This window comes from Achroia grisella, unplaced genomic scaffold (genome assembly GCF_030625045.1).
Source record: "Achroia grisella isolate CSIRO2021 unplaced genomic scaffold, CSIRO_AGI_Agris_v1 utg1576, whole genome shotgun sequence".
Lineage (NCBI taxonomy): Eukaryota > Metazoa > Arthropoda > Insecta > Lepidoptera > Pyralidae > Achroia > Achroia grisella.
Genome location: NW_026712658.1, coordinates 1,841,691 through 2,101,215, shown reverse-complemented (window position 1 = coordinate 2,101,215; position 259,525 = coordinate 1,841,691). Strand labels below are relative to the sequence as shown.

The 259,525-nt window shown below is 32.8% G+C and overlaps 7 protein-coding genes across 16 annotated transcripts; 2 read left to right on the top strand and 5 right to left on the bottom strand.

The window, feature by feature from the left end:
* Nucleotides 1–2,020: 2,020 nt before the first annotated feature.
* Nucleotides 2,021–13,630, top strand: LOC131841286 (facilitated trehalose transporter Tret1-like). Its single transcript, XM_059189595.1, has 7 exons — nt 2,021–2,385; nt 8,426–8,581; nt 9,980–10,182; nt 10,911–11,097; nt 11,534–11,913; nt 12,332–12,443; nt 13,252–13,630. The coding sequence occupies exons 1-7, from the start codon at nt 2,331–2,333 to the stop codon at nt 13,551–13,553; spliced, it is 1,395 nt and encodes a 464-aa protein (XP_059045578.1). The 5' UTR covers nt 2,021–2,330; the 3' UTR covers nt 13,554–13,630.
* Nucleotides 13,631–15,962: 2,332 nt separating this feature from the next.
* Nucleotides 15,963–21,283, bottom strand: LOC131841295 (facilitated trehalose transporter Tret1-like). Its single transcript, XM_059189607.1, has 7 exons — nt 21,201–21,283; nt 20,371–20,535; nt 19,019–19,218; nt 18,351–18,537; nt 17,789–18,174; nt 17,134–17,242; nt 15,963–16,379 (listed from the first exon to the last, which is right to left on the bottom strand). Exons 1-7 carry the CDS (start codon nt 21,253–21,255, stop codon nt 16,081–16,083), a joined length of 1,401 nt encoding a protein of 466 aa, XP_059045590.1. The 5' UTR covers nt 21,256–21,283; the 3' UTR covers nt 15,963–16,080.
* A 903-nt stretch (nt 21,284–22,186) lies between these two features.
* LOC131841276 (small ribosomal subunit protein mS25) lies at nt 22,187–23,054 on the top strand. Its single transcript, XM_059189569.1, has one exon. It carries the CDS (start codon nt 22,473–22,475, stop codon nt 22,971–22,973), a length of 501 nt encoding a protein of 166 aa, XP_059045552.1. The 5' UTR covers nt 22,187–22,472; the 3' UTR covers nt 22,974–23,054.
* A 329-nt stretch (nt 23,055–23,383) lies between these two features.
* LOC131841275 (ornithine carbamoyltransferase, mitochondrial-like) lies at nt 23,384–28,387 on the bottom strand. Of its 3 annotated transcripts, none has more exons than XM_059189568.1 (7): nt 28,307–28,387; nt 26,715–26,838; nt 26,463–26,611; nt 25,953–26,106; nt 25,303–25,428; nt 24,401–24,577; nt 23,384–23,566 (listed from the first exon to the last, which is right to left on the bottom strand). In XM_059189568.1, the coding sequence occupies exons 2-7, from the start codon at nt 26,784–26,786 to the stop codon at nt 23,390–23,392; spliced, it is 855 nt and encodes a 284-aa protein (XP_059045551.1). In that variant the 5' UTR covers nt 26,787–26,838; nt 28,307–28,387; the 3' UTR covers nt 23,384–23,389. The 3 variants fall into 3 exon arrangements, with proteins under 3 accessions (XP_059045551.1, XP_059045549.1, XP_059045550.1); XM_059189566.1 differs by lacking the exon at nt 28,307–28,387 and adding an exon at nt 27,563–27,704; XM_059189567.1 differs by lacking the exon at nt 28,307–28,387 and adding an exon at nt 27,543–27,651.
* A 581-nt stretch (nt 28,388–28,968) lies between these two features.
* Nucleotides 28,969–35,226, bottom strand: LOC131841274 (cysteine-rich venom protein-like). Of its 4 annotated transcripts, none has more exons than XM_059189561.1 (13): nt 35,088–35,226; nt 34,608–34,762; nt 34,310–34,395; nt 34,149–34,230; nt 33,422–33,503; nt 33,123–33,294; nt 32,416–32,638; nt 31,861–32,113; nt 31,238–31,391; nt 30,698–30,833; nt 30,105–30,157; nt 29,326–29,386; nt 28,969–29,079 (listed from the first exon to the last, which is right to left on the bottom strand). In XM_059189561.1, the coding sequence occupies exons 2-13, from the start codon at nt 34,749–34,751 to the stop codon at nt 28,969–28,971; spliced, it is 1,557 nt and encodes a 518-aa protein (XP_059045544.1). In that variant the 5' UTR covers nt 34,752–34,762; nt 35,088–35,226. The 4 variants fall into 4 exon arrangements, with proteins under 4 accessions (XP_059045544.1, XP_059045545.1, XP_059045547.1 ...); XM_059189563.1 differs by having other exon boundaries at nt 28,988–29,079; nt 30,109–30,157; XM_059189562.1 differs by lacking the exon at nt 34,310–34,395.
* A 6,690-nt stretch (nt 35,227–41,916) lies between these two features.
* Nucleotides 41,917–64,442, bottom strand: LOC131841237 (attractin). Its single transcript, XM_059189518.1, has 25 exons — nt 64,147–64,442; nt 58,967–59,179; nt 57,361–57,527; nt 56,511–56,591; nt 55,677–55,941; nt 55,166–55,309; nt 54,550–54,695; nt 52,570–52,688; nt 52,073–52,222; nt 51,696–51,804; nt 51,035–51,149; nt 50,455–50,562; nt 49,793–49,940; nt 49,544–49,613; nt 49,173–49,300; nt 48,385–48,510; nt 48,084–48,169; nt 47,690–47,804; nt 47,054–47,316; nt 46,447–46,610; nt 44,230–44,379; nt 43,822–44,047; nt 42,911–43,121; nt 42,467–42,578; nt 41,917–42,143 (listed from the first exon to the last, which is right to left on the bottom strand). Exons 1-25 carry the CDS (start codon nt 64,377–64,379, stop codon nt 41,944–41,946), a joined length of 3,849 nt encoding a protein of 1,282 aa, XP_059045501.1. The 5' UTR covers nt 64,380–64,442; the 3' UTR covers nt 41,917–41,943.
* Nucleotides 64,443–75,001: 10,559 nt separating this feature from the next.
* LOC131841299 (mushroom body large-type Kenyon cell-specific protein 1) lies at nt 75,002–239,891 on the bottom strand. 5 transcript variants are annotated; one of them, XM_059189617.1, is made up of 7 exons: nt 238,949–239,891; nt 186,217–186,328; nt 108,421–108,821; nt 93,825–94,085; nt 93,047–93,183; nt 86,608–86,742; nt 75,002–81,698 (listed from the first exon to the last, which is right to left on the bottom strand). In XM_059189617.1, the coding sequence occupies exons 2-7, from the start codon at nt 186,308–186,310 to the stop codon at nt 80,324–80,326; spliced, it is 2,403 nt and encodes an 800-aa protein (XP_059045600.1). In that variant the 5' UTR covers nt 186,311–186,328; nt 238,949–239,891; the 3' UTR covers nt 75,002–80,323. The 5 variants fall into 5 exon arrangements, with proteins under 5 accessions (XP_059045600.1, XP_059045601.1, XP_059045604.1 ...); XM_059189618.1 differs by having other exon boundaries at nt 93,047–93,159; XM_059189621.1 differs by lacking the exon at nt 93,825–94,085.
* Nucleotides 239,892–259,525: the final 19,634 nt, after the last annotated feature.

Genomic DNA, 259,525 nt, shown 5'->3' with positions numbered 1-259,525 from the left:
ACAACTTTCGAACAGCACCTGAACGGAATATACGAAAAATAATTTTAGTATAAGCAATAAAAGATCAGGCATTGTAAATAAAATTAAAACAAATTCAAGGACATATACATACTCAAAACATATAGCTGAATTATTTAATGAATATTTCGTTGGATGGACAATAGATAATTCCAGTTCAAATATAAAAATATCACAAAATGTAAATATCATGTTCTTAACTCCGACAAATGCTAATGATATTTATAAAATCATAAACAGCCTAAAAAACACGAATGCTACAGGTTATGACGAAATAAACACGAAAATGATAAAAATATGTGCGACAGAATTATCAAGACCACTCAGTCATATAATAAACCTCTCTTTTCAACAAGGTATCTATCCAGATAGATTGAAGTATTCAGTAGTTAGACCATTACACAAAACAGGAGATACTTTAAAAAGTCTAAATAACAAAATCCCAGTAGCTGCTATACTATTAGATATGAGCAAAGCATTTGATTTTGTGTCACACAAAATCTTGTTAAATAAATTATATAATTATGGAATGAGAGGTAATATACACGAGTGTTTGACAAGTTATCTCAAAAATAGACAACAATGCGTTGAGATAACACAATTTGAAGGCAAGAATAAAATAACAAACAAATCAGAATATAAAGCATGTAATGAGTGTGGGGTTCCTCAAGGTAGTATTTTAGAACCCCTTTTATTTTTATTATACATAAATGATTTCCCTGAGGCAAATCAGGAGACTATTCTATTTGCAGACGATACAAGAATTATTGTGAAATGTGAACATGCATCAACATTTCAGAATGATATAACAAAAGCATTAGAAAGGGCTGTAAATTGGCTAGAGGCTAATAATTTAACTATAAACATAAATAAGACACAATTAATAAAATTTCAGACATATAATAGTAAACACATAAATATAAACATTAAAATGAAAGATATCTTAATTAAGGAAGTGGACTCCGCAAAGTTTTTAGGAATATACATTCTGTAACTGGAAAGAACATGTAGAACACGTTAGCAAAAAACTTGACAAATTTGTTTTCGTACTGGGGTGTGGGTTGATACTGTGGGGTAACTCGGTTAATGTTATAAACGTTTTTAGAGCACAAAAGAAATGTATCAGAGCGTAAACCATTATTTAAAGAAAAAAATATTTTACCATTACCATGTCTATATATATTTGCAATGTGTTTATTTGTAAAAAGAAATATTGATATATATTCGAAATTAATTCTAAAAATCGAAGACTGAGAATACAAAATAAATTGTTAATACCGACACAGAGACTTCACATGTTTCAAAGAAATTGTTATTGCATGGCCATTAAATTATACAATAAATTGTCTGATAGTGTAAAAGTATTACCATACGCTCAATTTAAAGCAAAATTGTTTAAATATTTATTTAATAATTGTTTTTACTCTGTAGAAGATTTTATATGTAACTGTAATTTATGAGAATTTAATATATTTATTTAAAAATCTTATTAATCTAATTAAATTATAATTTAAAAAATAATTTATATTGGTAGTAGTTTAAATAATTTACACACCTTGAAAGGTAAATATTGCTGAAGACTTTATTAATTGTTGTGTTAGATCTGCTGCAATTACCAGTATTTTGTAAATAAACATTTCATTTCATTTCTAAACAAATAATTAAAAATAAATAATAAAAGTATATGCATTATTCAATCGAGTACGCCTTCGCAGAATCGCAAAGGCCGAGATAAAAACCGATTTCGTAAGTTAACTACCTGTTATAATATGCAAATACCATGAAACCGCGCATGCAGTGCGAAATCCGCTACTGGTTCGTACACTGCGCATATTATTAGTGAATGTAACTTTTCGCTTTAACGTAGCCAGTGATGGAAAACACGAATTTAATTATAATTGTGAAAGTTTCTTTAATTTGATCAATGTTATGGGTACACATTTATACGTAGCATCAGGGTATAGATGATAACTATACTTGAATGCTCAGTTAGTGATGTGTCGCCATCGAGATGGCATGTTTAATACTCGAATGTTGGTTGTTTCGATATATCGTGATCCAATAAAAAGAACTATAAAAACAAAATAATAGTTATTGATATATCATATGATATTAGTCTTTATAAACCAGAGGTCAATATTTCTTTGTTTAAAAATACAATGCGTCAGTTTTTATACAACATAGTTTTTTGAAGTCTTGAAACAGCTTTTTTGTCGGTGTATTTTAAATTAAACGAGATAAGATTTCTGTGATATTAAATCAGTATTTCATTAGTTGTTGCATTACGTGTTTAGTTACATACTTTTATTAAAATGTTTAAAATTTTCGACAGTCCCTTATTGCGACAATACGCTGTTGTTATTATAGGTAAGTGAAGGTAAAAAAATAATAATATGTACCTGTAAATACTCTCAATAAATGAATATTTATTTATATATATAAGTAAGGAACACTTTAGTAAAATTAATTAAGTAAAATTAATTCTGATTCGTTTAATGGAAAAAGATCAGTAATTAAACAACTTTAATGATTTACATATAATCTATCTATAATATAATATATAGGCATATTTATGTACCTATTATAACATATTATACCTACTAATCACGCCCTATATACCTACCTACCTATATGGATACTATAATAAACCTTTAAATTATTAATTAACCTATCTACTGTTAAATATAAGTCAGTAGAATAATTTTCGTTAGAAATTAGTTACTATCATTTTTTTACTAAAATTTATGATTATCGTTTATCTTTGACGTATGTAATAAAAACCTGTTTATTTTTTAAATATATTTACCTATGTACATTTAATTTCAAAGTACCTATAGGTATATCTAATGTTCATATTGTAGCATGAGGTCAAGGTCGACTAAAAGTTTCTCATCACATAGCAATTGCACATCCGACGTATAGAAGTAAAATAATCGCCAACGCCATCAATGAAAACTTCGTTCCATCGACGGAGACATTGAAATAGAGTAATAATTACCTCCTACTTATTATAATAAATTAATTACTTAATTAGGCACGCAGCTGTCAACAAATCCATTAGCTATTACTAGAGACACACAGAGTTACAATGGTGTATTTACACATGAGCATTATGTTAGTTATCTCGGCGACCTCGCTCTTATAGTACTAGTGGTTAGCACACAAAAAAGAATGGGCATGGACTTTATGGTCTACGATAAGCAAAACTTCCACTTCTCATACTTCCATAGGCTACCTAAATATATAAATCAAATGCTTATTTTCCATCATAAAAAATAGAGGTATTCGGATGATAAGATGTAATTTAAAGGTAGTGTAAAAAATGTGCTTAGATAAAATAATAAAAATCATACTTAGACAAAAAATTATCCAAGTCATTATATATTTATATTACTTATACACACCTGTCAGCTTGCACGTTATAGAAAATATGAATAGGACATACGCACATACATATATTTATAGGGATAAATTAATACATACATCAATATTCTATTTTATTATATTTTTATTCTACGTAAATAACATTATGATTATGTTCAGTAAATCGCTTATTCTAACGTCAGAACTTCTTGATAATTGTAATAATTATATATTTATTTATAGATTTACTATAATAGACAGCAATACAATATACATATAGTTCATTACTTTTAAAGGTAACAATATGGTAGATATACATAAATACTGCATAGATACACATATGTTTTAATAGCAGTAATTAATAATTTTATGTTAGAATTCCTCAGATGAAATACGAATAATCGCATATACCTACCTGATTCGGTACCCACACTAGGTATACATGGAGCCAATTCCATTCCATTGACATTGAAAAGTGCTATATCACACATTATTGACTCTTCAAAATAATATATTGTTTCATATTTCGTTGCAACGTAAACAATTCATTAAATTTATTAATGCTTGCGCTGCAAAATGTAACAAATCTATATATTGAAAAAAAAATTTAGAATGATATACTTGAGATTTAGTATACGATTTCTATACAAAGGTAGATTTTACATACTCATCTCTATGGCTACCTCCGATTCAGTTGCCATACAAATAATGTTTCGGTCAAATATATAAGAATAATTAGGTGGGTTGAGCGTGTGTGTAATTATTCCAATTTATTAAAAATAGGTAAAAAATATTTGATTGGATCATTCTAAACTTATTAATTTAATAACAGTACCGTTAGTACATTGACCTTTTCTCTTCTAAAAATATCTGGAACCTGGGAATTCCTAACTAGCAGTAGCTAGGCACTTGAATAAATTGCCTCTGACCACAGGTCGTATTAATGCCAAATAGACGGGAAGTTGACAATTTTGCATTGCATGTAACAACTATTACTTACGACTACTACAATACAGTGGCATTATTGTAAGTAGGTACTTTTGATAGAGCATAAGAATGGACTCACATTAGTTATATAGTATGAATATAACACATCAGGTCAATAATGGAGAAGAGAAAAGGCAATACAGTAATAGCACACATCCTGTAAGTGTATTCATACATTTTTTATGTTGGTATTAAATGGCTACTTCGTCATGGAAACTAATAGCTAATAGCTAACCGTTACCACCACTAATGAACAATAATATTATACCACATTCTGCGCTATCGCCATTAAATTACATTTCTACGACAACGTTAATAAAAATTTTAATTTTGTGTTTCTACCTCCATCCAAAATATCTCCATCCGTGCCAAATGTACAGTCATTTGGCAACATCCTTATTTTAGCAGTCGTTGATTTTTTGGTACATAGGTACATACCTTTGCTTTTCGAAGAAATCCGGTTTCAAACCATAACAATTGCACTTGGGAAAAACCGATAAAAAAAGGTGCTTCTGATAAAATACTGAGACTGCGAGTGCACTCAATAATATTACAATGTACATATTCTTTAGTATTCGGTCTATCTACATTTTTAATGGATAACATATATATATATATGGTCTATATATATTTTTAATGGATAACAATGGAATGGTGCTCCCGTCTGCGTTTACGGTGGCAGGGCACCAGTGGAGGATGATACTGGAGCTCAAGTCAGTTAGCCCGAGATAAGAAATTCACCAGGAATTCATCATGATGGTTTCCATTCCAATCCACGTGGAGTAAAGGTTTTACTTTTTGAGGAAATTTGTTACTTTGATAATTAAAAGTTACCTTGCGCTTGATTATGTAAATAATCCTGACGAATCTATTCTAATTTTATGTATAGAATATACAATATATTGAAATCTAATTTGAGCTTCGTCATGATCTAGTTGTTTACCACTCTGAACTGAGTATTATATATATTGAATAAATATGGGTTCGGATCTGGTCGAAAACTAAAAAACTTTGTGTACCTATCTATTTATATATCTGACTAAGTCTTCAGTAAGGGAAATACCAAGCTAGTAATCAGATTACCGAGTTGCGACACAGGTTTACCTAGTTCTAAGTGCACTGTAATGTCATTTTTGTTAAACTTTAAATAATGTAAGTAAATATATAGCAAACATTTTGCGTACTTCCGCAAACAGTATGATACACCTAAATGGAACGAAAATTAATAATCATAATAAAATAACATTCATTTTTTATACTGTTTATACTAGGAGTCTCATCAAATCAGTGTTTTGGAATTCTATTTTCAACGTATGAGTTCATCTCCATATGTACCTATATAAGTATCTATAATATTAATTTAGACAACTATGCATATACACAAAGTACCTACTTAGATACATTTTAAATGTCTTTGTTAAACACGCTGTCCACGTGCACTCTGATCATTAACGAAGGTTATATAGCTATGACACCACGTAATAAAAAGTGCCGTGTTCAGAACAATCGCACTTACGAATAAATACCTACTGTCCAATAAGATATACCATACAACAATACAAAACTGCTAGAATTTTAATTTATTAAATTACATTATCAAATTTTAATTAGATAATAAATTGTTTAGTCATAATGATTAAAATCGGTTTAAAATTTAAATAAGTAAGAAGAAAGTTTAAATAATACTTTAAATATGATTAAAGATTAAAATTACATCAAAGTAAATACCGTCAATGTTGTAACATCCTGCACTAATATTTTACAATCATATTCTAACTTAAACTTAATGAACTTGCTACATTTTCGTCTATCGAATCCTGAAGAAGACTTCCGAAGAAAGATGAAATAATTGTCGCGAAAGATGAAAATATAGTGACCATATTTTTAGGTGATTTTAATCTACGCACTTTAAAATTTCTCCTTTTTTAAATTATTTATTTATGAGCTTAGATTATAGGATCACAAAAATAAGTATGATATAGCTTAGCTCAGACAATAAGTAGCTCCATCGTAACTAATTCTTGCTTCGCATTCTATGATAAGTACTACTCTAAAAACAAACATAACATAACAGTCCTCAATATTTTTAAAGTCAACTGAAAATATAATTGTTGTAATTTATATCAACATACTTGTAATTACGGTAGAATTTATATTGACAAATTTTATCGCACCTACCTAGCACTGATCCACGACCTTCCGTAGAAGGTCGGTTGACAGCGATGACACTGACCGTGAGCGGAAATGATTTGCCATCGTTGACTATGTTATAGTTCAATTACAATAGTATAAAAGCCTATGACTTAATTTAATGATATAGGCTTAATGCAGTATCTACTATTAGCAATATAAACGACTTAAAAATATGTGAGTAATTTTTAAAATATTTTAAATATATATTTTTTTAATTTGCATACTATATTAGATACAGTAGTATTAAAAAAATATTGGGCTCTTTTGGAAAGGAAATGCATCCAATTAAAACTATCTTTGTAGGTTACAAGTGCTGAAAAAATATTCTCTGTTTATGACAAAATATTAAGAATATAAGTACAGTGAATATAGCAAGGTTATCAACCAAAAACATTTAGTATCATACGTTCTCAAAAATCTCGAGTTCTATTTAATTTGACTCTCTTAACTCATATATCATTGCGATCAATAAAAATTTCGTAACTATCTGAAAGTATAGTTGACACCCCTGGATAAAAGGTATATCAGTAACTACATAATAAAAAATAAGACTTATTTCTTTGTTTATTAATCTGTATTTAAAAATACGTACATAGTATATGACGTACAAAGACTACTCTTATGTATAAACACGTGACTTGTACGATTTATAATATATATAATAAATTATATAAAAGAGTTCTGCGTAAAGGTTACAACACGTTCATGTTATCAGGTAATGGAATGCGCTACTTTATGCATGTCTCTTATGATTTGGTTTACATGATGTTTATATGAGCCTTTAAGTTATATAACACTAGATGAGCTCGCGACTTCTACTTGTAAACTGATTGAACTAAAACAAACACAAAATTTTAATTCATGTTTGCTACATTAGTGAATACCGTGTGCAAAACTTTTGAGGCCTTTCTCTCTCTCAGACTCTCCTTGATTATAAGTATGATTTACCGATGGCTTTGGTGGCCTAGCGGTTCAGCACACTCCTTTACTTCCGATGGTCGCGGGGTGGTACCTCGTAAGGTACAAATATTTGTGTTCATTATACTATGTCTGTTATTCTGGATGTTTTCTACGAATATTATGTATGGATTGAAAAAATGTATCTTAATTTATTTCTGTTGCCTAGTACTTGCTTAGCTTACGACTACATGGCGCTTTGTGAATTGTCCTTAGATTTTATTATAATTATTAATTTGACTTAGGACTGCCTACTTTACATCAGACCTTCTTAAAGATTTATCATAACCACCTATTAATTACCTCACTGCTAAACTCAGATTTCTCCTTATAAGATAATCATTACTTAGACTTACCTATTATACTACCCATAACATAGATTGCTTGACTTGGTACCAGGTGGCACTGTGTGAATAATCCAGGGTTATTGTCATTATCTTACTAGGAAAATGGTACAGGAATATATTTTATTACGTATTATAATTTTCCTTCTTCGTAGAAAAACACGTGTTCAAATCTTTTAATTTATATTTATCAGAAGTCGTCTCGCATGAATTAATACGAGTAACGGTCTTACTCTATTCATTCATACGAGCTTAAAAACTAAAATGACTAAAATATAATACTGAGTTCAATCCAAGGAAAAACTGACTTCAATTACTTTAAAACGGATAACCCAAAAACTAATGATCAGATTTTAATCAATTATTTATAAGAGACCAACGAGAAGCACCAACTTTCAATAACTTTTCCTTTTTTTGAAATCCATTAAAAATTACAAACAATCGGTACCTATATCAAAATAACTAATTTTATTATTATTTACCTATGTATTTTTGATTTCTGTTTTATGGTGTTGGAAGCGCTGTTTACTCTTTATTTACATTTGCACAAATTTCGTTTACAGCAAACTTCAGCGTGCTCTGTACTGGCCTTAGCTTGGCGTGGCCATCACCAGTCCTAGTGAAGCTTAGCAACAACAATGAAACTATATTCTCTAAGCCGATTACCGAAGAAGAAGGCTCCTGGATAGTTTCAATAGGCTTCCTGGTTGCAATATGTTGTAAGTGTCCTTTTTATTATGTAATTTATTTCTGTCATACATATGTTGTTATATTATTAACAACAATTATTTTTTTTAAACTTAAATAATACTTATGACCCACCTAATGGAAAGTGACAACCGTTGCATATATGTAAGTATAAACAGCATCATGGATATCATAAAATATGACGACCACAACCAGTATTCTTAGGTATGGCTGCAAAATAATAAGTACACCCAGATGACGGCTATGACGAATATTATAAGTCAAATTATCATTAGATATCAATAGTAGTCCCTCTACTCATTTCGAAAATATTGAAATAATGATAATTTAAAATGTGCAAAACATACGTCATAACTAATGACGTCATAAGTGTATAGAGAGAATAAATTTTGAATGTTTTCAAGTATATAACAATAAATATTTAAACAGTAACCAAAAATATAGTGTTAGTGAATAAACTTGCGTAATATAAAAATACGTAAGTACCCATTATACTCATGGTTTGACCTCGGTTAGTCACTCTATTGATAAAATTTACTGAAACAATTGGGGTTATTTTTAACAACATTGAAGCCTTTCTCTCTCTGTTTGTCACTGTACGCTGACGTACCACTCTTGTTATGACTATTGTTTTATTTTCGTTCAAAATATTTTGGTATACGTAACAAAACAACAATATTTTCTATATTTGTGACGTGATACCTGTCTGTGATAACCGTGTCGATTGCGTAGTGTACGGTGATGTTATGATAGTTGTAGGAATGACGACATACAACATAACAAAAGATCTATTGCATACCCTATAATGCAATCCTGTCATAGGTTCCCTCTGATCGATCCCCAGTCCCATTCCGTCGAATAATACTGGAGTGGAAATATGCCGGCTCAGGCTAGGTTCAAACCTCTGAAATTTACTGTAACAAAAGTCGACGTAATGGAATTTTACTCCAGCCGCTCAATTAGTTCTCCAGCGGCATATATATGCATTCGTCCCTATTTTGGTCGGTGAAGCTAAAATACTATTTTATGATAATTGATGATTATTTTAGGAACGGTTATGGACATTGTTATATTACCATAGCCGTTCCTAAAATTCACAATAAAAATATTATTATTATCTAAATTTATTCAGGTTTAACAAACAACAAATAAAACATAAATCCAAAAATAGAGAAAAACCTTAATTGAAACTGTTGAAAATATACCTAATAGGTTGAAAGGTAAAAGTGACAAAATCCTTTTTCATTATTATTTCTTTCTTTATTATTATTACTGCTTACATACATTTCATTGTGGTATCGTAAACCACTAGACTACCTCTCGGTAGTTACTTGGGATTGCGGGTTTAATTCATGGACGATACGATTGGTATGGTCATTAAAAATATTTCTACTTTATTTATTTTTCAGTCAGTTTCCTGCCCGCCGTTCTACTTGACAGGATAGGCAGGAGACAATGTATTATCCTGTCGTGTGTCCCGAAGATGATTATGTGTTTAATATTCACGTTTGCCACCGAAATCTGGATGCTCATGCTGGGCCGAGTGTTTGGAGCAATAGCAGATACTTTTACGTTCACTGTAGTACCGACGTACGCTTCCGAAGTTGCTAGCGTGAGTATATTTGATGGAAAATACAGATTCAAGTTATAGGAAATAATTTATTTAGCAGCAGTGACCTCAATGGTCACGATGCTAAAGGTTTAACACATTATTCCACCTTGCGACGGTCTCAGATTCCCGCACAATATGTCTAAACATTTGTATTTAGGTATTATACGTCCTTCTCTAATAATCTTGTCTTAGCTATACGAACATAAATATATCTATAACATAGACCCTTGTTCTGTTTTTTGTCTGCGTTGTATGTTTTTGCCTTCAATGAAGGATATAATTGATGGCCTTGGGCTGCTACAATAACTCAAGCGCTGCTTAGCTTGGAACTAGATTTCGATGTGTAAATTGTCCTGTGACAATATTATTTGATACAAATACATAATACTTCATGACGTTGTCACTAATAAAGGCTATAACAGAATAGCAGAGAGGGTGGACTCACATTGAGTTATAGACAGATTTTCTTGTTTATTACTTCTAAATTTTATTATAAGCACCAATTGTATTAGTTTATAATTTGAGACAAATAAAGATGATGATTATTATTAGGCGATGTCTTGATGTTTGTTGTAGTATTGGAACGTCGTACTAGATTTCAATGCCTTTTTAACCTGATCAAATCTAGTCACGTGAACAAAATTCCGGAAAGAAACCGGTAATGAATGAAAAAATATAGTTTGTAGAATTCTTAACTATTCTTAACTTACTTTTATTTGTGTTTGCAGAAAGAAATTCGCGGTGCCTTGGGTACTATACTGCAAATACTATGCTCTCTTGGCATCCTGCTGATGCTGAGTATTGGTCCGTTCACACCATATGTGACTCTCAATATGGTATTTACAGGCGTCGTTGTGGTTCTATCTATACCACTCCTGTTTTTGCCGGACAGTCCCTATTATCTATATTCAAAAGGTATGTATTTATCCTATACCTACCAATTTATTCTTAAGATTTTGTTACTATAGATAACAGTTTGGTGGCAATTTGGCACATTTGTCGCTGGAGCCTATAATATTTATTTGTAATGTGCTTATATATGTTACCTACCGGGTCTTGTGTGAATCTAAAGTAATCAATCTAAACAATCAATAAAAAATCAGGAATTCGAAATTGCATTCATACAAACACAAAAAAACCTATTTAGTTAAGTTTAAACCGTTAGTTTTGGACGAATTCAGTTACATACTCATTGACAGAAGAAATTACAATGATGTTCATAAACTGAAACTTTACCACACTTTACACAAATAAAATAGTTAAACTTTTCTATTATACATATTTTACATACTATATATATATTGAGTCCCAGTTTCTATTAATATTAAAAATTATGTATATATTTTTTCAGGGCGGACAGAAGAAGCATTAAAAGTTCTGACGTTCCTCCGAGGTTCCGAAGTATTAGCAAATGAAGAAATAAAGGAATACTCGTCCACAGACGACGTCAAACCAAACATTATTGATATATTTAAAAATAGACAATTCCTAAAAGCATTCGGAATAGTTATAGTATTAACTACAGGCAGTCAAATAATCGGTTTCAATGCAGTGACTTTTTATCTGCAAACTGTATTAGAATCGACCAAAACCAGTGTTAAACCTGAGATTGCATCAGTGATTATCGGATTCATACAACTGATTGCTAGTTTTTGTACTACTTTAGTAACAGATAGATTTGGAAGGAAACCTATTTTGGGGTCCACATTGGCTGGAACTGCTATAGGAATGGTGAGTTGAATCAACAGTTTCACAGAGCTCATGTGTAAATATTTAATTATGAATTTTACGAAGCAGAGAGCCTTTATAGAATCGCATGGTTACACCTATTTCTACCGTCATCAAATTTATTTGTGAGCTCAGTGATAGAGTTATAAATTTGAGATATAGTAGTAAAAAATACACATTCACAATTTCTATCTCAGTGTAGCCAATACAATTGTTATCAGTCATCAATCAGGTTAATGCAACGCTTGTTATGCCTTTATATCCACATATATTAGTTCCCTACATTATTATAGTATAATTATATTAATACTTTCCATCAAGTGGGCTCTTAACTTTCTTTTTAAATTATAATTTAAAATACAAAATTGTAAAACAATTTTTAAAATAATATACGTACTTATATTTAGAAGTTTGTTTTCAGATTGGTCTTGGAATATTCTTCCGAATCAGAGAAACTCACGAACAAATCAGCGGTTTCATGAATTATCTGCCATTAATATCTCTGATACTTGTTGTATATTGCTACAGTGCAGGTAAATATACAACCTTATGGACTTATATTACATACGAGCTATAGTTAGTTTTATAAGCACTTTTCAAATTGAAACATCTATTCCAAAGTTTCTTTCTCTAAATAATCTTCATATAAAAATATTTAAATATTCTGAAGAGATGCCCATACCAACGTTTATGTCATACCTACCTAAATTATAAAGAAAAAGAAATTGTTTTATTTGTATGTAATGGAATAGAGCCATGACATCGTAGTCCTCAGGAATGGCAACGCAGTCACATGATAACGTAATTTCCGTAATGCTGTTCATATATATATACTAATAAAAGTGAGATAGATTACGGCTTACCATCAAGTGGAGCGTCAGCTTGTTTGCCATTCCAATTACATAAAAATAATTTATAAACTCAAAAAGTACTTGACTAATTATTTTATTTATTTAACTATAAAGTATAGTATATCAGCAAGTAACATAGTATCAAATGCATTCTATGAAAGTAGTACAGTAGATAGGAGTATCATTCTTTAAATATCAATCATTGAAGATGTGTACAACGCACCTCTTTATATGACATAAATAATTATACTTAAAAAACATAAATAATATGTTTTATACTCATTATTTAATATAGAAAAATATTATATGACATTCTTCTGTTAACTGTTTTTCTTCTGTACGTAGAATGATATTACTTCTGTCTCAAAACCGTCCTTCTATAATTATATTTACCAACCACAACGACACCAATATATACAATATAGGTACCTATAGGTAGATACAGTCCTTCCCTCACAGAAGTTATGATTTTTTGTTCGTCTGTTTTCAGGACCAGGTTCAGTAAATTGGCCATTGTGCTCCGAACTCTTTGATGGACCATCTAGAGCCATAGGGCTAACTGTCTCAGGAATAATAGGGTCTTTAACCCTTTTCATGACCCTAAAATACTTCGCCTTTGTGACAACAGCCATAGGCGCACCGGCGACATATTGGATGTTCAGTGTCAATTGTATATTGCTGTGTATTTTCATATTGTTCTGTATCCCCGAAACTAAGGGACGATCGTTCGCTGAAATTCAAGTTTTGTTGGGACAGAAAAAAAAGAATCAAGATAAGGCTGAGAAATGTTGAAATGTAATTAGATTATATTTTTTAGGATAATAATTAAGTGTATTTATTATTAAGATTACTTTATATTGAAATAAATATTGGATGATAATAAAAATATTTATTTGTGCCATACATTAATTCGTTTTGATATTTAGAAATGTTGATATAATTTTTTATCAATCAGTATAAAATATACATTTTAGTGCCTAATTTAACGTTTTACATCCGACGGTCACTGGTCACGCTTCCTCGCACGGTGCAAACATTTGTATTGATGAGTATGATTGTTCGTATCGGTCTCGGTGTTTTCTATGTAGGTATATTTTTTTTTAATGGATGATAATGGAATGTTGCCTCCGCCTGCGTTAATGGTTTACGCTGGCGGGACACCAGTGGAGGATGATAAGATGAGCATGAGGTCAGGTCAGTTAGCCCATCGTGACAAATTCACCAGTAATTGATCACAATGGTTTCCAGGGGGAACCACGTGGAGGTCAACCTGACATGGTACATTGCTAGCAATAAGATCATCAGTCCACATTACTAACAATCCCCTTTCCCCCCTATGTAGGTATATTATATATGTATTTACAAAAAAAAATTAAGTATTTATATCAGTTGTCTAGTACCCATAACACGAGCTCTGCTTAGCTTGGGACTAGATGATGGTGTGTGAATTCTACAGGGATATTATTACATAATAGCTATAAGTAATAGATATAGAGAGAATAATGAGTCTATTCATGTAAAAATATAAAAATATATGAGTTTTACTTTTGTGACGTCAAATACATTTAAAACTCACTAAAATATAAGTTATGAGGGTACACCACAAAGTTATTTATTTCAGGTTCAAGTAGGTATATACATATGTAGTTACCACACTAAATGAATGACCAATAATTCTACAAACAATATTTAATTAAAACTTACTTATATTTACAAAATAGTTCAAGCATCAATAAAATTTAGATTTATTAACTACTAGTGGAGACTCCTGCCGCCTGCGCACGCGTTTACATACCCAATGTGAATCGCCGTGTACTAAAGATACTTAATTAAACGACAAATATATATAAAACATCTATACAACGCCATTTAGTTGTTTATTAGTAAATTGATTAATAACATTGTCTATGTACAATCTTATTACAATGAATTTACTAATACAATAATTTAATAATAATTACGTATTAAAATATTCCCCAAATTAAATGTTATCTATACATATAAAAAAAATTGGAGTCTTTTTATAATAATAATTATAAAAAGACTCCAATTTAATTGAAATAACCGTTTTTACTACATGCATATGAATATAAATACAGTACCAAAGTAACCACCAAAAAAACATTTTTTACAATTTTTGTTTGCCTGTCTGTTTGTTCCAGCTAATCTCTGAAATGGATGGACCGTTTTTGACGGGACTTTTTTTTAGCTAATGTAATAAGTATGTAGTATAACTCATATAGGCTACTTTTATTTTAGAAAATAAAAGTTAACTCCTCCGCTCGTTTTTATTTGAAACTTAACACATAGCTCTAGGTAGGGGATTAATAGTAATACAGTGGCCCTGTGGGTACAGAGGCCCAATTGTTAATAATGTACCACGTCAGGTCGACCTCCATAGAGTCACCCCTGGAAACTGTGTTTAATTCCTGATGATTCCAAGATAACCTTCTAACCTGATTTCATGCTCATCCAATCATCGTTATCTGGTGCCCCGCCAGTGTGTAATAATTCCATTAATGATGGATATATTTAGCGGATACATATATAGCAGTAAATATAATTTAATCTGGTTTCCATAATAGTTGCACGATACACATAACTGTTACTTAGCAACAAGAATACAAATTATATATGTGTTGGATTATACTTTTTATTCTAAAATCAATGTGCTTTATAATTAATACAGAAAAAAACACACTGACAAATATACAGTTTTGGCCAGATGATGATACCATTTTATATATTACTAGCTACTCGCCCCGGCTTCGCACGGGTGTATATGTACTATATAGATATAATAAACCTTACTCTAGATTCACTCTATCGATTAAAAAAAACCGCTACAAAATCCGTTGCGTAGTTTTAAAGATTTAAGCATACATAAGGACAGACAGCGACAGAGACTTTATTTTGACTATGTAATGATACATGTACAAATAAAAGGATGAAGATATCTAAGTAGGTATGTATCTACAGTACCTAATTAAAGACTTCACAAGACCACATTTTGTCCATGTAGTATGGATGACCATATAATATTACAATATTATTGAAGCGAATCGCTGACTGTCTGTCTGTTTGTTACCTTTTCACGACTAAATGGTTGAATGGATTATAAATTTGATATGGCACTAGATTGTACATAGCCTATTTTTTAACTAAGAAGCAAACGATGTCACGAATAACAGCCAGTATTATCTGTATAAATTACGGTATTCAGCTACCAGGAGCTGGGCCCTCAATCTATTTATCATTCCAGGTGGAAAAAAAATTAGATTACTATCTTACTTATTATTTACATACATAGTAACCGCACTCACTTACAAAGTGTAAACGTAGTTTTACATCCATTTCCCAGCAATTCCTGTATTTCAGTAAAAGTCTTCCCCTTTGTCTCTGGTATAAATAAAATAACAAATAAGCAACCGAACACAGATATACAACTAAACATCCAGTAATTCCAATACACTCCGATATAATTGATTATAGTGTCGTTGTATCTGATGGCCAGAAACATGATTAGCATATTTGTAAAGATTGATATCGAAGCTCCCACGGTTTTAGTTGGTCTGTCGAATAACTCAGCCTGTAATGTGAAGAGAAGGGTTCCAGGACCTAGAAAACAAATATAATTTAAAAAGTGTGCTATAAAAGTGGCTTTAATAGAAATGATATTTATTGTAATCAATACAGAAGGAAACTCTAATACTGTCCCGGTATATAACTATCACAATATGTTTCATCCCTCCTATCGACCCCCCGTCCAATTCAAACGGGGATCGAAAGTTCGAGCGGACCCAACTTTAGTCTGAGGACCCTTAGACTAAAGTCGGATCATCAGGCAGGAGTTAGCATTCAGGCCCTTTATAAGTCTATCCACATATTTGGAGTGCTATCTGCGCTGGCCCTCTATCATTCGGCGAAGCTGTAAAGGCCAGCTGCAGTTAACAGCATTAGAATAGTTAAAAAAACTATTTATTTGAACGAGATACACTTTATAGAAAGTTGTCTGCATGGTCACCTTTGTATTAGATATTACAACCGATAAATTAAATTACAGGATATGGAGGCATGACACTTTAGTCCTTTGTGCGTCATATACCTAATGCCGTAGGTAATGCTGTTGTGCAGTTCTGTTCATATACATATATGGCGACGATTTTTATTTACCATCAAGTAGACCGCCGGCTTCTTTGCATTTTAATTGCATAAAAAAGTGCAGAATAAATAACGACAATCAAATTCAGGTAAGATATGCAAAAACATCGACAAATGCAGGGAAGTTAACATTCGGTTTAACAAACAATTGCTGAATAATTTAATGTAACCAATGACAAATTAAATAAAGATATACAAGTAGGTAAATTACCTGCAATAAAGCTGTATACGACAAAAATTATTGATACAATCGGCACATAGTTCAAAATTCCATGCATTTCCTGAGTTTCCTTTAATTTGAAAAAAGTTCCCAGACCAAACTGAAACATTTGAATTATTTTTAGAAACGTAATATGGCAGTACCTACCGATCCGCATACAAGGTAGACAGACAACCTAAAAGGTTAAGTGCAATATTTTTGGTTATTTCACTTTTATTCTCTCACATACGCGCAAAAAAGTCTAATTCTTACGTTCCTTCCTACTAAATCTACTGCTTGATCTATAAGGTCTGCCCACCACAGTTGGAGGCGTAGTAGAATACTAACCCTATCCCTAGGGGGGGGGGGGCTGTTAGTAATGTGAACTAATAACTCCATTAATAGCAATGCACCATATCAGGTTGACATCCACGCGGAAATTATCATGATAAATTGCAGCATAAACCGTTAGCGCAGACGGATGCACTACGTCCATAAGAAGAAAAAACCAATGCTGGGACTCCAGCATCGGTGCCTCGGCGGTATACCGTGTGGTTTTTAGTTGACAAATATCCAACAGATCCAACCCGCGCAAGTAAATTGTTCGCTGTCTAATTCAGTAAACAATAATGCTGTTATATACAAATTGTTAAACAGAATGACTTACCGATCCAAGAGCAATCCCAAGAAATGAAATAGACAATATTGTTTTTCTACCGTACTTATCAATAATACAGGCCGTTATGCAACCCCCAAGTAGTTGCAACACTCCAACCACTGCCGAAGCAATCGCTGGACTAATATTAGTCTCCGTAGATTCCAATAGAGTTTGCAAATAGTAAGACACCGAATTGTATCCTGAACATTGAGTTAAAATTGATACACATATACACAAGTAAACAGCCTTCAGAAATAATTTCTCTCTGTAAACTTTTTTAGGCGTTTCAATTTGTTTTACGTTATTGCATAATGAATATTGTTCGATTTCAGCTTGAGCTAATTCCTCTGAACCTCGTAGGAATGTTAGCAACTGATGTGCTTCTTGTATTCGACCTGAAAGTATGTAGCATACCTATTATTTACTAAATAATTTATTTATAATATTCAGACTGAGGTAATTTTATTGCCATTTGATATGATCTAAAAAAAATTAGATATTGTTCACATTAATTAAGAAAAATATAAATCAAATAATTTAATAAAAACTACGTACTTAGCCTGGCACCTACCTTTTGTGTACAAGAAATATGGACTTTGAGGTACAAATAACGCCGGAATAGAGCACAATATTGTCAAGCAGCTGTATAAGATATTGAGATTCAAATAGGTCATAAACGGTCCTACGATGAACATAGTCACGCAGCCCAGACCACAGATAACTTGTAAGATGGAGCACAAAGATCCTCGTATCTCATTCTAGAAAAATGAAGAAAATTACTATTATTTTCTTGTACTGGTAATATTATTTTCTTGTAATGGTAGAGCCCAACGGAGGGAGGTTGGCCTGATAGGGTATCAGGCCATCCTCCCTCCGTTGGGCTCTGGAAAACATCGTTATAAATTCATTGTGCGATTGTCACGATGGGCTAATTTACTTGATTTTATGACCTGATCTCAATTTATATTTTTTATTAGTGGCAGCGTAGACCATTGCCTTAGGTAGGCACACCGTTTCATAAAAAAAAAAGATATATCAGAGATAGTTCTTATTGACTCCGATGTACCCCTATGTATCTACTCTGACTTTAAAAACAGAACTGTAACCTTGATGATAGGTTTTTTTGGGCGAACATTTTATAAAAATACAAATTGCTTTATTTTGAAGTCTGCTTATGTACTTCGAATATTTCTTAACTTAACAAGAATACTTAATATAATAAATTCTAAAGATACTTACGTTAGCGATTTCTGCTGAATATACAGAAATAATTGGAATTATCATGCCCATAGATACTCCACAGAATCCGCGACCCAATAGAACAAGCCAGAACTTGTCAGCAAATACAAATATAAGGCCAGCAATTATATTTGGTAAAGATGATAATACTATAGTGTATTTATGTCCTATTACGTTAGATATGGGAGTAAGAAGCGCAGCTGAAACCGATAATATGACTTATATTTCATAATAACATATGGTTCCTAAGCAGTTTGGTTTTTAAAGTGAGATAGAGCTAGAAGACAGATTCAATTTATCACACGTAAGTATATAGGTATATCATATAAAGTAAGTATTGAAGTTAGTTTAGTTTAGCTTCAATAATCATTAGACGACTCTGAGGTCGGTGATAAAACTATATTTTAAAACGAAATAGAACCCAAAATAAAAATGATTGCAATCTGTTGGCTGTTCACGCAAAATTGCGCCAATCTCAGTTAATGTTATTTTCATTAGTATATTGTGGTAAGCAATACTTAAATTTGGCGTTTGTTTTAATTGAATCAGTTTATGTACCAAAAAATGTCACAATGGTACGACGTCACAGGTAACTTTAAAATATGCCGTAGGTTTAAGCAGTAGATATCTAGGTATTTTCTGTTATCCAAAATAACCTGAAAATTAGATATTGCTCATTCATATGGTAGACGTAGGTAGGTATATACACACAAATAATTTACAACATAAGTCTCGAAATATCAATTCGAATTTACATTAAAAAAACTACCTACTATCAAGTGGCGCGTGATCAAATATGCGGGGACTTAAATTGGACAAGTGTTTTGACTTCACTTATATCAATATTGTATATACTATAAATACATAGGAGGTGAATAAGTTCTTTTAAAATAATTTACTATAATCATTTTACAAGTTACTGGCTGACTCAGCAAAAGTTGTATATCATATAAATTAATATTGCTATTAAATTAGGTTTGATGGTAAAATGGTGAAAAACAAAAGATAAATTTAGTGTGGTGGTCCACACTTATCACCTAGGGGAAAAAGATGGGGTAGTGGGTGTAAGACGGGGTACCCACCAAAATTTACAGTTCAAATTGACACCTACAGATATGAAAAATAATTCTCAGACATATTGAATAAACACACAATTTCTTTTGTTACAAACACAGTGAAACGAGAATTTTATATATAAGTTAGTTTAGTAATGAGTTTTTTTTTTGCTGTAAAAAAGAAAGGTCCAGCATTTGATGTTTTAGTGAAATTGTAAAGGCCAGTAACTGCTGGTTGCATTAAAATAGTTAAAAAAAACTTGTTGAAATAAAAACGAAATCACTGCTGATACTCACAAAAAATGCTAACCAGTGGCCCAATGGATACCAACCAGGAGCCATCTTCAGTAGTGATTGGATTTGATAGTAGCATCTCTGTGCCGTTTCCCATCTTCATTAATTTCACCAGAACTGGTGAACCCCATCCTAAACTGAGCCCTGTACTCAGCACACTCAATGTTGCTAGAAAACGAAAGCATCACATTGATACGATTTTATTACTAACGGTGACTAGTGCCCTAATTCCTAACAATGTATTAGGTGAACCCCTATGCAATTGGTAAGCAGAGTTACAAACCTAGGCCACAACTCTCTATTAAAAAGTTAATTGCAAAAGTAAAAAAATAGATAAAAAAATGACTATTTCATAACTCTTCGATAAACATCTAGATGTTAGGTCTCTGGGAACCTGTGTGGAATTTTTATTTAATGTTAGATCAAGTCAAAAATTAGAGCAGTTTATTAACTTTGTTTACACATTACTTAAATAAGTAAATAATGTTATTGTATAATGCTTTAAAGAAAAATAAATTTAGGTAAATTTCTTGGCAGTTCTCAATATAGATTCACTATAGATTAAACTGGACAAAAAAATAAATAATGTTAAGTAACTGTATCATGTAATTTAAATGCCCCATATCTTCCTTCAAAGCGGAACACAGCTTGAAAAATCCAGCTCATAACAGCAGAAATATTCTCCTGATATGACACAACTCAAAAATTGTTCATGTAAGTCATTTTAGTAGTTAAGAAAAGGCAAGGTTTTTGGATTAAGACGTTCGTCCTTGGGAATTACAACAATTGAGAGGTTAATCAGAAATAAATATGTTATGTGAGAAACAGCTTACCGCCGGTAACGATCATGTATTGCCACCAGATGGGACCTAATTTTAGACACAACATTATTTATTTTCTTTTTGTTTTATGTAAAATTATTTAATTTACAAGTGATGACAAAGATGTTAACTCTTATCGATAGTTAGTATTGTAATGAATAACAATTACAAACACAACGGTAATAATTTACACTTGGTTAAATAAGTGGATGATTAACATTTTTTTTTTAATCGTAGACTAGCTTATCAACGTTACTTTGTTCAAAAATCTGCTCAGAGATTTTATAAAAGTAGTTTTCATAAAAAACAGATAGAGGTACCTATCACATGTACCTATTGGTTTTTTATTTATTGACCTACCCCTGTGTACTCAATGTACTTTACATACAAAACAATATATATACCTAATTAGTTCAACCGTATCTAAGCATAGTAAAGAAAAAAATATGAAATTATTTGACGAATATTTATGTAATGATCATTTTCAAGTCGAAGAAGCTATACATAGGATTATGGGTACATTTAAATAAAGTCCCCTATTAAAACAGAATATGCATCAGACTGTATGTAAAACTTAAAGATACTAGAGTAAGTCATAGTCATTGTAATTTAATATACAGACAACTATTTCATTACATATCAATGTAGATAAATGTGCATATATAAATGTAGACATAAAGACTGAAAATTTTGACATGATACAGACAAAGTTGCAGGTTCATTGTCTTCTGAATACATAAAATAATAAATAAAACTACAGAGCAATTTGCTGTTATTAAAAAAGCGACTTTAACCCTGATTACTTTTCCGTTTAATTTTAATGAATTATAATTGACTTACATTTTGTATTTTTATATTTACCTATGAATAACATTAGACAAACCAAATATGACTTTTGTGAGCATGTCTGTGAATGTCATTTGCTTTAAATTTCTCTAAATTATGTATTTTGATATTTGCATTTATTCATTATATACGTTCTTATAACGTAAACTTAATAAAAATATAAAATAACCGCAATACTTAAGTGAAAAAATAGTTATTCAGAGCCGTAAAGTTCTTTAAAAAAACAATAATCAATAAGTCGACTGACAGAAGATTGATGAAATACCTTGGTTGCGAATTTTAGGTTTAGGTAACTGAGGTAGATGTTATAATTTTATTTTTGTTCACAACAAGCAAGTAAATTAAAATATTATTTTGAAGCATCTATACAAGTAATTTACCTACTATTTTAATAAGTTTCGTTAATTTATCTACAAAAATTGGGAAAAGAAAGTCAAGATGCCTTTTATGAAAGGTAAAGCACCCATTCGCCGCACATTAAACTATTTAAACGCTGGCAAATTGGTATTGAAAGACAAAATCAAAGTATTTTCTGTGGCCTACAACATCCTCGGACAAAACAATAATGGTGCAAAAGACTTTGTTTTCTGGTATCTTCCGCAAATTCAATACAAAAACCCTAATGTTCAAGTCGCTACATTAAAAAATCTGACACCATCTCCGTTCATAAAGTGTTATTTGGAAGATGGAAAAAAGATATTAATTGACATAGACAATAAATCGAAAGAAGATATATTAGAACATTTATTATCTACTATTGGTAAATCTAAAGATGTTTTGGAAGCTGAAGCAATAGCTGCAGAAAAAAAGGATAATCCGGCTAATTTTGGTGTTGGTTGTGAAAGACCATGCATTTGTGAAGTGTATGGACAAGTACCTTGTCCAGGTGTTGTTCCTTTGCCTAAATTTATGAGAGGGAAATATAAAAATCAAGATTAATATGTAATAGAATAGATAGATCATAATCATTGTATAATATAGTTTGTTGCTCTTGTTGCATATACTTGTATCATTTTTTAAGTTAATATTCTCCTTATAAAGGTTAACATTAACATATCTTTCTTACTAACTGAAGATAGGCACTTAAATTAAGAATTATAAAATATAAGAAACTTATAACATCAGAATTCAAATTTTCAGTGTAGTAATTTAAGAACAGTAGTATTGTTTTCATAACAGTACCACATTCTAATTGATAATTTAGACACTGTAGAAAACTTTTAACAAGTCCTTAATATTCACAAATAAATATATAGGCACATATATAATATAAAAACTTATGTAGAAGTCTAAGCACTGACAAAAACTAATAATTTCTTATTCCCAACAATACATTATACCAAATAGAGCCCGATTTAAAATATGTAATTTTTAATTCCATAGGCCATTAAGGCTGCTGCAATAAAATGCATATTTTCAAATGCATTGAATGTCCGAGCATTGTAATGGTTGAATAAATTGTTATCCACTTCCTCCCCACGAGGACATGTGTGGAAGAAAATCCATTGGCAACAACTTCGCTTTTGTATATCCTGGAAATATCAATTTTATGTATTTATTCAAATTAGGCTGTATTATAATAATAATTAAATACACAGTTTACTACTTAATTGATTTATATTATTTTGTTTAATTCTGTTATCATAAATACCATACAAAACAAAATAATATAAATCTTAGTTTAGATTTTAGTATTAATATGGATATGGATGTTCTGCAAGAGAACATCCAATTATATGCAGTTTAAAGTATGAGTAGTTTGCTTCTTAGGGGCTGATAGTAAGTAAATATAGTGATAGTAGTAAGTACATGACTAATACTAGAGATGAACTAAAACATAGTTTGTCAGCTAGTATTTTAGCTTCCAAACTTACTATGTAAATTGTGTTTGGCTGTGTGGTGCAGTTAGGCAGTGAAATTACTCTATTACTCTGTAATACCAATGGTATCATGGTTATCACATTGTAATATGATGCCCATAGTTCTTGTATATAGCCAATGCTTCACATTTACTATTAGGTAGGCTGTAGCTTGTTTTCCATGATGTTATATAAAAGAAATTAAACTTAAAAAGTAGCTAAATTACCTACACACCGTACATGTGTATTATTAGTGAAATATACACTAGATACATGAATAGTCATGTAATTATTAAGAAGAATACCTATCCATACTGTAATTACAGTAACATAAAGGTTGGTATGATGAACTTTGGTTCACAATCATATAAATATGTTATATTCTACTTCAATTGATAATTAAATCCTTGTAGCTACGTGAATGGTCACGGACATGTTTTGTGTTATGAAGACAACACCAATATTACTAGATGGGGCAACCCACGTATTCCTTCTAACATTACACACCTCTATCCCTATTCGGAATTCTTCAATATTATCATGTTTGGTGGTTGTAGGTCCCGCTATGACCACACATGCATTTTGAAGCACGTCTTCTTTGTTTAAGCACTCTTTCATTTCTGTATATGATTTGCTCGCCAGCTCTTCGCTTGCTTTAAATAATAGCGGACTGAGAGGGCATTTCTGTAAATATACCAATTTATAGGTAAATATACCAATTTATACTCAGTTAACAATTTTGTTTCGAACCATTTTAATGCTGTTGGATACAGCTGGCCTTTACAGATTTACCGAATGATAGGGGTCGAGTGCAATGGTACTCCTAACCCGCCGGATGGACTTATGGAGCGGATCAGGGCCAACTCCTGCTGGATGCAACTAGCTTGAGGGCACCGCTAGAAGTTCGAACTTCGGCGAGGCTGTCGAAATTTCGATCCCCATAAAATTGGGGGATATCGATAGAGACTTTCAGTGCATATCAAACAATAAATTAATTAATTCTTAATTTCACCGCAATTGCACGTAAAACATAAATGTGCATGACGTAAGCACATTTATATTTTATCCCCCTCTATTGAATGAGTAATTATGAACACACTAAGTTTTTTAATATCAGTATATAGGTATAGAAAAGGGGATTATAGTATTTTTCTATTACCATTACCCCCATTGTTAGCGTTTCGAGCGACGCCGTCCTGGAAACCATCGTGGTTAATTGCTGGTAAAATTAACACAATGGGTTAACTGACTCGATTTAGTCACTCTATATATTACAGTATGTATGTAGAAATACATATACCTACATATATCATTTTTCACTGTGATCCCGCCAGCGTTTACCATCAGCGGAGAGGGTACTGCCATTTCGTCATGAATAAAAAAGTTAGGTATAACAGATTATTACTAACCATACAGCAACATTTAAATCTAATATTGGCACCCAACATTGGGCAGAGAAGCAAATAAGAATTCAGTACTGGATGTGGAGCTCCCAAGTAACATATATTTACGCCTTTCATAGAGCCAAATTCTTCCTGTAACATAATATTAAAAACAATTCACTTAGGTAGACTGTAACTGCAATTTCGTCTGCTGGCTACCTCAGTCTCACCAATTTCAGCCGCTAAGCAGCTTTGTACGCTGTTTCAGGTGCAGAGTGAGATTCAGCAGTGAAATTACAAAATAAGAGGCATTACATAAGTCCTCCCGAATGCGAGTGCATGACCGTGGTGCTGTTCATGTATATATTTGATGGCTACCACTTACCATCGGGTGCCGTCAGCTAAATTGACCTTCCAATTACTTACATAAAAGAATATTTTGCCTTGAGAGAAACAGTTAGAAAAAATCAGCGACTTTATATTAAAAATGTCTACATTACCTACCTGTCATAAGGAACTTTGCTTAGTATAAGTATAGCTGCAGCTAAGCAACAGCGCGGATTTTTACTGGACGACTACTTTGTAAAAGTACGTACTTTTCTACAGCGAATGGCTGCAGTTGCGAGCTATTGCTCTAATTACGATCATACGTCTACTTTGTAGAATAAGATACTAACAACTATGGACATGACGGTAGAGAGGGATTGTATACTGGCGTGGGTTCTTGATTTCATGCAAGTTACAGGTACCGAGGACTGTTCGGCGAACCGCTGGACGCACATATGCGTCGTGGTCGCTACAAATATGGCGTCTGACATGTACGAGAACACTCTGTAGAAGGAAATAATTACGGTTTTCTTCAACAATAATAAGCCAATTCACACAGCGGCCAAGTAGTCAAGTCCCAAGGTAAGCTTGTGTTATGATTACTATACAACTGCTAGAAATACTTAAATATTTTTTTACTTAAATACATAGATACATATTGTGCATAAAAAACACTCAGACCGATATAAAAATATCATTGGCACAAATAAATGATTTTGCCATGCGAGGAATCGAACCCGCAACCATCGGTAGTAAAGCGGTGTGCTAAACTGCCAGACCACCGAGGTCAAAATCGTCGAAATCTAATGGTACACCCGCCGTTGTACATATTGTAATTCCAAATGTAATCCCACAATTACCTGCCGAGATAATCATGGTCCCACACCAGATGATCTACAATGTGAACATCGTAAGCTCCTAATAGCGTTGCAGCCTTAGACACAGCCATGTTGAGTACGGGCTCATTGATTTCTTGCAATATCATCACCTTTGAATCTGATAAAATATTCTATAAAAACGAAGAACTATTTAATAGATTCAGATCGACTATAAGCAGATTTTACTAGATAAAAATTTTATGCTATTTAAAAAAATATCAATAAAAACTACACCAGTTTTTGGTTGTGTGTATCACGGAAGCAATACTTGAGATTTATCGCACTGTTTATGACGTCCATCACCATCTCCGCGGTCCATTGCTTGAAGCAGATCAGGTGCCGTGGTTTCTTATTGACTCTGCAACCAGTGTTATAATTTAACACAACACATATATCGACTGATACGTTAATTACTAGTTTTATTTATTATTAATAACTGATTAAGTTAAATACCTATATCTAGGACACGTAATTTTATCTGAGTGAATATAAATAAAACAACTTAGCACTGATCTTGTCGATATGAATAACTATTGATCCTTTCTGCAATGAGTTAGGTAGAGATGTATAGATATCCTGATGAGTAGTAGGTAGGTATACCCGTCAAGCTTTATATGGAGGAGAAAAGGTATATATTTTATTAGAGTTTATGTTTTGTTCGATGTGTTATAAAGTAGGCATCAAATGAGATGAAAGAAACTGCATTAAATCTGGCCCCGACGTAGAACTAGATACAAGTTTTATCTTATAAAATTCTAGTGTCACAATATTAGTTACCTCCTCTGATACGGCTTGACAGAAAATATTATGAAATAAATATATATGCATATTCAGTAGGTCTGAGAATCGGCTACTATCTATTTTTCATACCCCTAAGGGTTGTCCACCCCTAACATTATTTTTTGAGCAAAATTTTTGTAATTATATTTTTTTATTATGTGTCCTTAAAAAATACATACAACCCTAAATTTTCACCCTTCTATAACTAACCCCTATTTTTTTATAGCGTTATTAATTTATATCGCAAAACAACGTCTGCCGGAACAGCTAGTAATTACATACCTATATATAATAATACAAACATTTGACATTGTTGACTAAACCGTTTTCCAATTGGTACCACTAATGCTGAAAATTTCGAAGTAAACTTGAACAAATTCATTGTTTTAGTTTTAATGTCTATTATATAAAATAAATAATTCACATAAATTTTTGTTTATAGATAACTTCCGATTAAATTTGACATATGTACAAATATTTGATGTAATGTGTCATAGAATCACGTATGTGATGTTTTTGTTACAATTTTCTCTATTCGACGAGTCATGTATAGGACTCATTTTTTATTTATGTATCCGGTCCAAAACCTGGAATGGAGGTAGTGAATCCTTACAATTTTTGTAGTTGTTTAAAAGTAATATCGAGGACCGAATTAATGGTTTTAAAACATATAATAGTAGGTAGTCTTACCTACTCTCTCGCTCTCTCAACTGAATTAAAATTATGTACTAGGTATATCTATAACAGTTATATACCTACGATAGATTCATTTAAACACCATCGAAAAGTTTTGGTACATTTTGGTAAATTTCTTGCTACGAACTGTAGATATTTAAAATAAAATAAAAATAAGAACAGTAACTTATTGTTCCGTGTTTACCTATATGCCATATCATAACTAAAATAATACCAGCATTGTACTTCGAAGGTTTACTCCAGCAAACCTTTGAAGGTTTCAAAGGTTTGCTGGAGTAAACCTTTGAAGTACAATGCTGCACTCGTATTAAGAGAAACGACCAAAGCATTTTAAAAATTTATTGTCAAACCGGATTAATCGTCAGCTTCATAATCAGCGCAGACTTCATCACAGCCGCACAAATGAAACAACATTGCACATAGTGTTATACAAAAAATACATCTGAGACAGCGTCCACAGTGGCAGCATGGAGAACAACAGCACATCACCGAAGTATATTAATATTACGTAGAATTTCCTCAATTTGACATGATTTATATAACAAAATTTGGATTGTAGAGAATTTACAAATTTGAAAATGGATTATAGTATACAATTTTTAGAATAGATGTATTGACAGATTATCAATAAGTTGTTAATTGTTATTTAATTTGCATTTTCGAAAATTTCCCAACTATGTACCTAATGGTGTTTGGTGGTTAATTTTTAAAAGGAAAAATATTTTGACAGACCAACAACCTCTTATGCGAACAACTTACATATTTTTTTGCAAAGAGGTGTAATATGATTTTTGAATTATTGTTTCATATTTCCGTAGACATATCTTCTAAACTAAACCAAATCCTGAACCTATACCAAAGTATAGGTGGTTACGATTACGATGACTACGGTCCAGTCAGATTAGTAGTAACTGAGACGTGAAAGAAAGGCTTTTGCTCAGTAGTGGGTACACAAATTCAACTATTATCAGTAGATATATAAATATTTTTTGTGTCTTTATATGTACTTTTTTTAATTCGGATTAGTTTTTGTTACATGAACGTCTTTTCTTCTCCAGTTAGGATTGAAGCCTGTATCCCGGAACAACTGTTCTACGTCATCTTTATCCAAAATCAGTGACGGCTGCAAATAAATAAATAAATAAAACGTTTAGTTTCATCAGGCTTTAGGTACTGTCTTACTCAGTGTCCAATTTGTTTTATTTAGATACTGAACCTATATCAAATCTATTTAAATGTTATATAATATTTATCTGTTATAGATATTAATTTTTAGATATACTTATTTATTATAAAAGCGTTGTAATACCAGCGTTATGATCTTTATTCAGTAATAATAGATACATTTGTATAGACGTGAATAACTTACAACAGAAGGCCGTCGGGACTGCATCGCTGTTGGCACATTCAATAGAGCATTAGCTCCAGGCCTGTAATATATAAGTTATTTATTTATTTAGATATCCCAATTTCAGTAACAGCCGTATTAAACCTAATCAGTGGTAGGTATAATATTCATTCCAAGAGCACAGGACAGGATCATAAAATTTTATTGCTTCTGAACTTGTTTGGTATAAAAAGTGAAAAACGCAAAATTTAATTATAAAGATTTTATTATAAGCTATTTAAACCACATGTTAAGAAGAATAGATCGTAATACATCTGCTGTTTTAAAATAGAACATAGATGTATGTATATAACTTCTTTCTAAACGAACTCTTATTTTAATAATAACAAATTATTAGTTAAGAGCGTAGCTTACCCTAAATTACGTCTAAAATTAGTGAGTTCAAATTTGGGCGATGCAAAAAATCTTTTTGAGTGCATTCATATTTTTTATTAAACCTCAGGCGAAAGAAACTTCAATATCAAATCAAACATTTATTCATGAGACAGGGGTAGGCTTGCACGATGCTACTTTGGATTCACATATACGATGTAGGCATATCAAGCCTTGCGTTAACCACAACGTCGACAGTTGACAATGCCTTTGATTGCCCAGTCTGTTGTAACGGTCGTGCTGGGTGACGGTATGTGAGATTATGTTGTTAATTCAATATATTATCATTTTCATTAATATGAGGGAACGCACGTGTAATGGAAGAAGTTATTGCCCACACTAGTCCTTAAATAATATGAAAAAGTTACCTACGTGGTCGATCTCTGCTTTGCTTCCATCGATGTCTAATTATAAGCGACTCCTGTGTAATAAGAGTATTATCTAACATTAGATACTCTAAACTAATTGGTTTGAATAATTTCATACAATAAGTATCTAGTACTAGATACTATGTGAGCAACAAGAAAAGTGAGTTCAGGAATTTAATTACAATATTGATTACAATCCAATTCAGATTTGTAATGTATATCAGCTATTTTATTGATCACAAAATATGGAATTAATATGTTGCCTGTTTAAAATTCAAAAGTAAGTCGTTCCCATTAATTGGGATTTAAGGTTGACCACCACGCGGTTCCCCCTGGAAACCATCGTGATAAATTCCTGTTAAACTTACCACGATGGGATAACTGACTTGACCTCATGCTCATTCAATCATTCTCCACTGGTGCCCGGCCAGCGTAAACTGATAGTTGAACCATACCATTATCATCCATTAAAAAAATAGCATAGTATTGTAAGTTCACTGCTTAATCGCACCCTACTTATGAAGAAAGCTGCTTAGCTGCTGAAATAGATGAGCCCTCTGATAAAATAATGGACGAAAACATATTTAGCTTACAATTGTAGTCTCGTGAGATTTAGTGAATAGTCTTTTAAACTCCGCCATGTCAGATCCGTTGATATCCATTACGTGAAGTTTGGAATGTACAGAGGGTGATGTCATTTCCATTTCCGATAACCTCTCATGACTTTCGCTGTAAATTAATATAGGTGTGTACTTAACTAAATAAAATGAGAACAGTGACTAAAATTTAATCAAGAATAACTAAGACGGAAAGCTGCAGCCCAATTGACAAAAGTAACGTTTATTTCTACGGTTCTTTCTGTAGACAAAAATAATATACTGTTACAATATAGATAAAAAAATACTATAATAATTTATTGTAAATATGTTTGCACAAGTCCGCAACCTAATACAAAAAAAAATATCTCATATGAAAACTACTATCTAAAAAACATCTAAGATGAACTAAATTGCTTAAATATCAATAAAATAAATCGTCGTAATTGCCGGCAACCTTCTAACGAATAAGTTCAACTCATTTTTCCTACTAATTTATTTACACTATCATTATAATAGTAGTAAATATACAAATACCGCCATTTTCCATAATTAGGCCGTTTTCTGTACCACTCGTTATATTTTCCATTGACACGACTCTTTATGTCTGCTTTCTTTCGTATTTGCAACATATCATCAAATTCGTGTAACATACGTGCTCTAGTTGGCTTGGCCTTATTCATATCTGAGACTAGAGATCAAAAAAGGTGGATTGGTCAAATTTAATGTAAGTACTACCTAAGTCGAATTACGCAAAGTAATAGTTGTAAATTTCTTATATTTAATTTAAATTCCTCTAATTACTTAAATCTATCATCAAGTTCAATTTACTAATAACTGATCCCATAATTTATATAAAGCTAATAATAAAAAAAAATACGATCTAAAATTGGTTCATGACTACTTAATTATTTTACTCAAATTAATTTCATATTACTAAAGATCTAGTAGGTGCTATATTAAGACATTTTAGAACTATCTTATACTATTTATATGTGGGTAGGTAGAGTCTACTACAGGATATGTCAGCTTAGAAATTATTTTAAATAATCTTTTTGCAATATAGTTTGGCACAAAAACCCCAAATTCAGATAAAAGCTCTCTATAGTTATAAGTTTATTACCATGTAGACCTATTATGATTTTTGTATGCATTCATACCTCTTACCAATAACGACTCATTCTCCTTTTTAGTAGTACCCGTTTGCATATCCCTAGTTGATTGTTTAACCTTTGTTTTTACACGTTTGTTTGTCAGTCGTTTCCTAGTAAATTCCTTTAAGAATACTCCGTCTTGATCGATAACGTTATCATTAGAAACATCATCGTTATCGTCTTCGTCCATATCATCGCCTTCTTCATCGAGTTCCAACTCTTCACTAGGCTTTAATTCCAGTGAAGCTTTCTTTCTAACCTGACAGGAAGTAACTTTACCATACGCAATTTGTATTACCAATAATACAACATTTATAACTACTTTTCTTTGTAACGCTTTATCTGTCAATATTGGTACAATGAACAAATAATAAATAAGTAATCGTAAGACAGTACGCTCAGTAGACCCTATAATATTAGTCAATAGTTATGGAAGAAGAATGTTGGACGTCGTACTATTGAACTACAATTGCTGGAGACATCATGAGACTATAAAAGAAGCAATGCAAAAGATCAAAAAGTATTTATAAACGTTGTATAATCGATAAAATATATACTCACGCTAACACAGAGTAGTGGGTAAGCCTTAGATCTTCTAGCAGTGTGAATCGGGCAAGAAGCCATAGGTCCTGGTGATATAGTCTTCTGGCCGAGCATGTTGGTGTGCGAGAAATCGCAGACGAGAAGTAGACGAGGATAGCTGGCACCGTGTCGTACTGCCCCGCAGCCGATAGCACGAAGAGTCCATACCGCTAACTGACTGAAATGACCCCATACAGCACCCCTGCACCCCAAAAATATTAATTTCAACGTTTATATATTTATTACTAGTATTAAATATATAAACTACTATATTTATGACTATATTTATGTTGCAAACGTTGTTATGCTATATAAATTAAAATCACTAATAAAAAAATAGGTTTTAGCTTTTAGCAGAAGGGCAAAAATTTAGGGTTGTACCTATATATTTTTCTATGCTAAACTATAATAAAATAAATATTAGGAGGAAAAAATAAAAAAATATATTTATTAAGGGGTGGACAGTCCTTAACGCTTAGGGGTATGAAAAATAAGTAGGAGGCGATTCTCGAACCTACTGAATATGCAAATAAAATTTCAAAAAATTGTTTCGGGGGAGTAATGCAAATAACGTTGTGACACGAGAATTTTATACTTATCTAAGATATATTGATGTATCACAGCACACAAGTGATAAAAGATATTCCATTATATAACAAACACGATTGTAAAAGATAGATAGATACTTTGCTGTCAGTCTAAAAGGTGCAGTGAGCTGCTTTGGCTGGACCCGCCGCCGTTCGCCCCACCACGCGTCAAATACCCTGCGGATGGCCCTCTGAGCTGTCAGCTCGTCTGATTCACCGGAGCGGCGCCAGCGGACCTCTCCCACTGTCTGCCCAGCGTACGGATATCGAACTACGATAAAAAAACAACGTGTATTGGGTGTTTAAATTAAAGGCACCTACTATTTATTCTTCTACTTTAAGGTTTCAATATAGATTTAGGTAGACGTATAGTTATTTAGGTAAGTACTAATTATAACCTGTGGCTCTGCATTCGTCGTGTACAAAGTCACACTGGTCAGCTAATCTTTGCGCTAATACAGCTAATTCACGATCCCATTCCTGAAGAGAAAACATCAGATGAGATATTAACTTACGCACACTAATTAGGTACCATAATATAAAGTTTATAATGATATGCCGTGTGACATTTAAATAAAGCCATAGCATTTAGAAGTTAATAAGAAAAGAGACTATGTAAGTGAATTCAAAAGTAAAGGTCTTATTTAGATATTATTAGGTATATGATAACAATACATATAAAACAAGATAATTCACACAGCGCCATCTAGTCCCAAGTTAAGAGAATTGTGTTACGGGTACTAGACAACTCATAGATGTATTTTTAATGCATTATGTATGCATATACATTGAAAACACACAAACAATACTACCTAATGCTTGCATCGTGCGAGGAATCGAACCCGCGACCATCGAAGTAAAGTGTGTTTAGTAAACCGCTATCGAGTATATCTTTATCCCTGGTTATAAAGGAACCAATACATATTTCAACAATTAAGTTTAGAATTAAAATGGTAAGTACCTTGGGTGGATAGTGGATACCTATGCTCATGTGTTGGACTCAATACGGATAATGACGTTAGTGTAATAAGTGTATGAATTTCCACTTACCAGCATGAAATAACTAACATTTTTGCTCACATTCTTAGGTAGGCACTATTTACCAATTCAGAAAAAAAAACTTACAACAAACATCATGACTTCAGGCTTGGGTAATTGCATGCCTCCGCGCACTCTCTCATTACCGGCTGCTATTCGCTGACGGCGTCTACAATATACAACCAAACAATTAATCCTGATACAATTGTATTAATACATTAATTCTTGTGAATTTATTCTTACCATACCTATTTATGTAGTGAGTTATAAAATTTCTCAACTCAGTATTGAATTTTATTTCAGTGTAATTTTGACATAATTCTCCGGGTCCTGCCTGAAATAAAGTTATATAAAAAAGCAGCTAATATCATAAAAAATAATATAGAAATTTACAATTATTAGTTTATTTTAATTTAACACAAATTTAATGCAAATAATCCAGATTACTCTTACTACAGATAAGGTAATATTACATACTCTTACTTACCAGATTACGCTTAAAAGCTTTACTTATAAAGTATCTAGTTATAGCAAAAGTAGACTTACCTCAGGGAACTGACACGCGACATGTCGACCTTTCCCCTGGCACAGTCTTTGATAGCGGACTGTGCAGTAAGGTTGGTCATCAATTAAGGCGACTAGCATGGGGATAAATACTATATACAGTGCGATTGGCGATTGTGTTGACATTTTTGTATTGCCTGTAGTGAATAATTGAATATTTATAAGTAACTACATCTTAATTGGGCACATGAGCTGAACATATATTTTTATATAAAATTACGGATTTTAATATTAAAGCTTACATACCATTAGATACTTTGTAAGTTTTTAGTAGGTATGTAGAATAATTTAAAATAATTAGCAAACAAAATAAATTCCCTGTTTAAAATAACAGCCAGAACAATAATGAAGTTTGACTACTATTATTAGATAAATAAATTGAAACTATTTATTGGTTTCAATTTATTTACCTAATAATAGTAGTTCAATAGATAAATCTGTATGACATCTCAATCTACTTACCATTGAAATATAAAAAGGACAAAAGGTCCAAAAACTCATCTAAAATTATAACAAAAAATACTATGTAATAAAAAAGTATATAAAAACACAAATTTGCAGTTTACTTCAGGTTTGTATTTTTGTAATTACGGGTGACATTTTGGACAGCGCCACGTTCGGTAATAAAAGAAGTTATAGGTTGAATATAAGGTCAAAAGTCGTCGTTTGTTCGGGAACGAAAGATAACGGGTTCTAGTGAGTAAAACTAGCAAATGGATAGTATTTTAAATCGGACGGCGCGCACAATAGTATAACGAGCGCGTCATAGCTGTGTGATGCTGTTATATTAATACTAATAGTACCAAAACCAGAGCCTAATTTCGTCGATAATTTGGGTTGAAGGGGCGGAGGGCGCAGGGGGGGGGGAGAGTACTAATGAGACAACAATAACTGATTGATTATTTTATTATGAAATACAATAATTTATGTGTCCGAATATTTACAACGCTTTACACGTTAACTTACATGCTACATCTTTATACGTCAGTAACACAAGACATATTATGTATTACATTACTATGTTACATCGGTGACTTGGTGTGGGTAAAGTTGAATTAAATAAATCACAAACCATAATTATTTTATAATTTATAGACATTTTCGCGTTAACTCTAAATCAAAATAGGTAGTTCTAGTATGATTTTGACTGTAAACGACTTTAAATAGTAAATATAAGCAAAAAATATTCCATGTTGCTAAATATTAGAGAACAATGTAATTACAATAAGGGAACCCTTATTAAAGTTACGATACTCACCAATATCATCGACATAATACATAAATGTATAATAATACAATATTCCAGGCATGTTGATGGCTTGGTGAGTGGTGCTGAATATAATCTTTTTATGGCATGGGAACAATATAGTGGTGGAATATAAGCGTTTTTAAAATTAAAAATAATATTTGTACTAATATTATATAGTAGATTTTCATTTGTATCGGATAAATTGATAATTTATTTAACCGTTAATAATAATTCCTTCATATATAGAAAGCTGTATAATAAAAGGGTAACGTAGGCTATATTCTGTTTATAAAAAAAGAACACAACTTCTCGTGCGAAGTCGGGGTGGGTTACTATACTATATTATGACGCTATAAAATACACTATTTTAATGTAATGCACACCAAAACCATAAGACAATGTTAGCAGTTGTCATAAATTACTCAAAATGACATTATGAGATTGCAGAATTTATAAAATTGATTTTAATATAAATTTATTCAAATATATAATTATGTACCAAAATCGCCATATCATTAGAATACTACACTCGAAGATTCGAACATGTAATATTACAACATTACCCACACCTATTATTAATAATAATTTCACGACTTCTGTCTTTTTATGTATGTTATGTCTTTGCTTTATACCTTAGAATTACGACTCTGATCATAATTATTGCGTAGTCTCGATGTTGATTTGTTAAATATTAACATATATTTATTATTATAACTCTATTTAAACATTAACGAGTAAAACGAGGCATAGTAACTGGATAAATTAGTTTATTTTTTAATATTTATGGGACAACATTTTTTTAATGTCTATAAATAATCACATTTATTAAATTTCTCTGTAAAACTGAATAGAAACATAGATTTTTTTTATGTTGTTAAAAAGCATAGTTTTAAAAGCATCATTAATAAATATGAAAAATTAAAGGGGAAACAATTTAAATTGTACGTCATATACAACTTAAGTTCATATTTCGAATTTAATATATGTATATTGAAGTTGTTAGTACCTCGTTCTGTAATAAACTCGGTGCTATAAAAGACCTGGCATTACAGATAGATTCTTTATTCTAATATGAGGAACTAAAAAAAATACTCATAACTTCGTTTTCTAGATCTCCAGGCTGGATTATAAACATTTTATTAAATAAAATATTTCGTGGTACCCTTGTATATCTTACTAGCTCTGAGATAACCTGACCATATTTAAAATCTCAGATTAAATTTTCAATAACAAAGTTTCAACAATGACAGTGATCATTAGTTCTTTGTAAATATTTTTAAAATACATTCCGTGTACGAATAATAAGAAATTACAAAATTTTACTCTAATCTCCCTAATATTTTTTACAATTAATTATTATTGTAAAAAATGCTGAGATCATTTTATAAATATGTTATTTTAATTTTTTATTCTAAATTTGTGATGTTGCGCAGTCTGCTGATGTATTTCGTGTTTTTATAAAACGTCTAATATTAAATACAAGGAAGCAATAGGAACACTACAAAAACGGATGACTGGAAGTAGAATGAACGTTGGAATTTGCACCCAGGACATTTCATACATTATATCTATCTTAACGCCTTTCGATACAAAAATCCCTATAATTTACAAATACGACGCAGGACTTGTATGCATCTACGTTTTATCAAAGAAAGCATAAAACTGGCAGTAAATCTACAATTTTATTATATTAACACTAAATTTGCTGAGAAAATATAAAAGTTACATATAAAGCTAACTGGTTTTTAACTATATTTCATATTAAATCGAATATGTTCTCAACAAAATAAGTTTATTTCGAATATATGACTATAATACAAATAGTTTATTCTACGTATAGATGTTGTGTCTTAACTTAACAGTAATTTATTTCAGTCGTGATTCATTATTCACAAAAGAAATGTATTAAACGGATTGTTCAAAAACAAATATATATATATATATCTACAATTGCAAGAAACGTGAATAGGTGAGATATCTAAGTACAGGGTGCAAATATTGCAAATACCAGTTGTATATAAAAAAAAACTCTCCAACTCCCAAAAGGTATTATTCTGCTTATTAGTATGTACACTAATTCTAAGGATTAAACATGTGTCAGTGAACGCTATGAATGTTTTAAATGGTGTATACTTGTATAATACAAAATATTGTTTAATGGAAAACTGCTATTAAACTCCTACTACTGTCTGATACGTAAGTCATCAACATTTAAATATTGTATTTAATGTTCACAATATATGATTATTATATTACATTTTCTGCACCCCATATATGTACACCTGAAACTAAAATAAAGTGGTTTTAAAATTACTCTATAACTAGGCGGATTTATCTGAATACTCGATTTATGGATTAACTATAACTATATGATTATTATGTTTAGTATATCGCCGTATCGACACAACACCTATCAACTAAATGCAATCATACAAAAGAAATCTTTTATACATCATTTACACATCAGTCGTAAGAAAAATACAATAATTTTCTCAAAGCTGCTATATACATCCAAATATTACGTGTAACAGTGATTTTTACGTACACAGTAAATACTATTCACATATTTTTGTGATGTTACAAATTTATATATCGTTATTACATAGTACTAACGATATCGTGGGCAACTCTGGGCCAATTCTGAGCTGCATAATATAAAGCTATAATTATTTATAATTAGTTTTTGATCGCCTATGATTTAATGATCACTTCCTCTGTTAATTATCAATAAAGGCCTTAAATGAGAAAAATAGATACTACTTCCTATCCGATATAAATCCAGTATCGTTTAACAAGAAGTACATATTTTTGTGAAATATATATTTACCTGATTTCTTGTTTTATTTCTCTGTCGCATCGTAGTTCCTAAACAAATGGACCGATACGTATTTGTTTGTACGTGTTTGAAGGTTGACTTGATCGAGACAGTTCTTACCTGCAGATTAATAAGATTATTCCAATGCAGGAGTTAGTTAAATTTAATTTAAGTTTATAATTAATACATTATATAAACGATGATCTCAATTTCGATATTAGGTAAATATATAATCAAAATTAACATGCGTCATAATACATGAAGACTAGTGTACAAAATATATATATAACAATATCTATAGGTATATGCGATTTATTTCATCCTAGAGGAAATGACCAATACTTTTACCATTACATTAACTTACGTTTAGTATGAAAATTGCAAAATTCACTTTTACAAGCAAAGTAGAAAACGCGTGCGTTTTCAATTATAAGTTCTTATGCTAATACAAAAATAATAATAAATAAGACAGCCTATAATAAAAAATACATTTCATTAAATAATAATCATTAAATTAAAACATCGACTGGATTGGACTTTATTATTACAATGCCCATTTATATATTTCTCCATTGTAATACACTAGCAGCCCTAATTTTCTAGGTGAATTTTTATTATATATATATAAAACATACATTTGGCAACTTCGTACGCGGAAGTTTATGATTTCATAAAATCTAAATAGTAAATAATATTGTAATATATTATCTTCAGTGACTAAACGAAACTACTGTACATATGTATATGTAACTATATATCAACGTTTGTTAACAATGGCAATAATTATATGTTTGTAATTAGCTGAGTAAAATAAAATTGATATAGAGCACTGTGTGGAACGGGAGAGACTATGTTGTAACAAAAATATTTATTAACTAACAATAATCATTACAAACATACATAAATATGAAACCATAAAGCAAACAGTCTGACGCAAACGCAATGCTTTCTTCAAAGCTGCCAACAGCCTAAAATATTGATTCTTGAGAACGTAAGTAAACCTGTTGTCTACTTTATGTACAATTGAAAAAATGACAAAAACCTAATGCAATGTGTATAAAATAAATAAGCCCATTTTTCAATGATATTCACATTTATGAAAACTGTAGACTATAAAATCAGCGGCTATAGACTGTCATTAATTGACATTTACCAATATTACAAATGATATGAGATTAAACTCTAAACACTATTGACATAAAATAAAATTGAAAATATAAGAAAATAAATATGTAATCTTTTTTTTTTTTCAACTGAAATATTATATAGAAAAATATTAAAATATAATCTTTAGATGTTATTTAAACTTATATCATCAGGCTCTGATATAAGATCTATTTTTATTTGTTTATCCCGTCGGTCGAACAAACACTATGAGTATTATCTTCTGAACATTACGGTTTGAGCAATGCACTATAATGTATCATATATATACAGCACTTAACTATACGTACTTTATATACATTGGTGTTTTTATCTGAAACAAGAAATTATTTATGTACAATGATGCTACTATAATGAAGGTCATACTATTTATATAAGACGTTCACAATTTTTCACATAAACGATAAAATGCATGTTCTTCAATATTACTAACACTGTTTTGCGATAGTATTATTCTTGAGAATATTGTGAAAACAACTGTTAGCTGCTTTGCAATTTTTAGTAAATACTAAGGGATCAATAACAGTAAAAATAAATAAAGATGTATTTACATGTAGTGATTAGTTTTTGACATGCTATTTCATACGAAGATATCAAAATCTAGACTGTTAATAGTTATCTCGTACTTCAGTATCGCCTATTTCAGCCGACATTATAGGGCGCTATTTAGCAGTGAAATTATAAAATAAGAGATATGCCATCATAGATGTCTGGAATGACAGAGCATGAATGGTATCACAGTTGTTACCTAATACCGTTACGTCCGTAGTGCTATCCAGGTAAAAAAGCGATGGTTACCACCTACCAGAAGATGAGCAGAGCGTAGGCTCAACGCTGGTTCCCAGTGGCCCATTAGGATTAGCAGAAAACCATTTCAAAGATATAGTAGTCAGCGCGGTGGGCTCGTGGTGGTGGCCGAGCGTGACGAGCGCGGAGGCCACCGCCAGCCCGCCCGGCGACGGGGTCAATGTACGAGTACCGAGTGGGGTACGTACCGGTCGCGTCACCGGCGGCGGCCGTCAGTGGTGGCGGGGCCGCTTGGCGGGCGCGGTGGGCGCGTGGTGGTGGCCGAGCGTGACGAGCGCGGAGGCCACCGCCAGCCCGCCCGGCGGCGGGGTCAATGTACGAGTACCGAGTGGGGTACGTACCGGTCGCGTCACCGGCGGCGGCCGTCAGTGGTGGCGGGGCCGCTTGGCGGGCGCGGTGGGCGCGTGGTGGTGGCCGAGCGTGACGAGCGCGGAGGCCACCGCCAGCCCGCCCGGCGGCGGGGTCAATGTACGAGTACCGAGTGGGGTACGTACCGGTCGCGTCACCGGCGGCGGCCGTCAGTGGTGGCGGGGCCGCTTGGCGGGCGCGGTGGGCGCGTGGTGGTGGCCGAGCGTGACGAGCGCGGAGGCCACCGCCAGCCCGCCCGGCGGCGGGGTCAATGTACGAGTACCGAGTGGGGTACGTACCGGTCGCGTCACCGGCGGCGGCCGTCAGTGGTGGCGGGGCCGCTTGGCGGGCGCGGTGGGCGCGTGGTGGTGGCCGAGCGTGACGAGCGCGGAGGCCACCGCCAGCCCGCCCGGCGGCGGGGTCAATGTACGAGTACCGAGTGGGGTACGTACCGGTCGCGTCACCGGCGGCGGCCGTCAGTGGTGGCGGGGCCGCTTGGCGGGCGCGGTGGGCGCGTGGTGGTGGCCGAGCGTGACGAGCGCGGAGGCCACCGCCAGCCCGCCCGGCGGCGGGGTCAATGTACGAGTACCGAGTGGGGTACGTACCGGTCGCGTCACCGGCGGCGGCCGTCAGTGGTGGCGGGGCCGCTTGGCGGGCGCGGTGGGCGCGTGGTGGTGGCCGAGCGTGACGAGCGCGGAGGCCACCGCCAGCCCGCCCGGCGGCGGGGTCAATGTACGACTACCGAGTGGGGTACGTACCGGTCGCGTCACCGGCGGCGGCCGTCAGTGGTGGCGGGGCCGCTTGGCGGGCGCGGTGGGCGCGTGGTGGTGGCCGAGCGTGACGAGCGCGGAGGCCACCGCCAGCCCGCCCGGCGGCGGGGTCAATGTACGACTACCGAGTGGGGTACGTACCGGTCGCGTCACCGGCGGCGGCCGTCAGTGGTGGCGGGGCCGCTTGGCGGGCGCGGTGGGCGCGTGGTGGTGGCCGAGCGTGACGAGCGCGGAGGCCACCGCCAGCCCGCCCAGCGGCGGCGCGCGGCCCGTGCCGCCCGTGGGCAGCCGCACCAGCAGCGACAGCACCGCCGCGCGGCCCCCGCGGCACGGCTCCAGCGCCACCGGCGCGGGCACCCCGCACCCTGAATTTATTTATTATTTAAACCCAAGCGTAGATTTCAGAACTTAAGTTACTTTTAGAAACCCGACTCAATGGTGCCCCAGAGACTAATAAATATGTACTCATTTACAGGGACGCAACGGACAACACTTTCTTAAGTAGTAGCCCGCATAATTGAAGGCGGGGCAAAGAAATTATCTTACCTCTTGAAGGGGCCTTGTGGACCCCATTACTATTAATCTCATCCATTAGGGAGGGACCCGTACTACATAAAGTACGAATAATACAAAATAAAACTAAATATGTTCAAACTATATGTATATGAATATATAGCAGTGCACTTACCGCCACCCATCCAACCCCTCTCCATTTCAACGGAAACTTGGCTGAACGGTCGCGATGCCATTTGTTCCATCTCTACAAATAACCGCTGCCTTCTTCTATATAGGTCATATTTCTGTAAAGATAAAAGGATGAAAATAATGAGTGTCTAAATGAAGGTCCAATTAGAATACATCTTACAATGAATTGCTACAATTAATTCAATAGGAAAATAACAAATAGAGGTTTAAATGATTTTCGGCATCCGACATTACGAATTTTTTTTAACTTTAAAAACAAACAATAAAATATAGATTTCTTCTTTACAATACAGATACAGATAATGGCATAGATATAGATAAATGTCAACGCAGCATATCTAATAACGATTGTTTGCTGCAGTTAAATGTTCTGACGACTATTTGACTCTAATCCTGTGTATCAATCTAATCTTCATAGCAACAATACCTGTTTGATTTTCCACAAGGCTGCCGCCACCAGCAACAGTAGGAGGAAACACGACGAGAACGTGATGAAGAACTGCTGCAGATTCAGCTTTGGATACTGCGAGAACGATATCTGTATCCAGAGCGGCGGCCGGAAGTCGTACACGTACACAAAGAACGTTGTGAGTGTGATATTGTCTTCCACGCCGAACGAATGTTCCGACTTCGCGAACCTGTAATGGAACGCTCTATGCGTTGTTATATTGAATTTCTGATTAAATTAAGAAAAAATATTCATATCACTATTTTTTTATTTGCGATCTGTTTGCGGTTTCCACAAATAAACCAAACCCGTAAGTTTGTGATCGTAAAGTGAAAAGTATGTTAATTCAGTTGATATTACTATCAATATAATCTTGGCGGGCCTGCAACAGCTTTGATGTTGGAATTTAAAATATATATGGAGGGTGGGAAGGGGACTAATAACCCCAATACTAGCAATTTACCATGTCAGGTGGTGCTCAACGCGGTGCCCTCTGGAAACTATCATGACAAATTTGTCATTAATGCTAGTGAATTTCTCATGATGGGCTATCTGACGAGAGCTCATGTTCATCTTATCACCCTCTACTGGAGCTCTGCCCACGTAAATCGTTAGCGCAGGCGGGTGCGCTATTCCATTACTATTCATAAAAACCTTAGGCGGGTCCATCATTCCATTATCATTCATAAAAGACTATATATGGAGTCGAACTTAACTGATTACATAAGACAATATATATCAATAAAAAAAATTAACTAATTTATGGATAACTAAATATATATATAAATATTTTTTAATAATGTAGTTAAAAATATATTTTACTGGGTTCCATAGCCAACCAGAAGAAGTCATAACAACTCGAGTAATATAGAGTGGACGGATGTACTCACTTGTACCGGAAGTTGGTGCAATTGACATCGCTGAAAAGTGTACGTTCTGAAGGCTCGCTACGCGTGCGCACTGTTAGGTTCATGCGCGCGTGTGCCGAGCACGTTATACTAAAGTCCGCATCCACGTCCGGTTTTACCGGCGCGTTGCGGAAGTTGATCGCCGACAGATGGCGATCCTCCTTCTTTGATAAGTTGAATGTGAACTGGTAATCTACTGCTAGGTCATCTGGAACAAGGTGAAAATGTATTATACATTTTATATTCAATATCTTTTTTCATTGAACATATAAATATAATTGCATTAGGAATGGTTTAAACTTAGATCCAGTAGACAACGTTTTGTACGAGACCCTTTTTTATAATATATCTACCGTCTATCTTTGCTACTTGTTAATTTTGAATACTTACAGTAACAGGCACCCTTGTTGTATAGATCAGCATGGTAATGGTTGGTGTTGTCGCACTTGTCGCAGCGGTCCCCGGCGAGTCCCTTCGTGCTACAATAGCAGCGGCCGGTGTCCGGTGCGCACGCGACTGCTTGCGCATTGCATTCGCACGCTGAAATGAAATAATAAATAAATGAATGAATAATAATAGTACTCTATGCATCTAAAGTATATAAAAAACAGAATACAAAAGGTTGTAAAGATCAGTTGGTCCTACATATGGTAAAGTAAATTTGAGATGGTTTCCTGTAGATAGTCTGCAGGTCCCAGAATAGGAATTTGTTATGCGCGACTCTTAAACCGACACACTCCTTGTACTCGGACCGATTTATTTCTTCGTTGTATTGAACACCTGTTACACCAGCACATCATGCAACCTACACCGGAGCGAGCTAGTGCCGTGGGTATAGGAGGAGACGGGGGACTCACGCTGGCAGACGCCGCCGTTGAGCGGGCTGCCCCAGTGTCCGGGCGCGCACGCGTCGCAGCGGGCGCCGAGCGAGCTAGTGCCGTGGTGGGTATAGGAGGAGGCGGGGGACTCACGCTGGCAGACGCCGCCGTTGAGCGGGCTGCCCCAGTGTCCGGGCGCGCACGCGTCGCAGCGGGCGCCGAGCGAGCTAGTGCCGTGGGTATAGGAGGAGGCGGGGGACTCACGCTGGCAGACGCCGCCGTTGAGCGGGCTGCCCCAGTGTCCGGGCGCGCACGCGTCGCAGCGGGCGCCGAGCGAGCTAGTGCCGTGGGTATAGGAGGAGGCGGGGGACTCACGCTGGCAGACGCCGCCGTTGAGCGGGCTGCCCCAGTGTCCGGGCGCGCACGCGTCGCAGCGGGCGCCGAGCGAGCTAGTGCCGTGGGTATAGGAGGAGGCGGGGGACTCACGCTGGCAGACGCCGCCGTTGAGCGGGCTGCCCCAGTGTCCGGGCGCGCACGCGTCGCAGCGGGCGCCGAGCGAGCTAGTGCCGTGGGTATAGGAGGAGGCGGGGGACTCACGCTGGCAGACGCCGCCGTTGAGCGGGCTGCCCCAGTGTCCGGGCGCGCACGCGTCGCAGCGGGCGCCGAGCGAGCTAGTGCCGTGGGTATAGGAGGAGGCGGGGGACTCACGCTGGCAGACGCCGCCGTTGAGCGGGCTGCCCCAGTGTCCGGGCGCGCACGCGTCGCAGCGGGCGCCGAGCGAGCTAGTGCCGTGGGTATAGGAGGAGGCGGGGGACTCACGCTGGCAGACGCCGCCGTTGAGCGGGCTGCCCCAGTGTCCGGGCGCGCACGCGTCGCAGCGGGCGCCGAGCGAGTTAGTGCCGTGGGTATAGGAGGAGGCGGGGGACTCACGCTGGCAGACGCCGCCGTTGAGCGGGCTGCCCCAGTGTCCGGGCGCGCACGCGTCGCAGCGGGCGCCGAGCGAGCTAGTGCCGTGGTATAGGAGGAGGCGGGGGACTCACGCTGGCAGACGCCGCCGTTGAGCGGGCTGCCCCAGTGTCCGGGCGCGCACGCGTCGCAGCGGGCGCCGAGCGAGGTAGTGCCGTGGGTATAGGAGGAGGCGGGGGACTCACGCTGGCAGACGCCGCCGTTGAGCGGGCTAGTGCCGTGGCCGTGGGTATAGGAGGAGGCGGGGGACTCACGCTGGCAGACGCCGCCGTTGAGCGGGCTGCCCCAGTGTCCGGGCGCGCACGCGTCGCAGCGGGCGCCGAGCGAGCTAGTGCCGTGGTATAGGAGGAGGCGGGGGACTCACGCTGGCAGACGCCGCCGTTGAGCGGGCTGCCCCAGTGTCCGGGCGCGCACGCGTCGCAGCGGGCGCCGAGCGAGCTAGTGCCGTGGGTATAGGAGGAGGCGGGGGACTCACGCTGGCAGACGCCGCCGTTGAGCGGGCTGCCCCAGTGTCCGGGCGCGCACGCGTCGCAGCGGGCGCCGAGCGAGCTAGTGCCGTGGGTATAGGAGGAGGCGGGGGACTCACGCTGGCAGACGCCGCCGTTGCAGACGCCGCCGTTGAGCGGGCTGCCCCAGTGTCCGGGCGCGCACGCGTCGCAGCGGGCGCCGAGCGAGCTAGTGCCGTGGGTATAGGAGGAGGCGGGGGACTCACGCTGGCAGACGCCGCCGTTGAGCGGGCTGCCCCAGTGTCCGGGCGCGCACGCGTCGCAGCGGGCGCCGCGCGAGCTAGTGCCGTGGGTATAGGAGGAGGCGGGGGACTCACGCTGGCAGACGCCGCCGTTGAGCGGGCTGCCCCAGTGTCCGGGCGCGCACGCGTCGCAGCGGGCGCCGAGCGCGCGTCCGCCGCAGGGCTGCACGCAGCGCGCCGCCTCGTCGCACACCGCGTGGCCGTTGCACTGACACGCCGGGCACCGTGTGAAGTGCCATCTGAGTCAAATCCGAACGAAAACGATTACCTACAATCACTTTTCACTTTAATAATGTTTGCGAATAGATGCAATATCCATGTCAATATCAATGCGAAACGGACGGACGTCACAATAGACCGAACACAAAGAATTAATGATTGTATACAGAAGTATCTTTCCTCTTTACAAGACTTATTTAGTGTAGTAACTAAGCAGACCCCAAATAAACTTACAGAACAGGAAAAAAAGGTACGTAAAACAATACTGCATCATAATTTAAATTACATACACTTTTGTTAGTGTCGCATATATGCTAACAATTTAGTATATCATGATATATATTATATATTATTATAATGATATTTAGATTACATACAGTGATAAATATAAGGTTCGCTATCAAAAGGTTAAGGACCAGCTATTAAAATTAGAACATTAATATACACGTTGATCGGTACGCACCTGTGCTGTGCGCAGACGTGCGGTGCGTGCGGGCGCCGCCCCCCGCCGGGGAGGCAGGTGCCGCGTCCGCCGCCGCTGCCGTCGTCGCACCACCCGCAGGCGGGCTCCGCGCGGCACGCGGCGCACGACACGTGCGCGCTGCACCCTCCCGCGCCGCCGCCCGCACCCCCGCCCGCGCCCGTACCCGCGCCGCACGTGGCCGCGCCGCCGCTAGTCGACCACGCGCGACACCCGCCCAAAGGAAACGACGCGCCGTATGCATTCTGTTCACAATTATATATGCATCAACGAAATACTCCTTTGGAAAGGATACACTCTATACTGAGAAGATAAAAACCAATCTAACAATCCTAACAATATCCTTCAATTTTTGTCCCTGACAGATCTAAGTAGGAGTAAGCCACCTGACAATACACTAAAACCTTAACATACATTTGTGTCGATTACAATTCTCGTAAGAATAATATCTCTGGACAATTCACACGGCGCTGTATAGTCCCAAGCTAAGCAGAGCATGTGTTATGTATACTTTATATCAGTTGGATACAAATAATTACATACTTTTTTTTGTATATAATATATATATTTAGAGAGAGAAAGAATAAATAATTATATAAATAATAGTCCAAAACGCACCTTATCAACGCAGCGCGCGGCGGAGGCACACCAGATGCATTCCTCAGCCGTACAGTTGGCACACGTTTTCAGCGACGAACACGCCGCACTACAGGGACCTGCGGCCGCCACGCTCCTAAAAATGTAAGCGTAAATTGGACTCTATTCTTCACATTTAGGCTGTCATCCAGGCCTTTGTGCGTGTACAACAAAGACTACTAAAGTAGCTAGGCAAGCTTCTCCCGAAACTCTAGGTACGCCAGTACTAGCGTAATTGTATAGTATTAAGGTATATAAATATATCTATTCTTATTAAATAAAGGATTCAGAGAACACTTGGGCGTTATAATTTGTGTACGGTCTCTTACCTTTACATTATACTCAGTCTTACATACATAAATATTGTTTTAATTACCTGATATCATCGGATGAGTTGGCTGGCTTGCATTTCACACTGTCATAATCCCAATAACACAACCGTTGACTCAATTCTTCTTTTCCCTGTATAGAATGAAATACACAATAAATATTTATTCAGTTTCCTATTTTCATGTCTATGTTCATAGTCAATATTTTATACCCATTGTACAATTGTTGTATAATACATACGTTTAGATTACCGTATTATTACCTGTACATGCTTAAAATACAAAGATTCTAACGTGCACGTTGACGATCTTTAAACGACGAAACCAACAGTTGCATACAGTACATACGTGTGGATGGTGATGGTGGTGTGCGTAGCAGGCGGCGCACGAGTGAAACCTCGCGCACGCTTCCCGTGCCGGTTCTCCGCCCCACGCACCTGCCGCCGCTCCACATTCCTCCACCGACACCGCCATCTGCGAATCACATCGTCATTTTATATAGTTTACTTCAGGATACAATGGACAACTCTTACACAAATAGTAGCCCGTGTAGTTGATGTCAGAATAATGGAATCAGCACTAACAACAAGAGAACTTGAAAGGGCTTCGGGGTTCCCATTACTATTATTCACACACTAATTCCAAGATAAATGTGAATGTTTCATTTACAATCGCAAGAGTTAAATAAAAATATAAATCAATACAGAAATGTACAATCATACTTCATTCATTATAATATCACGTATAAACGACGACACTACACGTCATATTGAAATTTTGAGCCCTCATTTCAAACATTTATAAAAATATTTTTTTTTTACAAATCATGTCAAGAACAAGCTACATAAGATTAAAAGCATTGCAGTTATTAAAACCCGGTCAGGACCACTGCGCCGCCCCGGGCTGCTACAACGTCACTGGATCTTCTTCTGTTGTCTGTTGCTGGTCCGCCAGTGACGTCACGTCACGTCACCTCACCTGGTGCGGGCGGCGCGCGCACCGCTGGCGGGCGGCGAGGCAGGCGCCGCACCACGCGCAGCCGGCCGCCGTGCACGCCCAGCACGACTGCGCCGCCTCCGGGCTGCTACAGCGCCGCTCGTCCGCCAGTGACGTCACGTCACGTCACGTCACCTCACCTGGTGCGGGCGGCGCGCGCACCGCTGGCGGGCGGCGAGGCAGGCGCCGCACCACGCGCAGCCGGCCGCCGTGCACGCCCAGCACGACTGCGCCGCCTCCGAGCTGCTACAGCGCCGCTCGTCCGCTACTAATCAACACAATTGCTTCATTGAGGACTCAGTCTCTCATGGATGGGGGGAAGGGGATCGTTAGCAATGCGAACTAATAACTCCATTGCTATCTCTGGTGTCCGCCAACATAAACTGTTAGCTAAGGCGGACGGATTTCCATTATCTTCCATAAAAAAAAGTATGTTTCTCAAAGACCAAAACAAACTGCCCAAGTGTTACTTTAAATAGATATATAAAATCAAATCAAATGCGACACTCACCTTCTAATGGTTCATTTACACATGTTCTTACAGAGCCGTCAAATGACTCTGTCCAACCAATCTCTTCCAACTGAAAACATAAAAATAAAAATTCTAAATTATATGTATACTGATGACTATATCCATTGTCTATATGTCGGTTACAGTAACCTTTACGATTGACGGACCATTTAATGTCTGTCGACTTCTAAAAAGGATCTGTTGTGATTTTACATATTCGAAAGCTGATAATAATGTACGTATACAGACCGGCACGCATATCCTTTCGCGGCGTCGCCAGGCGCAGGCAACTGCGGCGCGCAACGCACTTCCCACACACGCCAACTCGTCGGCCAGCGAGCTGCACGCGCCGCCAGCCTCGAACACTAGTGCGTCCGCACGCAGCCGGCCATCGAACCTGAATATTACACTCTCTCTCAAAACCCCTCCGATCGATACCCCGTCCAATTCAAACGGGTATCAAAATTCGGAGGGCCCGAACCAAGGTCCGAATCCCTCACATTGAGAGAGTCCTGTTTTAGATATTTACTATTCTAACTTACACCAAATTTGGCGGATACCATTAAAACTTTGTGTCAATTTGCATTTTTTATTGACACACACACATTAAAAAGATAATTGATATCAAACCAAAAAAATATGCCTTCGAAAGCGGTGTCTGCCGCTTGCGAAGGCATATTTTTTTGGTTTTGCTAATGCTTGGTTTGATTCAAATATATGAAGCGAAATGTGGGCATCTCAAGTGTGTGCGTTCTTCGCAACATAAAGTGTTGAGTATTCCTCCAACTAGGATAGTTAGAGGAATTCTCAACACTTTATGTTCGGTATCCGGGATAGCAGTCGTAATAGTGACGGTATGTTTTAGTTTAAGTTTAAGTTTAGTTTAGAAATAAAGGTGCGTGCAGACTCACCCGCCGTGCAGTAGGATAGAGCGACGTGGCTGCAGCGGCAACGCGACGGCTGCGTGCGAAGCGCGTGCTGAGCCCGCCGGCGACCGCACTGCGCCCCACTGTCCGCACCTGACCACACACACATACATTCACTCAATATCAACCCTGCCGATGGCCCCAGAGTGCAGACTTAACACAAGAAGAATGAGCGAAAAACATTCGTGTTGCTCTTTTAGAAATTTTGTTATAGTAAATATAAATTAAAAAGGAAAGGAAATGCATCAACATAGAAATCGTTACACACTCAATCTTTATACAATCAGATAACATTGTCGGTGCTATAAATTTTAAGGTAGATTTTTTCCAAACATTACTATCATTTATTAGCTCTTCGTTTTATAATAACCTTTTTTACAAAGTAAGTATTTTATGAGACATTTAAATCTTTATTCTGGCAGAGCCAGGTCAGACTCTGGCAGTTTGTTGCAATTTCCACAAAACGAATTACTAACTTTCGCCAAACATATAGGTTAAACTAGTTTGTTGTTCTATATACAATGTGTGAACCAAACTCAATCAGTATTGTCTATAATATATTCACCTGACGTCGTATAGCAGGGCTGCGGACGAGTAACACTTAGCGGCGGGTGGCGCAGTGGATACAGCCGTGGACGCACTGTCGTTGTGAGCGTTACCGCCGAACACTAACATTACGCCTGTGAACATTATACAATATCTCATCATCATTAAATTATATCTCAACATTGACATCACCAAACAAGAACATATATTTACATCACCAACAATTATTCTCTTCACAACTATGGTTGACTAGTAGAAAAACCGCATGTTAAACCCGTCATATCTACTGTTACTTATTGTACTGTGTGCAAGTTATGTAAAATAAATACATTGGTAATTATAGCAGTAATCTTAAAAACTATCAAAATGATTGAACATAAGTGGAAGACCAAAATTCCAAAACTATAAAATATCTATCACCAAAAACAAATAGAAATATTATTTCGATTTCTAGAATATTACTTAATTTCAGTTGTAATATTCCATATCGCTCTAATTTTAATCTGTTGTTAACTTTAGAAGATTAAAATAATTATATAATTCCATTCAGATATCATACGAACATTATATAAACAGCTTTCTTAGATAGAATTCTGTTTAGATCAGTTTTAAAGTATATATTGGATCGACAGTAAATGTTTCTAAAAAAAACAATAGTTACCTTAAAAAATCAATGTTACCTGGTGATATAAACGTGGCAGTGTGTAAATATCTGGGAGTAGGTGCTGAAGGTAATGGTTTGAACACTCTCGTCTCCGGTTCATACTCATATAAAGCTGATGATGGTGCCTGTAAACATAACACTACTTTATAAATCTGACTTATAGAACACTGATTACTATAAATATTATATGTCATGTAAAAATTATTTCTTTTCTTTATGTAATTGGAATGCCTAACCAGGCCAACCTGCCCGCAAGTGGTAATCGTCGCCTATAAATAATCGCGTTGGGCCTCAGATTCGCGTTCAGCCTAGATTCTCACATATATCAGATACTTACCGGGCGGGGTGGTTTAATCTGTGAAGATTTCTCTTTGTTAAACAACAAGAAGTTACCTGCGCAGCCTCCGACTCGGAGACTAGCCCGGCATGCACGTACACACGGCCGGAGAGCGCGTCGAGTGCGGCGCTGTGCCCGAAGCCGGCGCGTGCTGGCCATCCGCGCGTGTTCGCGCCCGCCCACACACCTTCTTCTATGTAGTACTCCTGTCAATATATACCTCACGTCAACATACATACATAGTGGAACTCCTTTTGTTATCAATTATCAAGAGGCGGGCGGAAGGGTATTGTTAGTAATGTGGACTAATAATCCCATTGCTACCAATGTGCCATGTCAGGTTTCCCGCCAAGCGGTTCCCCCTGATAACAAGTGATAAATTCCTAGTGAAATTGCCATATGGAGCTAACTAACCTGACCTCATCTTATCATTGTCTACTAAAATACAGTACCTGAATAACATCTCATAGTATGTAATATTAATAAAAATGTACTTATTTTAATATGTATATCTAAAAAGTAGTGTATAAGCTTTATAGACGTACGGACATACCTGTACAGTATGTAGATAGCCATAATGGGGCGAATGGCCGAAGAACACAAGCATCACAGGCTTTCGGGTAACACCCAGATGCACTAGCACCGCGGAGTGGCCCGACACGTGGAGACCACCTGCAAATATAAAATACATACAATACACATATATTCTTAGGTACAACAACATCAACATACATAGATAATACCAGTTTAAGTTAGTTATTGTTTTGAACATATGTGACACGTCAATTCACTTGCTATACATTATCTTAGTCATCACTGTTTGTCGGATATACCGCCAACTGTCATATTAAACAGTATGCTTTAAGAGATAGTTCTGCCCTCACACATAATTTAACATATAACAACCTAACTTTAAAACTTTAAACAACTTACTAACATTTAAAAAATCAATAAAAATAGTGTAATAAGTGGAACCGCAGCCGCCAAAGTTCGTCGTGCGTCGGCAGCCGTCGGTCACGTCTCCAGCTGGCTCGCCTGCACTGAGTACAGAGTGGAGCACACGTACCGCAGTGGTCGAGCGGCGGCGCGCGGTGCGGGGTGCAGGCGGCGGGCGTGGCGTTCTCCCAGCGCGGGCGCGGCGCGTCGAGCCGCAGCACTGAGTACAGTGGAGCACACGTACCGCAGTGGTCGAAATATAAAATACATACAATACACATATATTCTCCCAGCGCGGGCGCGGCGCGTCGACAACAACATCAACATACATAGTCGATGCGGGGTGCAGGCGGCGGGCGTGGCGTTCTCCCAGCGCGGGCGCGGCGCGTCGAGTTATTGGAGCACACCTACCGCAGTTCGAACATTTGCGCGCGGTGCACGTCAATTCGGGCGTGGCGTTCTCCCAGCGCGGGCGCGGCGCGTCGACATTATCTTAGTCAGCACACGTTTGCAGTAGTCGAGCGGCGCGCGCGGTGCATATGCAACGGCGGGCGTGGCGTTCTCCCAGCGATAGCGCGGCGCGTCGAGCACACTGATTTAACATATAGCACACCTAAAACCGCAAAAAACTGGTCGAGCGGCGGCGCGCGGTTAAAGGCGGCGGGCGTGGCGTTCTCCCAGAAAAGCACTAGTATAGATAAGAGCACACGTACCGCAGCCGCCGAAGCGGCGTCGCGGTGCGGGGTGCAGGCGGCGGGCGTGGCGTTCTCCCAGCGCGGGCGCGGCGCGTCGAGCCAGCACTGAGTACAGAGTGGAGCACACGTACCGCAGTGGTCGAGCGGCGGCGCGCGGTGCGGGGTGCAGGCGGCGGGCGTGGCGTTCTCCCAGCGCGGGCGCGGCGCGTCGAGCCGCAGCACTGAGTACAGAGTGGAGCACACGTACCGCAGTGGTCGAGCGGCGGCGCGCGGTGCGGGGTGCAGGCGGCGGGCGTGGCGTTCTCCCAGCGCGGGCGCGGCGCGTCGAGCCGCAGCACTGAGTACAGAGTGGAGCACACGTACCGCAGTGGTCGAGCGGCGGCGCGCGGTGCGGGGTGCAGGCGGCGGGCGTGGCGTTCTCCCAGCGCGGGCGCGGCGCGTCGAGCCGCAGCACTGAGTACAGAGTGGAGCACACGTACCGCAGTGGTCGAGCGGCGGCGCGCGGTGCGGGGTGCAGGCGGCGGGCGTGGCGTTCTCCCAGCGCGGGCGCGGCGCGTCGAGCCGCAGCACTGAGTACAGAGTGGAGCACACCTACCGCAGTGGTCGAGCGGCGGCGCGCGGTGCGGGGTGCAGGCGGCGGGCGTGGCGTTCTCCCAGCGCGGGCGCGGCGCGTCGAGCCAGCAGAGTGGAGCACACCTGCAGTGGTCGAGCGGCGGCGCGCGGTGCGGGGTGCAGGCACGCGGACGCGGCGCGTCGAGCCGCAGCACTGGTACAGAGTGGAGCACACGTACCGCAGTGGTCGCGCGGCGCGGTGCGGGGTGCAGGCGGCGGGCGTGGCGTTCTCCCAGCGCGGGCGCGGCGCGTCGAGCCGCAGCACTGAGTACAGAGTGGAGCACACCTACCGCAGTGGTCGAGCGGCGGCGCGCGGTGCGGGGTGCAGGCGGCGGGCGTGGCGTTCTCCCAGCGCGGGCGCGGCGCGTCGAGCCGCAGCCGCCAAAGTTCGTTGGTCGCGTCTCCCGCGCGTCCCTCCAGGCCCGCCAGACCGCCCCTACACGCGAGAACAAACACTAACAATACACATTAAAGTTCAAATTCCAAGAATAGCATCAGATGTAGCATTAGTGTATTTGTTCACTGTTCGCTTTCCATTCTGCTCTCGCTCTTACGATCCATGCATTCTATACACGTATGCTTCATCACTCGACTCAACAAGCACAATGACCCAAGAGGCTTCATCTTTGCTTTGTAGTTTTGTATGGCAATATACCACTTACTATAAGTCAATATACCATTTGCATTTTCTAAAAAATAATCTGTATTTTTAAACACATATACATGAACATGAACTGATGGTAGATTTGAGATATAATAAGATTAATATACTTGTAATATACCTACATGAATAAAGACATTTTGATTTGATAGATTTGTAGCTATAAAGTCACTTATGGGCCACAGAAAGAACCATACGCTTATAATTAATTTTAATATATCCCAAATATATGTATTGATACTGACCCCCGTTCCGGATCAGATGCGGCAACGAGTCCGCCATAAACGAGTAACTGGTGGCCATGCACCACTGCCGTGTGTGCGAACCGCGGTGCCGGACTATCACCCACCGTCTCTATTACCTCCCAGGTACGCTCCAATACTTTGTACCTAAAGACAAACGCATAAATTCAAATAATAACCTTAATAATTATAGGAAGTAAAAAGAGATAGTGCTGGCGTATATAATATAATGAACAATAAATAACTTTATTTTGTGAACCTATGGATACCTGTCTATGTGTACCTGAGACACCAGGAGTTTCGAGCGCATTATCGGCCCTTAAAAAACTGCAATATACCCTTCTTGAAAAACCCCATGCTATAGTCTCGCGAGAGAACCTCGGTAGATTCAGAAGAGTTCATTCCACAATCTACTTGTAAGCGGGTAAAAGCTCCTCTGAAACCGCACTGTCCGAGACCACATAGTTATAAATGAGAGCTGTACAGTTACGACTCAAAATACTAAAAAAGTTACCTATACAAAAAGGCGGCGTCAGAGAAAGTCTCTCCGCCAACACGCAGTAGGTCGTCTCCATAAGCGACCAGCGCATGCGCAGCGGTGGCGGGGGGTGCTGCGGGCGGAGGCGATTCATCCACACGCCCCGCCCCTGCTTCCCGCCACGCCCAACGCCAGCCAGCAACCGATGACTCGCGCGAACAGTCCTCACCGGCTCGTTGAGACGTACACACGCAACCTTTGTCTGTGCACCTACCCGCCCCATATGCTGCATTGCAGTCATCTGCAATAATGTAAGGAAATGTAAGATATAATTCCACAGGAAACTGTTCTTTCCTGTCTAAATTAGAATGAAACCAAATACGGTACATGCTTATGATTATAAATAAAAGCTATAATACAAAACTGGTTCAGTATCGAAAAATATATGCTTTAATATTATCCATATATACATATCTTCTTCTTGAAAATATGATTCTAAGATTGACTATACTATGTCTATTACTTTGGAGGAGCTTAGAGATAAATCATATTATGTAAAAATGTTTACTACTAGAATTTAATCGACAATATTAGGTACATATTTTTACATATTACCAATATATTGTTACGATAATAACACAATTATATATTTTTTCATAACGTAACATAAAGGAAAATAAAGATGAAAAAGGCATACATGACATATGTGACATACACTAAGATAGTCTGTCATATTTGTTAGCAATTAGATGTCCCACCACCTTGCAACACAACTTAAGAACTTGTTAATTTGAACATAGGCTTAATATGTATAAATTTAAATTTTTATATTATTACATATTTATATTTATAGTATTAATAATAATTCACCTGGACATAGAGGCTGATCGCAGGCCACGCCTATCCAATCAGGCTCGCATCTACATGTACCATCGTCACATTCACCATGATCTATATATAAAAAAGTATATAACAATTTATTTTATTATTCTCTATAAAACTGTAGTTGTCAATAATTTCCGTAGCATAAATAGCATATTTTGTTACATGGGTTATATTATCGAAGTTTTCATATGGATACTTAAAGTATTAAAAAATACTGTATGGATTCTAATGTTAAAAGAATTTACCATATCATCTATTAGTTACTGAGCCTATTCAATGAAAAAAAACAATCAATACTTTCCTTTTTATATTAAATAATATATAATAATAATTACTTATATTTTTTGAGGAATAAATAGCACATCTGATGAAAAGTGGCGACAATATAGCCTATAAAGCAATACCACAGGCATAACATATAATAAACATGTCATGCATGTAGTTCTATTTCTTATGACCAATATGTCAACTCTCCATACAATGGGTAGAAAACAGGTTGATCCCGGTCGATCGCGACTGTTAGTCCAGTAGATCGTGGCAAGGCAAAAATATACATACTAGACTGCGCATCGTAATCGTAAAAAAGGTTGGCAATTTCCAACTATAACCCTGATTATGCTAAACTAGGGGAAGTATGTAATTGGTAGATCGCACAGGATATCAATAGAAAACAGGAGATCTTGGGTCTAATCAAGTTGGCCACCCCTGATCTAGACCAAGTAATTTTAATGCTATATTTCAGGTTTTCAACCGAAACAAAGCTTCTTAAAAGGCCAGTAGCTTGGCAACAAAGGACTTACCACAGTCTATGGCTGATATAGTTTTATAAACTCACTTGAACAATTAGTATGGTGATCATCAGAGGGACACGAGTATGCCGCGTACGTGACATTAAACCCCTCCATTACATACGCGTCATCTGAGAAAAAATGAAGTAGTACGCTGCCGGAATGCGCGATGACCTGCCGGGTCCAGTCTGATTCACCACTATCCAGCACGCCACTGAAAATAAACAAAAAAATAATATTATTGTAATTAGATAGCGTTTTGGTACAATAGTTTACACCCCGACTTATACTTCCAGAACTTCTTGAGTTCGACATTGACTCATATCAGGAACTGTCAAATTATATTTCTGACCGATTCTCTGTTATAGAAATATTAATACTAGACAAAAATAATCTGATAGACTCAGGGCCTGCCACGTTAAGGTTAAATATGCTTAGTGAAATGTGTTGCATTCAACACAACAAATACTGACTGTTGACGATGTTTCTAACTACTGTATATGGAATAAATTGTTATACTCTACTGCTATTATCTCAGTTTGATGTATTGTTGTAATAGTAAAGAAAAAGTAAATAAAATAATATATGAATATTCTTGTTTTTAAGCAATTGTATTATATAGTATATACCAGTACCAAAATGGTCATAGCTCTTATAAAGTTCACATTGCGTGTTTCGGAATTTAAAGAAACGTGATTTCAGACGATGATCTTGAGTCTAATTCCAATATTCATTTCAATCCAATCCAGTTCTGTACCCTTCTTTTGAAACTCAATCAAGAGAGAATTGAATAAATCAATTATGATGTCGGTTAGTTGATTCAATGACCGTAAAATCGGGAACTAACATGTTGCTAGGGTACTGTTCAAAAATACAGAAACAGATTTGGTTGCAAGAGAAACTCTTAAATTATTATTTAGTTATTAATAGTTATAATTAATTACCATGTCAAATATAATATAACATTTATAATAATAGGATATAAATTTGCATGTTTATGTCTATTATTATAACACCACATAAAATGATAATAAAGAAGTCTGTGAGGACGACAGAAACAATTATTTCATTGGTTTGATTAGATTAATTATGTTCATAATAGCTCTTAACAGTTATGTACTGTTCAAGGATCCAAGGTTTTTGCGCTGGATTATATCGGGGTATAATATCGTCGCATCTCAGATAGATACATTTTAGTTTCAAATAATATTGACTTATGCTTGTGGGAATGGAATTTACATGTTTGACATCTAGATATCTTGGATAAAAATTGTCATATACATTTATAGATAGATAGCTCTGCATTAATTAATACAAACAATATTTTATAGTCCAATTGAAAGAAATAAGTTAGTTAAATAGAATTGTACCTATTTTTTTATTATCTATTCAAGTCCACATATATTTCATATTCAATTTGTTAAAAACTGTGTCGAATTGAGGACTTCTTTGTTTCATTAATTATGTTCTGTGCCAACCATCAGTATGTTGTATGGGTATTACATAGTGATGGTTGGCATAGAACACCACTATCAGTCATTATCTTTTAAGTAATAAAGAACATTCACTATTAAAATTGTGGATTAATAATTTATCCTTCCAAAATACATCCTTATTAATAAGCTATTTTATATGAAATTATTATTATTATACCTATATACGGCGAGTAGCCTCTCTGCCCTGACACTGTCGCCGTCATACACGTACAGGTGATCCCACCCACATTCAGTGGCAAATGTCTCTAGTCGGATGCGAATGGCCGGCGGGTTTGGCCCGAGCCACGGCGGGGCTACCAGCCATGAGCACTGAGTGCTCACGCTATAATTTCCGGGTCCATCCGTTATTATACCAGTTGGGGATGTCAACCTGGAAAGTACAAGAAACAAATTTAGATTAATAAAATGGTACTGTTATCCCTTTTTAGCGTCTCATAATGTGATAATTGCAGAATACAAATATACTTTATTTGTACAATTGCAGTTATTGAATTGTACACATACTGTGGCACAGACTGTGTTATAGTAAGTTCTTAAATGGTAACAGACAAGAAAAAATTTCTATAAAAGATTTATTTTTTACATACTCATAATATCAGCAAAATTGATTTCTCTATGGAAATGTATGTAGAGTATATACCTATAATTATTATACATATTTTATTTTGCATGAAATATGCATAATAATTGACAGCCTCAGTGGTCTAATGGTTTACCACCACCTTACTTACAATGGTCGCAGGTTTGTTTCCTCACATTGCAGAAACATTTGTATTCATGGGCATGATTATTTCTATCAGTCTCGGAGTTCTATCTATATTATGTATGATATATAAAAAAAGTTTTTATTGTATCAGTTGTCTAGTACATCATAACACAAGCTCAGCTTAGCTTGGGACTAGATAGTGCCTGTGAATTGTCCTCAGATATTATTATTATCAGATTATGTCATATCAGTAGGTATGTGCCATAAAATAGAGCACTAACTAAAATGAGCTATACTCATAAAATGAGTATGTATCATTCAGGGTCATGAACCTTAGAAAAAACAATTAACCGGATTTATCACATATGATACAATGAAGTGGATGTCATTACAGTTATACAGAGAAACAAAAATTTGCATATTATCTATACATATAAATTCGAGTGTCTGTTCGTAAAATTGAAATAACAACTTTTTACTACATGCATATGAATATAAATACGGTACATACACCAAAATATATCTTTTTACAATTTTTGTCTGTCAAGTTAAATTCCACGCAGACAAAGTCGCGGGAACTGCTAGTCTAAAATAAAATAAACAATATGATCATAGCTGTAGAATTAGAACTGTTTAAACCAACCTTACTATTTATATACATACATGTAAGTTATTTTATATATATATATACATGTAAGTTATTCTCGTATATGTCTAAATTAGGGTTCATGATTTCTCGAGCTTTTCAATTTCTCGGGTCTCGAAAATTCTCGAGATTAATTTCTCGGGTCTTCTCGGGTTGTCGAGAAATTTACATTTACGTACGTTTTCTCATATTATTTGTTCCAATAACGTCAAAAAACTCAGTTGTTTCATTTGAGACGAAAACCACTATTTTTTGTTAAATATTAAATACAAAATTTAACTATAAAATTAATTATAAAACTTTTATTGAGTAGGTATATTTAAAAACATTATACATATTATGAATAAGCCATTTTTTTAAAATACTGAAATATATTAGGTTCTTACATATGAAATTAGCGTTTTGTCGTACTGGCCACTTTGATCTTAAATATCTCCTCTTTGGTTAGAAATTTCAATTTCAAATTTATACGGCTATTCACTCATGCATTTGTTTTTCGAAAACCGTAATACATATGCTTGGTTTTTTCTTTGGGTCACTCAGCTTATAAAATAGAAAACTTAAAATATCGCGTCATTTACAAGTACGAGTACGAGATCCGCCATGGCACTAGTGCTGCAGAAACGGCTCGAAGGATTAATGATGTGTATGGTAGTGGTGTCGCAAAAGAAAACACAATGCATTTTTGGTTCAAACGTTTTCGTTCTGGAAATTTCGACCTGCAAAATAATCCCCGTGGACGGCTGGAGTCCAAGGTTGGTAATGAAGAATTGAAGGCTATTATGATAGCAGATCCATCGCAAACCACGTCCGAGTTAGTTGCAGGTTGCGGTGTTAGTGACAAAACTGTATTAATCCACTTGTAGCAAATTGGGAGGGTGAAAAAGCTTAAAAGGTGGGTCCCTCATGAATTGAGTAGACAATTCGCGTTTCGATCAACAAACGCGCGTAGACTGCTGCGTTACATTAGTCAACCGGCATAATAATAAAGGGATTTTAAATCGCATCATTACCTGTGATAATGTGGATATTGTATGATAATTGGAAACGCTCATCGCAATGGCTGAACCCTGGCAAACCAACCAAATCCTGCCCCAAGCGAAAATTGACCCAAAAAAAGTTACTTGCAAGCGTTTAGTGGACTAGTTCCGGTGTTGTTCACTTCAGCTTTCTTAAATCTGGCCCGATGATTACGGCAGATGTGTGTTGTCAGCAATTGAGAAACCATAATGGAAAAGCTAGCTGCTAAACAACCGAGGCTGGTCAATCGCCGTAGGCTACTGCTGCTTCAGGACAACGCTAGACCACACACTGCACAACTGACATTTACCAAATTAGAAGAGATTCAATTGTAATGTCTAAGACTTTATAGATTTTGCTCCAATAGATTACCATTTTTTTCGAAATTTGGATAACTGATTGGGAAAAAATTCAAATCCGATGGGGCAGTCCAAAGTCCAAAGATTTTATTGATATGTCCAAATGTTCCCGTTCAAATGTTTTTTTCAGTAAAGGGATCAATGTACCTATGAGATGTCAAAAGCGCATAAATAGCAATGGTACATAGTTTGATTAAATAAACATGTTATATTGTGAAAAAAAAATACTTCAGGTTACTCCCTTACAAAACACCACTTTCATATGTTAGGACCTAATATTATTCAGACTTATATTTATAATGACAGCACCATTTTTGGCTGGTTATTTAGAAAAAATCTACCTTAAACTTGTAAACAAAAATAGTTTTTGTAAAACAAAAAAAAATACATGAAAGAAAACCTTAATATCTTGTATTATTGCGCCGCCAAGCAATATAACAAAGTGCAATTTAATTTCTATATAGGTACTTGATTTCTCGAGTTCTCGACTTTTCTCGAGCTTGATTTCCCGGGAACAAAACCCAACGATTTCCTGGAAATGAACCCTAGTCTGAATCACACAATACAGGGCTTGCATGTTGTTGCAGTAATATCATAAATGTAAAAGTTACTTATTGGCTATAGTTAATAAAAGACTCAATTTGACAAAAATCTATTTAACTAAATACTTATTATTATTTGTTTTATGAATGGAGTTGTGGTTAGTAAAGACATTTACCATTCCATAATGAGAAGAGATTATGATGCAAAGCTATATTAGCGGATGATACTGGAATTAGTTGGACAGAGAGAGTAGTGAATGTTAGTGTTGCTGTACATCAGAAAGAGGACATTTAAATCTACCATACTTGGGATGTGCACAAAGTTCTGTCTCTCTTGCTGCCTTATTATGGACACAATACCAGTGCAGGGAATGAATGAAATGCTTAGTTCTCTATTCATTACATATAGTTGTCAATTTAGTATGATAGGAAAATACAATTAACAAAGAATGTCCTCAAAAAATAATAGACACAATGCAGATATGAACAAAAGCTTTTGTGAAAACAGTTGATTTTATTAAAATATTGAAGGATATAATAATGAGTTCATGATTATAATTATTTATCTTATAAGTAAGTATAAACTATTATCTGAGACATCAATAATACATATTCTATTTAACAATATGCTTTGTGTCCATGAATTATAGATTCATGAATCACCATGAAATTTAGTATACTAGATAAATTATGTTATTGCTTTCGAGATGTTGTGCTGGCGCAAAATGTTAGCAATATTATAGACGGAGCGCCGCACTATTGCATCTATTTTGGAAGAACTGTGTATCAGAAACCATCTCTCTACTGTGTGCTTCTAGGTAACTTTTTTCGGCCATGTGGCCCGATGAATGTGGTCGAAAACCAGATAATTTGGAAAAATGTATAATGGTAGGCCACATGGACCGAAAAAGGGGCAGAGGTGGGGCACCTGCATGTTGGAGTCATCCTGTATGAGAGGCCGTCAAACAAAATATACAGTTGGGGGTCCTTAGCACAAGATAGAAATGCCTGGAGTTTCGGTTGGAAGAAGCATTCCTGGTGGTCACGACCTTCAGTCTTGAGGAATTGTCAAGAAGAACACATATCAAGAAGAAGACATAAATTAGAGAATTCCATGAATAAATGTAATATCTCCTTTGGAAAGTTCGCTCGCTCCTACACAAACTCTGAAAAAGGGTGAGCACAATAGATCTATGTAGGTTGCAGTGCTCTAGGTCCAAGCACCTGACAATAGGAAAAATTATATGAGATTGCTAGCAATATGCCATTAATCTCCATTACAATCAATCCCCTTCTCCAAATGACAAATTATAGGCACATACAGGCAGCTACTGATATAATATGAACACTTTTATAACATACATTGATCTGTCAAAAACCAATGACTATTTTATTCAATCAGATACTGTCCTCTTTTATTTAATTATAAAATTATACTACCTAAACATAACTCATAGAAGATATTAAAGTATAATTGTACTAACCTAAATTTATAGATATTGTATGAAACAATAACAAATCTTAGCTGTTGTTTTCTCAAGAACCCTTCCACAGGAAATAAAAATAGTAGCTGTATTAGAAATCCTCAATGCAACAACAACATTTAGCAGTTTCTTACCTCTTAACTATGTTAAATATCAAGAAGCAATAATTTCATTAGTCTTCAAATGATTACTGTAAAATTGTTTTCAGAGTGGTCAATTAACACCTAATAGCAGTTACAAGGGCAAGCATGTAAACTTTTATGTTTAGGCCATAAAATCTAGCATACATTAATTTGAACTAATTTTTATTGTTTTTTTTTTCACGTTAATTTAAAACAGGCCGACTTGCCGTTATGTACGTCACTATTTTTTTTTTGCACATAAGTCTTAACGATCATGCACGACCTTTGTAGGGCTCAGGAAGAAATGAAGAAGCCAAAGAAGATAATTGGATAAACCTACGCTGGCTTTCTCTTGCAAAACCGTTCTTGTTTTCAATGTGACAAGAGGCGCGCCTGTCAACCAGGTCACTGAACTAAGAATACTCTACGTTCCAAGGATCACATTTATAGGCACTTACTTGATTTTCCCGCCGCAATACTGGCACTCTGGTCCCTGCCAGCCATCGTAACAAATGCAAGTATCATTTTTACACACACCATTCAAACAATTATGATCGCTACATATAGAAAGAACACCATGACAAAACAATAACACTATGAGAACTGAACACAAGAACGGTGAGAACCACGAGAATTTTCGTCTGTATTTTGATTTGAACAAGAATAAGAACATTTGCAACGATTCTACCATTTTGATGAATGCATTTTCAACGAGTTTTCTTAGCGCGGACGTACATGCATTCAACGTCGTGTAGTTTTCGTACGGTACTAATTTTTGGGTTGACACACTTAAAATACCAAAACACCCCACGATTTCAATATGTTAAAGTAGACACCAATAATCTTAAAAAAATATTAATATTCACATACATTTTTCAAAGTTGAGGTATTGATAAATATATGTGTAGATCTATCCCTCGCTCTGACTAATAAAATCTTCATTTTATAATTCCATAACATATTTACTTTAATGGCTTAAGTAAATATGCTGGAGTGCTTCTTCATAAGAATATTTGTCTTGAATAATCTATGTATAAAAATAAAATTGGAGTGTCTGTTTACAATATTAAAATAACCGTTTTTTACTACATGTATATGAATATAAATACGGTACATACACCAAAATAACATTTTTAATAATTTTTGCCTGTCTTGTTTGTTCCGATTAATCTCTGAAATGGCTGGGCCGATTTTGACGGGGCTTTTTTTGGCAGGTAGCCGATGTAATAAAGAGTAACTTAGGCTACCGTTATTTTAGAGAAATAGTTATGTTCCACGCGGACTAAGTCTTGAGTACAGCTAGTATAATATATGATAAAAAAATATCTCGGTTATGAAGACAAATGTAACAAAAAAAAAGGAAATATTAATTTTATTTTAATTCGTTTCATACTAGATTATAATCATAAATCAATATGAAATAAGTAATAAATATCTACTTTTATTTAATTTGCTAATAACATATTTTTTTAGTGTTCTAATATTTCTAAGATATCGTATACTCCATTCAATATGGTAAAAAAATTGAATATGGTAAGTCGAATTTTGACACTAAAATATTGCCAGGACAAAAATATTTATGCAATTACAGCTGCGTTCCCTCAAATTATACAAATTAAAATATAGATATGAGGCAGTAATTTAGATACATTACATTTTTCTTTAGTTAATTAAAAGTAAGAAATGAAACACAACAATACGTCCATTTTATTTTTAAATTTTATCTTTATCTCTATGTTATACCTTAACCAATTTCTTTTCATAGAAAAGATGAAATATAATCACCAGAATCTATTACTTGAGTATACGCTATCATTGATGCAAACATTTATAATAACGAGAAAGACTGTTTAGTAGATTTTATTTTCTATAATATAAACATAAATACTACCACCTTATACAATTACGAGAAGACTTATATTACTTGCACAGTAACGCCATCTATTGTAAACTGCAATATCTATTCATGCGTACAAAGTACGGTAGATGTCGCTACTTATACCATATTTTTGGAAACATTTCCACATATTACTTTGAAACAAATAATTTGGAAAACTTTTGACTATCATTATTTTGAGCGACAGCCAGTGAATTATTGTGTTCTATATAATAACTGTAACCACATTAGATACGGTACAAAGTTACAATGCACTAAAGTGTTGGGACGATGCAACTGATAGGTACCGTTTGTTTCCCCTGGTGGGTAGGTATTCTATACATCAGGTATATGTCTGGTTTACAGGTCAGTGAATACAACTGTACTATAATTTAAACAATTACCGAAGTTGTCAAGTAGCTAATAGCTAGTAATTTATTTAAGTTTTATTTATTTTGAGTAAGAAAACCTTTTGGGAACATCGAGAAAGAGAAATTAATATTATTTTAATTTGAAACAGGTATATCTTACACAGAAGACGGTATTTTTTTTCATTTACGTAAAGTGGACTTGGAAGATTACTTATATTTTTCTTTTTAGAGAAAAAAAAATATTTTACCGTAATAAGCAATCTCTGAAATTAGAGTTTCTCTTTTGTTCCATCTAGAAAAAATATCTTGCTTAATATTTTCTCCCAAGTTGCAAGTAATTGTGATAGTAGGTAAGTGGAACACAACAATGTATTTCTCCGTTTTGGTTTAATAGAAAAATGTAAGTCTTAGGTATATACAAAAAACTCGACTTACATAAGTGATTATAATGTCTTGAATGAATAAGTTACCTATTTTTAATTTGAGTAAGAGTAATATAAAACAAGTCTGACGATAATCTTTATCGTGTGAAGTTTCTTTTAAATATACGCCCTAACATTCGTAACAACGGAACCTCCTTTATATTAATTACTGCTGTATGCTTGGCCTTGATTATCATAATCAACTAGTAGTCTGCTTGTATCAGTACTAAAAATCAAATAGTATTAAAAACATAAGATTACAATTGTGATGCGGCATAAGTAATGTGACCAAATAAGGCGGCCTGTTCCGTTGTCCTGTGTCAGTCTTCCTGCTTTTGCAAAGAGACAAATGATCATCAATTTATTTAGATCAGCTAATTGTATTCATAACTTAAGTATTAGCGTAATAAAATAAGAACATTATTACAGTGCTTTTTATGTAATCGGTTTGACCAACAATTTGGTGGCCCAACAGCTGATAAGTGGCAACCATCGCCTATATATGAATAGCACCACAAGCAATCACGTTATTACGTGACGACCGTGATACCACTCATTTGTTGATATTCCGGAGAACTAAGAAATCATGTGAAATTTGACTATATTTTTTCACACTTACCAAAGTCAATATTCAAGATTGGCAGCTAAAATATTTTTTTCCAAAGTCTACCATAGTATCTATTTAATATTGCAACAAGCGTTCTACTGTTACAAAGAATAGCATTTATGTTAGGCGTAGGTCAGTAACGGCACGTCGCGTGTCACTAATGTGCTCTACCTACGGTCTCCTATTCAGTATAGATATTTTTAATTTTTTAGGCTTTTTAGAAAATATTAACGATGACATTTATTTCTATAACTTACTTTGCTAACGACTTGAATAAGATTAGAGAGGATTCTCAAGTCAACTTTGGTTTCTAAACGATTTGTTAATTGATTGTACCGCAGGCCTAAAGGTAGAGTAGAGATTACAGTTTGACTTATTATCATTAACCGCGTCCATGATTTATGATTTGTTCCAAAAACTGCATATAATTAGATCTTCAAGCTAAGCCCATCTTTTATAAGATATTTTTGCTTTAAAAAATTTAACTAACTCAAAAATTGTTCCCTAAAGTTTAGGCCAACAAAATAATAGTAATTTCTATTTAACACATATTCTACTTAGCCTTACAGTTCATAACGTCTTAATCTGTTGGCAATTAGAATATAGACTTTGTATATTTATATAGTAATTATACTTAGTCAAATGTATCATAGTTATATCAGTTAAAAGCACAGTAGGTACGTAACAAGTAGGTACGTATTTAATTCGAGCACCAAATACCACACCAACTTAAACTGCATTTCTGCGAAAAAACACAAAGAGTCGAACCGAACGAATTAGCAGCTTTTCAACGAAAATGCTCACATTTTAAACTTATGCACTCCGGACATGCGATGATATTTGAAAAGAACGTCCACATTTAGGGTTCGGAATTAAATGGACAAAATATAAAAATTAATAACCTAAATATCAACAATGTAATATAATTATTAGTTTATTTATCTAGAATATATATATGAAGGATGCTAAACAATGACAGACAGGCTTAAGAACCTATTTCATTATGAATCTATACGTACCTAGTACCTACATAAATATAGATAACAAAATGCATTACGGATTCCCAAACAAACCTAGCCTAAAACTTTACTCACGCTGTGGCGTCGCAAAGTAGGAATGTTTTTGAAAATTCGCGCTGAAATCTGAGATAACGTATTCACAGACTACCAAAGTACTACGCCTGTACAAATTTGAAATTTTATATAAATTTTATCTATGAATATCCTTTCTATTACAGTTTGTTTGTTGTACGTAGATATTATTGGACAGATAATAACTAGGAAATAAATGTAGTATCTAGCTATAGAACCTACGTATTTATTTTCTTGTTTTTGATATACCGACCTACCTAACTACGTACACTTTTATTTCTTGTTTTTATGTTCTAATAAAAAAGTATACAGCTATATTCCTAATAATAATATATGACACCGTAATTGTCTAGTGGTTTACTGACATGACTAACATATACGATCTCGAGTGAGTTGAATCTAACCGACACAAAAAAACACTTTGTATGGAAGGAACTACAGATATTAAAACAAAAATTTATACTAGAGATGGTAGGAGTCTTGTTCCCTACGACATTCATATATCTATATCCAGCGAAATGTGGGCATACCAGGTGTTCAGTTCACCACGACATTGGTAGTAATAATAATGACTCTACCATCTACATATATATACTACGTCACTTGGTACTACAGTAGTAACGTTATATTTTCTTAATATTCATTATAAAGTTATTTATTTCTTAAATTCAATATAACGTAATGCAATGGAACTGTTGGTGAGCGTATCCATTCGCACTTGGCCGGTTTTTAGGTAACAGGAATTTATATACTGTTTTGTAATTCGCTTTATAACAAAAACCCGCATAACATATGTAGCAGCTAGACGCTGGCTTGCGAGAAGCACATCCATCATTGTATTTCTTATTAACAATTACTTTCACGACTTGTGAACAAGGATTTATAGGCCCGTGTTCATTTAACTTGGCTAGCAAGCATGCTAAAATCGGTAATAAAAAAACAATTGCAAATAAGTATTATATGTCCTCATGAATTCCTTTATAATATTAATAACATATAATATATCTCCAAAACTTCATTGGGTTTCCTCCCACAGGGACTCAGATTATGGAATGAACTTACTGGCGAGGTTTTCTCTAGAGACTACGGCGTGTAGTTTTTCAATGAGTTTTATATTAAGGTTTCTTAAGGGTCGGTAACGCTCTCGTTATACTCCAGGTGTTTCATTCGTCTTTAGGCTACATCCGTTTACCTTTAGATAGGTCATATGTTTATTTGTCAAGTGAAGTGAAAAATTTAAAGCTCTTTATGAAGCAGTAAAGGGTATGTACGCTATGTTGAAACTTAGAATATTTGTGCACTTGAACGAAAGTGTCAGGAAATAAAGTGTAAATCTCAAAATAAATTTTCAACCATTCATACTAAATTCTACACATGGCCACGTTATTTGTATAAACTCTTATACATAAAAAATATTTTCAGGGGAAGGTACATCCTTAAAATCGGGTGTTATACCCTTCTAAAACACTGTGTACATATTGTATCCAGAAATACCCTGGAAACTCACAAACATATATCATATATTTAAACAGCAACTCGGCTAAAAGCTGTTTAGCGGCAAAAAGACTCGGGTAAAGCAGTTACAGCAGTAGGTGTAAACCTTTGTCAAGGAGTTGGTTGGTAGTTCGTACTCCTTGACAATAGGCCATTTGTACATTTTTAAAATACACAACATTTTGGAAGAAGGCCTCGTTTACTGCAAGTCTATATTATAGAAGCAATTACGAATGCAGCAGAATAATAATGAACATATCTTGGTGTAATTAGGCGAGGCCTATAAATTTGATGACATTTCATGGTGTGCACGCGAACTCATTTGCTAATTGTTGGCAGGTGATGTTTTGGGTTATAACCTTTTAGATAGAACAATTTTATTTATGAACTAAAATAAATGTTAGTTAAATTTTAATTAGTATGTAGGTATATCTATTTGTGCTTATTACTTCCCTTTAAATTACCGACGAGTACCTAAACTGCTGCTACAAATTTTTGTACCGCGGTGGTTGGGTAATTATAGGGCAATTTATAATTTGTAACTGTATGTCTAGAGTATATTTTAATACCTAGTTGAGAGGATACATAATTAGTTAAAATCATCTAGGCATGAGTCCCACATTTGCAGCAATAAAAATAACACGCCAAAATTTAGCGCGAATTAACCGAATTGCCGAACAAAATCGTCCCCCCACGAATGCAGCTGCACCGCCAAGGTCAGTGGCATTGTGCATCGGTGAGTGCATTGCCCAAAGACTGCATGCTCATGCTGCGAAAAATACTCTCACACACACATAAACCGCGCAAATGCAGTGACTATGTGTGTATGCACGCGAACCGCGCGCAAAAAGTATCCAAATTGAACGTCAAAGAGTAATACTTTAATTACACCCAAGTGGCAGTTGGTCATGGCGTGTGCTTTTTAGTTTAATATTTACAATGGAAAATTGATTAAATAGCGGTGCTTATAACAATTATAATTGGAAATTACATTTAAACTCATTCAATTTGGATACTTTTTGTGCGCGATATTAATATGATACAACGAAAAATTAACCGAATAAGTAGTGCTTCTAACGTTCAGAGATGAAAATTATATTTTGATAGCGTGTTTTTTTTCCTTTCACGATGACTTATAACGGAAAATTGATAGAATAGAGAGTACTTCGTCCTACTTCGAGTTGAAAATTACCCAAATAATGTGGTTTACCTACAAAGGCACTTTTTAACTTTGAAACGTCACTTAATTTTTTTACGCGGCCGGGTGCATAATTGTTTGTTTCAGTAGGTATATAGATATTGACTAGAAAAGTTCTACTTTAATAAATGTGCAAACTAAAACTGTACAGTTGTGTAAAGAGCAGTTCCAAATGTTATTAGACCGAACTTTTGTCAGTGACATTATTAACTAGTGCTTTCAGGTCATTCAAACATCAATGCGTTGTATGATTTAATTAAGTAGTTAGGTATCAGTCAGCATTTAACATTTTCTTAAAGACTTCAATTTTTATAGTTAATTATTGTTGTAATAGTTCAAAATTAAATAGTATTTAATTACAGTTGAAAAAGTACCTAATAGGTACCTAGTGTATTGTTACTTTCGCATGAATGACATAATATATGTTTATAAATTAAATACAATGAATACCTGCAGAAGTCTCTATGAATGATATTTATAGAGTTCTATTGTTACAGATAAATGACAGGTAGTCATATATCTATAATATAAATAAATTCGCTAATAGTTTTTACTTACTTAAGTAGTTACTACCTATAGTTAAAATTGCAAATTATTTATATCTGCTGTAAAAAATTTAGTTATCTAAGTGTAAGGCACTGATATTACAGAATAAGATACCTTTGCCAATCCTCCAGAATGACAACATAGGAGCGGTATAATGAGCGTCACTTGATAACGTCATGTGACGTAACGTCATACGTCACCACTTACCATCAGGCGGTGTTGTTTGCCATTCCAATTATTTAGACAAATCATATCGTGCCATAAGCAAAAATAATAAAGGTACCAACTCTTATATATTTCTTTTTTGAACCTCTGTTTTGTAACATTATAATATGTAAATATACTTATGTGACCTAACGCATTTAAAATGAACCAACCATTCAAATAAAACCCTACAAGCGTAACAAACTCTAATCTAAACATTTTTTATTACCTGCCGAACTACCCAATCCGGTCTCACTCCCTACTCTTTGACAGAAAGCGAACAAAAAACATGAGCCAGTCAAAGTACCAAATTGCACACACACATGCACACTATATAAGTCAAGAGCAAGAGAGTAAGGTCATGGTTACTCTTTTGGCATGTAGGTATGTCGATTCGGCCGTTTTCGTTTTCGTTCGTTGCGCCCGCGCACGATTTGTGATTTATTCCTTTTTTAAAAGCGTCGATATTTGATGGTTTCTTTTTGATTTAAAGTTAAAGGTAGTACATAGGTAGTCGTGAAACCTTTACGAAACATAAGAATGGTTGTTCATGAATGTATAAAGGTAAATAATAATATAATAATACCTGTAGTACTTAGTGATAATTTATTTAATGAGTAATATTGCTTGTTTAAAAGTTTCTTTAATGATAGATAAATATTGAAGTTTTTAATCTTTCTTTGAAACTACGTACGCATAGTGCCTATTACTACAAAAAATTTTGATAGAGAACACTTTTTAATTTTATTAAGTTAGAAATTATACGTTAAATACATCTTTTTTATGTATTGCTATTATTGGTAGGTAATAAGTAGCGTACTCTACCTGAACTACTGGGCAATCTACTTAATTACGTGAAGACTATATATCAATTTTATATAGGTATGTCAAATAAAATGGTGTAATATATACATATTCTTTAATGAAATCAACTATAATACTAACTTGTTTTGATTAGTCGATTTTGACTCTATCACGATATTCAGAGTTCAGATTCAGCCGAGCAACAATTACCTAAAAAGTTGTTTTGACTAAGTATTATTTGAAAAGAGCCTTTCAAACAATCGCTATTTACATGCAATGGACAGAAGTAGGTATTACCTATGTACCTATGTCACGAGAGATAACGAGAGGTAAGAGAGCATCACTATTATAAATAAATAGACCGCCAAATGAATCGTTTTCCCTTATGTAACGGAGCTCTAAAACAGAAATATAATAAATATGTACCTACATAACGAAAAGTTCGTCTTACCTTTCATTTAATTAATTTTATTACTTTTCTTGGGTTCGTGTGTATAAAATAGCAGGCAAAGGTGCACAAAAATTTACAGCATGGCGTAAAATATTAAAGAATTTTTTACTAATAATTTAAATTAACTTTTGACATGCAATATATTTAGGTAGAATTGATGATTATTCATTTTACTGTGTTTCTAGATATGTAATCATAGATCAATTAAAACTAGATTTTTTTAATATCTGTATAGCTGAGACAGCTATTGTGATTATTAAAAAATAATTTTATCAGTAAGAAGAAAATTAATATACAAAAACAACAACAGACATGGCTCTATGAACACAGATACTCTTTGCTTTTCCGACTGGATAAACAAAACAAAAAACGAATTAATCAATTCACCTATCCATATACCTAAATAGTACTAAAAAAGAAGAAGAAGAGCTTGCACAGTTTCACACCCTACATGGTGTGCTGCTTACAATTATGTATTACGTCTTCAGGTAATCTGTAAATCAGGTATGCTGTATTCAAGCTAATTTTCAAAATAATTTAATTAACCTTTATGCTATTAATTATCTCAAGTTAAGATTTAAATAAACAATTTAACTTCTCAGAATTTATTATAATACACAAAAATAATTTCATTGAAGCCAGAAATAATGACTAAAATTATGCCTGCTTCGAATTTAAATTACATTTCATTGCATTTTAATATTCCAAGAACGCCATTTTGGAATCGGCTTTTTAAATTTATTTTTAAATTCACGTCCTTGAGACCAAGTGGCCTGCACCTCGGGCAAAATGAAAAATGGTTCAAAAATCGTTCGTCTTAACCGAAATTGTTTATTACAATAACTCTGTATTATTTGTGGTTTCTGTTTATGCTATTGGGCCACTGTTCTTATTTTTTAAGTCATTCCTTCACTTTTTTGAAAAAGAGGTGACATTTGGTTGATGTACGTAAAATTATCAGTTGTTTTGTTATAGGTACCAAACACAATTATTATTTCTTTTAAGAATTCTGCGGTATTATTAGGTCGGATCAAACTTATGCTTACTATGTAGACATTATAATATAAGTATACCTACTATGAAGGTATAATAAGGTACACAGTAAGTAGAAATAATTTATTATATACGTAGGTGTCTATTAAGTAATCTAAGTTTAATGTAATCTAACAATATACGAAACAGATCAAGAAACAACCCAATAATATAGTTGACATTTACCTATCTACATACTTAGTATAAAAATTTGGTGCGTATTAATAAAATTAATTGAGGCCTTAGATTAATTAATTTATCTCTAGCTTTAATATGTAGGTTTCGTCTATCTAAATAGATAGACGAAATGACTTTTATAAACGTTTTTTATGTTTATTAGGACGGCCAGTGTATATCTATACCTACTGTTAGTATGACACACCTTTATAAATTCAAGCTTTACCCGTGTTGATTGTATGAAATACATTAATTTGAAATCAATCAATAAATGGTCTGCAAAAAATGTAGGATAACGAGTTCCCCCAACTTTACTTTTTTAAAAACACATAGGTAGCATAGCGTATTCCGTGCTCGATACACTATGTTCATAGATATAATTTGCAAAAAGCTCTTTTCAGCTGTATAGTCTTTAATAAACGAACCATTAGAAAGGCACACTTTTGCATTTACAATATTAATAGGTATGGATTAACCTACTTTATATACTGGATAGATTTATTCAGAAACAGTTGAGACACTGTTTACTTGTTTTAGGCATTTTACAAAGAATCGCGTTACGTACTCTTATGTATTTCTAAAAAGTGTAGTCATCTGTCTAGTCGAACTCTTGATAATTTAACACTTGCTAATGAGAATCTTTTGAATTTTTAATATTTTTCGGTACCCTGAAAATTATTCGATACGTTGAATAATACGTATACAATAGTATACATATACGTAAATATAGTCTAGAGAGGATGTTTGATACTTACATAAGTTGACTTAAATACCTAATTGCTTATACGTCATACGAAACATATCGATTTCTCCCAGTACTCACGTTATAAAGTGATTTCAATGTTTTTTGTAATATCTAGGTATAAATCTCCATGTTTGTTGTAGGTATATATTTTTTTATGATTTATAATCTTGTTCTGAATAAGTTAGTTTTAGGGGATTAGTGGAATAAGTAAGTAGTAAGTAGGTATATAATTTGTTATTATGTTATATATATAAAATTCCTAATTCGTAGAGATATTAGAAAATAAAACAAAAACTTCAACAAATGAAAGAAATTTATTGTATACAGGTTTTAAATATCCTTGCACATTCTTACACCTGCCTCACCAGCCACATCATTAAGATATTTAACGTAAGATATAAAGATCTTATAGATAAAGGACATTACATATGAAAAAAAATCACTTCAAATAATTTTAAAGTTACAGTATATGTAAGAAACAGTTTTCATTTTTACAAACATTGTCTACAATTCCACGATTTCAAATCAACTTTTTATGTCGCCTAGCGACTGTTTTGGACGTTATTTTCAACTTTTCATTAAAAAGTCAGTCGAAACGCTAAGCTTTTCAAAATTTCCATCTCTAAAAATTTGACTAGATTTAATATAACAGCGGTTTGCCAATCGCGTTTTCAGCCAATCCAAATAGTTTTACAAAACATTCTGTTTTATCTGAGCAACGTAGCTATAGAACAACAATAAATCTATGAACATCACTTTTTACTGAGGAAGTGAAAAATATATAATAATAATAATTATAATTCATTAATAAAAAATAATTATCAATGAGTTGCTAATATTAAAGCAAAACCTTCTATGTAATTATTTGTAATGAAAGTTAAACAATAATAATTATAAAAACTAAAGGAACAAAATAACAAAAATAATAGAGGCGAGTGGATAAGGTAAATATTGAAAAAAATATTTCATTAAAACTTGTACTCAATAAGTAAATAACAATATTATAATTTGATCTTGTTAGCTCCTTTAGTCGTATATATTAAAAAAACGTTAGCCATCATTTAGGAAATAACAGTGTCTATGATACATTGGTCCATACCAGATTAAAAATTTTGTTTCCAATAACGTATTCATTTCAGTTAAGTAATTTCATCCATATAAAGTCGCAAAGAAACCATCTCAAGAGAAAAATGAACCTCAGCATTGTGATGTAATATGTTTAAAAGCGTCACAATTTTAATAAATATCGTGAAATAATATAAGATGAATTTACACTATGCCTTTTTTTATTAAGATAACATTATATTTAATATGTCTAAAATTAAATGCTTCATGTTGTACATATTTTTGTTTTTTACAAAAAACGAACACCCAAGAACTTTGTCTTGTATCAAGACTTCAAAAACCATTGTCTTCATATTCTATTCCACGATAATTCTAAATGGTCAATAATAATAAGTCAATTATTGTAATTATAGTACAATAATGATTACTTTTTAAATTAATATTCTAGAAATACATACAGTTGTAAAGGAAAACAAACAGTGACAATAAAGGCGAAACTTACATTTAGGTATACAGACATTTGTAGACGTTTTCTCGTATTAGAAAACAGCTTCGTAGGTACAGTCAAATTCAGAAATAGATTATCAATTTGACGTTTGTTGCACTCAGTTTAACTGGATACTTGAGCGAGTCAAGGGGAATGATATAAAAGTGAACGTCACGCGACACCAAATTAAAAATTACTGAATTGGACTGTCCTGAAAAGTATAAAGCCACATAAATTAACAACTTTTTTTCATTTATTAAAGATTATATAAGATCTAGCAATGTCTTTCATAACGCCGCGAGATCCAAACGCATGAAAACAGAAATCAAATTCAGTGCATGAGCATAGAATTCAATTTTGTTTCATTGTAATTTCTGGTTTAGAAATCAAATTCTACGGTTGTCCATTCAATTTGACTACTGAATCAGATAAAACTAATTACTTAGTAGGTATACCTAGATACTTTTTTAATCAGGCACCAGACATTTAATAAACTAATTCTATATTGAATATTTTTTTTAATACAATAATTGCTAATTAAAAATTTGTTTCCATCAACAAATAACATGAAATTATAAATCAACTGATATCGTGAAATTAAAAAGTACTATATATAGTATAAGGCGATATTTTTTTCTGAATAGGAAAGGAAACATTAAAATACACTCTTAAAAATGAAAATGAAATTAGGTACCTACGTTTACAACATCTCGCGGAATCCTAATTTGTTATAGGTTTATTAAAAATGCAACTTCCCTTCATTGTCTTTTTTATTCCTGGACCAGTCGAGGACCGCTCAAGACTCTAACCTAACCCTTACGCAGATTTTATTACATTTAAGAAAAAATTAACAAAATATTAAAGAATCACTACTTGCTACCTATTAATTGAAAATTACACTATTATAATAAACTAAAATTCTTAAACTAGGTGGAAAAATGATTGAACAATATACAATAAAAATGATTCACTAATAAACCAGTGATCTCTTTTAGACAAAATGTGTTTAAAGTGGTTAGTTAGACACATATGTATTTAACGGGTACATTTGTCACTTTTCTCACATTTAGAGCAATACATAAGATTATGAGCACGTTTAATAATGATATAGTTTATCAAACAACATACATAGCTATTTGAAATGAGGTATTTGTAATAAAGACATTGAAAATTATGTTGTTAACTTTTATGATTACCTAAATTCCAATACTCATCTATTGTCTAATGGTCCTTAAAATGACCAACTGTCCAGAAAAATAGGCTTTGGATTCAGCTTTTAAAGACGTGTAGGTTTCATTTTACGGTTTCACTGTAAGTTGGTCATTTTAACTGTGAGAGATCACTGTCAATAACATTTTAAGTGTTAAGGCGGCGTATACCATTTGTACAGATACAGACCGGCCCAGTACTGTGAGCACTCGCCTATTTTTCTACTACTTATCAGTCGCAACTCTCTTTAAATCCAGGAGTAGAACCCCAAACACTTTGCACAAAAACAATGACATGTATAACATCTCAATATAATATTATAATATACCTATAGTGTTACTAAAATAAAGCCACTTAAAATTAACTAACGTTACAAAATAAGATTAAACAACATAATTTGTTCCCGATGTCAAAAAATATTTTTATATAATAATAAAAAAAAAAACTAATAACATTCTAAACGGAATGTTCATTAATATCTAAGTTCTCTTTGCAAATTGTCCCATCCTAATATTTCTGTACAAACTTACACAAAATAACCATTTCTTTAAACTATCAACAAACGTCAGGCGTTACACACAAATTTGTGTACGTATTTTATAAAATAAAATTGTTCGATCTGTAATTTTGTTTAACACAATTGGAAATGCGGCCTGGTGTGGATTACAATAGTGAACACGAGATTAAATAAATCTCAATAAAACTGTTTCATGTAAAAAAAATACATCGCACAGACGATTAAATGCACGTAACATTAATATAAGATATTTTTATATTAAATGCTAAAAAGACATCGAAAATTATTTATAGAGAAACAATAAGTGAAACACATGCTATCGACTAGTTCAAAATTTGGAATATAAAAATTTTAGTTTCTTTTTTTTATATAAAGAGAACGCATTCGACATCTCGGCGTTTGGGATATGTATCATGATTTGGATATAGGTAGATATAATAAATTCTCACGAATAAAATCAACAAAGTATTTAAATTTTCTCTCAGTCCGTGGATTTTAAAAACACGTCGAAATGTCGATTCCCATCTCTTAGATACTATTTTGCACATTTCATGGTCTCTGACGAAAATGACATTATTATTTAGGTATAACTTGTATATAATATGTGTATAATTTAATTACATACATATACAAAGATTTCTTAATTTCCATGAGGCGCACATGTACACATAACTTACAATATCTATCGTACGATAATTTTATATCCAAATAGTTTTCACCTAAATTTATCTTGGGAGAGCGTATACATTTTTTTTCATCTCGTACTTCAATTATATATACTTTTGATTGAACACCAAAAAATTTCACAAATTTGAAGATATCAATTACTTTATATTTTTTTTAGGATTTTTGGGATAATACCTATATTTTTTTTAAAGTTGACAAGAATATAATAATGATTATTCACACTTTTGTATAGTCGATAAAACATTTAAAACTTGGACCTTGAAAAATAAGAATATATCTTCTTAGGATACGATAATACAGTACATAAAATATATATAAGTTCACTAAATGTATAACGTACGTGTATGTATAGTGGTGGGGATGGGGGCTTCCCCGTAGGTCTTGAAACAAACCGCACTCGCATCGTAATACCTAAATATCACATTCAGTAATATGGAAACCCACGTATTAGCTTAGACACAGTTTACATTACTATTTTATAGTAGAAAATAATAATTGCACATAATACCTTACCGCGGCGCGAGCGGTCGCGGGCCCGGGATGCGGCGACCCCATCCACGCCTAGCCTGCACCTTCCGTCGTTAATCTCGCGTTAGAAAGAGACGACACAACAGCCGCACTCTACACGCAATTAGCGCTAATAATTTCATTCAATATATTACCTATCTAATTGTAAAAACACCGCACAAAATCTGCAATAGTTCACTTAAAAATCGATAACATTTACACTCGCATAGCTAGCTTTATATTTAATTTGTTACATTGTTTTCTATATACTTATAATTATTTAAATATTTAATTTTTTTAACGTTTAACTTTTGGTTGTCTTTTACTTAAAACAAGATCAAAAATTGAGGCTCTTGTATTTTTCCGGAAATTTTGTACAACCTTATCGTCGCTTTGGCATACGGTGTTACAAGTTGCTACATATGTCCATTAGTAGATATTATTAGCGTTCCGTTATAAGATTATTAGGTACACCACAATATGCGCTTAACAAAAAACTTACGACAAATACCATAAAGCAAATAAACACCGCTGCCACGAACGACCACGTTCGAAGAATCTAGTGTAGATCAGGGGCTTTAACTACTGTATTGTGATATTGCATAAGTAAAGCTGTGGTACATTGAACTGGTTGTGACTTTTAGGTAACTATTGTGATATTTGGTGATTTATAGTGTCGACGTGAGTTATATAAATCGTGGGAATGATCTGGGTTGATCTGAAGCGGAAAGGAAAATGAAAATACTTCCATAAATAACCTGCGTAGTGAAATATAAACGTCTAAATGCGTAACGTATCAAACCCAGTCAATCTGTAAAATATGAAAGAAGCATGTAACTAACGTTATTGTCACTACAACAGTATACACAAATAACGCATGAGTTTTGTATGAAGAACCCTTAAATGTCCTATTGCACACTAAAAAGTCGTCATAGTTCTGCCCCGGCGCGTGCGCATGCGGGCCTCGCCCGCCGCGGCAACGGCTGACGTACAGGCCCGCTCCCAACGGAATGTACTTTACATAATATTATCACAAGACTGAGGAGATCGGAGCGTCTCGACGCGGATCAAAACGTGGGCGATAAGAGGCTAACACTAGAGTCACGTCACTGGAAAAGATGGTGCGGGAAGGCCCGCAGGCAGCACTAGGCGCGATCGGGCGGCGCGGCCGGCGGCGGCGGCGAGGGCGCGGCGGGCGGCGGCGGCGACGGGCCTCCGTTGCGAGGTTTCTGCAGCTTGTCGGCGCGCAGCCGCTGCACCGCCTCGCGCATCTCGGCCGCCAGCTGCCGGTCCGAGCTGTCGACGCGCGCGCGCCGCGCCGGCGGCCCGTCCTCCGACAGCGGCGAGCCGGCCAGCCGCCGCAGCAAGCTCGGCGCGTCGCCCGACGAAACCATCGGCGGCCTCGGCTCGGCCGTCAACCGCTGCAGCAGAGCCGCACCCGGCCGCTCTAGGCTCGATCGGATGATCCCCTCCAAGAATGATCCGTTGGCGGGCGGAGGTGCTTCTTCGCGTAATCGCCGCATCATGTGCGAAGCGTATAAGTCGGTCGCGGGCGGTGGTGCAAATCCAGGATTAGGCCAAAACGGGTAGCCGGTCGGATAACCTGGAGTCTCCGGGCCGTTCATCCCGTTAGTGAAAGATTTTGTTGGTGGCTTAGGAGGTGGCGGTTTCGGTGGCTGCGGTTTTATATCTTGCGGTGGTTTCGGTTCGCGTTTTCTTGGCCGCATTAGATGCCGCTCTTTGACTTTGTATTCCAAAGTGGAATGTGGTACACCATAATAGGAGCCGGCCCTGTGTACAGACATCTCGCCGCGCTGTACCGCTTTGACAGCCTCGACTAGGCTGTCTCTATCGTAGTTTCTATATTTTCCTCTTTTTGGTCGCGTACCTTTACCTCCTGGAGCTGGTTGGCCGTTGTTATTCGTTGTAGCCCTGGAATTACTCGGCGTAGGGTAGTTCCTTTGATTCTCCTGTTGTGTTTTTATAACAGAAACATGTCGTTCGGGTGCTCTCATGAACGGCATATCCGTTTGAGGAGGTCTGTCAGGAAGTTGTTGGAATTTCTGACTAATGCTTCTCACTATAACGTCGTTTATTGACGTGAATAAATGCTGATTTGCTGGAGGGTCAGCAAAGAAAGTGGGGAGATGTGGCTGCGGGTTGATGGGTGGTTGTGGTGGTGGAATAATAGGTGTGATGGGTGTGACAGGAGTCGTTGCGGGTGTGGCCGGAGAGGGACTCTTCTCATCGGGCCGGTAATTTGGTATTTTTAGAATGACAGGAGGAGATTCAGGTCTCTCGGAATCACTGTCGGGCTCGGAGTCATGTTGATCGACGTTGAGTCCGTACTTGTTGACTTTGTTGCGGAGTGTGGAGCGTGGGATGCCATAGACGGCGGCTGCGCGCCGTGTGCCCAGCCGGCCTGACTGGATGTCCCGGATGGCTGATTGAAGCTCGTCATCAGTGTAAGTTCGTCTGTTTATGCTATTACTTGCATTTTCTATTACTGCTCGTTTCAGCCTGAAACAAGTATGAATTGGTTAATACTTAAAGAAAAAGATTTTCTGCAAATTAATACTAATATTATTGAAAGATTTTTGTCGAAGTTTTAAATATATTTCTTCACATGGTAGGATTTAAGAACAGTTTTTTAATACTCTCTTTATTTTTGGTACAACATAATTGAATATATCTACATAAAATCTAATCATCCAGGAACTTTTAGCAAAAATTTTAAGAACAAGATTGTTTATAAGAGTTCAGTTTCCAATAGGTTGTCAATCTTTTCAATATTTCCCTGGTGGTTTCGGCTTCATAAAAAATCGTCATATAGGGGTGAATTGTAAATTTGTGTTATCGGAGTTAACTCAATAGGTCCCACCCAACAAACATGATATCAACTGGTCAACAACCCATAATCATTTGCCAACAAAATCCAACATTTCGAAACCGTATTAATGCCAGATAAGCAACGCGAAATATTTGCTTTGCCTTGCGATAACGGACTGCTATGAATGCATCTTTATCTTTCCCTTCTACCTTTTATTTTCCGAAACACAACCAACCGAATTTCTACTTCAGTCCATAACGTTAAAGCTAAGAATCGCCTGACGAACTTTTACGTCTTCAGTTTCATCTCGGTCTAGCTTTCTTATTTTTCGATATAATTCGCGTAGCATTTTGCACTTTATAATACTCATTATAGATTGCATTTCGGTTTGATGCAACTCTCGTGTGTGCCGAGGATGCAAGGTCGATGCACTGAGACTATCGTAGCATTTTTATTTGTTTTGGCGAGTCATGCGACCCAGATCGCGGACCCAACGAATGAATTTATTCAGTTATCGATTGAGTATTGTGTATAATATCGATGTTAAATCGAGATATCGGTATCTATAAACATTTCTTGTGCAATGGAGCGTATCGATTTTGTGACTATTATTACGTTTGATAAGTTTTATATTTTTAAAACAGACAAGTTCTTGTAGTTTTTATACTGCTATGATTTGTTAGAACATTCCTATGGCTTGAAAAGTATATAATTAAGTATACTATCTATACATAACATCATAACAGTATTTTGTGGCTATATCGAATGGTTAGTAAGGATAGCAAGTACAAGTGCATAGAACTTTAGTCCGTATTTTTTGCAAGATCATTTGGGCCACGTTATTCTGTTAATTTTGTTAAGATGTTAGTTGTTGTTTATTGTCATATGTGATGATAATAGCTCTCTTTATTTTATACAGTAGGAGTGTAGAGTAGCTATCTATCCTGTATCTATGTACAATCAACGAATGGCCTAAACTATCGTGACCTAAATGTCTTGAAATTTTTCACTAAATTAAAAAAAATATCAAATTTCTCATACATTTGTAGTAAAGGTATGCTTGTCATAAAAAAAACCATCAAAATTAGAACTTCATCTATATCATTTATGTTATCATGCAATCGATGGGTTTATTCCTGTATTGGTCGCATACTTTACCACGATTTCTTATTTTTTTTATAGGGCTAAAATTATTCATTATATTCAATATGTTTATAAGTACTTAAGCTAGAAATTATATATTAATATAAATAAATGTTTTATCTATAATGCATGTACATCGAAGAGGAAACCTAATGAAGTATAAATTCTATTTTAAGTGCAAAATTTCATCAGGCCAATGAATCAAAGTAAACGGCACTTTGCACACAGCCCGATAAACTTTTCTTTAGCAATGTTATTCGTCATAAAGTACTGGAGCATTGACACTGTACTCAGATATAGGTTCCTTGACTTTGGCGCATACATACGTACATATATACGTAGAAAATTATATTATTACTTATAGGCTTATCGAGGGCTACAAAGTTCGTTTGCATTTATAAAAAAATAATATTTTTTTTGCTTATAAATGGAATAGCAAACACGCTGATTAGTAAATGGTAGGTAATGGTAGTATAAAGCACCACAGATATCACGTCGTCATGTGAGAGTACCCCTTACGCGGTGCAGTTCCTGAGGACTATAGTATCCATTCCCTATGTCCCATTTCAAACCGAATGACAGCTTACTAATTATGTAGTGTAGTGGTAGAAATAGAAGACTACAATCGAACCCAAGCATACGCGTTTGTAAATACTTAGGTAGAAAATCTTCTAGCCCTTCCTAGATAGGTATAAGTGTTTTGAAGGCCTCGGTGGTCGAGGTTTCAGTTCGATTCCTTGCACGGCACAAACTTTTGTATTCATGAGTATGGTTGTTTGCATCGGTCAGGGTGTTTTCTATGTATAATATCAGTATCAGTTAGCTAAAACCCAAAACACAAGCTTTAGCTAGCTTAACTTGGGTCTAGATGGCGCTGTGTGAATTGTCTTGAGATTATTTATATTATAGTGTTGACAAGTACATAAATATTAATATGAAATACATTTTTGTGCGCTTGTTCAGACTATGCAAGTAGTTTTATTACGTCTTTGTTTATTACAATTTATTAAAAAAATAATTACACGATAAGAGTTTAACACCCGTTGCACTTCCATGTAATTTAGTTTGTTTTTCTACTTGTCTTTGTTATGTTTATACAAGGTTTGTATTAATTAATTAAATATGCATGCAGGAAAATGTACATTTTCATTAGCATTTTTACGACTAAAATACCTATTAATTTGATTAGGTAATATGATTACAGGACAAACAAGAAGTTACGTAGATAACTATTACTGATATGAAATTTAAGTTTTATGTAAATTTTATAATATAATCATTACCATGGCAAAGTGTCTTGAGTACAAAAAATTAAGTATATGTACGGTACATATGTACCTAAATATCTACCTAAGTACCTAATACACATACACACACTAATAATTAAAATAGGTTCAGCTCTCCTGCAATTACAGCTCCTTAGGGAATAACATCGGAAAGCTATTACAGATAATTGTAATTTGTATATTCTACATATTTATATAAAATATATATATCATTTCTAGGCTCCTATTTAAAATAATGGATTTTTCATTCAAATAATTTTGAGGAGATAATTTCTCCACATGGTTGACAGACAGATATTTGTTTCTCACTAATATAATTTGTCCGTTGAGTTTCTGTATCAACAACCCACAAACTTTCGTACAAAGTTTGACTACTCTTTTTACTCCATTTCAATACGAATTTGCCGTTGTATAATTACATGTTACTAAATGATGATGTTAATAAATCATTCTTATTGCAATATATATTACGTTTGTTGTTACATTCGACTGTATTTACTATTTTTTAGATAAAAGACACGTTATGTCCGTCGTAGTGGTACAATCTATCTTCACGTCAAATTTAATTAAGAGCCGTTCTACTGTTTAGTTGTTAAAGGGTAACAAAGAGACATCTCTCGCATTTCAAGGGTAGATAAAATACAGAGTTAAATTCCTTCGAAACTATAAATCTTACTTTACGTTACAACTGTTAGACAGTTGACAACTGAGGTGGATGGCTCAATAATTAGAAAGCCATCAGAAATCAAACATTGAAGAATCAGCTATCATGAATATTAGTAGATATATTATCATATTAGAATGTAAAATTTAATATTGTGACAAAAAAGTACTTTTACAAAAACGTTTAAGTATGTGATCCGAGTTCCCATCTACATAATTATATTTTAGTATCTAAAATTACTGTTATAAAAGCGTGAGAGACGTCTTATTTTCTGCTTGACTTAGCGCCATTTCTAACTTCTAGGGAATTTTGAAGTATTTTGTATCGACTATTACCATTACCGATTGCGTGGGAGAATGAATGTCTGAGAAACCTTATTTAATGGGAAACGGTGTATTACAAGTATACAGTCTGATTGTGAACCATTTTATTTTTTTCTTATCAACTCTACCTACTTGGCAAAATACGGTATCCATCATGGCATCAATTGTCAAAAGTTCGTCGACCCGTCTCAATTGTTTAAAGTTTCGTTTTCATGTTTTAATGGGTGCATTCACACTGCTATTGTTTTTGTAACCCGACTACCTCGTCTAATAGGAAGTTGGATTGTATGAACGCACCCGTTTCTAATGTTCGATGGGTTATAGCCAATACGACCACTACAGGTGACCATGGAAAATTGTTAATACACATTTTACATTTCCTCATTTTCATATTTTAGGTACATAAATTCTGTGCAGATGATTTAATACCGAGTATGACAGTTGAAGTAGGTATATGTATGTAAATTAATATTATAAATATATATATAAAGTTTGCGAATTTAGAAGTCTGAGGTAATATTTCTATCACGGGAAGGCACAACGAAAAATGCAGCAAAAACGGGAAAACGTGATACACAAAGTTGCTCGACTCGGTTACCTATGAAATGACTGAGATAGGCCAATGTTACTGGGTATGTATTAACTACACTAATTAGGCTAGGTAATTGCCTAACAAAGATTAGTCTGCAATACAAACCCGGTTCTATTAGTAGAGGATTACTGCATATTAGTACAAGGTAATGAGCTTATTAGTACAATACAACCACAGAGTACACGTATTCGTTATACGTAATAACTATTGTATGTCACGTTAATAGATAGACTTTGAAAAGTGCAAAAGTTGTGTTTCTAGCCAGTTCATCTAAACTATTTATATATATATAATACATAAACACTTAATCTTCCAGTTCTAATTTCTTCTTGAAATTTAAAAAATATAAATTTTCACCTACTACCTTATATTGTATTTATTATATTTGAAATCTTGGTTAATTTTAATTATTATTTTGCTTTTATGTTAATGTATTGACATCCATAAAATGGTTATACGGGGCCTGGCCAAAATCGATTTACTGGAAACTTAAACTTAATTTAAGTCAAATTGAAATGTAAATGGTTAACATAATACGAGACCGGACTCTACGTCTATGGAGTAAAGAGAAAGAATAAAAAAAATATTCACCTATTATCCACGATCTTGGAGTCAGGAGGAGGTGTGCCGCTAGTGCTGGATGTAGATTTAGCGCTAAGATCGAGAGGCTGCTCCAGTAGAGTTGGAGATGACGACGTCGGCGCCTTATCTCCCCCTTCAGGCGGCCTGGGGAGAGTAAACAATTAAAATAAAATTGTAAAATAATAAATAAAAATAAAAATACAACAATGAGTTCTTTTAAAATTGAAATAAATGACGATTATAATCTCAATCTCATAACAGGACAGACAGAGAAATTATAGGGAATACACCAATTTAATCAGTATTTATATATCTATTTTGAATACAGATGAGACTACCGGTACAAAATTTTAGTATTGTCCAGAACTCACGACTTTTTGGATCTATTCTGTATATATAGTAAACAACTTAGAATACGATGTTTTCTACTTGTTTTCTCAACTACTTCCTCATAACTGAAAAGTATTCATGCCAAAGTTTCGCAATTTCTAAATTCTGTTTTTAAAAAACTATTAAACAATTTTAATATTTCTGTATTATTACTTTAAAAGTGCTCTGAAGCGAACGGGAGCGTTCACATTCTCGTTAAACTATCACTGAAAATATGGATATTGATGGTGAAAAAGTATTTGGAAACTTTACAAACAAAATATGAAGTTGGTAGGGTTAAAATTACTCTACATTCATAAGTTGCGATTGCTTACTAAAAATATTATTGCGTTACACATTATTTAGTTTCTTGTACCTAAGCGTAGGAGCACTTTTTAAATAACCATCTCGACGTGTTAAAAATATGCAGAAGTTTTATACTTAAAATATTTTATTATCCTATAAGTATCTAAATATGAAAATGTCAACTTACTATTAAAAGAGATCACATTATAGAATCACGAACATGTATATATTTTATTTCAATATAGTACAATACAATACAATAAGCTATTTTAAAAAACCTGAGTAAATATATATATATATATATAGATATTTTTTGTTTTTCAACCGAAGTAACTACTATCACAACATTGGATCAATTAGGTATGTAGCTTAGAAGTACAAAACATATTTTTATTTATAATAATTCATAAACATTCATATTGAAATACAGCATGAAAAATACAATATTAGGGATTATTAATAACAGATAGTACCTATGTATATATTAATTACCTTGTCTGATATATAAAATCACAAAAACAGTCGTACAGTTTTATTAAGCCCATATCTAAGATATCAATCGTATATGTATCAATAAGAATATGAAATCGTATATGAAGCAAAATTTCGCATGCGTGTTAATACGAATCAATTTCTTGAATAATTACATCAATTCTATGCTAACATCACTTTTAATGATTATAATGAGGTCCATTCTCAACTGTATACTTATACTGTATATTTTGTATCTATAACTTGATTAAAACATAGTAGAGGCACTTGACGCATTTTTTCCGTATACAAAATTTTCATGCAACCTTCATCTGTGGTTACAGTTTATTTTTAGTGTTTATTTAATTATATTCATTAGTAAACTCGAGATAAAGATAGATATATTATACGTCAAATAAAATATGTATCGCATTATGTTATATTTTCAGTAAAATAGCGGAATGATCCTTGTCAATAAGAGTAGGTACACAAAACGTTGTTTTTTCAGCTTTTCTTGTAGATCATCTGTGAATAGTACTCTGTTGTACGACCTTAACCTCAGACTTTGCCGAATAAAAATTCCTTTTTTTATTAGTAACATGCCATTAATTCAGGTGTCTGTATGTATACATATCAACGTCATTCGATAATATTACTTGTTATGTATACGCTCCTACGTCTATATGTCTTTCTGTTGCAAATGGATTGTTCTTTTTTATACAGATCTACTCAATCAAGGGATATGATTATGGTCAAAAACTATTTATTTCATATGTTTCAACTATGCTTAGAAATTAGATAATAAATATAAGAACTCGTAATATTAAAAAAAAGCAATAAATAAGTACTTAAAAGAAGAACCCTTAAGACTTAAAAACACTACCTAAGTACATCATTTGTTTTATTTTAAAATCGATTTGCTTAATAGGATTAAAAATAGTTAACAGGTTGTTCTATGCAAATGAAAGAAACTTAAAAGAATAAAATAGTAGGTAGACCGAAAAAAGCTCTAAGCTGTTATTTATGCTAATTATAAAAGATTTTAGAAGCAATGTTTACCGTTATACAACTTAAAGCGATGGTGGAACGTTACGAAAGAGAATGAAAGTAGAATAAACGTGGTTGAATTGCACTGCCTTTTCTGGGAGTCTGCGTGCACAATACAGTGCGAAAGCGATTAGTGTTGGTTTGAAACCAAATTCTGCCGTAAAAAGAGCATCCGACGCTGGTTTGGGTATTTGAAATAAAGAGCAAATATAAGTATAATAATACAGATAGGTAATGAAAATAAAGATATCTGATAGTACCTACATTTTCCATCCGAAAAGAAGATGAAGAAAAAATAGGTAGGTAGTTAGATAAAGAACATATACTAAGTAGAATAGAGAAATACAGTTCATTTATTACCTTTATTATATTATATATCTGGAGAGAAAAAAACCTATATACAGATATAGAAGTAAATATAGTTTTATTTTTTTGTACAAGTACTGTAGTAATAGTACTATCGATAATAGTATATTAATTATGAATAGTTTAATAATGCAATTATTAGTTAAATTTTAAAACCTCAGTAAGATATAACTAGAAATATGAGTCGATAACAATATAAAAATAGTGAATTTATAATGAAAAATAATGTTGAAAATAAGGAAAAGTCAGGAGTCACTTGTAACTATAGACTCGTAATTTTACATTCACTGACTAGATAGTATGTGTTTATTTGCTTATGTATATTTAATGTCTGTTTCGGTGTTATTACTTTAACCTAGGTTAGGACGAACTGCACACCAATTGTTTTTGGAACGTACTTTTGTCCTTGCGTTTGTCACATGTGTTAAAATAATTAAAATTTGAGATATATTCGTCCCATATGTTTTTTGTAATAACAAATAAATACATTGTAGTCGATATTAATATTATACAACGTTAAACATCATTGTCTGAATTCTCATGGGATATATTAGATAAGACGAATTAAAAAAAATATATACTTGAATAATGTTGTACCAATGTGTTTTTATATAATTTTTTATAAACTATTTAATCTTCTAGTACAATTTATAATGTTCAGTTTACAAATCTCTGATTCTTTTATTAATAAATATTTACCTACTTAAATATTTTATAGCAAAATACTGTATTTATTTTAGTAAGTGTCGTATTTATAAAAGGAATGCGCTTCTTCTTAATCTTAGTAAAATGAGTGATCCGAAATAATCAGAAATGGCGCAGGCATTGGTAACGTACTACATTTATACCGGGGGAGGGGTACAGTAGTAATAAGTACCAGTAGACCCATTGCGAGTAATGTACCACATCAGGGCGGTTGCCCTAGTATAGTATAGTGGTTAATTCCTGTGATCTAACTGACCTGAATTCATGTTCATACTCTCATCCTTTACTAATGCCCTGCCAGCGTATACCTACCGTTTGTACAGACATGTTCACTATACTATTATAACCCTTTAAATATATATCTATACACTATGTATACTACTATACACAATACGATAATTTCCTTTCTGAAATTAATACCTCCGTTTAAATGTAAAATGTTACTCACAACACTTTATCAAACTTTTCTCATAATAAGCCGTTGAAAACTTACAGTTCTCAACGTTAACAACCAACAGATATTTGAAATGCTTTATGTTAAATGTCGATGTTCAAAGCCGCCATCTATGCTTTGCGCCATTTAATGAATAGGAAACATTGTCGAACTGTTCAGGTGACTGGCACTATGTGGACCATACGATATGAACACGATACGATGTTATAATTTCACTTATATAGAACTATATATTACTAACATTTATAACAGGGACACTACTGTATTAAACAATGTTTTGTGGCTCAACAATAAATGAGACAACATAAAAAAATGGCTCATGATAACACAAACCGTAACCAGAAGATCATATAAAGAAAAAAGAAACTGAGACAAAAAGAAAACAATTGTATTAAAAATACTAAAAACAACAAATAGTATAGTAAAATATGTATGTAGATATTGTCTATTCATTGTAGGAAATACACAACATAAATTATGTGTAAGATTAAAAAGGAAAATCAACTTCACTATAATATCGATGCGTAATGTAAACGTGCAAAATTTGAATAAAATTCTAAGTAACCAATGTCATTATAAAACTCTTAGAAAACATAGATACAAAACAAATCAACAAATAATCCATTTTTATAGAATAGACCAATTAGGCTTTAATTAGGCCAGGTATAAAACACATATATAGAACTAATTACATAATTAATAAACTAAGTCTATAACTACCTAATTACTATAAATCTACATGATTTATATACTACAATAAACAGCTACTATTAATTACCAATTTGTTAACACTATATCGATACACATTCTCGTTTTAATATCATATCTGTATCGTTCACAAATAAACTGCCAGAGAGACATTTATACGAAAAGCGTCTGCCCGCATTCATACTCGACCGTGGCGTCCTAACAAAAGCACCCGCGTGATGTTATTGTGGTATACGTCTTGAAGGTGACGCCTATAGAAATTATTCGATAGAATTTAGTTCATGTGGAAGCGATGTCTGTTTGTTGTTGTTTAAAATACGTATCTATACGAAAGTACACGAACGACGGCGGATTCTTTAAAGTAAAAATGGTTTGATCTATGCAAATAAATAAAATTGAAGTGTCTGTTTGCAATTTCAAATTAACAGCTTAAATTAAAATTAAGTAGGTATACACGGTACCTACATAGAAAAATAATTTCAAATATTTTGGTCTGCCTGTCTGTTTATTTTTGGTAAACCCTGAAATGGGTAGACCGTTTTTGACGGGACTTTCACTCACAGATAGTTATTATTTTATAAGGAGTAACTTAGGCCATTTTAGAAAGTACATTTATTATAAAAAAAGTTAAATTCCACGCGGTACAGATAGTCTTCTATATAGTGACTGTAATGATTTGTCATCATAATCAATGTAGTTTTTATTAAGTTAGGTAGAACAAAAATTTGTATTCATAAGTATGATTGTTTGTATCGGTCTGGGTGTTTTCTATAGTATATTATGTATGTATTTACAAAAATAATCTAAGTATTCATATCAGTTGTCTAGGACTCATAACACAAACTTTAGCTATCTTAACTTGGATCTAGATGGCGCTGTGTGAATTGTTCTGAGATTATTTATTTATTTGTAGTTAAGCGTCTACCTACTATAGTCATGGGCCTAAAACATTTTCCTATGATTTTTTCTCCAGGAAATTGACATCCACAAAGGATGTCCATTATCATTTGTGATTATAGAATATACATATGCAAATAAATCATTAAGTCCTCAATAAATTAAGTGACACATTAGATCCATTTGAGACCACGAAAGTATTTCCGTATATTGAGTTCATATTCTGCGCACGTTTCAAGGATTCATCTTTATTTACAGCAATGAGAATTGCCATATATTTCTTATACCTACTTTATAAAAAGAAATACATGTATTTTTGACGACCTCGGTGGTTTAGTGGTTTAGTAATCCGCCTTATCTACTTCCGATGGTCGCGGGTACGATTCCTCTCTCGGCACAAACATTTATATTAATGAGTATGATTGTTTATATTGGCCTGAGTGTTTTCTATGTACCACGTACATAAGTATTTACGAAAAAAAAATCTATTTACTTGTATCAGTTATCAAGTACCTATGACATAAGCTTTACCTAGCTTAACTTGGGTCTAGATGGCGCTGTGTGAATAGTCCTGAGATTATTATTACTGAGTTGAATATGAGAATTGTAAAGAAATTCATGCCTTATAAATAGATAGACTTCCAGATCTATGTTATTGTTTATTTAAAGGTAAGTAATCTTAATGTACTCAAAGAATATCTTTGTCACTGAAGGTGCTATTACTCTCCATATCAGTATACTTATATGGGGTTTTACTCATATATCTTATTAATAACATTAGTGATAGTTGATGGCAAAGCTTTTTATGATGGAAATTAATTCACTGTGATAGTCACTATACTAATATCTTAGTGATACTACATTAGTACCCATTTATTTAATACGTAGGTTACAAATATACTAAAATGTATAACAGAGTAGTAGTGGCCGATCACTCCAAACCCTGCAAGTTAAATGTATAAGCCTATGTCACTTTATAAAATATATATTTGACACAATGAAAGAAATTCTCGAATCGGTGTAGTGGTTCCGTAGTTTACTGTCCTCATAAACGTCCATAAATGTTCTCTAAATTAAATAAGAAAGCCTAAAATTGGTATGAAATATAGACTAAAAGAAACTTACCTGTCGACCGGAGGGCGACTCTGCGCGAGTCTCTGCATCAACCAAACTTGTGAGAGAGCAGGTGGGACCAGCCCGGTACCCAGTGCAGCTAACGCAGCTATCATCTGCTGGAACTGGACACACATTTCGCTGTAGCCCTGCCGTATTACAGTATTATATATGTATATAGAAGTAAGACAGCTTATTTATAAAAATACAGGAAGATTATGAGATTGTTAGTCTATTAGTTCATAGCCTGATGATAATATAACCTGATGACAAGTAGAACAGTGTGACAGTAAACAAACATTATTTAGTTAAATTGAGATTAATGAATTTGAATCAGAAATAATGAAGTCTGATGTAGTTATTAGGAATGAGTATACCACGGGTATTGTAACATATATTATGAACTGATGCTGTTGATGCGATGGTAACCACTTTCCACCAGGTGCTACCAGTGCTATTATCAAAATTGTATTTGTTCATATACAATTTTGATAATAATAACGATATTTTGACGGCCTAGGTGGTCTAGCAGCGCAGCGCCTTACTTCCGAAGGTCGTGGGTTCTATTGCTCGCACGGTACTAACATTTGTATTCATGAGTATGATTGTATCGGTCTGGGTGTTTTATATGTACATATGGATTTATAAAAAAATAAAATATTTCAGGTATATATGTCAAACTTTATTTAAATTGTTAGTGCGATATGTATTTAGCAACATTACTACAATTAATATTAGTAGGTACATTAAACATTACTTCTATATTATATAGGTATAATAAGGAGCTAACCTGAGCTATGTTCTGTGGAGTTGGGTCCTGCAATTGTAGTTGCAATAGATGTTGAAGCAAAGGTGATGTTCCTTGATTCTTCGCACCCATCGAGTTGTTGGCTTCTAACAAGCTTTGCAAGTGTTCCCAGCTCACCTGAGCGATCGCTTGTGGATTCTGCGCTTGCAGCTGCAGCTGCAATAAGTGTTGCAGTAAAGGGGGAGCAGCTCCAGGGCTCTTTGCACCCGAAACGGAGCTGCTGTCTGATTCTGAAGCAGGACTCTGCAACAACATATGCTTTGTAAAGAAAATTTAAGTGATTCCAAATGATATAACATCTAGCCAACTTAGATACAGATAGATAATTATGAAGGATAGATAACATTATCAGATTTAGGTGTTTTTAAAAAATACAAAACTATACTTTTATACCATAAAACATTCTACTCAAAATTTTATTGATGATATAATTGAGGAAATATTAATTAAAAGTTAAATTCTATATGCAAAGTAGCATTTGCATATTGATCCATGATCATACATAGCTATATTAGGATAATCATATATCAAAAATCTGGGTCACATTCTGCAGTTTAAATGGGACCATTATATTTGAATTAACTTAATTATTGTAAACAGTACTTTACAATAGTGTCTTAAGGTAAACACATAGGTTTTAAGGTAAGTAGACCTATTTATCTAAAATATTTAGTTCGTTTACGTTACCTTCATTCATTTACGTGTGCATTAACTTATCGTTCAGATTTCAATTAATCCTTAATAATTCTTATCATTGACTGGAGTTAATTAAAGTAATATTTCTATGGCATATTAATATTTATCAATTTACGACATTTATTTACGCACGTTTCGGTTTTAATTAAAAGGAGTCATAATTAAAATGACGGCGAAATATTTAATATTGAAGTTGTGTGAGCCGCAGTGAGTTCGCAACGTGACACTTTATGTTATCTAATGGAGAATGTTTGCGAATATCTTTCTGTAGTATTTTGACCTATATTATTAGTGAAATACCATGGACAAGACAGGAATATATAAAGACTACATACTCATTAAAATTGTAGAGGAAAGGGCAAAATAAAATTGACACTTTACCTTATGGTTCCGTAACTTAAGATTAGGAGAGAGAAAGAAATGTGCTACTTTACTTAACTACCTAGATATGAAGGCAAATAAAACTGATATTACTTTTAGATACTAAAATTATATTGGTTTCATGAATTTATTTTCTGCCGATTTAGACTTTGTACCAATCATCTATGTAGTAGAACAGAAGTCTCACGTATTTCAGACGCCAAACAGCTTACTCTGTAAGTTACGTTTGGGTTGAAGAGGAATAATAACTTAATCCTCAAGAATGGACTATTTTTGAGGATTAAGACATTATCCCTCAGCTTGTTTGCTATTTCCAACTTTATGAAAAATATTAATGTTGTTTAAATTTTTCACATCTATCAAAAATATAAAATATAGTCCCAAGTAGGAAAGTCTGTCAAATCCTTTGAAAATGGTACGTCACGTCAATTTCACTGCACCGTCTAGAAAGACTTTGTTATTTTGTACATTCCATACAATACTGTACAACATTTAGTCTCTTAATTGAAAACTATTTGAAGATTAACAATTCAGACTGATACTTATCTAATGACCGTTTACACCATTACAGATTACCAAATCATTTGGAAACATTACCAAACACACTATTACAACTTTGAGCGATATTTAACTTAAAAGAGAGGTTATGATACATAATAAGATCAGGTACCTATCTTCAAAGTCAATATTCAAACCAGAACTTCAAACTTCGGCATTATTAAACTTTCGTGTCAAATAAACATTATGAATATTAACTATTTTAATAATGTGTCTTAGACACGAAAGTTTAAAAATCGGGTCTTAACACGAATAATTTTATGGTAAATAATGATATTTACCTCTCTCGACGTTCCGACTACGTTGCACTACCCGTGGTCAAGAGCTGACTGCAGTACAGCTATGTCAAAGTCGGTAGGTCCCAGCAGTTTTTTCTACTACCGTCACTAGACAGTCCATCCTTTTGTTGGACTTTACCATAAAATGATTCATTAGTTAAGACCCGACAAATTACTTTACTAATATACGTTGGTATTTAGCTCCTACTTATTAGTAGCACTAAATGCACTAAAAGATCGGTAAGTATTACTAGTTATTTGTAGGTACACACCTACGTAGATAACGACAGTTTTAATATTAATAAACATATCAAAACTGATGCTATTTTATTAAACAACTTACACACGACACTAAAATCTCAGGGACAATAACGGAGAAGTGGCGGGGAGAGAGGCGATCCAAGGCGCCTTGTGTGTAGTGAAATCGATTTTAATCTAGTCACAACTCGAAATATCGAACATAATTGTAGTGTTCTGTATGGGTCGATTTGATAAAATGACGTATGACGTGTACCTCAAATATATATTTTACCTACCTAAAATTTGTACCTAAATATTAAATAAATCAAATTAAAAATGGTTTATTCGTATAGTACATTTCAGCTGCTTATGAACGTTAATTTTTTTGTAAATATTATTATTTATTTCCTACTGTCCAGTTCAGTATACAGAATATAACCATAGAATGATAAAACAAGAGTTTGACTCCTATAACTTGCCTCCTATCCAATCAATGTACCTTCATTATAAGTTGCTATTTTTCTTTATGTTCAAATGATTTCTCTATACCAATTTTCGATTACGCAAAACTTATAGGTAGCCATAGTCATTGTTCTATCGAAGGTCGATTTTGATGCGATAATTTTGCTGTCAGATCTGAAACGTATTTTCCGCTTGTTTCAGTGTCAATTGCCTTAATTAATGTTAGTCATTAACGCTATTTTATTTAATGTGCCACGTGACGTATAGGACAATGGATTTATTTTTACAATTTTTTGTATCAATTTTCCTATTGCAAAGCAAAATAATACTAATAGATAGGTACCTATAGGTGTTGACGTGCGATAAATGTACTGTATCAGTGATGTAAGATATACCTAAGTACTGCATCACTACCTATAATTCAGTTCTGAACTATAGTAGTTTGAAGATAGACATATCTACCTATGATTAATACTGATTGGCCTGTTAAGTAACAGCGTACGAATGCATGACAGCTTAGTTCTCAAGAACATCATACATTGATTTTGTGATGTCTACAGTGCAGTTCATATACCTACATAGGTAATGATTAGACAACTAATAGAAATATTTAAATAGGTAAATTTTTCATAAATACATACACTAGTGAACTATCTACTACCCTATTGATTGCTCATACTTCTAATTCATCCAATTTATTTTACTATTAGGTATATACATTTTATTATAGTTGATCTTAAAAAAATATCAATACCTAATGCTTTTTTTTTTCGAGTAGCGGATGTAAGCACGCTGCGGAACCAGCTGAGTGGAGGCCCTTTTAGCTCATAGCGCAATATTAGCTTTTAAGTTCTTTAATATTGTCCACTTTGTGTTAAGCTGTGCTATATAAATTATTTTTATCATTATTGTGTACATAGAAAATATTCAGACTGATACAAACAATCATTCTCATACAAATGTTGGTCTGCTAAAACCCCGTAATACCACCCAGGCCGGAAAATAAAAATAAAGTCTATAAGAAACGTTCCATTAGAGAAAGCACTCTAATGTAATGTTTCGTATGGACTTTTTTAAGTGGGTTGGTAACTATAATAGTAATAAAACTAAAACACTGATGGTAGGTAAGTAGTCACCATGGTCAAGGTTATTCCATGATTAGATCTACAGGTTTGTTACGTCGTCCTATGTCGCAGTTCTGGAGAACTAAGTTGACCTATGCAAAGTTCACATTTCAAACCAAAATACAGTTTACAATTCACAAAGCAGGATCTAGTCCCAAGCTAAGCAGAACTTGTGTTATGGGTACTAGACAACTTATATAACTAGTTAAATACATTTGTTTTGTAAATACATACATAATATACAGAAAACTCCCCGTAATCGAAGCTGTAACCATTGGAAGTAAAGCGGTTTCAAAAACCGTTTGATCAACGAGACCGTCAATTGAAGTAACATGGCGTCCGAAATATGTGAGACAGATTTTTTTTATACCACGATGGTGGTAATCAGGCGTATGGTTCATCTCAGATGAACTCTGATGGTAAACGGTTACCGTAGCCTACGTACGCCTGAAATACCAGGGATGTCACATTCGCGGTGCCGACCTCTACGAAACCTTAATACCTTCTTGACTCTACCTTCTTGAAAACACCAAGCTGTAGTCTCTCAAAAAAATCTCGGTGAGTACTTCATTCCAGAATGAAAGTGTATGTGGGAGGAAGCTCCTCTAAAACCACACTGTCTGAGACTAGATAGGTTCCAAACTGTGGGAATGTTGCGATGAAAATGTAGCTCTAGGCATCATTTCGAACAATGATGAGATACCTAAAACGATTCTGTCACAAAATTCTTTGTATCTAGGCATTTAGGGTAATATAAAAAATTTGACGAACACAAATTACTAATGGCTTATAGATCATGGCCGAATAAACAACTAGGGTTATAAAATAATACCGTACTGGTAAGTGCGAATGCGCAAAACTGTTTTACGTAGCAAGCGTTGGTTGGTGTACCTACAACTAGTTTGGCTCACCTTGGCGTTTTGCTAATCATGTCCACCTTGAATACTAACTAACGGATTGTTTAGCCATCGTATGATGCACATATCTATACGACGTGTATTAATACTTGCCTACTTACATAAAATATTAGGTTGCCGCCATCTTGGTGTTTTGTTTCCTTTTCCTTGATTTGATTGATATATTGTTTTCTTAAGGTGATTAGGTAATTGTTTTTGCTTGGCAGTAAGATTGAATTTTTTGCTGTGTTTTTATCAACTAGTAGGTATACATGTAGGCTACCTACTTTATGAGGAATAAGAATATATGCTGATTACCAATATCTATATAAGATTACAATAAACAAATCTACACATCTTTGTTAGATACAAATAGTTACTATTTCTTTTTAATACAGCCAAATGTGTTAAAGTAGTGTAAGTGGGTGACGGTCAACAATCATCTAATCTTCTTTTGAATAAAAAACCATGTAGGTTTTTGGAATAACCTCAATAAAAATTCTATGTCTAGTTTCGAGTTGCTATGGGATTTTTATTTATTGGTAAATATAACATAAACTGAAATATTTACTGGCCTTAATAAATATAGAGAAGAATATTCACAGTTCAAATAACTACACTAATTGGCAGTACACTAACAATCATTTGCCTCTATTTTTTCTAACTCGTTATCAGCGACAGCGGTGTCGTCGAACAGCTGCTCCCATTATTTGAACTTGTGTAAAAAACTGGCTACATTATTTACCGCTCGCCAAATGGTGGGGTCCACAACACATTCTAATTCTAAACTCACGGCCTCGACCAATAGCGGCCGAGGACGAGTCAACATGGCGGCCGTGGGAACCGGTTAATGGGCCGTTTGAATTTAGAATAGTATTTTTATTAATGCGTTTTCAACAACAATCGTTTTAGTTTTCCTAATCATCTATTCAGTCGATACTGGGAAACCAAAATTTAAATGTATGCATAAAATAGGTTTATAGTTAGAAATAACAATATACCTATATATATATATATATACCTATAGGTACTTAGACAAATAAATTGACAGCTAATTTTAATAAGGTCATCAAGGTTTTCAATTGTTTTGTTAGCCATTGTTTCAAAATAATGTAATTTGTATTTTAAATTCTTCGGTTTGTTTTTTAGTAGTAGATAATAAATGCTGTCCTTAGGCAAAGGCATGACAAGGTCTAAAAATGTTCGAATCATTTGCATGTTGATTAGCAAACCTAATTAGCTAGCTATTACGTACATAGTTAGCCGTGTAATTAATTCAATGATTTTTAATATTTTTAACTAGTAGATACGTAAGTAGGCACGAAACTAATTTATAATTAAATACTTAGTATCTGCTTAGTTATATAATAATACATTTAATAGTAATATATATAGTAATAGCTAGAATAATAGTGTTATATGGTAATGTATGTTTGCCTACAAACACTACGTTACCTATGCAAAACTGGAATTTATTAAAATACCTATATACTCATACCATAGTCTTTTTGGTTATTATAATTATCAGCTAGGCATTTGTTTTAATACAATACATAGGTAATAGTAAAAAATCGAAAGATATTATAATATCCTTTACCTATAGGTAAAGGTAAGCAATTAAAATTAGAAACATGCATCTAATAATCTAGTAGACATACCCAACAAATTATTCTGATGACTACTATACCTAGTAGCAGAATTTTCATTGGTCTGTTTTCATAGTTAAAACTATGTATCCGACAAAATAATTGAAGCTGTTGTATAAAGTTTTATGACTACGTTACAATATATATAGATAGGTAATTAATAATTATAATTGCCTAATAAATATTACATTTAAGTTTTTGAAATGTATACAAATATACCTAGATAGTTAAAAAGCTCAGGAAGTCCATAACTTTATTCAAGTAGACAAAGAATTAAATGAGTATATTTTCTTATTACAACTATATCTATAAATATGTAACTGACCAGAAATAAAATATTTTTATGAATTGTTAAAATACGCATGCAGTCAAACGTTAGTAGGTTAATACAGCAGTGTACAGACACGTTTCATGTTTCAGACCAGTGATCAACTAACCATGAAATCGCTTCATGCTGCGTTCCCTTCCATTTCACACTAAAAAAAAGTAATAAAGCACTCACAAACAACAAAGTAACTTGTTTTCATTTACAACATATCCGAGCACAAAAAGCACACACGATTTTAAAAACAAAAAGTATGAAAAAGACAACGCTGCGTTCTATTTTTAAAAATGAAATTTTGAAACGTCAACTGCGCGGGCTCGTTTTTCTTTTTTTTCATGAACGGCAATGATTAGTAAAGGCGTTCATACCACGAAGCTATTTGGCGGCACGTGTTCAGTGAGGGGAGGGTCTTGCACGTGAATTTTCCGAGGTTTCCACCCTCTGCGGACCGCCCCTGTAGGCTTTTCTGTCCGGCCTATGCTGTTTAACTGATCGACTATAAAGAGCCATAGAGTGGTACTGCGTTTTAATTTTTACATATATTAATTAAATTATGGTTTTATTTTCAATTAACACTTTCAGAATTAAACTTGATAATTGTGACATGACATTTTTATTAATTTATGTGAATGGTCTATGCGTATTCCTAACAATCACATGAATATATTCAATAGATATAAACAAAAACGTGACGTAAATTCATGAGTAGATAATAATGAAATATCTTAGATGTTTCAGTGGTTATAAAACACATTTGCAATTAGGTGTGTCGATATAATATAATATTACTATTAGTTTGATAAATAAGTTCTCGTAAATAATCGTGCTTAAATATATAGGTATAGATGGAATGAAATAATTATCTAAATTAAATGCCATAAACACTACTTTTGCTTCTAAATACTTACTATGATCACGTGAATCACATTGCATATTGCAAACAGAATAAAATGTCGTAAAATTTCTTCAATTAAATATGAAGTTAATTTTAGTCCTAATATGACTGTGGGTGGTAAAAGTTTCAACTATGTATGTTTGTAACTAATAGAAAGAGTATATTATTGTCCATTATCGTAAAATACTAAGTACGTGAGGTAGAATATTACCTGTGATATAGTAAGTGCTATTTAAATTTTATTATCATCCGTATATTTTTTTGTATCTGATGCAATAAAGTATATAAACAAATTAAATATAATAATATGCAATAAGTAATATGGAAACAAAATACAATAGTATGTCTACATTAGAGAGGTATAGGTAGTGCAAAAAAGATAAAACTATAAACTCTACCTATCAAGGTTTCCCTTACGGCTAAATCCCTTACTGGGAAATAACCTATAGTTATTTTTAAACTTCTCTCGTAAATTTAAAAGTAACTAAATACCTACCTTTATTTGCCATAAAATTATTCGTGTTAAAACTCTGTTAATATTATAAATAATAAAGTAACCTATGTCAAAAATGACAAACGTTTTTATAATTTGATAACCAATGATCATTACATATGTATGTAGGCATATTCTCCTTTATGAAGCAGGAAAATATAATTTTGTAGGTATATCAAATGCTAATTAATATGATATGTAATTCTATGAAAAAAAAAGTAAAAATATCTTATAGAACGATATTAAATATACTATACGTGTACTTATTTTACGCAACAACGGTGCTTCCCGTGTAATTATTACTTCTTTTATAGTGATGTACTTATATAACTGTTCAATGATTAATTCAATTCGACCAGATAGTACGATGAGCTAAAGTTGTTTTTATTTTAAATATCGCTAACTAGAAACCATTTGCAATAAACGATATTCATTAGAAAAACATGATAGTAAAACTGCAATCATATTTACTTTACACTATTGCGAATAAAATTATATTAAAATCATCTTTTTATTAGGATGATTATAAAAGAAATTCTATTAGTTTTTTTACCATTTAACCATTCATTACCTATGTAATGTTTTAGATAACTAGAAAATAGCAACGTATTAGATAAGTATATAAGTACGTTTAATTTCTTTGGAACGTTGAATGACAAGTTAATGCCTCTCTATTACTCAAGTACTTTTTATTTATTTACTTCTATGGTATATTTAGGTAGTATTCATTGTATATTGTTACATTATTGTAAACATATTTACTCAAATTGGATCTAGATAAAATATGCTAGATATCGTTCCATGACTATATAGAGTTAAGCAATTTTTATTTAAAAATATGCAATACCAAATACCAAAGTTTAGCTATGGTAATATAATAAAGTAATAAATTTGATAAAAAATATTTTATATTACTATTTCATATCTTTAGTCTAGATGAGACATCAAGGTAAAATACAAAATAGTAGAATATTACAAAATAGTAAAATATAAAGTAAATTACAAAATTATTGCCCAACGACCTGTCCCTAGCTACCATACTCACTTTAATTTGTTATATTACCATCTTAGTGGATGAAGTAAAAACCCATTTCCATTAATTTGCATTTCTTCTCAACCCAGCAGTTTGACTATTGCAAGGTGTCAGTTTGTATTAAGATTTCTATTAAAAAATGTGATATGGTAAGATAGAAAATTATTCAGTGATTTAAGAATTTAGAAATAGTTGAACTATCGTATATTTTAGTTATATATAAGCATTACGAAAGTGCATTTCTATTTTTTTTAAGTGCAGAAACAATTTGAATCAGTAAGTGAAAAAATTACGACGAAACTAAAAAACAATAAAGGAGAGCATTAAAATATAAAGTCAGAATGACCTCTCCTCACCTATCGTTGTCCAAACACTGCCTACTTTTCACGCTGCACGCCTACACGCTCAGTATTTTAGAAGCAACACTCGCGTTTATGTGAATTCGACCCTACCTCACAAACAATAAAGCTTAAAGCCGTAATAACACAATCCTCACGCACCCCTTCTCTTTCCCGCGTATTAATCAAAATACGAGTTTTCTACTTTGACGTGGAATCGTAGCAAATGGATAAGGCATTGTTTCGTAAATTGAAACTATGGTTTGTCGAGCAGCCATGGTAAGCTGACCTCTTCCTCCACCCTGTTATTAGGAAAAGCTCGCTTCGAAGGAAAATTTCTATGGAATGGTATGGACCTAGTTGTGCTGGTCTGGTGTGGTTTAGACAAGGTACATAATTACTATTGTAGGCTAAAGGGTTTACAATAATCTGTTATTATGAACTGACAATGATTAGAAATGTTAATACGGAAGGATCGTTTTTGTTATTAATTACAATGGCTGGTTTAATCGTCCATAACAAGTACCAGGTATTTACTGCGTAGGAATATTTTAATACCTAACATTAAGTATTGTCTTTTGTATCAATTTTCATAACTTAAGTACGTATACGAAATGTACTATTAGATATATGTCTGTACTGGCTATAAAATTAATAAACAAACGTGCACAATTGGATAGAGTTTGTTGAAATAGATAGGTCTATTTTTATACCATATGAAAGTAAATTTTGTTGTTATGAAATATATTGAATTGACTCTTTAGTCAAAAGATTCAATGATAAACGTGGGGACAAAATGTCAGATGTTACCTATATCTATATTCACTGAAATTCCAGGATGATTGAAAGCTATAATATTTTTATCGCATCATAACGTTTCATCAAAAAAAAACTTTATAATAAATTAATACTTATGAGAAATTTGTTATATATAAAAAAAATTAGAACTATACTTTCATATGCATTTATTAAAAAACTGTTTATTAGTGTAATTTTTAATAACCAGGTTTTTACTAATGCATCAGAAATTTAAATTTTATTTAATTGTACACCTATAATCATTGCTATTTAAGACTAGACATACTATATGTATAGATACTGTATATATTTATGTACTCAAATCACAACTTAAATATGAACGTAAAATATGAGTTATTGGTCACAAATAACTCATATTTTACTGTTAGTACGAATGCAATTATTATTATTACAACTCATATTTTTCGCTAATAATATAACTTACTATAGCAACATATAGCAATTACCAAATTTTCTAAATAGACTCATTATTTTTAGTTATATCCTATATATATTATCTTTCTTCTTTATAATAAGTATTACTTCAGATTGACAACCTAATAATACTATTATCGAGTAACCCACTGAACGAATATGTCGAGTTAAGTGTCTGAATAAAAATTAAATTTACATGTCTATTAGGAAGAAAAACAAATACTCTATATCATTCATATAAATTATTAACAATACCATTATAAATACTTAATACAGTTAATAAATCATTTCCATTCGTGCTTATGTTTTTATTTACATTATTAAAGTACTAACGCAAGTTGATTGTAAGTCATGCGCAAAAATAAATAGACGTTTAAGAACTTTACTGCCTTATAATAAAGGTAATGTAAAAAAATGCGTTCGTATGACGTAATAATCTTACTTTATGCTGATTGCATGTTTGTATTTCATAACTTAAGAAATATATGAAGTGTGTGAAAAAAAAATGAAGGTTTATAATCTGTACCTACGTGTGCAAAGTCACCCGACTTGAAACGGAAATTTATCACACGAATTAACTATTGTGAATACAAATTTCATTATTAATTGCACAAACAAGTGAAGGGCACGCATTTTCTCCATGGTTTGCTTGCTATTTTCGCTATACCAAAACTATTATTAAAAAGCAGAAACATTTTATTTTTGTTTGCAATTTGTCAAAAATTGTATTCTCCAGTAAACGGCTATACAAAAATATTTATTTTAATACAAAATAGAACATCTCAACTCCAATAACTGACGCCTTACTAGTACACAATATATACTTCCACCAAGTGCATTGTATTGTAGTTAAACAGTTCCTAGTTTTTGATCTTCATATTTACTACTAACAATTTTAATATCAATCAGAATTACTATTACATACTGTTATTGTGCTGTATCTATTTTTTTCACAAAACGTAATAATTTAGTATGATTGCTACATGTGTGGGAATACGGAACAATAACTCGTTGAACTCATCAATGCAGCTTCCCATTGTAAGAAATGTATGCCCAAACTGTTTTTTGTGTAACCACACGCATAGATTTATACACTATACAGTTGAAATGTCAATTTGTTAGTTCCCATGACAAAAAACGGAAACGGGAAACAGATATTTCATTCTAGGATTGGCGAATGTTTGTATTTTTCTAAAATTCTGATCGTAGAACGGAGAGGACTAGTTAAAAAGTTATGGGCCGTCAAGCAAGTAAATAGCGAGCGATCAGACTTACAGGTTGGTTTCAATTGTTCTGCACTCTGGTCTATACTGAAATATGACAGTATAGAAGCTATTTTATAACAATATATTTATTTTTATTTACTTTAAACTACACTGAACATTCGATGCATTCTATTTCAGCACATATAGTTTTCTTCATTGTTGAATACTTACGATTGCTATATCAATCAGATTCTGGCGTTACGGAGACGGATATAGTATTTTCTTATCGACCTAATTAATAAGTAGGACCGACCATAACCATAATTATATTTTTTTAATTATAGGGATAAAAGTCTAATCACAAGTCTCTCTCTCTCTCTCGACTCTACCTTACCACCAACAAACCAACAATTTCGATATAACTATAACAAACAGCAACACAAACCCAACTATACCTAACAGTAATTAGAATTAGTGAAAGCAATTAAAAATTTTGATCAAAAAGGTTTTAAATGAAAATACTATCTAATATATTTCAATATTTTAGTAGACGTTTGTTTATTATTAGAACATAATAATAGGAAGAATTTCAATTTAAAACGCTCTATCAGTTCGTCATCTTATTGTATAAGAGATACCTATTTGGAAAAGATTATAATGGTTAGCATAATCATATACCTAGTTACATTTAATTTAATACATCACATGATTCAAAATGAATGCACCTCAGCAGCCTTGACATTCAATGAGCGGTGATCACTCAACAATGAGTCACGAACTAAACCTCTAATACACACTACACGTTAAAATATTAATCTTTATGGAAATCTTCCTATTATAAATGCAGATTACTGTAATTATAATATACTAGGATATTTAAATTTAATGTTATTTAAAAAAAAGTTATAGAAGATTTTTCGATTTTTTATCATTAGAGAAAATAACAAATATTTGGTTTATAAATCAACAAGTAAGTTACGAAATGATGTCACTATAGGTACTTATAGTAGGTACCTACCTAGTATATATTAACAAGAAAAAAATATCCATAAATACACAATGAACAGCGGACGTCACTCCGTTTATATAAAAAAATATATAGTTAAATATAATAAAATATCGGTACCTACTCGTATGACCTGAATTTTTCACATTTATATTGATAATGTTTATTTTATATTATTATGAGTAAGTAAGTCACTACTGTCACTTAGTGTAACTGGAAAATAAAATATTAGTCCAACTATATATTTTAAAATAAAGAACGTTACATTTTATTCTATATTGTGCTATGTTGGTCGAAATTTTCACAATGAGTCACAAATTTTCATCATTAGATATAGCAGTCAGAGGTATGAGAGAATAAACAACTCCCGACATAGTAATATATTAGAGTTTATGTGTAAACCTGTTATTCGATTTTGAGGAGGTTTTTGATTCAACAGTACAGTGACGATATTTATGATTACCGGCGATTAATTTTAGCCTAAATATAGGAGTAGAATAAATAATAATTAGACATAATTCTAATTCAACATCTTATTTTTTATATGTTATAATATTTTATACGATAGGAATAGCAAATAAGCCAGCTCGAAACCTAATATATCCGTAACACAATCATTGTATACATGTGGTTGCCATTAATTTAAACGCTTCATCTAAGTTTGAACTCTAGACACGTTGAAATAAGATAAAGTGTAACATTGGCCCGCCTTTTGTGAACATCTGGTCAGCTAATCGTCCACAATCTGGTTCAAGGTTCGCACTCTTGTTATTGAGTCGAGAAAATTCGAGCATATTTGTAGTTTACTGCTCGGTCTAGCTACTCGAGGCTTACCAGGAACTACTATTACTACCTATAAGTTTAGATTTTATACATATATCATATCATTACTGCATATATAAACATTATAAACCCATTATTTAGTCTTATGAAATTATATATACTAATATTATACAGAAGACTATTGATATTCTGTTTTTAATGAATAAACTCAAATAATAGTTACTTTATCGAATGGAAAAATCATTTAATCTACATGTTAATATATGTACATATACCACGCACGTATAACAAAATTGATCTATGTAGTTACATATAAAAGTAATAATTGAAATGTTTTATTTGTAAAGGATAAACTCTACTAATTTAAATTTCTATCACACCCAGAAAGTAACGTTACCCACCAGAGAGTAAACAGTCATTTTAATAAAAAAAATTAGAATTTTTTATAACTTTATAGATTATTATAATTACAATAATACTATTATAATTATACTCGTGTGAAGTCGGGGCGGATCGATAAGTTTTAAAAGAATATTTCCCAAACTTCTTCCCAACTTCCGCCTACAATTTCGTCAGCATAACTGCGATTAACTGAAACCAGTGGCCTATAATAATAATAATAATAACCTAGGACAATTCACACAGTCCCATCTAGTCCTAAGCAAAGTAGAACATGTGTTATAAATAGAAAACAATTGATGGAAATAATAACACTTTTTTATAAATGCATACATGTATATTAAATTGAAAACACCCAGACCAATTCAAAGTTTCAGAATCATAAAATACAAATATTTGCATCGTGTGAAGAATCGAATTTGCGACCGTCGGAAAAACCGCAATTTCACTGAGGCCTTCCCATTTCCTATTTCAATGTCTACATTTAATTTCTCTATACCAAATGCTACTTAAGTCTATGATAAGTTCAATTATAAAATATTTAATGAGTTAGTTTAATTTTAAAAATACGACGAGGAGTTACTTACTGTCGCGCCGCCCGCTTGCCTGCCGTCCACTGCGGCCGTTTCACCCCTCTCTCCATCGACACAAAAATAACATTTGTCTGGTGGTTTCCAGTCTGCTGGTTCCTCGGGCACTTCCAACTTTGGCTGTGTTGCTGGTCTTTTGATCAGGCTCTCTAGTATTGTCTCTGGCCGCCTCGTCTTCTCCGGTTCGGCCTCTGTCTCCGGTTCTAGTTTCGGCCTGTCGTCTTCTGGCGCGTTGATCTGCTCTATGGTCTTTATTTTGAGCGCGGGAGGGGGGTCGGTGGCAGGCATGGATTCTTCGTCGCTGGATCGTTCGGCTTCGGTGCGCTTGGGTACTAACGCGTCCTGATATAGTTTCCATTTTCTTCGACCCATCAACTCCTCCGCCACCCGTTCTAGACCTGAAATTAAGACAAAAACTTTAATAAGATAAACAAATGCGTATAGAATGTATGGGAGTCTCAAGAATAAGAGATACAAACTACCAAACTGCGTTTAAAATAGGTTGTAGGTATATGGAAAACAATAATATTAAACTGGAAGTTTTTGAAGTAGCTTCGCGTTTGAAAACTTAAAAATACTACATACGTAATGTAAATTCTTAGGTAAGTATGTATTATTTTGAAGTTTTCAAACGTCATCATAACTCAATTTTAAGACACACAATCAAACCTTACATCGTGTACTAACCTAACGAATAACTCATACTAACAAAAATAACGAATTCAAAACATTAACTTTACTTTACTTGCTACTAATATTATTATCAGTTTTGTATAGTACGTACCCAATATGAATCTATACAAATTTTAAATAAATTCCAACAACAAGAACTTCTTCAAAACTTACTTTCAGATCTTGAACAGATTTAAAAGAAAAATAGTATAGTGAAATCACATAAAAGTCCGCTAGTTAAAAAAAGAAGAAAAATCGTGGGAATACAATATCACAATGGAAGGAGATACGCAGTTTAGAAAATATCTATAAAATAAAAAAGAAGATAAACAATAAAATTATAAGAACAATATTATTAATTTTAGAGAACTTATATTTAATGTAGAGTATATAAGATGTTCCTATACCTACCTATATATTTATCATAAAGAAAATACTGCTAACACAAATTATGTATATTTTGTACTCTTTGTTTAAACTCAGCTATGCTTTGTAGGTCATTTTTTTCCATTATTCCCTCTATTTCACATAATCTATCCATATTTAAAACTCCTATTCTTCGACATCCTCTCTCTTTATAAGCATAATAAAATGGACACCATTTCAGAACCGAATAAGTACAAGTGTAATTAGTAAGTATTTTGAGCCTATTTAGTTTTAAACAATTCATTCCAGCAGCCCAGAATTCTTAATTTACCTAAACTAAAATATTATTCAAAGCAGTTACAAGTTTCGATTAAATCGACCAGAGGAAAAACGAACGTATGCTTATAAAATTACATTCGTGATTTAAAAATATACCTAGAAATGGTCATGTTTACCAACATTAACATTCACCAAACAGTGCAATAAACACTGAATATTTTATGAACACCATTAATAATAATTATGAACAGCTTTTCAAACTATTAAAAATACTGCTTTCACATGACAAAATGTCGACGAACTTGTCACGTATGAATTTATTAGCTACGTTTGATGTTTTCGTTTCGCTGGCGACTAATTATAGAATACTAATTACAGACTATGGTAGTTTAATGCAAAGATAAATTTTGTATCGCTACTGCTGCACAGTTGTGGATACAGGAGTAGGTAGGTAATAATTACTTTACTAAAGAAAGTTTAATAATATGGTAATTTCTTTATTACAGTAATATTTATATGTGTAGACTTATTTATGCGGATGTTAATATTACCTAATAGTATGTATAAAATAAATAGATTCTCTTTTTATAGGATGGCAATCGAATGGTGCGTCCTTCTGCTTTAACGGTATACCTACGCTGGCGGGCAAGAGCGGAGTACAGGATGAGCATGAAGTCATGTCAGTTAGCTCATCGTGGCAAATTCACTAAGAATTAACGACGGTTCCTAGAGAGGGTTGTTTTGGAGAATAACCTACCATGGTAGATAAGTTGTACATTATGTCCTGTCTAGATGAAAATACTCATTAATAAATACACACTGAGTTGATTGCATAATATCTGTGTAGGTAGGTATGTATATCTATAGCGTTCTTGTAATTAAGTACGGAATAATCATATTTATCGACTCTACATTTTATTTACTAATTAATTTACAATTTACTTTTTTCATATTTCTCATTATGTTCCTATCAAATTCCTTATAAAAACTTGCCTACTCGATTGAACTATTAAAGTGAGAAGGGTGCAAATATTTGCATACGACTAGTGGCCATAATTTATTACCGCACTATCCACTACCGTTCAAATCGTACGCAATGAGTTAAATAAATTAACAAAAAACCTGCAGTTTTGTATTGCATTCATAAACCATTCATTGACTTTGTAAAAACGCAACGCTGCCTATAGCATCCGTTTATAGTGATCGTCAACATTTTTATTGATTAAACATTTTAATTATTAAAATAAAATTATTCAGCGTATGTAACTATGTATTTTAGTATTCTTTATATTAAAAAGTAAATTTATTGATACCTAGTAGTCATAATTCCAATAAAAATATATTTGTAAGTATGTAGTGTATTCTCTAGTCTTATCATTTAGAAAATTGTTCTTTTTTTGTATGTTAAGTGTCAAATAATGTTCATATTTTGAACATCACAGAATTTTAAATGTTACAAAACTGTGACTATTAACTATGAAGGCTAACTGAAGCGGAACCCTCACATGTTAATATTGTAATTAATGCATGGCGTTGAACTCCCATGGCAAGGAATAATAAAAAAATAATTACACATTACACCCGTACCAAGTAAATTGGACGAGGTAAATCTTTTAAGATCTGGTACGTAACGTAGCGCTTTCGATAATTTCTGTCTTATAATATTCTTGATATGTATATATATATATATTTTACAAATATATATTTTTATTCATTAGTCCCTTAATAAACAAATGTATGATTAGCTTACATACTTAAGTATACAATAAGTATTCTATCGCTCTGATGCTGTAGATAGGATGCTTATTACACTAATTGACACAGGCAATGCCGTGGAATGCTAGTTACAATCTGTATCTGCTAACTGCATTTTGTAACAAATTGAACAAATTGTATGTTATGTAAATAATAATTGTTATTTACATAACAACACTTGTAAACTTTATATGAACACTGTGCTTGTTCACATTTATTGATACTGCATTAGCTATCTTATAGAAATTTTTTTTTTTTTATAGGTATTTTATAATAGTAGGTACATGTAATAGGTTTTTTTCCTATTTAACTCTGAAATCTTCCAATATGTTGAATATATGTATGTATATTTATTTATATATATATATATGTATGTCGTTTGATAATTATAGTGTCTTGTGTGTGCATCTAGTGTATGTTAGTCTATCTTATAGAATATTATAGCTTTTGTTCATAATTTTCTATTTATTGTTTTTTTTTTCTTATTGTATTTCTTCAATGTGCACAATATTATATGTGAGTTTATTATTATTATTATTATTATTACACGCGAAAATTAACGACTGAAGGAGAATTCTCTCTCTGTATATGTGTAAGTATTGTATACATTGTCATTTAGTATGTTTCCTATACTTATTTCTTTTAAAGAATATCTTATCTTCTATTTATTTAATAATGAATATATTTTTCCATGATATCATAACTAAATGCAAATTAATAACAATTCTGAAATAATTTAATAAATGACAACAAAAGGTCATTTTAACAAAATGGCGTGACAAAACCAACGATAATAAACAAAGGATGGTTGTGAAGCGTGTGTCGACTACTGATTGGCTAAAAGTATGATTAGACTGGTCTATTTCAAGGCCAACATGAGTCAGTTTGCATTTGTGTGTGCATTTTAATTCTGACTTAAGCGATAGGCGGAAGCTGTTAAGATAAAATATATATATTTGTTGTTTCTAAATGACAAATTGTAGCGAGACAAAGAGTATATTAAAAATAATTAGAAATATAGGAATCTAATTTACCTGTGTGCGCCTTTTATAAAATATGGACAATTAAAGTTAATTTAAATCTCTTGATAGCAGAAAAACGTATGAAAACCAAATGACCATCTATCTATATTTAGAAATATACATACCTAGTACTATAGATACATATACATAGGTGTAACTCCATATATGCCGAAATAGACTTTATAGCTTGCTTTGTAAGCTGGGCATCAATTCAAAGAACGAGATTTAGCAAAGCAGTAACCGAAGACCATGCCTGACACTTCAGTTCTCCGGATTGGCAACGTATGGGGGTAGAATGGATATATAAGCCATGATTATTACTCGTACTTATCATCAAATGGGTCGGCATGCGGTAGTTTGTTTGCCATTTCAAATAAAATTTTATATATATGTATAATAAATTGCTTAAATTTTATTTTAATTTTAGGTATATAAGCAATAGTACCTAACCTAAGTATCAATCTAGGCACGTGTTTACAATAATGTATAAACGTTATCAACTTATAATTTGTCCCATGAACTAATGATTCAACACGGAAACGTTCATGTCCTTGTTTGGTGCATCGCGAATATGCGAATGGAATTGCTGACATTAGTTACTCTTAATTAACATTATTAAATAATTCCCATCTGAGGAGTTGTAGTTGTCAGTTAAGGTTTTTGCAATTCTAAAAAATGTAAGTACCTACTTATTTTATATGGACCTAGCCTTTTTAGCCAATCTTACACCTATAGGCATAAATAATTGTTACCGTGATTATCTATTATATTATCTATTCATTTCTGCACAGATACTATTACACTTTGGTTCATTAAGAAACACAGAAATTTCATTCTCTCTCTCTCTCTCTCTCTCTCTCTCTCTCTCTCTCTCTCTTTAGGTACAAGAGACCGACCCATTTCTGATACAGAGCCATGACGGCTTTTATAATTAGTGTTAACATGAAAGTGATACTGATGTCAATCAAGCCAACATTTTTCAAAGACATATCATGTAGTAGTACTAAGCTTATCAATACGACAGCGACAGCCAGCAACGACGATGACAACAGCATACGACAAATCGACAGAAATAATTATGGGTATAGCTATATCTGTAGGTAATTTTACCTGTCGATATTCTCATTATTAACTAGAATTTTTATACTTGATGGTAGTTCCTGTCACCGCTGCTGAGAACTGAGGTGTGTCAACTATTAAACCGGCTATTTCATTCTTAAAACCTACCTTAACAAGCGTACATTTCTATTTTGCTACAATAATTATGTGGATCTCTGCTACCTATGTGAGAAATTGAAACTATATAAATAAAAAAAAATATATAGTTCCAGTATTTCCGCCGTTCTCTATATAACTGCATTGTATTTAGGTATATGTATATTTTAAGTAAGTAAATCAACTATACAAAATGGATAAATAAAATAAGTGACACAGTTCTAGAGACACATTTATGGTAGAAATACAATACAATGTTATACATCGTCATTCAATTATAAACCACAAGTGATCGTAAAACAAAGGCGCGGTCGAACAAATATGATATTCTGATGTAGGCCTTAAATCTTGGAGACAATGAAAGGCCGGATGTAGTACATCTTACGCGACCTCCAGTGCGATCCTTCAGCTTACACAGATCATTGTTCTACGTTTAGATAATCCATGTATTCTATACTTTACAACAATCGTATCTAAGAATAATATACTAACAGTAACCGATGTTTTGTTGGACTTATTATCGATATCTATAGGTATACAGTTAACTTTTAAATACTCTATTGGGTTAGATATATTATGGATTGGGTAGCATAAAAAATACAATTACATACCTTATTATAGTGAATTTTCATTTTTATTTGTATGCCAGAGTAGCACCTACAAATCTACCAATTCACCCGTAATTTTGTAGAGTTAGCAAATAATACTCTCTTATATTTGTACATTAAAATAATTCTTTAAATTATGTTTACTATGCCAATGTCTTTTGGTAGTTCAAGACAAGACAAACAAGGCAGTGGAACAAACAGACTTGTCGAAAAAATAACAAAACTTGAAACATGAACTAGTTTATCTGAGTCCCCATCGCGTCTGCTACACGCAACCACGCGCATGGCCATGGAAAAAATGAAAACCAACGATCACAATCTGTGATAAAAAAAATTGTTAAGAGTTGTTGACTATTCTATCAGTAACGCCATGTTATTCTAAAACATTTTGATGCATATCTAAAAATTTGAGTATGAAATAATCGTTACTGCCAAGAGCAGTCACGTTGACATAAACGGTTACGTTCCCCTGGAATCGAGTGAGCCGTTTGAATGGGAATTAGAATATTATAGCAAAAAATATGAGCATTAGAAAGAGCGGCGCGGTCATCGCGCGAAAAGGACGGAAAAACACGATGGTCCGTCATTGGCTGACCGCTTTTTATGCCTTAGTTCCCCTAATCTTCATTTCGAACAACATCTGCTACGGTAATGTTTATTCGAAATAGTTCTTTAAATTTATTATGTTAAGATCTTATTTGCAATTCTTGGGGCCCGTCTTCTGATATTTTTTCCTCTATCTAGTGAGCGGTCGTTGCACGCAAGTTGTTATTTCAATTTTTAATACATCTCCCATCGAATAGGTTCCATTTAAGGTCACTGTTTGTTGGAAAGGGCCACGTACGGTTTAAATTATAATTATTTTTTGTCGTTAGCCTATTGATCGGCAGATGGACGTAATAGTCGATTAGTTTTTTCCGTAATAGCAAGCTTCGGTCGTTTGTCTGAAGATAGCGTATCTAAGTGTTCAATTATTTTGCAAAGAAAATTTATGGTTTCAGAACGAATGTTTGATGTCGATTTTCAAGTTTTATGAGGTACAAACAAGCTAATGCACCTACGTAAAGCAAGATTGTTTCATAAAGTAATTTTTTTAAACTGTCATTCTTTCTATTATAGATTGCATACTATAGAGTAACTATTAGAATAGAATAGAAAATTATTTATTCAAATAAACTTAATTTAAGCACTTTTGAATAGTCAATATTTTTTTTTAAATCTACCGCTTATTCGGAAAGCTGTCTCATCACAAGAAGAATAAGCAAGAAACTTGTGTGTTGCTCTTCTAAACAATCCTTGTAAGTTCACATTTTACAAGTCAAAACATGTACATATTTACGAATGAAATTAAAAAAAAAATGTACCTACATAGTTTAATATAGTCGCCAATTAAAATGAAAATAAGGTTAAAATTGAAAACGATTTAAAAACTAATTTATTTTAATATGACTCACTTCCCGAAGCATATTATACTTATGACCCTATTCAATTATAAATTACGTATAAGATGATTACCAACATAGCGCAAAAAACCATAAACATTTTAATTGAATGGATGACTAGTTCACACAGGTGTTCTTAAATTGCGTAACCGGTCAAACTATTTTAATATAAGCAACCATTGTACCGAGTTACACGAAGCGAGGTTATGTAATTCCCGGCGGGTATGACAACAAAACCACTGAACTATTTTCATTGAAATTGTTTCGCTATTTAGCTCGGAGCTTATCGATTTCGTTGATTAAATAGCGGGTTGATATTAATTTGCCTTTACATGTCTAGTTTCTGAGTCAATATGTGACAACATATTCCGTATCTAACTAATTTTGATTTTATTATCGGTTATCTAGTCTTATGACATTTAGATTAGTTTTCCTTTTATTATTTAATAGGAAATGTAGGTCCTAGTACTGGTAGCCGGAGCAATTAATAATAAAGACACTTTCAAAACTACTAGTAATAATATTTATACATAAATACCTATAAGTAAGTAGGTACCTACCTACTCTTATTGAAAGTACATATAGTTTGAAATCCTTATTAACTTAAAAAAAATCTAAAATATCTTCATACTTATGATAAACTACTTTACACGAGACAATGACTTTTCGATTACTTCATAATCGATGTAATTAAGTACACCATAACTACACATGCTGACGTGGTAAGAGTCCATAATTTAATATCTGAATGCAGCCTTAGCTAGCAATTTCATAAAGTTGGCATCACTGGCTAATGACAGTTGGAAGCCCGCGTAAAATCCAAAATGGCCGACAAAACAAGAAAATGATGACGCGTTTCGAATCACACAAATTAACTTCTTTTGTTGCTACGAAACTTGTAAAATGAAAAGAGTGCCTTTGAGAAATAAATGAGTGGATAGATGGGAAAAATAAGTTGGAGACAATGAGTAGATTGCGTAAGATAATGACTTGATTATGTCAAGAAATTATGGAGCACTATCTAGAGACATCTGTCCTTTGGTAGCTAAGTAAAATTAGTATAAATGAGAAGTATTTAATAGACCAATCTTATTTTAGCAAATAATAGATACCTTTACCTAATAACAACACATCTCTGTCAATCAACCCATTTAGGAAGTACAGCAGTAAATATATACTGATCCTTTTAAAATATTGTTGTCAATATTAAGGCATAGTTAGATATATATCTAAAAAAATTATAAGCCACAAATATCAACAGAACCTACTTAATAACTTTAAGAATAAGTTATTAGACATTATATCAGATTCCCATGGAAATTTATCTTGGTATACAAAATATTAAGATAGTAAAGATTCCAAAGTCAGAGGTCAGCTTTCTACCTAAATACAGGAAATGATGTTAGATAAAATTACTATGCGATAGAGACATTAGAAAATTGTTGTTGACGTATTTGATAATTCGCTTGACTAGTTTCGCATTTAGGAAGTAGGTAATGCAGTATCCATTGACACAAATGTGCAGATTATAAAGTATATGTAGATATCTGGACAATTACTGTAATATATGTTATTCCTTTGGTGGTAGCGATTATGTTTCTCCAGTTCGTAGATATATTCTAGACACATTATCAGTATATCATTTTTCAATAAGATGGGTAACCGAGATTGTATCTCAACACAGCTCAGTATTTTAAATTATGAATGTCTCGTTTTTTGTGCTGCGAAGAGGAAGGAAGTTTGTACAGTGAGTCATTTCAGAGTTTTTTATGTACATATGTACTTATCTATTACGACATGATTACAAACTATAGGTAAGTGTAACTAGTTAATACCACTTAATAATCGCACCGATTATTTTACCTGAATTATTATTTACATAAGTATATGTATGACAATCTTAATTAGAATAGTTTCATTTTGTTAACTTACTTCCGCACATGCGCCATATTTTTTACTCTTTTTTCAAATGATCATGATGAAGATTAGGAAGAAATTGTATTAGTGATAAGACCGGCTTTTAATTATATTTTCAATCTTTTAATTTTGTTAATGTCTTTTCAATGTTGGTGCAATAAAGTTTTATCATCAAATAAATATTTTTACTTTTTAACCGAAACATTATGCGTTAGTTGCTTATACACACACAGGCAATTAAATGGTAACTCTGCCACATTCTTTTGCCACATTACTTAATATCTAAATAAGTAAGTTTGTTATATCAATAAGATGTATAACAATTTCTGTCAAACTCTGCCCCATATATTGTAATAGTGGAAGGATCTAGAACCACTGAGATCTCACAAATTCTTGGAAACCTTTCGTCTGCCTTCGAGCTACATGGTCGTGCCATTTGTATTTTAGATAGCAGAGCCAATATTACAGCCTATGTAATTTAAATTCAAAATTACATATAATTACTGCGAATAGTAATTTTGGATTCTATTATACTGCGCAATACTAGTCCTGCTCGCTGTGATATATTCCTTATATAGTCAATAATATGTTAAATAGGTACATTAGGCTCCCATAATTCCATATTATAGGAAAAACCAACATAATATTTGTTAATTTCCGTCATATTTTATATGAAAAATAACTTTGCCTATTGCGGTAAATCTATTAGTTCTAGGAATCTAGAATTATTATACAAACACTTTGTCAATCAACTGTCGACTCAGTTGATAAAGTACTTGGGTTACAAGTAAATATAATTAGTGTAATATTTTTTATTAAATAAGTACCTACCTATCTATCTGTTAAATAGTTTTACTCAATATATGAGCCATTTTAGTAGATACCTCCATATTTAACTTACACATTTACATAAAGAAAAATCAAATAGCGAATGTAGGATGTAGGTAAGGGTATCAATGATCAAAAGAGCTGCATCTATTTCGGTTTTTCTTTTTTTTTATCTTTTTTATTACAACTAGATACAAGTATGAAACAAAAAGTCTGGAAAATTATATGGGGGTGCATTATTTCTGTATTAAAAGTTACTGCTTTTTATTTGTTGGAACCTTCACGCGTGCAAATTCAGGAAGGGCAGTATATACTATATAAATAGTATATACAAATGTATATTAAAAACAAATCCTTTAGTTATCTAAAAGCGAAGTTCCCATATAAGTGCAAAAATATAATAAAGCCATGTTTATTTATATCAAATGGTTATTCAACGAGAGAATTGTGTGTCACGGTCAATACGAACGTGTGCTGATATGTTATATATACCTACCTACCTAATATTACATAGTTATTTACACTAAAATGATTCTGCGGGTGTACAGATAAATACAACATAGATAATATTATATCTAACATCGATTTATTTACAGTGAACGAGCTAATAAATCCCTCAGGCATGCATGATGCCGTGTTCGTCACCATAGCAACGTCGTCATTCTACTTAACTCCATGGAATTATATTTGTCAGGTTACAACTCTCAATGTGCGGGCTTGAACCACACCTTCACTACATATTCAGTGACCTGATTAAACTAACCAAGTTATGGTGGCAAGTAATAACATTCCTGATGAGAAAAAAGGAAATAAAAATTGTAGCCTAGAGTTTCATTGACTCTCTGTTGTAACATGTTTTACAAGCAAATGCAATGCGTAGGTATGTTGTTCTTTGGATTACGTTGAAAGATAATCTATAGAGACATTGGACTACTAAAGCATTGTCTGACTCTGATAGAAGATATTAATTAAAAAAAGACTCTGTAAACGGTATATAAGAAAACAGTTGGTTACATATTTACTGTTCTGCTTTGCTACCTACCTTACCTTTTATTTCCTTTTTTATCTATCCTCAAATCTTAAAAAAAACACATTAAAAATTTGAGATTTCTAGCGGTTAGTTGTGTTGAGTTTGTGGCATGAAATGGGAACGATATATGTCACTCTACGATAAACTTTGTTGAAGTAATAATGAATTCTGAAAGCAGACCATGTTTGGAGTTTTACAAATATTTTAGAAAAGCATTTCAGATATCTAAATGTATGTGTCAGAGTGTGCATTTTTATTTGTTATAATTTTCAGGAATGGTATTTCTAGATATCCTATAGTATTGTCGTAAGAGAATACATATTAAAGTGTTTCTCATTCGCTGAAAAGCAACGTATGTCATACTGCGAAATAATACAAGTGTTATAATGTAGGTATATTCTTATAATAGTAAGTAGTTTGTTCACGTGCGTGAGCATGGCATTACTAACAAAAAATAATAGGTATATATTCTAATACAGTAATCGCGGCCACGAATCGTCTAACTGAACGAAATAACAGCTACGCCCATGTTATCACACAAAAGTCCACCAATGCCATGTCAAATACGAACAAAATTAATTAGGTATCACAAAAAACAAATAGATCCTATTGTAAGTGTATAAGTCTCAAAATGGAGCGGCAATTTCCTAGTAAGGAACCGTGTTTTGCGTCGGTTACGTTGACTCACATACACAATCGTGAATGGATACGCACACATGCACAAGCTCTTCGAATGTCACGAAATCCAGCTCGTTTCTAGGTTAGAATATGCGCGGGCGCAGCTACGGTGACCACACTTTACTTGTCATTCCGTTCTCTGAGATATTAAAATAATGATATTATTAAAACCATAACCAAGTTATATTTAAATGTTAGTGTATTACAGGTTAGTTGTTTATCTTTAATAAGAAATATTACTATTAACAAATGGTTTTTAAAAAGTGTTGCTACTGAGTCGAATATAATAGGAGTTGAAATAATTATTATAATTATAAGAGCGATAGGCATGTTTCCCAAAAACCAATACATTTGTACGTTTAGCTTTAAAATATACGTCCATATCTAGATCTAAAACGAGCAACCTTGTGAATTATTGATTGTGCGGGTTATTGGTAGGTATAACTTTTAGAATTCGTCCCACGTTTTTCCAGCTATAAGCGGTGAAATGAGATCACAATAACCTTGTAGCGACATGGATCGCAGCCAATGATTGACTTTATTATACATTCTTTGGAAAAAGTTAAAACGATCTAATTTAAAATGAAGTTAGTGCTCTATTCGAAAAAATAGTAGCAGATCAGAACCAATAGGTGGCGGTTTTTTATACCATAATGATGGCAAACAAACAAATAGTTTATTTGATGGTAAACGGTTACCGTAGTCTATGGGCGCATAAACTTAAGTAAACATGATGAAGTATGAAGTAAACATGAGCATAAACTCAACGCTCGGTAGATAATATTTAATAGATACAATTTAACTCTATTTATTTAATTAAATATCACAAAAATGTGAAATAATTGATATTTTTATAACTTAAGATAGAATACACTTGGAACAATAATATACTTGGAAGTAAGAAATACAACAGAAATATTACATTACCAATTATTATATTCATGATGCATGATTATAATAATTTCAATTATAATAAATGCAATATATCATCTTGGCTGCAAAATAATTACAATTCAGTAACAAAAGTTACCCAGGATTTGTCCTAAATTTAACTATATCATGGTGTTCCCAATGACCTTGCGCCGGCGCGGCCTACACTCGATTCACATTTGATTCTCGCTCCCAGACCAGTTACTGAACACGCGGATGCTGCAACTATGTTTGCTATTTGGTTTTGTTGTATTTTGCACTAAAACTGTTTAGAATAAGGTTTGGATTTCTTTAACATTGTAGACTGACAAAAGCCGATTGTTGATATTATTCATTTGAAGCTACTTTTTTTATTAAAATTTATAGAAAGATTGCGTTTGATAGAATAGATTCAAAGTCCACGCTCTGCGTGTTTGTAAGATAGAATGGAGCTATATGTACTAAATCTATTAGATATTTAAGTAAAGGTCAATACAATCACTGTCTTATCCTTTTTAACAGTAACACAATGCAGAAAACATTTGATATCAACGTTATTACTTTTGAAATTAATTTTTGTTTTTGCACTAACAAATTTATGACTAATTGTTCAGTAGTAAGTTCGAAAACATAGTAAGTTTTTATGTTCCCACATTTAATAAAAAAGCAGCAATATATGATTATGAGTATATAGGAAATTACTACATTTATTTAGTACTTGCCTATGTTAACTGATAGCATTTAAATATGGCGACTATTGGCGACCGTCAGTTTGTCCAGTTTTGTGTAGTTCAAGCTATTAGCGTTCATTTATCACGTGGACTGTCGAACAAACAAGCTCGTTAACAGAATATATTGACGCATTTAGGTTTGGATTTTTCTTTACATATGCAATTTGATTACTTATTGGAATAACTTAATTGATTTACTGGCTGACTTTGACAAACGAATGTCTAATCAAAACTATTAACATTTAATGTGATTTTACATTAATATAAATTTAAAATAATACTTCGACATAAGAAAGTAGAGACGAATCATTTACAAGCGGCCAAAACTTAATTCAAAACGGTTGACCATCTACGAATCTTTTCAGTAACTGTAAATAAGAAAGGATCATAAACAAGTAGTTTCAGAGTTTGACTATAATCCCAAAAGAGTCCTAGGCAATATTGGACATTGTTTGCTCCTCCCCAAACTCTTATACAAGTCGTCATATCCTGAAAACCTTACAATCATCAACCAGCCCACATATCACCTATTTGAATATGAACCCAAAATTAGTAACTTTCAATATCATATGCAACAGCACAGCTAATCATGTATGGTGGAAGAAATTAGAGTGATAGTAAATTTATTTAGACTATAAGAAAAAAAAATTGTTTTATCATAGTAGATTTTTTGGGTTTAGTTAGATACACATAACTTTAAATGTCAGACAAATTAGTATTCATGATAGAATCCACAGTCTTGTGAATAACTCTAGTTGTAGAATACTCTATTGTATGATTACTAAATGGTTTTTATATGTAGCCATGTGGAAGCCCTGTAGTTGCTAATGACCCTAGAGATCTGAAGTTCGCAACAGATGCATGCATCACACGCAACACTCACCTTGACACATTACTCTGTGACATGACGCAATACTATTATGGTCATAATTTACAAGTGTACAAGTCGATCACATAGATAGTAATAATGTGAAACAAAATATTAACTATATCAAACTCCAGGATTCTAATCTACTATGCTGATAATATACTCTTATTAGTATTAATATTGTAGAATAGAGAATGCTGGGCATTATTTTAAACATACTTATTGAGTGACCTATATTTGTTATAAAAACATGTTTCTTAATGTGTGTTCCAGAGTACACATTGGTGTTAGGGCGCTTATCATTCTTCAAAGATCTGTACTATTGAAACACACTTTTCCGATTCTAGATTTCATCTAGGAAAATCCAATGGCTATTTTTACAAGGTAAAATCGTCATCTATTCCGTGTTTCTATGTTGAAACATTTTAGTAAGCAGTTAACACAATGGGTCGTAAATTCAAGGATACGTCCTCATAGTATTTCGTGATAAAAGAGATTAAGTGAATTTGATTGACAAGAAACAAAGTGGCGTTTTAACTGATCGAAACTTGGAACCAACGACATAAATAGTATTAATGATGTTATAAGGAATGTATATAATAAAAAATAAAGCTTCCCTTTTTTTTATAATAATTGCATGGATTTTCTTCTACTTTATAGCAGTTATTATACCGATATAAATACACCTAAGGATATCGCTACTAATTTTCTTAAGAAGTTAACGTGTGTCAAAAGTATAAAGTGTCCAACAATTAAGCTATAAAGGCGTTAAATTCTCTGAAAAACAAGATTATCAAAGTAACATACCACTCCTTTCAAGAGACAATTGATAGAATTACAGATAACAGCAATATAGGGTGTGACCAAACGAGTGCATATAGCTCCATCCAAATTGCATTTATAAAACAACAAAAGGGACACGTCATTTTTACAACTTAACAGCGTTTTACGACTGCTGTCACACGGCTCAGTTACAGGGTGAGTAGACATCATAAACGATAAACTGTCATAATGTAATTACTGAAAAACAAGACAATTTAAGTGCAATTTTAAACGAGTATAAGAAGCATAAAGTTATTAAAGGTGATAATTTGCTTTTGTATCATTTTACGTCTGGGTTTGCGATAATATTTTTTTTAGTAAAATGTCATTTAGTGTCTATGTAAAGATTATATAATATGATTTAAACATTATTTACTATGTTTCATTATTTATACTAATACTTATTAATTAGAGGAGTTAAAAATTCAATAGATAGATGTGTCAGTGATATAATACAGCGAGTTACATAGAATATAGAGAAAGTTAGAAAAAAGTGTCAATTTTTTTTATTAAAATCAGCTACATTGTTGAATACCTACAAGTAATAAATGACATGTCGGACCTTTTAAATCTGTATTTTTTTTAGTAGTGCTTACATACTTGACTTTAATTTTCAATACGTAGGTAGATATATTTTTCACTATTACTTTAATTTAGTACTTTAGTGCAGTAGCGAACAAATAAGTAACTCTATAAGTACTGTTTTAAACGTAGAGTCGTCATAGTTCCAGCTTCCTTTATTCATCTACTTCTGAACCTAGAAAGTATCACAACTAACTGACGGTAATAAATTCTTTTGCAGTATCTAGTCTACGATGCGACGTAGGCCGTATATTAGACTCAACAGGGAAACGAACTAAGAACCATAGTTTGACTTTTCTAAAAGGTGAACCCATAACAAAGATTATCTCATCATTATGTTCACATATATGATAGACAGTGTACCTAAGTATTTTAATTATGATAATGGTTTAAGTCGCTAAAAGTGTATAACATGTAACGATGCAGGTGCTTAGGTACTTCTAACGGAAGCAGGTGGTGATATAATTGATTAGATCTAGCGATGAAAATATATTCTATTTATATTATCTATAAGTTTATTTGCCTCTAGCTACTCTGACTAATAACAGAAAATATAAAGAATGACAGGCAAATAGGTATTAGGAGACCTCTCAAGGTACAGTACGTAGTATAGAAGACGTCTCAAGTACCTCTGTGTATATGAAAACGAAACTATTAGCATTAAAGCTGTTTTGTTTTTATTATAATGATTTCATGTATTTTTCAAGTAGAAATCTAGCCAGAATTTACGTAACGTTTCCTTTGATTTGCTGTGGCGACTGGTTAAGTTGCGGGAACTTAAAATACGATAAAAAGTGGTCATGACAGAAATGGTTATTTGTGAGAGATATATGAAATATTTAAAATTAATTATTAAATAGAAATAGACAAATATTAGAACAAAATTAAGTCAGTAACAGACTATGAACAATATTTTATTGCTCAGGGGTGACAATAAAATCCAATCAAAAATGATAACAACAAAATAACACAAAAACACAATAAAAATAATATTTGAGATTCGTAATTAGAACTAGGTTTCTATAACCAAGTTTTAGTCTTATTGTAAGAGTAAAATATTCGTCAGAATACAAACTTACAGTACTGTCTAAAATATCTCGTATTATTAATTACTCTGTTGTCAATTAGCTATGTAATTACATACTTTTGAAGGTATTATTGTCGATTGTTAGAATAGAGTCAACTATTGGAGCAAGGACACAACCTTGTTGTTTGGATTGCATTACCGGTTACAGAGCATTTGTACACAGTAAATAGACAACATATAATAATAATAAATATTTGTAAATACATACATACCTATTATAAATAGAAAACACCCAGACCCGATACAAACAATAGTACTCATGATTACAAATGTTTGTATCATGCGAGGAATCGTACTTGCGACCATCGGAAGCAAGGCAGGGTACTAAACCGCTAGACAACCATGGCCGTCAAGTATATATAGGTAAAACATCTGTTTGTTATTTTGGACGGTAATCTTTACCCTTATACTAGTTCCATACCTTCTATAGAAAGAACCACAGTCATCAATACAATACTGTTTGGTAGTCACAATGTGAACAGAGCAAATTTAGTATAAACTAACTTATAAAGAATTGATCTTGTTAGTCATAATTTCAGTCCGGAAGACGTCCCCTGCTGAACAAAGACTACCCCCAATAATCTTCGCAATGATCGGTCCTGCGCTGCTCGCATCCAACGGCTTCCAGTGATCTTGACCAGATTGTTGGTTCACTTGTTATTGTTAGTAAATTAAATTATTTATTACTTTACTATTTTACGCTTAATATTTAGTTGCTTTTAAGTTATAGTTAAATACTAACTGTTTATAAGTTTTAAGTTAAAGATGTGAATTTGTTTAAATAAATGATATTGTATTTCATTATAAATAAAGTTTGAGTTCTAAGAGTAGGTACCTACCTACATGCAGTAATTAAGAAAATTTTCTTTCTTCGCATAAAACAAAAGGGGAATATAAAATTCCCCTCTTGTTTTTTATGCATTCAAAGAATATTATAAAATCCATTTGATAATCGATCACTTAGTATTTAGTGGTTAACTATCGTAACCGTGACATTTGGTTGATGTATTACGTAGCATGCATCCAATTAATCATTGTGAACGATACTAAAACATAACGATGTTTTAGCATTTCGTTTATATGTAGTTAGATACTAATAACGTTTGCAATGCCACTTATAAATTTTGAAAACATGTTTTTTTTATTTGACTGTCTTGGTGGTATACTTAATAGTTTAGAATACCATCTTACTTTCGATGGTCGTAAATTCGACTCCCTCACGACGCAAATATTTTTATTTATGAGTATGATTGTTTTTGGATGGTTTTTATGTATGTTTTGGATGCATTTTATAAAAGTATATATCTAGGTATATTTCTATGTGTTGTTTAGTGTTCTTATTTGCTTGGGAAGTAAATTAATGAAGTTGATTAACTGGTAGAGTTTGACAAAGACATTTGAAATATATGTAGATTGATACGACTTCATTGATACAAATGTATTGTAGGGTATATTTTTATCGCTTAATAAAGATTAAAGTGAATAGGCGTTTTTTATTTTGTCCTCGAATGAACGCAATTTGTACATATGTTACAGCATTCAGTATGTTTTTTGTAGAAGTGATGGAGTACAATTAAAAATAAGTAAAAACAAATATTCAACAATAAATATGCCAACTTATATGTAAACAACTAGGTCTATCGTTAAAAATAATAAAAAAAAGTAAATATAAATAACACATAACCTTCATGGTATCAAGTTGAGAATAAAGTTCTAGGTTGCAATTAACAAGTACCTACTTCTAGTGAATAATGCATTTTGTTAAGCATATCTAAGTTATTACTACCTACCAACCTAATACAGTCAGTCACGTGCATTGATATGTAACAAACACTTTAGTATTTTATCATCGTAATTTTATTATTGGCAATTCAAAACATTTTTACACATTTCCATACTAGAATATAATTGCCACAAAGTGCAAAACTATTAACATGTTATTATGGGTGACTGTACTTGCAATTAATAACGCAAAATGGTGCAGCGGAAAATATTATTGATATGTTTGTGCAACAAGCAACAAGTTTTTATATAACAAGGAAAATAAACATAATTTCCCGTGTACGATAAAATCTAATTTTACAAAAATATGTTTGTTGCATTCAAATAGGAATAATTTAATTAAATGCATTATTATAGCATTCTTTGAAGTTATTACCTACTTGTATTTTTTTATTATATTTAAATTTATTACATAATAAACAGTTAATTTACACCATCGTAGCAAATGTAACACTTAATAGGCCTAAATTTCACTGAATAGATGTACCTACTTGAATTCAAATTAGGCTTTAAAATTAAGTTAGGATTAATTTTTGGTTAGACTTAGATGCTTTCATAAATGTCGAATGATTCAGAAATATAAATGGACATATTTTTTTATTTAGACCGTTAGTTTCGCCCTCACGATTGAAGAAGAATAAGGTAAGGAACACTGAGGAAATATAAAAAATATATATAAAGAATGAAAACTAGTATTCATTTACAAAGAAATAATAATAAATAAATACTAAATAATATAAGAATTCATTTACATTTAGCGAGGGCTCCATCAACAAGAGTTCAGCTCTTAAATTATGAATGAATTGTAAGAATTAGAAATAAGTACTTACCAGTGTTTACTTGTTTTAAAGTAGAAAGAGATATCACTGATTTCTAATAAACACAAACATATTTACAATCCCCGTATTTAAAAATATATATATATATAAAAAAAGCAAAAGAAACACCGTGCTGATCGTGCTTATTAAGACACCAATTTATAATTACGTTTTAATGCAACAAATAGGCATATATGTAATGATAAAATACATATAACTAGTTCGGCTGTTGACCACAAATATGACTAGAATCTGGCCAATTAAATGTATTAACGTCCTATTTGTTTAGCCAACGGCACGTCTCCAATGTGATTAATACGTTTATAAAAATGGCGGCCAACAAGGATATACAGTTGTTAAAATGTATAGTGGTATTGGTATTAATGCTCCGCCCGTTTTTTGTAAAAAATAGATGCATTGACGTATGTGAATAGGTTTGTTTGTAAAATAATGACGCAGGACAAAACACATCGCGTTCTAGTCCCAAACTAAACAGAGCTTTAATAATATAGTTAAATAGTGTTTAACACGAAAAATGTTGTGGTAAATAAAGGTACCTCTCTTGACGATTATTTTTTAAGCACAGATTTATCTAAACGTCAAACTAACAGAAATGTTTTAGTACATTTTTTCTCAAAATCAGTATATAACCTAATATTCATAAAAAACACCCAGACTGATACAAACAATCATCCACAAATATTTATACCTACTGGCGAGCAATTGAACCTGCTACCGATGGACGTAAAGCGGTGTGTTAAACCGTTAGAGGCCATCAAATAATATAAAGCTTATGGGTTCCTAGTTCATATATATATAACTACAAAGCCCTTTCTCCAGTAAATATTGAATAAAACATTTGTGAATGAAAATTTGTCTGCAATAAAAAACTTTAAAAATAGAACACGAGGTCGAGGTATTTTATCGTCACCAAAAGTGAACATCGTTATGCGGAAAATACTTAGATGTGAACCGTTTGAGCCGTTATCTAACCGTGAAAAAATACCCACCGCGCCCGCCCACCTTGCCTCTCGCTTACGGTATTTCGATCGTGCGACAGAGACGGATAGCGGATTTTACGTGGGTAAAAACGAATACATTATAATTTTGTGCGTTCGTCATTATCATGCCGGTAGTCGCTTGGCCTAAATGAAGGTTTTAGTAACTTAATTGCTGTTGTCATAGTTGTTTTCTTTCATGTTCCACGATCGTTCGTTCTTTGATCTAAAGAACAATATATTGTTCTGAGCTTTGAACGGCTTCTTCTGTGCTTAAACATTATTACATATATTTAAAGTATACAACCTGAGTTTTTTTTGTTTATACTAAACTTTTTTGTTTATACACCAAATAGAAAGAAACAAACGCTATTTATTATATTATTTCGGCTACTATTTACTATATATTACTTCGGCTGACTACCACTACAATTGAAAATACTAGCTGGCTCTAATTCTATTCATAATAGTACATATCTAATGTATCTATTTATGTCGCAATTGTGATATATTTATTTAATTAATGTCGGCGGTAGTTAGCAATATTACGCTTAATTTTTAATACATATTTTATTGCTACCTCTGTGTCACTTATGTGAGCCACCTAGTTACTTGCTTTGTAAAATGTGTTTCTATTAAAGAGTGAGATATGACTGAAATTACAGGGTATGACTACGTCATACTTTAGTACTTAGAAATAGCAATGAATGAGGCATATATTTTAGTTGCAATAAAGAATTATATCATGAAGATAACATTATCTATATCTACAGGTCGCAGTGTTATAGGTCTTAGCAGAAATTTGCAGGTGCCAATTGTCCAAAGACCCAATAATAAAAAGCCTTTCCTACCATTCCACTTATATAAAAAATAATTAAATATGAAATGTTATAAAAAGAGTTACGCCTACTGATGATGAGTGTTCTGAGCGCTAATTCTCAAATGTGAAATCAGTTGTAAGCTTACAGCATTGTCTCGCTGGCTTTTCTTTGACAGTTGTTGTTCACAAAACAATAAGTAGTTGCAAGGAATCAGAGCGTGCCACTGCACGCTTTGTATATACAATGACAAAATATTGTTTGTTTGATCGTCATATTCTAATGTAAGTACAAGTAGTCGCATTATGACTTCCCACCATATTGTTTACTGAGAATGTTTCCATTTCATTGATATTGTAAAGGTTAGTGCGTTCCAGTTACCACATAGCTCAGTTGCTGTAACTGAAAGAATATCCTAACTGAATCTGAATAAATAGATAGAGTCCTCGCATGTATGGCAATATTTTACTCACAGTTCTACTATATAATACTAACCCATAAACAATTTACATAGCGTTGAATAGTCCTAAGCTAAGTAGAAATAAAGCAATAAATTCATTACCTAATAATAAAAAATAAATATATAAACTAAAATGGAACTGTACCTACATCGCGTGTTTTCGTCAATACAAACATTTAAAGCTAAAAGACGGATGACGTCCATCATGATACAATTTATATTTATGGTAATTTCATTAAGATCAGATAGTGATTTAGTCGTAAAAAGGTAACAAACTCACAACCAGTTAGACAGATACACTTACGTATTTATAATAGTTATTAATAGCATTCAGGTGGAACATATAAAACAATACCAGAACTTCATACCATTTATCAGCCATTCATAAATAATTACTGACGTTGTCAATTCTATTCTCTTATTGATACGATTCTCTAATATTAAATCGACCTTGAACAGCTTCCGCAAGTATAAATGGATCACTGAAACATGAAGTCGTCGCCCAATTGAGTTGGGAATTGCTCTACATTGCCTTCGCCTTATTATTACTAATTCAACAACCTTGTAGTCTACATCAATTACTCTGCAGACTATTTCAGTTCCTTTGCCGTATCGACTCCTTAAAATTAAAAAGTAAGTAATCTGCAATGGTTAATTAATTTATTCTCAGTTCCTCAAAAGAACGTTCTGTCACTTAGCGAAGTTTTTACGTGGACGGATTGTATCAAATAATAAGAAAATAATGTTGGAGGCGATGTGTCTATATATGCACAGTTTATATATGACTAGCTACCCAACCTGGCTTCGCACGGATGTACATGTAATATACATATAAACCGTCCTCTAGAATCACTCCATTCATTAAAAAAACCGCTTCAAAATCCGTTGCCTAGTTTTAAAGATTTAAGCATACATAGGGACAGACAGCAACAGCGACTTTATTTTATACTATGTAATGATGTAGGTGATCTGTCCGGTCTTAGAATAAGTCTCTAGAGCCACATCAATTCCTACATCATTTAGAAAGAAAGAAATATATTTATTTGGACGATTTATAATAAGATAAATTTGCAAAATACATCAATCAATCAACATACCATATTTGTTACTTAAGTACCATAATTATTACCTAAGTAATAATGCGACCAAAATATTGCTATTCAATTCTTCATTCACCTCAACCTCTTCATTCAAAGATTTATATTCTCATTATTCGAAAATAATTCTACGTACTATCGTCCTGTATTCACTTGGAAAGTTCTTTGTTATCCTTATTCTTTCCTACAGTTTTTTTCTGGCAGTTTTATGCATCAACAAAATATTTTGAGGTGTTAAATATATTTTTAATGATTTCACAATTCAGATTCCCAATCTTTCGATACTTATCAAGCTTATGGACAGAGTTCGAGGCGTGGTGACGTAATAACCTTCAGCCATATCTCTTCAATAAACACAATGATGTCTAAGGAAAATGTCAGCTCATTTCGTTCTTGTTTATTAAGAAAATTTACTCAAGTACTAGTCAAGGATTTTGTCTCGTTAGGCACTGATGTTTGGTTTAGAATTATGTGTTAAGTGCCTATTTTAGTCGACGTACACGCCACAATTTAGATTTAAACTACACAGAGCTACTAGTATTATTAAATGGATTGTCTGCTTGTAACAATAGAAACATCCACAGGTATATCTTGTAACATCGTCGATATAACGAATTCATATAAATATACTTCTGTTAAGTACCTTACGTACCTTACCTTACGTTATAATTATTATATAAAGTAATAAATGTAATTTGGTCCAAAATATTTGTTAAGAAATTAATTGAACAATTTAATATACAAACAGTTATTATTCATATAATATAATACACAGTAATTCAATAAATCACACAAAATAAAAAAGATAATAATTGACTAGAAAATCCTGTCCCGTCTCGTATCCAGCCCAAATATAATAATAACGATTATGCTGCAAGCGTTATTATTACATTTGGGCCGCCGCCATTACTTGCCGAATTACCAGAAAAATGTTTTGAGACAGATACGATCTGGTTCAGGGCTCATAGCCTCTATCCACATTTGTCAAAAAATATAAGTTTTGTCTAAATTAAAGTAATAAAACGACTGCTAAACGTTCACTTGAATTTCAAATCCAATAAGAATATTATTTGCTAGAAATTAATATAAAAAGATATCTTTCATATTTTTAGGAATTTAATAATAGCCTTTTTAAGAAGACTTTGTTTTAGAGATTGTGACGGTACTTGAATACCTTTAAAATACAAGTAGGTAACATTTATAAGCGCAGAAAATTGAGGATATAAATGACCGCTGGATTTCCCTTTCCGTTACAACGTTTTATCCATGAATTCCGTTAATGTAGATATTATATATAGTATACATATATATTCTATGTTATATTTCATCATGCCGGATACATATATTCATCTACTATAGATAAAATAAAATTAAATACTGTCATATCTGGAACCTTGCTACCACGACCCCTGTAGTGTCTCCTATTGGTTATATCTTATCGCTACAGTATAATTGATTTCGTTATAATAGGAGACAGTCCTAAATCACTGCGATAGCATTATGGCAACGTATTTGTTGCAATAATAATTAAAACCATCACGATTGTTAGTCCAGATGGTAGCAGCCAGAGGCTTTGTCTACTATTTACGTATGATACTAGAATTTCTATACATACAATACTTACATTTTTTAAATAAAATAAATGCTAGTACTTAAGTATTATTTTAGAACGATATATTAAATGTATGACTATTATTTAAAGAAATACTAATTTGCTGTTTATTATCATTGCTGAAATACATATATTTATTTACTTAATTGTAAGTCGGTATATTAAAGTCATAAACCCGTAACACTATTATTTTGAAATAAAAAAGTATGCAATAACTAATATACCATTATTTAAAGAAAACAAAAGAGTCACTCTGCCGCATTATTAATGCGTATTTACTACTTTTTTAATTAGGATTTACATGTTTGCTCTATAATGATATTATCTAAATATATATAACTCAGGTGACTGACGTAGTAATCTATCAACGCACAGCCCAAACCACTGGACGGATCGGGCTGAAATTTGGCATGCAGGTAGATGTTATAACGTAGGCATCCCTTACGAAAGGATTTTGATAAATTCTACCCCTAAGGGGATAAATTATAATAATAACGAGCGTAGCTAGTTATATAATAAAACCTTATCCCCCGTTCTGTGATAAAGTTGTCACCTTATGTTTCGAACATGAAGTGTTTATATATAAAATATATATATATATGTGTATATAATTCGGGTAGGGAGTGGATGAATGTAAACGATGCACTTGAATCGCCGTTATCAACTGTTATCAGTACGTGATAAGAGATATCAGCATGTTGATGTTATAACTTAACACAGAGATTATGCTATCTCTGTTAGTTATTATTAGCATTATATCTAGGCATATTTCACAAATTATCCAGAAATTTATTATTTACGCAAGGTAACTACGTAATGTAACTTTATTTTCTAGAGTTAAGTACTAAAGTCCTATCACTAGATGGCGTTGTGTTTATATAATTACTATGGTCTGAACTGAACAAAACAAAAAATAAAAACTAATTTATACTCTTAATTTAAAAGTTGTCCCCTACAGTCGTCCTCCCTTTTGTTTAAATAAGTCACTTGAATCATAATATTTTTTTATGTCAAATATTATGAACCATTTAGTTATGAAATTCCATGAAATAGACAGACAGATAAACGCTCTACAGTTAAATATAGACCAGCTTTGTTTTATTAAGCAACAACACGATGTCATTGTGTCACAGGGAAAAAACAGATTGTATACTAAAAACTCATTCTTAAACTGGAAACTCAGTATACTCAGTAACACCTCAATTAGGATAGCGCTAGGATATTGCTGGAAAAATGTCGGCTACAGAATGAACTTTCTTAAAAACTAAAAGTCGGACCTACGAAATTACTTCCTTCGGACAGCGCAATAAAACTCTTTGGGCGAAACGTGTGGTCTCACTGCCAGCTAATAACAGAAAGATCCTATAAAAATATAATTACATGAGTCTATTTTTTGTTTTCAGACTTTATTATGAAAAACGTTTACCGCTCTTGATAGCGGATAGAACATTGCAGTGGATTAAAGATTGTGTCCCTTTTTAATGGATATTTCATTATATTTTTTAATTGTAAAACGCCATATTTGATTCATACCTTTAGTCTTCAGATTAGTATTTTTAACAAAATAATTCGAAGTCGAAAAATAGAGAGAAGACCCAACTCTCCATAAGTTTTTTTAATAGTTATAATGTTATTTCTATAAAAAAATAATTTATATGTATTATATATAAATCCAGGATTTGCTATTTATCTTCAAGTGGGTACATTTACAATAGTAATATGTGTTTCATTAATGACAAAAAATACAAAACGCATAATATTTTTACTATATATGGATGATTTAACTGCAATCAGCTTAATCATTCCTACAAACGGAAAACCGCTGAGCAAATCGCGCGCAAAGGGTCGTGATTAAAACATCCGCTGTAAAAGAGACCCCATCTTGGGGAGACGGGGGGAGGGATTTAGTGGGTGGTCTAGAAAACGTAATTGGGACTTTTTCTTTGGAGTTTAGTCTTTTGTTTTGCAAAGTGACTTCTTTCTTGTCTGAGCTTGGGAGAATCGATTGGGAGAGCTTTTTACTCATAAATGTAGAATCTTTGGGGTCGTTAACAAGTTCTAATTACCCGAGAACAGAAGAAAGATGTTAATGTTTTTAGGAGTACTATAGGTATAAGTATAAAAAGATCTTTTTCGCAAAGAGTGACTAAATCTCAGCTTGGATTTTAATGGAGGCATAATTAAAGTCGTCTTATTATTTGTGGGCATGCCATAAAGTAGCTAGATAACGACAGTACAAAAAATATGGCGGTCATAAACTGTCAAATTTTGCGAAGTGTAACATTAAACTAAATGCTTAATTGAGAATAAATTTTAACCTGTAACTTTAAATTATAATGAAATATTTATCCTTGTATAGGCTCATTTTAGAACTGTTTTTAATGTTGTTGGCCATGTCTAGCCTTTACTGCTTTATTGAACTCATCCAAAGATGCGACTTATGGAACGGTTGAAGACCAACTCTTGCCTGACGGAAACGACTTCAGTCTGAAGACACTGCGGGGGATTCAATTCTCACCTTGTAGAGTCATCAATTAGAAAGGCAACGCTTTTTAAGGGCGCCAAAAAAACTACCTGTGACCAGTTATGTTTTATGTAGAGGAAGGAATAAATTCATTTGACTCGTATCATTTGTGGGTATGTATAAATGAGTTTATTTACTATTAAATTGGCTACTTGAACGGAAGACAAGTCACGATGTGTATATATTTTTAATTCAAGTGAAAAGGAGGAATTATCGGTAACGTGGACTAAGAACTATATTAAGTCTAGTAATGTCATGTCAGGTTGATCTTCACGCGTTCCCCCCTGGAAACTATCGTGGTTACTATAATTCCTGGTGAATTCACTAAAATGGGGTAACTGACCATATTCCATCCTCATCCAATCATCCAATAAAATAATACATATATAATAGATTATTTATAAAACTTGAAACAATCTGGACCCGTTTATTCAAAGTGCAAGCGAACTTATAAAATATGTAGTTACTAATATAGAGAGAATAAGGTATAACTAGGGGATTTAAAACCTAGTTAGGTGCTTATAGTTGCGACTCGATACAAAGCCAAACATTTGTTTGTAAATATACAAAATTATGCTAATCGAATCGTCGTATCGAGAGAACAGTATCTATTTCGTATAATAAGCCAATTTCGATGCAACAATCGTTCACCAATCCAGACTTCATTTTTAGTTGGGAAAACTAAAACCCTTATAGGATTCCGTTAAGTGGATACGCCGTTGCTGAAGGCAAATTACATGCATTTCATATTTAAACCGACTGCGACTCGCGACATTTTCGAATTATTGTAAAATAAGTATGTTTGTAAAATTATATCCCTAAAAACCACAAACTTCACCAATTGTCTATGTCTACAGTTCCTTATAATTCTTATAACGAACTAGTTATATAACGCGGTAATGTCCGCTTGAAGTATAGCCCATGTTAGTTCCTAATAATGTTTTTTTTTTAAATTTGAATGATAAATGAGGTGAAGGCCCCCTGGTGGTAGGTGATAACCGTTGTCTACATAAATAGCACTATCTCTCCAGTTATGTCAGTTTAAATTAGGGACACTTATGTCGAAAGAAAATAATAATAGGTACTTAGGTATTATATACAGTTATATAACATTTAGGTTCCAATTACTTTGCTCTTATATAGTTTTAGATAACTAAAATACTAATGTATTCATTATTTCACACTGTAGAGACTGTAATTCCATTAATAAATAGTTTTCATCTAATTAACAAATACCAATTTGGTAAACATAATTGGAACAAGGAAATGCGTAGAGATTTTTTTCTGTTTGTTATAATAAGTACTCAATACTTGTGTTCGTTGAATTTTTCATTGATATGTCATACAATAAATATTCTCAGCGTATTTTTCCCTCAATAAGACAATATTAGCCATCTATAGCTCTCTAGCGAGGTAGCTGGTTGGCTGGCCGTGTTTGTTAGTTCCGGTTTTGCTTCTCTATATATAAGTTTACATTTTTTCCATAGATGATTCTTACGATATCTTGAGTATGAAATGAGTGTCGTGACTACTCTTTAATTATTACTATCGAAGTAATTTAATAATACTATAATTTTATTCATATCCGTATTAGCTATATGATGTCGCCTCTCATAGGATTTTTTTTCATTCTAGATTTGAAAATAATAAGTTTTATAACAGACTCAACTTTTTAACTACAAAAATATATAATATAATTTTGCTTCATATTCATTGAGTTCGTTGGATAAAATAATCTGTAGTAATAACTTTAATATATTTGCATGCGTAAGAGACTCCGTTCAACCCGTATTCCGTTTACAATGGCTCGCAGTTGGTTTAATTTGAAGAGAAAACGAAAACAAAAATGTCTGGAAAATTATATTTATACCGGATTAACATAGTCGAATTTACAGTTTCCTTACTTTATACCGTGATCATTCAATGGCGACCTCATTTTTGTATAAAAGGTTAATTTCCTTAATTAAGTACCCTACCTGATCCTATCCTATCCTATAAATTTCTTTAAGATTATTTTTAATACAATTTATTTATTTTAAATGAGCAAGTATTGTATCTCTCAGCAATTCATTTTTATTTATATTATGCTCTACCTATATATTATATGACTTTGACTGTGAAGACTATATATAATATTATTTTTTCTTATTACTGGTAGTTACTCAGTCAAGATAAGTCGGGTACCCCCATTACTTACCTTCTAATTAAAGTGATTCTTATTGTCATAAATCAATTTTTTATTCTGTTGGGGATAGGGTCTTGGGAGAAGTTTATCAGACATGTTTTCCTCATAGAGGTCTCTATTATAATAGATTTTATCTGCAGTTCATCTCTTTAAGGGTATTTCCCACTTAATGTCACTTGAGCTAATAGATCTTAGAAAATGTATCGGTCAATCTTATACCTCTAATGGTTCCATTTTAGATAGGTATTTCGCAGTAATGACTGAGGATAAGTAGCATAGCGGTTTCTATCTCTGAACTCCTATATTACCATCATATCCACTTCGATCTATCCATCAATTTGTTTCTTTAGAAAATAGAATGACCTAGTTTTTCTCAAACAGTGTTTGGTTGTTAAGCTTGAGGAATTACTTGTTTACAGACAAATTGAACGAACGTGTTATATCGGGTCCTCGCTGGATTTGTAAGTGTAAATATCCATTGTATTTTGAAAGTTCCACAACCAAATAACAGAGAGAGAATCTTAATAGCTTCAGTACTATAACAGATGTCTATTTGTACTAATATTTAACCTGTATTTTATACTCTATCAACAACAAATTGATAGAGTAATAATAATAATAATTAGTCTTTTTAATCAAATTATTTCATTTTAAATAGATATTATAATTTATATTACTTAAAAACTAATAACTTTCTATTTGAATTAGAAAACTAAATATTTTTTACCCAAAGTAGATTTTGTAATAAGTGATAAAAGATACCTTAGTCTCACAAGTCATTTGAACCGCCAAGCAAATTATTTTGTAACTGTGTTTGGTTTTAGAGTGAAATTACAGGATAAGATATATTACATTACTTTTAACTGGAAAGACAGCTCATACCATTTACCATTAGGTGGAGTTGAGGGATTTCCTTCTATGCGATTATAAAAAAAATCATTTCTATTACCTGTATACTGCAAGTCCTAGTCCTGTTACAAATTACTAAATAAAAAAAGTTAAATTATTTGACGTAATTTGAATTTGGAATCACTATCATTCCAAATTTGAACTGCGTTAAACATGTTTCGTCCTTGTGTAACTGTGAGTGCCCCGCACACATGCGTCGTTTACCCCAAAATGACACACATAAAAACGATTGTGTCTACGTTAATTTGCATGTGATGGTGCGCCCTAGCAAGTTTTCGCCTAGGTCCCTGTCTAGGTTTGTAACGAGCCTAGGGAATAGGGTGCGCCTAGATAATGTAGGGATAGCAATAACACAAATAATACATTTTTCCCAAATTCATAATAGTCTATATATGTATTGAAGAAACAAGTAAATATTTATCAATGTGATGTTTGGTGATTTCTTTATGGGGTTTGGTAAATACTAGGTCTATAATAAGTATGCTATGTGATAATCATAAACATAATGATCATAAGGTGTTGAAAGTGTAACATGTGACGAAGACTCAAAGTACAACATCGTACTCCCCAATAAAATTTACAGTAAGATTGTTGTGGAAGGAGTAATTTTTGTTGAACACTTTATTTGAAATTTAATTAGTTAATATAATGAATTTGTTATTTTATTCTTTGGTATAGAAGAATAGACAAAATAACATTCTATACCTATTAATCTGACGGGTTCGTCTTACTTCTGTTAGGCGCGGTTTTGGATTCCTCGCACGATGCAAACTTTTGTATTCATAAGTATTTATCAAAATAACAAAAAAACGATAAGTAATTTACAATTTAATGTCAAATACATGCAAATAAATAAGCTTATAATCTAATTAACGACCGAATAAATTCATATTGCGTTTTGTATGAAAAAGGGCACTTTTTAATTTCTGTACGTATTTACGTAAACGGACATAATATTAAATGGGTGTACCGCGATCATAATTCAGTTTTTGATAAGCAATCAGGTAACTTCCCTTGGGGGCGGGAAGCGAAAAAAAATTATAACACAGTCAACTTTATTTGCTGACCGTACTGAAACCGAACCCTCTCTACCAACGATTTGTTTTAGAGGTCATCGCCCTCTCACCATCCCTCTCTACTGCTGTACTACGCATATCGTCCCTCTCCCTCGTACGCGGATGGGGAAACACGCCTACAGAACCTTACAAAGGAAGGGCCTTTTATTTTTTTAATAACCGGAAGTTTGGGATTTTGATTTTCGGTAATACGTCATTTGACATGTGTACTATCTTATTTAAATTTGGATCATCCATACGAATACTTATTCTAAATACGAAAGTATCTGTCTGTCTGTTACCATTTTATAACTAAACGGCTGAACGAACCGTAATGTTTGACTTGAATTTATCTTCAAGATTGTATGTCAAAGACAGATAGACTATATATTTATTTTTAAACTTAAGCAGACCTCTTTTGTAGTATAAATTATAATAATAAAATTTAATTAAGTGAAGGGTAGATAAAACATTAAGTAATATAATTAATTGTAATCAAATTTATAATTCATAAATAAAACAATTTAAGACACCGCGAATCAGTAAGTATTGTGTGGGACGCTTTGCAGATAAATGCAACTATATAAATAGGGTTGCGGGTAACAGCTAGAAGAGAAGGGCTGAAGATCGTGGTGGCGTAGATCGTAGGGTTATCACACGTTTGGGGCGACCTACTGCTACTTCACATTTCAATTATTGTATTAAAATACGCAAATTCAAATGAAAATATTTTTTTCCCCTTTTGGTAGATCTCTATATCTCACTATGGTTGAACTGAAGTCGACTGATGAAACAATTTAGTAATGAAAATAATAATAATTCTTTATTGGAACTCAAAAATTATATTTTAGAAAGTAGGGTAGTGTAACGTGCCACAGCCAAAATAAATAAATAAAACGTGATAAGATCTAATATTAAATTTAGTAATATAACTATAATAATAATGATATTAGATATAGTCAATATATTCCTAATTTTACATAGAATTTGCTTATAACACTACCTAAGAAAGTCAAATCAATAAACATTTAACAGTTACTTTTGTATTCCTATTTCATCGTTTTCTATTTGATTTATTATGCAATAAAATTGAAATCTGAAATAATTTACTACACTATAGCACGTCTTAATATAAGTTCAGCGCAAAACTTGATTTGATTCTTATAATTGTGTGTATTAAGTTGATGAAATAAGCTGATTCATTTTACTACTAAGTCTTCTACGAAAGTCAAACCATAGCGCCTTTTATAATGACTTCAGCGCCATCTAGTAAATTACAGCACGAACGAAAGAGTAAGCTCCTGAAGTCACTTCGCTACTTATTTGTGCTGCTTACTTTAAAGGTTATAGGTACTTAAAGATATTTATTTAGAAGAAAGAAATACTTAAATTTGGAACTTGGTGAAAATTTAAGTTAAGTAGATTTGGTTTATATAGACCATGATATCTTTTAAATATAACTTATCATTGAATTATTGAATACAATTTATATATATAATACTCATTGAATACATTTTATAATACACGGTATTAGGTCATTGTATAAATTCTCCCCTTTACTTCTGTAACATTAGAATTAAAAGTCTACTACTTAAATTACTTTTAAAAAAGTTGTACAACTAATGTGATCATACATCCCGTTTTAAAGGGGATGTATGGATCCCTATTTTCGCTGTAGCCTGAAAACGCAAACTTGTCTGGTTTTAAGAAACTGTGTAGCAACCAGGAACCAGCAGACCATTTACTATTAACTTTACAAAGTTATAGATAATTATGAATTAGTAGAATTACATTAAATGATTTTGAGTTAAAAATAAAGGGTCAAGTATAAGTATATATTTTATACAAAAAAATGTTTGTGTACAGTGTAGAGGAAGGAGTCTTGTAAATGTGATTTGATATGCTGACAAGGACAACTTATGTAACATTTGTATTACATATCTAGTAAAAAATAATAGACGGATGGCCCATCATAACATACATATTGTAATGTCACCCTGTTAATAATATGATGACTTGTAACCTCTATGGTCTGGTAAATCAGCATCCCAACTGAATAGTTCCTGCTTCGATTCTACAACTAAATATTTAAGTACCTATTTGTATCAGTTTTTTAGTACCGACTACCGACCCATGGTATAAGCTCTACTTACCTTGTGATTAAAATCTAAAATTTTAGACGGTGCTATATGCACAGTCGATGGTTATATTTATTAATAACCTTCAAAATAAACAAGAACATTTTTTCAAATAGTCCCACTGCGACATGCTAGATGGCGGTAGAGTCGAGTTACATCACGCTATGGTTTCATATTATACGAAAGTCTTATAGGTTAGATGTCTACACGGCCGAATGACAAACAGGCAGACAGATATAGATTTTTTGTAAAACACCTAATCTGACGTCACAGATTAGGTGTTTCTTAATTCTTAATACTAAATACATCTTTACGTGGTAAAAAATGGAGTCGCTTCCGCTGTCTGTTCGCTTAGATCTTTTTAACTACGCAACGGATTTTATTGCAATGTTTTGCAAGGGATAGAGTGATTCAAGAGGAAGGTTTATATCTACAATACATGTATACCCGAATGAAGCCGGGGCGGGTAGCTAGTATATAATAAATTAAGTTATTCAAATATTTAGTTTTACTTATTGATATTATTTTCCGTCATCGCCAATTGATTAATATAAATTTTTTGGCGTCTTTAATAATGGAATTAGTACTATGTTCGATGGCTACGTATTTTTTATGTATGTTCATCGTTTTCTTTAATAAGTTTACACGCACTGTAATCTCGCCTCGAAACTGTCGTGGTGAGTTCACCAAAATTGGCTAACTGAACTTACTTCACTGGTAACTCTTTGGCGTAGGTACAAGTTTCGTCATTCCATATTCATCCCTTATAAAACAAATGCAATTGAAATTAATTAATTGATCCCTAATAGAGATTTTGGGGTAAGTTTAATTTCAAAATTAAATTCTCGCTTCTTTTGCATAATCTATCAATTAAAACAAAATGTTTGATTTAAAAATATAATTCTTTTATTTTAAATGACCACGAAACCTGAAATGATGCCAGAAACTTGAAATCAAAGAAGTTTCGCAACAGAAGCTGTACGATTTTAAAAAGAAATTGCTATTGGCGTAGGTCAGCGACCTAAACCGTCATTCATTCCAATTTCAAACTTGTAATTCCGAGCGAAGAAGCTACGCACACAGACGCGGGTCACGCACACGAATTAGACATTTAATTTGTTGTATTTATATGGGGCATGGGGCACGCACACGCGTCCGCGTTATATGGGTCGATTCACGAACACAAAGGCACTTTTTTATTAAAGGTCGACAAACTAATATGGATATTTATTTATGTTTGTTTACATCTGAGGTATCATGTTAAGATATTGATTATGTGTTGTCTAGGTACTCACATGAATGCTGTAAATAATAGATGTGGCATGTATTTTTTTATGGATGATAAATGAGTTTTGCAGCCGAGTCGGTTAGTTCACCAAGACAAGCTCTTCGGGTATCTACCATGATCTAGAGTCAATACGTGGAGTTCAACCCGGCATGATCATTGCTAGGTTCATATCTCTGTTTACTAACAATTCCCTCCCATATGTAACATGTATTTAGTCATGATTGAGACTAGATTTACTATTAACTAATTTTATAATTTCTATAAAGTAATATCCACTTAATTGTGATCTTTAGGTGTACAATATATGCAATGCTTTGCATTTCATAATTAACACATAAGGTATAAGATTCTACGAAAGAGTCTCCTACCTCTTTGAAGTCGTACATGTCAATACTCAGCCATAAATGTAAATCAAAATCTGCAAATTTTATACTTTGCGGATATAAATTTTATGGTAGATCAACTTAAATTAGATATTTATCTAATCTGCCCGCCCCTATCTGGTGAAAGAAATTGTTAGTAGTGACAATTATTGGCTCCATTGGTAATTGAATCGCACGCTTTTCCCCTAGAAACCATCGCAGACAAATTCTTGATGAAACTGCTACAATGGGCTAATTGACCTAATTTCATTTTATCTCATCATACACTGGTAGCCCGCCAGCGTATACTGTGGTAGGTCAGGTCAGTACACTAGTATATATTAGACATATAGGTGGAAAGAAAAAGTAACTATAAGGCCTCGGTGGTATAGCGGTTAAGCACACCTTAGTTCTGATGGTCGCGGTTTCGATTTCTCGCAGAATACAAACATTTGTATTTTATGTTTTATGAGTATACTATGTATGTATTAAGTAAATGTTTTTAAGTATTTGTCTCAGTTGTCTAGTACCCAAAATACAAGCTCTACTTAGTTTCAGAGTAGATAGCGCTGTGCGAATTATCCAGGTTGTTATTATATCTATCAAGTTTAAAATTAGTACTGTTTCTTAGCAACAGTATAATAACAAATAATTATATACAGCTGTAATTGAACCATTAAAGAATATAGTAGTCGCCGAATGGTCGGAATTCGATCATAATTATTATAAATTATAAGTTTCAATATTTCTAAGGTTCTATTATCAAAGACTATACTTCTATGCGTGTGTATGAGAAATATATGGTAGTGTGTGAAATGATTTTTTATTGATTTAATGTGTAATTTATACATAGTTTTGTAAGAATAAAATAATTTTGCACTCATATTCTATATAATCCGTCCGTGCAATTTTCATAAAAAGGGTTATACAGGTATTTTGCTTTATCTATAAATATATTTGTTGCTATTGATCCATTGAATATCATCAATACAGTATCTAAAAGTACTATATAATACAAAAAAAGTAGATATTAAAATAGTACTAGTAGAAAAGTTATGCAAATTAGTTTGGAGAAAGATGCTATAATAAATTTGTAAACACAGAATTAAAGTTTTTATCTGTACTAGACATAAGGTATCTAATCGTTCGCAGTTGACTGTTTTACAGCAGTCGGAACTCGGAAACAACACTGCTTATCGTAGATTACATACACATTCTGAAGGTATGGCACAAGTTCCGCCAAGTTGCAACAAACTTGACACATATTGTCTGAATTTTTAGATGCCAAGTCACTTGGAATTATCCCAGACCAATAACAAAGGCCTGCCAGAAATCACTTTCTGATGAACAATATGATAATAGGATTGAGTAAATCAATCAATTCATCAAAAATAATTTATTAATGTATACATTTTAGGCACTTATGAGCCTTATTTTTGTGTGTCGTCCTATTCAGTAAACAGATTCAATTGAGAACTGTCAACTGTTTTTATTAAAGTTTGTTTATTTATATTGATTACCTATGTAGGTGTCTATGACTAACATTAAATGAAAATCCCGCGCATGAACAACTATTGTCATTCAAGTAATCGTTTAGTGAGTAATAGGCTTTATAGTACTAGTATTGCTAATATTGATAGGATCGTATGGTTACCCGCTAGTTAGATCAGTCGGCGATTGTCTAGGTACCAGGCACTGAGGGTAAGGAAAACGGTGATAATCTCTTATTTTCTAAAGGCTTTTAATTTATATTCGATCTGTCAGATCGATTTAAGGATCGAAATCCCATAGACCTTATTTTTATCATAGTACTTACATACTTACATACCAACAGTACTAAATCCTACACTATTTGTTAATCAGAAAATAAATTATGTTTGGCAGATATGAGATCTTGTTCTATAATAAATTACTTGTGTAGTTTTTAAAAATACGTCATTAACTGGTCAGTTTAGGGTTGGGGGACTGGAACGGCGCAATAACGAATAATTATTAACTGGGGTATCTATAATAAAGCTAGGATTGCCACCCGTAATACATGTTTGTACTATTATATTTTAGAAATTTGTGTAGTATATAATATACTATATTATCATTTTTTATATTAACTTAGGGTTAATATACAAACATCCTAAATTAGATTAACAACGTGAATCTGTTCTGTTTGCAACACTGTCAATGAGAACTATTTTTTCTCTGGCCTTGACAAATATTTTTATTACTTAAAAACAAAAAATGTTATGTTTTCTTTTAAACAAGGAGACAACCCTAAACAAAGCTCTTTATTCACATTGGACATCATTTTTATTAGAACGAAAAGTGTATAGTTAAATACTATTTAAACTTAAGTAAAAAGAGGCCTAATTATGGGGGAGACTATTCAGTAGTCTGTAATAAAGGAGTTGTAATTGTAATGTTAATGATAGTCTAATATAATTCAAACTTATGTTTAAATTTAATGTAAAAATAACTTATAACCGTATTTTGCAACTTACACGGTGATAGGCATTATTTTTATTTATATTATTTGCTTAAATGCAAATAACTTAAAGCTTCATTAAAATAAAAAAAAATCTTAATTAATTTTATTTATTTTTTAGCCTGTTCACTATGATACATATAAATCTATCATAAAATTAATTTTATTTAAAAGTCTGATTCTTCCCGCTAGATGGCGTTGTAAAAAGTAAAATATTCAGAACATTTAAATTAAACTAAAGCACTCTAAATAAATCATTTAAAAAGTGAATACAGACATTAAACCGAATTTTGAATTTGGAAGGTGGTCTCGCACACAGCTGCAAAGCACGTCCTTGTGCGTACGTTACACACACACATACAGCGCTCAACGCGCGTCGCCGTTCTTCACTTAGAGCTTGGGGTAGGTTAGGGACGGAATTGGGGGGCTTGCTCGCCGAATGTTGTGTTAGGTCCTGCCTGAACAATATACTACGAATGCACGCATTGGTGTTCGTTATATGGCAATATTATTATTTATTATGTTTTATTTACGATTATACTTCAGATGTTCGTTACTTGTACAATAAAAAAACTATTACAGGGATTTCAATGGAATATGGTACAGAGTTAGATGAAATAACATACTTTCAAGAATTCAAGCACGCAGCATCGCGGGATAATATCCATATAAGAAACTATTATAATAATATTAAACAACTATTATTTAACCGTGGAATCATCAGAGAAAATTAGACAAACTTCTGCCTCCTCCTCAATGACTATATGCACGCTAAATTTCATGACGATTTTTTAGTAGTTAAAAGATCAAGACCTAACAAACAATCAGAGAAACTCACTCACTTTTGTTAAATATGGATCATAAGTTACATTCCTCGTCGTATCGGTTTTCGAGGTAAGTACATACTTTCTGATAATAAATGCACATGCTGTCAGTCAGAGCTATAAAATGAATGCGCTTCGAATACATCACCAAATGATTTATAAGCTTGCGCACATTAAACGTCGATGTTGAATAATAACATTTATTTCTTTTCTTGTGCTTTTATATTACCTCGTATGAGAAATTAAGATACAAATTTAATTCAATGCATACCTTCTTGTCTTCAATAAGAATGTTTGTTAAATATAGATATTTTTTTCTGTTTCATGTAAAATTTGCTTGCGATGTATATATACCTATATTTAAAAATGTATATGTCATTTAAAAATAAATATATATTTTCATTCCATAAATTTGATATTGTATTAAAAAACACAAAACGTAAAATGTGTTAAAATCAAACAAATCCTACATTAAACAGATCATAATATATATAACAAACTTTCTTATTGAAGACAAAACATTTTTTTACCTGATTACTGATAAATTAGATGTTAATTAAACATATTTATACGAAACATTACTGTTAGTATAAAAAATACGTATTCTACTCAATTTATTATTAATACAGGTAAATTATACAGCGAAAATTATTTTCAATTAATTACATATATAGAGATATGAATCAGAAGTGCTCATTATGTGTAAACGTGTTAAACGAACATACATGTCTAACAAATGAGAAAATAAGATGCAATTTTCCGATAGTTTTCAAAAGTTCAGTTACCCGAACGATTTCATTCTTATTTCGTATTCAGGCATTGATCGTGTTATATAGATACAAGTTAACGGCGTTGAATGAAAATCTCGCTTTTACCGGTCTATTCTGGTTTAATTGGAACACCTTGAACCTTCCATTATTAAACTTCAATTCCATCCCAATAAATTAAGTAACCGATGTGAACTAAGATAGCAGTTTTGAATAAAAGACGAGTGGAGATGCAATCAAAACAAACGGGACATAAAAAGAGGCATCTCGAGACCGGTTGTGGATAACAAAAAAATGACCGTACAAAAACAACACTGACATCATATCCCTATTCCCACAGCATATAAAAATAGCAAACTTGAGTATCAACTGACGCGATCGACTGAACGATCTTTCGGTGTTCGCGAAAAAGAAAATAAAATAAGCAACGGCCAATGCACGCTGAGATCAGTACGCGGTGCGGCTGCGTTCGCTCGCAAAAAACGGGGTTAACGACCTCGCCGCGTGTCCTTCGCTCTTCCAGCAGTGTGCGTGAGTGCGTACGTCACACAGAGTCAACAGTTCGCATTTTTCGAGTACACTTTTTCTCTGTGTGCGTAACACGGATGTTTTTGAGTGCGTTAACACGACACACGCACGCGAAAAAAGCTTGTGTTAGGTTAGTGTTATGTCGTTATAGTTCTTGAATGCCTCCAGCGCAAATTGTCTTCTGATTACAATTCACGTTATTTTTGCTTCGTCATTCTTGATAATAATAATTTATGTTTATAACTACCTACTTAGTTGATACGTTATTAACATACATTTTCAACTGTGTTTCCGGTGATTGTAAATATCGTAAACAATTAATATTTTGCAGTTTTTGTAGAGCGTCTTACCTTGTCTGTATTGCCTATCTTGAATTGATCTGCACACTTCGCTGTACTGTCATTAATTATTGAGATATTTGTAGATTTTTTTTAGAATTAACCAGATAGGTGCTGTGTTTTTTTCTCTACTAACAGAGTAGGAGTAAGTACTACTAGTAACTACGTATATTGTTAGCGCAAGTAGGAGCACTCATTTAAATAATTACTTACCTAAATCTTTAAAAACCCTAAAATAAAAAAGAATAACGGCCTCATATACGTTTAGCTACCAAGTGATGACTTTACGATGTTACTTATAATAGAAATTAATATTATAATTTTCTATAATAATATCTAAGTAGAGTTTTGCGTGTTACACTTATATAAGTAAGGAAATAATTGAGTTAACGCTATTTTTAATACGATTAATGCAACGTTTATTTAATTTTGTTATTCGAAAGGTTATTACCGTTCTCGGTATAAATATTAAACATTCATATAATGTAATCCAATAAATAGCAGAATCTATTTGATTCTACTTACATACTAATTTGACTAAAAAAATATGGAAGTAAAGAGAAATAGAATAACAAATTAGAAATAAAAACATATGAAATATAATACACTAATGTAGGAAATACATTAGGACTAAATATTTGATAATTTGTTTATTTTGTAAACCTACTGAACTGAGCAGTAGGAAAAAAATTATAATACAAATATTTTATGTTCATAAACGGCTAAAATGTCCTACATGAATAAATGATTTTTGAATTTGAATATGTATTTATTACAAACTTACAATAGTATTTGAGTCAAAATTTTATGTTTTAATACAAAAAAATTGTTTTCTAATATTTAAACCAAATAATTAGGATTAGCCTCGGAGGTCTAGTGGTTTGGCACAGCGCCTTACTTGCAATGGACCAGGGTTGAAATCCTTGCAGGTTGCAAAGATTTGGACCATATAAATGAGTATGATTGTTTGTATTAGTTTGGATGCATTTTATGTACTTATATTATTGAATTTACAAAAAAAAGTAAATGCTTTGCATTGCTTAGGTTGCATATAAACTATCTGTTACCTCCGACTTCGAAGTAATTTTTATTTATATTAAAATAAATAAAATTTATGACAATTATTAGATATCTAATATTAGGCTATTAGATATCTAATAATTGTCATTATTCGTTACTTCGTATAACATTAGATATTTAATTCTATATAAGGAGATGCAAGTTCAAAGTGCAAGATGCAATCTTACAAAACCGTTCTAGCCGTTTTAAAGATTAACAAGAATAAACAGACAGACAGACAAATTTATTTTAATTATTATTTTGTAATTACTATAGGTATTACTTTTGTTGAAGTATGAAATGTAACAGCATTTCATACTTGAGATTACAACCAGACACATCAATTTGTTTTATTTGTATAGATATAAACTGAAACAACCTGAATATGTGCCCGTCACTTATACCTACCTAGCGCAAAGTTGCCGTTCTACAGGTTGCGTGTGCGCAGGTTACGCATTCTACTCTTAATTTTGTCATTACAGTGCACATCCGTACATTTCAAACGAAATTGCTGGACACGGGTTGTCATTATGTGTATTTTTACTGGAAGTTAAAATTGTTGTAGGTAGGTAATGGGAAAGTCCTGGAACTACATAATGATATACAGAAAGAAACTACTTGCCGATTGTTATTTTTACCTAAGTATTTAGTTAACATATGAATACATAGGTATTAGAAGTAGGTACGTATGTCAACGAAGCGTAGGAATGAAGATAGTATTTTAAGAAAGATGTTATATATTATTGTGGATATTTATAAGGGCAGGGTAAGGCCGAAAAAGAGATGGATGAACTATGTGAAAGACGATATGGTAAGAATGGGAGTAAATAACGAGATGACTGCGAACAGGGATGAATGGAAGAGAAAAACATGTAACGCCAACACCATATAAATGGGATAAGGAAGAAGCAGATGATGTCAATACTGAAAAATATCAACTAAACAATTTGACCTTAGATACTCTACAAATAATCAAACTTTAGTAATAGTCAACAATGATGATTTTTTGTATATACATGTGTTTCTAATCAAAATTTAGTTGCAGTTTAGTTACTAGTAGAACTATTTTGTCCGTCACCTTATTACATTAAACAATGATCAATATTTTGTTGTTTACTATTAGATAAGGTTTAGTAGCCACAAATTAAAAATATTAATAATCTTACTTTCTGAAAATAACTTGCAAATAGATGTTTTTTAATCCATATAAGTATTAGAAAATATATCGAATATTTGATTTTATTCATTTAATACTAATTAAAAATCAAATCTTCCTTCTTATAATATTACTTTCGACAAGATAAGAAACATATTTATTGAATGGGGTCTATCTGAAATAATGTTATTACTGTCGCATAATGAGAAATGACAATCACACAGTAAATAAACGAAATTTTGTCTAGGTTTGTTGTGATAATAACCGCACTAACCTTTGCATTCGCTTGCTACCTTCAGCCTCTATCAATCCTATTTTTTTGCTTTTTGTCTTATTGTAGTTTTCAACTTACTATCCCGTTATCCTTTATTATTTCCAAATGTATGCGCTACTAAGTATCATATTCATGTACCTATATATATATACTTATAGATATAAATTTATTATGCCCGCCACCTACCGTTTCTTATCTTTACTTTCCACCCAAAGGTAGTCTGGAAGAAATTGCTTAGCAATAAGGGCGTCTTTTGTATCATATAATGTATGTATATTTACCATTTTAATAATTTTCGGTATTCAGTGCAACCATAGAGTATAAATCTTATATATAAAATTCTCGTGTCACAGTTTTCGTTCCCATACTTCTCCGAAACGGCTTGACCGATTCTCATGAAATTTTGAGCGTATTGAGTAGGTCTGAGAATCGGCCGACATCTATTTTTCATCCCCCTAAATGTTAGGGGTAGTCCACCCCTAATTTTTTTTTTATTTTAAGGCAAAACAACGTTTGCCGGGATAGCTAGTAAAGATATAAATTTAAAACAATATCAATTCAGTTAAGTGTCAATTAGCACAGAGGTGTGCTGTGCGTCCACTGAGTGCAAACAAACAGAGCAAACAAAGGCGACGCATGTGCTGGGAGTGGTAGATCTAGATAGATCAAAATAATGTAATTGTATGGCATAATGGCACAGGTGATAGATGGAAATACCTATGTTGAGCTTGGTGGTCCAGCGGTTTAGCACACTGTTTTACCTCCGGTGACTACAACGGGGTTCGATTCCTCACACGGTGCAAATATTTGTATTCATGAGTGTGATTGTTGTATCGATCTAGGTATTGTCTGTGTAAAATATTAAAAAATATTTATGTATTTATATTAGATGTCTAAACAGCGAAGTCTGAATTTTCCTGAGATATTCTTATTATTTTGGAAATAACTTTTTTAGATGGACAGTACCTCCGAGGCCAGATTAAAAAGTGATGGTGCGATGAATGCATCCATAACTGATTCGAGATGGCACAGAGTAGAAAGAAAATAATGGAAATAAATATGGATAACCTTTACTTTAATAATAAATAAGGCAAAAGTTAATTAAATAAAATAAGTAAATAAAAAGTAATGAGTTCTTGGTTACGATTAAAATTTTAAATGTCAAGAAATGGTCAAAATATGTGTATAATGTCGACAGGAAGTTGTATATAAAATGAAGGTGCCAACAAGATTATTTGGATAATTTTAAGAGTTAAGAACACTCACCTGCTTTTTCTTATTATATTGGTATTTTTGTAAACTTTACTTTGAGATGAGTTTTAAAATTCGTATGAATTATTATCACACAGTTAACAGGATGGGTCAATAGATATATAAATTAAATTATTAAATAAAAATATTCAAAAAGTAAACCCAATATCTACCTGCCTGATAAACAAAAAAATAACATAATTACTCTACACTGCCAGATGGAGTTCATTCTAGATAAAAATAGAAGCACTTTGTCACTCTTTATCGCTCGAATAAGGACTTTATAGGCCATAAATAACTCTTGTATAATTTACAGTTCACTTAATAATGTTAAACGCTTCTCTTAATGTATTTTGAATTCTTAAAAACAACAATAACACTTCATGCCACATTAACTGTATAAAAACAGAAATTATAAGCGATCTAAACTGCATTAACATTAAAGAACTCAATCACAGATTATAAAAATGCGTAATAAAAATGATTCATTACATTTACGGAACTCAACGGAACGGAAACGGAAAGAGCATGTTTTAAAACCGAACAGTCGTTGTTTCTGAATGTTGGACTACGAATCATCAAAGTGATGTCAAAAAAACCAAAAGGTCATTGTCTACGTCAAGTCAGTCGAATTGACTGGCTCCGCCCGCGCACGCTATTGGAGGGCCGCAGTTCGAAATTTGAACAAAAACCCAACCTAGTTCCGCCTTCTAAAATGTTTTTAACGAACCAAAATGGCCGACTGCTCTATTTGTTTATACAACGCTAGACTCGTACGCTTATTGTTCGATTCAATTAACTTCACATGGAAAGAAAGACACGTTCCAATTTTAAGATTAGAATTCGATTTATCGCACTCATATATTTTTTTTTATCTAAATATATATATAATACCCGAACATATTATTACATTTTTATATTACTAAAACTGTCATAGACAAAGTTTTGATATTTAGTTGAGTGTTATCGCCATTAAAAAGTAGATAACACAATTGCCTCTGCCTAACCAATCGTGTAGCGTTGAATGGTGCTTACCTAAATCCGGACACTGTTGAAATATGGAAGCGAAAATTATCAGTAGATAAAATTCTACGCATAGCAACACTTATAACGGACATTAAAACTTATTATTGTTCCTATTTCCATGTGGTAGCGTACAAAATCGCGGAATTCTGAATGTCGTATCTATAAAATTATATGTGATTTAAGGCGTGTTCAATTTGGATACTTTTATGTATGACGGATTTTATCGTTTGAACAGCCTTGCTGTGTATTTAGGTTAAGTGTTATTATAATAGGTAAAATAATACCTAACTGTTACTGAACAATATAATTAAGTATATTATTGCAATTATCTAATAGAAAAGTGCACGTAGGTACAAATAGACTTGATAGAAAAAACATTTTGGTATTCATTTATTTCAATACTTGCATAAGTTACGTATATCTTAAGACACTTTAAGATGCCAATTTTAATACCACAAAATGATGACCCCTGCACATCAGGTGTTACTTATTACTCAATACTCTCAACTGACAGATGTAACTATGTCAGTTAGGTATGTTTACCTTCTTTAGTTAAGTTTTATCTAAAGATGTGAACAGTTCTATATCTAAATATGTTTTATATATGGACATATAAAAAACATATTTATTTATATCAGAGGATTTTCTACTATTTTTAGAAAAGTTCTACCAAATCTACAGAATAATAATTCAACAAAAAGTAAATGTATTTAATGTATGACTCATAAATTACTGCTGACCTGCGTAACTTTGTTTGTATCATATTTTCTGTTTTAACAATTTTCATTGCATCTCCGCTCCTACAGGCCATAGCGTGATGCTAGTATGTAGCTTTCCTCAAGTTGGCTATCTAACACTAAAAGAATTTTCAACAGCAGATCAGTCCTCAACACACAATATACAAAGTTGGCTATCTAACACTAAAAAAAGAATTTTCAAAAAAAAGCCGTCATACTAAACACATGCAGATCAGTAGAACTATATTACGGAGATTATAATATATATATATATGTAATAATAATAATAACTCTTTATTGTGCATACATAAACTAAGGACAATTATAGATTACCCGAACATCGAAACTAACAAACTTTACTTCCTTATAAAACTTAGAACTTATGTTATTTTAATTAACAGTAACGCCCTCTGGCGACCCGCATGTGAAAAAGTTAAACACATTTATCTGATTATTCGATTGTGTTAGAATAAATCGGCTTTGTCGTTCCTTTAACGGATTTTCTTAAATATCTACAACTCAACGCGAGCATTCTTGCTGTTTTCTTTTAAATAACCATTCTATGTAAGATACAAATCTATGTAGACACTAGTGATCGTCTAATGGTCGAAATTCAACCATAATTATATGTTTTTTAAATTATATGTCTGAACATTATCAAGGATCTATTATCAAATACTATACTTATGTACCTACTTACTTCTATTCATGTGTGTGTTAAATAGGTATATGGTAATATATATGTATGTTAAATAGGTACATACTGTGTAATATTTTTTTAATCATTTAATGTATTTTTATACGCTCCTTCACTACATAAAGTATACCTTTGCGAAATTTCATACTCCTCCGATCGGCTAACTGAGGTAACACAAAATTTAGTACATCAAATTTATACTTAAAATACATAAAAGTCAAAGTATATTAAAAATAGCAAGTATAATTTATAAAATAAACAAACAAAAAATATTTTTACTTCTCATTATAAAATAGTACTATAAAATATCTGTACAATGCATGGTCGCTTTGACTAGTTAGCTATTAATTATTATGGAAGTAAACAATTCTATTATATCAATACCTCGCAAGGTTTTAATTTTCCTATCTCGTAGCAAAACGCCTTGAATTTCCCCATTCCGTGGGAATCAAAAAAAAAAAGTATATAGAGACACTTAAGTATCGATATAAAGATGAAACCTTATATAAAATATTCGAATCTATCCATGCATGAACACATGTTTATAACCGCTTTGAAAGACTGACAAACTTCACTATACTCTGTTACAGATGCTCAGTTTTAACTATTCAGTTAAGACTAATAATTTAACTTGTCAGTTAAATTGGCTTATGGCACACGTAATACTTACCTAATTGTTACTAAACCGTAGTTATAAAATAGTAGGTAATATCACGTCTTGCCATAAACTACATTATTTTTAATCCGTGACCCAAAAAGGGTTAAGATTAACGTATATGTCTGTCTGTAGCATTGTAGTTCCTAAATAAATGGACCAATTATAATTAGTTTTCTTGTTTGACAGATGACGTGATCAAAATGATGTTCAGCTAGGATTTATTAAAATTGTTTTGCTATGAAGATAGCTTATTAATTTAATTTAATTATTAGATATATCACTCGTAATAGGTACATAAAAACATTGTGTTAAACTACTGAATGTAAACAAATGAATAAAATATTTTGTTTAAATCTATTTTTGGAATTAATTAATCCAGTACTAAGCAATATCACCAACAACATTAACTTCTGTAGCTAAGTACAGCGGAAGTTTACAAAAATCCATCCATCCATCCATCCAGGGCTAAAGTGCTAAGTAGATATATATACTTAGGACAACATGAATTCAATTTAGGCGCCTCTGATAGTGCGATATTATTAAAGCTGACTGTACTGCCCACCTGTCTCGTAATCCAGCATTAACATACATTGCTACACATATCTCTATCACCGTCTACATATACGAGATTAACGAAAATTTACAGCACGAATGTGGTACCTAAGGGGTCTATACTTTATCATATTCTTATAAATTTTACTAAGATTATACACGCGGGAGTTTATGAGTGTGGATGGATAGATATTTGTTACTTTTTAACGCCACAACTATACTGGTTTTTCATTCATTCATACAAAATTCATCAGAATAATACATATAGGCTATAAATGTGCGGGTAAAACCGTGGGCACAGCTAGTGTATAATAAAAATGAAACTGATTGTTTTCTGTATATATAGAAGGTTTATATTTGTATAAAACAATGATTATGAGAAATTGTAGGAGTGTTTGTGCACTCTAATCACATAAACGGCATAAACTGTTTACAAGTTTCAGTAATGTCACAATATAGATATTACGTACCTACTCGTACCTGCAGAAAGGTTCACTTAAAATTTTGTGTTATTTTCATCTCCAAAATTTTGTTTAATCATTACTGGTTTAGTTAGCAGGTTCAGCACTATTTTTCATTAAATACTAATCCATATTTTAGTATTCATTCCTAATGGTTATTAAATAATCACAAATTCAAACTTTTTTCAGTATATCGATTTATTTTTAATAGACACATACTCATAAAATCTTTGGACAAGCAAACAGATGAAGACGGAATAAAATATTCTTAAAATTTGGATGTGGTATCATCTGTAATGATTTCCATAATATAATCGACGTTTCGCACGGGATTGAGAATGCAGCCCTAACATTGTAGACCACATTTCCCGACGGGATCTTTGACCGCGTCTGGAAACGCCATTCAGAGTTATAAATTGTTAATTCTGGATATGGCAAATTTGAACTACATTTTTTTTTGTAAAAACAATATTTATTATTCAATAGGTACTAACCACTTTCAGATCTATTAAATTTACTATCAAATTTCTCTACTTATTAACTACTTTGTTCTCGCTCCTAAGAACTTGGCATTAAGTTTGATATATACTATACTGTTAAATTCCTTTTGCAATTGCAAACAATTTATCTTGCCACTACCTTAAGTAGAATCACATATATCACAAAATAAATTATGTTATTATCTTACGTAGCCCGACAATTTCACTGCTATATCTTACCCAAATAAGAATATATTTTACAATGCAAGCTGACAGCAGACATAGGTAAGATAGACCCATCTACGCAGACGACTTTGTTCAAAGTATGTAAGTCTAAACAAAACCACATTAGTAATACCATATCCACTAATTCTTAAATCGTGGTCTTGTCTCCGTCTTAGCAGTTTTATAGGACGGCACAGAGCGGAGGTGAAACAGAACTACCCACGCAGACGACTTTGAACAAAGTCTAAGTTTAAAGAAAAATAGGTACATTAGGAGTACCATATCCACTAATTCTGAAGTTGTGGTCTTGTCTCCATCTTAGCAGTTTTATAGGTCGACACGGAGCGTCCACTCGGCGGCCGCTATCGATCCCATTCAAACGATGCTTACGAGTTTCACTGAGTTTTTGTCACTGAAACGCTGTCGAATGAAATCTTTGGCACGTCACACAGAACTTTATTCAAATGGACACATCATTGTGTTTTATTTGCTTCTGTTCGACAAACTATAACGACATTTAAGTATATGTACATAAGGTACTAACTGATTGTATAGTTGTAGGAAATTCTACTCATTTATGAAAAATAATTTTTAATACTTCTCCAATTTAGGTCTGTCAAGAAACTCAACCATTGTTATTTTTAAAGACAATCTGTTGATTGTTTACTTATTTGGTTGTCTATGTTTAAGATTAATTTGAAAATTCAGTATTTATAAATTCCTACCTGAATGACTAATGATGCTCATTTGTCATTTGCCCAGTAGCGTCTTGTAGTAGTTTTAAAATTTATTAAAACGTGACAATGGATGAAAATGTACAAATTATAACGTTATTATATATCTACTTAAGAACTGTATAACTATAATATTGGAGGAGGAGAGTATAACTATAATATCAATGTGATTCTTTGTCTGACTGTTTTCTATATCATTATATTATCTAGACACGCGGCAGCGTGTCAAGCCGAGTTTCAAGTAAACTGGCTTGCAGCACCGTGTGTATATTTACACGAACCATTTGGAGCCACTTTTGACCCCCTCATAACTCAAAAACTCTTTCACACAAACCTGTCAAATTTGGTTCATATATTGAGACTTGCGAGATAAATATGTGTTCCAAATTTCATAAACATATCTCAAACGGTTATTTAGATATTAATGTCCAAAAATCGTCATTTTTATCACTGATCAACTATAGATCAAAATTATAACCCACTTCCAGATGACCTAGGAAGTTCAAATTTGGTATGCAGATAGGTAATTACGTGAATATAAAGGAAAAAATCTGAAACTGGTAAATTGTTATCATTTTACTACAATTTTTCACTTTAATTGATTATATTTCAACTTATACTGGACGAATACTAAAATTCTATGAAAACGTCGATAGCCACCAATTGACATTGATCCCTGGCGAAAAATCTCATCTTGTACTGGACCGAAAGTAATATTGTATGAAAACGTCGATCATTACCAATTTACGTTGACCCCTTCACATCAGTGTCGATAACTAGCAAACTTCAAATATTGCATTGAGCGGTAAACACTAGTTGCTATAATTTAGATTCTGTCTAAAATATACTCGTACTTATAACTAGGAGTATAGTCGAATTTCGTATTTATTATGTATGTTATTAACTAAGATTTGGTATTAATTATTGTTTCAATATTTAGCGCACATCGATAGTGTAAAATCATTATTTTTATAAATAATTATTAAATAATAGGCATTTCGGTATAGGGCGCCGCGGTGGCGCCGTGTGGGAGCGGTGCGATAAAACTCAATGTTTTGTTTCTGGATATCTAACCTATAAGGTTGCGATTTATGCTACGAAATTTATAGCTTTCTTAAATTATACTTATATATATTGTGATTATATTATTATTACATTATTTTAGTAAATACGTATGGTATAGACAATAGTTTAAACCAAAAATTAATAACAATTTTAGTATAGTTATAAGTAGGAATGTACAGTTAACTCGAGAATGAGAACTTATTGGTAACAAATTGTTTTCTTGAGAATTCAATAGATAACAGTCAATTTGTTACATAATCGTCTTTACGAACTATAACGTGTCAATACGAAGTTTCAGATATTAAATAATGTATATGTTGATAGAGAACAATTCCGTATTTGCTTAACATATGCTATTACTATCCACAAATCACAAGGCCTTAGTTTTAGCAGTCCTCTTCTCAACATAGGCTCCTCTATATTTAATAAAGGGCAGGTTTACGTTGGACTCTCCAGAGTTAAAACCTTAGATGGAGTACGTCTTAACAATTTAGATCCAAGTCACGAGAGCTCTATTGTAGAGTACAACCATCTGTGGACGTTATACCGCCCCGATTTGCCCAAAAATTCCTGATACTGAATTGGCATTGCACTTGAACATTTAAAAGTTACAAGAAAATATAGAAAATAACACAAAAAAAAGACAATTATACCCCGTAAATATACGAAAATACAGTAATTTATCAAAAATAATTTGGTATTAATTTAGTTATAAATAAGTACCTCGTATAATTTATGTACAAAAAGTAATGATATCCCATCAAAAACATAAATGTGAAATGATAGCCGAGTTTAATATTATGATATATTGCTTGATTGTTGACTTCTACGACAAAAGAGATGAGATCTAAATGGGTGCCAAGTTCAATGGTCTGTCCTGAAATGTATTTATAACAATATAAAATATCATTTCTTCTTATAACTTAGGATAATATACTGTAGCCTAAGGTCTAACTTGGCTAGTTTTCATATACGAAATATACTGTAGCCTTCGCAAGTTCTAAACATGTTACTTGTCGGTTCCTATTTTAATATTAATAGTAACTAGCAATCGAAAGTAATAATTGGTATATGAGAACTGGCCAAGTTAGACCTTAGGCTACAGTATATTATCGTAAGTTATAAGAAGAAGTGATATTTTATATTGTTATAAATACATTTCAGGACAGACCATTGAACTTGGCACCCATTTAGATCTCATCTCTTTTGTCGTAGAAGTCAACAATCAAGCAATATATCATAATATTAAACTCGGCTATCATTTCACATTTATGTTTTTGATGGGATATTAATTTACTTGATCAGTTTCCGTTTAGGACTAAATAGCGCTGTGTGATTGTTCTAAATGTTGTTATTAATTATCAAAACTGTGTTCAACCTATGGTCGTTTGTTGTGTAGGACTTGTTTGGTATATACGTACTTACAAACTAACACAGTTGGGGTATACTGGTCTAGTTAATATTGTTATACAAGTTCCTGAAGGGACGGTCAGCACCTAAACTCAATTACCACATACAGACTTCCAAAACCCAAAACGCCAATGTTTGTAACTAAACTTAGTATCACTGGATTAACAAGGTTAATTCTGCTAAATTCTAACAGTACAAATGCAATTTCTTTCTTGAACATGTGCACTGGTTCAGAACACAGTTTCAGGAAAGAAGTTACTAAAGTGATATAAGGAGCAATGCGCAGTTTAAAAAAAACACTATCTTTAAAATTAACTCTTTTTTTTCGATCTAATGCATTACTGTCAGCTTAAGCTGGCCTTTACACATAATTTTCACACATTTTTTTACACATTCAATACTGTTAGCCTTTACAGTTTCATACACATGAAAGTATATTAATACTTACCTTATATAGAGAGTAAAGTGCAACAAAGAAACAAATTGCTGTATTAGCCTGTTACACAAATCAGTACAAAGATCTTAAAGCAACAGATGATCGTACCAAAGAAAATTAAATAAAAGAAGAGGAAATCCAATGCAATGCAATATGGAATATATCTTTATAGATGTTAATGCTGACTGTACACCAAGGTTTCGACCAGAATTAGTTTAGCAATTACAACCGTTGAAATCGTATCATTTACAAACATGAATAATTATAATCGTTGCCTCTTAAAACAAATTTGTATTCGTATCTGATACAATACTCACGTTACTGTTTGTTTATGCGTTTATAAAAAAAAATATTATCAATTTCAATACCGGAATTCCGCGAGTCATGTACAAAATATTATTGTTTATCGAAGCCATCGTGATTGAGTAATAATGATACTACTTTAAATGAATTTGTTATTTGAATGCAAATATTATACTTATCCTATGTATAAAATTCTCGTCTCACAATATTACTTACCATATTCCTCCGAAACGGCTTGACTGATTTTTATGAAACTTTATACGCATTTTCAGTAGAACGGAGAATTTGCTACTATAGGTATATTTTTCATACCCCTAAGTGATAAGGCTTGTCCATTCTTTTATTTTTATTTCATTATAATTAGGTTGTCCACTATTTTATTTATATTTTATTATGACTGAAGAATAAATACAACCCATTTTTTTTATTTTACAAGCTAAGCAGAGCTTCTGATATGGGTACTCGGTAACTAATATAACAGATACTTTTTTTTTTGTAACTACAAACATAATATACATAGAAAACACCCAGATCGATGAAATAATCAAACTCATGTAAACAAATATTTGCTCTATGCGAGGAATCGAACGTGTGACCATTGGAATAAAACGGTGTGGTAGACCGCTAGACCACCAACGCTTATATAAATAATAATTTAAAGATGATACATTGTATATTTAAAATTATACGAAAATATAAAAAAAAATATAACAATTACTTTACAGAGAGCTACGTAATAGAGATTCCAAATATCAAGCATATGATATGAATAAAAATGTCTTGTGCTCATAGTCTGTACATAAACCGCATTCAAAGAGTAATATGCTCAATAAATGCACATGCGGTATCATCGTCTTTCAATAGTTCAATTTATTCATTAGGTACTTACGATATATAATAATGTGACTCATAAAAAGTGTATTGAACTGATAAAACCGACGTTTATATATTTATTGTACGCTTCATTTTATGAAAACAATAATTGGGCTATTGTTTATGCATATGGCAATTTAATATATCTATATTTGTATATACAATAATATAATAAAATGTAACTGTTAGTTGTCTGTACATGGAACATATATAAGATAAATTGAATAGAAAATCTATTATTACATTTATTGTATATCTGTGTGTTTATTCACGGTTATCTAAGAAAATTTTGGCGTGATATTTACGAATTTATTGTGGTAAGCGTCAATGAAACTTTTGTGCTTGTATAAAACAATTAGAACTTCAACAAACCGATTGGAAGTAAACAAAAAAAAAGTTATTCTGATACGCAGTCGCGGGCTCAGCTACTTTTTAATGTTAGTACCTACCTACTTTTCTGACAAATGAGAGAAGACAAAAGAATTAATTAATATACGTAGTTGCATCGATAACAACGAGTCATTAACATTATAACTGTCAAGACGTTGTAATATGTAAATTATAGAAATATTCTTGATCAAAATATGAAGAATAAATTAAAACTTATCTACCCTATGTTTTAATTATTCCTTATAATTTAATCTTGAACCATTTTCTAACTTTGAAGAGGGATGTAATTTGCAAAATTGTTACATTTAGGTGAATTAAATTTTATACATACAAATATGTACCTATATATGCTGTATAGCGGAAGATGTAATGAACGGAAAGTAAAAATTCATGTCATATTCAAGATGGGTTACGTAGTCAATTTTATAAATTTTCAAAAAATACTACGATATTATATAAATATATTTTTCCGACATTAATTCAAATTAACAAAATATCTTAAACGCATCCATAGCTTGAAAAGATGAAGATTAATTAAATGTAATAGAGCAAAGATTAATGGAGAATCAGAGTAGACACAGCGCAATGAAGCGAATATGACTGGCAACTTAAACCAATCAAATTTAAAAAAGCAACAGCCGCCCACAATTCAAAAAGAGAACGCTCCTCAAAAGCTGTCAAACTGCCCGCGCTGACAACGCGTTCGGAAACCTGCCCTGCCTCAACCGCGACGGACTAAGGTTATTCACCCGACATTTATTTTGTTTTTTACCCGCATACAAACTAAATGCACACGTATATAGACGTAATAAGTGCGTGGTAGATATAAATATAAAACATAACTCTAGTATCTGACGTTTGAAACTGGTTCGTAACTGGATTCTTGCGCTCCTGCGTTCGGTAGCTTTGGGCTGACCATAGACTGCGATTATCTTTAATGTTGAGTATTCATTTAATTTTTAAAATAGGTAGAACTTCATTGGTACCCACGTAGGTACTTAATTGTCGTTTTTATTTACACATCCGTTCAGACTAAACATATTTATTTTAATTTACCGTTTAATAAAATATTATTGTAGATAAATTATCAAGTCACAAGTATTTTAAGTGGCTATAAAAAGGCTATATATAGGTTATAGTATTTACTTACATATCCTGTGTCAAAATTACCTATAAATAACATAAATATTCTTTCATGTAATTTTTGTTTCTACGTTATCTACGTTGACCAAAAACGAGCTATTAATTTTATTTTGCCTCATTACAAATGCAGATTTATAATTATTTAATATAGTTTCCATAATAAAAGAATTCTATAAATAAAAATCATAGTACCAGCTTAGATACCTAAAACAAAATGGTGAGACAAATCGTTCGGCACAGAATCGCGCGGGAATACGGCAAAGGTTTTTGTGAAGTCTTGTTTCTCGTTTTAAATTGTAGAAGGATGAGGTGCATCAGTTTTTACTTGATTTTTTTTTTGCTCTATGACGGTTGTGCGATAGATAACCTGATCTACCCCGCGGCAGCCATTTTGATTTTAGTTGCTACTAGAAATTATTGCTCGCGTTCGTGTATGCTGCTTTTATATTTTAAAATAAATTGCTTAAAGATGACTGCTTGAATGCGATAGTTGCGCATTTGTAACAACTTCTATTTTTGTACGCCATCTTGTAATTCTCTGGGAATAACAATACATTAAATAGTCTCTTTTAAATTGAGGTACATAACTAGTACCTACTTAAATTTAAAATCATCTATTTAATTATGTAATAAAAGTCTGTATTGGGGAAACAAATGCTATAACTTTGCTCAACGGATCTCTTTGGTCCTCCAGCAAGGTAATTTTGTCAGTCAGCATCTTGGAAATATCCATAATTGTCAACTTATTATAGTTCATTATTTTTATTAGGTACATAAAACGAAAAAAATTAATGGATACCTTCATTATATGATGATATAAGAAGCATGTCTTTTAAATCTTAATTTATTGTATAACTCTATGTACCTAAATTAATTAATTTAATAAAAACTATAGTTTTTATTTGTTATGTTCTATAGAACATAAGTAATCTTTATTAAATTTATCTACTTTTGAATACCTAGTCATATGTTTTTATTTTACCACGTAGCCGAATTACCATATCAAGCAAAAAAAAGTAAGGCATTTTATTTTCGCTCTTTTAAACAAATGAACTTAGATTGCAGTCTTCTTTTTGAATAGTATTATTCACATGCGAAATAGATATACTGTATAACTGTATGTTTTGCAGTCATATAAATATATTAAACAAGTAAATAACGAGCAATGGGCCAGTGGAGCACTCGTAAACGGCCAGGCAGCAGATAATCCGTGCTAAGGCTGTATCTAGCCGTGCGTATGACCATCTTTAGACCGAGTGTAAAGTCAAGTCGTTACAATCTACGACTTATTGTAAGTCTGTTTCCCAGGAGTAAATTGTAATATTTGTTACTTAATTGGAATGTGTAGATATAGAATTTTTGCTTTGTGGTTTAAAACTATATATTTTTACCTTTTCAGATAATTTTTGAGATAAGAATTGTATCCTCGTTAACCTATAGGTACTCTATATTCAAATTTCATTAATATCAATATATTGGTTAAATAGTCCTAAAAAATATGTAAGAAATAAACAGTTACATTTTCGAATTTATAATATTAGTATATGGATTATAAATAATATTAAAGTTAATGATAATATTTTTCTGATTTATATAATATGTAATAATAGTAATAAGTGCATGTATCCGTTTCTATTTAAAATAAAAGTACAAAATTATACTAATGTCTAATTTTGTACGAATCCAATTATTCTACAAACAAAAATATAAACAAAAACACTAAATATTACAAACAAACAAATTTGAGTGAAAAAGATATCAGGCATTTGGGTTATTAAAATAATAGACGGTTATGTATTGCTACCGTTGGCTATTCTGGATTAATGATTGTTGATTTAACTACTATGCATTAAATAGTATAAATGCACGTTTGCTCTAAATACTTTTAGGCATATTAGTCAGCATGGTAGATAAATGTTTATATTCTCATGCCATTCCTTCGTAACTAATATATATTTATTATTTATATAATTATATATTTATATTCTTTATAAAATAAAGAACAAAAGCTTTAGTTTATTTTTAACGATGAAAAATACATTAAGAAAACTTTTACCTGTAAAATGCTTCGAGTTTAAATTATTAATAACTAGCTAGTCGCCCCGGCTTCGCAAGGGTGTACATGTATGTTATAATATTAAAAACTTTCTCTAGAATCACATTATATATTAAAAAACGGTTTAAAATCCGTTGCGTAGTTTTAAAGATTTAAGCATACACAGGGACAGATAGCGACAGCGACAATATTTTGTTTATTATACTATTATTACACTTACTTATTATACTATGTAATAATGAAGAGCTTTCGAGCGAGTAACATAGACATCAGTACATTACCTACGTAATATTTAAAAAATGTGATGCCTACAATTCTTGTTCTCGTAAAGTTATAAGTAATCAAATACTTTTATGTATTCGATTATAATTAGTTAATTGCTAAATGATCCCTGTGCGATTTTTGGCTCGTAGTAATTCATCAGGCACTTTCAGGATAATTGTTTTGTAATATCGAATTAATTTTATAGTCTATGTTTCATCCTATTTTATTCGAGAATAGTCTTGCATATCTTTATATATATATATATATATACAATATCTTCACGACGATAGTCTCAAGTGGCATAGATAATCTAACAATGCCGTGGTGAACACAATGCTTGAAATGGCAAGATTGATATAAAATTATTAAATTAGTGACATTTTACTGCTTTAAATACGAATTCAGTTTATGATTCAGAAAATTACAGGTACTTGAATGTTTGTGGAGGGTTTGCCATATAACAAGAAGTAGAGACAGACCTTCATTGTACTGTATGACCTATTTGTATATTTCATGACCTATGTATGGGTAGGTTATGTGACTCTACATTAATTTGCATGAACATCTAGCATACTATATAATTGTACAGTCATCAATATACATATATTCTATTCTATAAACAGTCCCTTCAGTATACTAAAGTCACGGGGTATAATGAAACCGTTGAGGTGAGGGTAAAATCGGTTCGGCGGCACAATATGAAAGATTTCTAATTTCGACAAACGAGGCGATTTAGGAAGGGATCTTCATCACTGCTCCGATATACCACTAATTTTAATGCAGTATGTAGGCTATTTCCATTTAAAATTACAAATAATAAACAAAAAACTATATTACATTTACCATATATGAGTTACAGACAAACAATAATTTATTTGGATCAATTTGGATCGAGCGATAATTTTTGTGATTTGATATTTTAATATTGTACAGTTATCACGGTTATGACGTTTTACATCTATTAAAGTGAACAATGTAACATACGATGGGCGGACTATGTTATTCCATGCTTCTTATAAAGCTGTTTATTAAAAAATAAGATGAGTGTAAAAAGTTATCCATTTAATTATAGGCCCTACTATTTTCTCTATCTGTCTTTATTGTAAGGTTTAAAGAAAAAATGTAGATAAAGTAAGTACTTATAAAAATTACATGTTCATAAGAACACGAACATAGCTTTCAATTTGTAAGTACAAGGCTTATATCTAGCTTTGAACCAATAATATAATTTGTCCTTCGAATACTATACTTCGGCTTGATATATTTGGTATCTAATAAATGTTTATTATAATATAATAAATATAAATATACAAAATACAATGGTACTTTTCATATCACTCTGATGTAAAGTACAATTTTGACAGTCTTTTTAGTAATAATGTAAAGTATAAATAATAAGTAGATCATTATCGATTTTAAGTTTCGATTTATTTAAACATATTGCTGTATTCGAATTGGTATTATATTATATAGATATTATCATCACTGACGAAGGAAAAAAAAATTAAAGTGGTTAAGTAACAATAACGCAATAAAAGTTGCCAAGAGGAAGTTATTACTCTCTGTACCCCGGCAGTCATCTCTGACCGAGTGCAGACATAAACAGAACAAAACATTGAGGTCATTCAATTTCGGCCGACAACGAAAGCGAATCGGGTTTTTTTCGCTTCTCTCGTTACTTTCCTTTAGGGATGTCACCAATTAGGTACTTCAACAATAATACTAGCGCAACATAGCGCTGACAATGTTATCTGATTGAACATAGATTGAGTGCGTAGCGGTTTCTATGTTGATTATCGTATGTCCTATACTTGTTAAAGTATATTTACTTAGAACAACATATATTTAAAAGAGCAACACACAAATTTCTTGCTCTTTCTTCTTGTGATGAGTCTGCGTTCCGAATGAGTGGTAGAATAAAAAAATATGTGACTTATTTAAAAGTGTTTATATTAAAGTAAGCTCAGATATGACGGCTGGTAGAGCCCGGTGAAAGAAAAAGACATACTGATCCGACCTCTAATAATGGAATAAAGGCAACTCAATAATAATGACTATCATATTAAGACATTTGACCTATAGGTTAGTTACCCCGATTTAGACGCAAAGGTTCTGAGTTCAAATTTGACCGAAACTAAAACAACTTTGTATCAATTAGTATTGCCAGGTTGTATTTAAGTATATGCAACATGTTAAGTGTTGCATTGAAATATAGTCAATTGACAAATTTCTTACACTATACCACCCCCTGGTGGTATTGTGTAAGATAACAGTCGTGGTGGTATTACTATTAACTCTAACTGTGTCTAAGCAAATTTTATTTTGTGTCTAAAAACATTAGAAATAATATTTGTTTGGTAACACATATTCCAACTAACTATTAATTATTATTTTGTGGAACTTACTGGAATAAAATAATATTGCTTAACTATATCGTTTTCATGTAATCATATTCCAGGAAACAAGTGACTGATGCATTCGCATATAGAAATTTATATTATCAGCGTAACATAAACTGAATATTATTTCAATATAACTAGAAATAGCTCTCATTATTTGCCCATATGCATTCAGGACGAGTCGCTAGTTAAAAGAAAGAAACTACTACTACTATTATCCAGAACGAGAACGAAATACTGACAACCCTACATTAGTCTGGAGGCCACAGACTGCATGAGACAGATGTTTTGGCTCAAATTGAACGATGACTTCAGTGACAGTCTTTAAAATGCGTTTTGATTACTTTCACACTGAAATTAATAACATTATAGTTATTATAGCTTCTCAAATTTAACCTTTCTGGCGCATTTGATATATCTATAGTCTACATAAACGATGAAAAATAATGCAATCCGATTGAAATATACCATTTTGTATATTTTTACAAGTAAGTATAGATATGGGTTAGTCGTTAAGGCTAAACTTTGTGTACAAATTGATATTGTACAAGTGTTTTGCCGAAAAAACAAGTGAAAATTACGTCTTAAAACGTTAATAAATACTCTGCATTTACGTAATAAATTTAGTATGAGAATTTCAATTCATTTTCGGATATGAAATTTGTTTCTTGATGGTAGTATTTCAGTTTCATGAGTAGTCTACTTAGATTCCGGCTTCATATAATATTTGTGACTAAACACGTAAATTGTTCTTTAAAAAATATTGTGTCAACGAAATAGAAATAGAAATAATCTTTATTCAAATAAACTCATTACAAGCACTTTTGAATAGTAATATTTTGATTCTACCACTCATTCGGAATGCAGATTCATCACAAGAACAATGAGCAAGAAACTTGTGTGTTGCTCTTTTTAATAGATTTTTTTATATAAATAATTACAGTATAACAAGTAAGAGGCATGCGATAATCAACATAGAAATCGCTACGCACTCATTATTAGTGTAATCAGATAATATTGTCAGTGCTATGGAATTAAAGTTTTTCTATAAAAACATTATTATCGTTAACGAATTCTTCAATTTTATAGTAAGCTTTTTTGCAAAGGAACTGTTTTATTTGACATTTAAATCTTTTTTCTGGCAGATTTATAACAGACTCTGGTATTTTAATGTAAAACCTTATGCAATTGCCATAAAACGAATTACTAACTTTAGCCAAACGACATGTAGGTAAAATCAGTTTGTTATTGTTACGTAAGCTTTTATTGGTGCAATCATTAACTCTTTTGCAGCAGTTTATATTCTTCCTGGCATAGATGATATTTTCATAAATGTATTGAGAAGCAACGGTGTTATTTTTTAGAAACATTACATACATCAAGATGCTGCTGATCATATGGCAACTGTTCTACAGTGACAAAAAAGAAAAATAAATATCTGCCACTATTCGCAATAACATCAACTGTTCATGACCATAATGTAAAGATGTCTTTAAACTTCAACTTGTTACAAAGTGGAATAAATCTAAGATGGCGGTTGTAACTAGTGACGAGTGACATTGACCGTTTGCAGCGCAATCTGTTCGCGCGAACGGAACGAGTGAACGAGATCACAACCAAGTTACAATTCCCCGTCATTGATAGCGCGCACTAGGCCTAGATTGAACTGGACCGAATGGTACTGTATTTGATTGGTGTATGTACGTATGTATATACGTTCCTGGACTAAATAGTGTATAGTTTTTTTAACGTGTGTATATGTAATTAAATGAGAAATTAAATCTTTAGAAAACAGAAATGCTGATCGAACCAAAGAGACAGTTGCGAGGGCATAATCATTCTTGTACAATGCATAAGATTTTGGCCTACGGAATTTTATTAGTAAATTTTCACTATAACCAAACTACTATTATATAATATCTAAATTGTGCCAAGTTTGATTTCTAGTCAGTATAATAAGGAACAACGTAAAAAGTAAACCGTTTTGGTCGGTATATTACATATGTATATTTATCTGTTCCTTCGTAACTTAAGAATTATTTTAAAATTCATAGTGGTACAGTTTTTTAAAATGTAATGAACTTGTTATATTTAAAGTATTAATTTTGTATAAATTGACAACCATCCACATCAGTTCTTTACGATATTGTATGTTATATATTAAACACCTTACTTTGTCAATGTCTCAAATTAGTTTAAATAATGTTTATTATAATAATGACATTTTTGGTTTGTTTTCAGAATTTTATTGCAATGCACTCAGAAATGTACACGTCAAATTTCTTTTGTTCGATTGTGAGTTTTATGTAACCTTTATAGAAATGTTTTCTGTTTGTACGCGTCGCTTGGTATCACATTACTAAAATACAATTTTAGAATCGATTGTAGAATAACATTCTATCATGGCGATTTATCTGAACTTAGTTATCTGTAATAAAAATCTCAAACGATTCTGGATTCTAGTAATTTAATTTATTTAATAAACACAATACTACACTTACTTCCTACTTTAAGACAAATGAGTCCTTATATTTGTAAAATCCACTCTAATCGAGACAAAAATCCTATACCAAAACAGAGAAAACTTGTAAATTGATTGTAAAATTCCTCAGAATAGAAAATTAAAAATACTTCTGAATTAGTTTTATGAATATTTAGAAAAGTTCGTAGTTCATATATTACATATGTAAGTAGGTTATATGAAATTAAATGAAAATGTGTTAAAGTTTGTTACTTATAATATTTATTATTATATGTTCTAACTCATTATTTAATAGAATGTTAAGAGCTATAGAGTAATATTACTAAATCTTAAATTCTAAATGCGACTCTATTGAGTATTGGGATATTAAGCTAGCATCATGTTAATATGATAACTGTTACCAACATCTAAGAAATTCACGCTTAAATAATCAACATTCACAAATGATGATTATTTAAGCGTGAACTTCATAGAAATGATCAAAATAAGTATATCGCTTTATGGGTACACGCGTATGCATCGTTCCACACAGGCGAGCTTCCTACACTGTAATCAGAGAACAGTAGACTATGAGTGGGTACGTATTTTGTTACCAAGTACTAACCACACACCGCACTCCACTAGACCTTGTACTGTTAATCATATTTGGAATAATTTTGAATTAAGGATTATTTTTAAAAAAGCATAATGTAGTAGGAAGTAAAAAGAAACAACTAATAAATTTTGCAGGCACTTACTAACGCATGTCTATTTAAAAATATATCTATTTCTTTTTGCCAATGTTTAATTTTTAAATAAAATTATGTAACTTTGTAAATAAATGTATCGGGTTTAAAATTAAGCATAGGCAAATTCACATATAACTTTGTTTAAAAAATGTTAAATTACTATTCTGAAGAACATACAGCGCCATCTAGGTACAAAGTTTTGAGTTCATACTACCGGGCTATGAATAAGTGCACGGAACAAATTCTCTGTTTTCTGGGTGAGTATGTTACTACAGAATGAGTTACTGTTACAGCTACCACTACTGATCTACAGCCTAAGACACAATGATGTAACTGTTTTGGTAATAGTTAAATTAGTTAATGTTATTTATAGATTTGTATATCTTTTAAATTATTCGTAGTAGGCACCAAACAATATATTTTTACTTACATATTTTTCATATAAGCATACGGTCATACAAAATATCGTTTATAATTTGATATAACCACAGATAACATAATATTATATAATATAACGGATTCGAAGTCTCTATTGGAAAAGTTGTCTAGTTTCTTGAATACTGACAACATTAACTATGTTTAGTTTTAAAAGGCTTGTTATAGAAGGTGAAACCCTCAAAAACACGATATTTTTATGAAACTGGATGAATGGCATACCGATTGATTCTCCACCTTATACTGTACCACGAGATCATCATAAAATATATTAAAAAAAAAGTCTAATCAAATAATAATTTATAAAGAAACAAGTACAAAGTACAGAATCGTTGCTTCCTATTGTTTTTAACAGCCGTGATGACTAATACCATGATGTCAGGTCCCTTTTGTTAGATTGTCATTACAAGTTTATCTTTATTTTTAATTTTCATGATCACAAGGGAAATGTTTTAAATAAACTGCCATGAACGTGTACCTAACTTTAGAATAAAAATAGCTATTAAAATATTTATTCCTCAATAACATTAAAAAAAAACTCTATCAATTTTAATGTAGGTATTTAAAAACATACAATAAATTTATGTGCATTATAAAAATCATTTGGAACTAAGAGTGAATTACTACTAGATATCTCTATTAAGTGGGTACTAGGCACAATTATTCAAATGTACACCAACTTTGAACTAATCTTTTTAGCTAAGCAATTGCTTTTCTAACATAAATATTGCAGTAGCAATGGAACTCACAATGAGCGGTTCTTACTAAAATATTATTACTTATAGCTTTAATATTTACCTAGTTTGTAAAACCATGAAATAATGCAGAAAGTAACAGTTGTATTACGTTTATAAAATTGAACATAATAATTATTATTGTCATTAGGGTGTTAATAGTTTAGGCCGTTCAATCAAATGAATAAATCATAACTTCATACGATAGCCAACCAGAAGCTGTGCAATAAGTACGTCAATAGTAAGCATCACGATTCTAACCATTACAGAACCGAATACAAACAGTTTTAAACCTAATACATGTATAAGTTAGGAAACAAATTAAACATAGAACACGCGTGCGTAGCCTTCAAACGGCTTCTAAAAGCAAGATGGCGGCCGCGATCAACTATGAACTAAGTGTCTACTAGCAGGTTGTAGCTTGTGTAGTAACATTGACAGTCGCCTGAGTTGTGTAAACGCTTGCCTTGGCCGAGCGCATGCGCGCAAGGACTGCGCGCGAGTAATGGCGTCGTCGTAACTGAATTGCGTTCGAGGGTGCGAACTTGACAATACGATTTAAATTTAGAACGATCATAACACGTTTAGTTTTTAATTAAAAATTACAATTACCATGGACACAGGTCCTTTATCGTTTCTAAAAGTATAAATTGCATTTTATTTATTGTGTTGGGAGAATGAAATTAAATAAATTTAACTAAGTTGTAAAACCATGATCAGGTACATACTATAAGCATAATTTATTTTAAACAATAAAAATAGTAAACTAAACGAAATTTTATTATATTAATAGACTTACAAATTGCGTTAAAGTACATATGCTTACATAATAACAATAAGTATTTATACAAAAACAACTAGGATTATAGTACTTTTTATAAAATTGGAATGACAAACAATTAATATTCCATGTATCATATACATTCTGATCCTAAGATATTCAGGACGTTGTCATGTAGGTACAATATGTATATTTCTTTCTTCTTTCTTATACACCGGAATACAGATTTACGATTCACAACATTACAATTATGACCACTCTTTGAAAAGGGCCAAATGAGAACAACAAAAACTAAAAATAAAATTCGACGGCGATTGTACGACGACTGTCGACTCATTCGTGCATATATCTCATTTCCTGAGTGCACGGATGACCTCCTTTTGTTTAAAAATAACACTGCCAAATACATTAATATCATGCATTTATGACAAATTAAATACAAATAATTTTGTATCGTTACGACTGTTTTCCCAGTTGGGGCTGTCAGAGGCATTGTCTATTCCTGAGGTTCTGATGAACACAACTAACTGACATTTCGCTGAGTATACCTATCTATATTTGGATCCGACATAGTAGAGAGTACAATGTGTTTACTCTATACCATGTAGGATGCAAATATAGGTCTTTTAAATTCATTAATAGTTTGTTTTATTTCATTACCGTTGCGTTATTTTGAATTATAATTTGGACTTATTTTCCAAATCCTTTTCTAGTATTAGTCTGATTTGTCCCTTATGATTGTCGTGTTAGTAAACTACTAGGCATTCTCCAATTAATATATGGATATATTAATTGGAGAATGCCTAACTAACTAACTGCTCATTAATGAAAAAATCCCCTGATATTTTAAAAACCTCCTTTGAAAAACCTACTGTTTTGTAAATTGTATTAAAGTAATAACATTAAAACTAAACATGTGTAACATTCCACTAAGAAAATAAAATTACTTATATTTATAGGTATATATACTCTGGTAATTACTAATCTTTGTGTTGTCCTTTCCAATTTCTACACCAGAAAGACTAAAATTACTTGGTGTTCTGGATAAACTTCCTGTCAGTGCATGCCCCTAATATCACGCTAGCATAAATGGTTATGAAAATAAAGACCAATTGCCATAGAAGAAAGTAGAAGAACTACTAGGCATCGCCGCTCCCAAATGAAATAACTTTACATTCAAATATTATCCACTAATGTATAATTACATTGAAATATAACATTAAATACACATATTAGTTATTATATAAAATATTAATTACACAGTTTTCCTAGTAACCCAATTACCTGTAGGTACGTAAACCTATAGATCTTTTGTTACTGCAAGCCCTTTTCATCCGTAGGTATATAAAAACTAATGACATTAATATAATTAAAATAATTTTCATTTAATTAATGAGAGATATATACTTAATAATTATTCAATAACCAATATTTATGAAATGTAGAAGTTAATGTAACTAAATTTATAATTAGTTACTTATGTTGATAAATACATAATATAATAAACTTTGAATAATAATGAAATACAATTACTAAAACTATTTATACATTTTTATTAGATAGTAAAATGAATTAATAATATTCGTGTAATATTGTAACTTCCCGTCGGCTTCATTTTAGCCTACGCCACACGTAGAGGAGTTTCGTAGCATCGCTGGCAAACTTTTTATTAATCATAAATATATAATGTACAACTTCATATAACTATTTATAAGTTTTATATTGAATAATTATTAATTATTTTCATACTCAATGATCGTAAAATAATAATAATAATAAAATTTATATTTTTATTAAAACAAAGCCCGCGTAGTGCATAAAATTGTTAAATATTTAATAGAATTCTGCAATAGTTCATATGATAAAGTATCTCTAACGTTTCTCTATGTCGTCATTGGCCTTCGATCAAAATATAGGTTGCAATTTATTAACGCACACACGTGTAAACACGCACACATTACCATCGATGCAATATAAAATAGCGTCGTTATAGAAAAAGAGTGGGACAGATAAACGATAACGAGTATAGGAGGGGCGCGATGGTAGGGGATTCGTAAGAAAACACAAAAAATGTGCGTGAACCCTACGCACACGGCTCTAAGTTACGCGTGCGTTTACATACATTCAACTCACGAACACATGTAAATCTCGTCAAGTCAAGAACACAAGATTAAGGGCACGTCATTATTGACTTTGACGAAGAAATAAAAAGTTCTTTGTTTAAAATTATAGTTCCATTTTCAAAAAATTAAATCAAACTGTAACGCTCACTGAAATTAATGTTTATAGTGTACTCACATGCGTCAGAGGGGGCCGGTTCTTCTTCGGTCCAGTTTGACACTTCGGTGGTAATTTTGTAAAAAAAAATAAAAAGTTTCAATCTCAAATACGGTGTCACCTCGGCATGTAACACTCACGAATCCATTCAGCCGTATTTGAGCGCGATAACACTGTCACAGCATAAAACAATGTAACACATCACGCCAGTCACTAGTCACAAAAATATTCTTTTTATTATATTTATTACTAACTAAAAATATAGTTCGGGTCCTAAGTTTCCATCTGATATGTGTCTTGCATCGCAGATCGCTATAACCGCACTTGTGTACGACGAAATAATTCGGAAAAACTCACTAAATCCCAAAATATTCTTTCTTTTTTTTTTATCTCGTCGAAACCACTTCGCGAATGATATGAATATATATTTTTTTTATTAAAATATAGTCTGTGATTAAAATAGTTTTATTTAATTTGGGTTCCTGTTTTTTCGGAGGTTTTTAGCGGTTATGTCGCGTGTTGTGGTCCAGTGGTATGTTGAGAACGGAAATGCGACTCTCTACCGATTGTGCATAGGCGGGACTGCACCGGCGGCGCACACCGTACTAGACCGCGTGCGTACTTAGCCATTACCTTGTATTTACTGCGACCGAGAACAAGGGGTTATGCACTCTTGATACTAGCGCGCCATGAAAAATAAATACAAAAATATAGTTAAACATATGTTATGTATACTTTTAATTAATATAATGTCGTTTTTAATCAATATAAAACATTAATTATGACCCAAGTAAAATTCCTATGCAATTATTATTTATAAAAACTAAAAATAATATAGAAATATATTCTCGAAAAAATCGAATAATGTCTTGGAAAAATCTTCACAATGTGATGGTCAAAAATTACAAAAACTAGACTAAAATAAAACATGTTACTTAATCTACTTTATTTTTTCTACCCTTTATAAGCGATGTTATATTTAATTTTTCATCATAACTTTGTCATCGTAGAGATTAAAAACAAACTTATATTATTTATGACGTTTTAAAATAATCAAAATGTGTAGAAACTAAATGATCTACTAAAAGTACATTGCAATACTCAAAACTGGTCAGTCGTAGTATACTCCACTACTATCATAAAGTGCAATGTCGTCTCTACATAGAGAGCGCGCCTGTGTGAGTGCCTGTGTCTGTATGAACCTTGTGCATTTGAGTTCTACTCGCTTATCTTGGCTTTTCTATTAATCGAAAACATTACTTTTGCGTATTTTTAAATTAAAAAAAAAAGTTAAATTTTTCGTGTACAGTTTACACCAAAATATAAGTACTTTGGGCGGAGTGCGCGCGAATTCTATGGTGTTTGTGTGGGAGTTTTTTTTATCGTTTTTTTCTTCGGAGTGTGGGTGCGTTCGATTGTGTTGAGAGCGGTGTCAGTGTGCGCCACGATTGCTGCGGCAATGCATGTGTGCAGCAGTTCTTGTAAGAAAATGGTTCGTTGAAAAATTTTGTAGGAATCCATAGAGATGGCGCTGTAACTATGATGCACATTGCACATCCCATCAAAAATTAGTTTTGATTAATAACTTTTTACATTTATCTCTATGTACAAGCGTTGAAGGCTCAAATTCGCTTGTACCAATAAAAGTAAGATATTTTTTTGCGCTGAAGTCATTTTTTTACAATTCGCATACGTAATTCTATTGTCGTTTCTGTTTTCGGTTGGGTTCATCATTGTACTTACTTTGACCTTTACTCCTTATGTAATAACGACGTCTTTGTTTAAACGATAAAATAAAATCAATTACTCATGATTTAAATTAGATAAATGTATTATATTCTACTTGAGTTACAAAACCACTAACGTTTTATCAATAGGTAGGTTTCTTTAAGACTTGTTATATTCAATTTATTCAAGGCCTACAGCGCTATGTGTATGCGTGAATTAAATTATGTACTTAATTTATACATATATTATACTAGTCGACTCTATTTACCATTAAATTGAACTAAATTATATAGATGTTTACCTACATAACTATTTGAACGATTATAAAATAATATTTGCATTATTTTATTTAGTTACCAGAAACACATATTTCTATATACTGACACTGCTTTATATCCGATAATCGCGGGTTTGATTCCTCGCACGGCACAAACAATTGTATTCATGAGTATAATTGTTTGTATCGGTCTGGGTGGTTTCTATGTTTACTATGTATGTATTTACATAAAAAATATATTTATATCATTTATCTAAAACCCATAACGCAAGCTTCAGCTATCTTGGATCTAGATGGCGCTGTGCGGTTTAATATGTTATATTATAATAATAATCTCAGGACAATTCTCTTGAGATTATTATTATTATTATATAACATATTAAACCGCATTTAGATATCTACTGTTTAGTATCTACCATGCAATATACTGACACATATTGTTTGTATTTCTGTTTTAATGTACACTATTACTATATTATTACTAAAGATCAAATTCAACGGTTTACAAAACATGTATAAATGTTATCAGTACATCAATTGATACTTTGCGACAAATAAAAAAAAATATCGTGGAATAAACAACAACTAAACATAGTTCCTTTTTATATTTATATATAATACAATGAAATTTCATTGCATATATGTGTCAATCAAATAATCAAATAACATTTTTATTATAATATAACAAATAACATTAATTGTATATTATTAACAATTAAATCTAAAATCTTACATTTTCTACAATAGCTTACTAATTCCCCGAACTCTACCAGAAAAGAGAAACAAAAAAAATAACGCGTACACTGGCACCCTGGGTCTTTCAGGCGGCCATAGGCTACGGTAACCATTTACCATCAAATAGGCCGTATGATGATGTCACTATCGTGGTACTATAAAAAATACTCACAGGGAAAAAATATTTTTTCTCGACTAGAAACTAGTACTTACTAGAAACTAGTATCAAACACATGGTAGTCTATGTAATGTTTTTTTATTGGTTTAATTATTATGTTTGTGGATAATGAAATAAAAATATTCAAATGAAAACAGCATGCTACACTCCTTCTCAATAAAAACTATAATTGTGCGATATTTCAGACTCCTCTATCTATGTAATTTTCGTCAATAGAATAACAAAGCCTTTGATTCTCGTCTTCATTATCACTACATAGTATAAAATAAAGTCGCTGTCGCTGTCTGTTCGTCTCTATGTATACTCAAATCTTTAAAACTACGCAACGGATTTTGAAGCGTTTTTTTTAATAGATAGAGTGATTCAAGAGGAAGGTTTATATGTATAATACATGTACACCCGGGCGAAGTGAGGGCGAGTAGCTAGTTAAATATAAATAATAGGCCATTAACCTGTATTGACAGACAAACTTATATTTTGACTGAGTTAATAATTGCTGTTGTATAATTTTTTTCATTTTACTGTGTTTTTACCGTTTTAAATCATATTTTATTCACTGTTTTATCGTATGGGTAATTTCATTGAATTCCCTTAATAGAGAACTCCCATACGTACTCCAGTTTTAAATTGATTCCATTAAAATATAGAGAAGCAATTAAAACGTTTTAATATCAATAAAAGTGAAAGGTTATTCACATTTTGAAAATAATGTAACAATTATAATGCATAGTCTAATTATACTACTGTTTATTTCCACCATGGGCTTTGTCCAGTGTATTGGTAGACTTCGAACAAAGTCGTCTGTGAGGATTTCTCTGTTTAACTTATGTCATCTTGCATTATAACATTTATAATTCCTGGAAGGTGAAATATGGAAGTGAAATTCGAGGGTGTATGACTCCGTAATCGTCATGACGTCAACGCATGGGGAGTAGGTAACAAGAACGCCAGGATAATGCGGTAAATGTATATATATATATATATATACACACTGACTTAACAGGTAGCTCATCAGCTAGTTTACCATGCCTGATGCATTACGCACAATTACACTCCAATAAAATAAAAAAAGTTGACATGCAACAAATTCAAATTGTAAATGGTGAAAAACTAAATAAATAAAGTACCCTGGAATCGAATGCGCGAATCAATATGACATCTGATCGGCAGATATATTCGGGTCCAAAGTGCTTGAGCTCGCAATCCGATACCGACCTTCATTTAGTATATATGTCTGTTACGATCTCCGGAACTTATTGCTTTAATTAAACCACGCGCCATGCACCATATATGTGTTTCAATTAGGGTTGTCAAAAATAAGATAATGATTCTGGATAAGTACTTCGTTAGAATTTATTAAAAAGGAGTTTTTTATGTAACTATTAACGCTATAAAAATAGAATGTATTTTGATTCTAGATCTACTTTGGAATTGACCCTCGTCTTGTTTCCAACTGCAACTATTGCAATGTGGCAAACACATTCAACAATGTATTGGATGTAGACAGTTATCGGAAAAAGTTGCCTACAACTGCCTGAATTGAACAACAAGGACTGGGACAGGATAAAAAACCGTTTTTTCCTTAAAAAGTAAAGTAAATTAGAATGTAAATTTTAAACAGAGACGAATAGGGTGTAGTTTATTTAATATTAAATATCTGTGCATATTTTAATGACTAATATGCAATAATTTCAATAATTACAGTGGCGTCTATTTTCTTGTCAAAAAATCGAATTGGTTGGGAGGAAAGAGGTTAGAATGGGAATTGTCAGTATGTGGGCTAATGACCAGGAGGTCATGTACCCTGACATGACATCATGATACCTTGCTAGTTATGAAGCAATGTGAGTCATATGTCAGATTAACGTCCATGCTCTCTTCTCTAAATACCATCGATCGATAAATTCGTTGTAAAAAAATGTTACCGCGACATTTCATAACCTTCAAGTAGTCCGCCATTATGTGGAAAATTTTAATGAATAGATAGATTTTATTTTCCTTCATATTTGTAAAACAAAGACTATGTAGTCGCATATAAAGCATAGCGTGTACTATGAGTACCTACTAAACAACTGATAGAATTGTTTTTTAAAGTACTTAATATATAGAGAAAATATCGTATCCTCTGCCACACGATAGACCCGGCGGGACGCCAATCTTTGGAATGCTAAAAAGTTCGTCTGGCGTCTTTCGCTTATAGGTCTTTTAGAATTGATTGACGCTCCTTGGAATCCTACATATCAAAAATACATTTCTTCTTCACTTAATAACCAAAAGTGTCTGCATATATCACGGGTATACCACAAATACAAGTTATAAAAAAAATATATTACTTAAGCAGTGCCTCCTAAAGGACATTGCATTGCCTATTTTAAATGTTTTATCGGCGGAATCGAAGACGCGTGCGTGCGACAGCCGGCCCACGTCATCCACGGAACCGTGACGGCTTGTCACAATCGAAAATGTCACGAAATTGTACGTAAAAACAGATGTTTTTGAGTTATTCGTGAATACAGTTTTAGGGTTGCGTCGATAACTAATTAATATTGTCAAATTTGTTTCTTTAATCATTGCATAATCATTTATGAGCTAGTGGTATAAAGAACATAGTCTTATTAATGATATAAATCTGAGCAGTTGGCTAATAATATTGATTGTATAAAAATATATCTTCACAACTATTTACTTACTTACTTACTTAATAAGTTTAAGCCTAAATTTAATAATACTCAGTAGGTAGTTGTGATGAGCACTACCTACTTAGGAATGTAAGTATGGGATCGATTATTTAAAAAAAAAAATACGCACTTGGCTTAGACATGGGACATGATATGTTTATATTTTTTGTAGGTTATCATAGTTCTGTAATAAATATTCATTTTTTATTGATAGATATTGTTTCTTACAAGATGGTTAAAGATTTTCTTATAGAAGTTTTAATGTAGAATATACAAATATTCAATTTTAATATTATAAAAACTTATGGGATTTTTTAAAATGTCTTACGAAACTAGAACAAAACTAGCCAAGAGACGCCATGACACTTTTTTTGTCATCGACCTAAGATGGCGCGTGGAAACCTTTTAAAACAAAAGAAACCGATCGCCTGCCCCGCCCACCCGTTCAGCACCATCCAACGCAAAATTCAAATAAATGGAACACGCAAAACAAAAGAATGAAGAAAAAGCGAATAAAACACGATTTACGGTAGAAAGCGCAAACTAAATCAACAACGACACCGGCCGAATGCCGAATAAACAAACAGTAACAACCAGAATATCCCGAATTTGCTCGGAACGGGACGGTAGCACGTACCAAACGCAACATAATCCCGCAAAAGCGGGCATGCAAAGTCGTATAACAGTGGCACATTTACCGGGAAAGGCATCAGTCGACCACTTGTTGCATCCAAGTCTCGCTCCGGTGGGGACGATAAACTTCTGATAGTCACCCGGCCGACAAATTACTCCACTCCCTGGTCCAAATTAGAATTCTTAATTTGGATAAACAGTTCAACATTCAAAATTGACGTACGATTTAAAGTTCTGATTTTATAAAAATGTCAATGTTTTCCTTTTTTTTTCAGTATAAAACCTTATGTTATCAGTAAATACGTAGGCAATAAAGTTTGTCAACAGGAACCGTTACTTCATAAAATAACTGTACACTTATTTATTAACAGTCTAACATATATATAGATATAAAATATACAATCTGGAGCACCTATTTTAATCAATTCTCACTGCACTTCACTAAAGCGTCTTAAAAGTCTCAAGACATTGAACGCACTCGTAAGAAATGGCCAGCGGATAGGAATGCGATTTTTTATTTAAATCGCGGCGTTCAAATTTGGAATGTTGCACTTAGATTTTAAATTTAGAATTTGTTTATACCGAATGTGAGCCGAAACGCGGCTAGATAACACAATTTTGCTCCTGATAGCGGACGAGAATAGTTGCATTTGTGCACGCCGGCCCAGTTGCAACAGGTTGTTTGGTGGAGCGGCAGCAGCGCGCATGCGCGTTGCGGCCGACCGATGCACCTCGCCACAGTGGTCGCGGAAGTTACGCACTGATATTTTGATCATAATATATACATACTTCAATTACCAATTAAAAATTAGACATAGTAAAGCAACAAGGAACTTTGTTTCACCTATGTTTAAAGAAGCATCATATTTTTTTTAATTTTTCGTAAGTTGCAATAAATATTATGAAAATGTTGTATGTTGATGTTAGCAATTTCTTCGACATTATGTTAACATTAATATGTTCTATAATAATCCGTTACGTATGTATATAACAAACACTCCGAGATGTCAGAACATACGGATTATTACGTCAAGTTTAATACAAACTAAGATAAATTATTTAGATAAACATCTAAGATATTGAATAAATTTCCATAATTTTATATATATCTCACACAGTAATTGTTAACACGTTGAATACCGCATTGAAAAATCTTAATTCTCACATAGGTTTTTTATTGTAAATACGTATATTATTTTTTGAAACATGTTTTTAGTGTAAAATAATTGAGGTAGACATTATTTAACCAATTTAGATTTATTTCAATTAAAGTGCCCTCGGGTGATCACCCAGTCCCAACGTGTAAATTTATTTTCATTGCAGAGTGACCCACCGGTGGGCATGCGGCATGTTAATATAAAAAATATGTGGACTCACGTTTTATTTTTATAAACTTCAAAATTCATGTAATCCTATCATATATTTTCTGTGTAATAATAATGTCTAAATTCCCTAAGGCGGAACTAGTCTGCGCCCATTGTAGAACACTAGGATGCAACTCTCGACCTCCACGCGTTTGGAATTAGGCGATATGCGATCGAGACCGCACAGCCTTATCATTGCGTGTCCAAATTATATTTTCAACTTAAAAAAATATATTACTAAACTAGATATATCCTACGGCTTTATTCATATGCAATACACTCAGTGTTAGTTTCTATAATAATGTAACTTTGTGTAAAATAAATATAATTTTTTGAGTTAATCTATTACAAACAAACATACAAAGAAAGCTAATATTTCGTCATTAAAATGTTAGTATAAATAAACGAAAGTAACAAATACCGAAACAAATATAAGCATAGCGTTCTTTTTATAGTTTTTTTTTTAAAGAATGATAATGGAATGGTGCACTCGCCTGTGCTAACGGTTTACGCTGGCGGGGCACCAGTGGAGGATGATAAGATTAACAATCCTCTTTCCCCCCTTCTTTTTATAGTATACCTAGTGGTATTCGTTTTCATTGAATAAATATATATACTATGTATATGTATACACATATAATTATTAGGATAGCTGATCTCTTGTACATAATGTACCCCATCATGTCGACCTCCACACGGAACTATCCTACTTAATTCATAGTAAATTTAGCACGATATGTCAACTAACCGATAGCATTTCTCACTGAATTCTGTTAGCATACACTGTCCGTGAAAGTGGGACATGATCCTCCATCAAAAATAAAACTAAATAGTACATAAACACTACATACCTAGTCAATTATCTACAATACTTGCAACTGAAAACCACTAGTTCATATATTTCAGCGCACTTTTTATGTAGATATAAAAAGTATAACTATGTTTTGTGCCTATACACTCATTTCTATCTTTATTATTTTTTATCTGTAAAACAGCACAGAGTAGTCAGAATGGTTTCAATTGTGTTTCAATGGTTTCAAACTTATCTCAACCTTCAGCTGAATACATTTTACAAAGCACGCTTCGTAGCGGCTGCAATAAGCGAGACAGCGGTAACTCTTAGACACGATTTTCTACAACGTTTACCTGTAAAATTACTATTGAATATTAAAGTTTAATATAAACAGTAAAGTCAATATAATTATTTGTATTGGAACCCGCGATCACCAGAAAGGGAAGCACTATGCTAAATCGCCAGATCAGCGTTCCTATATAATAAATAATACTCATATAAATATTGATAAATTAAATAACTAGATAGAGTACTCAACAAACAAAACAAAAAAGAATGTGAAGTCGATTTTCACGTAAAATATCAATGTGTGTGTTTATAAGAGATACGAGTTCACGGATACTCGTATATTCTCAATAAATTAATACATATTGTATCATAATACCTCTACTTGTTACCTTACTTATAGTATAAAAAAAATGTGAATATAATTATCACGTATAACAGTTATTTTATTTGTATAATAATCCATGAGCTTATATATTTCGCTTAGGTATATATTAATCATAAAATTTTCATGAGTATGTTAATATGTTTACCATACATGTGGAAGAATGGAAGAGAAAAACATATTACGCCGACCCCAAATAAATGGGATAAGGAAGAAGCAGATGATGATGATGATGATGATTAGTATGTTTATATATATATATATATACATATATATATATATATATATATATATATATTGTATTTAACATGTATTGATCAATTTTCATATTTCAATATTAGTTATTAAATTGCACTGTCTCAATATCTCTAAACAACGAGAATGCCATTAGGCATTAAGTCCGCCATGTAAACAATTTGTGTACAAATAAATAAATAGATAAATAAGAACTAACAACTATAAGATACACAATAATATTTAAACAGCCACAAAAGTTCAATAATGACGGTATACGCCCTCACATATACGAGTTTTCAGTACAAACAACAAGTTATCAGACTTCCAAATGTTTTCAGTTCAAACTTTGCGCAATAAACACTTCTCGTTCTGGACAGAGTTTTGTTTCACTGCGGTACCCTAAACTGACGCAATAAGGCTGTGAATACAAAACAAACACAAAACATAACATGCTACGCTTAGTCTAAGGTTAAAATATCTAAGGCATTTATGATTAAACATTTTTAATGAAACAAGATTTGACTCAACTATTTAAGTTTGATGTCATTTTTGTGATTTATAAATTTCGATGGTACAAGACTTGCTCGACCATTCAAGTTGACTATTTTCTTTTTATGGATGATAGTTTTAATGTGTCATAGAAATAATGTATAAAGAAGAGTTATTTATTCTTCCTAAGAAGAAAAGAAATCTATTGTTAACAAATAACATGATTTTATAAAATAACAATAAAATATTATAATGTATAACAAATTATACCTACGGCCCACACATAGCATATGCTGTGATACCGTTAAATTATAGCAAGTTTAAGTCTAACTTCGCTACCATACATAAATTGGTTATTTAATTAAAATGTGGATAGAACTAAAGCGTTGGGAAGAGGAAACCACAGCATAAACTACTAGTTAACATCTAAAACATATGTTGGAACGGAAGCAAAAATAAGATGAGCGTATAAATATTAATTTTATTTTTCAATTAGAATAGCAAACAAACAGACAACGTACCTAATGGAAAGCTGTAATACGTAGCCTATAGTATATAGGCTACGGTCACAGCACTACGAGCGACGTTATCATGTGACACCCGTAACACTACTCATGCGTTGCTATTCAGTAGGAATACCGATACAAAAAAGATTTGTCAATTAAATTTTCTGAATGACTTATTCTCGAGTGATGGCAATTTAGCCTGCGAATGTGAGCATATCAAATGTTGAACGGTCTGCTGGTCGCCGAGGTCATTAAAGATACTAGACAACTGATACAAATACTTAGATACTTTTTTGTAAATACATACATAATATATACAGAAAACACATAGACAGACACAAACGATAATGTATAATCATGAATACAAATGTTTGTACCGTGCGTGGAAGCGAACCCACGACCATCGGAAATAAAGCGGTGTGATAAACCGCTAGACCACCGAGGCCGACAAATTGTTCTATCTGTCCTGGTTATATGTCTTACAAGCGGCTAGCAAGCATTCCTATCAAAAAGGTCGCAACAAGTGTTGCTATAACCATGACATCAACATTTGACAATGCTTCTGACTACCCAACAGCAGTAACAGTCGTGATGGTGGACATTAAAGATAACTTTATGATAATTTACCCAATATGTAAACCATGTTCTTGGTCCAACGCTGCAGTTCCTTGCGTATGGCGCGACGTTCTTGTTGGCAGCGGGCGAACGAGCATTCCGCCATGGCATACGTACGGCAACCCTGGAACATACGTTATCATGAAAATCATCATCATCAACAACATCATCATCAACATCATTATCATCGTCATCAACGGCGCTTCATTATAGATAGATAGATAAAACATTTTTAATAGATAATAGAGTAAAAAGACCACAATTAAGTATATAACAAACTGGTAACAAAAATAATAGTAAATTCTAAGAATACGCCAAAAGCATGAATGGCCAATATGACCCACCAGATAGTAAGTGGCAACCTTCACATCTATGAACACCACCACACAGATCACACGTGAATGCCTATAATACCACTCATTCGACATTTTCATCAGTACGAAAATGAATATCTACATTCTCTTAAATTTATTTATTCATATAGGATATAAATAATTGATTTATCATATAATTAATAAAATTATATTCACGACTGATATCCCTCTCTCTCTCTCTGTCCAACCCATATTCTCAGTTTATCTGCGGTCGAGTCCCTGTACATTTGCGTCAGAGAACTTTGTTGTGTATAGTCTCAGTAGTAATTTTGTCCTGGTGTCTTGTACTTATTAATACTGTTCCACTAAGTTCTTAGTTCACCATTGATATATAACGTAGAAACAACATAGCTAGAGATAGACTGTCAGATGAAATTGTCTCAAAACTTATGTGGAATATGGTACAGTAAATGTCGCCAATATACATGAACAATATCACGGACGTTAAGACGTCCTTACCTATACCCTGTAATTTCACTGCCTAATCTCACCTACAACTGAAACAGCTTACAAAACAAGTTGCTTGGCGGCTGAAACGGTTACTTTGAGATACATACATAAGTAGACTCTGAAGAAAATAATTCAGTAGTGATATGCGCATAAAACATATAGATATTAATATCATTGATACATGATAACATCTGAAAATGGACATATATACGTTCAATTAAAAGTTTGTACTGAAGTTATCTGCAAATATTTACCTAAGTATAAACATAAATATCTGAATATAACTATAAGCTTATTATTGAATGTTTAATTAATATTAACTGACAGAATCTGTTTAGGATAATCACTATCTATATACGTGGAAATTAGTTCCATAGTAGCCATAGTTCCATATACAAAAGACGATATTATAAAATATGTTCTTCAATATGACTGTTTCTGTCTGTTTAAGTATTAAATAATTTCTACTAGCTATGATACAAAGTCCTAATTAATGTAATCAAGTTAAATCTAATTCACCTGTAGCTATCATGAAAATAATTTCATAATAATGTCGACTACTGAAACTAATACATATTTGCAAACCATAGCGCATTTTAAAAACTTTGACTCTCAAACACGAATTTCATTAGCTAGAACTGATAACTATACAAGGCACAACAACGAGACCAGACGAAAGCTATACAGACATCTTAGAAAATAAAAACTGAAAACCAATTAGTACTACATCCATCGAACCAGTATCGACTCCGACGGTCAATGACCTCGGCGAAAGGAGCTAACGAAATTCCACGAAAAACCTCCGTTCTCATCAAGGAACACCCCAAGTCCCCAACACCCACCGAATATGCCCGAACCACCCGAATCTGGCCCCCAAATTCTTATTTCAAACTCCAGACGAAGGGGCGGGGGAGCATTGCAAAACTATTCTTATTTTAAAATCTCTCTCCACGGAATATGCCACGAAAGAGGTTCTTATTTTAAAAATATCACGCTCCACCGAAATTTTCTTATTTTAAAAACTTGAGAGGGGTGCGAACGTTCTTCCGAAATCCACCTCCCTTCCTCCCAGTGGCCAGTTATGATATTCTTATTTTAAAATCGCTCGAAGCGTTCGGATTCTGTTATTAAGATGTTGGTGTGTGTACGCTTTTATGAGACCGCTCGAACGTGAGCTAGAGCGTCTAAGACACAAAGGAGTTTGCTCGCAAATAAGTGTGTAACATATCTAAAGCTATCTAGCCTATCGGAAGCTACAATAGTGCCGAGAATACTGTTACCTACTACATAATGAAAAAAGTACAAAACGCAAAATTTTCCTCGTCCGTGACCTACATAACGCAGATATGCGTGTTATTCTACTACACAAATACGTGTCACGTAATTGTAATTCCAAATTCTTCAGCTTTGATATTTCATTTCGCATTCAGTCGACGGTATAAAATCGTCGAGACAAATGTATGCGAATTTGAAATTTCGAAACAAAAAATCGAGCGCGATGCAACCAATAATCTTTCCCGCCAATTTCCATCGCTGTCAAATTTGGAACCGCGTCGCCGCCACCCTGGCGCGCCACCCCGCCCCAGATCAATTTACGATAACTCGGTTTCAGCATTCCGTCCCGCTCCGCCTTAAGACACTCGGCTATCCCCGTCTCCCCCCGGATAAGTTCTAGGACTGGGCAACTGTTCACTTCAACAACCAGATAACCGATGTAATATTTTGTGCTCCAAAATTATTAACATTTTTTTGTTTTTCAATACAGCACCTATCTAATACTAGATAATAAAGAGTTTCAAAATACACGTACTACTCCATAGTTTAAGTGGCAATTATTGTAATTCAAAACGTACTTGTCAATTATCACGTTTTGAATTGTGATTAAAATTATTTTCCTATTAATTGTCTGACCAATTTGGTGTATGTAAGCTAAACATTTTTCACTCAAGGAATAGATTTTGTCACGTTTAAAGATTGTTTTCAAGTTGCCAGATACTTTGTTTTGGCGTTGAACAACAGCGGGACCATTCTCTCACGCGGATATGGCCCGAGACTTATTTTTAACTGTTGTGTGCGTCTCACGCGCAAATGTGTGCATGGGGGTGAACGTGTGTGTGTGAGTTTGAAATATTCCCCCGTAGCGTAGCGCTCGGAATTGATGTTTTTAATTAGTTTCCAACGCTTTTCGTAGCTGGCCAGTATTGCCTTTTTATAAAATTATACATAAAATTAATTTATTAACAGTGTTAAAAACACTACCCATTTACCATGCATGCGTTTCATTTAAGCAGAAAGTGCACCCGTAGTACGGCAGACTTAATGTAGAGAAGTTATTTAAACAGTTAATTCAGACACAAAAGCCGGATCGGGGTTTCAAACTTTAATTGAATACACTATTCGTTTTTAACAATTTCGTCAAAGTTACACTTAAATATAAAACGAAACTGCAAAGCTGGTGACCCGGAACGTTTCCTGAAAACTTTCCTTTGTAAGCGAAAATTCAATAGGCGGGAAGTTCGTTCTCGTCGACACGAGCCGCCTCTCATTGTTGGCAGCTTGAAGGACAATATTATAAACCTCGGCTGCAAATGAAACAATAACACGATTTATCACAAATTCTTTCCCGAATTCAAATTTTAAATTCAACATAAATCTTTTGAATTTCAAATTCCGAACGTGGTTCCTAAAATTTGTCGAGCTGAGTAGGTATTTGAATTTAAATTTGGAATTTTAAGTTTTGTGAGTCATGTGGAATTTCATTTACATAGATTAAATAACTGTCCTAAACGTTTTTGTTATACGGCATGTGTTCGGGATGTTTCGAGTGAATATTCTCTTGTCTGTGCCGCGCTGTTCGCCTAGTGTATACGTGCACCTTGGCTGTATATTTGTTGTACGTGAAGGTACCTGTTGCTCGGTACACGAGCCTTTGTTTTTGTTGATCGTTTGCTAGTTTCGGAGTTGGCCGCCTGTTTGGATTTGAACGAGTTTATTATGAAGCCACGTGGAGTCATACGTGGCTTTAGAAGTGGAGTTTTTTACTTCTAATTTCCAACACCGTCCAGAGTTATTATGTTTATATCATTTGAACTTTATTAAGATATATATATATATATATCTAGTTTAAAATTCAGTTTAATATGTTTTAAGGGCTTTAACGTATAGTATAGTTTATGATTACGATGATATTGTGTAAAATTCAAAATAAAGTTGTGAGTGTTATCCAATATACAATTATATATAATATAGATTTGAAGAAAAATACTGTTACGATACAAGAATATGATTAAACATAGGTTCAATATATGAAACTGTAACGAAATCATTACATAGTATAAAAGAAAGTCGGTGTCGCTGATTGTCTCTATGTATGCTTAATCTTTAAAACTACGGAACGGATTTTGAAGCGGTTTTTTTTAATAAATACAGTGATTCTAGAGGAAGGTTTATATTTAGTATCTAATACATGTACAACCGGGCGAAGCCGGGACGAGTAGCTAGTAATTTATAATAGACACTTCTACATTACTACTCTCTATGATCGGGTTTTCTAAACATTACATTTTTAGAAACTAGACAATTATTATAATAATAATTAATAGGAATATTATGAAAAATAATTGTAATAAAGTGTCAGTGACCTCGTTTAAGACAATACTTGTGTTAATCTATCTTAAGAGGTTTATTGTAATGACACGAGTCTAGACAGACTGCGTTTATAGAACATCTACGAGTGAGGCTTACAACAATTATACGTTGAAACAAACAATCTGTTTATGAGCTACTATTAGCCTATTATATTAATTTTTATAAAACTATTTGCATATTCTGGATTTTCTATTTGATTTGTTTCTTTATATTTTATTGTATATTAAACGACTAGGCGATGATTAATAAATGCATTAAAAATAATTATAGTGGATCCGCTTTTATATTTAGCACAGTAATCAAATGTACGCATATTAATACTTTATTTAGCTATACTTTAACGTGACTTTAGACTTTATTTGGCATACGATGATATAACAAATTGTGTGGGAAGGAAGATATTTGTTTAGAGTGAACGTCCCGACCCAACATATCGGGCCAATCGATCGAATGCTAATTCATAGCATGTGATAGGTATATGACAATTAGACTATTTTAAAGCATCTCATTGAATAAATATTTAATCAAATTTCAAATATAAATATTTTTCATTATAATGTAATAATTAAAACCTTAATAATAAGAAACCGTCTTGTTTATTAATTCCAAGAAATATACTGTAAAATGATGTACTTTTCATTAAAAAATCGACATTGGGCACGTGCGTCGTCTTGGAGTTTAATTATCAGAATGAGCTCAATATGATATCGATACCCCGAAAAGTCTTATCCCCGTTTATCCCAAGTTCCGAGGAGGCGGCAAAGGGGTTGGGTGGGGTGGGTTGCTCCTCCGCGCCTGTGTGAAAGAATGCCGGAGAATCAATACAGCGGTGCACATTAAATTGGCCTGGGTATACGTTTGACCCCCTTTTTGGGGATTTTTGGGGGGGAAATTATCTCCGTCTTTATTTGATATGAACAGTGTTACATGTGGTAAAAGGATGAATACTGTTACGTGGTAAATAAACTACTTTTTTAAGAGCTACGCGTAGAAAACATTTTAATTATTAATGTAATATGAACATTTTTATTTTACGATCCCATCGTATGACCTAGTAATTTATAAGATAAAAATGATAATGTAAATTCACGGCTATAATTCTAGATGTGATAAACAAAGCCATTTTTAATTCTCGACTTCGTCAAAAACGCATCGCTTAACATGTCTACGTTTCGTTGAGAATATTTGAATCCAAAGTTGGCACGGGCGAAATTGCCACAACCCCTCGCATTAATTTGGCTTGTTATTGGTATTTCTATTACTGGAAAATCAGTCATATATACATAAATAGACTCATATTTTTTCTTTACCAGATTTGTACTCATGATGTTTGGTATCTAGAATACAGGATAATAAAATGTTTTATTTATAATATTATTAGGTGATGCTTCTGCTTCTATTTCTGCTTCACGTAATAATACAAATATTACACACATTAATGTGTATGTAACACACACGTAGAAGTATAGTATTAGACAATAGAGCCTAAATAAAGTTCAAACTTTTAATTTCTATAATATTATTATTATTTCAATTAATTACTATAATATTATTATTTGTAGTTGAACCACCTACCCTATCAGGACGGCCTTTATGGAATAGATAGCGTAACTTTGCTTTGTTAAATGTTTCCGTTAAAGTCTGAGATAAGCCAGTTAAATTACAGTATAAGAGACATGTTACCTTAGTCCTCCTGAATAGCACCGAATGAGTAGTATCACCGGGATTGCATGTTAACGTGATGCCCGTAGTGTTGTTCATGTATTTAGACAATAGTTATCACTTACTAGTTAGGTTGGCTAACTTGTTTAAAGTTCCAGTAACAAAAAATAACCTGCGTGGTGTGCCTTTGTCTCTATATCATTGCTTTGAATTCTTTGAGTAGTGTAGACACACATTCACGAGGCATTATCCTCATCGAATCAATGTTATACCTAATCTCTACGTATTACCAAATATGATATCTACAGTAAGATTAGTGTTTTAAATAAATAAGCGTTTGAATATAAAAAAGGAGTTTGTGAAGAATGAAAGACTATTGACAATAGTACATCCTTTAGCAAGACTGAATATATATTGGACGGCCACGGTGGTCTAGCGGTTAAGCACACCGCTTTACTTCCGATGGTCGCGGGTTCAATTCCTCGTATGGTACAAACATTTGTATTCTTGATGACTGTTTATATCGTTCTGGGTGTTTTCTATGTATATTGCGTATATATTTACAAAAAATATATATATCTAAGTATTTATGTCAGTTGTCTAGTACCCAAAACTCTGCACACCGTACGACTTGATGACGCTATGTTAATTGTCTAGGCTTATCAATTATTATTACATATACATACATATAAAATATTACATCAATTTAAAGTTTTCTTCTTTTTTGAAGTTGGTAATCATATACTTAAAGTCTGTACTATTTTAATATCACAGACTTTTAAACAAAAATTGTTTCATACAAAAATGCTTCAGTAATATAGAAAATAAACAAAAACGCAGCGCAAATATTTTACTAGCCGCGATGTAGCTAAGGCAAGCTAAGAAATAAAGTTGAAAAAGAAAAATATTATCAATGCAGTGTTCTTTTCTGAACGTAAAAAATTATAATCACAAAGTCGATGAGAATCTCGATCTTAAGATTATATAAATTGAAACTGTTTTCTTATATAAAAAAATAATATCACTGCTTATATTTACTTAATACTGGTTTTTTAACATAATAGAATTGTAAACCAATGATCCACCTGATGGTAAGTGGTAACCAACATTACCATTCCAGAATCAAGTTATCGTGCCTTCAAAGCTTGTAATTTCACAGCCACATTCAGCTAGAGAAGATACAACTGTTAGATAATTATTAGATTTAGTTATTTTTGTACAACATATATTATACCAATATTTATAAATAGTTCCGTAGTTAGGTACTAACAATTATTATTCTACAGACAGTTTATTAGAAGACAGTAGGTCAGAATCACGTCACAAAGCATCTAAATACTTGCGAAACCCTAAAAACCACTGAATAATCGGCCGTCTAAAGCAAAATCTCAACCCATTTACCTCAACTCGCTTTAATTGTTGCCTCAACAAAAAATATCCCAGAAAATGTTACCCCAAGTTCTCGCTACTAACTTAACAAAAACTTGAATAGGGCGACAGAAATGAGCCATCACTATAATAACAATGGTAGGAAAAACAGTGGGGTAAAATTGGTCATAATGAGTGTCTTCTCCTCGCCCCGGCCGCCCCCACTGCCCCACCTTCCCCTTTGGGTCAAGCGGGAAATAAAATTTTAAATTGAAGCCGTGAAAAAGACAAAAATGTGTGCACTGAGCGAATTAGGCATGGTGCACACTGTCGATACAATATAAAGCATTAAACTAATTTTAGAAAATATATATGTAGATACTATATATATTTATAAATACTACTGAATATATGTAGGTTACACGTATTATAATAGGAATGAAGATAATTTTTAAGGAAGGTGTTACATATGAATGTGGTAGATTATAAAGGCAGAGGAAGGCAGAAAAAGAGATGGATGGTCTGTTTGAAAGATGATGTGATAAGAAAGGGAGTAAATAACGAGATACTGTGAACAGGGATGAATGGAAAAGAAAAATTTTACGCCGACCCCAAATAAATGAGATAAGGCAGAAGCAGAGGATAATATGTAGATTACATGTATCTAACTGGATAGATGTAAGTTTATGGAAAAATAAGAGGTATAATCTAATTTTCATTAATCAATGTTTCTAATTTAATTTTAGTACATACAATATAAAAATCAAATGGTGGTGGTTAATATGGTATTTTAATATTTGTATTCTTTATATAAGCAGATTTCGGAAATGGCCATGTTTTCCTTAGCATCTTGTATTGTTTATAAAATCATTCGCAGATAAATTATTATTATTATTCTTACCCGGTTCTCGGTACATTGTTCATAAGGACTGGCGTGCTATACATATGTTGATAATAAATATTGTTTAAATCTTTTGTCTACATCTTTATATAGGAATCGATATCAAAATTGGAACAGCTATAAGGATTTATGTTTATCTGTCTAGCTCGCAACTTGCTCTGATCTATGTTACCAGAAACAATATTAAAGTTTCAGCTTGTCTCTACTGTTATATAGACATGTACTTATATTACATAAAAAAAATGTACAAGTAAAATTTACTACCAGTTCTTCGCAATTAAATTAGAAAAGGGCAGTACATATAGTGATTAAAAGTTCTAACGTTATCTACATAAAAACTTTTGTCTATAGCAAAAAATATCCTTTAATAATTTTGTCTTTAACTTTTCCTAATGTTGTGAGAGTATGTCAATGAATTTAATTAATTTGTATTATTAACACATCTAATATATAAAACATATAGGTAGTTTAAAGTAGTATAGTTTTAGCTGCACTAACATATCATATCAGTACGGTTATGATTTATACTGTTCTTGACTCAGGCAACATTATGCTATAAAAGTCAAGATTGTTGTTCACAGCTGTTCTGCCTCTCTGTGACCAAGAATGCATATATATACTCTGTGGTTGGATCTCAGGCTCAGAAATTTTGGTGATTTCTATTAAAATACATACTTATTCATATATTTCTATAATGAATTAATATTAGCTATTCTTGTTATTTATTACAAAATCAATTACTTTTCACTGATTCAAAAGATAAGAGGATATTTTATCAAATGTAGATCAAATCTATATATTATTTTTAATCGATAGAAAATAAAATCCAATATAGACTGTATGTGTATTGTAATGTGACACAGATGAATTGTATGTTAAAATTTTATAAAGTAATTAGTGTGTTATATAGACTGTACATACATATCTCATTAGTAAACTGCATCCTCATTATACTACAATATGTCAAATATTAATTAATTACAATAATTTGTTTAGATATATAATAGATACATATATATTCATCGTGATATACTACCAAATGCTGTATACTACTAGGTAAAGCATAAGTATAGAAAACAACAATTTACGTTCACATTTTGTCCGCTATGGGGTAGACAGATGGTACTATTCTTGTCATAACAATTTAACTAATATGTCTCATCAAACATAATTCTGGATACTATAAAACTCGTACTAATGAGAATTTAATCTGGTTTGTATAATAAATAATTGCCTTTTGGGCCAAACGAACTGGTAGCCAAAAAGCAAATATTTTGTAAAAAAAAAACTATTTAATTAAAAGTCCGTTTTACGCGAGTCAAAGTAGAATGACTTTGATTCGCGTAAAATGAACTTTTTAAGCCCCCTTAGTCGGGGTGATCTAAGTTGTACCCCAAAATATTCATACTACCTGATCTCACACGCCCGACTGTATCTAATTTACTATGAATAGCTTACTTCTGCTCAGCTTTAACTTATATTATTCAATTTTGCTATTTTAGTTTTAATTAAAATGTGCAGACATAAAATAAGTAACAAATCAGCAAAAGCGCAAATAAAGGAAACAGTAGAAAAACATATTGGAGGCTATAAAAAAATTAAATTAACACTGGAAATGGTTTCGAAAACCACCCAATATCCTCTGTTTTGCTTCTTAAATATTCACGTAGACCACAAAATTCAATTTGTACTGAATTCTACTTCGCGTAGACGGACAAAATGAAAACACGCTTCGGAAAAAAGTAGGGGGGTGGGGGCAAGGAATTAAACTTTGGAAGGGGTAGGGTGAAGGAAGACGCTGGATGATTAATTATTAGTTTGTGTGTGTTTCGAAGATAGCGCTGCTCTATCGCCTGCGAGGGGCAGTGGGGGAGGGGTTGTTAATTACGCATGACTAATGTGTTGTATTGACATTGCACTTAGTATATTTGTCTATGTATTTACATCACATTCATGGGTGGACAGAGAATATACGGTCCGCTTAATGGTAAAGAATTGCGGATTTTTATGAGATCCTCTGAAACACCCATCCAACTTTGACTATGGTATTGGTTGACTATAATATCACAATAATTCGAGTAGACACTTTCTTTATCTACGTTTCGCAATCAAACAAATTACGAATTCTCGGGAACATGCTAGAATATGTATTTTTTCTTTATTGTATTTCGTAAGTACCAATAAATAATATTTGTATAAAATACTAAGCATTCTCTACCTACCTAGCAAAAGTAGAATAAATGTATAATCTGGAATCTGGATATATATGTATACGTGTCTAAGTAATAAAAATAAATTTCTTTAATTTGACGTTGCTACCTAATGTAGCAACGTAATTAAGTTTTAAGAATAATATTTCTTCCATGCTGAAAATAAACAGAATTTAAGTTGTTCAACCAAATACTTTTAGGATGTTTACGTGCCCCGGGGTTGGCGACTGAACGACTGCAAAGTACATAAATACACATTCAATGTGATTTTATTTATAAATATAAAGATATTTAGTTACATAAGGTTATTAAGAGTACGTATACGGGGGTTGAAACAAGAGAAATATGAGGGACATTTTGGTATGCAATAATTTTTATAGTTATTTTAATCTGGTACAAGGACTGGGGGGAAGATAGTTATCAGACGTGGGTGCCTAGTGATTTACTTTTGCTTGAGTTCGAATTTAGCGTGCGTCATAACTACCGAGCAACTCTTGGAAAGTCGATTCTTTCTTTAGACGCCCACCGTACTTTTGAAACAAAGATATAATTCCAGGAAATTGTTTTAGATTGCAAAGATAACTTTTATTATTATTATAATGTTATAAACTGTTGGATCAATGCTCTATTTCCCTACAGTCATACTTTTATATCATATCAGAGATACAAGTGTTTAAGTAAGCTACCGATTTATTAATCTAAATCGATTAATTCTCTATAGTTGCAATAACGTCGAGCATTGTGCATTAATCTAAAAAAACTTTGTGTCAATTTTTATTTCTGACTAATTCTCCGGTGACAAAAGCGTCAATAAAACATAAAATTACTATAAGATTGCAGTAGGACTTGCTACAGCCACGTTGCATTAAAATGTAACTACCCAGCGAAATGTGCACATGTCAACTGTTGCGTCTGTTGTGTTCACCACAATACCTATTTGACAATGCTTCTGACTACTCCATGTGGGATACAGTCATGAAGGGATATTTTTATGTAGGTATATAGGTAGGTGCATTGAATTAAATTATAATTAAATCTCTAATTATAAAAAAAGACCTTTAAAACAATCAAAGAATTTAAAAAACATCTAAAATATAATTTTTAAAACTAAGTTGGTTTAAACACATTTTTAATTTCATAAGGGTGCTTTCTTTATATTGGTATTTTTTTCTAATATTAGCTTCAATTAATTCACACATCATCAGCACAGACCTCACAAACTCGTATCTGATATACGAATATTGTATATTATATATGAGTTTGTGATCACTGATATACAAATTTTATGGAAATGTGTTTCCATAGGTCTTACCTTATATTTCGTTTTTATTACTTGTAAAAGCAGCAGATAGCAGAAAATATTTAAGTAAAATATCCATCTAAGAAAACAACTATTACACGTAAAATAATTATGACAATCGCCAGGGATCAACGAACACCAAAATTGCATATCCCAAATCTAATTAAGTATACCGCTAACAAAGGCCCTTTGTAACATCTTACGGCCAAGTCGGAGGAAAGAGTGAGAGGGACCACGAGAAAAATGCATCTACCACCCCGTATCCAGTGGGGGCAGCCCCCGCCCGCCAGGGGTGGCTGTATACATTTTTTCTTTTCCTTTTCTTAAGACGAAAATTTGTTACGCTTTTTATACTTATATAGCAGGGGTGGTAGGTTCCGATCAATAGAGGGCGCCCACCCCTTATCAATTTTTCGTGCTTCACTTTTTCCTTATTATACGGTACCTGAGTTTTAATTATTTCAGATGATGAAACTAGTATCTTTCTTTGTATGATCTGGAGATCAAGTCCAGGTACTTGACAGCTTGAATTTGATGCCCAGATGGTACAGTTTTACCAGCTTTATTGAAAAAATATTTATCTACATATTTCTGGCATTGAAAGATTGGTATACAAAGTCTAGCTTTATAATTTATTGTATTAGAAGAAAAAGAAATTAACAACCATAGACATGGATTTATATTGTATATACAATTATACATATTATAATATATGTACGGCTATTGCTGCACAATGGCCTTTACCACTGCTACGACGGATACTAATTATCTCAATATTTTTTTAGCATCCTTACCTATACTACTATGCATCAGGTGGACCATTAACTTGTTTGCTATTCCCAGCATTTACCTTTTCTTTTATCATTTAGGATAGCGGGAGCGCTGCGCTGCCTATTAAAGGCTTTTTGATCAAATAATAGAATTGCTTAATGAACATTAACACTTTTTATAATGCAAAACGTAAAAATGAAGTATGTTGATCGTGCACTAATTATGTTGGAAATATCAGGACGCTCAAAATAAACTTACCTGTTGAATAGTAACTGTTGTTTATATACAAAGTAGCACCGTAAACAACACAATTAGTGTATTTGCTACATTGAATAGCGGCTTAATATTTTATAAAGCAGAGAAGCCCTCTACATGAATTAGTTATAAGCTATAACCAAATATAGTAGTAGATAATAAAAAAGACACAGACAACTTTCAGCACGAAATCTGAAGGTGCACGTTTTACGAATTACGTTAAGATTTAAAACACTTTGGGAGTTAAGTGGATGTTTTCCTTTTACCATCACTTACACCCTTGCTTTGCCTTTAAAATCTCTGAGGCGAATTATTAAGACTTTTTTTATTTAGACTTTAGGTACTTAAAAACTGTATGATTAAAGTCGATGCGGGTAAAATTTGTAGCTTGAAGTAAAAAATAAGAAAAGTCCTAAGAGTAAATTTTATTACAAATGTACCTAAATACAAATAGTAAACAATGCTAATGTAGGTATGAAAATTAATCATTTTGACCAAGCAAATTAGTGGCTTTCGCATTGATCTAATAACATTTAAGTCTATCTTTACTTTTATGTAACTGGAATGTTAAACAAGCTAACGGCTCACTAGATGGTAAGCGGTAACCTTCACCTATATAGATACACGAACAGCAACAGAAATATTGCGACACCGATGGTAGCACTCATTCGTTGCTATTCAAGAAGACACGAACTGATGCCTCTTATCCTGTAATTTCACTGCCTAATGGTAACAACAACTGAAATACACAATACAATGCAAGCTGCTTGGCGGTTAAACTAGCTGAGACTCAGGTATACACTTCGACGAATTATTAACAGTCTATCTCTGCATTTTAAATATTAGATTACATCTGTAATATTTCCAAAATGTAAATTAGATTAAATTGGTTTTTAGACCTTGTTAGATTCACTTATTGCAATTCAAAATTAATGAATATCCTTATATTAAAAGTTGGCCTCAATACAATCAACGGCACTGTATTCAATCTAATTGCGCATAGTAATTACACTCATACCTATCTAAATTTATAGAACGGTTGAAACCTACAAAACTGGTCATCTAATTAATAGAAACAATGACACTGGCTGCGCGGGCGCCGACGCCATTTTGATTTTTCGACCAATCAGCGCATATGCTGCAAGGTTGCTTGCAATGTCACAAACAAAACGTAATCTCTTCCTAGCTAATTGTCTAGGCCATAGTAACCTATTCTATACTAGTTTGACAGTGTTTTCATTATGATACCAACTGTTATCGCTTTGATTATATTTGCTGTTGTCATTAATTATGCTCTTGTGTAGATATGCGTGTTTAGTTAGATTAATATTTGTCTATATGTCAGATGTTAAGTGTGTATTTAATTAGATGTGTTAGTAACTTGATAAAATTAAATACTTTTCTTCTTTAAGTTTATTTATATTCCAATAGGCATCCCTCTGTGATTACAGTGCCATGTATTCGTGGCTACATAATTGTTATCTTTTACTTACGGTTTTTAAAAAGCTTATTTTGATTATATTAGACATTAGAAATGCCAAATATACTAGAATTGCACGACACATCATGATGAGGCGTGGCCTGCCACGATATCATCTTATTTTGTTTAGTGTCTTTATGGCATGTAAGATTAGAATTTAGAATTGTTTTCCTGGAGTTATTACCTATTACGGTAGACCGTAGATTAGACTTAGCATAGGTGTCTGTAATAGATATGAATAGGCCCCACTTAAATGTTGACTAGTTTCATTAAAATTATCTTTGGCTATTTGTGAAACAAAAAGATGTCTGGAAGTGTTAACCATTTTATTATCACTGTATAAAACATTTAATAAAATAAGTATAGAGACGCACCTACTATAATCTAGTTATTTGTTATTCCAGTGAGAAAAGATTCAAAATTCTTATGCTGAATGGTCTTTCGGTCTGTATCTTCAAGGCCTAAAATTTGAACTGCTAATATAATAACTTCTATGTTTCTATGGTTGCCAGCAAGAAACCGTTCTGTCTTTATATTGTTTAAGTTTATTAGAACAAAGAGCAATATGACCAAAACACACAAAACTATCTTTAACATCACAAAGTTCCGATTACAATGTTTTCCTATTTATTACCTTTATTCGTCAGAAAATGTATAACATAAATTCTATTTGAGTAAATATAAATTCAATAGAAACACATTTATATACGTACAACACACAAATAAATTTTGTTATATATTTTTTCTCTGTCGTGTAGTTCAGGCTACAGACTCAATTGAGAAGAACTGGCAAGGAACTAAATCGAATTTAGTTATTTAATGTCGCTATGTTTTGTGAAAATAAAGTAAAATGTGGCAACCCTATCTGTAGCGACTATAATAAGTACATAACTAAGCAGATTAATAACATAGCACATCAACATCAAGGACCTATCTAACATTTATCACTTAAAATAAGGTAATGTGAATTTTATACTTTCGATAGCTTCTACCCATGACTACACGGATGAAACCATAATAGCGAATTCTAAAATAGCCGAGCCTTTCTTTTACTAAAGTCTCGTTTTGAGTTTTTCGTAGGTAGCTTTGTAAATAGTGTTTTGGTTGAAGAGTGAGATATAAGTGAAATTACAGGGTAATTGTAGTTCGGAAAACGCATATTATGAAGGGTTTAATACATATTTTAATGAATAATAGTGAACTGGTGACCCTGCGGTAACGGTATGCGTTGACGCATTACTAGTGGGTGAAAAGATGAGCTTGAGGTTAGGTCAGTTCATCATGACAAATATACCAAGAATTTACCACGATGGTTTCCAGTAAAAGCATAGCAAACTCATATTCGCCATTATATTTTAATTACTAGTGATCGCCTATCAGTCAAATTAGTTTACATTCAGTAACACAAACAACATTAATCTATTCTCAATTTGACCACAGACATTAACAATAAACTCTGTATAATATATATATATAAGTATGAGATTTTTTTTTATTGATTTCATGTAGGAACTTTATATGCATAATAAAAAAAAATATTAGGGTTCTGCACTTCTTTTCTATATAAACTGTAAGTGTGCGAAATATCATACCTCCATCTGTGAAATTTTCGTAAACGTTGGTACAAAGTTTTTACCTCACATATGAATATAATGATATATAATAGTACTTTTTATTCAAACAACTTACTTTATCGTACTTTTTATGGTCAACAGTTTATGATTAGCCATTTACTTTACAATTGGCCAATAAAAGGTTGTAGATCCCAAATCTTTTGGACATTCGACTACACATAATGACGGGATTGTTCAACAGTCTGACCTCGAAAACAAACATGTCTAAACAGGGAAAGTTGACCCTGACCTTAGAAATCGTGATTGGGTATACTAGCAGCTAACTATAGCTACTCGCCAATCTATACTAATATTATAAATGCGAAAGTCTGTCCGTCTGCTTTTTATGTTTTCACAGCTGTACAGATTGGAATAGAATATAATACATTATTTGTTCCCATTAATAAAGGAAGGAAGTTCATATTAATATAAATTTTATTTATTTAATTCAAGCTACTAATAGTTCTTATTATAAATACCTTATAGACTAACATACATATGAAATAATAAAAAAATATTAATTGTCTCTGTAGTCACTCACGATGGCAATATGCCACGTTAGCGCCGATATACCACTCCCTTTGGCGAGTAGTCCTCTTTCATGAAGGTGAGCAGCATGTCAGTTGGGACGGGCCACAATCGCCTGGAAACTCGCGTTATGACTCGACTCCTGCTGTACGCCCTCGATGCCTGATAACTCCCGGTTTGTATTAACTACCGTATGGTATTGTATGACATGTATGTCGGTATGTAATAGACAATGTTCTGCTCCTTGGTAAAGGACAGCTACCCTACCCTTTACCAAGGAGCTGGACATATTAAGTAAAGGAATGAAAAAAATAAGTATATATCTATCTCACTTATAGGCTTTGGTTCTACTGTTGAAATTATACAAAACGTAACAATAACTTGTAGCAATGTTTTGACTGTTCTGTCATGTGTTCGATTCTCGGTTTGTTTATTTCATATAGTTCTTAGATAATGTTCGTCCGATAACCTTTACCCACAATTACCTAATTAAATGACGTTTTACGTAAATTCCTGTTTCATTATACATACTATTTTATAGTGCTATTAAGTTCTAAGTATCAGTAGAAATGTTTAATATATATCTTAAGCACAGATTTTTTCACAATTTTTAACATCAGTACGTATTCCATTATATCAAAAATATGTTTCCATTTACACAAAAAACAATAAATTGGTTAACATAATACGACACTGCCATATTTGTGCCAATTCCCGTCCAAGGATTAAATGCAGACGCAGTTTACGTTAGCACGGATAAAATCCGCTCCGGTTAACCGGATAGTGATGGGGATGCGATATCGATGTTATTATAATAACTATCGACATTGCCGACACGGTGCCTTGCTCTTTATGTGCCCAGATGCATGAGATTTTCTACTACACGTTAGGGAATAGAGATTGTAGCATGTATATTATCGATATCGACTAATTAATTTAATGAATAAATCTACGTATAAACATTGTTTTAAATACGAGGTTCGAGTTTACTTAGTTTTAATACAGAATAAAGTGTGGGGATGGCGTGCAATTCGGAGTCATGGAAATGGAATGTCATAATAATTCGGCATTCTGGCATCTTAGAATCAGTCCTCATAGCATAATGGCTTATGGGGGAGGACTATATATGTAAGTACTTATTAGTGCAGATAACTATTATTATAGTCTGAAATAATAGTTATGGTTAATTTATTGCTATCTTTATATTATAAAGTGTAACAGATTACGCTTGCATCATATGTATTTAAATAGTATTCATATAAAGTCAGGTTGACTTATGAAAAGACAGGTTAATGAAAATACTGCCGAATATGGAATACTTACCAAGAAATTATTTATGAGTTTTTAAAGAAAGCAGGAGTGCAATGAGAAGTGATTTTTATCGATAATCGATTTATCGACATTGGCTACACCACTATTTATTTTAAATCGCGTTATATTACAATCAGAGAATACAACGCCGCGGTACACTTCCTACCAGCCACCAGCCTGAAACTTTCAGTACAGCTAACAAAGAATTGTCAGCCATACTATAACCACACGATATTATCCTTTAGTTTTCACGTTTTAAAGTCTAAATTCCTATACCAACTTGACTGGGTTTTCTATGTTGTTTTCGGATGCAACTTATTTGTGAAAACAGGAGTGAAAGAGACAGCGGCTAGAGTATTCTAGCAAGTTGAAAGAGAGGAAAGTACACTAAATTTACGAAGCCACAGGTGGTGTACCTCGTGTACAGACACAAGCGGTGTCGGTACAAGGCTAGTTTTAAAGTGTGCTGAAATAGATTCAACAAAAAGAATAACAACACCAAAAAGAAGTGGTTTAAAAATAACGGTATCTTCTCTAAAACTGAATAGATTTCAGCTATTTTTACAGTTCACTCATTTTGATCCTATATAGATATTGTAAGGATCAGTAGCAGCAACATTTTGATGTTCTGTACTTGTATTATATCACAGACATGCTCATAAATTATACCTATCATCTATTTTATTTTATAAAGATTCCCTTTCTCGAAATAAGATTTTTTAAGTGGTAACATTTTTTTTTTTTAATTTATTTAAATTTTATGCAATTCTCTGGAGATGGTAGCAAATAACTGGAACACAGTTTTTTATAAACTAATGTAGTTGCTTACGTTTAACATGTTATTGTTACAATATTGTATTGGTTTCAATAAATACTTTAACCCTTTAATAGCATTTTAATCTATTTATCTACATATATATCTGAGAATTTATATTTATATATAAAATTATTTACTGAAATTACATCGGAATATATTATAATAAATATATACAAAAACTATGCTGAGACAAGATTAAATATATTATATAAATTACAGATCTAGAGTAGTCTATAGTCACTAGTAGTGTAGTCTTAAAAAAATATTAAAAGGGAATCAATCTTTTCTTTATTATTTTTCAACAGGTGTAGTTTTTTTGTTTATAAAAGATCCCGTCCACGTGATCTTTTATAAAAAAGAGCTAAAAGTCTAATAAAAGCTAGTATGGAAACTTTTTCATTCTAAATGAATCCTTTTATTTTAACTGAAACAGCGAGTTACAACTTGTACATTAAATTACAATCAATCGATTTACAATGGGCGTGTCACACCATACTAACCCACAATCCGACACGTGTACAGTCGTTCACATATATAAAATTCCTTCAGAGCCATACCTACTTTCCAATTACAGTGGTGGTTCATGAGAAACGTTCATTATGTATAATTTAATAATTGAAAGCCAGCTGTTATGTTACACGTTTGATTTTAGGTGTGGTCACTCAGTGGGTGAGAAACCTGTCATACCTTTAATTATGAACGTAATGAACCGTTCATTAAGTTTGTAATAAAGGTATGAAAATTAAATGTATCATTATTACATACGTGGTGAATTCCGCTCTATGTATTATATATGATAATTACCATGACTTACGTTCATTCGAACTATATTATGAATGCGGAAACGTGTTTGTCTAACTGTTTGTTTGCTTGTCACAACTTAATGTCATGTATAAATAATTTGAAATTCACTTAAAATAATTAGACATGACATTGTTTCACGAAGATACATGTTCGTATCTGACGTTCGTAATTATCTTTATTTTAGCGAAAAAGAGTAATCTAAATCCTTCACCAATTCTAATCTATCTCTGTACCAAAATTAATCAAAAGAGATGAACTTCATAGCAGTCCATAGATTTAACGTGTGGCTTGCTGGGTCCATCGTGTGGCAGGAAGGAAAACTCTAAACAATTCCCGGTACGATGACCAGTTGTGGGTTTAAGAGGCCCCTTCGCCGACACACGTCAACATTCACCTTCAGATCTCGTGTTTCTCTTCCTGTCCACCCAAATCTGATAGAAGCCCACTAACGCAGCTTTAACTTTATCTTTATTAAATATTAACTTACTCTTCTCGAGGGAAACCAGTACTGTGCTAAACTGGTCTAATGAGGACACAATCAGATGAAATAAAATATATCTTATGTGCTTTCATACATTACATCAAAATCTGTCTTTAGTTTTTGTACTTATTCTTTTTTATCTTTACTTTCGTTCTCAAACTCAAAGGTAGTCCGGAAGAAATTGCTTCGTGACGAGACCGTCTTTTGTATTAATTAATGCATATTTACTCTTTTAATTATTTTCTCCATTTGGTGCAATAATGAGTATAAATAAAATAAAATCTAAATTCACGTCACAATTTATTCAAATCCAATCAACTGTTTAATCAATAAAAAGTTAAAAAGTAAAAGATATAGAGACAGATAATAAAACAGACACACTTTCGAAATTATTCTATTAGTATGGATTTGCAAGTTAATAATCAAGTAAACTGAATGCTCTTTCTGTGAGAACGCGACAAATGTTTAACTCATTTTCAATGATATCAATTATTGAAGGACTTGCGACTTTAACCATATACTCTACATAGTTACATATGTAACTGTAATTGTCACAGAATTATCAAGTTGTTTGGTACCTCACAGATATCATAAATTTTCCATTTTTTTTTTCTAATTTGAATGTCAAACAGCCTATTAGCTCATCCGATTGTAAATGGTTATCGTCTTCTATATATATGTACTCTACAGACATCACCTTATCATGTGATAACGGTGATACCACTCATGCGTTGCAATTCCAGAGGACTAAGATGCAAATGTAATATTATTACCTATTCTACACCCAACCGAAACATAGTTAATAAAACAAGCTGCTTGGCGGCTGGAATAGGTGTCATCTAGTGAAGTAGAGCAGACGACGTTTTATGGTCTACCTCTGGTAAAAATTATCATTACCTACATCCCACTACACTTGAGACAAAATTATTCAAATATTATGTTTGTGCACATAATATTTGAATAATTTTCCTTCGCACCTCCGCCGTCATTGGTTTGATGTAAATGTGAGCAAAACTAGGCCTAATTAAATTTCAATGAGAGATGCATTCAAGCTGGAATTTGCTTAAAGGCGTACTCATACTGAGATGCTACATTGACTTGATAAATCTTACAATAAGATACTAAAGAATACTCTAGAACCGTTTAATAAATTGTAAAACTTATAAAAATACACTTTAAGCAAAGTCTTTAAAAAGCAAAGCATTATTTATTGTTATTATAATGCTTTGCTTTTTAAATTCAATTAAAAGTATACATTTTTTTTAAAAGTGCTCAGTCCGATACAAACATGAATACAAATTTTTGTACCATGACAAATTTTAAACCCAAGACTGTCGAAAAGTAAGGCGGCGCGGTAAGAGCTAGACTACCGAGGCCATCTAAAACGTCTAATAGCCCAGATAAAATATATTCTCTGTATCGTTACGAGTTTTTAATACTGATCTTACAATAAATTGTTAATATTTCGTTACATAATTGTAGGTAAATGTAGAAAGAAGATTATAATTTTAACGCAAAGCTTCTAAGATTGAATTTGTCGTATCTACTTCAAAATCTATTTGCAACAACTAGCTTAATGCCAGTGTGTTTGCAGCTTTAAACAGTTTAAGAGTTACTTTATCCCTTGACCGATATACATATATTCACGACTTATGCAGTTTCAATAATAGTGTGAACTAGAAATTTGTTGAGGAGCAATGTCAAAAGGTAGATGTAAATACTGGTTTTGTTATTCTAGAATTTTTACAGATGTTGATGTATTATAATATAGCGCATAAATATTTGAAACTGACCTAGTCTCTATTTGAATATAATTTTGTCAACAACATGTAGGTTGCATAACTTTGAGCTTCAGTATAATGTATACGATGTTAAAAGAGAAAAAATTGTGTAAAAAATTGTTTCGCAATAATCAAAGTAAAAATAATATATTAATTTAGGATTTTGACGTGGCTTATGAAAAATTTTTATTCATATTCCGCTTCGATAGCTCTTTCAGTTCGCCTTATAATACTAACGTGATCCCGTGACTTCTGCTTTGGCGGCTCGGAAGTTTTAATCCCTTAATCGCCAATCGTTATCTGCTGGTGAACTTTGGCTAAGGAGAACAATACAAAGGAAACAAACACTCGCTTTTTTTATTCACATTTCATTTTTTTTACTGCTATTTCTGAATGTAATAGTGCTTCTGAATACGTTCTACACATTACAAAAATTTTACTACAAAAAAACGAAAGAGAAAGAGAAAGAACTCGCAAATAATGTAAACGGTTATTTAACATTATTTTGAAATGGTCATTATATTTCATAATTAATAGATCCCATGGCCGAATTTTCTATAATATACTTAGATATTCATGCCATAGATCACCTATATTCATTTTCTGTCTACAAAGGAGAATCTATCTTCAGTTGTCATTCAGACAATATATTTGCAAAATGATGACGACAACATGCGTTTATACTTTCGGACTATTTTAATGCTGTTGGACGCAACTAGCCTTTACAGCTTCACCAGACGATAGGGGGCGAGTGCAGATGGTACTCCAAACCCGCGGATGGACTTATGGAGCAGCTGAAAGCCAATTCATACCAGATGGATACGACTTTAGTCTGAGGGCACCGCTAAGGAATCGAACCTTAGATTAGGTCGTCGTAATTTCGATCCCCGTCTGAATTGGACGGGAGAACGGTTGGATTTGGGGATAAACAATTCAAAGATTCATACGTAATTCTAGAATGAATGTATCTGCTAAATTTTTGTATACGTCTAATACTTTTATTTCTATTAAATGATTACTAAATAATACCTATGCGTGTTATATTATAATAATTTTATATGGTAGCAAAACAGAGTGAAACCCTCACCAACATTCCCAGCGGGTGTGCACTAACTGTTGCTCCTCGGTTACGTAGATATAGCTAGTACATACAGACGTACGTTAAAAACACTTCTATTGATTTTGTTCGATACCAACCGGGTGAGACATAGAAGTTTGTTCAACACAAATACTGGGTTACAGTAATATATTACATCGTATTTGCAAACTATTACCCACATGGGTGTTGTACCTACACGTATAACGATTATCTGTTTACTCGCAACTCCTAAAAACGTTAGTCACATAATGTCGTAATTAAAAATATTATGTTTTACTTTTGGTATTGTTTTAGATCTATTTCAAATTCCATGTCACCGACTATGCTTATTAATGTCTTAAACTAAAATGATCCTGATGTTATTTGCATAACTCCTTACGTAGTTAGAAGAGGATTATTACTAATAGTGAGTACTGACGCTATTGCTATCAAACAATATTATGTCAACCTCCACGCGGAGCACACTGGAAACCACCGCGATTATATCAGTATGGGTAATTTGCTTCGTACTTATTTGCTTAACTACTTCTTCCAGATTTTATCATACTCCACCGGTGTCCCGTCAACGTATACCATTAGCCCAGGCATATACAGGTATGCACTATTATCATCCATAATAAAAACCCTTATCATTCCACTGTGGCCTACAATACAACTTGCATATTTTCTTTTTCATCAAACAATCTTACTTTCTTTTTAATAATAATTTGGATTTAAAAGTATTACATTGATATAAAAAGTTTCGAAAATAAATATTGTATGTTTATATATTTATTGACTACAGATTAAGGACTGAATGTAATATAAATACAGAATACTGTACATACAGATACATTTGAGTAAATGTCTACTTAGTCCAATACACGATGTCTAAAATCAAAACCACAACCTACCTCAACTGACTTCATAATAACATCGTAAAAACGCAACCCAAATACGGATTAAATGGAAATTTGGTCAAGTCTCCCATTGTCTCGATGGAGCGAGTCGACATTTTAAAGGGGGTGCGAAAGTGGGGCGAACAAAATCGATAGAGGGCGGTGGGGGCACTAAGTGAGTGAAACGGATCACCCACGAATATGGAATGGACACCCGACTTTATGTCTGGTGGAGTCGTCCGCACTTGTTTTTGTTGATTAACGTTTTTGATGACTTATTAATTACTTGCTCCAATCCACACATGACTGACATTTTGCGAATAATTGTCATACTAAACAAGTTTACGTCCCCGGTTTCGCATTGGTATAATTATATTGAATAGATTTTTTTTTAATAAATTCAGGTATTAGAGAATTTTTGAAATATATCCATTATATTTTGATTTTGTCAATTACAAGTAAAACGTTTTTTATTTTTGGTATATTTCTTCTATATCAATAATAATAATCACACACTTAAACTTAAAAATGTATGTAGAACAATTTACACAGCAAGTTTCTTGCGTCTTCTTGTGAAGACTGAGCAAAGCTTGAATTATAGATACTAGACTGCTGATAAAAATAGTTAAATATTTTTTTGTGAATACACTCAGACCCTGAAAAAAAGCATACTTATGATTACAATTTTTTCTATCGTGAGAAGAATTGAACATGCAACCATCAGACGTATGGCGGGTTCCAAAACGATCAATGAGGCCGTCATATATTCTATATATTATTAGTTTAGACAAATGTCTCTACCAAACAATAACTTCAATATTTCTTTATTAGAGCTGACAGAAAATCTTTGAGAACTGTTTATAAAGTCAGGGCAGCCCGGATACTTTTGTTTCAAACAGTGAACAAAACACTATTTTCCTCCGCACTAGTAAAACATCATTATTGGATTTTTCACACGACATGGCTTCCTAACCCTTCCACTCTAAACAGATTAATAATTAAACTGTAATTACAGTACTGTGCTGTAAATATAGAAATTTAAATTAATTTTGTAGTTGTCTGCATTGTATTTTATTTAATTATTTATGTAACATTAATGAACTCAGTACAAAAAGTAACAGTGCCTTTTGTGGACTTTACACCATGCGGTTTGTGTACCAGTCAACCATAAGTAGTGTAGAGATTAATTTATAAATTAATTAGACGTGCAAATATAATTATAAAAAAAATTTTGACTTGAAATGTAAATAGATTGTTACATGTATAAAAAGGAATATAATTAATTATATGCTTTGATAGTGATACGATAGATTTCTCCAGTAATATTTATAACAATCTATTGTATAATGTGTTTCATATAAGTCATAATCATCTGCTTCTTCCTTATCCCATTTATTTGTGGTCGGCGAAATATGTTTTCTCTTCCATTCATCCCTGTTCGCAGTCATCGCGTTATTTACTTCCTTTCTTACCTTCTTTATGGATTGTGTGAAAGATGATAACTTTCACACAATCCATCCATCTCGTTTTCGGCCTTCCTCTGCCCTTATAAATGTGTTTCATATAAGTATAGATTTGAAATATGAGTAGTTTGTCTCCAAATAACCTTTAATATCACGACCCACATATATATGTATGTATGCGTCACCCACATAATAGAGTAATGCTGATTTCTGTGAGAATGCAGCGACCTTGACGAAATGCAGTTTTGTCTAGACGAATATTATGAATATAAATATAGTTTCACAGACTAGCAAAAAAACACATAACATATTCAAAATGTGGCCTAGGTTAGTGACTAGATGGGGTTCAGCAGTACGTGACTTAATATGCTTCATGGAGAATTGTGTATTCAATATTGTACAGACATATGTTTTCAATTCAACCTATTTAGCATTTAGTTTTATACTTACATCAGATATCACAATATAATTTTAAAGATCAGCCTCTAAGAGCACGATATTTATCGTTTGTATTAAATAAAATCAATACTTATGCTGAACCGAAGTCGATTATTTTATTTGTAAGGGATCGGTTACGACTATTTTAGTGTCTAAATTACAAAAACACATAGATTCATATAGTATAGTAATAATAGTATAGTATGTTTACAATACAGCTGCTAACTATTGTAAGACAATAAGTAAGGTATCAGAAATATTACACATAAAAAGCATACTTCTAAAGACTTAAATTTAAAAATAATAAAAATAGTTTGCGGCAGTCTCCAACAATTTTTTACGAATGTAAAGTCACTGAAGGTATTGAAATCTGCATGGATTGGATACAATTTGAACTTACATGTTGCGGTTTGAAGATTGAGAAGTGACAGTGTAATGCAAATCATAGAAGGCACATGATCGTCCTCAGGACTGGCAATTGATTTGTCAATCAAAGTGAATGTCTTCATATAGTAGGTATAGATATTCTGATTTAATCCTCTTATTTGACCATTATAAATACTAAGTCTAATAGTCTAACTGAAAATTGATGATATTTATCGTTCCTGTGTGTTATGATATAATATGATAGTATTATTTGTAAAGGATTGATGGACTTTATTGCAGTCTAAATTATGAAAATAATAAGATTATAATAGTACAGTATGTTTATAATACAGCTGTTAACTATTGTAAGAAAATAATTATTGTATCAAAAAACATGGCATATAAAAAAAAAATGGATTTGAATCTACTAAGTAATCTTCATCAAAAACATCCACGTTCGAGGCAGTTTCAAGTTGACACTCATACTGGAGAATATTTTGGAGAGCCGCCTAAGGTGGTACGGTCATTTCATGCTGCGTCCATCAGACCACGTGATAAGAACTTTATTTGACATGAACACCCAGCCCAGAAGACACAGCAGACCCCGTCTCACATGGAGGTCTGTTATTGAGAGGATTATTAAAAGCGTCGAAATAACATGCACGACAACCCAGGACAGAACGTTCTGGCAAAGACTGACCAGACTGGCCGATCCCAAATAAATAGGACCAAAGCCAGGCAAAAGAAGAAAGGAATGTACTAAGTAATAGTCTAACTGAAAATTGGCAAAATTAGTACTAATTTAGTCAATTTTCTATTAGTCAAATACCTAGCAGACTTCACCTGCCTATGACATCAGCTAGGTCAAACCTAAGCGGATGTACTATTGTAAACAACTATTATAGTATGTTTAAATCGCATAACTTTTAGGTACCCTCCAAACAAAGCCCAGACGAACAATTCTCACGTGGCTAGATTTTAAAACAAGTCTGTCATGACCTTATAAATTATAATAGTGAATAGATAATGTTTTGTATACTTCTGCCCTAGGTATTGTTAAGGTATCCACAGTTAATATTTCTATACGTTTTGTGATCGAATGATTCTGGCTAACCAAGCGTTATATTAAAAATCTGCGAACTCTCTCTTCAAATTAAATTTGAAGTTTTATGTTACGTTATTAACCAAGGTAGACTCTATACAAAGTGTATTTGTGCTGCTAAACAGCATTATTTATATTTATAAACTGTTTCCGGTTGCATGGTGCGAGCTGAGATATGGTAGTAAAATTACAGACTCTGTCTGGACTATCGTGTTCTGACACGATAGTCCTCCGGAACTAAGGAGAGGGACCGACCGTAAATACAATCAGGTGGACCATCATCCTATTTGCCATTGTAGTTACACAAAAAAACCTTAGTACTAGTCACTTTGTTGTAGATTTTAGTCTATATATATTATATATTATACAATTAGGTATTATTTTGCGGAAGTTCATTTATTACTTACTAGCTGTACCTACCCGCGACTTCGTTCGCGCGGAATTTAACTTTAGTCTTCTACAGTAAAATAATTATCTAAAATAAAAGTAGCCTAAATTACTCCTTATTACATCAGCTACCTGCGAGGAAAAGTCCCGTTAAAATCCAGCCCTTTCAGAGATTAAACAGACACATGCATATAACACCAAAATAACATTTTTTTACATAGTTTAACGTTTTTTACTGCATAATAAAAACGGTTACTTCAATATTACAAACACACTCCAATTTTATTTATATGTATAGATTTTGGTCAATTCTGCTATCAGTAGCATGTGGGGGACCACAAATATTCAGTGCGGAAACCTGACCTGATCAATACTGACGTTTCGACCTTCTCTATTGATGATCAAATTTCGACCGAGACTGAGTTTACAACCATTTTGCGACACGTGTTTTGCCTCTGAACGAGGCTAAATAATCTAGTGTTAACTAACTATTCACCAGAAGTCACAATTTGGTTGTCAATGTATCCAATAGATTTAAATTAATATTACGTCTAATATAGATATCGAACTCCAATCCATTTATTTTTTATATAAGTATTTTGGTAATTTAATCTAAATTTCAGACCGAACAGAAACTAAAATTTCAGTTGGCCTCTAAGTTTTAATGAGATATATATATAAATATATATTTCCTAGCTTCCATTCTTACTCCATATAGGTAGTTCAATAAAATCACTACATAAATAAACAAATAGCAATTATTATATATTAATTAATAGATATCGACAGTTATTTGTCACGTTAAATCTATATTGCTTACACAGTGTCGAATTAAACAAATGTCATATAGCCGAATTGTAATTAAACTAGGTAACTAGACCAATCCCTTGACATACTGAAATATGAAACTACATGTAGGCACACCTAAATTGATTCACACGTGTATAGATTAATATTTTGTACTAGTTAATGACACCCAACAAAAAGGTTAAAGGGAATTATTGGATATTAATAGAATATAAATAATATTTATTTAAATAAAAAATTAAGCATTTTAGAACAGTTACATGTAGTTTTTCTATGACTCCTTCGGAAAGTAGATTGAGCACAGAAAGAATAACAACTTGGCTGTTCTTCTTTTATACTAAGCTGTACAAATTTATATAACATATGAAGTATTTTAAGGTAAAATATATATGTACACATTTCGAATCAGTTTAATGTAAAAAAGGAAAATTTTCAAAATATTGTTTTTCGGGCTTTCTGTACACAAAATACGACGATGACAATCCCAACGTACATAATACTAATATAATAATAATAAACTAATACATAAAATAAACCAAAAAACTTAAATTAATATGAACAATAACTTAGCTGCATCCGAAATTGGCTCTGCTGTGGAATATCTATGAAATCGAAGATGTAATACAAGTTACAAATATAGTTTTATTAGAGAACTAAATACGTTAATTTGATACCGATCAAATACCGACTAGGTATTAATTTGTCCCAGATGTTAGATCTTTGTAACGATGTTTCAATCAAATGAATCACAGTGCCCAATCCGTGGGTTGACTCATCGGTAATAAATAGCTGGCAGGCCACCAATTTGAGGATTACTTGAAGCCGGTGACTCAAACAGCTTTCCAATTTCGGTAACGTTATTACAAATACTGCTTGTATCTAATAAATCCAAGTTTAGTAATTATTCAATGTTGATAAAATATGAGATGTTTATATGACGAAACAGCTAAATGGATCTTATTGATATCTATTACACGAATATGCCACATCGTAGGTTATCATATAGCATAGTCTTTATCTTATTTCACACGGTTGACACCACCGGAAATCTACAGTTAGTTTTGCTAATAAAATTGTTCATATTATATAAATTATCTTCTAATATATAAAATTCTCGTATCGTGGTGTTTGTTACCAAACTCCTCCAAAACGGCTTCACCGATTTTTAGGAAATTTTGTGTTCATGTCGGGTAGATCTGAGAATCGGCCAATAACTATTTTTAATATGATAAGGGTTACCTATTTATTTTTATTTTTTTTGATACTTTTTTTTTCAAATTTATTATTCTTTGCCATTGATAAATAATACATAAAAGTTTTCCACCCTTTTACGATCAACCCCTGTTTTTAAATAGCGATATTCACGGCAAAACAACGTTTGCGGGAACAGCTGGTGTTATATAATATAAGGCAGACTTAATGAAGCAAATACCTCTTTCTCATATACATCCAAAACAGCTTACAAAGCAAGCTGCTCGATTAGGTGACACAAAGGTACCCAGGCAGATGACTTTTTAGATAGTATACCTCGTTAATCATTATAAACGCAACAGTTTCTGAGTATAGATAGAGATCGATGGATGTTTGTTACTCTTTTATGCAGTAACTACCAAACGATTTTGATGAAACTTACTATGATTTCAGTAATATAGTTTATACATCAGTATAACACATAGACTATAAATTAGGTACATGTGGATGAAACCGCGGGCACAGCTAGTAGTAAAATATGAAAAGAATGGATTCAGCATAAGTACATACCGTCAACGAAAGTAGGTACATACAAACTTGTTATTATATTTTTATACGTAACTTTGTCTCATTTCATAGAGATTTTATTTCAATGGTCATATTACATGCGAATTATTTTCGCGTATGATTCACACGGTATCCCTAGCCACGCGAAATTGGACACATAATGTGGAATTTTGTTAGCAAGTGTCGCTGAATATGCTATTTTGTGTCTGTTGTTTTCTATTATGCATCAATATTTATGTCTTAACGTAATTGCAATTTTATAGGTACCTACTAGAAATGACAAACAATCTGACGGCCCTGTTTAATACCAATGGTAATCGTCGCTAGACATGAACGATTCAATACAACCATGAATTTCACAGAATACTCGTATATACTGTGCTACCCACCGTGAGAGTACGTATTCTAACACCCAATTACATAATTACGTACCTTAATTTTTTTATAATAGTCTCTACTTCTGTGTCTACTGTTATTTAAATATGTAACCGACTTCTAAAATGAATGAATGTAACGAACTATACAAAAGTATTACTATATACAGATTGATATAATAATAATATAACAATACAAAGAGTGACATGTAGTCCCAAGCTAAGTAGAGCTCGTATTATGGATACTAAACAACTGATAGAAATATTTAGGACATTTATTTTTGTAAATACATAATATACATATATAAAAAAAACAACCAGACCGATATGAACAATCATACTCATAAACTGTACCGTGTGATGAATCGCATGCGCGACTATTGGAAGTAAGACGGTATACTAAACCACTAGACTACCGAACCTTTAAGATAAATAATTATTAAAGATACTATATTATGTTACGTATATTAGTGTATATCTTATATTATGGCGCATTATTTATTGTACTCTTGTGTCCAACACTCCACAATTGAATTCAAAGGTGGACTGGGCAAAATCCCTCTTATGGGATAAGTCCGCCATTGTACGAATTTATTTCATAAGTTCATTGTATCCTATTATACTAAGTTTTAGTTTACAAAAGTATTACCAACGAAATTATTTTTAAAGGCGACAATATTTTTCGTGTAAAGATTGTTTCATTTTAAAATCTATTTTTAATTTCAAAAGATATGTGTAGAATCACACAATGAATGTTAATTCAAGTAATATTTCGAGATCACCTCAATGTTATAGTATTATTTTAAGTTTTACACCCAAAGTCACAAATCATACCATAGTTAATGTAATTAGAATAAAATTAGGAATCAAATCCATCTTAAAATTAGCAAATTTATCTCTATCTATTTATACATTCTGTTGAAACTATAATAGTAATAGACACACAAATAATAGTACAGGCGAATATCAAATATGATTGTTTTTTAAGTGGGTTCAAATTTGAGTGGATATCAAATTGCACGATTATGATATAAAGGGGGATCGAGAGCAAGGTCGCGTGTGATGTAGGCCGATACATTCGGAGCAGTGTAGCCAAGTGTACGCATGCATTATCTAGGTTACCTAACCGCTGACTGGCACTAAACACTAAACGCAGCCCAACTACACAATTTTTTTCTTTATTTATTACTGTACCTAAAAAAATATAACAAACAAAATTTATAGAGTATGAAGGCACTACAGCTAACCAATACCTACCTATTAGTGGTTTAAAACTGTAGAATAAGACAGACTTAGTTTGTAGTTGTATATGTATTAATTCTTTCAGAGCCATGAGAACGTCATAGCCTAGTAGTTTATCATTCCAGACATCACTCCTAAATGTTCAAATTTGATAAACATAAGAAAAATCTTTGCATATTAATTTACATTTCTCGCTAACTATTGTGACAACAGTTCTAACTACACCATTTAATATAACAGTCGCGATGGTATGGTATTGTTATGGCATTATTGATTGCCTTAAAATCTGCAACATTGAAATACGAATTACACAGAACTAGTTCATGAATAAATAATGTCAAGCAGATGTATACAATTACAGGTTTAAAGTTCAGCAAGTCTTTTGATTTTAACCGGCGGCCGACCGAATTAGAAACGAAACAAAGAGCTAAAACCGGGCCTTAATTACATGTATATGGAGCGTTGACATTTTTTCCCTTTGTTTTCGTGGATTTCTATGCGGCTGCGAAAACCATCTATTCCACGTATTCACTGTTCGGTCCAAATGTCAATTGGAATTTGCAAAAAGCTGTCATGAACAGAACAAGAAATAGAACGGCCTTTTTTATATATTTTTATGTAGCAGTAATCATTGTGATAATTGTCTAATTCTAAGTAAACGTTTACTACAAAGTAGGCACATTGTTGAAGTAAAACCGTCCACTTATTAAAATTCTTAGAGCACAGACGAGACTTGAATGCGTTAAATAATATTTGTGGTATTGACCCAAGTATTTTTAATAGACAGATCTTATGATATATATCAGCCGCAATTAAATCAAATGAAATTATAATAATTTAATATTATGTTAAATTTCGTTCCATAAATATTAAAATTGCAGTCATGACGAACTAATAAGCGTCTGACAAAGAAAACCCCTTTCGTTCAAAAACATTTTGACTTAACCATTAGCGAAGATATTGCGTAATAATTAGGTACATATCTACACAATAATCGAACCAAAGACACCCTTTTTAAACTTACCTTTTTAAATAGCATTGCTTAAACATTATTTGAATTGATACTTACATTTGTAGAGAATAAAAAATAAATTATTTTATATAAATATTTATGATATAAATATGTATTGATGTTTACTGATTATTCCAGAAGTTTACTGTAATAGCAGTATATTTGCAGGTTTTTTTATTTATTTTTAAAACATTAAATCGCATGTAGAATAGGGCCATAGTACCGTAAAAACCTTTTTTATTTACATCTTTCTTCCAACATTTTCAGCCTCATTTTGACAAACTAGACCGTTTAACTCCCGATCTCGACTGCGAAATTGCACTATCCGTAATTACCCTGAAATTTTCAGAAGAAATGCCCCCTGAAATACGAAAAAACGACGCAAATAGACATAGCATTTCATCAGAAGAGGCTATTATAGTACTTGTATAGTAATATTCATGTATTCTTGCTATACTACGTTTAGACAAGGTGGTTTTTACTGACGTGGACTTTGTAAGAAGTCTGCGTGAGTCGTCTTTTGTAAGATGTGTTTCAGTTGAAAGGCATAAGGAAGTGAAATTGTAGGATAAGAGGCATGATATTTTAAGGCTCTGGAATCAACACATGAGTGATATTGCTGGCGCAATATGATAACGTGATGTACAGTTTAAGTATGTAGGCGACGGTTACTACTTATCAAGTATTCCAATTACCTGAAAAACTTTGGGTAGGATCTTATGAGTTGGAATAAGAATGACTACACCATACCGTTATTTAGACAATTTTCTAATCAACTATACTAATATTATAATGAGCTCATTAAATTTTGTCCGTAATTATTTCTAATAATATTAATCTATTCTCAATTTGAGACATGCATGCGTATGTGTAATATTTTTTCATTGATTTAATGTACTTTTTATGCATAATAAAAATAAATATTACCATTCTGTACTTCTTTATAAACTAAGTGTGTGAAATTCATACTTCTCCATCCGCGCAGTTTTCGTAAAAAGGGACTTGTTTACTTCACGTATTAATATATATATTATTAATTACATTAAAGAATATATACCTATACCATTCACATCATAGTATATGTGTGTGCTACATATACAATTCGTGGTCAAATTGTATGTTTGTTTGTTTATCAATGCTTGCTTCATACAGAGCAATTGAATTCTTTATACTTTTGACTTTGACTGAAGTGACTAATTGTATATGACTAGACTCACAGTCATACCATTAGTAATGACTAACGAAAAATCGTCGATGTATTATATCAATTGACTTTTTTAAAGAGATGGTTTTCTTCTATTTTTTCGTTTTCTTGGGTGTTTATTTTACGAAATATCAGCATGAGTCGATTATGATGATTATTTTGTATATAATGGATTTTTAAAATGATTTTCTTTGTTATTTCCATTAATATTTGAATAATAATAATATATCACTATATAAGTTGGTTTTATACGTGGAAATAAATCTGAAACTATTCAATATTACATTTTGTTAAAGTGGTATACTGAATTGAACATTCTAGAATGTTCAGCGAAAGTATTGTGTTTATATCAATAGTTGATATTCTGTGAATGGTGGAGTAGTTTCGGTTCGAATCCGTTTCTGTGTAATCGCAGATTTCGCTGACAGCGTGTATACCGCAGCCGCTATGCCTCGCGCCGGCTCACTATCCGACTTGTACAGCCGCACGCAAAAATGTTCGGCATTTTAGATTCAACAACATATTCAGTATTTTGTTTGTTTTATATCTACTTATACTATGAAATCTTTACTACTACTCATCTATTAAATCTTTGTCCATATATTTCATTGAATTTCAAATTTATACACATAAAAAATTTGTAAGCTACAGAAGAAAAAATTTCAAACAACACTCAAGTAACAGACACATTATACAGATAGATAACATGCTTGTTTTCTTAGGTCGATTGTTAATAAAAAAATAATACATTAGAGGAAGTATGAAAGTGGCGCCGGTGTCAGAGAGGTTGAAGAGTAATCGTCTGTCGTATGGGCATGTGTGTAGGAATAAAGATAATATTTTAAGGAAGGTGTTACATATGCATGTGGATGGTTATAAGACCAAAGGAAGACCGAAAAAGAAATGGATGTGTAAAAAGGATATGTTAAGAAAGGGAGTAAATAACGAAAAAAATCTTTTTAACTAACACTATACTCTATAGTATAACATACAGTAGGGAAGCACCCTATATAATGTAATCACATTAATTCAACAAGACCATTCCATTGGCTGGAGATTAAAAAGGTTGGGTGTGTAAATACCTTACATAATTGGTAAATAATCGTTAGAAAAACTAACCGCCATGAAAATGTTAACGTTTACCTTAACTGGTTCGTCCAGGGTCAATTAACTGACAGACCTTCAAATAAATCTTTACTGGTAACGAGATAATTTGTAGTAATTAAATCAATGTTTTTGAAGCGTCATTAGATTCTCTTTAATGTAAATAGGTTAAGTAAATATTATCGACTGACTATTTCCTGCCACTTCGTCTTATTTTTTTAACTTAAAACTCTTAAAAGATAGCTAACGTCCTTATTCCGGATATAATATATATATATATATACATTACATCTCATCCAATAGATCCCCCGATCACCCCTCTGATCGATTTCCCGTACAACTTTTTACGTGTCTGACAATGAGCAGCGCAAGTTATAATAGTGCTACGAACAATATATGAAAATATGGAGTTTCTTAAAATAACGAATTTGATATGATTTTTTTTACACAAAGTTGTTACCTGGTACCTGCCAAAGGAACCACGATCCAGGTTTCATATTTGGGGATCGTTCTTACCTGTGTTGGGGACACACATACAAGAACTTTCACGTTTATTAAAATGACGTATGTCTGGCAGTCGTGGGCTCTTGGGCTATTACGACCTGCAACCATCGGAAGTAAAACGGTGTGCTTAATCGCTAAATCACCGTAACTAGATAAATAAGTTATAACTACAATAAAGAGTATATATATATATATATATATGTATATACCACCCCTAACATTATTTTTTTAATTTTTGGTAAAATTTTTTGTTTGTAATTTTAATTATGTCTTATTAAAAAATACATACAACCCAAAATTTTCACCCTTCTATCACCAACCCCTATTTTTTTATAGCGTTATTAATTTATATGGCAAAAATATGTTTACCGGGACAGCTAGTATATATAATATATTTTTTAAAAAGATATAATTAAAAATATAAATAAAAAAAATTGTCCAAAAAATAAAAAAATAATGGTAGGGGTGGACAACGCTTATCACTTAGGGGTATGAAAAATAGATAGTAGCCGATTCTCAGACCTACGGAATATGCATATAAATATGGAATTTCATAAAAATCGGTCAAGCCGTTTCAGAGGAGTATGGTAACTAACATTGTGACACGAGAATTTTATATATAAGATATATTACTATTATTTACATTCGTTATAGTCGAATAGCAACTAGTGGTCGCCCAATTGGGCCATTGGCAAACCTCCCTCTACTGACCGGCGACCTCTAGTTATTATATAGATACTCTAGAGGAAATATTCAAATAATTTCACAATAACACTTTTTCCCCCGACTGTGGCCACAGTTTCCGGTGATGTCTACGCCTGTTTCGACGCCGCTAACTTCTGCAGGCAATATTCATTGTAGCTTTTTGTAGTTTCGGCTTTTGCATTATTTCCGTAATTCTACAGGAAAGTTGTCTTAAATTCGATTTTCGAATAAAACTCAAGTTTATATAACATCTGTTGCTATCTATACTTTATACTTATATTATATTATACAGATATACACATCCAAAAATATAAAATTTAGTATTGCAAGTAACGACCTATTTCTAGTAATGAACATTATAATATTAGGTCGACCTCCAAGCGGTACCTCTGGAACCTTCTTACTTAATTATTCATGACGGGCTAGTTTATCTGACTTCATTTTATCATCCTTCACTGGTTAGCACAGGGTAACCAGTGAAAGTTTTTTTTAAATTGTTGATAATGTAGTGGTGCCTCCACCACTACATTATCAACAATTTAAAAAAAAAACTAACCCTGTATGTATGTATGTTGTAACACACAACTAGACTGATACCAGAATTGAACGGCTGTATATATATGATATCTAATAATACAACGAAATTACATTTTCTACTCATGTATTAGAAAATAAGCTGTCTTGGACTTAGATGTTCAGCGGTTGATGTACACTGTTACCTACTAAATAACTTTAAAAATATCAATTGTAGTTTTTTTACTTCTAGATATGGGATAATTATTGTATTTTTTTTGTATATAACCTGCATTTTAATAACATTTGTTGATCACCTAAATAAAACGAGTAGGTATTATTGCCAATTATTTGATACGTTATTTACTTAATGATAGCATTTTAAAAAGTTGTCTCTGTGCAACTTCCTAAAAAACATGATAATGTATCTAAGATACTTCTCTTCTTAAATAATACTACATTAATGAAAGTGTCATCAAATTCTGTTCATTGATATTTTAGTGAAATACACGTTTACACAGATAATTTCAAAAACATTAAGTATTTTGAGATAATTATTGATAAAATAACGTACTCTACGTGTATCTATAAATGAATATTTCGAAACAATATTTTTTTCAATTTCGAAGCTTATTTGACGTACCTAAAAGGTACGTCAAATTTCATAAAAAAAAACGCGATTTTTATATGAAAAAATAACTATACTATATTTCATTATAGTTTTTTTTAATAATTAAAGAATTGTATGTAAAAATATCGTTTACAATTTTTATTATACTTTTTTAGATATCAAACTATATATTCAAGTTATATTTAACTTGCCTTTTAAGTTTTCTTATAGTTTTATTTTAGATACCCTGACCATGACAAACAAACAACAATATAGTATAGATTAACTTATCATCGTTAAAACGGCTACTTTCGACTGGAAGCCGCAAATTACACATATACACGAGATTGTAGAGCTGACCCAGTAGATATATAAGTGCTGGTTTATATTGTAATCATAATACAGGTTGAACGTCATACTCGTATCCACAACACTTACATGACACATGTCCTATACATGTCAACTATCTATTATACATGTTCTAATAACAAGTACTAATTTCAATATACCTACACTATTTTATATTTTATATTTAAAAAAATCCGTCATCCTTTGCAATGCATTTGTATTCATGAGTATGAATATTTAAAAAAATGTACTTATATGTTTATATAAGTTGTCCAGTACCCAAAAGACAAGCTCTGCTTAGTTTGGAACTAGATGGCGTTGTGTAATTTATCGAGAGATATTATTATTATTTCAGTATAAGCGTAATAAAATTAAAACAATTAGAATCGTACGCGGTTGGTGAATCCTTTCGTCTAATACAAAATGAGTTAATAGTCTTCAAGTAATTGAACAGATATTCACAAATAATAACTAAATCGATTGACTAGTAAAATTTGTGTCAAGATTTATAACAACAATCGAAATAAGATAATACAAAACAACAGACATGTGTATTATAGACATACCTACATATTTAAATAAGTGGTACATGCTTACTGTCCTCTTTCTAAAATAAAAATGTTATTTAATACTGAAATATAATAAATAATAAACAGTTAATGAATAGTTTAGTTATAAATGAACATTGGATTACAGACAAAGCTGACGTCTATGTCAGCTTTGTCTGTAATCCAATGTCCAGCCAATTGTAATAAAATTGAAAATTATAAAATAAACCGTATGCTGTTCTGGCTTCAGGTGTCAGTGCTGGCGTTAGGAAATGAAAGTTCCGTTTATTTCACGACTTTATTTGCCTCGGACTCAACAGGCTGTTGTATGTTCTGTTCTATTTGAATACAATTCAATTTTTGAATTTATAAATTGTAAAATTTTTGAGTTTGGAGTACTATTATTTACTATATTAGAATTTGAAAATAGAATGAACAGGCCATACATGACAGGAAAAAAATATTTGCATATGAAACCGGGTTTTTATTTTTTTTACTTATGAAAGAATATTTTTATGTAAAACTCTGCAAGCTCTTCTTTTTTAGTTGTTTATCTAAGTTTGTTCCATGGATTCAACTTCGGTAAAATTGTCATAAGAGCAGGGCCAATTATTATAAAAAGTATTGTTAATCATTCTGCGACAATAATGATAAATTAACACATTGCGGATTTTGCGACATTTCGTATACACAATTCTGGAAAAAATTATAAAAATATTTAACATTCATTCAAATTTCTAACATTTTTGTTTTGAATGTTCTAGGGAGTAAACGTAGACATAAATCATGCTAATGTATGTCCGCAATGCACATACTTCAATTATGATGAAAAATCGACACGAATAGAACTCATACCAAATTGTTTGTTCATTTAAAGTAGTTCTTTTCAACTAAATACCGCCTTTCCTACATGCCTCCATAGGCTACGGTAACCATTTACCATCAGATTGGCCGTATGCTCGTTTGTCACCATAGTAGTATAAAAACATATGTTTACATGTAGAATAATATATCAACACGTATCCAACTATTTATTAAAAAGTAAGCTAATGAAATATGTAAGTCCTATTATTTTTTAATCCCTATTTGAAATTCTGTTCTTAATAATTTGAATTTAGAATACATTTTTATTGAAATACAAAATGTACATAGTAATAACAAATTTAAAATACGAGTACCAATGCTAACATTTTACTGGATCGCATGACATCAGAATTTCGAATATTTTCCTCAGAGCAGTTTACAAAACCAATCCCGCCAAAAGCACACGGATTACTTTAGGTTTTTATTGGTTTCACCTTGCACTTTGTTACTGGCTTAGACTTTGGGGCAATTTAAAAATTTAAATTATGAATGCAGAGCTCATAGACGTTTGTATTTTTTTTTTGTTATTTTAATAAGATTTATGGCATAACTCAAGTAAATCGTAATTTTATCATGCAATTTACTAGCTAACCATCTTCAATCTCTTTTGGGTTCTATTAGTATTTATTGTTAGATTATGGCCGTATAAATAACCCTAACCCGCTTTTTCAGTAGTATGTAATTATGAAAACATGAATCATAGGCCACGTCATAAATGGCTTATTGTAAGTATTTTAATGAATAAAGTGTTAGTATGTTTGTCTTCATTAGAGAATACCTATATGATGAAATGAAAACTTAAGCTTAAAGAAAAGTAACACAATGTTACTGGAAGTCGTTTTTTTCTTAAACAATAAGAAAAATGTTTAATCTCTATATAGTGTAAATGTGTCATCTAAACTAAAAAAAAGTGTTCATTAGCTAAAGTTTAATTTACTGTTTTTTACTCAAAATAATAGTCCAGGCTGATGCTGAAAATATTAAATTGCAAAAACAAAACGTGATAAGTTTGTATCGACTGTTTCGCTTGTTCGCCGAAAGCATTCTAAATTCAAACAATAGCTCGAGTGTCCTTCTCCGGAATTGGCGCGGAAATTTTTGTTATCTTTTCGTATTCCCTGAACGGATTTTAAATTGAGAACACAAATGTTATGACGAAACACTAAAATGTCGCTTTTACAAACCAGTACATCAAGATTGAATAATTTGTAACATTTAATTTACGGTAACATGAAATTATTTATTATAAGTGATAGTACCATTCTTGGTCACGTTTTAATTTCTAGGAAGAGTAATCCTGTATTCACTACTAGTAACCGTCCACAAATACCGTTAGCGCGAGAGCACCATTCTACCATCATTCATAAAAAATAGGTAGGTACTGTACTCTTTATATAGGATAGATTTCACTCAAGACTTCTATTGCGTGTTTGTCGTTCGTTGCATGCCTTTATATCGCTCTCCGAGATCTGGGCTATCCAAAGAATTTTGAAGAACCGTTTCGGGTAGCGTGTACGTTACGTAATTGAACATTGCTACTGAAAGCGTCGAACAACCTTGAAATATGAAATACCCATTCAATGTATTGTTATTCCAAAATTCAAACTTAGTTTTTTTTGGTATGCGTGTAAATTACCAAAATTATAAGTATTTAAATGATAATCTAATAATTCTTAATAAAATTTGAAAAATATATAAAATGCTAAATTCAGAATAAGTATTTTCTATTTAATTATTTAACTCGATTTTATAATAGAGAATAGACTTTCTAAATTCTAATTAGTGCATAGTATTTTTTAAATTAACTTGTCTTGATTCTATCTTATTGTTTTGAATTATATCTTATGATCTTTACAAGGCAATTTAATTAATAAGTACATGTCTAAGTACAATATACTTTGGCAAACAAAAGCAGTCGTGTATGCTTATTGAGTTACGGATACTCATAAAATAGCAAATATGTACTCGAGTAAATATTCAAGTCGTAAACTGATCATACAGCCAAAACAGAAACCAATACTATTAGAAAGTTGTAACTCCGTTCCATGCTGCTTAATTGGCAGTGCAGTTTAAGTCTATAATCTACATTGCCGTTAGAAAGTGAAACTGCAATAATGAGCCTACTTAAAAAATACAGGTATGCCAAAATTTTTGATAGACTGAAGTATTTTATTTTTATAGCAAACTAATAAAATAGTCATATAAACCTATTTGGAAGAGAAAGTCAGAACATCGTGCCTAGTGGCGTGCTGTTTGAAAAGCCTGTGTCCAGCAGTGAACTTCAGTGGGCCGATGACAATGATGATGATGATAAACCTTCTTTATATGTAGTTTAGTAATACTTCAAATATGTTTCTCGAAACTTTTCAGTGTTGGGTACGTTATTACAATATTGTTGAAAACAAATTTTGTTTTATAAATATAAAGAACAATGTAAAACCTAGAAGGAACTCTACATTTCTAAGGGTGACTGTAACCGATTAATTAGCACCAGTTACCGTATTACCACCAATTTGATTAGACTTAGGTATAGTTAGGCCTTCTTCGCCTTCTATTTAGAAACTATAGTGTGATTTTGGTTTACCTAAACTTGAAACTATTTGATATAAGTACCTAAAGGACCATAGGTCTACAATAACCGCTTCACTTAAGTTGCATGTAATCATATACATATTTTCAGAATAGGTCTATTGTTATATTGATAAATCTTTACTTATGACGAATATAAGAATAAAAAGCGAGATTTTACCGCTCCGGTTTCGAATTACCGCCATAATCGACATTGATAAGAGTGCATTGTTTTTAAATACACTCAATTTTTTAACTCTCTCGAATGTGAATTAATAGACTTTACATCAATCTAGTTTCGATTTATCGAATAATCTTAACTGTATTTCCCGTTAATTACATAGTAACACAAACTTGAAACTAGAATTTCTTGTTTCTAGTGTAGTAGTTTGTAGTAGTTTCTAATAAGGTACAATAGAAATAGGCAAGTTTGACGATTTATAATATTGAATTTCATGATGTTCATTCTAAATATTATATTATTAATCGAATAATCAACAGAAATTGTCCACAATTGTTCATATATATAACTAGACACAACGATAATATTTATGACACACGCAAAGACGGATTATATACCAGGTTAAATCTACTAATCTCTATATTTGTCTGATAGAAAAAGACATTTGATCCCCTACTTCATTAGTTCATTATTAAAATGCATTAACAGCAAAAGGAACGAATCCGTGGGAACAGCGCATGCGCAAAACTCATAGTTGAATAATACTGCTAACATCAGAAGCCCGCGAATTCAATGTAAAGATCAAGACCCCCTATTACTGCGTTGGAAAATGACAAGCGACTATGCGCCATTTAGAAAACAACCGGCGTAATGAGGAATATAACACAAAGGAAAATAGACTTAAAAATTATATAGTTAAGTATCAAAAGACAGTTCTAGATATAATTGTTTTATTTTAGAACGGTTGGAAATGTCAAACCTTAACCTCAAAACCGTGAAGTCTTGAGTCTTGACGCCATATTGGTTGGGTTGGATATATTCGGATACATTCGTAATAGTTCGGCGCGCGTTTGGTGACAAATTTATGTTGAACTCCCCTTCTAAGCGCATTAGATCATTGTGAGATGCAATAGAAGTGTACTGTATGATTTACATTATATTAAATAATAAATTCTATATTATATATCGTATATATAATTGCAGTGTAAAATTTGCTTTTATATTAGCAATGTATTTTTCATTTTTATTATATCCGTATATAAAATTTAGTTACATTCACTAGTTCTAAAACCTTTATGCCTTGCAAAAGGAGCTGTGCATAATGTATGGATTACCACTGAATGCCTTACGCGGTTAGACGCTTGTTAAAAAAAAACCCGCGGTTTTTTATTTTATTCTTTGAACTATTTACAATTATCGTATTTTACTTGAATTCTTCTCTTTCGAAGACCTTTGTAGTTCTCATATTTATTTATAGTAACTAGAATTTACAATGTCATCCCCTTAAAAGTTCTGTTAGACATCAAATAGAAAAACGTGACTAGGCAACCCTATGACAAAATGTTCCTTTTTCAAATTTCATTTTACCTTACATAAACATTACATTAATCAATAATCAACTTTAAAGCCAATTACTCAAAGTTGAATATTAAAAATGGTCGTGTACACTTAAGACTATACTCCATTATTTAAAAACTTGACGAGCCTAATGACAAGGTTAGTATATGAAACGCATTAAGAAACTGGTTCTAAACATTCCCTCAACCGCAGCCGCCGTTAGTAAATAGACAAAAAATTGAAGCGGCCATCTTGGAAGTGATGACTTGCTACTGCTATAGAATAATAGTTACATATACCTACAGAGTGACATTTTTACAGTTTGCGCACACTCTAGAAAATATTCTAAAACATTATATTGCATAAAAACAAATTAACTTACAATAAAATTATCAATATTACTCAACTTAAAGTGATGATGTTTACAATAGTTTTTGTATTGGTCACATTTGACTAAAATCTGTTTTCATAATGAGCTAGTGGTCAAGTTTAGGTTCCATATGTGTTTTACACATATTATAAGTAGTTATGTATAGTTTTTTTTTTTGATTGAGCATATTTTTTTTACTCTTAGCTTCTGCGTTTGCGTTTTCGGGTTACGCTCGCATTAGCAGAGAATGTGAAATGTTTTATTTTAAGACGAGTGATTGGATTTGCGATGTTTTTATTTTTTAGATGATTATATATGGTTATAGAGGATATGGATTATTTACACTGATGAAATTGCGGTTCTTGGTATGTATCCTTTATTTTTTTTCAGTTTTGCGATTTATTTTTATTTTTTTTTGTTTTTATTTTTGTGTGATTATGAATTAATGAATTATTCGTGATTGCCAGTATGTATCCTTTTTTTTATTAAAAAAATTTTTTTTTTTATTTATAGTATATACACATTTTTTGATACTTTTACAAGATAATTACATGTTACGTTTGATTGTATTGTTTAAGATTGTGTATGATATATTTTATGTGCTCTGAGAAGGTATTTATGGTTGTTTTTTATTTCTTATTATAGTTATGTTAGTCAGTTATGGACCTACTTATTAGAGCTTGAGTTAAAGTAAATTATAATAATGACAAGAGTAAATACATAATAATATTCAATTTAGACGATACGTTCCTATTCTTTCGTTGCCAAATCACCATAATAATAATTCCCCAGTTTTTCCTGATACAAATTATATTTTGGTACAAACAACGAACTAATTAACCGTTAATTTTTTAAGAATGAATGAATAATAAAGTATTGAATTTTTCGTTATGAATAACAGGAAAAGGGAAAAATCTTGTTTTTGTCAGTTATTAAGGACATACGTAAGTACCCCACTAGGTATTTACCTATTGGTATAGTTGTCCATCGGTAAACACCGAAATGACGAATAACTAAACGGTGACTTCCCGTTTTATGTAATTATAATTTAGGATTTTGTTACAACTACAGTGATGTCCCAGAGGTCAATTTCAACGATGAATAATTTAAATTGTTATAGACTAATGATAAATATGTGTGTTGTAGAAATATGTAGTAAAACTATTCATGAAGGGATAAATATTTTAATGATAATGGATATAATTTTATTATATAGTTTTGATTAAAGAATACAAAAAATAAACTTTAAATATATTACTATCAAATGTTTCTCAACACACACCCATATTTATTATTAGTATTAATGGCGAACGGTGCGGTGGTAAAAGGTAGGTTCCCTTCTACCACCGCACCGCACGCCATCGACAGCGATTTCATTAACCACGCCATGGTCTGGACAGTACGGCTTCATAGAAGCTTCTTCTTGCGTATACTTAGATTGTGGTATCAGCTTGCTGCTGAAATTTCTCCAGAGGCTTTTCTTAAAGAATGGTACATTAAGGTTTCTTAAAGGTCGGTAATGCACACGTGAAACTCCTAGGGTTTCAGGCGTCTATAGCCTACGGTAAACGTTTAACATCGGAAAGGCCGTATGTTTGTTTGCCACCATGGGATAAAAAAAGATACGTTTGTCAGTCACTTAAATTGCTAGTTGCTGTCAAATGCTTAATTTTTTTTAGTAATATGTATTTAAGAATTATTATAATTTAGGTTTCAGCAATATTCATATTAACAATAACTGTGCCAAATTTCTTAATCTACGGTTATTTCATAGTCTAATTATCATAAAAGTAGATACCTGCTAAATTTATAGGTACCTTACGTATTAACATATTGATGAAGTCAAATACTGGAATTATTGTATCTGTCAGTAATAAATGATCCTTCAGCCGTTTAATACGTCATTCCACTGGTTTAGTTATCCCTCTGCACTCACCTCCATATTAGAACGATATTAGAATCGTTCGAAAAAAAATACTAACGTGGATGTATATATCGGAGATAAAATATTAAACTCCTTTTTGAGATGAATAGAATATAGCGTAAAATAAAATATAAATCGGAGTAATTTTTTTTAAGTTCTTTAACTATTTATTTATTATGTTGGCTAATTAGACAACAAAATGATAGAATTGATACTTAGGTACTACGAATTCAATAGACAAAAAACGTTATAAAAAGCATGACTTAAAAAATAATTTGAAATCTTGTTTTAAAAATATATTTAAGGTTGCATTTACACTGAACAGTGATTCGCATGTGCTGTTAAACTGGCCACTGTTTTAACTTAATTACTTATTTACTACATCTCCAACACATTGCCTCAACATGATTAGTCAACTGTGACTGTTGCCATTGTCGTAAACATAACACTACACTAGTTCGCATTTTACGCAGATTATATAAAATGAATACATTTAAAAAAACTCTACTAAAATCACACAAACACGTGTCATACATAACTCCATAGAATATCATTTTAATAACAATACATGTTTTCCTATTAATATTGATAGATAATTTAAAAATTTGTCCCTCAAAATAAATCGCATTATTATCAAAGCAGTCTGTCATGTCATCGTAGTTTCCTGGAATTTGTATTTAATTCTTGGTGCATTTGACAGATTGGCTATGTGATCTTTAAGTTCATTACATTATCCTTCTCTGCCATTCTTTATTAAACCATGAATGAAGAAATGAATGGGGGTTCCATTGGTTAGAAAATAGAAAGTGAAGATTTTAAGTAAAAATATTACCTACAGTCAATTTGACTCCTAGTTTATCACAGAGCAATGTTCCTTTTTTGGAAAACAATATCACATTATTTATTCGCTCACGACTTCCTCATTTGATTTCATTAAGATATAGAGTAGGGTATTCACTAATAGGTGCATAATATTCCTAAAGTTCCCATGGGAACTTAAAAAACAACCAAACACGGAAATGAGTTACTTTATTAAAAATAAATTGACCACCTAATAACAATATAGGTAAGCATCATGTATGTATATGTGTGTAGTCAGTACAAACATGCCGCTTCCGTGACAAAGCCCAATATTAACGTAAAATAAAAAAATCAAGAACCACACAATGGCAACCCCAAATCGTTCTCGCGATAACATAAGGGTGGGTCTAAACAATTGAAGTTTGGACATACACGAACTAATACTTTCTTTAATTAGTTTTTTGCGTGGATTTAAAAATAAAAGTATGTGAACAGTTTTATACTCTTTCAAATTAAGGAACAAGAATCGCTTGTCAATTATTAGAACTTTTTAAATTAATTTAATTTAGTAGAGATATATTACATAAGTATCTATAAAAAGGTTGTAATCCCTATTCTATTTATAAAACTGTTTAAAAAAAGATGATTTCAACCAACTTCATAAGAAGAAGGATACATAGGAAAGAAGGAATACATACAACTCCCCGCACTGTTCTATTATAAAAACTAGTGATTTAATATTTGTTATTTTTGATTAGGTATAGGGTTTATAAATAATTTTATGTATTTTCGTCCATAACCTTCCATAAAAATGTGACAAAATACTGAAATACTTAGCAAAATGCGTTCTATGGATTCCGGGAAATGAAGTACCAGACAGTAATAGACGACAACTTTGTTTTATATCACAGATAAGATAATAATTCTTTTATACTAAGTACGCCGAACTTGATTTCGTTCTTCGTTCCATACATGTCACTGATCGTGAATAATCAATTGAAACATGCATCGTAACCTTCTGCTGCTGTCTGTTGTGTTTGAAGTAAGAGACAACCTATGTCCTGTCTCGTTACCCACGTCTTTATAACAAAATCACGTTAAATTATATTAATGAGTGAAAATAAAACAAATAGAATCAATTCTTCAAATATTATATTAACTATGCACACTTACAATAATTTTCAAAAAATTATCTGATGTGATTTGTTTTTTCCTAATTATACGTACCTATATATAATGATTGCGTAAAATTTAAAACAGTATATAATAATTATCTATTTATTTATTATCAGGGTAACTTGCCCATTTGGTTAGTATTACAGATTTCTTATAGTTAATGTTAGTATGTACAGACGCAATTTACACACACAATAATAAATTATAATAATATATATTATTTGAAGTCGATATTTATCTATGACAGGCAACAATATATGAACAACCTAATTAATTTGTTACTCAAAATCGACAAATAATGAACCAAACTGCATTTATAGCGGCATATGAACAAAATAATCTATTACCAAAATATTATATAATATTTGTGATACTCGTATATAAAAACAGAAGCAGCTAAAACGTAACAGTATAGTACTGTCATGTCCACCCAACCTAAAATATCGACCAGTACAAAAATGTCCAAACGGGTTTTTAATATTTCAAACGGCGCAATTCGGCCACAGCAATCGATACTAACTAGCCACTGTCATGTACTGGCCACTGGCAATGCAGCCTTGCATTGTGTGTTAAAAGCTATGTTTTTTAACGTTTTATTGTATGCAAAAATGCGGTTGGGCCGAATATGAAAATAGTTTTTGGGACGAAAATAGATGATATTTGCACCGCAAAAGATTATTTGTTATGAGATTAATACTAATGTAATTTTAGGTATTCCAAATCGTGAACTCAGTGCTCAATATGTCAATACATATACATATTAGTTATATATCGACAGAACAAAGAGAAATTGTCAAAATTCTTTTAGATTCTTTTTGTTGGCGACCTGCCGCTGAACTCTTTTGATATTTTTATTATTTTTAAATGTATATTCTCTTATTGTCCTTTTGATAGTTTCGCAACGGCACATTCATATATTGTATTATTATAAACTACGTGTTTTCATCATTTAGACACCCATACAGTCCACCGATCCATTACACTTTTATTTTAAAAAATAACGTAACGTCGAAATATATTAACATTTGCCGAGATAGAAAGTTGAAAATTAATACTTGGGTAAGTATATATTAAAACAATTTTCAACTTTCTATCTCGATAATTATATGAGTTATAAATTTTTGAAACTCTTTTTTGGTTCTGTTGTAAAGTTGGTTTGTTCAAGTTACGATAATTCCGCTTTCTTCCGTCTTGTGTTATGTTATGATAAGTGATAATTACATTTTTTTAAATATATACTCGATATACATAGAAAACAACCAGACCGATACAATCATACTCATTAATACAAAAGTTTGTACCATACATGGATTCGAAACTAAAGCCGTCAATATATACCTGACATACCTTTTTCTAAATAGTTAAATTTAGTACCTACTTATATTTTCATCCAAGTTAAAAAACAGAAGACATGTTGAATCTGTTATTGTTCCGCTAGTTTTATTACAACAACAATCCAGTGTGAAGGTGGCCACCGTTTCTTTCGAATTCAACAGTAAGTGAAACCACTGGGACCAGCTAGTTGTAAGTAGTAATTTTGTTCGAGTCGCCAACTTCAGTACCATGCACAAATTAAAATCGTTATTATAGTAATTTTATTTATCACATATAAGGTGTAAATTGCAACCGATTTCGTGTAGTCAACCGGTATTTAATGAATTGAATTATATCGAGTATTGATATAATGTATGTATACATTTAATTCTCTCACTTTCAAAAATGGAATCGCTTTTAATTTAAAAAAATACAAAACCGATATAAATTTTTAAAAAGTTTTGCCTATTTCAGCTACCAGCAACCTGTTTTATAAGATAAATCAGTGAAATCGCAGGATAAGGGCATGCAATCTTAAACCTATGGATTGGCAACGTGTAACAGGTATCACGGTCGTCACATTATAAAGTGATGTTCATGTACTATATAGTTTTATAAGATACCGTAATCCATTCAATTTAATATCTACATAAAAAAACTCTCATGACACGATTACAAAGTGCCTGATATTAATCTTAGAAATTTGTAAGTCTTTGGTAAACATCTCATTCTATGATTGTGGCAAAAGATACAAACATTTGTTTCTACTTATTGCTGCACATTACTGGGTAGATAATACAATCTCAATTGAGACAGTCCTGATTTTAAAAAGTCAATTAAATAAAAATATGATTTTTTCTTGAGACGTATGCCATCGTACAATTAAGAAAAAAGATAAAATTTTGAATGTAGAGAACAATGAAGGGTAAATGTACCTAATCTGAAAAATCAACAAGCCAAAGTGGCAATTGGCTGACCTTGTAGCTCGTAGAACCGTCACATAGTAGGCAACCATACTGGATGGACCGACGATCTAAAATATAATAACAACAATAAATAAAGCATCCGTGCGACACCATTTATTCATTTTATTTTATTAATAAATTACTAGGTGAATTCAAAAATATTCACGAAGCATGATATTTCAGATGGATAGAAGGATGCTCTGTTCTTTTCTACCTTCATTCTATTCTTCCAGTAATCTTTACGTGAACAATCAGTTTTCGCATGGTTACAAGTTTACAATTATTTCATTTACTAGCTGGTCTAGGCAACTTCGTCTAGGTCAAACCTTTCCCCCTTTTCCCCGTTTTGCACTATTTTTCATTGCAGCTCTGCTCGTATTGGTCGTAACGTGATGTTATATATCCTCGATAAACTGGCTATCCTACACTAAATGAATTTTCAAAATCGGAGCAATAGTGCCGGATATTAGATCAATCATTCAAACTGACTAACTTTACCTCTTTTTAATATGTTAAGGTATAAGGGATATTTGAGGTACTAAGGGAAAAGTAAACCCCATTGATTGCAAACAGAATAATCAAAATTCAGTGAAACTCATATCGTCTAATATGTATGTATCTCAGTCGGCTGTAGGGTGCAATTAGGCGTTGAAATTATTGAATAAGAGCTATGATATTTACGATCTCTGGAATGGCAACGCAATATTGCAATATTGGTATTGTGCATATAATGTATCTATATACACGGTTACCGTTTACCATCAGGTGGGCCGCCAACTTGTTTAATATATAAAAAATATAATACAATTGTTGTATTAACAACTTCCTTCTATTTTGAAGTTGGTTCAAAATTCACAAATAACTGATTAATTTACGACCATATTTGCCTTATTCGTCAGCCGAATTTGTATTTTTTTGTGGTTTTCGGCTATTATCTAAATGTTTGGGACTCTTTTCCTTAAAGTGCGGTATAGTTATTGAACAAAGAATGGATATTTAAATTTAATAATATTAGGACCGTTTTAAATGTTACATATAGGTATATTTATTCTGAGTAGATCATTCACCATCATCATCATTTCAGCCTATTTTGCTAATATTGATCCAAGTAACGTGTTTTTTCGGGACGGAATTTTCATCCAAGGAAATCGAATTTTATGCTGATTTCACGATTATGTTTTTAACCTATATTTGATGGTAGGTATATTCTTTTCACTCTATTCTTACACACAAATTTTGGTATGGATTAAGATAAATAATAAATCTCCAAAGATCTATACATTCTCACAAACTTTCGAAACCTTTCATCCTAACAGTATTTCGTATGGGTACCATTTATGGGATATTATTTATTCGTTGTCTCATGAGTGTTGTACTCATGGTTCCTACTCACTAAGGGTCTTCTTAGTACTGTCCCGCTTTATGTAGAGTTGGTTTCTACCACTAAGGATGATATAGTACTTTTCTACGTCTGACAGTATTTATATATCTACTCTCGGATAGAATTTGATCATGTAGCTTCACGTAAGGTAAGGCACCACAATATCTTGCCAAGTATCATCCAAATCGGTTTAATAGTTTGTGAATATGATTAAATTATCATAATTATTGCGTCATGTGAAGAGAATATCAATTTGTTGAAGAGTCCAGAGTCAAGTGTTTATTTAGCACCTCGCGGTTTAGCACACCGGGTTAATTCCGATGGTTGCGGGTTTGATTCCTTGCGCGGTACACATATTTCGTTAATATGATTGTTTGCATTAATCTGGGTGTCTTCTGAATGTATTATGTATGTATGTATAAAAGGTAAGTATATCTATGTCAGTTTCTAGAATCCATAACACTAGCAGAGCTAGAGCAAATGCCGCTACGTGAATTATCCAGGGTTATTATTATTATTATTTAAGTAAATACTTAGACCAATGATAGAAATTTATCAGTGGTCTAGTACCATAACACAAGCTTTGCCTAACTTAGAACTAGATGACACTGTATATACCTATTGTCCAGGGATATTGTTATAATTAAATAACTTCATTTCAACCGATTGCTAAAAGATATTCGTAATTTCTTCTTAATAAGTTCTTAATTTCTCTGACTTTGTACAAAGTTTTCTGCGTGGGTATGTACCTCTGTATGACCTGTTTCAGCTGTCAAGCGGCTTGCTTTGTAAGATGTGTTTGGGTTGAAGGACAATTTATATGCCAGTCCAATTACAAGATATGAAGACATGACATCTTAGGTCTCTAGAAAGGAAGTGCATGAATACTACCACAGATATCATACCATGACATGATCCTTTGTGCTGTACATATATATATATAGGTGACGGTCACCACTAATCATCAGGTGGCATCGGTATTTTATATGTAGGTATGTTGTGTACAGTATAATTATATTATAATAAATTAATAGAAAAGAATTATCGCTAAAATTAGAAAATGTTTAACATAAGTGTCTAAATACATTGATAGTAAATATATAGATAAGAAAATGTGAATTAAAAAGTTGTAACAAGATAAATTTCCAAACAAAATGTCGAACATTTAATAAAGTTATTTTAATTTAAATATAAAGATTGTTTAGAACAAAATATATTATCAATTAATTATCGATGGACAAAACAAACCTAGATGAACTAGGTACGTACTACATAGATACAGCTAGTGATAGCCCGAAGGCCAATGGTCTCGGCCCAAGGGAAAACGACGCAAAACCGCTCATGTGAGTTTTAAGATACAAAAATACCCTAGCAAGTTCGTCAACCCAAAAAACTCGACAATCAAACAAACGTCAGTACGAAAACGACTAGACACTCCCGACAATAAGGACGAATCTCCTGTGAACGAACTCACCCTATCTAGCGAAGTTAGCGATCGACACATAAGTGAATTTGCAATTCCAACGCAGCAATGCACTCGACCAGCGGCTGACTTCGCTTCACTCAATCAAGTTCATAGATTAAGATTGGCATTTCGTAGACTGACTGTACATAATTATTATGACTTTACAATAAATTAAACTTACCCAAGAATGTCGCAGTATCTGTCCATAAGCATTCAGTTCTTCATGTACGTGTTCTTTGACAAGAAAAAAATAGTTCACGATCACCTTAGAATAACCTAGTCTCTAACTTTGCACTTTATCATCACATTAGTTTGTACAGAGAAGGCACTATGTCTACATCACAAAATTGAGCAAAGTGAAAATTAAAAAAATAGTTTTCACTTTATGAGGTCATCGAACGCAGCGCGACTATTCCATCGCATTCGAAAATGGAACGTTTCGAACACATCCCCGTGAAGTCCGAAATGAGAATTCGGAGGCTGTCGTTTCCTTTGCGGTGTCCATTCGGCGGGATTTCGTTTATTTCCGCGTGTAAACACGAAGCGCGTGCGGTCACAGCTCGCGCGCAACTGAAGATTGTCGTAGGTTAAGTTTGGAAAAAAACACCGCTAGCTCAATTTTCCACTACGGACCCGCACAGTTTTACCGCACCAAAAACACGCCAAGCACTCGGGCATTGCCACTTATTAACGTAAGGTAAAAGTTTCTGTCACTAATAAAATAGTTTACTCATATCGCCACTTTTGTTTTGACAACACCATGTGTAACAACCGCGGGAATATAGGACACAGCGTAGATGGCGCCACCCTCTCTAAAAAAAGTACGGATCCGGGATCGCACACAAAAATAACACCGCTAACCAAACAAACTTGCAACGCGCGTAAACACAACGAATTTACTGAATGCCACTTTTCATTAAATTATTTCGCTATGCACCGGCCGACGTCACCGAAATAGCAGACGCGGGGCGGCATAGTCGTCTCTCTCTCGCACGCTGATGTAGTTAGCTTTTCTTACTTATCTAAATTGGAACATTCGGAATTTGAATTTGAACTGTCATGTTTTCTATTTTGATTAGCTTTGGTTTTTAGGTTAGTTTTAGTTGACGCGCGGTGCATAGATCGTGCATACGTGCACGGAACTGCAGTTGCACTGAGGCTAGATGACATTCACAGAGGCTTAAACTCAAGTTCAGACGGATACGGCGTCAATAAACTGGCCGACGTAGTTCGTAACGTGCCGCGATGTAATTTTATATCAGTCACTCATTACAAATAAGTCATCTTTGAGATTAACTATCTACTTACATGCATACTATATGTAGGTACCTATCTGTCTACGATACGTTTTAAGGTGTAATAATCTGGTGGGTAAATACCTACATTTCAATAACTAATCACATTTTTATATGAATTATACAAAAAGATCAAGGAAACAACACAATTAATTGATTATTGTTAATAGCTCTATTTAACTATTTCTGAAGCATCAAACAAAACAAGTACGAGTTAATGACGTTGATTTTATTTAACCTTGTCAATGTTGACATTTGTATGAAAATCATTAATTCAAATTATTAAAATATTGGTTATAATTTAGAAACTGTGTCTGCAACCTTTCCTTCACATTTATGACTCTGTATTGCTCATATAGTTTTTTTTAAATGAACTTAAGTCAGTCAGCACAGCGTAATGAATTCACAAGGAATGGTTACCCTCTGGTCTTTTATGTCTAAGTCCACCTGATATGATATTGTACCAATGAGACCAGAGACCGATGAGATCTATTAACAATCTTCTTCCACCTTGTAACTATTGAATGAATTATTGCAAGTAAAACTATTACTTTCGTATTTCTAACAGTACTTTTAGGGGGGAAATAATAGTAGGTAATGGGAAATAGTGATGATACTATTCAGGAGGACTAAGATTCACTTTGTCACACCTTCAGCCGAAACACATTTTAAAAAGCAAGCTGTTTAGCGGCTGAAATAGGCGGAACTTACGCAGACGACTTTTTACAAAGTCCACCTCGGTCATAGATGATGTCACTTGAGTCAATTGTTTTAATATTGGTTACCTCAATTTTATAAAATCTGTCCCAAAGCAACGCGTAGCCAAAACAGCTAGTCATTAAATTAAAATATAGGCATATAAAATATTTTCTAAAATGTGTAAAACTCGCATATTGTATAGATACTTAGATACGAAATTAGCAATATTATCAAGCAAACCACAAAATGAGTTCCATTTATATGTTTAAAATTACTGATTATTATTTATTTACTGGATTTCAGATGTAAACTATAAATGTTGAATTATAAATTTTGTTTATATATATTATACAAAAAAAACAAAAGCTTATTTATATTTTACAAGGAAGTCATTTTTATGACTTGTATATATTTTACTAGGATTTACGAATTTAAAAAAAGGCAGCATTATTAATTTTCAATTTAAAGTAAAAATTGCCACATTATTACACAATATTTCAAAACATAAATAAAATCTCTATAGGTATTTAAATTTTTACTCAACTGCAAAGAAAGGAGATTCCACAAAGACAAGACAAATATAAACTTTATCCATTTCATTCTAAAAATAATGATATGATACATTACTACGAAAAAACTATTGCGAAGATATTGTGTATTATAATATGTATATACAAACACAAAAATATAATTGGGATATTATAAGTAAAATTTACATTTTACGATTGGAAAAGAATAGATAGTTATAGAATTCACTTTTGTTTCTTCAAAAATAATATATCTACTATTTATATAATACATATCTATCAATGTGTTTAATCTACTTTATCGAATTTAATTAATAAACAAATAAGTAGTAATATTGAATAATACCATTACAATTTTATTCACATTCCATCAGGTATTGTAATTTGTAAAAACAAAATCATTCATAATATTCAAATTCTATTCACATGAACAATTCAAAGGGATAAATTCAATTTTTCAAAAAGGAATATCGAATACGCTCGTTTAAATTCAGCGAAAGTGATCTTTCGGCGTGTTTATTTTTTTTTATACAACTCCTGTCGGATGCATTGCACATTCAGCCTCGGGCTGGTGCATATTGTGTCATTGACCCCAGTATTCGGGCGTCGACGTCCATTATGTTGAGAAAGGTCAGGTTTATGTATGTGCGAGTTTTGCATGTGTGTGTAAGCTTTTACTTTCGTTATGACTGTACTTCGTGAAATCTGAACTCTGTGCACCAAATAAAAGTAAGTATATGTACCTATGTTTTGAGTGTGTTTGTATGTGGTTTGTGAGTTCCTCTGTACAACATTAAACTAGGGACCCATTATTTTAACCGACGTCAAAAAGAAGGCTTTACTCAAGTGAATAATATTTTGTGTGTTTGTACTAATTTGGCACTTTCTTTCAACGCGATTACTATTATGGGTAATTTATTTTAGTTGCCTATAAAAATATTTTCTTTCACTGTGATCATTTTTAGAAAGATTTATGACTGGCGACCCGTGGCAAACGTGTTATATATATATCAATATATATCTATACGAAACTGAAGGAATGGCAATTAATGAATTAATTATTATTTTTTACTTATCTATTAGTGATAGTGAATCGTGCACACAATGATATTAGCGCTTACATCGAGAAAGACTATAAGGAACGGCAATGTTTATTTAAGACTATAAGGATTGCCGTCTTCAGTGCCGTGATCACACAGACAATATCATTGTATTAGTTTTTAAATATTATATTATATGTATGTTAGTCTATAAGGTATATATATGGGCCTAGTTGCCTGAAATAAATGAATAAATAAATAAATAAATGTAAAATCTTACAAAAACGGGGTAAATATAATACAGACTCAGTTAAGCGAGTTATCTAGTATAAAATAATGTTGTTATATCTAAACTCTATTTTTGTGGTCGGATAATAAACGAATAACCAAACGAAAATCCTTTAAGCTGTACACGATATATAAACTTAAATAAAATGCAACGCAACACGGCATGCGATAAAAATGCTATCCAGCGCCCGCACTCATGCAGTTTTTTTTTCGGTTACAACTGGTTTCATCCTGTTACCATTGAAATAACGGTACATGGTAAATATTGCAGACGGCATACAATTTTAATTTATTTTTATAGTTCAAACTATTTCACTTATCGTTATTCCACAATATGGGAATATAAATATTATTTCTGTTGCACATTTTAAGGAATTCTTGGCGAAATATCAATAGTATCTTAAATTTCGTCATGTCAGTTTATCTACCTGTTTGTCTGTGTGCCCTATGTACGAGTAAATTGCAGATTACCTAATCCCTTTTTTGTATGATATTTATATAAGAATAACTCAAAGCTACCGCTCACGAAATAATAATATGTATGTGGGATCACACGAAAAAAACTACCTTTTAAGTAAGAAAATTATTCTTCTATAAATTGCAACTCTCAAATTCTTAACACAAAATCTCAGAAGTGTAGATTTTCATGTGTTTCAAATGAGTTTTATCAGCAACAACTTTTTACATAATTAAGCATGTTTACACTCGTATAAAGTTTGTTTCAATCAAGTGTTTTTATTCCCACACTCATATCTAAACTTAGCTCAGCCATGATCATAGCTGTTTATACCTTAGCTGTTATTATAAACGAATTAAAAAAACACATTTGACCGATAACATATCTATCGTCGGCATACAACACATAAAACTCTATTATTGTAAGACTGATATGAAACTTCCAAATTATAAATACGGTATTCATCCGAATTTCACTGATAAGCCGTTATCATATCACTGACCAGTAATTCGGAGTCAGTTGACAAAGGTCATGGTATCGTATTGTCTAGCTTGTACATACCTGTTGTAAATATATTCGTCTCTTTCTATAGAACAATGTACATTGTATTTGCACAAATGGGGATCATGTCTCGTGAATTGAGATAATTCATGTGGCCGTTGCCCGAAATTGATACAATTATTTGGTTAGGATGACTAACTAAATTTGATGATTCTCGCCGCACTGTTGTAATCGACTATTCATACTCCATATAAATGAGGTTTAGGATTCGGTGCTTGGTAATGGATGATGATATGTACCTAATGTCGTTCCCGCTTATTGTGTTAACGGTATACGCTAGCGGGGCATCAGTGAATGATGATGAGCATGAAGTCACTACCTAATGTCAGTTAGCACAACGCGATGATTTCACCAGGAATTAACATAGATAGGTATATAAAATAAAGTTATGATTACTCGTTGATGATGAACGTCGGCTCATTGATCCATTTTAAGTATGTTAAAGATTCTTAATTTAGATAGATATTGGTTTATTAAGAAAAACAAAGCTTTCTTCGTAAAAAAGCAGGTACAGTACAGTTTACATAAGTAACATCTTGAACAACAGAGGGATTTCTTTACAATTAGCATGCTTACATTATTTTTGTATATTTAGAATAAGATATTAAATGTACAATGGAATTAAAATAATCTAACCCGAAGTAAAACAATAAAGGAAAAACAACTTAAAATTTGTTACTACTCGATACCCTTTGAATAGACTATTTGAGAGTTTGACAAACTAATAAATTGGTTGCAAGGTACACATGTTTTATACATTGTATATATGTTTTATCCTTCTTTAACAAACTAACAATAGATAAAAAGTTGGACGGCAAAGTGGATGAATAAAAAAACTTTGTTTCATGTTCATACTGCAAATATTTAAACATCGTGGAAGACCATTCCTATTCATCCCATCAGGTAATCGACTCCGTGTACTGTAATAGAATAGAATAAAATACGAAATTGTTTATTCAAATAAACCTAAATTTATGCACGTTTAAATAGTAGTTATTTTTTATCTGCCGCTTATTCGGAAAGCTATCTTATCACAAGAAGAATGACTACGAAACTACTGTTGTGTTGCTCTTTTAAACTAGTAATAATACTCTCTAAATAATACTGAGATTAAGTACTGAATCGATTTTAAAAAAGCACAGTAATTTATCTTTCTGGTTCAGATTCTATCCGACAAAACTGCGACAACTAATACTTATGTCTAAATGACAATTTGTCTGTTTGATACTTGTCACATTTAATAAACTCTTATAACGTAATTATTATGTAAGACAAGTGTATATTAAATTCATACAGGCTAATTTGCGTCCAATCCTAGTTGAATAAAGTACCGAAATTTTAGTTAAGTAGGTACATAAGTAATAATAACAATACAATTATCCTCATATAACATATACTTATAAACATTGGGTTTTTCCAAACCACAAATTGTTACCAACAAAATTTGGCTAAAACTAAAACACATTAACTCTATATGTACTTTTTTTATTTGTACTCTGTTTACATATTACTAACTGCCAGTCGACTATGATCAGTATTTATATAGCTTTCTGAATATATATTATATTACCATAACATATAGCATATGTCACATTAAAATAATGCAACTTTCGAATACTGAACAAATTCCATATCGTAACAAAATCTGTTTCCTCTATTATATTTAATATGATTATTTTTTCGTGTGGTAAACAGTTGTAATACTTACATTGGTATATCATTAATAGTGTTGTTACTTAAAATTTTGTAAAAGCTGACTATGGAAAAGTGCGGGAATCTAACCCGCTACCATCGGAAGTAAAGCAGTCTGCTGAACCTTTAAACCACCGAGGCCGTCATATATTTCATAGTACATATATTTTACACCTCCAAGGTCACTAAATAACATATAAAACGTGGGTACAAATCGACACCCGATGAGACGTATAACATATCAATGTACTGTACAACTGTAGACCAATCGGTCATAGAACTTAGATAAGAAATGGTCGTAAAAACCAGCGCAACATTAAAATTCATATTTATTGTTGAAATTTAAACTATATTTTGCACTTAGTCGTAAAACGTAACGTAGGCTATATCGCTTACCTTACTAAAAAGTCTAAATATTTATATCAGTTGTCTAGCACCCATTACACAAATTTGGCCTACTGTGGGACTAGATGTTGCTGAGTTAATTATCCAGGATTATTTATTTACTTATTACATACTACCTCAACTTTCGATGGTCACACGTTAAATCTTTGTCCAATACAAACAATTATTGTGATTACTATATTTCATACATTTTTGTAGATAATACCGCACCGAATGTTAATGTGGCATTGAACCAAGTATCTACCTAAGGTGAAATTTCTGAAAGGGAAACTTTGTCCACACAAAGTCGTCTGCATGGCTACATACTCTCTCTGACCTATTTCTACTTTTAGGCAGCATCCTTTACAAGTCGTGCTCTAGTTTGAAAAGTTGGATATGACAGTATAATATCTCAGGACACACACAACGCCATCTAGTCCCAAACTAAGCAGAGTTTGTGTTATGGGTACTAGACAACTGTTCTAAATGCATAGGTAGATACTAATAAACACATAGTTATTTAGTGACCTTGGAAGTTACTATGACTACTATATGTATCTTTCAATTACCACAAGTTCAAACTTCCCCAATGAAAAACGATTGTGTCATTAATCTATTTGAAGGACTCTCTATGGTATGATTTTACAAAATATATTGTATTATAATATGTCGAAGGTAGAGTATCATATTATTAATAATAATAACAATAGTAATAACCCAGAATAATTCATACAGTGCCATCTAGTCCTAAGTTAAGCAGAGCTTATGTTAATACATTTTACTGCGTTACAGGAAGTAGGATGTAGACCCGTGGTTATTGGTACATAGATATATAGTACCAGTAGAAACAGAAAAACTAGAACTACTAGTGCGTAAGAGAATAAAATTTCCAAAAATCCATAATATAAATAATTTATATTTATAATTTGATTGTAATTCATTAAAAATAAATTTCAAGGAAAACTATTAACACTCCAAATGTAATGAAAATATTTATAGCAACTACAATTTTAGTGGCTTTAATTATCCAATAACGATAATTGTTAGTAAAAAAATAGTATATATGTAAAATAAAATAAAAATATACATTATTTCTTACTAAAGAGGTGTTATAAGAAAATTAATAACCCTGCTACAGAGTGAAAGCATTTATAAACAGTTGCTACGGTTCAAAGACAATCTTGAAAGAGTCCTTAAATTCACCAAAACGACCGAGCGCAGAAAGTCAAAAGTGCATTCACCCAACACGTATTGGCGGCAACTGGGTCAATACAAATCGTCTATTTGTAACAAACAACAAACAAAATATATATCTACATAGAAGGCACCTCTTGTGCAAACATATGATTTCGCTACGAAATGTAATAAAATTTAATTTATTGAGAAAGGCGCAGTGGTAACACGTCACTAACGAGATTCCTAATCGGCAATTTCTACGCTGACTTTCATCTCTTATTTAATCTTCTTCATAGATAATTATCCTAAAATATAATACCAATATTTATGTTACATGTCACGGTATTCAATTTTTCGTATGTCTGATCGATATTGAACAACTTTTATATTTAAGAATATTATATTTTAACACTATTAGCACATTAAGAAATCCGTCAATAAATATAGCGGCCATAACTAAACTACACAAACCTAAACTTAAATAAAATAATTTGTCAATAACTTAATATATTTTGAATTAATATTTTCTGAAGATTGTTATTGATAATTTAAGTAGATGGCATATGAACAGTTCACGTGAAGGAGAGAAGACTATGCTTTAAAGAAGGTATTTAATATGAATGTTGCTGATGTAGATTCGGACAGCTTCTCTCAAGTTGACCGAAGAAAATATAGATGAACTGTGTGAATGATGATATCCATAAAAGATGAGTAGAAGCTCAGAAGTTGGATATGATTGGGCTGATAAAGATAAACATACTGCGCCAGCCTAAAATAAATTAATAAAGGCAAGGTTTTCTTAAATGAACTTAATTTTCATCATTAAATTAAGTTCATTTAAGAACATAAACCGTAGAACGGTTTATGTTAATAAAATAAGAAATTTCAGCTAGACACAAATTTACAGAGGGCCTAATTAAAAAATATGTTCACATACAATTTCATTATAACGCCTAATTATAAGGAAAGAAATACTTAAGCATACATGTACCTACATATTACTAGTGACTATAATAAACATAATTCTGGTATGACATCATCAACATCTATAAAACAAATTACTTTTAACAAATAATTGATATACCAATAAATCTAGATCTCATTGACTTCTTGAAATTTTGTGAGTATGGATCGATGTTTGTTACTCTTTCACGCAAGAACTACTTAAAAATTTTTGATGAAACTTTACAGTAACATAGCTTATACATCAAACTAACACATAGGCTGTAATTTAAAAAGAAATTATGTAAATTGAGCGATATATAATGATAAGTGTAATGCAGACAAAGTCGTATGGGTCAGCTAGTTGTATAAGTATAATTACGAAATTTAATATGTTACTTACAAGGTTATTTGTATATAGATAAAACGTGGGTAGAGGTCATTGACACAGTGTATGTCGTCTGTCTTTTATCAAAGAATGAGTATACTATATTATTCTATTGATATGATAATACTTTGGATTAAATTTAATCTCCTCCAGTAGGTGCAACGTCAAAAATTATATAGTTATATAGATAGATCAATACAATACATATGCCTATATTAAACAATTTAAAAGATAACAAAAAAAAGTCGAAAATGACCTACCTAATTATAATTTATATATAAATATAAAGTAATAGTCAGAGTTACTTTCATATTTATAATACTATCTGTACCAAGATTGAATTTTAAAGAAGTCATCCGCGTGGGTTTGGTCACGTAAGTTTTATTTATTTCAGTCGTTAAGCATCTAGCTTAGTTGTGTATCAGTCAGTGAAATAAGACATTGTAGTTCATCTGAATGGCAACATCTGCATTAAATTAAGTGAGATCAATGTCTTTTGATATGAGAACGTAGAGATTCTTAATTTTGAACTTGTAGTCACATACTACGAATTTGACTAATCCATTCATTTTTTTACGTCATTTCTCGTACCTCATACCAAATAAGGTAAAAAATTTTGCAACAGAACAAATCCAAATATTCTTTTAATGTTTGTTTTGTAAACAGAGCGAGTACGCATGTAATAAAATTTAATACAACATATGTTTAGTATTATTAAAATTAAGATTTAATGTGATAAAAGTATGGAAAGCAATGTGACACATTCCATAAATAGAAATATACCCACATACACCTACATGATGGTGGATGTTCATAATGGATTTGGGGTGAATTCGCCACGATGGGCTGACTACCGGAATTTATGCACATTTTATCATCCTCCGCTGGTACCAGCGGATAACGTTAGCACAGGCGAGAGGACTGTCCTGTCTACACTACGCCACCAAGGAGTAGGATATTGTCGACTGTACACTACCCAGAAGTAACCTGACATTGAGGATGACGCATCTGAAGTCTATTCACGACACTAGCCCGGGTGCATGCCCAGCATGTTGCACTTTCATAAAGGAGGAGTACTAGCCGAGGGAGGCTACCGTGGCAGATTGTCGTCGTCAGTGCTGTAACCAGAGAGACAAGTTATATTGATATTATTTCATATATATTATTAATCTATGAGGTATTTATAATATTGGGCATTAGGAGCCTGAAATATATAAATAAAAATTATCAGCCATTAAAAAACAATTAGGGATTTTAATATAATATATTGTGTCTTTAAAACGGTATCTATGAACCAATGAGTATTCATTATTACAATAATACTTAATATTTCACAACAGTTTAATAAATTGTAATATTTTTTTAGCAACATTAACGTCATCTGTTATCTACGAAAACTTAAGATCATTAGCCTCAACCCCATTAACAGTTCAATGGTCCTTAAACAATGTATAAAAATAATATACATATATACACTAATAATAACTGTTTGATAACACATACAATAGTAATTTGAGTAAATGAAAATATATTTTTGTTGTTGGTTGCGTGTGCGCATACTGGGTTTGTCATTGGGCAGGTCAGTGCCGCGCGATAACGTTCGAAGGTTCCCAGTCGACCAACCGAACGACTCAGTGAATCTAGGTCGGTATGGTATGCATAAAAAATATTAAAAAATACGACCAGAAATTCCAAATTGTGTGTTGAGATTTGTATAAAAATCGAATAAGTATGTTACTATCACGGAAGTAAATACTTACCTATAATAATGACCGTTATCTAAGCTTAGATAACGGTAAAAATTATATAATTATAAAAAAAACAGCATTTTAAAAAAATCAAGGTGACTAGGTTTTTAATTATTTAGCATAGATACGTATCTACCTACATTAAATAAAGTTTCATTCGTTTTAAATTAAGTTTCAAAAACAAGTACTAATAAATAATATTGTGTACTACGTATATTTGTATCTCATGATAGACTATAAAAAAACATTTAAATTTAAAAGATATTTAAAACATATTGTTGCAATTTGCACTGCTCATCTCCGAGAGATATTTTACACAACTAAGAAATGGACTGGTCCAGACTTACAGCCACATGTACTATGTACTTATGTACATAACTATAGCAAAAAATAAATGCATTAAGTAATAAAAAAGCAGGTGCGCTAATAAAATTTTCTATGCATTATTAGGTACCTAAACGTTAAGTAATCCGCTTGATTGAGCTTTGCGTAAGTGTAGGTACTCATAATAACTTTAGATTGTTATAGAATCTAAAAAAGTACCTATTAGATTTTTACTGTTCATTAATACTTTTCGCAATATTTTTGATTATTCCCGTCATATTAGTTTAATGGTACAATAGACACAAACGATATTTGTCCTTTATTAATAAAAAAGACTTAGAATTTATTGTTAACAATAAAATAATTAGATAAAAGTTTTGTATGCTGACGTATTTGATATAAGTCGAGGCCAAATTACAGAGTTCTTATAATGTACTGGTCGTCTAAAATATTAACACAAACATACTCTGCTACGAGTAGGTATGTGGTCAATAGGATCGCTATCGTTGGCCAGGCTATATTCAGCCACCAGTAACATTAAAATTCAGTAAAACAATATAATATGATAAAAATAAAATAACTACTACCTCAAATTTTAAAGTAAAATTTGTTTTACGAACTTCTATTGCTTTTGTAAGTAATGACAAACAAGCTGATGGTCCGTCAAGAAGTGGTATCTGTCTTGCATATAGGTAGGACAACAACTTCACAGGCATCACGTCATGTGACGCCTTGATGATTTGGCGTCATCGTGAGATACAAAAGTATCACGCCACCGTAATCTACAATTACACTGCAAACCCTTCCAACTCGCATGGCAGATAAAGTAGGTAATGCCTGGCGGCAGATTCAGATGTGACAGAATACCTATCCAGATAATTTATTAGGTGAAAAGTGTAAATGTTTTTCACATCACTAAGCCAATAGCGGTATCTATGACGGTAAATCAAAAATAATTTGCTTGATCATTTATAGATACTTGTATATATTTTATTTTGATGAATGATAATTTTATGAGAACGCTGCCTACGCTAACGGTATATAGATATATACGCTGACGAGGCACTAGTGATGGGTTCTAAGATGAGTACGAGGGCCAACCTTACTAACCTTAGTTAGACCTGCGGGTCAGATCCACCAGTAACCATGTTACTTTCCAGGGTGACCGCGTGGTGGTCTATCTGGTCACGGTAAATATCATCTAGCAATGGGATCACCAGGCCCCATCACTAATAATCCCCCCTCCTACATTCTTATTTAAATGGAGAATAGATTCCTTTTTGTACCCTTATCTATTTATTATGGTTTGTTTGTAACTTAAAAATTACTTAAGCAATTCTATTCTTTCACCTATTGGGAGCACCATTATCATCAAGTGAAAAAAAAAACCATCGTTATTTTTAACAAATTTTAATTGCGTTCAGTACCTCATTTATTTAAAGTAGGTGCTACACAAATAAAGCGATGCATCATCAAAACGCAAGTTCAATGCACCCTCTCTGAATCACGTCTGCACATTTGAAATTTGTATGACATTATCCTTTTCGCACTTACCTTATCACATGTGCTGTCCTCTCCTTCTAACCGATTAGCTGTAAACAAGTCTGTAAGGAAATTGAACCAAGTCCTATGCAAAATTATCAAAATTATTTTGTAATTAATTTAACTACTAACTTCAAAAAGATGAGTGTTCATAGTACAGCTACAAGAATGGAATGTTTATTCATAATTAAGTATTCACATTCACTTCTCAGAAAAATAAAAAAAATACTTAGATAAGTTCACTTATCTAAGTAGTTTTTTATGTTACTTCTTACTAATATTATAAATGCGAAAGTTTGTGAACATGGATGGATCTTTACAATAGCTTAAACACGAGAATAACACATAGGCTATACCTAATTTAAAAAGATGTTATGTAAATTGGGTAAGTATAATGTAGACGGTGTTGCGCGGGTCACCTAGTATATTATATTTAGGTATGCAACTGGAACGGCAAACAAGATGACGAATGATGACGATGATGATGATGATGGCAAGTGGTAATAATCACCTATTATATACATGAACAGCTTTACAGACATTACGTTGTCATGATTCCACTCATCAGTTACCATACCTGACGACTATGGCGTCATGGCTTTTATCCTGATATGTAATTACACTGCCTAAACTGACTTTAAATCCAAAACACAGCTTATAAAGCAAGCTGCTTAGCGGCTGGAATAGATGACACTGAAGCACTCATGGAGACTACTTTTTATAGTCTACGTTTGGTTAGTTTTACGAAAATCATATATTATCTTTATGCTAATGTACTTATATGTCCAATATTACTCATCGATGGACACATTCATATGTTTACCTATATCTTGAGGGCGTAGGGTTTAATGAGTTTCTACCCCGACTCATCAAATAGGTAGGTAACCTCTACTCGTATCATCAGAACGTCGACGGTTGATGTTGATATAGACTCGGACTACCCCTGTAAATAAAGTCCTGAGGGGGGAAAGGGGATTGTTGGTAATGTGCCTGATGATCCTATTGCTAGCAATGTACCATGTCAGGATGAGCTCCACGCGGTTCCCCTTGGAAACCTCATCTAATCCTCCACTGGTGCCCCTCTAGCGTAAACAGTTAGCGTAGGCGGGTGCCATTTCATTATCATCCATAAAAAAAAACGTGAAGACGTATAAGTGTAGGTATAGGTACGGCTATATATTACACAGAATTCTTTGTTTTGCAGCAAAGTTGTCGATCTTACTTTATCTACCCTGTACCTACTGATTATTTCCGAGAATATTCGTGTGATAAACAAACGGCAGAAAACATAACAATGCTAGCCCAAAATGCAAGCTCGTCATTCCAGGTACAGCTAATAATATTAATTCATAGAGCTGCAACTTACAACGTGGTATCCGGTCGAGGGGTCAATGAACTCCGCGCCCTCCTGATAACGCTCCAGGTGGCTGTTTCTCAATTTTTTACCTACTTTAAAAGAGGGATTCTGGATTCGATAGTATTTTATACATGTATACCTATATTAGTACCTACACCATATTTATATTTCGTTTATTAACCAATACAAAAAACTTTACATAATAAGTATATACCTAGATAAATTATTCTTATGTTTTTAGTATCAATGAAAGTGATACCTTCTACCTACTCCTGTGTCAGTGTCCCTTTATTAAATAGCACCTTATTTCTACAGAATTTGACTTTTAAATAAAATTTGGTTTAAGTGGAAGATTAAGTACACTAAACAAAGATTAAGAAGATTCCATTGCATTACATACAAAGATGCACAATTTGCACTCTCTTTCTAGTTATTAAATGCAACGATCCATTTAATATTGAAAATTCAATTCAATTCAGTTTAAATTTCGAATCTGAACCAAATAAGTACATAACCCAGTTATATCGCGAACGCGTATTCAATGTCGAATCGAACCCCAAATTTCGGTCGTTGGCCACCCGCCGAAAACGTAACGCCGCGCCCAAGGTCACAGTGAGGCAGGTCAGTGGCGTGACGTCACCGGCGCCCTCCAAAACAGAGGGTCGACGACCGAGCCGCCATTGCGGAAACTGTGCTGTGCGCGTTCGGAATTCGAATTGGGGCCTTTCTCTGTCGTGTGCGTGAATCGTGTTCAGACAAAACACATACATAGATAATAATGACACGACAGTGTTCGTAAACTCGTTTTATTTTACACGCTGTTTTTGTGTGCGTAACGCAATTTGGGGTTTCGTTATTTATATTTATTGGCAGTCACAGAAAACAATGAACATTAAAAAGCCGTTTGGTTTAAGAATCTGGTTCCTTATTTTTACTTCGCCTTGACCGGAGTGATTTTAAATATGTCTACTTATTTGTGTTGATTTGCTTCCTCATTGCAATTTATAAATAATTATCTACTTCTTTTACTTTCTGCTTATCGCTTATAAAGAATACGACTGCCAAATATTGGCGGCGTCTGCAGATCCAATGGTAAATTCAAAGTTTCAATAGTTTTACTTTACAGGATCTATCCAACATAAAAAAAATATCAAAATTAGCAACATTAATGGCCTACACATGGACTTAGAAAGTATTTTATAGTAGATATAGTACATAATTTATCTCAAAAAGCAGACAAAGCCGCGGTTAAACTGGTATCCTAAATTTCAGTATAGGTAACCGACCGATTGACAATCAATAAACCTCGAGGAGTTCCGTCATTACTCATTATCAGGATTGACGTACAGAATGTAATGTCGACGACCGCCGAGTTTATTATCTGACTGTTTAGGTAAGTGCTTGGTTACTTTCTTCATCTACCTATATAAGATAAGTACCTATAGGTTCCTAGAATGCTTAGTCGCGGTTACCTAGACTTTTTATGACATAAAAAGTCTGGGTAACGCAGTCACGAAGACCTTTTATTTTTTTACTTAGATATATAGTCTGCGTGAAAGATGATATGGTAAACATTTACACCCTTTTTTAATAACGAGATGTCTGTGAACAGGGATGATTGGAAGATAAAAACATATTACACCGACCCAAAAATAAATGGGATAAAGAACAAACAGATGACTATAGATATTATTATTGATATCTAATATTTAGGCAATAATTACAATATTTATTACAAACGTGATTGTGTACCTATTCGATTAGGTATGTATCTACTACAATTCAGTAAATGAACTTTTTTTTAAATCTCATATACTTATAGAAGCATCAGAAGTGAAAAATATCTAGCAATTTTCGCATACATATGCCTAAGCAATAAGTTAATCCAAATCCACTGCATATACCTATACCTTTAAAAAACATGCGCAACCATCTTAACTAAATCAACTGAAAACGAACAAATAAAAAGAACCATGTTCTAAGTGGGACCACTTTTAAAACCGGTCTCTATTGTAAAAATGTTCACAAAATGGCGGTAACCAATCATCTAACGCCATTCAAATTTCGGTGGTGTCGAGTGGGGATGGTAATAGATACACACACACACATTCGCACGCACGTGTTAATAGGCCTATAGACAAAGTAGACGCGATGGTTGCTTTTATGTGAAAACGGTTTTTTTATATAAATAAAAAAACATCGACTATTTAGCAAAAACTTTATATAAACAAATATATACATAAAATATTTGTAAGTTTCTAAATATAAATTTTATTGAAACCTAGGTTGTAAATTTCTGCTTTATTACTTAGAGCATAAGACTGAAATTGGTGGTGGTACCATATGCTGTTGGACTATAAATTTGTTTACCATTCTAACATAAAATCACATGAGTCACATGGTGTTTATTACAAATAAATTATGTACATAAGTCCTAAGAAAGTCAAAAAGAAGCCTACATATGAATCTTATCTGTGCTATGAGTATGTACTCGTACCTACCACTTAATATTATACGTAGTCATACATAGTAATACATGTATAGGTATATTAGTCTGTGTACTTAGTAATTATTTAATTGTCTGAAATACATTAAATCGTTGTTGCTGGCAGCTAGTCTACCATTCTTTTTATAAGCTTTATATTTTAGATATCTATTTTTTATATGTCACTTTTGACTAATTGTTTTGTTACTTTCTTCGCTATGAGCCCTTTTGGGAAATATACACATTTTTACTAGTATTTGATTTTTATTAAAATGGTAGTTGTGTTTCCGCTCCAATAACAGTCGTTATTCTTTAATATTTCACTGTTCAGTAACAATTTAAATATATTGTAATATTAAAAATATATAATATTACAACCTATTTAACAAATTCAAACATTACTCATATATATGTTATGTACATCACAACTCTAAAAGTATAGTACGTAAATAGAAACATACTAATCGAAAATAGATACAAATTACCATCCGTCAATGTCAAATACAACTGGCCATTCGCGTGGCTAGAAAACTACCATCTATTTTTTTCTAATTTCGAATCCACCAATCAGGGGCCACCCAAATTTGAGGATGCGCTTGAGTGGCCCAATTCTAAACGAGTTAGACGCACACAAGCACCACTATTAAAGATTTGTGTATGTGTGCGAGCACCACAGCGATGGTTTACGTTTTTATAATACGTTTATGTAAGTCTGATTGTGTGCGCAACATTAGCATTTAGTGAATAGAAGGATCAAGAGTTGTTTACTGAATTATTTATTGAACTGTTTTCGGTGGTATGTGTATAATAAATATTTATACGCGTATTATGAATCTATTCATATTTAAGGGATATATCGAGTTGTTAAATTTTAGACTATTGTACTTTTCTTTTATATATGTAATTAATAATAATTCTACTAATACAAACCCTGAACAATTAATATATATATAGACCATCTAGTACCACGGTAAGCAAAGCTTGGGCCATGGGCACCTACTAGACAACTGATATCTATAAATAATTAGATATCATGTTTTTTTTGTAAATGCATATTAGGTAGGTATACATAAAAAACACCCAGACCCTTACAATTATACAAACAAATGTACTCATGAATACAAATGTTTGTACCGTGTGAGGAATCGAACCAGCGACCATTGGAATTAAGGCGATGTACTAAATCGCTACTACCGAGGACGTCAAACCAACAATAACAAACATATGATTTTGTGTCTACTGTTTTTTTATGGAGGTATTAAAGAGGCGAAGAATAAATGTGGCGTGTGTACAGGAGACTAAATGGAAAGGAGCGAAAACTAAAGAGATATATATAAGTTTTACTACATAGGAAATGATGGAAAACGGAATGGGGTTGGAATAGTGCTAGATAATGAACTGAAAAATTGTGTGACAGATATAAAAAGGATAAGTGATAGAATAATAGCTGTGAAAGTGATAGTCGAGAGCATGATTCTGAATGTCATTAGTGTGTATGCTCCTCAGACAGGAAGTGATGACGATGTAAAATCAAAGTTTTGGGAAGATTTTGATGGCTTGATGATAAGTATCCCAGAAAGTGAAGAGCTATATGTTGGGGGTGATTTTAATGGACATGTAGGCGTACAAAATGTAAACTATGATAGGGTTCATGGGGGGAGGGCAATTGGCAACCGAAACGAGGACGGCGAAACTTTATTGGAAACTGCTTCCGCATTTGACCTAGCTATAATAAACACTTGGTTTAAGAAGAAAGAGGAACACCTTATCACCTATAAAAGTGGCCAGTATGCGACACAAATAGACTTTTTCCTGACGAGAAGAAACAAGTTATGGACTGTGAAAGACTGTAAAGCTGCCGGGGGAAGATCTAGTTACACAACACAGACTATTACTAATAGAAATAAAAATTAAAGTACAGATAAATAAAAATAGGAAATGCCTCCCACCTAGAACTAAATGGCGAATGATAGAAAAAAACGAGTATGCAAGCAGATTCAAGAAAGAAGTTGTAGATAAAATGATTAGTATGAAAGACATGAAAGGAAAAACAGTAAATGAATGTTGGGATGAAATAGCACATTGTATAAGAATGGTAGCAAAGCAGGTCTTTGGAGAAAGTAAGGGAAAGTGTATAATAGACAAGGATACATGGTGGTGGAGTGAAGAAGTACAAAAAATATTAAAAGAAAAGAAGAATGCTTTCAAAGATTGGCAAAAGGTACCTACAGAGAATGAACGGCTGAAAGAAGAGAAAATGATAATGTATAAAAAATTTAAAAAGGAAGCAAAAAAAGTAGTTGCAATAGCCAGAACAAGAGCCCTAGATAAAATATATAGATCACTTGATGACCCTAGTGGCCAAAAAGAACAATACCGGATAACCAAAATGAGAGAAGAAAAGCGAAAGATATTGTAAAATGTATAAAAGATGATACAGGACAAATTTTCTTGAAAGATGATGACATAAAAGCACGTTGGAAGGGATATTTCAATAAACTTATGAATGAAGATATATATTGTCTCAGTAAACATTGGTGTAGTGAATGAGATTAGTATGGATGAAGTAAGAAAAGCAGTGAAAAGTATGAAGAATGGGAAAGCACCAGTATCTCTATATATTGCAAGAAGTGGCGATCCCTGAGGAATGGAGCAATAGCTCACTAGTGCCCATTTTTAAGAATAAGGGTGATGTACAGGATTGCAATAATTATCGGGGAATAAAGCTAATGTCGCACAGTATGAAAGTATGGGAGAAAGTGATAGAAAAGCGATTGCGTGAAGAGACGGATATCACCCAAAACCAGTTTGGATTTATGCCAGGCCGAAGTACCACAGATGCCATATTTTCACTGCGTCAGCTGTGTGAAAAATACAGACGTGCTCACAAGAACTTGCACATGGTGTTTGTCGACCTGGAAAAGGCGTACGATAAAGTTTTTGTGGTGGGCCTTGAAAGATAGAGGAGTGCCAGTGAAGTATGTGGAGTTAATTCGTGCTATGTACAGTCAACCTCGTACATATGTGCGGTCGGCCGCTGGAAACACCAGCGAGTTCAGTGTGGCTGTAGGCTTGCATCAGGGATCGGCTTTAAGCCCGTACCTCTTTTTGTTGATAATGGATGCCTTGACGTCGGAGATACAAGAAGAGGCACCCTTGCATGCTATTTGCAGATGACATTGTGCTCGTTGGTGAGGAGGGGGCTGGGATACAGAGTAGATTGGCGATGTGGCAGCAAAAGCTGGAAAGCGGGGGCTTAAAAATTAGTGTTTCCAAAACGGAATACATGTTTTGTGATTTTGGCGGTCTTTCCGGCTCTGCAGCCATATCACTAAATGGTGCTCCATTACCGATTTGCCGATTTCCGGTATCTAGGTTCTCTCCTCCAAAGCAATGGTGAATTAGACAGGGCCATAAAGCATAGAATTAACGCAGGATGGATGAAGTGGCGGCAGGTTACGGCAACGACGTGTGACTCGCGTGTTCCTCTTAAGCTTAAGGGGAAAATTTACAAGACCATGATCCGGCCTGCTGTCTTGTATGGATCAGAGTGCTGGCCCGTAAAGGCGACGGATGAAAGACGACTGCATGCAACTGAAATGAGAATGTTGAGGTGGATGTGTAGTGTGACAAGAATGGATAAGATAAAGAATGAATACATTAGAGGAAGTATGAAAGTGGCACCGGTGTCAGAGAGGTTGAAGAGTAATCGTCTATCATGGTATGGACATGTAATGCGTAGGAACGAGGATAATATTTTAAGAAAGATGTTACAAATGAATGTGGATGGTTATAAGGGCAGAGGAAGGCCAAAAAAGAGATGGATGGACTGTGTGAAAGATGATATGGTAAG

Bases quoted from the DNA above. Each gene is read 5' to 3' on its own strand.
- LOC131841295 (XM_059189607.1), bottom strand. From the start codon at position 21,255: ATGTTGTGTCTAAAATTAGGTCCCATCTGGTGGCAATACATGATCGTT. The intron at 18,175-18,350 runs GTAGGTGCCAGG...ACATACTTTCAG, and splicing joins ATATTTCTTGTACACAAAAG to GTCGAATACAAGAAGCACAT. The intron at 16,380-17,133 runs GTAATTTACCTA...TTTGTTTTCTAG, and splicing joins CGTATACAGCTTTATTGCAG to GTCCTGGAACCCTTCTCTTC.
- LOC131841237 (XM_059189518.1), bottom strand. From the start codon at position 64,379: ATGGTAGAATCGTTGCAAATGTTCTTATTCTTGTTCAAATCAAAATAC. The intron at 51,805-52,072 runs GTAACTTCTTGT...TTATGTTTACAG, and splicing joins CCGAGTCGGAGGCTGCGCAG to GCACCATCATCAGCTTTATA. The intron at 44,048-44,229 runs GTAAGTATTCAA...ACCTTGTTCCAG, and splicing joins CAACAAGGGTGCCTGTTACT to ATGACCTAGCAGTAGATTAC.
- LOC131841274 (XM_059189561.1), bottom strand. From the start codon at position 34,751: ATGTCAACACAATCGCCAATCGCACTGTATATAGTATTTATCCCCATG. The intron at 34,396-34,607 runs GTAAGTCTACTT...ACTTTATTTCAG, and splicing joins TCGCGTGTCAGTTCCCTGAG to GCAGGACCCGGAGAATTATG. The intron at 30,158-30,697 runs GTAAGCTAAATA...CTTATTACACAG, and splicing joins AATCTCACGAGACTACAATT to GAGTCGCTTATAATTAGACA.
- LOC131841275 (XM_059189566.1), bottom strand. From the start codon at position 27,642: ATGAATTTGTTCAAGTTTACTTCGAAATTTTCAGCATTAGTGGTACCA. The intron at 26,839-27,562 runs GTTTGTATTATT...CACTGGTTGCAG, and splicing joins TTTAGTCAACAATGTCAAAT to AGTCAATAAGAAACCACGGC. The intron at 24,578-25,302 runs GTTAGTAATAAT...GTATATTTACAG, and splicing joins GATTTAAATGTTGCTGTATG to AAATGCCCTCTCAGTCCGCT.
- LOC131841299 (XM_059189617.1), bottom strand. From the start codon at position 186,310: ATGGCGGAATGCTCGTTCGCCCGCTGCCAACAAGAACGTCGCGCCATA. The intron at 108,822-186,216 runs GTAAATTATCAT...TCTTAATTTCAG, and splicing joins GAACATGGTTTACATATTGG to GTCTAGAACGGGTGGCGGAG. The intron at 94,086-108,420 runs GTAAGTAACTCC...ATGTTGTTGCAG, and splicing joins GGCAAGCGGGCGGCGCGACA to AGTCCTGCTTCAGAATCAGA.
- LOC131841276 (XM_059189569.1), top strand. From the start codon at position 22,473: ATGCCTTTTATGAAAGGTAAAGCACCCATTCGCCGCACATTAAACTAT.
- LOC131841286 (XM_059189595.1), top strand. From the start codon at position 2,331: ATGTTTAAAATTTTCGACAGTCCCTTATTGCGACAATACGCTGTTGTT. The intron at 2,386-8,425 runs GTAAGTGAAGGT...TTTCGTTTACAG, and splicing joins ATACGCTGTTGTTATTATAG to CAAACTTCAGCGTGCTCTGT. The intron at 10,183-10,910 runs GTGAGTATATTT...TTGTGTTTGCAG, and splicing joins ACGCTTCCGAAGTTGCTAGC to AAAGAAATTCGCGGTGCCTT.